Source organism: Diorhabda carinulata, chromosome 6 (assembly GCF_026250575.1).
Source record: "Diorhabda carinulata isolate Delta chromosome 6, icDioCari1.1, whole genome shotgun sequence".
Taxonomy (NCBI): domain Eukaryota; kingdom Metazoa; phylum Arthropoda; class Insecta; order Coleoptera; family Chrysomelidae; genus Diorhabda; species Diorhabda carinulata.
This window is the reverse complement of record NC_079465.1, coordinates 12,562,071-12,803,408: the sequence shown is the minus strand read 5'-3', so window position 1 is coordinate 12,803,408 and position 241,338 is coordinate 12,562,071. Positions and strand designations below refer to the sequence as shown.

At 30.8% G+C, this 241,338-nt stretch overlaps 1 protein-coding gene and 2 long non-coding RNA genes across 9 annotated transcripts; 1 reads left to right on the top strand and 2 right to left on the bottom strand.

The window, feature by feature from the left end:
* The first annotated feature begins 13,439 nt into the window (after nt 1-13,439).
* On the top strand, nt 13,440-238,688 carry LOC130894767 (peripheral-type benzodiazepine receptor-associated protein 1). 7 transcript variants are annotated; one of them, XM_057801748.1, is made up of 19 exons: nt 13,440-13,542; nt 84,524-84,693; nt 94,253-94,452; nt 128,740-129,075; nt 129,652-130,032; nt 137,503-137,740; nt 139,260-139,426; nt 139,485-139,628; nt 144,163-144,177; nt 169,359-169,552; nt 175,665-176,085; nt 178,160-178,521; nt 179,895-179,982; nt 193,641-193,856; nt 199,267-199,545; nt 201,096-201,253; nt 202,193-202,454; nt 216,087-216,169; nt 222,831-238,688. In XM_057801748.1, exons 2-19 carry the CDS (start codon nt 84,527-84,529, stop codon nt 223,284-223,286), a joined length of 4,167 nt encoding a protein of 1,388 aa, XP_057657731.1. In that variant the 5' UTR covers nt 13,440-13,542; nt 84,524-84,526; the 3' UTR covers nt 223,287-238,688. The 7 variants fall into 7 exon arrangements, with proteins under 7 accessions (XP_057657731.1, XP_057657730.1, XP_057657736.1 ...); XM_057801747.1 differs by having other exon boundaries at nt 139,485-139,637; XM_057801753.1 differs by lacking the exon at nt 144,163-144,177 and having other exon boundaries at nt 193,659-193,856; nt 202,196-202,454.
* Nucleotides 18,257-28,996, bottom strand: LOC130894769 (uncharacterized). Its single transcript, XR_009059383.1, has 3 exons — nt 25,624-28,996; nt 24,771-25,127; nt 18,257-18,549 (listed from the first exon to the last, which is right to left on the bottom strand). It is a non-coding gene; the product is annotated as an uncharacterized LOC130894769 (long non-coding RNA).
* On the bottom strand, nt 42,441-49,122 carry LOC130894768 (uncharacterized). The gene is made up of 2 exons (XR_009059382.1): nt 48,810-49,122; nt 42,441-44,049 (listed from the first exon to the last, which is right to left on the bottom strand). It is a non-coding gene; the product is annotated as an uncharacterized LOC130894768 (long non-coding RNA).
* Nucleotides 238,689-241,338: the final 2,650 nt, after the last annotated feature.

Genomic DNA, 241,338 nt, shown 5'->3' with positions numbered 1-241,338 from the left:
ACTAGTTTGAAGTTATTTTTCTTAAAATTATAACGACGCTCGTAGCTTCCCCAACTTATAATTACCATTTTTATTTTTTGATTCAATTATGAGTTTCATCTTAACTATACGATCAAACATTCAAGATGGTGAAATTTAAAACTACCTGCTTTATACGATATGTGTTAAATCGCATTATTACCATGCAAAATAATTTACCACCTTAGAATGGTTTTATTTTCATTTGCCAGGAATTTTAAGAGAACAAATAGTCACATTCCATTATTTCACAAGATTAATCGATGGGAATATTTGTTGCACACAACGTTTGAATCAAATTGCTTTCTACAGAGTAAACTCGTTATGAAGTGCTGAAAATTAAATACTAAAATAATTTCGACGACGACGACGGTAGTCGGTAGTAAAAAGTGTGTTGATAAAACAAAGTTGAAAACTGAATTTAGCTTGGCATCTCTTAGGAACATCGGGGACATCGGATTTGAGTATTGATGTTTTGAAATGAATATTCCCATCCAATGGTTTGATGCATCAAGCGGAATCAGTAGTGGAAAGGAATGGAAGTAATAACTTGCAAAATCAAAATGAAAAGTAATTGGTATATGTTATCCATAATTCTCTGGAAAATGACAACCTTTTTGAATACAAAGGTATACGTAAATATCTGTAGTGCCTATTTTCTATATTAAAAGCTGTTGTTTATATGTCTTTTTCATCCGTCTCAATCAGAAGAAACCCGCTGGCCAAATCCAAAGTGGTACTCGGGTGCTTCGGCTTGAATAATGAGGCAATATCAAAATGGTTTTCCTTCGGGAACACCATCACGTTTTGAATTATGTAATTTGATTGATAATATTTTCTATAGAAGTCATCATTATAGATAAAAACTAAAATAATAGCCAAATTATTCAATTTGTACTTTTGGTTTCTACGGTATGCATATTGATGCAATATCAAAATGGTTTTTCAGAGAGAAGCGGCTTCAATAATTCGACGTTTGCTTTGACTATGTAGATTGTTTTTTCATTTTCTATTCAAATGATAATTGACATGTTGTAGTACTGTCTGTGAATGTGCTATCTAGTTTCTTTATTCCATCTTTTAAGGATCTGAGTAATATTGTTCTCACATTCTATAACTAAATTGATAAGAGAACTATACAATACTGTTTTGAAACATAAAGCAAAAAATCCATTATAATCACAAATAGTAGAAATATTTCAAGATTGACAAACATAACATAATTTTTCCAAACAAAACCTTATTCCTGAACTTATTTTGAAAACATTGCTAACATTTCAAAACAACTGGTACAGAAAGCTTTGTCAAAAAACTATTAGATGTGGATCCCACTTGCAATTACTTCACTATATACTTTATTTATAAACGCTGTATTTTACTTACTTAATTTATTTAAACTAACTTATACAATAATCAACTTATCAATAATACTTAACTAGTCGTAACTTATATAATTTCTTTAAATTCTTTGGTTACTTTTTTATTTCGTTCCGTTCACTATGACTATTAGGACATTTCAAGAATTCTAGAAAGTAAACAAATAAAAATATAGAAGATCTTCCTAGAAATTAGTTCAAAACAAAAAATGTAAGCAAATATCCTGCTATGATAAAAACATATATTTATTTATATGCAGTTAACATCCAAATATACAAAAACATATATTTGACATGATAAGCATCCCACAGAGGTAATCAGAGCTACCTGTTTGTTGGACTGGCTATAAACTTACAAACTAAAATAATTAAAAACTAAATAACTATAGTATTAAAATGCGTTTCAAAAGCTTATTCTCGTTGTCTAATCATCTATTATTAATATAATGCTCCATACAATATAAAAAATATATTTTATAAATTATATATCTAATACATATATTTGGAAAACACTTATACATTAAGTAACAATTTTAGTCTAAATCTTCTCAGATAATTATTTTAATCCATTCTTTTAATTTTATTCTTCTTGCTATTGTGCTTATATTTAATACCTTAAGATGATTTGGTAATATGTTAAAATATTTTATTGCAACATATCACAATTTTTATAGCTAATATTCTTCTTAATTTTTGGTAGTATTAGTTCTATTGCGTTTTTCCAGATATCTACCCTCAATATTTCATAATGATATATTACTCAATTCACTATATATGGTCGTTCAATAAGCAAAGGCCGAGAATAAAGTATGTCTGATATCTTCATTATTTTAAAAATTCTCTTTTGGATTGACCCAGCAATTTAAATGTATCATCATATGCACCTCCCCAGGGTATTTATTTGAATAAACTCTTGCAATCCCTCTACCATCTATATTAATAAGTTTATTGGTGCGCTACCACAATAGCTATCAAAAGCCACAAACACAGTCTTATCTACATTAAGCGATAAATAATTGGTAGTTATCCATGCATTCACTAAGCTTAGATAGTTATTAATATTGTTCATAGCTTCTGTCCACGTTGACCCTGTGCTTAATACAAATTGTACAAATTCTTATTAATTCTCCAATTTTTTATATCAATATGTCTGTTGCAATATTTGGATCATGTATATTTATTAAAACATACCATTCAAAATTGAATTTTTTATAATTGATAGAGGAAGAACAGTGATTATTTTTGTCTAGAAGGGGGTTAGTTTTTATGACTAGAAAAAGAGAATAGTGATCGGTGAAGCTGTTCGAAATTTTAATAGTTTCATTATTATAATCATTAGATTTAACAAAAATATTGTCAATGTAAGATCTCATTACATTATTATCCATACTTGGTAGTGTAACTGTAAAGAAAGAAGGTATAAAACCATATTCAAGATACTAATTAATGTATTCATTAATAATTGTTGACGTGTTGTCTAATATGTCTATTTTGAAATCTCCTACAATGTAATGATTATTAATGTGTCGCTTCCTATACAAGAAGTCTTTTATATTATTAATAAATGCATTTTTTGCTAGATCATGACATCTGTATATAGATGTTATTTCTATTTTTTTACGATTATATAGTGTGATTAAAAAATTAAAAAAATTTGTTTTATTGATATGTTCAAATGAGTTGGATTCATTAAGGCGGTTATTAATATAAGTCACTATTCCATCTGTTTTGTTTATATCACTATGATTGTAGGAATTTTTATATATTAATTAATAGTATTCAAAATAAAACAATTTCCAAGCTTCTAAACTTACAATCATATCTTATTTAATTAAACTTTTAATGTATGTTTCTAAATTTTTAAAATTAGTTTGCATACCTCTAATATTTAGGTGCATGATTATTGACTTCCCTTTTGTATTAATCTAATAGTTATTAGATTCTTGTTTATCTTTAAAAATCAATTTCCTCTTTTAAGATGTCTTCTTCTTCCATTACTTAGTCATCAACTTTGTAGTTTGCTCCTGTGGCTGTATGATAGCTTGCTGCGTTGGTGGTTTTTGCTTAGGTAAGGAGTAATTGTATCCAGGGAACACATCACAGGCTGTAGCGGATAGTCTGCGCCGTTAATTTTCTTATTTATTATGAAATATTCGCACTTCTCTGTGTCAGTTGATAAATGATCTTTCTTAAAGTTATGTATACATTTACTGTAATTTCGGTTTAAACACTTTGTGTAGTATTGTTGGAATATTCACTTGGTGTGCTTTCCAGAACGCTTTAAACAAGATTTTTCATTCCTATATTTTTTCGTGCCCGTATCTACCACCATTAAGCCACGTTCAAATCAACAAAGACTTTCAGTTTTTTAACTGGAATTATTACGTCAGTCTGTAGATTACAAGTTACTACTTTTTGTATTTCATTCTTCGAATTGTGGTTCTTATCTCTTACAATCACGCTAGGCACGTTCTTAATATACTGACTATTCTTATTATTAGTTATATTTGGATAGGTTTGAATGTTCGTAATTACTTTATTTTTATTTCAATTATTCTTTTGTTTTATTTTATTAAGTAATTCTCTCTAAATATAAGAACAAACATCAAACAAATTCCGCTATATATCAAACAGATGGCGACTTCGCCAAATTTTAGAGTTCCATTATATCCATATAGGAACGGTTTCACAACCTATGTCTAAGACTTATTCGTAACAGTACAATAGAATTGCGAATGAAATTGAATTTTTGATTTAAGGTATAATCAAATATCTTTTGGAGAAAATTTAGATACGAGATTTAAGAACGTTTCAACAGGCACAAATGATAACAATCTATTACTTGTGACTTCAATGAAAAAACTATCAGATGGTTTTGAAGGTGATATTGGTCTACATATTAATATTACAGTGGCTTTATTGTTCGAAATATAATAGTGTGAAATAATTTGTTAAATATTCTAATGCCAGTGGCAGAACAAAAGAGGAGGTAAATTTCTGAAATATAAAATTCTGTGTGATAAAAAGTGACCTCGAAAGAAGATATAAGATATGTTGTAATATAGATTTTAAATACAGATCTCTTTTGATAGATGTGAATGTGAATTAACATTGACAATTTGTATAATTATATTGATCAATAGATTACCAACAACATTAATATTAAAATACAAATAGAATTTGAAATCGGTTCCATCTTATATACAAGAGCTACGAAAAAAAAAAACAACACACCAAACTATTGGACATTGTAGTTTTATGACCAGATTGTTAGTGTATTGTATTTTCGGGCTAATCAATGATAGTTGACCATATTTTTTGTATTAAAACTACTTTGCTTTGAAATAACCAAAATTTTAATTCTCAATGTCTAACTAACAACCATCTCATCGCGTTGGTTGGTTAACACGCACAAGTTGAATAACTGAATTCACTACTTTAAAAAAAAACTATTTATCAAACAAGAAAATATTAATAGTTTCAATAATCCGACTGGCGTACTCAACGAATTTGAAACTATTAAGAATCCTGCATCCATGCAAAAACTGTGTTAAATATTAAATTTTATCTTTACAAAAGCTAAAATTTATTATAAAGACGGTCAATCATGATCGTTTAGAGTCATATCAATACAAAATAAAAGCAAGCAACCTGATACGTTTAACTATATGATTCACATGTTCTAATGGTTCCCATCAGAAGTGGTGAGATATTTCACACACAAGAGGTTGTATCTCTGTCTGGGTTACATTGGTGCAATATTGCCTGATTTTATATTGGTAATCATTATGTCAGAACAATTGGCCGTACAAAAATAATTGAACGTAAAACCTCAATATTTTTTAACGAGGAAGCGATTTCTGTATTCAAATTTTAGTTTTGATGTTCATGGCTGCCCAGAAGAAACTTTGTTTCAATTGACGTCGTAAATTGATTCCACAACCTATTTTCAGCAACTTTTCTTAAGTCACTCTTTTTATAGGAGCAACCGTATAAAAGGGTTACGAGATTTTTGGGCAAATCAAAACCCCCCTTTTCCATATAAGAGGAGTAGGTACTATTTCTTAAGAATTTTTTTTGGATTCCAATACCGTGAACCCATTGTCTATATGCCCAGTTATAATCTTTGAAGCTTATATGGTTTGTTCTGAAAAATTTAGAAACTGCGATTTTTGTTGTTATGCTATCAATGCTATCCTGATACTGGATTTTATTTCTTTATTCACTTCCTTGTTTCCACAATTCATAAGGATTAAAGGCAATAAAACATTCATAAAGTATAAACAAACATTTAAAACAAAGAATCTAGAAATCATTCAACATTTGAAGAGAAGCAACAGCTAATGGGAGAAAAGATTTTTCTCGTAAACCGACACGAGCCCGCAGGTAATTATCAATGTGAGGTATAAACCTTAGTCTATAAAGTTAAGTTATTGTAATTGAAATTAACTAACTTTTGGTTCATCAAAATAGTTGTAGGACTTTTTTTTGAAAAAAGGACATTTTCCATGGATGGTCGTTTTAATAAGATATTTGAAATTTGTATTAAAAAAATGACGATGATATTGATCCCATGTCCACCAAATGCAGAGGTTCGCCCTACTGTAAGCTGGTGAACTAGGCAACTAAATAGCAATAAATAGCCTATCCATAAGTTTGTCGAACTTATTAAATTCTGTGGTAAAAATAGAAGTTCCTCAAGACAATTATTTGAATCACATTATACAAAAGAAAATGCGAATTTCTATCATATTATATGCTATACATACAATACATCTATTATTTTTATTAGACATAAATTAGAAAACACAATGCGGACATTTTTTTGAAAGTTTATAGTTAAATAGAAATCTGCTAACACTACGTGTTAAAAACAAGATTTATCACATACAGCTCAACTATCTTTGAATAAATTGATAACTTGGAACTAATCTGAATACCTCTGATTGTAAAAGAAGCACAGCTTCATTGTGAATTACGCTTTTTCCGTGCATTTGATTTGTTATAATCAGTTCATTTATCATTTCAGAAACATACTCGTTAAGACTAAAGCTTCAATAAACAATATCCATGACTTTCCAATTGGGAGACATTAATTTAATAAGTGCGAACTACGTTATATATTGGCTGGTCGAATCTGAACTAGTGAACAAAACACATAAGATCTTTACTTTTTCACAAAGCCTTCACTTTAGATGGATCATTTGTTCGAGGAACGACCGTTTCCTCAGTTTATAGGATATTAATTTGCTTTATAGTTTATTTTGTTGTACCCTTTGTATAAAAAAAAATTTAAAGCAGTATACACTTGTCATTTTGGATGATAACTTCAACATGAACATTCAAAGTGTGAATAAACCTATTCATATGTTGGTTGGTCTATATTATCCAGTTATATAAGTTTTATGTTATCAATGATTATTTTTAAACAAATAAATCAGTTTATCATCGCCACGTGGAAAAGAAACGATTTTCAACTGAAAAACTATATCATGAATCAAATAAACAATACGTTTACCCACTTTTTACTTAAAAATTTATATATGATATAAAATAATTAAAAATAAAAACTGACAATTGAATTGAATTGAATTAATTTTCTTGATGTCACACATCTACGATAACAAACAGAATGGTATACAAAACTTGATCCTCAAAATACACAAACTTTAATACAATAGTGATTATTAGTTTGATATAGCTGTACAACTATTAGATTATGAATTTAGGTGCACAGCTATCAAAAAATTACATCAAGAGACAATAATTATAAAATTAGAAATTAAAGATTAGAAGCCTTAAAATTTAAAACACGTTTCCTGACAAAGAATTTTTTAATACCTATCAAATCAATTGAACTTGAGTTTCTGGAACCTTACCATCACTACATCAACACTTACAATTACATTGTTTGAGGGGTGTTTCAATAACCAAGTTGTCGTCATTAAACCTGACTGAAGACTATAATTTGACATTGGTGATTGTTGATGAAGATATCCATTTTCCTTTTAAATAGCGTAGTTGAGCTGGCTGAGAACCTAAACATTTTGTCGAATAACTTGCAAAATCACTACAATTAACGAAATTTTTATTCGCTGATAATCCTATTTATTTTCAGGAATGCACTACTAATATTGACTGCCAGATGCGACTCATTCATTATTATTTCACTTATTGAATACGTATGACCATTTCACCTAATCTTATCTTAAATATTTCGACAGATTGGCTTTGTCAATATACAGAGTAGTCTGATGAAGTTGCACCTGTGAATGGTTTTAGTGAAGACAAAATGTGTTTATGTAACCGAAATACTATGAAAAACTATTCGTATTCTTGGGAGTTAACTGGAATCACTAGAATACGAGTACATTTTGCACAGTGGTGGCACGGTAAAGAGAGAAAAACGATGGTATATAATGTTTCTAAAGCTTTTATTAGTTTTCCTCCAGACTATGAAGTAAGTACCCAGTTATTCATTACTATTAATGTCTGCATATGATGCACTTTTTACCATACATTTTTCAATATGTTGCCTAATTTTTAGGCTAATTTGTTTCTAAAAATGGCTCAAAAAATTTGAAGTTTTGTAGTAATTTGATAGGTTTTACCGTCTTGAATCATTACATAGATAAAGTTCAATAAATATCCATAAAAAGTTGTGCTAGTGGATTATTTTGTACTTATATTTACCATCTCGAACCATCGCGTTTCGCAGGTTTTCAAAATCCAATCGTGACCACACTTCGCTACAGGATGAATTTTGAGAAGGTCGTCCAAAATCGGCTATTGTGCCATCGATGCTGTTCGTAAACTGATATTGCTAGATTGTCATGTGACATACCGTGAGGTTGAGGCATACGTCTATAAGATCGTGACAGACGACGAATCATGGATCTATGCATATGAACCCGAAATTAAACAACAGGTTTTTTAAGGCCAGCTAAGTCCATCAAAAGTTGTTTGCGCACGAACCAAATGGCCGCCAGTTTTTTCGGAATAACTGGACATGTAGCCACCGTTCCATTAGAGCAACATAGAACAGTGGTACACCAGTATTAATTTGCAAGAAAGAGAGAGAGAACTGCTATTGTTAAAAAAATTGTTACAATTTGTGGACAAAAGCTTGTAAAAGCTGAAAAACAATCATAAAAATAACTAAATGAAGATACAAATAAAATAAAATATCAATATTCAGAAGAAACCCACAATGAGTCCATAGCAAAAATTAAACCAGTATGGAGCATGCCCGGAATTAAATATTATTATTAGAATATAAGTCGTTAACAGAGTAAAAGGCACTTTCCAGTTGATATGCCCTCAAATTATTGCGGAATTCGGGAAAAGATTATATCGATTTGATTTCAATTGGCAAGTGGTTGTGCATTTTTTTGCATTGTAAAATATTGAGCCCTTAGCTCATTCTGAAAACGTGGAGTAGGTGGGTAAAAGTCGTGTTCGGAGATCCTAAGTGGATAACCTTGCAACAACCTTTCAGAAAAGCGTGCTTACTAATTAGGCAAACGGATTCAAAGATGAATAAGGAAAGAAGAGTCAGAATTTTCAATCTTCTAAAGGAGTCCCTGCAGTGAGCCCTGCTATTTAATGGAGAAGTTTCATGATGTTGTTAATATTATATTTAACGTGATGGTATTAAAATATAGATCAAAAGTAATTAATCAATGAAAAAATTTTTGAAATCCATCTATAAATGACTTAGAAATAAATTATTGAAGTTTACGTATTTTAGTACGGAACGTCTGTGGTTTCTGATTCGCCTGTGACGTCATTTGACCTATTCAATATCACCGAACTACGAATCATTCAAGTATTAGTTTCCGAGTTGCGCTAGGGTTCTTATTTCAAAACAGTCCAAAATACTCACTGTAGTTGAATATCTCTTTCTAAAAGATATCGGTAACTTTTCACGAATTTCTTCGATAGGTAGAAAATATATTAACTGTTTCATTCGGTCAGCTATTAAGGAAACAGTTTTATTGAATATTTTACTTACTGAGCTTTTAGAAATATCAAAATCTATAGCCAGACGCACATAGGAATCGTCTAAACGAATTTTCTTCAATGATATTAAAATATCTCTTACTGGACTAGCAACACTTTCAGATAGTAGTTTCGTGAGAAAAAAAATCTCTTGTGGCAACCCCATATAAAAAATAACGTTTTTAGTTATTTTGTTTATGGTATCATTGCAATTTGAGGCTTGATTGTGTTTGAGAAGGAGCTAGCTGAACTTGTACTGTTCAGTGAAAATATTGATGCTTTTGATTGGGAACTGCTTAGAGAAGATATCGATATTCTTGATGGAGAGTGCTGAGGAGATTCATAAACAATTTGGGAGTATTTATTTCCTGTATTTATCGCACTGTTCCTTCTTCCAATTGTTTGCACTGCTTGATTTTTCTGTGACGTTTTCATATTTACTTGAACTCTTTTGTTTCTTTATTTTATTGGGATGATTATCTGATTCTGTAAAAATAATGCTCTCTGGTAGCGGATCCTCTATTTCATCTAACTCCATTTCATCACACAGAATCATTTCAAAAGATTGAAACGAAGATGATTGACTTGAAGTCGACGGTACTTCTTTTGTTAATAGATTTTCATAAAATTAAATTCGACGTCTTTTTTCATACGCTACTCGTTCTTTTTGAGGTTTCACCGCCTTTTGACAGTTAAATTTATGAGGACATATGTTGGCTTTTAACTTCAATGTTCCCCCAACTAGTCGATGTTTAACTAAATTTTCTGTATCATTTTCAACCTGTAAATAAATTCGATATTCACAGTACTTACATACATATGAAGTAAATAACAAATATATTTACATAAAATTTATAGTTATTTTTACTGAATAAGTTATTCCGGACCTACTTACGATTCAATAGGTATATCGATCAGAAATAGGCACCTATTATTAATAGTTACTTACATCAAAATGATCTTCACATACATATTTAGTGCTTTTAGGGCCAATTAAATTGGGATTTTTAACTGTTGTGCTTTGACACATAGGAACAATACAATATTTGTAGGCATTTTTTTTAACTTCTGCCATCGGGTAATAAGCAAAATGCGAATCGAACGGCACAAGCAACTACACAACAATACATTCGTACGTACTCAGCGAATACGTGCTGCATCGTCTAGGTCAAATGACGTCACACGATGGAGAGCCGCGTGTAATAAAATTATTCTTGCAAGCGCAACCTCAAAGTCCCATAACTTTTTAATTTCTTGAGATATTTTATTAATTCTTTCACGTGTTTGTTTTATTTTCCTTAAATTTTTATAATTTATCTATAAAAAAAATGAAAACTTCTTCATTCGACTAAATATCTAGCAGCTCTCTTTTGTTTGAAAATTCGCTCAAATTGAGTCTCACCACACGTACCCCAGAAGGGAAGGGTATATCGGAAACTCAATAAAAGCATAATAGACGGTTGAGTCTATCAAGCTCTAAGAATTTTACAGATTCAACGACGTCAATGGTGGTGTTATTTAATAAAAAAGGCTACAATGTATTTTTATATGATAAAACTTTGGTTTTAGAAATGTTAAGACAAATAAGACAATAGAAACTAGTGCCGTCTGCAAATAGAAATATTTTATCATTGATGTCTAGATAGGCCAGATTCTATTGGCTTGCAAGAAGATATCGTTATATCAACCCTTACAAGCTGACTTCTGTTGATAAGTTATGACTTAAACTATACGAGAGGTGTTCCTCCGAAACCGTAGTCCTGCTATTTGTTGATTTAAACGTTATATACGAAAAAATCAGGGAAACCAATCGCAGAGAATCATTCTATATCACTACAATGCGAGATCTCACATATCAGTTCAAACAAAATCGTTTTTGAACAATCAAAACGTCAAATTGATGGGTCATCCGCCATACAGTTGTTATAATATTGGTTTTTATTTGCCTATCTCAAAACTTAAGAAGCAACTATCTCAACTTTCTCTTTTTTCTTTTGGTTGATTTTGTTTTTATTCATACATTCCATAGTATTTGTGCTGCGTTTTACAAAACAGTTTTGTTACATGTTTCCAGTTTATTTCCAAATAAAGAATTCTCGCGTTCTGTCAGCAAAACTCATATTCAAATGCATAAGAGCTGTTTAAATAATGTATGAACGTTCTTGCTGCTACTTGGGTCGTCACACGGCATAAGTTTTATTCTCAAATCACTTGCTTTAAAAAAGTTGTGCCTTAATCTTCAAAGTAAAAATTTTTACAATGAATTGAATTTATTACCTATTTCAATAGTATGGTACATTGAAAATCTACACTAACATTATGCTACTAGCCCATCAGATTGAGACTGTTGATGAGTCTAACAAAATTAGAGACAAAAATCTGTCCAAGTATTGCAAATACTACTTTGTGACCTATCTATTTAAGCTATTAATTCACGGATCACCATGTATATTTTCGTTGTATGAATATGTCATACCATGTAAATATATTGAATTAAATATAATTGCGAGGATGTATTGATATCTAGTTAGCCTAGACCAGTTTCATGCATAAACAAAATATTGCGTTACCACTGCAACGAGCAATAACTTATTAGAAGTGTCAGTGCAAAGTTTGACGTCAAAAAAATAAACCAGAGTTACGCAATGAATTAAAAGAAAAAAGATTTTCAACGAAATTGTGAAAATCAAAAAATCGGAGTATCGAGCCATCATCAAGTACCTGTATTTAAAAGGGTTAAGAGGTAAGCAGATTTACGAAGGTATGCTTAATACCCTTGGTGATCAATGTCCTTCGTATGCGACCGTGAAAAATTGGACTGCAAGCTTCAAAAGAGGTAAATTTTCCATTGAAGATAATGGCCGATCGGGAAGGCCAGTTTCTGTGTCAGTCCCCGAAAATATCGATGCATTCATGACTTTATCAGACCGTCGAATTGGGCTAAAACCGATATCTGAAGCACTAAATATTTCATACGAACGCGTTCATCATATATTTCACGTCAATTTGGACGTGAGAAAAATTGCTGCAAAATGGATCCCCAAATTTTTGAATGTTGACCAAAAGCGAGCAAGGGTAGAAGCATCGCGTTCGATCTCGATTTGAAAACGACGTAGACTTCTTAAACCTAGTTGTTTCTATGGATGAGACTTGGGTACATTTCTACGATCCAGAAACAAAGCAACAATCGATGGAATGGCTACACTCTGGTTCTCCAAGACCTAAGAAGTTTCGTGTCCAAAAATCTGCTGGAAAAGTTCTTGCTTCAGTTTTTTGGGATTGTCATGGAGTAATCATGATTGATTTTTTGGATAAGGGTAGAACAATAACTGGAGATTACTATTTGACATTACTGACCACTCTACGGGAAAAAATTAAAGAGAAAAGACGCGGAAAGCTAATCAAATGTGTTTTGTTATTGAAGGACAATGCCCCTGTACACATATCTCATGTTGTCATGCAAAAAATTCATAATTTAAGGTTTGAATTACTAGCACACCCCCTTTATTCACCAGATTTGGCTCTGTCTGACTATCATCTCTTTCCTCAACTGAGAAAAAGCTTAAAAGGTTGTAAATTTTTTTCAAACGAGAAGGTAATAAAAGCTGTGGAGGTCTGGTTTGCAGAGCAAGGAGAAACTTTTTTTTGAAAGGTCTAGAGGCGTTGCAGGTTCACTATAATACATGTATCTAGCTAAGAGGAGAATATGTAGAGAAATAAAATATTTTGACATTGAAATTTTGTTTCATTCTATAGTAGGCTAAGAATTTTTCAATATATATAAGCTTTAAGCCTGCAATTTGAACAATTAAAAAATCGCATACATTCCTAATACTTTTTCAACATAGTTGAATACAATAGTAAAGATTGTTTGAATCGATATCGGGTGATAATCTACCGTAAATTGCAGTTATCCCTAGATTTTCCACTCATATTTAACGGATTAGTCAGCAGATGTCTCTCAAATAGGCTTTTCCGAGTATTTTCACATTCGTGACGTCACCGTGCCAGGTCCTCAAACTAGAATCAATTGAGTCGCGCGCACATTGATCATAATGACCTAAATGTAACTATGCCGCCATTCTAAGATACCTTTCGTGTCCGTCCTTTCAGTTAATATTCTAAAAAAAGACACTTGAAGAAGAGGGTAAGTACAACAAAATTTCTATTACTTGTTGCTTCAATTGCTTTTCAATTTACGACATTAATTTTAATCCAATGTTAGATGGTAATTTTCTCAAACAGATGATAGTGTAAGTTTTTTATACATAGACTTCTGTCACTTATAAGAGTGAGAATAGAATTTTTTGGACATCTAATAATATGCTTTATGGAATTGCGAATGAAAGTTCACATGAGATCTGAAAAGCTTAAGTGAAATTTGGGGGATTCTTTGCTTAAAGTCATTCAATATTGATAATTACATTGAATTAATGATTTCTCTTTGGTTACTAAATTTCATAAGAATATGTATAGTCAAAAAGAAAAATTCGTGACAAATTTAAATTGATTGAATTGAGAAACATCAGTTTAGAGAATAAAATGACATATGAATCAATGATCTTATCGTCTTTACGATTTACGGGTAGGTATTTATAGCCAATGAAAAAGTGATACAATTGTTACATGATATTCATTATCAGGATAAATTGTATATGTTTTATGAATGCTATAGAAATGTACTTAAGCTGTATTTCCATCCAGATTTTATGATTATATGACAATTTCAGAATGACGCATCTAACGTGAAAAGTATTCTATAGGATATCATTAAAATCGTCTCTATCATTATTATATTTTGCTAATATAAAGGGTGCTTACCTCAAAGTGACTTACATACATCCATCATCACCTAATTAATTCGTATTTTTTCCTCTCTTTTTCTTACAAATGTAAGCCCTGAAAATGAGCTGTCCTTAGAGAGTCTAGGGCTTCCTCCATTAGCTCTGGTGTAAAATCTCCTGTATTTTATTCACTCTATCCCTGGCCGCTTTGTAATCCATTATTTTCACATGTTTGAATCACCTCTGTCGGTTTTCTTGATTATTTTTTATGGTCTAATTTTTTATCTGTATGTTTAATTTTGACTAAGGTGTAATCTGGTTTTACGGACGTAGATAATTTCTGTTACTTCCGATCTTAAACTCTGTTTTGCAATTTTAGTTAATATTTGTGAACAGTATATTAATATTAGTATGAATTGTTGTATGGTTCCAATTTAATATCCTAATTTTTTAGAAAGGTTGCTTCCATGTTACTAGGAAGTTTTCTAGTATGAATAGATCTCTCAATAATTTCTTTAACGAATTTCTCATTTCCTCTATTCTAATAATCTATTTTCTAGTGGTGTGGGTTCTAGGGTCGTGCGAGTTTTGCTTTTTTTGTGTTAATAATTTCTTCTCTATGTTATTATACATAGAATATTTTGTCAGTACTTTTTTATAGGTTCCAAGATTTTTATTGAAACTTTTGTCATTCTCTGCGAATAATATCACTATCTAGATTTTCATCTTGTTTCTGTTAATTTTATGTCTGATATTATCATATATAACAGTAGGCTTAGTATACAATTCCACCTTACCGTATTGGCAGTTTAGAACATCGAACAAGATACGATAGTTACAATTTCTGGTGTTGACTCATGATATTTATGATTATATTCTGGTATACTTCTTTTCAAACGAAAGTATATATGCTCTCCATATTTTATCTATGATAAATTTTCTCTTCTTTATATCTCAAGTTTTGTCTTCTCGATACAAAAAATCTTTCAAATATTCTTACCACCTTTCCATGATTTGATCACCCATAATTATTATACGATTTTACACATCTTGTTCTTAACTGCTGTATACTTTTTGTCATAATAACTTTGAATGGTTTTTTTAGTTCCCTTCTCTAAATATCTACTTGACATCTCTTTCATCCTTTAATATTCACAGTAGCAAATATTCCTTTTTCCTATATTTTTTTCATGTCATTTATTTCCATTATCTGATTTTGGATGTTTCTCATCATCAATCTGTGAGATCCAGTAATGTTTTGGGAATTCATCCAATCATTTGTGGAATTCTCTTCTTGTTATTTATGGGCACAGTTTATCTAAGGTTTTGTGGTTGTATCATTTTATATTATTATTGACTATTTTTTGATAATTACCACTTATTTTTCATTTGTTTTTTCAGTTATCCTCATTTTTAATACAAAATGATTGCTGCCTCTCATTGCCTTTTTATAGTTAATTTCGCTATACCTTGTACAAAATTTTCTGGATAACTTACAATATGTGTTTGCTTCTAGTTAGAGAGAATATGTATGATGTGTTCACCATCTACGTTTTTCGTGACTTCTTCTCCTCTTCTCACACTCATACACTTTCTATTCTTTCTGTTCCGTTCATAGTATAATGTAATTTTTGAATTTATGTATAAATATTGATGATGGTAATGTCAGTAATTAAGTTATGTCAGTAACAGAAGTCTGAACACACCATCATTCACAATTAAACTGTCTAACGTGGGTTTCGATAACCAAGTTATTGTCTTCAGGGACTGAAGGTGAACTAAAACTCATTAATTTGTACTACCTAACCAAATTACCAGCAATAAATCTCTCGCAGCGAAAAATCATACCGGCAAGAATTTTCATATTTATCCCCCGTAATAAAGTATACAGTGGACTGCGAGGAATACCGCCTTTTGTCCACATTCAAACTATATATATATATATATATATATATATATATATATATATATATATTTACAATCACAATACTAGCGTTTTGTCCGTGCGTTTGTCCATTCGTCTGCAGCAGCGATATATCCTCATAGAAAGCATGTAGCAATCTCGGGTTTTTTGTATTTAATTCCTGTAATGTTGTAGATGTAAAGAAACAAAAGAAATGTTAGGAATTATTAGGAAAAAAATTAATTAAATCAACCAAAATATGATCTCATTGATTTCATTAGCCAAATGATCTTAAATCATATGAATTCACGTGAATCGACAACTATTAACGTCAATACACATCATCAGACATCGATCATCGATCAACATCAAATGACACCGGATGTCAATTGGCTTCAATTCAAGTCATTTGTGCTCATTTTTCATTTCATAAACTAATGATTATCATATTTTATCCTCACGATTACCCAACAATTGTTTAATGAATTATTGGATTAGTGAACTAATTTAAAACCCACTCTGTTGAATATTCCTTCCAATCTCTTTGTATGATTGAAAGCTACCGGAGTAAATTTTTCTTATTTTTCATTTTGAGTTTGGAAAAAATACTAAATTTGAAAAACAGTGTTATATATGAAATTAGCTGTGGTGATTGTGATGGAAAGTATGTTGGGCAGACTAACGTTAATGTCTGGTTTAAAGAGCACATAGCTCATTTAAAATATGGACTGTACGAACTGACCGATATGATGATATAGATATTAATATAAACTTGTTAAAAAATATATCCAATAATAAATTGTTGGATTCATTTGAGGCATTGAAATCGGTAAATGTAAGAACAGCGTTTTTTTTGTTTGTTTAATAGGGGCAAATGGCCTATTCCTTACAGACCACTATATAGTGTATTTTATCTACGAACATTTTCCACGTCTGATTTTGCAGATCTATAATTCTGTCGAAACTAACATATTAAAAAGTGAATTGTACTTGTCACCTTCACGCACCTCACTGAGATATTAGTTATCAGTTTTTTTAAAGCCAGATTCTGTACTATTGTGTTAGAATAAGTCTTCATCTGATACACAATCGAAAATCATCTCATAAATAAAATCGTGATATATACTGGAAATATTTCAGAAGTATTCAGTTAAATCAACAATTTCGAACAATACTTCAAATGAAAATTAAAATCTGTGAATCTTGTATATATATATATATATATATATATATATATATATATATATATATATATATACAATTTGAAGCAATATGTAGCACTACATCACCATGTTTTTGAATCTTGTATTGTTTTATGACTTTTAAGAATGAAAATCCGTCAATCTCAATAATGAATGAAAATACTAATTACAATCACAATAATTTTGACACGAAGAATAAAAATTTTAACTCTTCTTGTCTCATAGAGTCATGCAAGTTTTGAGGAAAAAGAAGAGTAGAAATGTATGAAATTGCTAGTGCCACTTGAAGCATTTGAATGTATTAAGTTTGATTTTTTTTAATTGATCTGCATTTATTTCTGGTGTTTTCATGCATTGATGTTGAATTATTGTGTGATGTAGTGGATAAAAATAACGATAATATATATAAATATATATATAAATATATATATATATATATATATATATATATATATATATATATTTATTGTTAAAATTGAAAAAAAGATAATAAAGAAATCTACATTAGCAGTTCGCCTGGTAAAAAATTATTATGTTGATGATGACTAATTTTTAAATTTGTTTGATCACCGTCAGAATGCTTCACATCTCACCCTTTTCCAAATACTACAGAAAACAATCAAGCGGTACCAATGTCTTCTTCTTCTTCAGCTTTCTTTCACTCGTTGTATCAATTTAGTATCTTGTAACTTTGATTAACCAATTTTTAATCGTTTCTCATCCACGCCTACAGCGACAATATCTTTTATCCATTTTTTGCTAGTTCTTACTACTCTTCATTTTAACTCTAGAGGTTTGTAATGTTATCACGTACGATCATTTTGATGTAAATTGTTTTATATCCAAATAAATAATTTTTCACTTTACTGAAAATGCCACAATGTTTATGTAATTTACATATTTAAAAGAAACGAATAATGTTCTATGTAATATTTATTTGAAAATAAATTAAAATTACAAAATTTATCATATAGAGCAGCCACATGCTAGCAGACGATATGTTTATTGATTGGTTGTATCATCGATTACACAGAACAATTCATTAGTCAGCTGATTGTCTTTGCAAAAAAATTTAAATTAGCGCTTGCAGCGTCAACTACCATGTCTAAGAAGTAAACAAAACTCGGTTTCAGATCTCCCATTTGAGTGTCACACCTTGCTTTGGCTTCTCCGACTCGAGTCTCTCAACGCTTCCCTGTTGTCATCTTCAGCAAACTGTAGTTAACAGCGCGTGCTTTTAACAGTTACATGGTTTTATTGTATTTCTAGAAAGTATACACTCTGTTAAAGATATTATTTGATATTCGTTTTTTTATCCATCATGTCAAATAGTAAGAGAAGAAAATTAGGTGATGAAAACAGAACATTTAATGTGGAATGGGAGTTAGATTTTTTCGTTACTGCTGAGAAAGATAAAATGATGTGTTTGTTGTGCAATACTTGACTTATAAAGAACATAAATATTTCGCTTTAGAAGATGAATCACGAAAAGCTGCACTTCAAAAGTTGAAAAATGAGAAGCATCATCAGCAGGCATCTTTTAGTGCCTTTGTAAATCGAAATTCCGCTGTAGTTGCTGTTACGTATAAAATAACACATATACTTGGAAAAAGGGGCAAACCATTTAGTGATATTGAAATAATTAAAGAATGTATTGTTGAAACAGTGAGTATGTTAGATCCAAGAAACGTCGACAGCACGAATTAGCGCAAAATGTAACAGAGCAACTTCATACAATTATACAAAATGAAGATATTTAGTTTTAAATTGCTTTAGATGAAAGCACTGATAAAATAGTTTTATATTTTATTATTGCTATGACTAAAGATTTTCAATGTTACTTGCGTTGGGTACACAATTGAATGTCAGTGATTTAGTCAGTGTCTGCACCGATGGCGCACCTTCCATGAGAGGCAAAAAAGAAGGATTCGTTGCTTTGTTGAAAAAGGAAAACTTAAACTTGAAAAAATTGATATCATTTCACTGCATTTTGTATCAGCAAAATCTACCATTTTGCAAGACACTCTGAATAGAACCATTGCCATTGTCAAATATATTCGCGTAAATGCAATGCGTCATCGTGAATTTCGGCAGATGCTCTCTTTAGATGAGGAAACGTATAGTGTTGACTTACCATACTACTGCAAGGTTTGCTGGTTTTCAATAGGTCAAGTTTTGATAAAAGTTTTGTCTTTACGACGACAAATTTTAAACTTTTATCAAGAATAAGGAAAACAATGTGATCTATCAGATGAAGTATTTCTCAGAAACTTTGCATTTTTTAAATATTTGTCTGCAAGGTGAAATGTGGCAAAAGATCCAAGCGTTTAGAAAAAAATTATCATTTTTCAAAACATTGCTTTGTCGATCGGAAATATCTGCACAACACTTCCCGGTGCTTGCTAAAATGTTAAATAAGCAGAACTGTGAAAATAAAATATTCGATGAATATGAAGGTGTCTTGGATTGTTTAATAGAGGAGTATACTAATAGATCTTCTGATTTTGACGAAAACACTCCTGCTATGAAACTGGCATTTGAACCACATTTAATAGATAAATCCGAGGCTCCTGCAAACGGAGTTAATTTATTTAGGGGAAGATAGTATCATCAAATTCCTTTTTAACGCTAAAAAGGATCCCATAGAAATCTGGAAAAATGCTGTTGAATATCCATGCCTTCGAGAACATGCTCGCCGTTTAATTTCCTGCTTCGGAAGTACCTACTGTTGCGCGACAACATTTTCTCTCATGTCAAAAATAAAAACAAATTTAAGAAAGCACATTACAGATGCACATTAAGAGGATCAATTAAAGCTGTGTGTTACGAAGCTTGATCCATATATACAATTTCTCTCAAAACAAAAAACAAAGCCAAATGAATCACTAACTTAGTGAATAAAAAAATATTTTTTATCGTAATTTTTTATAATATTTTTATATTATTTTATATTGAAAATTTTGTAGTATTATATTTTATATTTTCTATATAATGCAATAAATTGTTAAATCTATAGAAAAACTATGATAATTTCACAAAAGTCACTTTCTTAGGTCAATCAGCTTATACGGCCTCTCTTATTGCTGCCTAATTTAAATGTGGCCTCTAATGGTAAAAAGGTTCCCCACCTCTGCCTAGTCCGTTAATATGCCTTGGTATTTGTTTTTCAAGCTAATACATTATATATATATATATATATATATATATATATATATATATATATATATATATATATATATATATGTTTATAAAGCTGAAATTCATGGAAACACATTTATATTGTTCGACTTATTTCTGTAGTATATATGAATATTTTCTTCGTTTTGGATGTTATTTTTGTTGTATCAAGATTCACTGTGAACCTATATTTTTTCCGTTTCAATGAAGTAATTTTTAATAAATGCTGCAAATCATGGATATTGGTGCTTATCAATACAATATAATTACCAAATATTAAATAATTTAGTTAAGCTCCATCGATTTTTAGGCATTTTTATCTTATGCTATATTTTGAGATACATTTTCCAAGACCAGAGTTGGATAGCTTAGGTGATAGGTGATATCATGCTTGACATCTTTATTCACATTATTCTTTTCGACAGTGGTATTAGACTCTCAATCGAAAGTACTAATAGACTGAAGTAATTTTAAATGTATTGGTAACCGTTTAGATTTAGATTAAAAACATAGAATGAAAATTCTGGCGACCAAATTTTTCTCATTTGTTTGTTTCTAATTACCCATAACAACCAAATTTTTGATCCATAAAATCAATAGAAACATTAAAAATACTCAAAATGGTGTATCTCTAATGTTTTATTTCAAGTATTTCCGGAATGTTGAAGATCTTAAGTTATCTATTTGCCCGTACTTACACTCCCAAGAGTTCATTCCTGAACGTATATCTAAAATTAGAAGGGTCGACAGAAAATAGTATTTGTTAAACTATGGATCGCTAGGACACTGGTATAAATTGTATAAGACATCCATTTAAAATCTAATTAAGTTTTTTCATTACCTAAACATTAAAAGAAAATGTACCTATCAATGTTCTCCACTAACAAACGTGTGCTTTTTTAATTTCTGTTTCAATTGCAAGCTTATATTTAAAGTATATTTGTTGCTTCATCATTCACTTGGAGCAACTCCACATTTTATGAATATCTTAATATTTCAGTACTTTTTACAAACAACGTTTGTCATTCATTTTACAATTTATAACTTTGGAAACGACGTCTCTTCATTTGTTCACAGAGAAATAGCAATTCCAATTATATTTGACATTAAATCACGATAATCTGATATTCGTGCTATTCACGACATGTTATGTTTTTGTAGACAAGTAGGGTGGTTTCTAATATAACGTTCTTGGATTGTATAACATTGAGCTGCCACAAAAGTCTGCAAGAAATAAACAGTGAACTCTGCAATTTTAAATTGATTTCATTAGAAAAATATCTCTTTGAAATGAATGGTTATTTTTTCGCTAGATAATATTTTTACAAAATATGGTTTTATAGTATATCAATGAATTATCCGTGTGGAAAGTTATTAGAGAAGTTGTTGCTATAAAGATTAACCATATAAGCATTCAACTATAGATCGAGAATAATTTGCAAAATAGAGAAGTAATTGGAAGAAGATGCAATTTGCTCGGCTATATTTCTGGATATTGCTATAGCGTTTGATGAAGTACGGGACAACAGTACTCAATAATATGAGTAACTATTGAAGAAGCTTCAATCAACTTACACAAGCCAATTAAAGGTATTTGATATTGATATGAAAAATAACGTATGAAATTTATGTAAGACAAATCAATCCATAATAACTTTACTAACAATATAGTAAATTACTTTCAGTGGAAGCAACACGTGAAAAAGATAACAGAAATAGTGTAAATGCGTATATTGGTTGATTCGAAACAAAATTCTGATCTAAAAAAGAATTTGATACCATGGTCTACAACGACTACCAAAAAAAGCAACACCTAGAAATGTTCTAAAGACGGATATTGAGGAATATTGCTAGTGTATATCGGTAGGTTTGAAGCAACGACCTATATAGAGGTATCCAATTTAAGACTATTCCAGATAAAATTAAGAAAGCCGTCGTAAGATACGAAGATTTTCCAGCCTTGAAGTATTTCAGCTTTTGGACAATTAATACCAGACGCGGAGGCTCTAACGAACTGAGCCGAATAAGCTTGTATAAATGAAAGTGTGAAACAGAGTCAGAGATGTTCTTGTAAAAAGTTAGTGTGAAGAAAAAGTTAGTGCCACGCTTGTATTCACAGGTGACACCTGGATTATAAAATTTAGTTGTAATAAAAATACTAATCACTTACTTTCATTGAACACAAATTTAAAAAATCTGGTACTCATATTTCAAATGCCTCAAATTTGATACTTCGATATTGTAGATGAAATACAGTGGCTAGTGTTATAAGACACCCGAAGATAAGATCAACCTACTCTTATAAGTCTTGGGTTCTCAAAAAGTAAGATAATATACATCACTGTAAAATGGAATACGAGAGCTGCTACTCAAGTTTTGACATATGGCAACACTGATGTGTATATGTCAAATCTGATATTGCCATCATAAGGTTCGACATTTTTAATGGTAAACCTACTCAGACCGTGCTGTCATCCGAGTGCTGTTTGAGTTGTTCACATATACTGGAAACATTAGTCAAAAAATGAAATTAAATCGCGAACACTCTCGTGTGATGTTTTTCTGTGACTTCAAAACAACCGTTCAACTCGCTTCAATTTTTTGTGATGTAGCACCATCTCGAGCTACAGGATAAATTTCGTGAAGGTTTTCCAAAATTGGCTGCTATGCCAGAAAACCTCGATGCTGTGCGATATTGCAAGATCGTCATGTGACATACCGTGAGATTGAGGCATACTTGGGCATTAGGTTTCCTCGCATACATTCAATATTAAATGACTGTCATAAAGATTTGTACCCATTTGATACCGAATAATTGGACAATCACCAAAAAAAACTGTTGGTTGGTGCAAAGAAATCCTAAAAAGATTCAATCACGGTACTTAAAAAGACATCCATAAGAATGTGACAGACGACGAATCAAGAATATATGCATATGAACCCAAAACTAAACAATAATAGACTGTATGGGTGTTTCAAGGTTAGCTAAATTCGACAACCATTGTTCTCGCATAAAGCAAATGGTCGGCTGTTTTTTCGGAATAAATGGGCATACCACCACTGTTCCATTAGAGCCACATAGAACGGTCAATTTTGAATTGTTAGCTAGAAATATTCGGAAAAATCAATCCGGGAAACCAAGGAAAGACAAATATTTCCCCACCACGACAATGCGAGCTCTCACACATAGGTCAAACAAAAATGCTTTTGAACAGTCAAAACAAAGAATTGATATTTGGCATCCAATGATTTCTACTACCGCAGATCGAACATAAATTTTGAGTTCAATATTTTGCTTCATTGATTGATGCGTTCAAATCACATATTTTGATGGTACCTCACTCGGAAAGAAAAATCGCTTTAACAATTATAAATACATGTTTTTATTTGTCTATATGAAAAATTAAGTAGCAACCCTGGTATTATCAATCATCCATAACCCTTCTCTTGTAACAGTTTAAATTATACATGACATGCTATAAAATTTAGCTTATAACGCATAACTATTTTCAATAGAAATATATAATAATGTCATGTTAGACCTATAATTATTAATTCACTAAAAAACGCTGGAATAACTTTCATATGTTTACTTTCAAGAGCTGTACATTCTCATTATCATCAAGAATCAGACAAAGCCAATAAGTTAATGACTTCGTAGTGTATAACTCCAATAAAATCTAAAGAATTTCAACAAAACATAATTTACTACACAATTTCAACATTAGTGGTTTTGGAATTTTGGAATTTTTGGAATCTCTCGGAAAAGTTATGTTATTACAGAATGCTACAAGGATCCTATTATCTTCTACAAAGCATATATATTGAATCAATTCTCGATTATAGACGCACTCTTTATAGAACAACATTTTCGGGATGAATACTTATGATCCTACCAACAAATATGAGGCCAAAGAGCTTTCACTCATCAAATACCTTCCGTTTGAGGAAATTATAATTACCTTTATAATTGAAATACAATTTTTATTAGAAAATGGGATATTTCAAAGACATATCATGTTTCCATAGCACTGAAATCCGTATTTGTTGCAAACTTAATAAGATATCTTCCACTGTCTCCACAGAACCAACTAGAATTATCAAAGCTCTTGAATTCGTTGAATGATATTGTTGTAAAAAATATTTCAAATTATCGCATTCCTTCTCAGTGCTTACAAGAATTAGTATTGTAACGATTCTCGTGTAAAAATATTCGTGCATAAAATTATGTAACTTAATTTCACACTTAAAATTTTATTACTCCACATATTCTAATAATTGAAACACTATGAACACTGTAACAACTTACACTGAATGACCGCATTTCTTCAGTATCCAACTAACTGCTATGCTGTAAGATCCTGCCTTATGTATGGTCTTGCAATAGTTCTAGAACATGGTAGAAACTTTCTAAAGTGACTATTAATGGATAACTTCTGTCCAGTTACAGTTAACTTCGTTGGAAATATCATATTCTAGTTCATTGCTACCGAGTAATATATGGAGCCAACTGCCATCTTTAATAATTTCCATTACATTAAATTATGATCGGTGTCCTTAAATGGCGTGCGGCTATGTACCCTTCTTACTATAGCTATCATTATATTACTGACTTCGATAGATGGCGCGCAATGTCGATCCGTCACAGTATTTTTCAAGCGTTGAACTGAAAGTTAATAAGAAATTCTAGAGAATATTCTATATCAATTTTTTTTGCTTAGAAGCGCAAATATTAAACTATGTCATAATGAACAAGTAGACAAATTAGCAAAAGAAGCCCTGAAAAACGGTTTCCTAATCAATAACAAAATAATAAGACACTAGATTGTACGGTAATTTCCAATTAAACAAATGTAATATAGTCACTATTAGTACACTGAGCTCGAATATGCCGAGTTTCCTTGTATTTAAATAAATGAATATATTGGCTTGTTACTTTTGTCAAAGTTGTAACCTTCACTTGGAACAAGTACTTTTTTAATATAAGAACTATTCCCTGTACAGGGAAAATGTATAGAGAGCTAACAAAAATTGATGTTCCAAGTTCTGTCAACTTTTTGAAATCACTGGTATAAGATTCTGTTTCATAAAATTTTTCCAACTTAAACTATATTAATTGGCTTCGACTCTTCGACTACTTAATGTAAATTATTATTTCTTACAGTGCTGTACAACTCTGAGAGACTTCGTGAGTGATGTGATACGTAGATCCAACCAAACTTGATAATAACATGCATGTTGGCTTGGAATTTTATTTTAGCATTTGGTTTTTCCGGTGCAGTTTAAACTATATTTAATAATAGCAATAAAAAAACTGCAGAATATTCTTGTTCAATGTTCAATTCAGTTCACCTAAGGGAATAATTAGAACATTATAGATAAACATATTGAAAAAAATTTAAAATTTCTACACTACGTTATTACTAACAATCTTTGAATTATGGTGAATATACCCATATTATTTTTACGCAATATTACAAAAAAAATGTTGCTGAATGCTGGAACATACTAAATCCTTGTATTAAAAAGCCAAATCAATTTGAACCAAAACTAATATAACATTTAAATGGTTAAGTAGCATGAAGAAAATAATGAATAAGCATTCGTATAACGGTAAGAATACAAATTGAAGAGCTTATAATCTTCAACCTAAAGAAAAATTGCACATTTTAAGTATGGCAGGATAAGCATGAGTCAGAAGCCCCTCGGAAAGTTATAATAATAATTTTTTATCATGAAATCACCTTCTTAAGAGAAATATTCTCCTGCGTGTGGTGTCATAACTTAGTTTAAAAAAGAATAAGTAGAATTTTGGAAAAAAGTATTATACAAAATATTTTTAAGTCTTCGTAGTGATTTACATAATGAAATATTGCAAACAGAAATTTCACATATTTTAAGAGACACTGGAAAGATTTTTTTGTAAATGAACCTCATTATGCTCTATAACGTATATTTTTTCCTAAGTTTTTGACAGGGAAGAACAGTGTTAAATATATTATAACTATTTATATGGGATAGGGGAAAAAGGGACGAAAAGCGTCTTTAAGAAGAAATTTTTACATTTGATTTATATTCTATCTGTCATAGTGAGGCTAAGCAAGTACTTTTCTTAATTTTTTTAATGTTTTGAAAAAATATATGAGAAATAGAAAATACTACATTGTATTAATAATAATATAATGAAAACAATAAATCATTTTCACTATATTCTTCAGTTGTGACTGTCTATTTCATAATATGTTTTAAATATAAAATTTCACCTAACCTAACCAAACCATAAAAAAATTCTTTACAAATAAAACAAAATAAAAAAAACATTTCAATTCCAAAGTATCTCGTTTACCCATATTAACTGTATAGGATTAAATATGCAATAGTAAGGAGGTGGTCTGAGATAAGTATGACCCTGTTCTTTGCACAGCTAATATAATAAATTTCCTCTAAATTTAGACCTTTAATAACAGTAAGCAATTCTTTGTTTGTTGCGCCTTCTTTACGATAGCTGACAGGAATAGGAATAGAACATAGCCCATTCAAATAGCAATTTTTACTGTTGTCAACCGAACCGAAAATTACTACATCCTGTCAAACCATCTTTCATCTAGATAAATTATGTGTCCATTAGAACTTTAGTAGTATTTTATCTGACGCAAATAATCTTGTTGCCATCAAACTATCATTGACGATTTGGTCATTGCCATCCGTTTAATCAGTTTTTTTGTATTTAGAACCACATGCTGACAAAACTTGACGCAATGTTTCTTATCTGGTATAATTGTATTTTGGTCAACTGATTTCAGTTTTTCTTCACATGTTTTTCGGTTCTGTGCACAGCAACCCCTGTCGTGACTACTCGATAAATTGAACATTTATTAACTCTAGTTAATTAAGCAATTCTTATTATGATTTCATTATCAGATTGCTGAATATATCCCTTTTATAAACATTCGAATATATGCTATCTTCATTCTTACTACACTGTGCAATTTCATTGTCTTCATTCGTCAATGGTCTGAAGAACGCCATATTTCCATTTATTTAAAAAAATGTATTAATTAAATTAAAATCACCAAGCCACGCTAATGCTTATCCCAGAAAAATTTGTTGGTTTTTCTAACACATTATGACATAATGTTATATCTTTTGCTGTCATTGAAATTTTTTTTTACTTTTCACTTTCAATACAAATCTGTCACATTCAACAAATTGGGGATTTGTCTCATTTTGATTCACTATAAAATACAGAAGAAATATCGTTGTTACTGAATTGTATAACAACAACTTTGAAATTATCTAATTTATTATAAACAAAAAAAGAAAAATTCATCTAGATATAAACTGAGTGAACGAACACACACCGACTTGTCGCATATTACAGCACAAATAGGTTCTCGTAGGAAGCAAATGTGTCGATGAAGTGATAACTAGAAAAACAATAATATGTGTAAAAAACAAAGAATCAAATTCAAATAAACTTGTGGTACCTATCCGAATTCCTTTTTTCACTTTTGATTAGTTATAATTTATGAAAATTACTAATAATATTCATAATTATCAATTATTGTTAATAATTACTGGATTATTTGCTTGGATAGTGTAATTTTTATATAGAAATAGTTGTAATGTATTATTTAACACTCATTACTACCAGGTGAGGTGAGGTTCATTCAAAAAAAAATCGTGCTAGTGTCTCTTAAAATACGTGAAACTTCTGTATTTGAAAACTTAATTTGCGAGATTTAAAAATATCTTGTGTAGTATTTCTTAATGTTTGCAAAAAACCACAGAAAAATTTTATGTTGTAAGAGAAAAAAGAATTTTGATTTTAAAACTTTAAAATTCTACTATTATTTTATTTTCAAAACTAAAGCATGAAGGGGTTTGATAACGTAAGGAAATGTTTCTTTTAAAAAGGTGATTTCATGGTAAAAACATAATTATAACTTTTCCTAGAGGCATCTGACAAATGCTCATCCTGCTATACACATGAGATGAAACAATAAGGGGCTCCTCACCGTTGGTGGTATAACAGTGAATCTCAGAGCGAGTTTTCCTATAGATTACAACTTTATGATACCCAGGAATGTCTCAAATATACCCGTACGATGAAATGGTAGGATCTTATATTCCGAGAAAAGTTTTCTGCAATGTACTTGACTTCTTCTATACGAATTATACAGAAAATAGTCTTCTGAAGAATGACACTCTTTGCATGCTGTTAATACTTACGCCATAGATAGTTACCATAAGGCCATAAAGATAATTATGCTTTGCTTATCCATTAGAAATGTCTACTTATCTATTACTATCGTTAAAGAGGTGTCTCCCATTTTTATCTTCTATATTATCCGCATTAGTTTTTGATTACTTGACAGCGTTAACGGGATTACAATCCCTGATCCGCGAATTCGGAGGTTGACGCCTCAGCCCACTCGGGTAATGAACGCAATTAAATTGGTGGGCTATACTAATCGCATTGTACAAAGAATAGAATAGTAGAACAGTGACAATGTTAAAACCATTTGAGGCAATTTTGCACGCCATCTAGTTACTTTTACGCTCGTTCTTTATAAAAATGACCCGTAGCTTACTGCCATCTGAAATAAACAGCACTATTTTCAACAACTAAATTTTTTTGGAAAGATCCCAACTAAATGTGAAGTTTTCTCTATCTTCGAAATTCGAACCGAAAGTACATTGTTGCGAATTTTACTTTTTATTACTGAAGTAACACAAATTACCTATTCGATAGGAATCTTTACAATAGATAGATAGGGCGTATTTTGAAATATCATGTTTCTAATAATGTTATAGCATGTATTCATCTCGAACCGAAAATAAACTTAATCTCAGTACTAATTATTGTCACCAATTTCAATGTATGAAAAAAAGATTTTTGTAATGAGTTCGTATAGCACTAGCAAATGAAACAAATAATTTTTCATTAATCTGTTAATCACTTAAATTTGGGATAGAAAGAAGGATCCTAGCACAAAGGAATATAAAATATATACACTTTCCTTTGGTGACTGAAATAATATGAATTAGCGATTTCAGAACCTCGGTCATGAATGTATTTTTGAAACATTCATATTTTGATGATATTTTGAACAGGAGAAAAAATAAGTCCTGGCTATTTTGTATGTTTTTTCTAATTTTCAGTTGATATCTGGAATTTATCCATTTTCCCCTTTCTTCCTGGGAAAAATATTTTTGATTTTGTTCTACTTTCGTACTGTATTAATATATTTGAAAAAATCAAAAACAATAACTTGTAAAAAGTTCTAACTATACTAATATTTTAAACATGACGAGATGAAATATACTTAATGTATCATAATACAATATCGAACTGATAATTCAATTAATGACATTGTAGAATTATTCAATTGTGCAATATGTCCTTTCTTGCAGAAATGCCGTCGTCGATAATTGGAACTTACTAAATCTATTTGTTGCTTATAATTCTAAAGATACCTAGATGATAATTTTTTAGCATGAAGGTTCTAACAGGTCAGATTTCGGTTGGGCAATAAATATCTTATGGCATTACCTAATGCTTGGACTTTCAGTTAAATTGTAAACAGACGGATTTAAATATAAATAGAGGAGGATGAGCTAAAATTTTGTATTTTCAATACAATGTGAAGTTATGAAGTAGATTATGAATAAATTGAAATAAATGAATGTGAATAAAAAAAATGTTAGATTTTGGCATAAACGTCAGGAATCATGGATTTTTGCTCTCAGGTAATTGCATCCTTCATATTAGATAACAAAATAAAACACTCAAAGTTTTAGTAAATGAATTTATTAGAAAATATCGAACAGTAATATTAAATAATGTAACAATAATAACTACACTTTTTATGAAATTCTTGATATAAAATTATAATAATTATAGACTGAGCGTTTGAAAAAATTATCAGAAACTACAAGTAGTACGGTCCTGTATATATTCCTTGTGTATTTTACAGCTACAACATTGTTAGTGGGAAATTCGAATGGCCAACAAATTGAGTAAATTTATTGTATTTTTTAAACTTTTTCAAATTCTGAAATTGTTTGTTAAAAAGTATGATAGTGTTGCTTCGGAACATTATTCACATTCTAATATTCTTGTTTTCTGGAAATTATTTTTTTATAACCAATACCCGACCCATTTGGATTATGTGTTATCAAGAAAATATATACAAAGTAGCTCTTAATTTTGACCACAGAAAGAAATGGACAAAATCCATTAAACAACCTGAATCTCCTTTAAGAAGACTCTAAAACCCAAAAAATGTAGTATATGTAGAATCTACTCGCGATGACTTCTAGATATTCTTGGGTCAAGTAATCAGTCATTTACTATTGAAACACCTACTATAAATAAAAACGTTAATTATTATTGGTTATTCATCATTCTTTTTGTTGTTGAATATTGGAAATCAAACCACAATCCACACAAATATTTCAATATTCACCTTTTATCGAAAATATAATCTACTGTGAATGGACCTTGAAAAATGTACGACAATTTTTTGCATCAGTCTTAAACCATCTTATTATGTATAATAATATGTAATTTTATTGATGTTCTAGTTTTCGAATTTTTTCATTAATGTCAGGGACCAACAATTTTATAAAACATTATGCTGAATTATTAATAATTAATAATTTTTTTAGTTTATCTAGTTTTTAATGAACTTGAAACAGTTTTACATTATTTGGAAATTTGACTTCGTAATAATAAATTGAAAATGTATTGCCTATGACTACAACCACAGATTGCATTTGTTGCAAATCTTTTTCAAATTTAATACTATCTTATTATCTGAAATTTTCCCTATATTTTTGTCGAAGCTATTAAATACTATCATGATGATATTTTTCAATAATGTTGTTGGAGTTTTCAATGCACACTTATCATTTTAATAATAATTCTTATAGAATATAAGAAGTTCTTGTCCACTGTTTATGTCATCAGAAGCTTATGAACTGACTTTACAGTCTTTGCAATTGAAGCGATCTAAAAATTTTTTTAATTAAATAACCCCCAAAATAGACTACAGAACAATTTTCTAACGTCGCAATATCATTTGAATGTACCTCGGAAGAGGTATTGAATTGGTGTATTAATCCGTTTGTTCGGATGATGATTCTGTTTCAATATTTAATGAAGCGAGTGCTTCATTGTCATATGTTGGTAAAAGCAGTATATTATCATCATCATCCAGTTTACTGCCTGCATTAGCACTTCTAGGGGGCCTCATTAAATTGGCGACAATATTTATTTTAAGTGCAGCTCGAAGAGCTTTCACTGTTGGGTTTCTGTTATACCCTCCTCGTTGACGATAAACAGAAAATTGATTTTCAAGTTGATCTTGAATTAGTTTGTTTGTGAATAAATAATTGAAACCTTCTTTTTTTGATCACTTGCAAATTGTTTAACAGAGTTAATGGTGAGAAAAAAACCATCAAAGCTATCAGGTCTGGTCAAACTTCCCTTTTTTCCAACTTTGTATAGATTTTCCAATAAATCATATCCTGAGCTTAAAGCTGCTAGCACTTCTGGATTCGTATCGCTCAGAACACGATTACAGGGTTTTGTTGAATGTAAACGTGTACTATTCAGGACATCAAATAAATTGTTCATGTTAGAACAAAGTTAGCCGTGTTTTTAAATGTACTTGAAATAAGTTCCCCAGTTTCCAAAGATGTCATTATGGCAGAATAAACACTGTGACTCAACAATTGGGCAGCTAATTTAACCTTCATTTTTTTGAAAGAAATCGGATTGATGTGGTTATAAGTCAGTTTCAATAAGGCCTTTTTCCTGTTTTGCTCCTTTTATCATGATCATAAACTTTTCGAATGTCAAAAAAACATATGAACTGCTCATTAAATATGAAAATTTTGTTCAAAAAATTGTTTCTAACGCATTTCAACAGATGGGGAGCATCACAAAAAGCATAATATTTTTTCTCGTTATGAAAAAAATAAGGTTGGTTTTTGTTAACCCCCAAATGCTTTATGAGTTTCTGATTGGTAGTTGATAAATTACATACTATGCCTATAGTGTCTAATTATGTCTCACTAAGTTTTTCCAATACCTTGGTGATTATACACCATAAAGAAACATATGACACCCTACCATTCGATACAAAGTAGGCAATAGGAATTTTCCAGTTGCTATAGATTCCTCTGATCATGAGAACTAGAGCTTCACTGGCAGGGAAAGGCTCTCTTCAAAACTCGCCCAGATCTTCGAAACCCTCAATTAAATCTGTTTTTATGTTGTACTCAAGATTCATCTTAATAGACATTTCGCCGAACATCAGAATACATTTCTTCTCGTAAGGCAGCATCGTATCCGCCTTTAAAGTAACGTGCATAAAATTTTTTTTATTGAATTCAGGTTTGCCACGGAAATTGGCAACCCATCTGTATGTCTTAGGTCCTTTATAAAATAATGACAGGGAAGTTTTCTTTTCAGATAGTAACCATGGGGACTTCATCTTATGTCGTAATTGCATATTATAAGAGATTTTGTAAAATTCGTGAGAGTTCCTTCTCCATATAAACCGTTCGCAGAGAGTTTTTATAATCTTTTTTTTTTGTAGCTCTCAATTGAGTATTCAGGTTATTGACTTTTTTCCTAGCATTGCTTAGTTCCTTTCTCAACCGTTCATTTTCTTCTTGCAATGACTGCTTCCTACCTCCAATTCCCATAGAACAAGATGGAAGGCTCTGTAACTCTTTCAACCACTCTTCATTTTCATGGTTACTGATAGAACTATCTGTCATGTCAATGTTTCTGGAATGAATCGGGGCAATAAAATCACTATTTGAATATGTTTGTGGATGTGAGGAAACATTCAATTGGATTATTTGTTCATCCAAATTTTTCCTATCCGATTCACTTTCTAAACCTTCATCATTTTTGTAGCGGAATGGTACAGCAGTAGTAGACAATCTTTTAGATTGACTAATATTTTCACTGAAATGTTTGCCGCATATCAGCTTATTTCTTAGTGATTTCTGGCTTAGCATTACCTAATATAAGGAATATCAATGTTAACATACATATTTATTGTAATGGTTATGGTAAAGTATTTTTTTATGTTCAAAAACTTGAATTTATTTCATTTCAATAACGGACATGAATGGAATAACGACTAGTAATTCCTCTTATTTAGAATTTCCCTTATTGTATCTTACATCATCGTCGGAATGATATAATTTTCCCGAATTGTTTTAAGATAATTCCATATCTGTGTATAATTCTCAAAAACAACTACACATCATTGAAATTTCTTTATGCTCACAACAACGGTAAAAAAACTAAACTTTAATAAGGTTTTTAAAATCAAACCAAAAACACCATTTAAAAGAATTGTAACAAAACCAGGAATAAAAAATATACAAATAAGTATATACGTACCAAAGATATTTAAATAATCTGATTTTAATATAAATATTATATTCATTAGCTTTGTATTGAAAGCTACGAATCAATGCGAAAATTTGGATAAGACCAATAAATAAAAAACTCTTTTTAATAAAAAAAAAATTGTCCCATCAACTACTACTAAAATACCTACTTATAAAAGTATTGTCAGTTTTATCATTGTGTAAAGATATTTATACAATGGCCTCATCCTTATTGATAACTGTACCAACTAACCCAGGACCGGTCTTGGTTTCACATTGGAGAGCCAAAAGTTATAATAATCGAAAATATTATTTATTGTATTATCTATTTATACTTTTTGGATTGACCACAAAATAATATAGAAATGTTAAAACTGAGCTCATTGTTGAGTTAAATATATTTATATTACTACTGGTACTAATTTAACAAAATTATTTTATTCACAAATCTGTTATAGGTAAATCAAGCATGAGTCATATATTTTTGAAATTATAACCTATTGAAGAGCAATACAAAAATTTTAGAAGCTTCTGATGACATAAACAGTGGACAAGAGCTTCTTTATTCTATTCTATTCTATTCTCTATTTAAATGATAAGTGTGCATTGAAAACTCCAACAACATTATTGAAAAATTTCACCATGATAGTACTTAATAACTTCGACAAAAATATAAGGAAAGTTTTAGATAATAAAATAATATTAAATTTGAAAAAGAAAATTGTTGGGAAAACAGAAAAAATTGTTCCCGCATGGTATGCAACAAATGCAATCTGTGGTTGTAGTCATAGGCAATACATTTTCAATTTATTATTGCGAACTCAGATTTTCAAATATTGTAAAACTGTTTCATGTTCATTAAAAACTAGACAAACTAAAAAAAATGATAAATTATCAATAATTCAGCATAACTGACAACAAATATATTTTGTATGTTTCTTATGGTATATTCTTTTATGTCAACGTTTCGGTAGCGTTGATCCAGTTACCATTATGAAGAATAATGTTTTATAAAATTGTTGGACCATCAATAAAATTACATATTATTATATATAATAAGATGGTTAAGACTGATGCAAAAAATTGTACATTTTTCAAGGTCCAATCACAGTAGATTATATTTTCGATAAAAGGTGAATATTGAAATATAACCAATAATAATCAACGTTTTTATTTGTAGTAGGTGTTTCAATAGTAAATGATTACTTAACCCAAGAATAACTAGAGGTCATCGCTAGTAGATTCTACATATACTACATTTTTGGGGTTTTACAGTCTTCTTAAAGGAGATTCAGGTTGTTTAATGGATTTTGTCCATTTCTTTCTGTAGTCAAAATTAAGAGCTACTTTGTTTATATTTTCTTGATAACACATAGTCCAAATTCAATAAATTTACTCAATTTGTTGGCCATTCGAATTTCCCATTAACAATGTTGTAGCTGTAAAATACACAAGGAATATATACAGGACCGTACTACTTGTAGTTTCTGATAATTGTTTCAAATGCTCAGTCTATAATTATTATAATTTTATATCAAGAATTTCATAAAAAGTGTAGTTATTATTGTTACATTATTTAATATTACTGTTCGATATTTCCTAATAAATTCATTTACTAAAACTTTGAGTGTTTTATTTTGTTATCTAATATGAAGAATGCAATTACCTCAGAACAAAAATCCGTGATTACTGACGTTTATGCCAAAATCTAACATTCTTTTTATTTACATTCATTTATTTCAATTTATTCATAATGTACTTCATAACTTCACATTGTATTGAAAATACGAAATTTTAGCTCATCCTACTCTATTTATATTGAAATAGATTAATTGAATTATTAGTTCGATATTGTATTATGATATTGTGTTGTGTAATGTGTTATTGTATTATGATACATCTAGTATATTTCATCTCGTTATGTTTAAAATATTAGTATAGTTAGAACTTTTTACAAGTTATTTGTTTTGATTTTATCAAATATATTAATACAGTACGAAAGTGGAACAAAATCAAATATATTTTTTCTAGGAAGAAAGGGGAAAATGGATAAATCACATATATCAACTGAAAATTTTTTTTCGCCTCTTCAAAATATCATGAAAATATGAATGTTTCAAAAATACATTCATGACCGAGGTTCTAAAATCGCAAATTCATATTATTTCAGTAACCAAAGGAAATAGGAATACCTGGTATAAATGCAATGGACGTAAGATTCCATAAGAAAATAGATAATGAAACAAAAACAAATAGCAACAGAAATTAAACATACGCCGGATACCCGAAAACAAAATACCAGAATAAAACTGTCGAATCCAAAGCAACCGGTAAAAATTATAGGCGAGAACGAAGAAACATCTGGAGAAAAAGGTATGTCATAACCCCCAATCAAACAGCAATACACTTCACAGTAAGCTGGCTTAGTATTAAATAAAACAAAATTTATAACATCAAATGAAAATAGACATTTTAACAAATTTAATATTTATCCCATACGCTCATGGCGGTAATGGAAAATGCGGGTTTATATTGGAGAAATTGTATTTCCAGATTATATAATATAAGAAATGTATAGTTGTGTTTTCAAAAATATGTCCAAAAAGTGCGTGATGCTTCTAGATAATGATAAAATATATCAGAAGTCAGAAAATCAGTTTCGAGATATCCTGTATATTATTTGGATAAAACTTGACTTGACTTGACTTGAGTAGAGCCATACCGTTTGGCTAACGTTGTTAAGGTTGGTATTTAGGATTAAAAGTACTTTTTAGAGAAGTCGGCGGTATGACTTGTTTCACAAAATTTAAAGCGCCCGGGATTTGTTGATGGTGGCCTTCTAGCTGTCAAGTAGAAAAAATGGGAGACTATCATAAATAAAAAAATTCAGGGTGATTTTGAAATGGACTGGAAATATTTTAAACAAACTCCGACTGAACTATAGACTTGCTCTCCACCATAGTTGTATTTTAAAAATACAAAAAGAATTATTGATATAAATTAATTTTATGAATGGGAGATGATCCTCAAGTATATCATGATGATGGATAAAATAAGAATACTTTATTCTCCAAGTAGGGTCATCAAGGTCATCATCTTTCATATTTTTATGATGAAGGATTTAGGTTTCAGAAAAGTATCTTTGTTGGGTATCACTTTGTCGTTTTAGTATGTCAATACTTAAATTAGTCTTTTCGTCATTCGTGAGCAAAATGATTTATAAACAAAACTAGTTATTCTATTGAGCCTTTTCTTTTCCATTAATATGAATACACTTTTAATGCTTTTTAAATAGAACACACTGCAGAGTTATGTAGGTAACAATGTTATTTTTTTCAAAAATATTTTATTTTCTCCATTACGCTACATGAGAATTGAAACATGGATTTGTGTTGTGAGATACTCACTGATCGAATTTATTATAAAAATTCCAGTTTCCAATTTACCTGCTTCTATTTTTCATTGTATTATTAGTATCAAATTCGAGTATAATTGATATTTTCTGCTTCTTACGCTATTAAAGTAGGCGACCCACTACTTGTATTATTCTTTCTAGTTAAAATATATAAAAGAGATCTACACTTTATCGATCGGTCCATGTTGAAGGGCTTTTCCAGAAACAATACAGTCAGTGGTTTGCTATTTCTTTTCAACAGATGATACGCATTTTTTTTTTAATTTGTTGTTGCGTGGAACCGAGTCGTCTTGGAAAACAGATATTCCACAGCAACCACATACATTTTTCTATTGATTCGTGTATTCTGTTTACTAATTCTCTCCATTTGACTCTTCCAGTACAACTATATTTATCTTATGATTTTCTACGCAATTAATAATGTTTCAAGTAGTGACAGACTGGCAGTTTGGATAAAATGAAGCCATTGATATTATTCGCAGAAATTTCAAATTAATGAAAATAGTAGCACAGATACTAAGTAAGTACGGATGTGAATTTTGAATAAGCCATGACTAGTGAAATTCTTAGCTTTGATGAAATCATAATTCAAGAATGAAGCAAATCAATCAGATTTTTGAGGGTATGTTAACTCAAAGTGAAGTTATCTCCATCTCAACATATCAATTTGTTTATCTAAATAGTGTTATGAGCATATTTTTATAGGCGTATCTGTTTTGGGAAAGAAATTTTTTCAATAATATGCTATGAAATTCTGGAATGAATGTTCGGCATTAATTTACTTGATCTTTATTTCTGTCCTTGGCCTATTTGGACTTTACCAGATTCACTAAGCATTTTTGCGAATAAAAGAGTATTTCATAATTGCATATGATGACTACAAATCACATAGAGAAGTTCTTACAATTGATCAAATATTCGAATAAAAGTTGGAATATGAAAGTTCCTGTGACCTAATGTTGATAATTATTCTATATTGTAATGACGGACGAATGTCATTTAAAACAAATCCGTAATGCAATTAGCATGATTAAAATAAACATTGAAATAGAAATATTCGTCAAAGAAATAGGTAAACTGATATAATTACGAAAAAATGGAAACTAATGAATTACAGCTGCTACAGGGATGACGAAAACTGAAAAAAACAAAGAAAACAATTGATATTAATAAAAAAAAAACAGACTAAAAAGAAATAAATACGAGTAATAGCGTCATAAACTATGAATGAGTAAGAGGATGATGAAGGCATTGCTGGAAAATTTTTATGAGAAATATAATAAAAATAGTACTAATATATGGACCAGCAGAAGAAGCCTTTGCATTTAGAAAATTTTATGAGGCAAGAAAACAAACAATAATCATGAGGAAACAGAATAGCTAAAATAGTAAAAATAAAATAGGTGAATGCTTTGCATGGAAAAATAAGGACAATCAATAATAAAGAAAAATTTGAAGAATATGTTCTACAAGTGGATACAATTCACACTTTTGTGGCAGAAGAGGAGGATGTGGGAAGTATGATATACTGTTTTGTATATACAAAACATTTTATGGAAATAATACAAAAGTTATAAAAAAGGAAGAGGAGAAGTGGAAGCACTCTGTGAGCTGAGAATAGAATCGTCAGAATAACTTCTTTTTCGCATTCTCTCAATTTATTATTCTTTGATGTTTCCATTACAACTCGCTTACTTTTTTGTATCCAATATAATTTATTGCCGGAGGTTACGAGGTTTTATTTCTTACTGGTTCAATTCGTCTCTGGTTCTTTAGTATTAAAAGATTTGTAGTTTCACTTCTAAAAAAATTTAAACGATACACTTTTTCAGATGCTATGCGAATCTCAATTGACACAACTGTGTTGTGCCTGCTACCCATACATTTTTCTGTTTTTGTAATCTTCAATATCTCTTTGGTTCAGTTTTTATAATCTACTTGTAAATATTTTATTCTAATATATAGCATATTGATCCCAGGCAATTGTTGATAGATGTTTGGATATTTACATCATTTGTTTGTTTTATATTTTTAGACTAAGTCAAATATTTTTGAGACCTCGAGACTTTGTGATTTTTCTTAAGCTTTATATTTTGTTAATTATGATATTTTAATCAACAAATTAGAGTACTACGGTTTCAGAGGAGCACCTCTCGCATAGGTACTTTACTAACAGAAGTCAGCATGTAAGGGTTGATACAATGATGTCTTCTTGCAAGCCAATAGAATGTGGAATGCCCCGAGGCTCAGTACTAGGCCCTGTTTTGTTTCTTCTGTTTATAAACGACATCGCCTATCTAGTCATCAGTGGTAAATTATGTATCAGTCGATACTAATTTCTTTTGGAGCACCCCTGATCTAACGGCACTTCATATGACCATATCTAGTGACCTAATCACCCTTAAATCATGTTGCGATTCTAATCTCCGCCTCAACGTTTCTTAAATTAAAGCTTTGTTATATAAAAATACATTACTGCCTTTTTTATAGATTAACAACACTATTGACGACAGTTTACAAATAACTGAGCTTATCCACCTCCTTAATAGTTTATTATGCTCTTATTGAGTCGCATCTTCGATATTCCGTTCCCTACTGGTATACGTGTTCTGCGATTCAATTTGAGCGAATCCTTCTTCTTCTTCTTCCTGCCTCACCTGGGAGGTTGTCACTCCATCTTTTCCTAGGTCTTCCAAGGCTTCTTTGTCCTGCTGGTGATTTGTCCCTTGATATTTTCACAATTCTTCTTCCGTCATGCGGTCAATGTGCTCATTCCATTTTATCTTTCTATCCAGTACCCAGTCATTGATGTTATCTATCCCGCATGTTCGTCTTATGTTTTCACTCCTTTCTCTATCCATTAGTATTCTTCCCGCTATTCTTCGAACTATTTTCATTTCTGTAGTCTCCTATATCCGTTTCGTTTTAGAGGTCTCAGGTCGGGTCTCTGCTGCATAGGATAATATAGGTCTGATTGCGGTCTTGTATATGCAGGTTTTTGCTTCAGTTCGAATGTATTTATTTCGCCAGATTGTGTCATTTAGGTATAAGGCTGCTGCACTTGAGGCTCTTGTAGCTTGGTTTCTTACTTCCGTCTCCACGTCCCCGTGTCCAGATATTTCGATTCCCAGATATTTAAATTTCATTTCCTGGTGTATTATTTTGTTTTCCACCACAAGCTTACATCTGATCGGTGTCTTGGAAGTAACCATTGATTTTGTCTTTGCCGTTGATATTATCATATTGAACTTTTTTGCTGTTTTGTTAAATTGGTACAGTAGCCTTTGCAGATCGTCCTCGTTCTCCGCCAACAGTACCGCATCGTCTGCATAGCACAGGATTTTGACTTCTTTATTTTGTATCCTCTTAGTTTGCGTACTTGTTTTATGATTTCATCCATCACTATGTTAAATAGGAGCGGACTGAGAGAGTCCCGTTGCCTAATGCACCTATTTGCGAATCCTCAAACTACAAAAGAGAGCTGTTAGTTATTTACTCGGATTAAACAGCAGGGCTCGCTGCAAGGACTTCTTTAAAAGATTAAAAATTCTGACCTTATTCATCTTTGAATCCGTTTGCCTAATTCGTAAGTACGCTTTTCCAATTTCAGAAAAGACGTTGCACTCTATTTCTCTCTCTTCTACACGCTTCGTACATTCAACGCAACCTAATGCTTTAATTTTTTAAATAAATTGGTGTGTCAATAGTATACTAATTTATGTGTCTAGTCTTTCTTTATTTGGAATCTCCTTTGCAATATGTTGCTTATGTTTATCATGTATCTTTTATTTCAATGGTTTGTACTATTTGGTTGTGCTTTGGTTTTACTACGTATTTCTAATGATAGAATAGCAATTCTCAAAAAATATTTTACTGTAATATAATTCATTGGAACAAAGTTTCAATTAATGGCACCTCAATGATATTGTTTTTCTTCGAGATTTCATTCATTTAATTTAGCATTTCTGCAATACCCTAACGCAGTCGAAGCGAGGTCTGTTTGCTGAAATGATTGCAAGACAATCAATAATGTAGTAGCAACTGTACCAGATCACTTTATTGTGAGAATAATATTTCGATCAATTTGTGTATATAGAAGAAATGTACATTCTCTCTCTCTCTTTTTCTTTTTCTAAAACTTGAATCAGTAGCGACTTGAAGTATTCTAAAAAAAATTTCAATACAAACTAAGAAAAAGATTATATCATAGCCCACAATTTTCCACTGTGTAGTGCAATCAGGTATTTACGGAATATAAATGCATATTCAATATCATGATATTTAATATCATCCCCAAATTCCTTCACCACTTGTTCGCACTTGAAAGTGAAGATGGCATTAGATAGCATATGAAAAAATCTCCAAACTAGTCAGCAGTTAAGGACGCTTGACATAATACAAGATCAATTCAATGGACGAATGTTGCACGTCACTTGACATTATGCAAGTCCTTTGCCATCACGTTATGATTGCCACTAATCAAAATTCCATAAGAAAAAGTAAACAATTTCCTAACCTCGACTTTTATTCAAAATTTTGTAGTCTGCTTAAAAGTTGAAATAACAAAGTAAAGTGAATAAGTCACTCGCAATAACTATATCTGCTGCTGCCTTGCTTTTTCAGCCTCATGGATTAGGCACCTAGGGGATTGTAGGACAAGCTCTGGAATTAGATAAAAAAACATATAAAAAATATTTGAGAATGTATGTAGAAACATTTGGAAAACTCATAATGAAAATGAAACATAAGACAACTATTGGCGGGAGACAATATCAGCAGATCAGAAACTCATTTCTGTCTAGAATTGCAGCTTGCACGTAATAAAAATGGCACCAAACCGATGTTGCAAGTGCGAGATCTTGTATGAAACAATTAGCTGAACTTCATCTGCGTATGTTTTTGATCAAGAAATATTGCGTCTTTCATTGCACGTTATCTTGCATCATTTCAAACGGCCTTTATGACCCTCTTCTTGCAATTACGAGTCGTTGGGGTTGTTGATATTGACAGAAATATCGATGAACACCCAGTTTTTTTTAAGTAGATATGATTTAATATTTTTTACGTCCTTCGTTCTCTTTTTATCCCCAATGCAAGTACTAGTTTCATAAGGTGTGATTTTTTTATATATAAATATTCCTATTACCAATATAAAAAATATATTGATAAAAATATGGGACAAAAGTAAAGAATATACAGAAATACCTCAAAACTAATTTATAAAAGCTATAGAACTTCACTTACAATAACATACTTCAAATATGAAAATGAAATATACAAACAAATTGATGGTTGTGCTACGAGAGCTTCCATTTCAAGTGTTATAGCATAATTAGTAATGGAAGATCTTAAGGAAACGGTTCTAAGCAAACTTAATATAATTATTCCATTCTTTTCCGATATGTAGTTGATTACTGCCTTACCAAAGGATCAAATTGAAAACATAAATAAAAAATTCAATTCTTATCATAAAAAACTCTAATTCACAATCGAACAAAATAATAAAATCAATTTTCTTGATGTCACATTATACAAAATTAACAATAACATAAGAAGAGAATGGTATATAAAACCAACTTGGTCCTCAAGATATTTGAATTTCAATTCATGTTATTCATGCATTGAAAGAAAATAATTATCCGGAAAAAATGATAAACAACATATTCAAGAAAGGGATGAACAGATACTATAATCAATTAAAAAACAAAACAGAAACAAAACTTGATAACATAAAACATTTTCCCGTACCATATGTACAAGGACTTTCCCAGCAATTATCAAATAATTTCAATTAATATAATATTAGTATAAGTCATAAAGGACATAATACATTATCCAAATATTTCACTAAATTAAAATCTAAAACACCAAAAAAACAAAAGAAGTAATATTATATATCAAGTGCCTTGTAAAATTGTGACGCTGTCTACATAGGGCAGACCTCTCAATATTTAGAAAATTAACTGCATTAACTACGATCTGGTAATTAAAATTGCAGTGTCAATATCATATTTTGATAAAGACTGAAGTTAAGTGGAAACGTCAATTTTTTATCACTGTTTCAAAAATTATTAGAAAAAAATTTTAGAACAGAAAAGGTCTAAAATTAAGAACATTTATCAGCATCAATATGTCAAAAGGTCTATGGAATAATAAATTAGAGAAATTTATTTTGTTTTTTATTTATATTTTAGTTTAGTTGTATTATATTTTGGTCTCAGAACTTAATTTTTTCAACAAAAAACTTTTTTCATCAAATACATTTTTCATTCTTCAGTATCTCCATATTCTTGCAAAAGACAATAGTGGTAGGGTCAACATACAAATAACACAAAGCTAACACTTTTTTATTACCGAATTGTTTTATAAATACTGAATACACTGTTTATACTGAATAATCATGAATCCACTATTATAAATATCATATTACTGCTATGTGAGAAATATTATAGGTTTTTAAGGGTAATTTGAAGTGTGTATTAGCTTATTTCTATCTTTGGGTGATCGATCCACAAGTACTGTTGCTCGCATCGTTTATACACAGACATTGCATTCTGTTTAAGAGATCTATTGTAATTTTTATATTGCCTATACAACTAATTTTATAGCTTTCAAAAAATTTGATGGCAATAAACAAATTAATGTAGTTATTGAAGTTTGCTAATATATAATTTCATCTTTATTATACAATGCGGTCCATCTGTATGGAATAAATTCAATTGTATTTTTATTATGTACTGTGTGAAAAAACCTGAAACAGGTTAAATTTTATTCTTAAATTGACAATTTACAGTATGAAAATATTATCCCCTTCAAGCACCCCCTCTGAAGTATAAACACCCGCTCGAAAATTTTAAATAAGAAAGCAGTCGTGTGGCACCTTGTTGGAAAGGTATTTTAGTCCCCTGTTTAGCAACTTAAAGTATTTTTTAAATTGTTCCCATCATAACTAAGAAAATTAATTTTTGAAATGTAAAATTTTGATAATATCCCTATCACAAAACTTTAGGCAGAATGAAGATGATAATGTCGCATAATATTGAGAATATATTTTTCAGTGTACTTTACAATTAAATTAAATGTTCGAAATGATCACCATTCACTTCTTAACAATAACCGAGGCAATTTTAGAATTCTCGTCAATATTTTGTATGACCTCAGGGGTTATTTTGTTAATTTCTTCCGTTATCCTAACTTCTTAATCAGCAATATTGTCTCGTCTTAAAATATACTTTAGTAATAATCAGGTATTCTTGTATCTGTTCTGCTAATAATCAGGAAAAAATAATTTATATGAATCTAGTAGGCTACTATCATTTACATACATCAGTTATTTGAAGTCACTCTAATATTTGTGCTGGTATTAAATTTAATTATGGCTTATTTGTCAGAGACTCAAAGAATATACATTTTATTATGATTGGTTGTGGTAATAAAACAAGAGCTCAGGAAGATTGTGAAATTTTCAATAATAAATACCCTGGTCAGCTCGTTTCGCTTTCTACAGTTGGTAAAATTGGAAAAAGTTTCGTGAAAGTGAACATATAAGAAATATTGAAAAAATTAAGATGATCCTGATAAAAGGCAAGAACTCTGTGAATTGATGATGGACAGAATGAACGCAGATTTGCAGTTCTTAAAAAAATAGAACTGTAGATATTGAAGCAGAGAAAATCCTCACTGGATGAGTGAGGCTCACATACAATATCCTTAAAAAGTGAACGTTTGGACTTGTATTGTTAACAATAAACTTCTTAGTGCCCAACTTACAGAGACTTTTTCCCGATGTTAATTATCCAAATGATATAGATCAATCTATTTCCTATCATCAAGACGGAGCGAAGCTCCGCCGCATTTTGCAAGTACAGTTAGAAATTATTTAAACGAGGTTTTTTCCAATAGGTGGATTGGAAGACGTTCAAAGATCGAATGGCCAGCTAGATCCACCGATTTGACTCCTCCCGATTACTTCTTATGAGGTTATTTAAAAACTAAGTATATTGTTGTACGAGAATTCTAAAACGCATTATCAAGAAGTGAACAGTGGTTATTTTGAACATTTAATTTAATTGTGAAGTACATTGAAAAATATATTCTAAATATTAAGCGACATTATTATCTTCATTCTACATACCACTTCAATGAAACGGTAATGAAATGTATAAACGTGTTTCTAACTATTTTGAGGACCATTCTGCTTCCGTAAATTGCTACATAAACGATTATTTTTCGTTATAGTTGTTCTACTTGTCGATGTCGTTACGAAAAATTAATATTTAATTCAAACATTGATATTGATAGTGTATATTTCACTTGTTAGTTTCCTATCGACTCTCACTTATACAGTATAATTTTAGTAACAGCATCGCGTCTCACGTATCATATTTTGATGATTTTCTTATTTATATATATATACAGGGTGATTCATTAAGAATTTCCAATCTCTGAACTGTAGATTCTAGACCTCAAAATATGATGATTCTGCTCAATATGCCTTATGCAAATATTGCTAGTTTCCGAGATACGGGGTGTTCAAAGTTTAAATTTAAATTTTGTTTTTCGCAATAATTTTTTATGTTTTCACAATTTCTCTTTGAAAATTGGCAATTTTACGTTTTTGGCATGAGGAATCTAATTTAAAATTGCTAATAGAGGGCGCTAGTTACACTTGTTTTTGTTAATTAAATCAAAGTAATTTTTTGGGCTAAACTTACAATCAAAATAATAAAAAAATATTAAAAAGCGTTAAATTCTACAAAAAAAAGTTACTCCATCGGTTAACGAGTTATTTGCTTCTAAAAAGTTCAATAAATTTTAATTTTTTCATAAAAAAATTTTATTATTCCTTAAATATGTAACAATCACAAATTTGTCTTCAAAAATAAAAAACTTCAAAGCAAATGCTCAAAATGCCCACCATTTACATCAATACACTTTATGGTCCCCTTTCGTGAAGATCTCTTAATATCAAATAATCCTTATCTATTATTTTTAATTGCATCCGCAGCTTCTTCTATTTTCCGTCGCAGTTGTGGAAGAGAAGTATTTTTTTCTTTGTAAACTAACGCCTTAATTTGCGACCAAATTGAAAAATCTAAAGGATTTTGGTGGCCAAGCAAACTCACTTTAACGACCAATCCATCGATGCGGAAACTGTTCGTTTAAGTATTGACGAATTTGTAAAGAATAATGTGGTGGTGCTCCGTCGTGCAAAAACCACATATTTTGCCTTAAAGCGAGAGGTATATTCTCTAGTAATTCGTATAAATGTGCTTGAAGGGAATCTAAATAAAGAGGTCCATTTAAATTGGTTGGCAGTTCAAAAGGACATATTAAATACCCACATATTACACCACACCAAATGTTAACCTTAAACTTGTGCTGAAAATATGTTTTCCTCATAGCATGTGGATTTTCAGAATCCCACAAATGATTATTTTTATAATTAAATATTCCTCGTCTGGTAAATGTTGCTTCATCAGTAAAAAGAATTGTATCCACAAAATCAGGGTTAACATTTTGATTATCTTGCAAAAAATGAGCAAATTGTAGACGCTTAGATAAATCTTGAGGTAATAAATTCTGAACAGGAGTGTAATGATATGGATGCAATTTTTCCCTCTTCAGTATTCTAAACGTAGATAGAAGTAGATTAAGAGGCTTATACATGTTTGCAGACTTAATCGGCGAGTACTGATATCTGGATTCTCCGTAACACAAATTAAAATTTCATCTTCTTCATCGGCAGTGATTTTTTTTGTAGCACTGTGCTTAGTTTTAGAGCGTAAGGACCCCGTTTCACCTAAGCGGTTGTAAAGACTTCGGTACAGTTTGTAATTGGGTTGCCTTCGATTTGGGTATAATTGGGAATATCTTCGAGCCGCAGCTGGACCACTTTAATTTGACTGAGCAAACACACAAATCATATCGCGCATCTCATTATTGGAAAAATCGTTATGCCTAGGCATTATTTGATAAATAACTATTACACTTGTTAATTAGTAAATTGTTAATAAATGGTATACTAATGTATTACTTATTCTTATTATTATCCGATTTTTGCTTCTACACAAACTGTGTAAAAGTGACACAAGCCTACTTGAAAAGAAAACGAAAAATCAAACCAAGGCTTAATTCAAGAATGTGATTTTGATATTAAAGTAAATTTTGATATTGAAGTAAATGGTGGGCATTTTGAGCATTTAGCATTTGCTTTGAAGTTTTTTATCTTTGTTTACAAATTTGTTATTGTTACATATTTAAGGAATAATAAAATTTTTTTTTGAAAAAATTAAGATTTATTGAACTTTTTAGAAGCAAATAAGAACTCGATAACCGATTGAGTTACACGAATTAAAGAAGAGTAACTTTTTTTTGTAGAATTTAACGTTTTTTAATATTTTTTTATTATTTTAGTTGTAAGTTTAGCCCAAAAAAAGTTTACTTTGATTTAATTAACACAAACAAGTGTAACTAGCGCCCTCTATTAGCAATTTTAAATTAGATTCCTCATGCCAAAAACGTAAAATTACCAATTTTCAAAGAGAAATTGTGAAAACATAAAAAATTATTGCGAAAATCAAAATTTAAATTTAAGCTTTGAACACCCCGTATCTCGGAAACTAGCAATATTTGCATAAGGCATGTTGAGCAGAATCATTATATTTTGAGGTCTAGAATCTACAGTTCAGAGATTGGACATTCCCAATGTATATACTATATATATTGAAATGATCAGAAATCTAAAAGCAAGTAGGTACATAATGAAAATTTATAATTTATTGAGATTAGTTAAGATAATAATTAAACTAAAGGCAGAAAATCGATAAAAAAATAAAAGAAATTGAATTGATATTTGCAAGTTAATTAATTATAGTTATTTTATATATAAGGAATTATTTATTAAAAATGATATATTCTAAAAAGATTGCATATGTACAAATCATAATTTGTATCATAGAATAATGTTATTAATTATAAATTAATATAAAACTTAGTGGAAGATTGATTTTTTTTTAAAAAATATATGAAACTGTTGCCAAAATGACCCATAATAGTGAAAATTCATAAACTATTAATGAAATAAAAGTTTATTTAAAAACATAAATATAAGAACTGACAAGTGTTTGAAAAGTGAAGGACATTGTGAGGAGACAAGAAAAAAATCTAGTCAGTCATATTAGATGGTTGCTATTGAAAAAAAAGGAGCATCAGTGATTTTGAAAAGAGTATCAGCAGAAAAGAGAATGGGGAGTGCAAAGTTATAAGAAATAGAAGTTAAAATTGAATCAAAATACAAAATAATTGCGAATTATTAAAGATGAATGGAAGATAAATATCTGGACTGAAGAAAATCCAATGATTGTTACTGACAATTCATAGAAGTAAATGCAAGTTTTAGATCTGATATTACAAGATATTATCATCTCAGGTCAGTTCCTTCACATATTATTGGCCAATAATAATAATAGTAATAATATAAAATAATTTATAAAAAAAAAGGAATATTACCTATACTTACGTTGATAATGGATAAAATTCCTTATTTGTGAGGTTAAGATTCCTGTTCCGTAGAAATAATATGAATTGTATAGTATAATTAAATTTTGTTCAATGTATCATATGTAATCCTTTCACAGAAATAGAACTTCTTGATTATATCATATAAAATTGACATAATTTTCTACTATTTTCCTTATATTGTACATCTAAATAATAGAATATTCATCTGAGTCGATTTATAACAGATAACTGTGTAGAATTATCAAATTAGAGGAACGGCTAACTTCAGGTTAGACTCATAGGCGTATTCAACTACATTTTATTAAACTTTATTTGAATTAAAAATAATACAATTAACTTTTAACATAAAACTTTTATTGATTTATTAAAAGGAAAAACATCCATAAGTTATTTATTTATGCCAGAACTCAAAGAGAGAATGAGTTTCATGCCCGGCAAATAACGTGCTAGCGACAACAATATAAAAAAATAATAATGATAAAAACAATAATAATAGAGGTAAATATAATTATAATTACAATATATATATATATATATATATATATATATATATATATATATATATATATATATATACCTTCCTAGAAACTAGTTAAAAAAACAAACCACCTGCTATGATAGAAACATATAAAAATAAACCTCAAAAGAATTCCATGGATTATAAAAAGTATATCAAACGTGCGGTGACTTCACTAATTTTTAGAAGTATAGGGCCGGTTTCATGTCGAGGACGAGTTCGCAACATAACCTGCTCCTCCGGGACTGCATGCTTAAATCGGCAACTACACCCATTCCTGCACTTTCTGGTCATATGAAAATAGCAGGGAACCTGTTTCAACAGGTACTGATGACGTGATGGGTAGCCGTAAATTAATATGTGAACTTCGGTTTTCTTGATTATCATCTCTATGATCTTCTTGGCGACTCGCCAATCCAACTGGTTACTCGCTTTCTTTGTCATAGACATGTTCGTGGAAGCATTCCCGACACATCTTGGTAGGAAGATTGATCTTGAAATTCATTTTTTATTACCAGGTAGAAAATGTATCCCGAACTGTGTTCGATTCTCAGCGTCTTGCAGGCGGCTGGTATCTGCTCTTTAAGTTTATCTAATCGACATACTTCTTCCGGAAGACGGTTGCTAATCCTTGTACGTTCTTGATACGAGCAGGAATGTTGCAGGCCAGAGAATAAATTCCGGTAGAGTGAACAAATCTAGTTGTTCTGTAGTGACTCCAAATCTAGCATTGCCGGTACCTCTGTACGCACCCACAAATTCTTCTAAGGCAGGGTCAGGCTGTTATCGCAACTTCTGTAGGTCATGGTCTCCGTCGAAAAGCGCTAGTCGATTTGGTAGAATACTTTTGGTTTTCCGTTGGGATCTTGCTTATGCGATAGATGACATCATTGATCATTTTTTGACTAAGTATGGACCCAGTATTTTGTAGTTTTGGAGAAAACCCCTTTCTCTTTGTCGGATTCTCCAGCTATACTTTATTTCCCTTTTTAAAACCGCCGTCAGTGGCTTCCGCCTCATATTGTTTTTCATTCTGTCGTTGACAACATGAAGATTCGAGCGAAACAATTTGTGTATGTCGTCCATTCTTTTTCTCAATTGAACCACATATTTATGTCAAGGGAGGAGGCTTCCTCTGGTAATGGATATCCCAATATTGGCGCCGTGGTCAAATGTCTCTTCAAGGTCATAAACGCCGTTTATCGGTTGGTTGCGGCGATCGCTGTATAGAGGTAATTTTGTCTGGATCCACTGCCAGTCCTTCGTTGCTCAATCTATGACCTAGATAGTTTTGGAATAACTGGCACTTCATTGGGCTGAGCATAAGCTGGACAGCTTGAAGTGAATACATCTTCTAAATTATTAAGATGCTCCTAAAATGTCTTTCCCGATACCACGATTTCATCCAAAGAATCAGGTATGTTTTCCAAGATAACCCTCTCAAGAAGTTTTCCGTAAGTCTTTCAAATATCGCGGGCGCGTTACAAAGCCCGAATAGCATACCGTTGAATTACCATAGTCTAGATTCGTGAGGAAAAGCAGTCTTATCTGGGACCATCTCTACTTGCCAATCTCTGGTCTACAGGTCCAAGGTAGAAAACAGCCTGCTGCTAGCTGAAGTATCCAATGTATCATCAATGTGGGTTAGAAGATAGCTGTCTTTCTTCGTGACAACTGACTATATCCACACAGAATCTCATAGTTCCATCTTTCTCATTGACAAGCACTACTGGAGATATCATTGGACTAAACTTTTTCCTCGTCCATCTCTCGAATTATTCTTTCAGCTCTCTTTTTGCTCTTGGTAGTCTGCGAGTAGATTGTCTAATTTGCTTGGCATCACCAGTATCGATTTTGTGTTCGAAGGCTATGTTCTGCCAGTCCTCTTTTTGGTACAAATATGTCTTGATACGGAAAGAGAAATTCCCTCTTCCTAGAAATTAGTTAAAATATAAAGATATTGTTATGAACAAGTCCGTTTCGTTTTGGCATACATAAACGAGTTTGTTCAACGCAGTTGTTTAGTTTATTATAAATAGTCATAGTCAGCGAAACGAAATAGAAAAGTAACCGAAGAATTCAAGTAAATTATATAAGTTAGGTAAGTGTTTCAATTAATTAAAAACGTAAGAGACAGTGTTTATAAATTCACCCGACGAATAGAAAAGCGTAGATAAATCAGAAAAATATTACAATATATAGAAACCAACCTCATACGAGTTCCGCTGATTTTAAAAAGTATATCAAACGTGAATTCGTGAATACATGGCCGGCTTTTGTAGCTGGAACGAGTTTGTAATAATATTATTAGTGGGAATAACGAAACCTTCGAATCCCCTAAATTATGGAATATATGAATAATTATGAAAAAAAATTCATTGAACAGGAACTAGAACTTCCTTAAACTATTTGGGGTACAGATAACGGTATAGGTATCCGTTTCTGAAACAACGTTGTTAATGTCGCAAAAGTATTGGCACAAAATTTAGGAAATTCAGAATAGGTTGTAAAAATATTAAATCAAAATAGCATTGTAAACAAAGATTTGCTTATTTTATTGAAATTAGTTAGATAAGTCGTATGTTATGTCAGTTACAGTAAAATGTCTTGGAAGTTAGGAATAAGAAAAAGCATATATAATCTGTTTGAAAATATCCCTAAGCCTGACTTAGTTCGTATTATTCGAATTAAAAAAAACCTCCCAAAACAGGAAAACAAAGAATTTTTACATAAGAAAAAGTGAAGAGACTGGTGAAAGGAGCAAAAGACAAAGTCGGAATTACTTCGAAAAAATTTGCGTATGTATATATATCATACTTCAAAGAGTACCGAATAACAAGAATTAGAAATAAAGGGTCAGAAATACTGGAAAAGACGAAAGTATTTTGAATATACCCCAAACCAATTAGCACGAATGCCAAGATGCTGTCGTCAACTAAGGTAGATACATTTTGCGGATGAGTAAGTCATCTCATCAAATTAATTAATTTTCTAATTCAACATCACATTGGAGACGATATCATATTTGGCCGGACTTAGCGTCCTGCCATTTGCAAGAGCAGCTCAAAATAGCATATTTTTTGTACCAAAACAAGATAATGCCCCTAATGTACCCCATGCCCGTCCGATTGAAGATTTTTGAGCACTTTTATTTTGTAAGAGAAAGATAAAGGGTAAAAAACCGATAAAGAGGAACAATTACGGCATAGTGATGACTATCAGAACGTTGTTTATAAAACAAAATAATAAATTACAGTTTTAAATATTTTAGTTACATTTTTGCGAAAGTAGATTTTCAGGCTGCTCTATTATTTGTTTATGAATAAATGCTTATCACATATTTTTATATCAGATGTAATTTTCCGTTATTATTCTTAGACTCAAAAAATGTTGACCTCTTTAAGTTTCACATTATAAAAGTCATAAAATAATTGTGATAATTTATTCCATACCCATTAAATATATAGGAGTATTATAAAATTTCCGTTCATACCACTACTATTTTATAATAACAGTTAATACCGATTCCGAAACTTTATGTTAAGTTAGCTTTTGCCGTTGGCGAATTTTTTCACCGTTCTCTCAATTAAATCATTACCATACTCAAGAGCTTACAGTTATACCATCTCCATAACGTTTTCTGCCGAAGCCTCAGCTTTTGGCATCCTAACACAAACTATTTTTATTTTTGTCATCGACTGTTCACAGACTATTCGTGGAAAATGAGAATAGACAATGAAATATGTCTTACTGATACTAATTACATACTGATTCTTACCTGTATGGTATGGAATATATCGGGTTAATATTTTTTCATAATTGAGTTGATCTTGTGATGACGTTTTTATCAGAAGAATTATATTCATACTGTGAAGGAATAACCAACCCATTCGATCTATATTGCTTTCGATAAATAGAAAATTCAGAGTTATGTTTATTTGAATACCTAGTGACACAGCGCAAGTCGAGGAAACGTCAAGTTTATGTATAAGAAATATTGACACAAAAATCGATTGCCAACTACTTTAATGTTCTTATAACTATTATCGATACCCGCTGGAATTTTTCTGTAGGTAAATGAAAATGTGTAATAGTCAATCAACAACACATAAATATAATTGAACGGTGCAAGGAAAGGTACAGTATTATTGATTACTCATTTATCATTGATGTACACTGCTCAGCAATGGTATTGTTCAAATTAATCTTATATTTCAGGTATTAAAGAAATACAAGCAATTCAAATATATGAGAGTATATTGGGCTTTATTGTCAGTTTCACACAATAAAAATAAAATTTGTTTTTTTGTTTGTCGTCCCTTTTTGATTTTTTCAAACAACTTTAACAAAACCAAACTCTAACTCTGATGTCATGCTTCCTTATTGTCCTAGTTCTGATTCAGTTACTTGAAAAGGTAGTTGATGTATTAGTTCTAACTGTAAAATATGTCTTAAAGAGATTTAGAATAGGCCCACTCGCATCAATTTATATAGGTAGTGGATCAATTTCGCACGTGGAATAGCTATGTCTTGCATTGTTCATGATGGAGGGCCACAAATCATTACAAATCAAAATGAGGAACGTTGCTTCTGTATTATTGCCAGGAGATGCCCGACGTACAGGTTCTCGTATCAATATGACATAACATGACATAACGTAACCACTTTGGTACCATATTTCGAACAAAACTATGAGATTAAGGTTACGTTTGGATGTGTGACGTACATAATATTAACAGCTAGCAAGCTAGCTAATTACGGTTTAAAAGATATTGAGACGCCGATTGGCTTAGAAACATCCCATCAACGAATAGAGAAATATATTCGCAGATGAGTCCAGACTCTTGATTTAGGGTGGATAAAAAACGACTCTGATAACTGCTTTTGGTGTCTGGAATAAAATTCATTTTAATGGCAGCACAGACATGATAGCCCCAATATCAGGACTCCTCAGAGATAATGCCATTTGTGGGTGCAATTAGTGAAAATTTCGTTTTTATTGATAACAGTGCACGCCTATACCATGTGAACTTATGACATCACACCTTTGAGTATGATTGATTCTAGTCTTTAAATATATAAAATTAATTACTATACTATATCTAGTATTCATATATAGAAGTTGAAATAAAAATAAATGAATGCTGTTTCTTATGCTGTGATAATTATCCTTGGTAAATAATGGCATCTATAAAACAGAGATGGATTTCCTTCGACATACGTTGTGTTGAAACAAAACAACAATCCACAGATACTTAACAATACGGCAACATCACTACCAATATATCATCAAAAAAGCTTGGCACCACGACCAATACTGCAGATGAAAATTGAACCACAGTTGCGAAGTAATATTATATACCCCCAGACTTTACATACTGTATTCAAACTACACCTCAACCCCAAAAATTTCAATGAAATTAAACCAGCTCAAATTCTAACAAGTAAGTAGAAGTTGGTCAAAAAGTTAAAGAAAAGAATTTGAGACAGTCCAGACCTTAGAACAATAATACAAACTAATCTGAATGATTATTGGCTCAGCTCACCTGTACTTACTACTAATTGATTTAGAACCTTAGAAAACAACCTAGAAGAGGATAATAAAAAATCTGAAATAAAAATAGTAATGAACCCAAAAAACCTAACAAACCACAACCAATTTTTATAAAAGATCTCAAAAACATAGCCCCACTAATGCACCTGTTGCACCAAAAAGTAAAAAGCAATTGTGAAATAAAATTAATAAACTTTGACCAAGGAAAAATTATACCAAAAATAAGAGAAAGCCACTTAACGATAATCAAAGCTTAAATTGATGAAAATACAAAATTTCATACATTTAAAATAAAAGTTGACAGAAATTTTAGGGTAGTTCTCAAAAACATACACTACTCTATCAGTACAACGCAACTAAAATCAGCTATTGAAGAACATGGTCTTGCAGTAAAGAACATTCAGACTAAAACTCCGCTACCTATGTTTTTTGTTGATATGACTTGGAGTCATAAACTGTGAGGTAAAATTTGAACCTACTCGCCCAAAAACGGAGAAACTATAGTGATCCCGTTGCCAACGATACGGACATACAAAACAGTATTGCCACGTTGCGTTAAATGCAGAGGGGACCACTCAACTGTGCAATGCTGAAGAATAGAAAAGTTAGCCAGAATTAAATGTGTACTATGTGATAGTAATATTCCTGCCAAAACAAAGGTTGCTCCGTTTATTAAAAACTCTATTTAAAGACAGACTATACAACTTGGAGTTATCTTTGCTCATAGTCACAAGCATTTACTCACAATATGGTGGAATTAAAAATTATGTGAAAATGTCTTATGGAGCAAATGGGCATCCTGCTAGACCTTTTCACTACAGTCGTGTAGTCACTACAGAATTTAACAAATGATCAAGTTTCTTAAACTATCTTTATATTTTATTATTGACCATTATGATCAAAAACTCACTCCACAAAACGCAGTTAATTTAAATCTACTAATTACACAAACAACACGTCAAATAGTGGAGACTACCAAGCTACCAAGTCTAGAAGACTGGCATGGTAATTTCACTATCACCGCAGTAGATAGTCCCTCCGACACTCCATAAATAGAACTCAAAAGTCACAATTCTTTAAAATACTTAGTGATCGGTTCCTTGCTGCTAGCCACTATAATGCTAAGCACACCCATTGGGTATCCAGACAACCCAACAGATATACAACTTCTAGGAAAGAAGACAATAGCCTTAACTACATTTTAACTGGAGAGCCTACCGATTGGCCCACAGATCAAAATAAGTTACCTCACCTAGTAAATTTCGGTATATACAAAGGTATAATATGGAGTTATGGGATACAACTGTTGGGAGCAGCGTACAAATCCAACATCAAAATTCTAAAAAGGTTTCAGTACAAATTTCTTCTTAATATTATACACACCTAATAATATAATTGCTCAAGACACCCAAATGAAAAGTATAAAAGTATAAAAGTAAAAATATATTCCGCAATAGCTCCTAAATCTCTAGAGGTCTCAGACTCGTCCATCGAGTATTGCTCGCACATTTGGAGCTCGGCTCCCAAGTATACCCTGAAGATGCTCAACTCAATTCAGAAGAGAGCAATTCGACTTATAGGCGATCCAGAAACTTAAACAACATAGAACAAAGACTGCTGGTCTGACTGTTTTATTGATACTACCATGGAAGATGCTCTTGTGAGCTATCAACATAATCCCACCTCTAGCAGTATTCGTAAGACCTACTTGACAGGCTGACGTGGCTCATGAACACAGAGTTCGTCTGTTAGTTACTTAGTTAGTGTACTAATTGTTTCATGATGCCGCATGTTTGATTTTGGTCTAAGAAACATTGGACATCGCGAACGCTTAACTTTTTGAAAGCATAATAAATTGGTGAGCACTTTTCAGTAACAAGCTCTAAAAATTATATATGTTTTCGTTAAAATGCTTATGGAATTGGAATTGGAATTGGAAATGCTCTAGGATTATGAAATGGTAAGGTAGTTTAATCCATTTATATATTTACTCGGACTATACAGCAGGGCTTACTGCAGGAAATTCTTTAAAAGATTGAAAATTTAAGACTCGGTATCCAGCTTTTTTTTTAATTCTAGTAATTGCACCTGATTTCGTTCTTTCCCAATATTTTATTTGTTTGTGGTTCTGAAGCAGAGATAGAGTATGACAATGTATGTTATGATAAACACCATGTGCGTTATCTCCATCAATTATTCGTAGAAACTATCAATTATTATTAATAATCAACTTTTTTCTGTATCTATGAATACGATAAGTGAATTTGCTTCATTGCATTTGTAAGCCAGTATATAATAGTTGGAAATAATCAACAAGTTTATGTTTATACGTTTTCTCTGTTGACTTCGTAAATGGATTTATGTTTTTGAAATAACTTTATAATGGAGTTATGAAGTTCAGCAGTCATTATTTTGAATCGTGAAATATATTCATGCCAGAACAAGGACATTGAAGATAGTTTATAATGTCGTTTGTAATGGCAATAGAAATGTCTACTTATTTGGATCACGTTTCTATTTCAAATATGCGTCCGTATTTTTGAATAACCTCAATTCTCTTGCATTTAATTGGACATTTGAACTTCATTACAAGAGAAAAATCCTAGAGGCACAAGTTTTCTCACATTTGAAACAAGTTTCTTGGATTATGGAGAATCGAATTAGAAATTAGAAATTTTCAGGTAGTGAAAAATTTGTCTGGGAAGTATGCTACTAAAGCTCGTATACAAAAACGTGAGACTATGCGTGAATATAAAATTTCTGATATTCAATTTAAGCCAAACCTTTCCATTTTATTTTTAATTATGCAAGTAGGTTTTATCAGATATATGCGATATAAAATTATCATATCCTTCCTTACTTAATCCTTCGTGGTAATCGTTGAGAGAATCATCTTTTTTTGTATTCAATATAATGGTTTGGTTCCTATTTCGAATAAGAGACTGGAATAAGAGACATTTTGTGGTCGATTTGAAACATGGTTTTGAGAAATATTCTACTTTAAATCAGAATCAGCCGTGTCCAACAGATGTGCTACTTGATAATTTTTTGCTTGAAAGCATTTTGACTTAAGATAAAATTAAAATATAATAATAACAATTGAATTCATTTTACTCATGGTCTGCTTTTTTTAAAAAAAAATAACTAATAAACACTAGCTTGTGTACTTTTTCAAATTTCCCAATTTGATAGTTTGTCCGTTTTGACACTTTTAGAAAGAGCTGATAGGAACAACGTGTATCACTTTCGAATTCTATTTTGACCTTTTTTATGACTTAAGTTCAAAGTAAGGTGAATTGTGATGATGTGTTAGTTTTTTAACAACGTTTCGTATTTATTACATATCGTACAACTTGTATCAACTGTTTTTGGCATTAACGAACGAAGTGTGAAGGCAAGGATTCAAGGAATGTTTAAAAAATGCTGGAAAGTGTTAGCCTGATACAGTGTAGAAACAGCATAATCACCGCCTCACGAAATTAATTGTTACAAACGAACACATTAAATTATATCACTGCGCTCCTCAACATTTACTCGCGTCGATAAGAGAAAAATATTGGCCAATTTCTGGTCGTACCTTGAACAAGCAAATTGTACGCAATTGTATAAAGTGTAGTGGGTATAACCCTAAAGTATTAACTTCTATTATGGGTAACTTACCAGAATAACGATTAATGCCTAAGCATCCTTTTGATGTAGTTGGAGTGGATTATGCAGGTCCTTTCCAAATAAAAGACTGAATGGGTCATGGTGCTAAGTTGTTAAAGTCATATGTTGCTCTTTATGTTTGTTTCTTGACCAAAGCAGTGCACTTAGAAATAATAACAAGTCTTAGCACGGAATCATTTATATTGTCATTGCGCCGATTTGCTGCTCGTAGAGGTAAACCTTCTACAATTTTTTCAGACAACGGTAGTAACTTTTTAGGTACACACGCAGAGTTAAAAGAGTTGGGTCGTTTCCTTCATGATAATGACGCGATATTAAGCAATGAATTGAATAATGAAGAGGTGGACTGGCATTTTATACCACCTCACTCACCTCATTTTGGGGGTCTGTGGAGGCGGGCGTAAAAACGATGAAAGGTCATTTGAAAAGGGTTGTCACTAACACTCTGTTTACTTTCGGAAGTTGAAGCTATAATGCATTGTCGTCCCTTGTCTGCCCTTTCCTCTGGCCCAAAACAACTTCACTCCGTTGACACCAGCACACTTTCTAATTGGTCGTCAAATAAGCCCTATCGCCAGTTTAGATGTAGGAAGTTTGCCATAAACATCTACAACAAATGAAACAATATATATGGGCCCGTTTGAGTAAGGACTACATATCCGAGCTTCAGCAAAGAAGCAAGTGGAAGCAGAACTGTCAAAATGTGTAAGTGGGTGAAATAGTGCTCATTAAAGACGACAATATGCCCCCCATGAAATGGAAGATGGGTAAAGTGCTGGAGGTGTTTGTAGTTAAGGACAATGTTGCCCGAGTGGCTGTACTAAAAACTGAGATGGGCAATTTAAAAAGGTCATTTTCAAAAATCTGCCCTTTACTTATAAACTGTTAATTTGTTAACCAAGCGTGGAAGAATTTTTATGTTGAAAACAAAGTGTTTCAAGGCGGGCGGCATGTTTGCGCTCAATACATTTTTATTTATTACGTTAAGAATTTATATTTACTTGTAAAGGCGGCAACGTTACCTGGTTGCGAGCTGGTCGCAAGGCCGGCAAGGTGTAAAAAGGTGTATTTAATAGTGCAAGTATAAACTCTCATTAATATCTAAATTTACAAACAAAAATACTAAGCTATTATAACAACTTATGAACAAGCGATACACAACGCACATCGACAAACGAATTTGCTTCAGTACGATGATCCTCATATTACCATGAAATAAATGTACTAGAAAAAACTATTTTTTAATAAAGTTTTAATAAAAATATTCTTATAGAAATGTGGAAGCCATGGCGTAACCATGACATACAAAAATAAAAAATATTTGATAAGATAGATTATTGATGAATATGCAAAACATTATATTTTTTCAATTCCCCATATTTTTTTCTGGTATTTGCATTTTTACAATTCAATATTTCAAGAACTTATTCCAGTTCATTGTTATTAGCTCTATTTCTTAATTTCCTCACTGTAATTATTGTTGTTTCTATTCCTATTATCACTATCAAACCTAATATTACAAGATTCATTACTACTATTCTAAACTTCTGATCTGTTTTTGGATCCTATTCTTTGCATTTTCGTCTACTTTACCACCTTTTCTTATAATCTTGTTCAGACAGTTTTTTCATCTTATTTTTTATTTTTCTTGAGAGGTTACCAATCGTTTGTCGAAGTATGCTTTACTGAAAGAAGACGAATATAAATTTTTTTAAATTAGTTGAAGTTGCAACAAAAAGTGATGTAAATGGTTATCTACCAGAATTTTTGATATCATTTCTTTGATATCAAAAAATGAGTTGTTCAACAGAGTTTTATAATAATAATGAATTGTGGGTAGTAGTAGTCGTGACTGTTTTATTAGAAAGTTTTAGAAGTAAATTGCTTGAGTCAAATGTTTTCATTATACAACCAATAGAAAAATAAATAAATAAATAACAGGAATACTCTCATGAACGCCATGCTTTAATAAGAATATTACAAATACACCGAACAATAAAAATCGATTTTATACGCCCTATTAAGTCTTTCAACCTTGTGTAATATGACAATAAGTGATTGATGGCACTACTTTCAAAAAGTTGCGTTGTCCGCAACATTCAATGTTTCTGACAAAGGGGTCAATAAATACTTATGGCTTGGAAAAACCTCAAAAAATTTGTAGTGAGAACTGGATAATACTTTTGATATTTGGTGTGTGCAAGATCCAAATGGAATAAATTCGCTAACAAATAAATGAGGGCGTGTAGGGAAAAATGCTTGCAAACATGTCGATTTCTATGTTTAAATAAGCACTATTAAAAAATTATACAGGGTGTCATGTGACAGTGTCCTATACCAACTTTCTTATTTTGAATGCAAACCCCTGTATATTATCTATTTTTTGAATTCTTTACAAAATCAAGTTTTTAAGATTTATAACAAGAATTGAAAGGAAAATTATTTCATTCCACAAATTCTCGACATTACAATAAATACCTAATAAGTAACACCGATTATTTCTTAATAATGTAGAAAAAAAAACATAAAAACCTCAGTTTCAACGTGGGAGATATTCAATACTCACCACAAACGTCTTGGAAACGTCTGGCATAGAAATGTCTCCTCAGACACACACACACACACACACACACACACACACACACACACACACACACACACACACACACACACACACACGTGCGCGCGCGTTTGAGAAATCCCATCCCGCCAAAACTCCACCCTTGGATGAATCCACGGATGGATGCGAAGAAGGATGTTCCACCATTCCACCACCCCCTGTCATTTCGACAGGTCCTCATCCTGTTCGTGTCGGTTTTTCGCGCATAGACTCCTTCCTCTTCAGAGTGAACTTAACTGAGTTGTGTCCTCTACTGGAAACATGTAGAAAGACAGTGATTCACGTGTAAAATAGTAATAGACGGTACTCGATGTGAATATAATGTGAAGAAAACTGTGTTGATTTTATAATCGCGCGCTTTTTTAATCTAATTTGCAGTGCACAGTTAAGAATAAAGTACGTAGCGAAAAAAATATAATCCATTTTATTAGAAAATAGTGAAAAAATCCGTACATATTTCGTTCAAGCTCGCCGCATGAACTTGTTAACAGGCGAAAGTGCGCGAAGCCTCGTGATTGGATAATTACACGAAGTACAGAGTGAATCTAACCAGTGAATTTTATCTGAAAGCTTTTCTAGCATTAGGATTCACCAGTTGCATGGAACCGATTCAAGAGTTGGAAGAACTCACTTACTGCAATTTTGAAGAAGAATGGGCTATAAAACGTGGGACCGTTCCTTTTTATATTATATCACTGAATCAGTTCTATTGCTTGTTTCATTTTGTAAGGATAGGGGAATATATCGCATGTTATAGGTTAAAAATAATAATAATAAAGAAATAAATAGATTTAGCTAGTTTAACGTTAGATTTATTTGGTTTTATCGTCACTTAGGAATTTCCCGGCGTTGTTCAGGGTTAAAATGAATGAATGAAAGCTGAAGTAACAGAACTCTATAATCTTTTCTCAAAAAAGAGAGTCTATAAAGACGAATTTTCAAAAATAAGTTATGACAGGTACACAATTAATTAATCAGGTTTTCGAGATTTATATTTCTTATATTTGAGGGCTGTTTTGGAGGGTCTACATCACAGACAATAAAACATAAAGTTTTTCTCAGCTAATTATGAAATTGCTTAGGATTTAGTCATAAAGCGCTATGAGAGCATTTGATTCATTAAATATGTGTGATATGTTCTGGTGACCAAATGTGCATGAATGTGAAAAGTTTCAATCTATAACAGTTTCAGAGCTTGATAAACAGGTCAAATACTTAAAGTTATGCGCAAAGTGTTTTGAGCAACCGACATTTTATACGAAATTGTCGATTATATGGTAAATGTGAAAGTTGTAGTTTGCGAAAACATAATACACTGCTTAATACTGATTCTGATCCTAGCTCAAATTATAATTCGTGAGATAATAGAAAAACCAATAAAAATCTTCGATAGGCAATACTTCTGACAGTACCATCACGTGATTTCCACGATAGATTTTAAGCAAATCCAATTTTGCTGTCAACTTCAATGATAAAGATTGCAAATAGCGAGTGTATTCTTGTAGCGGTGCACTGTATTAGATTCGGGGACATAGTCTGCTTATGTGACAGAATCTCTATGCGAAAAATTAGGGCTTCCATAACAAGAAATTATCATTGTTGTGGCTAGCATAAATAACATGGTCTTGAAGGTCAAATATCAATGTTAAATTAACTCTCATCATCTATAACAACTATAACTATAACAACTTCAAAATAAAATACAATTGTTTAGTAAAGACTACACATTGTAATAGTTAAGAATGTATTACATGTTATGTAAAATAGAGGCATTCTTTAATAGTCCTCGGCTGTCATACCTGTTGATCCTTCAGACCCATGTCCGCTGACCCCATGTCACTTTTTTATCGGGAGAACTGCCGTAGCTATATTGAAACCTAGTCTATTGCATTTGAAGTAGAATCGTTATCAAAGACAAAATGGTAGAAAAACCTCGAAAGCCTAAGTTTCGGAACATAAAGGTCAAAAACGATAACCTTCCACCGTTAAATTGGAAGCTACGTCGTCTGAAAAGACAACATTACGCGTGTCTGCGAAATCAAAATGGCAGCGGTGTAATAAAACAATATATCACCTAAATGTTTCCTTTAATTTATTGGTGTACACGGACTATTTAGGTATGCTAAGGCACACTTAATGTTATTAGTAATTTATTAGTGTGTTAAATGTGGTAGTTTTAGGATCGGAGTATTTTTAGTATCTTTCAAAGTCAAACTCTGAACCTGTAGAAACCGTGATCTTAAATGAGTTGCTGCCTCTACTGGAAACATGCGAGCAAAACTTGTCTTTTTAAGTCATTAAGTTAATGACTTAAGTTTTGTCTTAAATACAATACTTTTGCCATATCTTCAAAAAGAAATCTAATGGTGTCTGATCAGAAGATCGTGTTGGCCTTTTATCGATTCTTGCCTCCTTATCCACCAATTTGGAAAAATTTGATTTAGGTACATAGCTGGACATACATTTGGTTATGGGATCGTGCTCCACCTAGCTGAAACCATATTTATTCTCAGGATCTTGTGGGTTTGCTGGATAAGAATATAAGATTGTCACAGTAGGTACCACATTATTTTGTAGCAGTTCTAATTATTTATTTTCAGTCAACTTTTCACAAATGAAAAAGGACCTATGATATGATTTCCAACAAATCTTGTCCAAGTCTTAAGTTTTTTTGGGAAATTGCGTATGCTCTTCTCTCATCTAGTAAGGATTATCATTAAACCAATAACGGCAATTTTGACAATTAACATAACCGAGAAGTGGAAACGTATTGTTATCTGACATTGCCATTATTTGTTGACAAAAATAAGTTCTTCTATCTAAATCGTCTTCTATGAGCACTTGATTTGGTATCATTTTATAGGGATGCATTTTATTATCATTTAGTATTCAAAAAATTGCATTTCGCTATTTGTTAGAGGTTAGAGGTCTAAAGGTTATATGAAAAGATTATGTCACAAAAAAGTTAAGGATATTTAATTTAAACCGAAAGATCTATGAAACGTAAACGTAAGGAAATAAAATGATGGTTTATCCATACCTCTAGCCTCAGATTTAAACGATTCATTGACATCACGTCTTGAAACAAAATGCGTTTCTATGATTCACAGAATATCTTGAAACATCACGTCTTCTAAGCAACTGATTCTCGCGCTGTTTGTCTAATTATTATTTGAACCCCTCTTAAAATGGATTCGTCGTGATGTTGTACTACTACTACTTTGCACTTAGTTGAGAGTAGTAAGTAGAGAGAAACGAAACTAGTAAATAGAAAAAAATATATTTTATAATTTGGGAATATTAAAATAAAATCACAAAGTACAAATATCTTCTTACACTGAGCATATACCCAGCTCGGGGCTTTTGCATTTAATTCTTGTATAGATATAGATGTGTTGAAATGAAATAAATTTTTTATTAGGAAAAAATTAAATCAAATCAAAATGTGATTTTTCCCATACGAAATTTCATTTAGCCTTGCTACAGATCAACACAAAATTTTTTAAATCACGATAATGTCATACTTTGTGCATATTTCAATCAAGATCTCTCAACAACCGAATTTGAAAATGTTTTGAAAGAAACATATAACATACATTATTAGAGGTTTCAAGAGAAACTACAACAAATGCAAACCTTTATTTATTAATCATATTTTTTATTTTGTAAACCAATTTTTATGAAAAAATTATCACATAATGAAATTATTGATAATTTCTTGGTTTCATTTTTCATGGTTACTTTTTTTATAAATAAAAATTTTGTTGATTTTATCTGATTGCTAACAGTGAAATAAGCGCTGTGGTCTCTCGTGTCAAAAGTGGGATGACTTTTTCACTTATTTCTTTTGAAATCAAAGGTTACGTCGAGAAGGACAGTATAGCCCGGATTAAACAGTACTGAACCTGTAATTATTTTATTGTTTTAAGAAATATATATTATCGACACTTCATTACATGTTATAAATGTGCTCAAGGCAGACTTCATACCTTCATACCAGGTTTTTGGTCTAGTTATGAAATAAGGGTTATCTCAAGTCCATGAAGAAGACTAACGGCATTTTTCATGGTTTCATGGTTTGTGGCATTTAAAAACGAGTCTTTGCCATTAGTCTGGAGAAATGAGTAAATTATGAACTTTATCTGCTTATAAAATGAAGAAATTGACCAACATCGGCAACCATACAGCTCCGTCCTGCTGAAAATATTGATTTCGAAATTCCAAATTGCGTAAACGCTGACTTAGATTAGGGAAAAAGCGTTCTAAAATTTGAATGTATCTTTGTTGATTAAGTGTGACTTATTTACCATTGTCCAACAAATGAGAATAGGATTCCTCTAAAAAGCATAAATTTTTCAGAAATCAGGATTTTCATGCAGTAACCCTATAATTCATGCGATATATTCCACTGTTAATGTACTTGAATCACATATGAAAATGCACCAAGCCCTTTCAGGATTTTTTGCAGGGAAATTCTTTATAAGTCAAGATGCATCGCTGTTATTGTCTGTCTGGGCTTCGAATTCTTTGAAATTCGCTCAAAAACACATTCATGATTCTTTTGTTTTTGAACTTTCCAATAACCTACAAAATCACAGCAATACTTGAGAACGTTTATTAAAATGTTGTGTGAATTGATGAATTGATCACACAAGTATCGCAGACGTGCACCATTACGTCGCCTGATTCCGTATAAAATAATGTCATACCAGAAACACATAAACATATATATATATATATATATATATATATATATATATAATGAAAAAACTTTCTTTGGAGAAGAATTGATAATAATGAATGCTTTGATAAAATTTAGCTTATCAATGTATTACTCTCAATGGCTATGTACGCTTTGTTCGAAAGTCTCAATCCGAATCAGGGGGGTAAAGTTGGGATCAAATATTCCATATCTAGAAAAATCATGAGTAAGACAACTTTTCATTTCTATATTTACCCTATTAATGTCTCATCAATCTTGTCTTTCATCACCTTTTGATAACACAAAGAATTATTTCTAAATTTCCTGGTAAAACGAGTCTCATTATTTTCCCAATGCTCATAATTATTTGTATCCTTATTTTATAATACCCTTACTTATTTTGTTTTGTTCATATCTTTCATAGTCTGGGATCAAAAAATCAAAAAAATTGTGTACTCCATCATCATTGTTTTTCAATCCAGTTAGTTAAGTTAGAATGAATTGAGACTATTTCATTATTCTATTTCTGGTGATATTGGCTCAAAAATAAAAACAAAGGAAGGAATGAATTGGAAGCCACACCATCGCATTATTATCGGGGGTTTATTTTTTATAATAATTTTGCGAGACAATGCATAAAAAGAATGGGAAAGTTTGTTATATCTATTTGGGAATGTCTCAATAGACAGAAAAAAATCTTATAACGGTATATTGAGGATCTATTGAATGATTGAATTTTTAAAGACATTATGAGTTTCCATAACTGAGGTATACTTCTGTTCACTGAAAAAGCATACAGTTATTTTTTGCCTGCGTAAATAAGAGTTTCTACTTAATGACCGTGTCGTTGTCAGTGACAGAGAATTCAATAATTAATTTGATCTCAGATGACGTAAAAGTGTACCTAATGCATCCTCAATTAACTGAAACTTAAAAAGCTGACATTAATATCAAATTGGCTGCACTAAAAGGGTTAATTATTATAATATAATTAACTGTGAATACTTATCTGATAACTTAATATTGGTAAAAATGGCAACAAATGCCAAGTAAATTTCCACATATTCAATGAACAGAAGTGTACATGTCTTGACAAATCAAGTTCTCTGTAACTGGACCATTTTATATTATTCATTACTTTTCCAATTACCTTAAATGGCTTATCTGTTCAATTTTCTGTATTCTCTTTCGTTATTTTTTTAGTGTTCCCATCCCACAAACTAGAAATCATATTGTTTTTAATTTGTACCAGCCTCAGTTCACTGTTTTCATGGATGGCGTTGGTCAATTGATTTACTGGAAATTCTGTGGTTTCCAGGAATCTGACTTCCTTATATAAATAAATATCTAGTTTAGAGTACATTTTTGATTTATAATATTCATTTGTTTAAAATATCCATTCTAAGATTTCACTGTCAATATCCAGTTTTGTAATGGAAATATGTTGACTGATGATGTTTACTTGTCTACTATTTAAAACTGAGAAATATATTTGTAACCAGATATTTGTCGATAGGAGCTAAATAGCTTTATCGTGTTCAGCCACTTAATAAAAATCGATTTGATTATAATTTTCAAGCTCGTCACCTACTCGACACATAAGGAAATAATGGAGGCTTCAAAAGTCATTATTGAGTTTGAATTATAGTGCTTTCCATATTTCTATAACAGCAGTGCAGAATATTCATTGTTTTCTACCACACGCCAATATTTATATTTATAGTGTTTCACGCGAGTCATATGGAAACGATGGCATAGTTCTCTCATTATTTCCGTTCAGGTATTTGAGAACATGTGTAGACATCCTGTTAACACAATAATATAATATATCATATCTCAATTAACTTTATTCAGCATTCTTGTTTCCTTTTTATTTATGAAACATTTCAAGAATTTCAGTCTTGGTTCAAATCACCAACCAACTTTTTAAAAAAGTAAATTTCAATTTTGAAATTTAGCTGGCGCTGCGAATAGGATACTGTTCTACTACAAGTTCTCAGAGAAGCTATGAATCCCTACAGAGACCACCTTCTTCTTATATCAATATCATCTCTTAAATAAACTCTATACGAATGTGAAAGATTAGATAATGAAAGATTTTAAATTGAATTTACTAACTTTCTTACTACTTCGTTCACTCAATCTCCGAGAAACCAGCCTTCATTTAATAATGGGTCCCAAATATTTATCCCAAAAACCTTCCACTAGTAATTTTAAACTCCCGATGAGTATATCTACCGCAAATATTTACAGACCTAAAAGAAATTATTTCGTGCAGACAGGACTTCCTAATGCAATTGTTGAAGAATTATTCAATACTGAAGACATTAGTGAAAACTCTAATAACAAATCTGATTCTGATTTTTACAACAATTTTCAATTATGAGCCTCGGAACCGATATAATATTAAGTCAGCACCAAAAGTTCCATTTAATTACGTGTCACATTTTGATTTAAAAATATTGATTGATACCGGTGCAAGCAATTCAATTATAATCCAGAGCCAGCCTATAGACTATTTCCAGATTCAATTTATAAATCCATTAAAACAACTTACAATGGTAATTTTAATTTTAAGTACCCTCTTTTAGAAGAATGTGGTGTTAAATATATGGTTCATATGTTTTTCGTACCTTGGCACGATTGATTCGATGCAACCATTCTTTACAAATAAATCCTATAAAAATACCTTTCTATAAGAAATCAATCCAAACTTATTTACTCCTTATTCAAAATCTCTCGATAAAAAATATTCCTGGGAAGATTGATAACGAAAAAATTGTACTTCCAGAAATAAAATTAAATAACAAAATTGGTCCCGAATGTATAGCTTCAGCCAAAAATGGTATCACTAAAATACCTATTGAACAAAAAATCTCATTAAATAATATTTCTCTGATTTTCCATGAAGTTCAACCCCTATCAACATTCGATGAAATTAAAGTCATTTAATAATAATAATAATAATAACATTGAAAAACTTATTCGAACAAATCACTTTAATCCGAAAGAGAAAGATGCAATAATTTAATAAAATTCTCATAGATACCCCTATCATTCAATACAAGAAATTCAAAATCAGATTCAGAAACTATTATATAATAAAGTTATTAGGGCAAGTATATCATCGTACATCTTTCCTACTTTTCTCGTCTCCGAACGAATGGACACTATTGGAAAGAAGAAATTCCGTTTAGTCATTGACTATCGGAAATTAAATGAAAAAACAATCGAAGATATAATACCCCTTCCTCTCAGTGATGAAATTCTCGATAATCTTGGTCAAATTACTTATTTTTCTTCTTTAGATTTACAACAAGGTTTCGTATAAATGGATTACATAGTTATCTTTTCAAAATCTTATCTTTTCAAAATCTCTTCAATACCATATCCAACACATAAAACATATATTTAGTGGATTAGAGAAATACTGAAATATTAAAAAATAATGAAAGTTCAATTAGATAAGACTGAATTCTTTAGAAAAGAAGGTACCTTCTTAGACCATGTTATAAACAAATAAAATCATTTCTTAGTATGCCTCATACCAACGCAAATTTATACGAAATTTCACCAAAGTAACCTACCCGATAAATAAATAATAATATAAGAGCTAAATTAGATTTTAATGATCTAAAGTATACTAACGCTTCTCAATAATGTGAACAACTTCTATGTAATTCTCCAATTTAAGTACACCCCGATTTTACAAAAACATTTACTTCAACTACTGACGCTTTAAATATCGGTATAGGTAGTGTACGTTCATAAAATTCCATCCATCTAACAGCATTTTACTCCCAAACACTTAATTCAGCTGAAAAAAACTATGGTACAATCAAAAAGAACTTTTTGCTATAATAGACAGCTGTAAACACTTGCAATCATATTTATATTGTAAAAAATTTATTATTGGAACTGACCATAAGCCACTCATCTGGTTACATTCTCTCAAAGAACACCATCAACACCTCGAGTTTGAAATAAAATATAGGTAAAGGTAAAAAAAGGTGAAGAAAATTACTTTTCCGATGCATTATCTAAAATGGGTCTTAGCGCAATTAGCCCAAAATTAATATTAGTAGTGATATAGTTATTACCTCTACAAATTAAAAAACAAACACTAAAGAATCCGAACAGAACCTTGACGATATTGATGTTATATCAGTTATAGCAAAAGCAAATCCTCGAAAAATAGCATTTTCCGGTTCCCTTATTTCTAAAAGCCCATTCGAATATATTCATATAGAGTTATTTTTTATAAAAAAATATAAAACAGTTTTTAACAATAATCGATTTATTTTCCACATATCTCCAAGCTTACTTTTCTCACCATAATTACCCATTACAAATAACTTGCGACAATCCAAGAGAATTCTCTAGCGAAACGTTTGAATAATTCACATAAAAATCAATTATACAACCCACATACAAAAAGCACATTCAATCCTAACCAAAAATTTAAGAATTCTAAGACAAAAATCAAAAGAAAATATTACTGAATTAGCTACGGCGACTATTTTTATATACAATCAATCAATTCATTCAGTTACAAACTTTACCCATTTATCACTCCTCTATGGACCATATAAAAATTTTAAATTACATGAAATCGACTCCAATAAATAAATCTATCAAGATTATAATAAATTAGAAAAACTGAAATTATATATTAAATTTTTTTACGATATTCTTTAGAAACTATTGATAAAGTGAACCGAACAACTAAATAAAACAAATATCGAACAAACCATATATAAATATGATAATCAAAATCAACATAAACAATCATTATATCATCCTATCAAACAACTCCCTACTCATCCATTACTAAACAACATAAAATAAATTTTCCAACAAAACAACAAGCAATAGTAATCAGCTCTCTAAACGGAGTAAAACTAGAAGAATATCTAATAGCCATAGGTATTTTCATCAATTCTAACAAAATCATATTTTTATCAAGAATAACCAAAAATGGAATATGCGTATACCTATCAACTGAAGAAGTAGATGAACTCCTAACAAAACGCAATGGAATGATTACACTCAATTACGAAATTCTTCCTGTACGTAGACTTATAACACCTACTGAAAGATTGCTTTTGTCCAACGTTTGTCCAACTATACCTCACCAAATTATCGAACAAGAACTTAATCAATTAGGCCTTCACTTGTCTTCTTCAATCACATTCCTCAAAATTGGTACATATAATCCGAAATTAAAACATATTCTAAGTTTTAGCCGTATCGTTTACATATCTCTCACGGAAATGCCAATACCAACCTTAGGATATAAACGTAGGAAAACACACCATACCGAATTATTACTCTAATTACTCTAATAATTCTCAAAACGCAGCAACACACATCGTTCCTAATAAAACATCATCAAAAATAGAATATAGTATGTCAAGCTCAACAAACATCTCCAATCAAACAACCAACACAAACGCAAAAAACTGACAATTAGCAGAAATTCATACGAACGCAGACACACTCCACCCTCACACCACAAAAAAAAAGATACGATTTGTAAGCCAAACGAACAAATAATCAAAAAAGCCAAGAAAGTAATGGATAACAAAACGGATACACAAGGAAGTGATTACAATAAATTAATGGAGTCAGCACTATCATTATTCGAAGGAGGAACGCAATATTTAATTAAGAGGAAACAGTTGATTTCTTCTAAAACGCAATAGGATCAAAAGACCCACTAAGTTCATCAAAAATGTATACAGAAGACACCAAAGGCTTTCTAAAACTCCTTTCAAACCTACATCCTTATTATAGAAACAAAAGAATGAATAGCACCACTACTAGGATCAGAAAAAAAATTATGAGACAACTAAATGTACACCCATCAACCATCGTACAAAAAATCGAAGATAGCTCCGTAACGTGATTAGAATAATCTCAGGAATAATGTCTAAGGCTGAATCATTTCTACAGTGGAATCTAAGAGGATTCTACAAAAGATTCGAAATGCTTTTACTTTTTATGCTATATATATATATATATATATATATATATATATATATATATATATATATATATATATATATATGAATATATGAATATATATAGTTATGTTTTTTAGTGTAGTGAATAGTGGTAGTTGTACGATCTATGACTTATATTGATGTTAGGTTCGAAAAAATGTATTTCAATTCAAACAGTTGGTTTGTATAGGGAAGTGCTATATATATATATATATATATATATATATATATATATATATATATATATATATATATATATATATATATATATATGTATCTTTTTCTTTACTTGAATTTATTTGTGTAGTTGGATTTATATTGTTCTTATTGTGTAATTTATATGTGCGTTGTCGGATGATTCTATTAATTTGATTTTCTGGCTATTTATTATTCTTCAAAGTATTTTTGAATTTTTTTATTACTTCACGGTGATATTCTGGAGAAGTTGATTTTAATGCTCTATATGTTAATCCTATAACGACGCTGTTTTCTTGTGATTTGGGATGGCATGAGTTATAATTAAGGTATCTTTTAGACCATGTTTCTTTCATATAATATTTAGTTTTTAGTGATTTTAATAAGTGTCATGTCTAAGAAATTGATTTTGTTGTTGTTTTCAATTTATACATATATATATATATATATATATATATATATATATATATATATATATATATATCAATTATTTGGGCCCATCGCCCACAAGCATCCCGGGAAACGAAAAAGCAAACAAATGTGCCAAAGACGCAGCAGATAACAATGAAGCAACAATTGTACGCGAAGTGATAGCAAACGACTATAAAGGAACAATCAAAACAAAAGTTTAGTGCAATTCGCAAAGTGAGTGGAACAGATCGCAGTTGATAATAGAATCTATAAAATTTCCAAATAAATCGTACGGATAAAATAAAAATCGTTCAAGGCTAGGGAACACAAAAGTGACACACTCATATTTATTTAACCGAGAAATCCCACCAATGTGTGTAACTTGCAACGAGAAGTAGAAAAACGAAAAACTAACTAACAACTTTCCAAACACCATAATTTCTCTACTTAACAATAATTATATTATCACAAACTTAAAATATCTAAAAGTATCATAAATTGTGAACAACAATGTCGATAATAAACTTTGAAGTTGATGCGACAATAAATATATGGGTGATTCCGTTCTAACTGTGATATTCAATGTCCTGTATTGTTTTTTTGTACTAGTCATTAATTAATAATCAATTAATAAAAATTTTGTGTTAATTGAATAATTCTTAAGATATTTAAACATTATTTTTATACAATATAACTTGCCACTTAAAGAAAACTTATACTACATCACTTGAATGTCAGTACCGTGTCATGTCCATTCCTAGAATTTACCGATAAATTATTAATTTTTTTTGTCGTAACAAATGATTTAAACTAATTACCTTATAAATTCTAATGTTTATGATCAAACTGAGGAAAATTGATGCACTTGTTGTTTAATATCTTAAGTTACCATGTCAGTACCGTGTCATGTCCATTCCTAGAATTTACCGATAAATTATTAATTTTTTTTGTCGTAACAAATGATTTAAACTAATTACCTTATAAATTCTAATGTTTATGATCAAACTGAGGAAAATTGATGCACTTGTTGTTTAATATCTTAAGTTACCATGTCAGTACCGTGGATAAATGAGTCAGTACCGTGGAACTCAAAATCCGACATTTGTGTCTTGCTCGTGATACTTTGAAGTTGTAGTAAATTCCTCTTAGAGTTTTATTTTTACAGTAAAATAGATGAATAATATGCATAAAAAAGTTAGAAAAGTTAAATTTTAAAATCTTGAAATTTTGAATACAAAAAATCACAGTTAGAACGGAATCACCCATATAGAAAAAAACTCGAACGAAAAGGTGAAATACAAGAAACAGATGTAGTTTATTCAAAACCACAATATAAAAAAATAAAATTAAATCAAAATATAAGAAAGTAATACTAGACAGAAATGAATCAAACGATAAGTAGTTTCTCAAAAATCTAAAAAGATTAGCAAACATATGATTAAAAATACTTAATCTTTCCAAGATAGCTAGCTAGTCACTTCAAGTTAAAACAATTGAACTCCCAGGCTACATATTAGATAGTTTAGGATTAGCAAAATATAAAGTTATTTATCATAAGATATATTTTAGTATAAGTATTGAAGAAATTGAAAACTCATATAGTAAATTGGTTGTAAATCAAATTCATTTAGCTAGTATACTTGACGACTCAATAATAGCAAAAATTTATCAAAGAGATATTGATTTACTTTTAGAAGGTATAAATAAACTTAGAATGTATGCCCGATCAAATAAAGAAATTTAAAGAGGTTAGTAGATGGCCTCGGTACAGTAATAAAATACATTTCAGGAAATCTTGATCAAAACGACTTAAACGAAATTCAAAAGGTTCATTTATCAAAAAAAAATAATTGCTGAAGCTTCGAAGTTGCAAACGTTTGATGAAAAATTTCTAAATTATTAAATGACAGATCAAATAACGAACTTATCATTCATATTCATATTAGAAATATAAGAAATTATATTCAAATTCTATTGAAAACAATATCATCATATAGTCAAGAAATTTCTAATGTAGGATTAATCAAACAGAATTAGAGGAAATTTTCAATTATCTACATTCTAATATTTATTCTCATAATGAACTGAGACTTATATTAGCCGATGAATTATCCATATTACCAAAATCATACCTATTCCTATAGTCTATTCCAGGAAGGTATATAGCAATAAAATGGGAAATTCGGTCCAATTCCGATCAATTTCGGTGTCGGCCATAGGTGTAGGTCTTGAAATATTGTGTAGGGATTACTTATGTAGTAGATTATACAGTTACGTTTTGCGTTGAACAGGTACCGTTTAACCTTCTATTAGTGCCTCTGCCTAATTCCAACCCTATTCAGATTCGGCTTAACCATGCGCCGTAAGGGCAATGGTGCCTTACCCAAAATATTTAGACCTTTATAAGTATATTTGTTTAGTTTAACGCATCAGTATTTGCGGTGAAGCCGTAAATCCTATAGAACTTATATGGGCGCAAGTGAAAAGATTTGTAGCAAGACACATCACGACATTCAAAACGAAAGACGTTAAGCTACTGTTTGATGAAGCCATTAAGAAGGTGACACCAGAGAACTGGCGAAAAGCAGTCCAGCATGTCAAAAGAAGAGGAGAAAATGTGGGATCTTGACTATTTGATCGATCGGACCGTCGACCCGTTAATTAAAACGTCAAGAGGAGATGACGATGAGTTTCTCAGATGACGAAGAATATTATGATTTTTATTATTATTATTATTATTATTATTATTATTATTATTATTATTATTATTATTATTATTATTATTATTATTATTATTATTATTATTATTATTATTATTATTATTATTATTATTATTATTATTATTATTATTATTATTATTATTATTATTATTATTATTATTATTATTATTATTATTATTATTATTATTATTATTATTATTATTATTATTATTTTTACGAGTATCCTACCGGCACGGCACGCCTTTGGCACAGTATTTTCAATGTTTGTGAATGGATAACAATAGGCTAAACCCATAATTATATCGATCCTAACCCTGGTGGTACTACCTGCACTTGATAAAAAGAAGAAAATTTACAGTGAAATCAATGCCAAACCATTAAAGTGACTTAAATATTCGTTGGGTCACTCTGTGGTCCCTTTGCATACCTAATGAGCTTTTATTGCTCTATATCTATTTGAAATAAACTATAGTAAAACAAAAAATTTCCTTCTATCCGCGTAAGAATTCACATTAATTTCTAGGGTTGATTTAAGGATCAACAAAATGGACAAATAAAGAATGCAAGATTCATTTACTCATTTCTAAAACATACCTGGATATGATCAAATGAAATATTTACTCAGGAATGGCCCAGTCTCAAAGAGCCCACAGAAATCCATCATAAAATCGATATCAAGAATCTACACTCAGACGATCCAACCAAGCTACAGCTTGAGTTACAAAAATCAAAATTGTTACCTCTAGAAGTTCATCAAAGTTATTTAGGAATAACTATATTAATATTTTCAATTTTAATAATCTTACTGTTGTTATATTTGTACAAGAAATATTTCCGAAAAACCGAAATTGTAAAAAAACTACAGGGTGAATCGATAGATCTACCCAATCCAAATTGAAGCCGAAGCTATGAGGTCGTACCCTCAACAAAGACGAGAGAAGTGACAATATGGACGATATGGAGACGATAATATAATTATAAAATAATATTATTGTAAATGCTGAGAGGACAGTTCCCACATTATTTGCGTTCAAGTGTTTTTATATTGTCAATAGACATACTTCTCAAATATTATTATATCATATATGATTTCACTTTATTCAGCATTCTTGTTTCCTTTTTATTTGTTAGGCAATTTAAAAAAAAAACTGTTAAGAATTATTAAGTTTAAAATAAAATATTTTTAAAAAAGTAAATTTTTTCTTTTGAAATTGAACTCGCGTGTTACAATAACCGAATTATCAACTTGTTTGCATGTTTGACGACGACCAAATATTTACTTCGGATAAAAGTACTCACATACTCACATTAAGAGTACATAAGCAATACTGGCAATTATAAAAGTGCTGAAAAAGTCAACTAAAATGTTTTCATAATGTTTTATTGCTGCACTAAAGTACTAAAATAGTTTGATGAATTTGCATTACTTTGTTTTGGATAGTTTTTTTTCTTCAGTACAGTTTTTGCTCTTAACATATTCAGGAAATGATATATGGATAGCTCTATGACCACAATAACTAATTTTTGTGTTGATATTGTAATGATTTTCTTATTTTCTAATTTACACACTGTTTTTTAAATTGATTTATTCATATAAAGACTTACACTAGACTCAACTAACTTATATAATAATTAACTATCACTACAAATATTGGATAGATATTCACTACTTTATAATTTATTTATTTTATTTATAAACTGACTGCGTGGCTCATAAACAAACTAGTGTATATACTCAAAACGAATTTCTTAATAATTCTAGAAAATAAAAAAACAAGCTAATAGATAAAAAGACCTTCCTAGGCACTGGTTCAAGAAAACAATATAAACAAATCTCCTCTATGATAAAAATATAAATAAAAACAAACATAGAACGAATTCTGCGTACCGGCGTATCCACCAAATTCACCGCATTCACGATCCATGTCGTGGACCAGTACGTAAAAATATGATAAACTGTATTTAAATATATTTTTATTTTGAAGCCATTATCAAAAGAGAGAGGGTTAGAGTGAATATTCATTCAAGGAGGAATCCAGTTTCGTGATCTCAATCTGCACCTACTTCTAATGGTTCATTCTAAGACCTCAGTCTACCTGTTCCTTGATATTCTACAATGAAAATGGATGTTAAGTAAAAGATGGTTTTGGTTCTATTTAAATAATTAAATTGTGAGATAACTCTCAGATTTCCAAATGTTTGGGCGTGACAGAGTAATTGAAGCTGTCGTAGCCTATTCAGAGATAGGGGTGTAGGAATAGTCTTTCTGTGAGATATATACAAGGCAGTTTTGGTTAGATATACAGTTCTATAGGGTGTCCCATATTAATGGGTAGATTCGAAAATGCGGAAATAGTGTATTTCATAATAAATACTGAGAAATAAGGAGATAACTGGAGTGAATATTCCATCTGGTGGTATTTATGTAATTTCTAAGAAGTGAGTAGATATCTTTGTTGAGAATACGAGAGAATGATAATAATTTGATTGGATGTTTGAGTTGGAGGGATTTGAGTGCGATGTGATAGTCACAACAAGCTTTGAGGAATGTAATGTTATAGAGGCATTTACGAAATAAGAGTGTGCTTTAGTATTTAGTTGAAGAAAAACCATTCTTCTCGAATAGGTGTACGAAATATTCGGAAAGTTTTCCATGGTCAGAATTATGAAAGAAAACTTCACGGTTTGAGTCGCTATCGGAATATTTGTATGAAAAGATCCTGCAACTAATGAAACACAAACACATTCATTAAAAATCTCTACATTTTCAATTGTTTTTCTCCATATATTATTGATATAGATTATATAGTTATATAAAATTCTTCTGATTTTCGTCAATAATAGGACAGTGGGGTAAAATGAGTGGCCAAACAGGAAGATAATTTAGGTCTGGTGTCAGCATAATTTATTAAATTGTGATGTGGTCACTTATAAATAGATTGATTGTACGGGGGGACAAAACTGTCATTTTCACTGTCAATAAACAAAAAATTTAGTCGAAGTTTTCCACTAAATTGATCAAACAAACCAAAATATACGGAAATGTTGTAGGAAGCTTTTGTTCCACGTTTATAACTCCAAGTATGTAGTTGAAACTTCAATTAAAATCAATATTGAAAACATGGATACCGCACCATCTGTAAAATTATAAACGTATTACCATAGAGATGATATCGCCTTTTGTTGATACAATCCTGATTTTCCACTCCACCTTGATAATATTGTGGTGGTGATGTAAGATGTAACAAAGTTTGAGGAAAACATTGAATTTGGATGATGAAATATTGGGAAATTTAGTGTTTTATTTTGCACGGAAAAATGTTATTGTAGGAATTGTGATTTTTTAGTTTTACAAATTCAAATATTCACCATCATTTTTATTGCTGTACTTTATGTAGTCATTGCTGAATTGGTTATCTATTATACATATTACAAAATATGTTTTATATTGTTTAAATATTTTTCAAACAATAGTTCACAATGACATCAATTATGAAATTTTTTTTTCTGAATATTTTGGAAATTAGAGATACATATCAACTGTTTTCTTCTATTATAGTATTAGCCATTGAAACGTCTACAAATCTTTTTTTATTAGATAGATTATTTCGTAAGGTTTCAGAATTAATCCTTCCACACAAGAGATAAAATTATTTCAAATTTAATATGCTGTTGAGAATACTTATATCAATTTGTCGTTTAATTTCCAACAATTTATTCGGAATCACACAAGTCATATTTTGTAGCCAATGTTTTTGCTCTGTATAATTTTGCCCAAATAAAGGTAATAATATTTGTATCTGTTTTCAAATTCATATTATTCTTATTATGGCATTGGAAGTTGAACATTTATAGATATATTCTTGGCGGTACTTCATAATTGCCTACAAGTCAAGGATTTATTCACCTCCTTTTCAACGTTCTACACCAACATTATATACATAATCATAATCAGATCTTATTTAATCAAAATATGTGTAATATTGTGTAGCAAAAATATGATGAAATGCATGTATCAATATGAATAATTATTGATTTCATAGATATTAAGGTGTTAGTGTAATACGTATATGTATATACCCACATTCAAATCGCAATGTGAATCAAATCGGATATTGCCATCATAAAGAAATTTTTAATGGTGAAATTACTCGGAACGTGTTGTAATACGTGTGCTATTTAAGTTGTTTATAGATACCTGAAGCATTCATCTTGTTCAAAAAATTAAATTAAATAGGGAATTTGCGTGCGATTATTTTCTAAGACTTAGATCGACGTGGATTGAACCAACTTGCTTCGGTTTTTGGTGATGAAGCACTATCTTGTGTCACCGTGTTACGTAGATTTTCGCGTAGTCGCACTTCTCTATAGGACAAATTTCTTGAAGGTCTTCCAAAATTGTCTGTTGTGCCAGAAAACATCGATGCTGTGCGTATACTTATATAGCAAGATCGTCATGTTGGATTCTGAGAAATCTCAAACGCGGTACATCAAAAGACCTCTTTAAGATCACGACATGCGACGAATCATAGATCTATACATATCAAACCGAAACTAAACAACAATCGACTGTATAGATTTTTTAAGATGAGCCTAATCCAACAAAAGTTGTTCGCACGGAGCACTTCGAAGCAAATGGTCATCAGTTTTTTTCGGAATAAACGGCAACGTAGAAAGATCTATTCTGAATGGTACACCAACATTTTCTTGCTAGAAGTGTTTGAATAAATCATGGAAATCGCAGAAGACGATTTATTCTCCATGACAACAATGTGAGCTCTCCACATAAGTTCAAATAAAAGCCTTTTTGATCTGCTATACAGTCCAGATCAGAAATAAATTGCGAGGTAAACGTTTTTCTACACCTGAAGAAGTGGTTGATGCGTTCAAATCTCATGCTTTGGAGGTAACTCAATCCAAAAGGGAAAAATGCTTCGACAATTGGTTCAAATGTTTGCAAAAGTACATTGATTTTAATGGAGAATATTTTGTAAAACGATAAAGCCATATCCAATTATTAATATTTGTTTTTATCTGTCTACCTCAAAACTTAAAAAGCAATCCTTGTAATTTCCTTAATTGACCCTTGGACTAGCAATTACAGAGCTTAGAAGATATTTAAAATACAGTTCTAGGCAACGACAAACGGTATACAGCATATTTTATGTAGCAAATCTCAATAACATTGAAACCAATTTATAGTTTTTATATTCCTTCTTTTCACTGCGAGCGTGAATGTAAATAAATTAGTGATAGGCGCTTTCTAAAGTAAACGAAATATGTAGGTAATAGTGGTAATCCATCATATACTTCCCTATAACCTCAAACTTATCTACGGTATTGCTGTTGCTCTAAAGAAAAAAAATGCATGTATTTGGGTGATATTTTTCAAATTAATGAGAACCATAACCAACCAAGAATCAGTGAGACCCATTGGAAGAAAAATTTACTCACCTAACTGCAACCTCTACTGCCGAAGATTTAGATGCGATAAGTCTTCTCCACTCAATCTTATGTTTTCTAGATTATCAGCTATATTTCTTCTCTTTTTCCAATTTTTCCCCTCTTTTTCCAATTTTTCCCCACATCACATTGGCTGCTCTATTTTTCTCCGTTCTTACTAAGCGCCCAAACCATATCAGGTCTTGTTATTCGAATGTATTGTATATTTATCCATTTTTTATTTTATCAATTCTTATTTTGTCTAGCGTCGTTACTCCCAATATTTCCCTCAATATCTTCAATCTGTGGTGATCTGTTGATTCTTGAAACTACCTGTATATTGTTTATTGCATTGCCTATAATCTATTATAGTAATACGTTCGTGTAAAGTACAGAGTAGCTTTGAGTTAAATTAGAATATCAGAAGTATGCAAAGCCTTTTCGGCAGAAACATAAATAATTTTGGCCAGAAAAAGATGAAAAAGTAAGCTAACAAAGGAAGAGGTAGTATAGTAAGAAATTTGGAAATAAGAAAACTGAGTATCGGATAAAACAAAACGTGATAAGCGATAATTTGAATTGAATGGCGAAATTAGAAAAACCATATTGTGATACGAGAAAGTGAAAATAATCACAATGAAATTGGAGACCATTGGAAAAGCTAGTGATCATTCGAGAAAATACGGAATGGTTATAGGAGGGCTTCAAGGAAAGTATATCAATAAATTTATACAGTTCAAAGGAATAGAATAAAATATTTAAGTACAAGATGTAGTTCGTATAATGATGTACTGTTAAAAGGGGAAGCAGAAGGTACGAATAAGATGGAATTTTATGATGAATTGGAAAACACAATCCCAATTTTCAGAAAAGGCACATAAAAATCGCTGGAGCATATGTAAATCAAGAGAATATAAACTATGATAGTTAACTATATAGATTTTTTGGAGAATTATTGACTTTTCCCAAATTTAGCTTTACATCAAAACAACTGATATTGACAATAAATATAAATTAATAAATCATCTACCACCTAATACTGAAAAACAATCTGTTTTGACCATAAAGAGATTGTTTATCATTGAAATTGGGATACATGAAGAAGAGTAATTATAATTTATATATAGTTAGATTGGAATTCATAAAATGCTAAATTCTATTAGGTCTTTGGTCATTAAAATCTAAATTCCTTCAACAGAATATAAAATTCACACGATCTCAAAATGATCTAATATATTGAATTCTCTACACCCCGAACATAATAGATTGAAGCCTTCAAATGCATAAATTATAATACTTAATTGGCAGTCAATTGGATTCAATCAACGGCAGAGATATTATGGGTTTAATTAGACACGGTCAACAGGTAATTTTATCGTTTTCAGTTTCATCGTTAAACTAATCGTATTGTGTGCCTATTAGTTAATCGGAAAATCATCGGTGTCATCAATATCACTAATGAGAATTTATTATATATATCGAACTCCTGAGGTATTGAGTTAATTATAATAAGGGTATATATTTCTTAAATTGAGCCGGGAATTTAATCATAGTAACATTTACTTTTGATTCTCGCTTGAAGTGATTGCTAAGATTATATTTTTTTCAGAAGTTCTTACATTTATACTTCAAATTAAACCAGAGATTGAGCATAGTATATTTTTATAGTTCTTCTAACATCAATTACAAAATAAAAAAACCAGTTCGAAACCCTTGCCAACAATTTTTATTGATCTACCATAGGCGTAGATTATAAATTTATTACTTTTAAAAATATGTATAACTTATACAAGAAAGTATTCGTTAAAAGGCAATCGAATCATTATAAACTGGATGGCATTATACGCATAAGACAGATGCACTTAATTGTAGTCCTACTTGGAAATTATATTACACCTCGTTAACTTGCTAGAGCTGAATATTAAATTATAAAATGTTAATAGACGAGTAAAATGTACTTATCTGTAAAGGCATACTTCGTACGTTTGTTTTCTAAAAAATGAAATATCAAAGTAAAAGCCACAAAGAAAAAAATAAGAATAAAACAAAAATAAACATTTCAATTCCAAAGTATCTTTATAAATAATCATGGTAGTCAGAATTGTCTGTAATTGTCTAGTAAATTTTGTCTAACAACAGAAGTTGCCGCGAGTGGTAGGATGCGTTGTCAATATCGATTAATGACTGTGGTGGAATGTTAGGTAAAAGCTGTTCATTAAACCACTTTTTAAATAATTCTGCTGTCATATCTTTTGATAATCAGCTGCGCAGTTTTTAAATTTTTTAATAGATATTAATAAAGTATAAAGCACGAAACCATCTTTGGTTCTAGCGTGTACTATTATAATGCGTTTCCATTTAGCTTTAGAACAAGCACCATATTTCTATTTATTTAAAAAAAATTATGAATGAATAAATATTAAATGAATCTCGCCAAAAGACGCCACTGCTTATCGTAGAATGTCTGGCACGAATATTTCGCAGAAATTGTATACATACTTCTTCCGACAGTTGCGACCAATAGAAATGTATTTATGTTTACGATTTGATGTTTTCATTGGTACGCAGGAGAGATGATAAATTTTGACACACATTCATCAAATCCACGTGAACTGACGGTTTGTTAGATGTACATACAAAATTTTATACGGGGAGTAAACATTATTTTTCATTTCTTATTTGGTATTTTGGTGTGAGTGCCGTGCGTATTTATGAAATATTGATTGTTCCTCGCATAACTGTCTTCTGCAATTGATATTGGCTATAACACTTTTTTCTATGAAGATCATGGTGAATTGATTGTATCAAATGTTTGTGTGAGTAGAAAAATGTAATAATAAATGTTCAAGGTACGGTGGAATATTTTCTTTATTTTGGCGAGCCATCAACATTTTCAATTATACTTATATCTCAAAAGAAACACTGAAATTGATCGATTAGCGAAAGAAAAAGTAGATGAAATTTACATGTCTACGTCAACGTACAACCCTTATTTCTTTGGGGCTATTGAAGTCTATAGTTTATAAATTTACCTCAAACTGTCTAAGAATTAAAATATCGAATTCGAGCAAAAGTAAAAAATATAACGCTTGAAATGACTCAATATTCTCTACTTTCAATTTTAGTGGTCGATGCATTTAAAATATTACTGGATGCCGTCAAAATATGACAAACATAAAATCTGCAAACACTGTTAGATATTATACAAAATATATGAAAAATTAGTATTAAATTTTTTCGTTAGTATCTAATAAAACACAAAATCGGTGCTCCTCCTATTTTGCCCGTCTCTATAAATGTCAGAGATAAAAACTGGAACTCATCTAATGAAAGTAGTGGTGTAGTAGTTGGTGGCTTCTTCCTTTTATATACACAAACCTGGCAGCTGCTGAGCTATGGAAAACAGTACGCAAGGAAACAAGAATACGGTTGGGAACTACTAATGAGGGAACTAGTAGTTAGAACAGATCTGGATAGAAAGGAACTTATGCTTTAGCATATTTTTACTATCATCATTCTACTCATCTGAGTCCAATGCTGGACATAACCCTCCCTTAATCGAATCAATCTGTGTTGGTTATGTACAGCATTCAGCTAGTTTCATTGAAATCTCCTAAAATTGTCGGACCATCTTGTTGGTGAACGGTATGCGTTTTGACGCGGACTCCTTTGAAAATTGGTTTACACGTATATTAATCTCAATAGAAAATATTTTATAAGATAATCAAACTAATTTTTGTCATAAATACTACAAAATCTTCACTTGGTTATTTTTTTAAATCGTCAGTAATTGTAGCTATGTTTGGACTAGTCTTTGAGGATTCAACAAATCCTATATTCCTCATCTATATTTTCGTTTTATTTTAGGGTATGGACTTAGAAATGCAACTTAGGGCGGCGGAAGCCCGGAGGATCGACCTAGAAAGACAACATGCAGATGCCCTTCAAGCTCTCAGAGGCTGCGGACCGGAAACACTAGAAGCTAGACAATCAAGAGTAAGGGAGCTAGAGAAGAAAGTGGCACTAGAAACAGTCAGGTATTATTCATTCAAATGACGACATGTGGAATATAAATTTGGTTCAACCATATAAAGACGCTCAATTTGTTTTCACCTTCACTGCTAAATTTCAAAATATCTATCACTCTCGATTTTACTGTTCCTACCAGACTTAAATTTATAAACTACTATTTGATAGGTGAATGTCGATAATTAGAGTTTGTTTGAATAATAGATTAAAAATTCTAAGATAATGCAACAGTATTTGAGACAAATTGCAGTTACTTGATAATATCCTTAAAGAAAAACAATCCCACTAGAATTAAACTGAAACAACCACAAAAAAATAAGTACACAAATGGCAATTATATACCAAACTTCGATGGAAGTGATTAATCGGAGGGGCGTAATTATTTATCACGGTAAAGAACGACAGGATATTGCAAGAATTGCAGCAGAAAAATTGCTTTAATCGGTATAAGTGGTTTGTCATAACGTGTATGTTTTCCAGATATTGCCTTATCTGATTTTTGATTTGTTACACTCTTTGCAAAAAATGTTTCTTGTGAATAACTACTTATGATGGGAAGCGCCTCAAAAATCCTTCAACAAAATTTTTCTAGTCAAACACAATGACAGAATTTACAAGTGGTTTATTCAATTTAGTGCTTCCATTTCGATGAAAGAATATGCTCTGTGTTCTGAATATCTGAATACACTGTTCACACCACTACTACACCAACACTCATAATTACACTTGCTGACCGGCGTTTCGATAACTAAGTTATCTATAAAGTTTACCTTCAGTCTCGATAACTTGGTTATCGAAACGTCAGAGAGTATAATTGTTGTTGTATAAGTGTTTATGTAGTAGTATTGAAAACAGTGTCTTCAGTATGAAACACAATAAAAAAATAATCATTCTGATTGATTAAGTCATAGAAACCTTGACCAAGTTATTATCATACCTATATTTCTCAGAATAACGTTTCAATCATTCGCAGTTGCAGAAGAAAGTGACAACCAAAATAGCGCGTAGTCTCCATTTTACACGTATATGTGTACATTTCAAGTACAATTTGGAGCAGAATGCATGTTATCTTCTTATCTCTTCCTTTTACTTTTTCAAGCGAGGAATGCGGTCTTCAGTTTACATCGATTTCTATCCCCATTGTATAAAAAAGGCAATTTTGCACGCCATCTAGTTACTTTTACGCTCGTTCTTCATAAAAATGACCCGTAGCTTAGTGCCACCTGAAATAAACAGCACTATTTTCAACAACTAAATTTTTCTGAAAAAATCCCAACTAAATGTGAAGTTTTCTTTATCTTCGAAATTCGAACAGACAGTACATTGCTGCCGGTTTTACTTTTTATTACGAAAGTGACACAAATTACCTATTCGATAGGAATCTTTACAATAGATAGATAGGGCGTATTTTGAAATATCATGTTTCTAATAATGTTATAGCATGTATTCAACTCGAAACGAAAATAAACTTAATCTCAGTACTAATTATTGTCACCAATTTCAATGTATAAAAAAAAGATTTTTGTGATGAGTTCGTGTAGCACTAGCAAATGAAACAAATAATTTTTCATTAATCTGTTAATCACTTAAATTTGGGATAGAAAGGAGGATCCTAGCACAAAGGAATATAAAATATATACACTTTCCTTTGGTGACTGAAAAAATATGAATTTGCGATTTCAGAACCTCGGTCATGAATATATTTTTGAATTATTCATATTTTGATGATATTTTGAAGAGGCGAAGAAATAAGTCCTGGCTATTTTGTATGTTTTTTTCTAATTTTCAGTTGATATTTGGGATTTATCCATTTTCCCCTTTCTTCCTGGGAAAAATATTTTTGATTTTGTTTCGCTTTCGTACTGTATTAATATATTTGATAAAATCAAAAACAATATTTTGTAAAAAGTTCTAACTATACTAATATTTTAAATATAACGAGATGAAATATACTAAATGTATCATAATACAATATCGTACTAATAATTCAATTAATGACATTGTAGAATTTTTCAATTGTGCAATATGTCCTTTCTTGCAGAAATGCCGTCGTCGATATTCGGAACTTACTAAATCTATTTGTTATTTATAATTCTAAAGATACCTAGATGATAATTTTTTAGCATGAAGGTCCTAACAGGTCAGAGGTCGTTTTGGCAATAAGCATCTTATGGCATTACCTTCGACTTTCCGTTAAATTGTAAACAGACGGATTTCAATATAAATAGAGTAGGATGAGTTAAAAATTTGTATTTTTAATACAATGTGAAGTTATGAAGTACATTATGAATAAATAAACATCAGGAATCACGGATTTCTGTTCTAAGATAATTGCATCCTTCATATTAGATAACTAATTAAAACACTCAAAGTTTTAGTAAATGAATTTATTAGAAAATATCGAACAGTAATTATCAGAAAATTATCAGAAACTAAAAGTAGTACGGTCCTCTATATATTCCTTGTAAATTTTACAGCTACAACATTGTTAGTGGGAAATTCGAATGGCCAACAAATTTAGTAAATTTATTGTAATTTTAAAACTTTTTCAAATTCTGAAATTGTTTGTTAAAAAGTATGATAGTGTTGCTTCGGAACATTATTCACATTCTAATATTCTTGTTTTCTGGAAATTATTTTTTTATAACCAATACCCGACCCATTTGGATTATGTGTTATCAAGAAAATATATACAAAGTATCTCTTAATTTTGACCACAGAAAGAAATGGACAAAATCCACTAAACAACCTGAATCTCCGTTAAGAAGATTGTAAAACCCCAAAAATATAGTACATATAGAATCTACTCGCGATGACTTCTAGATATTCTTGGGTCAAGTAATCAGTCATTTACTATTGAAACACCTACTATAAATAAAAAACGTCGATTATTATTTGTTATTCATTATTCATCTTGTTGTTGAATATTGGAAATCAAACCACAATCTACACAAATATTTCAATATTCACCTTTTATCGAAAATATCCTCTACTGTGAATATATATATATATATATATATATATATATATATATATATATATATATATATATATATATATATTATATAATATATGAATTATATATAATAATATGTAATTTTATTGATGTTCTAGTTTTCGAATTTTTTCATTAATGTCAGCTAGGGACCAACAATTTTATAAAACATTATTTTTCGTAACAGTAGCTGGATCAACGCTACCGAAACGTTGACATCAAAAAGATTGTGTATTTATTTACCAAAAAAAAAACAAAAAGAATATACCATAAGAAACATACAAAATATATTGGTTGTCAGTTATGCTGAATTTATTTATCACTTTTTTTTAGTTTGTCTAGTTTTTAATGAGCTTGGATTTACAATATTTGAAAATCTGAGTTCCCAATAATAAATTGAAAATGTTTTGGCTATGATTACAACAGATTGCATTTGTTGCATGCCACTCGGAAAAAATTTTTTTATTCTTCCAGCAATTTTCTTTTTCAAATTTAATATTATTTTATTATCTGATATTTTCCCTATACTTTTGTCGAAGCTATTAATACTATCATTGTGAATTTTTTTATTAATGTTCTTGGTGTTTTCAATGCACACTTATAATTCAAATAATAATTCTTATTGAATATAAGAAGCTCTTGTCCACTGTTTATGTAATCAGAAGCTTCTAAACTCACTTTACAGTCTTTGTAATTGAAGCGATCTAAACATCATGAGAACTAGAGCTTCATTGGCAGGTAAAGGCTCTCTTCAAAACTCGCCCAGATCTTCGAAACCCTCAATTAAATCTGTTTTCATGTTGTACTCAAGAATCCTCTTAATAGACATTTTGTCGAACATCAGAATACATTTCTTCAGGGCAGCATCGTATCCGCTTTTAAAGTAAGGTGCATAAAAATTTTTTTATTGAATCCAGGTTTGCAATGGAAATTGGCAACCATGATTTCACTGTTGATATTGCTGACAAAATAAACCCTTTTTGTAGCAAATATCTGTATGTCTTAGGTTCTTTATAAAATAATGACAGGACAGTTTTCTTTTCAGATAGTAACCATGGCGATTTCATCTTATGTTGTAATTTCATATTCACACGAAATTTTGTAAGATTCGTGAGAGTTCCTTCTCCATATAAACCGTTCGCAGAGAGTTGCGTTTTCATAATACTTTTTTTTTGTAGCCCTCAATTGAGTATTCAGGTTATTGACTTTTTTCCTAGCATTGGTTAGTTCCTTTCTCAACCGTCTATTTTCTTCTTGTAATGACTGCTTCCTCCCTCCTATCCCCATAGAACAAAATGGAAGGTTCTGAAACTCTTTCAACCACTCTTCATTTTCATGGTTACTGATAGAACTATCTGTCATGTCAATGTTTCCAGAATGACCAATATTTTCACTAAAATGTTTGCTACAGATCAGCTTATTTTTTAGTGATTTCTGGCTTAGGTTTGCCAAAACAGCATTACCTGAAATAAGGAACATCAATGTTAACATACATATTTATTGTAATGGTTATGGTAAAGTATTTTTTATATTCAAAAACTTGAATTTATTTCATTTCAATAACGGGCATAAATGGAATAACTACTAGTAGTACCCTTATTTGGAATTTCCCTAATTGTATCTTATATCATCATCGGAATGACAGAATTTTCCCGAATTGTTTTAAGATAATTCCATATCTGTGTATCATTCTCAAAAACAACTACACATCATTGAAATTTCTTTATGCTCACAACAACGGTAAAAAAACTTAACTTTAATAAGGTTTTTAAAATCAAACCAAAAACACCATTTAAAAGAATTGTAACAAAACCAGGAATAAAAAATATACAAATAAGTATATACGTACCAAAGATATTTAAATAATCTGATTTTAATATAAATATTATATTCATTAGCTTTGTATTGAAAGCTACGAATCAATGCGAAAATTTGGATAAGACCAATAAATAAAAAACTCTTTTTAATAAAAAAAAAAAATTGTCCTATCAACTACTACTAAAATACCTACTTATAAAAGTATTGTCAGTTTTATCATTGTGTAAAGATATTTATACAATGGCCTCATCCTTATTGATAACTGTACCAACTAACCCAGGACCGGTCTTGGTTTCACATTGGAGAGCCAAAAGTTATAATAATCGAAAATATTATTTATTGTATTATCTATTTATACTTTTTGGATTGACCACAAAATAATATAGAAATAGTAAAACTGAGCTCATTGTTGAGTTAAATATATTTATATTACTACTGGTACTAATTTAACAAAATGATTTTATTCACAAATCTGTTATAGGTAAATCAAGCATGAGTCATATATTTTTGAAATTATAACCTATTGAAGAGCAATACAAAAATTTTAGAAGCTTCTGATGACATAAACAGTGGACAAGAGCTTCTTATATTCTTATAATTCTTATATAAGAATTATTATTTAAATGATAAGTGTGCATTGAAAACTCCAACAACATTATTGAAAAATTTCAACATGATAGTACTTAATAACTTCGACAAAAATATAAGGAAAGTTTTAGATAATAAAATAATATTAAATTTGAAAAAGAAAATTGTTGGGAAAACAGAAAAAATTGTTCCCGCGTGGTATGCAACAAATGCAATCTGTGGTTGTAGTCATAGGCAATACATTTTCAATTTATTATTGCGAACTCAGATTTTCAAATATTGTAAAACTGTTTCATGTTCATTAAAAACTAGACAAACTAAAAAAAATTATAAATTATCAATAATTCAGCATAACTGACAACAAATATATTTTGTATGTTTCTTATGGTATATTCTTTCTGTTTTTTTTTTTTGGTAAATCAATACACAAACTTTTTTATGTCAACGTTTCGGTAGCGTTGATCCAGTTACCATTATGAAGAATAATGTTTTATAAAATTGTTGGACCATCAATAAAATTACATATTATTATATATAATAAGATGGTTAAGACTGATGCAAAAAATTGTACATTTTTCAAGGTCCATTCACAGTAGATTATATTTTCGATAAAAGGTGAATATTGAAATATAACCAATAATAATCAACGTTTTTATTTGTAGTAGGTGTTTCAATAGTAAATGATTACTTAACCCAAGAATATCTAGAGGTCATCGCTAGTAGATTCTACATATACTACATTTTTGGGGTTTTACAGTCTTCTTAAAGGAGATTCAGGTTGTTTAATGGATTTTGTCCATTTCTTTCTGTAGTCAAAATTAAGAGCTACTTTGTTTATATTTTCTTGATAACACATAGTCCAAATTCAATAAATTTACTCATTTTGTTGGCCATTCGAATTTCCCATTAACAATGTTGTAGCTGTAAAATACACAAGGAATATATACAGGACCGTACTACTTGTAGTTTCTAATAATTGTTTCAAATGCATTATTGAAATGTTAAAACTGAGCTCATTGTTTAGTTAAATACAATACAAAAAATATATACCAAAAAAAAATTTCCAAGATGTCATATTTAATTTAGTTATAACGTTATAAAAAAAGTTAGTTGCTCTTCTCCAGGATTTTTTATACGTAACATTTTTTAAAAATAATTAACATTTTTTAAAAATAATTAATTTGTTCAATAGTTTTAAATATGCTGTTTCTATTATCACTGTAGGAAGTGATGGATAGGTAAATCGTGAAATAAATAACAAACATCAATATTTGTTGGGATGATAAATTCATTCATAATGTGCGACTGGAAAAATGTACTTGAGGAGTTTGTTGCTACCTTAAACTTTCAGAAATGATATTTTACGAGACCATAAATGCGTACAAAACCTTCTGTTGGTTTAATAGTATAATAAAAGCAGGCAAAAGGTCTACTTATCTAAACCAAGTATGTATGGTCATAAAAGCGGGTACTTACTAGCAAATAAAATTATCTCCTGTTAAATGTGTTTTTTGTAATATATATAATAAAATTGAAACTAAAATTCATTTTTGTTGTATTCAACAATCATAAGATGGTATATGGCATTACTATATTCTTAAACAAAACTGGTGATTATATTATGGAGGGACATTACATTGGTTAAAAAAGTTCTTTTTTATATCGAAAACACCAGGTAATGTTTAAAATAAAGCTCTCAGTACATTTTTTGACAAAATCAAAACGAGTATCTACGACAGAAACGTATTTAAAAATAATCATTAGTGATGTTAGTTATTAGAGATAAAAGTGTGCTATATCGCTTAAATTGACTAATAATTATAATAAATAAGCATATCCTCATTAAAAAGCTATATGTTTGCCTCGTGAAGGCACGAAACGTCGTATCGAAGATTTTTACATGTCTATAGTAAATTTGTATACAAATAAAACTAGTATTTGATATTATTTCATTCAAACATTGTATGCTGGATAAAACAAAAGCATAATTTTCATGTATAACTTGAGAATGGAGGAAATTATAATTTTCTCCCTAATTGTTACTATTTTGTCAATCTGTTATGGCATAGAATATAGTATTATAACCATATTATAATATGTGATAAAAAAACAGTCTATATACATTTGAAATTTTTGCCTCATTGACAGGATAATTTCCAAATATAAACACACAGACACACTATCTTATTATTATGTACTTAGTTCATAAACATAAAAAAATAACAAAAAATACTATTTCAATTTTTGTGAAATATTAAAGTTCAGTCCTCGGTTAGTTGTGTTTATGTATAAGTTTGAAATATTTTCAAAAATGTTTTATTCTTTTCTGTTTGTCTTTACTATAAAGGTGGCTTCTAAATTTAAATTTAGGTATGATTCAAGTACTTCTGATAAGTTTATAAGATTGAATGGCTTTGGAATTTGAATTTGAATAATTGTACTCGTATAATATGCAATGCGACCATAATACAAATAAACTCATTATTAGAAAAAACTATTGGACGAATTATCTTTTATTTGACGATAATTAAATACCTACTTATATTTAGTATTGAACATTTGTAAACAGTCATTCACTTTTTTTTATTCCTTTATGAAAAATAATTGTCTTAAGAATAACTCACCCGAGTGTATGATCCATTTTTGGCATCTGGTAGGGTCATTCAAAAGAAATTGGTACATTTTAATTGTAAGATCTGATCTCTTACTTAATCCACACTTGAAATAAACACACTTATTTCCAGCTATTTCTAAAAAATTTGAAAGAATAAGTAGTTATTTGTTATATAAATACATTTTAGTGAGTAGTTCGCTAAATATACAGTTTTTTTTTTCAAAATTGTTAGCTGTAGTATTTATACATCTAGCGTTTCTGATAATTTGAATATATTAACTAAGAGAGTAGTGATGTATATTAGTTGTAATAATATCCACTCATACTAATATATTTATTGAAGTAATTCTATAGATGGTAGGAAAGTCCTTATACATAAGATGAGGAGAAATGTTTTATTATTTGATGTTTGTTTCTTAATTGATTATAGTACGTACATGTTTATCCTTTTCATGAATATGTTATGAGTTATTATTATATCCGGATAGTTATTTTCTTTCAATGCAGTTTTTGCGTTTTGATTAGCTAAACATCTAAATTCAAGGTCTGATTATTAAATAGCTGTATGCGCCATTTTTATAATCACTGATGTTTCTGGTGATAGAGCATGACATGAATTGAAATTGATGACCAAGTTGTTTTTTATGATGAGAATTGAATTTGTCACTCATATTTTCAATTTGATTTTTTGGTACATTATTAATGCAATCATCTTCATAAAGGAAAAAGAAAGAGATATTTCTATTAAGTTTCTCAAGATAATAACTAATTTTGCTATAACACTCGATATGGAAGCTTCAGTACCACCATCAATTTGTGTATATATTTCATTTTCATATTTAAAGTATATTGTTGTAAGTGAGTTCTATAGTTTTGATAAATAAGTTTTGAGATATGACTGTGATTTCTTTAATATTGTAATTAATGAAAAATTTGTTTAGATTGAAATCCGTCCAATGTTACTTTAGGTATTTACGAATTTTGTTGAATTTCCATAGAATTAGTTTTTTCAAAATCTAGAAGATATGCATTATTTTTTTGAAAGCTAATTAGATTCCTCCTTGACACTGGCTTCAAATTGGAAGCTAAAACGTCGGAAATTTTCCAATTAATGATTAATAATTAATCATTCTATTGTACCTCGTATATCGTGTTGTTGAAATGTATGAGATAGTTGTTCTAATTTTAGTAGCATGTTTGCTTTTGTTGACAGTTTTTGATAGTTTGCGATAAATTTGTGCATTCTAGTTTTCCTTTGAATGCCATCTTTACAAACGAGGTCTTGGATTTCTAACTTGCTGTTGACATGATGTTTCCAGTCTTCAATCATGTTTGGATTTTCTTATCTTCTGATCTTAGTACGGTCTAGTATATTTCCATTGGAGTCCTTGATTGTTTGGATGCAGTTTGCTTATTTGTTCATGATTAATGTTGATGTCAAACGATCTGATACTAGAATTTGAACCTAGTTTCTAATTTACCAATTGAAATATATTCTGAAGTTTACTTAAGTTTCAATACCAATTCTATATGTTACCATCACACGTTACAGGTGTGAAGAATTGCAGTTAGAATTAGCATCATCACATAGAGGAAGAATGGGCACGAGCATGCAGTCTGGTCAGATGTCTAGCGGCATGGGTGGCCAGTCCTGGGGCAATAAAGGTACTGAAATAGAACGAATTATGGCTAAAATAGAACAAGATAACAGAATATTAGCTGAGTTAGACCATAGTCGTTCTACAACTTTGGGTAAGTTAGAGTAGTAGCTCGACAATGTTGGTGTTGATTAGAAACACAAGGATTATTTGAACGGATGATTAGGTAATACAGTATTTATTGAGAAGCAATAATAAATAGAAATAGTAATTGAATTTGCACTAATTATACTAGAGTATATACTACTTAAAAAAAGGAGAGAAAAGTAAAATATAAAATCATACAGAACTTCAGATAGACCCTGAATATAATGAAAAAGTATATCATTCGTATATAAAATATAAAAGAATAGTTTTCAAATAGTTGGTGAATATTGGTCTGATAAAATCATTTCATAAACTGAATCGTTGAAAGTTATTGTTCGTTGCTATGGTAACGCAATATTTTGTTTATGCATGGAACTGGTCTAGGCTAACTAAATATCAATACATCCTCGTATAGAGAGGAGCCGCGCCAGACCTGATCGAAAGACTTCTGTACATCCATGAAGATGGCTGTGACGCAATGTTTCCAGTCGGGTTAAGATAGTAAGTTTGATGATAGTGTAGTGCAGCGGTTCTCAAACTTTTTTAGTGACGGAACCCTTTTGGAAAGCGAAATACTTGATGGAACCCTACAATAAAACAATAGTCTCTAAAAGTATATTCTTTATTAATAAGCATAATAAACGTAGAATGTAACATATACTTATTACTTACTTACATAACAAGTGTAATAATAGAAATAGAAGATATTAAAAAAGAAAAAAAAATAACTAATGCGAGGTATGAAACTGTTTTTTATTTTTCATTAATTGGTTGATATCAGGTTTGATAGAAGACAGTTGAAGTCTCATATCAGGTTCGGCGTCCAGTCTATTCTGGTATTTTGTTTTCGTGGCTGCATAGGTTGAGAATCCTGTTTCGCACAAATATGTTGTTGGTAATGGAAGAAGAATATTCAGAGCCATTTTGGCAAGCATTGGGTATTCATCACGGATTCTGCACCAATAATCGTTGAGAGATGTCGTTTTGAACATTGATTCCATACTTGTGTCTGATGACATTTCTAAAAGAGATTCATATATCTCATTTGACATACTTTCGGGCTTTTGCAAGGTGGGTAAAAAAGAATTATGAATCCATGAATTCAGTTTCAATTTTGTATTCTGTTCTTCGGGAAAATACTTCTCAAAAGATGCGCGCATTGAAGTGAGATATTGGACCAATTCTTCAAATACATCATCTTGAAACATTTCTGAGTCGTTATCGCTAACAAACTCACTGAGTAACGTAAAGCTTTCTATTTCTCTCTTACTAACGCAAATAATCCAAAATTTAATTTTCTTTTAAAGGCAGTTATTTTGTTACAGGCCGGGAACACTGTTGTCTGTTTACCTTGCAATGATAAATTTAATTCGTTCAGTTTTTGAAAGATATCCGCCATGAAAGACAGTCGAAACAACCAAGTTTTATCATACAAACGGTCTTTCAAATTAAAAGAAGTATCTGAAAGAAACATTTGTAACTCGGCTTTAAGTTCAAATAGCCTTGTTAAAGTTTTACCCCGAGACAGCCATCGCACTTCTGTATGGAGCAGCAGTGTTTTATGTTTGCTACCATAATCTTCACACAATAATGAGAACAATCGGGATTGTAGTGGTCGTGATTTGATAAAATTAATAATTTTCATCGCTTCATCCATTACTAATTTTAGGTTTGACGGCATTTGCTTCATTGCTAGTGTTTGTCTATGCAGGAGACAATGACTGGAACCACAATTAGGTGCTTTTTTTGTATTCGTGACACGACTCCTGCTGTTTTACCTGTCATCGCCTTGGCCCCATCTGTACAAATGCCAATGCAATCGTTCCAACTGAGATTATTTTCTTCAAAAAATATATTTATTTTAGTAAAAATTTCTTCTCCGGTAGTGTTTGTGGGCAACGGTGAACACATAAGCATGTCTTCTTCAAAAGAACTTTCATATCGATATCTCACGATAACCAGCAAGATCGCCAGACCAACAACATCAGTAGACTCATCCATTTGCAAGACGAATCGTATTTTTTGTAGACGTGTAACTAGCTCTTGTTTGACGTAGCTTACCAGATCATGAATTCGACGTGAAACAGTATCGTTTGATAGTGGCACAATAGAAAGATGCTTTGCAGATTTTTCATCGAGCATACATTTTCATCAAGACAAATGCTAAAGCGGCTTGCGGATCTTATCGGTGAGACTTAAAGCAAAAATAAATCACCTTAAACTTAAGTATTAAGTCTATTCTTTTTATCTAGGCTCGTGCCGTCCTGAATAAATATTTGGGCTACTGTAGAGATATATTTTTTTTAATCTTCTGACTCTCGTATTTTGTACAGGGATCCGTGTAAGTAAAGAACTTGCAATAGGTTTGCCATAAAGTTTTAATGAAGAGCGGCGTGATGTTAAACTCTCCTCGTAAAATGCACTGTTTCAAGTTAGAATGAAATTACTTTACTGTGCTGGGTGGCGACTGAGTTCTAAATTCTTGCGGAACCCCCTAGGGTTCCGCGGAACACACTTTGAGTATGGCGGGTGTAGTGATTAGGTTGCTCGGATTGGTATCCAATCCGAATTGGAATTTTATATTGTGATCGATATAGAAGTTCCAGATTCTGTCCTCGAAATTTATAGACTATGCTAAGATATAGGCTTGACAGGGTTTTTGCTGCGTTTGCGAATAAGAAGTGTTGGCAGATTTTCAACATCAAAAGAAGTACGAAAATATCAAGTAGACGTTGAACAGGCTGCAGAGCTGGTGAGAAGCTACCCTAGGCAAGTTTTTCAATTCCACTTCAAACTGCGTCACTTCACGCTTTTTTGGCTTTAAGCCTGTAGCCAAAATGCACGTCTATATCTATAGTACAAACCAACTGTGGTAGCTTTCCACTTTCTCTGATTCCCAGCATTTATATGAAGCCTAATTTTAGCATTTAGAGAGTTTCATTGCGTTTTGACTTTTGAACCTCTATTTCGAACATACACAGGATAACTGCCTTTTTTAAATTTTTAAATTTTTCTCAGGATGATCTGAGATATGGAGATATAGTTGGTGTTTACGGTTGTAAGAAGAACGACAATGTCTTACAAATCGATGATGAGGGATTGGAGGTCATCCGCGTATTTGTCTAGGATCGGCAGACCAGGAAGATCGGATTGAGATAAATTAGAGGAGATATACGTTGCGAAATTATTCTGTCTGTGAAAATTATGTAGTTAAAAATGGAAAAGTCCAAGTTAAAATATCGGATTTTAATCTGAGGAGAAGAGAAATTATTTTATCGGCGAGGGTTCTGTTATTGACATAATTATAACCATAGTGCTTAAAGGGTATTTCCGATGAAATTGAAAAAACAATATTTATAAATACTTTCAGAAGACTTCTTATTAAGCAGATACTCATAAAAATGGTTAGCTACAATCAATAACAATCATTTTTGTAAACACCTTCGCCACAGGTGTCTGTGTCTTCAAATTGAAATTGAAAACAGTTAAAAGAACTATTCAATCATCAATTGAGATACATTCATTTTACTTTATTACGGTTTTTAATCTTCTAGCTTAGAATGAATGCATGTATTATTTACGCACTGTCAAGGATATTGATAAGTGTCTGTTTCACATTTTGTATTCTCCCCGTTCACTGATATCTTTTATTTATGCATATCAATTTCTTCCAAAGATTTCTACTTAATGTTCTTCAATTTTTTGAGATCAAACCACGTAATCTTTTTGTCACTTCAGTATAATGAATTGACATTGGATAGCTCTTTTTTTTTGACTTTTCATTTTTTGTCAGACAAATATCACAAATAGTCGAAAGTGACCTTTAACTGAAATGTTTCAATATAATCATTAATTGTTAAGAACTTAGTATCAATCCATAAAAATGATCTTATCATGTAAAGTATCGATGTATTCATAAGCACAACTAATATAAGGCTCCAGACTTGAGACTTTGAGAATCGGAAAGCTCATATTAGTTTAGGATCTAATCTACTTAAAAAAATTCCATCTTAAACTTTGCACCGAATAATTCAATTTTCTGGAGAAGCACATTCTGACTATTGTAATTATTACATTGATAAGTTTATAACATCATTATATTTGTTTTTTTTTGTAATAATAAAAGCAGTGAAAAATTCAATCAAACCAAAAAATATAAAAATGGCTATGAAAAGGGATATGATAAGGAGAAAGGAACTAGATGTATGGAAATGAATTGAAAAAAATAAGATGTACAGAAATAATATCTAAAAGGAAAATATATAATATGAAGAAAAACAAAGAGAATGAAATGAAATAAAAAATAGCAACATGGAACATTAGAAATTGTTGTAAACGAAGATGAGCTCACACAAGAATTTGAAAAAGTAGATTTGGATATATTGGGAATTACAGAAATAATAAAAATTTAAAGAGAAATTGGAGTAGAAGGCAGCTATTTTTCAATAGTGAATGTTATGAATACAAATCATAAGATACCAAAGAAGGTATTGTATGTATAATAAGAAGAGTACATATAAAAAATATATTTGAATTCATATCACAGAAAAAATACCTAAAATAGGACTGCATTTAGAGAAAATTATGACAATAATTATAGCGTATAGTCCAAAATGAGAATGTAAGAACCGAAGAGAATTCTGGTAAAAATTGAGTGAGACAATAGAAGATGGAACATTTTATTTGTAAAGTTGGGAAGAAGGATGAGTAAAGCTGTATTGGTAATTGATATTTATAGAGAGAAGGAAAGAAACAACAATGAATAGAGACCTACACATTTTGTCAACATTAATAATCACAAATAATTATAGAGTGTATCTATAGAAGAGATGTGGAGTAAATTGTAAATCAGTATATAATACTGAAGACCGCAATGGAAGTATGTGGTATAGAACACAGAATTGACAGATATACAAGAGCAAACCATACCAAAAAAATTAAAAATGGAGAGAATATCTATGAAGTAAGACGACGTTTAGATAAAAAAGCATCTAGAACTACAAAGCAAACAGAAGAATTTGAAAAAGTGTACAGAAGCTAACAACGGGTAAAATAGAGGGTTACATCAGAAATGTTACAAAATTTGCTAGAAAGGGATCCACAAACGCTAACAAAGTTGTATTGCGTATATGGAATGAAAAAATAATGCCGACAGATTGGAAAATAGGTATCATTTCACCTTGAATTGCACTAAATGATTGAAATAATTGGAAGTCCACGAGAGTATCTCGGAAAACAGACTAATGAAAATAAAAGACAACCAATTAGAGGAATCGTAAAGGGGCTTTAGGAAAAGAAGTAGTACAGAAGAATATGTATTCACATCGAAACAGATAATAGAGGAGAAATTGAAAACAAATCATGAAGTAAATCTCAACTTTATAGACACCGAAAAAATCAAAAATGGAGTTTAGAAGCGATATGAAATGTATTGGTAAGAAGGAGAAAACAAAAGTGAAATGGATACAAATAGGATAGAAATATGTTAACAGTTGGAATCTCTGAATGTATTCTTGCTGACGATGTAATATTGTTCGCTGAAAATGAATGGGATCTCCAGCATAATTTTTTAATATATAAATAATGATACTGTGGTATAAAGAATAAGTTCCAAATATTTGACCGTTGACATACAGAACTAGAAAAATCAATAAGCAGAATTGAATGAAGAATTAGCGCTGTATATAAACGCAGAAAGTTTTTAGAAAGAGAAGGAATAACAAAAAATACCAAAATGATCGAATATAAATCAATATTTCGACCAGTTTTAATGTAGTAGTGAAAGTTGGATACCACGGGCTCACTCATAAGCAAAATTCAACCAGCAGAAATATAGTGCTTGAGCACAGTAAGAGATTTCACCAAAAAGTATCGAATAAGAAATAATTAGAAAAGACTAGAATGTTATAGAATCTGTAATTAAAACAATTTAAAACCAAAATTTTAGATAGTTTGGACATAGCAATACTCCAGAAAAAAAATTGGCAAGCAAGAGAATTCGAAAAGAAGAAACAACGACGCCCAAAGAAAGCTTGGGAATATACAGTTGCTAGAATTAAAAAAAAATATGGATAAATAGAGAAATAGGAAAGAGCACATCCATCACAGCCAGAACGTTATTTTTGGCGGAACGATAGATGATGACATATTTCAATGTCTTTTTAAAATTTGATGTACCCGTAATATTTCTAATACATGATCTTATTGATCAATATGTTTTTTCCTATCAAATAAAAAAAATTCAGCTCATTTTGTATGTGAGGACAATTTCGTTTTGTCTATATTGAATGTTTTTTCTCTCTTTGTCTATAGTGTTTATATGAAGTCGCTTTGACAGGTACTTCTTTAATATTTTATTGAAAAATTGCATTTTGTTTGATTATTTTAATTAGGCTATGTCGTGGTTGAATGGGAGGCCTAACAATGTGAAAAAGGTGAAAAAGGTCAGTTTAAATAACTTTGACGCATTTGATGTTTTTTCCTAATATTCCACTCATTATTATTAATACATCGTTATTTGTATGAGAAATTAACAATTAACCAAGAAAGTAAGCTTGGATAAATCATGATATTGCTATTTTTCCTTTCATGAAATACAAGAAACTACCACTGATATCAGTATATGAAAAAATAAATTTGGATTCTCTGATTAATAATACTCGAAATGAGAAATTGAAAATACATCTGTAAACATCATAACCCTCATATTATTTTCGGATTCTAAGAAAAAATACTGAAGTAACACTAATCATAATTCAATAATTAACATTTCAAGTATACTTGCCTTGTGTTTCTTATCACTTTGGTGTATTAGTGTTTCCAGTGTGTTGTATATGTCTTAATAATGGCAGTTTTTTGGCAATGGTTTGAAGAACTCAGACAAGGTATCTGAGATTTTTATTGGCTTTCCTGAAATAAACGTCGCAAAATGTTTTTCATTTGCACATCTCATTTTATGATGGAATGAGATACAACACACCTACTTACAGCATGGTATAGTACATTTTGTATTAGTAGTGTTAAAAATTGTTCCTTCAAGAGTCTTATTCCAATACCTGGAAGGTATATTTCCATCTGGTTGAAAAAATGATAAACAGAAAAACCATAGCTCATTCAATGATATTGAATTAATTCATAATTGTAGTGTGAATAAATATAATGTAATTGTTGTAATTAGATCAAAGAAACCGTTGAAAGGATATTTTTTTCATTCCAGTGAGTAAATTTAAGGCTTTCATTTTTACGAATTGAGTACTACACAAATTTAGCATTTTGAGTGTCTTTGATTACGTCATATTTTTCTATAGGCAGTCATATTTCATTGGCAGCTAAGCACCCTTTAATCTCGATATAAGGCAAAAAAGATAATGTCAAAGATGTCTTACTATTTCCTATTAATACTAATAATCGATATATTTTTTTTTTCAATTTCAATTTTGTAATTATAGATTATTAATAGAGCTTTCCATATTTAAATTTTAAGTTGAATATGCGTCACGTTCAGTCAATTGAACTGATAATTAATTCAAATCGAGTTTGGTTCATGGATCACTGGAATGGATTCCAATTAATAGTGGCACTAGGAAAATAATAACCAAGCCTACGCAAAACAAACCTTGGTAGGCTTCTATTTTCGGTTTATTGTTCAAATTAAAAAACTAATTTGAATACAATATTATTCATGTCTTAAAAACTGATGAATAGCTATTTAAAAAGAAAATATTGATAATCCTTCTTATCGAGTTATTATTATTATTGTAAGTGAGCACAAAAACAAAATGAGGATTATTTGAAAAACTAAGAAAAATTCAAATTATCAGAAGTTTGTTTAATACTAGGAACATTGATTTTATGAACAATTGTGTCTCCAATTTTTAGAATCGGAAGTTCTAGGCCAAGCAATACTTATGAAGTACCAAAATGAAAGTTATAAGAATATATATGAAATCATGTGATAAGCAGTTTACCTCTAAAGAAAATAAACTTGTGTTTGAAAAGATTCAGAAAATGTGTTGGTGTATAGTAGTACATAATGTTCTACTATGAAGTCAGCAACGGTTCCAGAAATATCAGTTTAAATTAGCTACTTCTATTTGTACATGGGTCATTCCATTATCATGATTTGAACATTACATGGGTCATTCCTTTATCATGATTTCAACATTTAGGCCCATGTTTTAGTTTCATGTAACAAAAAACATTTGTAGTTGATATAAACTTTGAAAAATTACATTCCAATATGTTCTTTGTTCACAATGGTTTCAAAAAAGATAAAACAAAAGCTCTAAATAAAAACAAAAATTAACAATTTATTTTGACCAAATCGCGGATATCAAATGATCGCTAGTGCAACCTGTCTAACTCATATGAATATAAGGAATGAATATTGAGTATGTTTTGCCAGAAGATCTTGATGAGTTTTCAGAAAGTGTCGTCGCATGTTTCGAAATAAGCTTGTTTGATATTTTATTCTTTATGCCGCTTTCTGGTACCTTGCATTCTTTCTATGAATCTGTTTGCAATCAATATTTTCAAAACTACATCTATTTCTATTTTTTCTTTCATTACTTTTGTTCGTTTTAAATCAAGAAACTTCTACCGACGGAGCTGTTCGGTATGAAGTTCAATTTTCTTTTAATGAGTTGCTCTCTTGTCCTTTTACCCGATATTTCTGTAAAACATACAAAATATAATGATTATAAAGAAAAATATTGAATGTTTATCATAAATAGTATTAAGCATATATTATTAGTCAAGGCATACAACAACAACAACATATATAATTTATCACACAAAAAGGTTAAATGACGAAAAGTTGCACCCTCGATCTAACAATAAGATCTAATGTATGTCAACAATTAATAACGTGCTTAAGAATGTCAGGAATCGCTAAAATGTAATGCTCAGCTGTTAAACGGAATCAAATTGTACAATGGTTGTCATCAACCACAAGAAATAGTCTCCCAAACCATTTTTCGAGCTGTTTCAAAATCGTCATTTTCCACTAAATAGGATAATACGTCACTCTTCCTCTAATTTCTTTCTACCTTCTTCTTCTTCGTATTAGGCGTAGTTGCTTGTTTTACCTTTGACATGCTTGGCTCCTATCCTGCTTCAAGGTTGTCACTCCTCCTTTTTCTGGGTCGGCCGATACTCCTTCGGTCCATTGGGGATTTATCGCGCGCTATCTTGATCAGTCTATTGTTGTCCATACAACTTATGTGCTCGTTCCATTCTTTCTTTCTTAATAGAACCCATTCGTTGACGTCATCTATTTTGTAAAATCTTCTGATATTCTCAATTTCCCTGTCCAATAGGGTATTTCCGGCTATCCTGCGTAGCACTTTAATCTCTGCTGTGTTCATCATTTTTTGGTTTTCGCTGTTTCCGGCCGTGTCTCTGCGGTGTAGGTCATTATGGGTCTAACCGTGGCCTTGTATATTCTCGATTTGGCCTCTATTCCAATATGTTTATTTCACCATATGGTTTCGTTCAAACATGCTGCTATTCTTAAGGCTTTGGTTGTTTGCTCTTTTACTTCGTTCTCCACGTCTCGAAATCCTGAAATCTCGATTCCTAAGTATTTGAATTTCATTACTTGGTGAATTATCTGGTCGTCTACGACTAGCTTACATCTTAATGGAGTTTTGGATGTGGTCATACACTTTGATTTGCTGTGCAGTTAAACACATATAAAAGTCTTTGAAGAACAGTTAAATACATGTAAAAGCCTTTGAAGATCATCCTCATTTTTTGTGACTAGAACGGCATCATCAGCGTAACATAATATTGTAATATTTCGATCGTTCCTACCGTTCTCCACATTATGATCGTTTTGGTTGATACAACTCTACTTATTGTTTGGAAAAATATCTGGTGGAAAGTTGGTCTTAAATGTGATGCAATCTTTCATTTTTAATTATGGGGAGAATGGAACTTCAGAAGTGAAACACAAAAATGAGACAAACGAGAGTTTTTTATTATTTTTTCTCAACCAATCAGATCTATTGCATTCCATTTTCTTGCTGCGGTACTGGGGACTAGAGGTTTCGTCATTTGTACAGAATCTACAGGCTAGCGTCTTCAGATGTCCATTTAGGCGACAGTGCCCTAGATCAATACATAAATATTATAAAAATACCGTTAAACCGTTTTTTTTGTACTTTGGTTTGTCTGCCATTTTAAACAAGAGATCACCATATTTTAATCTCTCATCTGCAGTTTTCAAAAGTATATTAATTTTTTTACATAATTGGAAAAAACTATATTATAATATTTAAGTCAGTTTGCCTCTCAAACGTATTTTGGTTATCACAAAGAAGAAATTTATAATTGTCACTTGTGTTATCTTTTAATGGTCCCACTGGAAGGTCTGATAATTCATCGATAGCTTAAGAAGTTGGGAGCTGAAGCATGAGTGCAGTTTCTATAACACAAAAAAAGAAAAATGTAGTATGCTCCTTACACAACAGTTACATGTGTCCAAATATAGATGTTTGAAGTGTGTTTGAAGAGCTGTCTTTTTCATCCATATACACTGATATGGATTTGATCCTTCAAAGCAGTATGTGTAAGTGCAGTCGGTAACGTGTGGTCTAATGGAGCATTACAAACATAAACCCTTTTTACTAATATCCAGTCTATAAATAGTATTTCTATAATCTAAATTTCTAATTCTATATTTCTAAATCTATAGTATATCTATAAATAGTATTTTTGCGCATTGTCAAAAATAAAAAATACGTTACCAAGAAAATGAAGGGATAACACCACACCCTTTACTAACCTCAAAACATTGCTATCTTGTTTTAAACACTAAGAACTAAAATTTTTTGAATATATTTTCTGTCATGTTCCTCATAAACCGGCCTGGGTTGACCAGACTGTCCTCAACTGGGCATCTAAATGTTCTTGATTTTAGGTCTCTTCTGTTTTAAAATTAGTTTTTTTGATAATTTTAAAAAAAAGATAAATTTTGACGTTTCGACTTTTCTTTAAGTCTTATTAAAATATGATATGGACACTGACAATTTGCTTATTTATGATGAATATAAAAATAAGGATACAATCAAATTAGAACTTTGTTCTAATAAGAAACATTAATTTTTCCTTGGTCCTTACATCTCAAATATATAGCAGTAATCAATTAAATTATTTGTAGTTTTATTAGAATTCACAAAATACAGCTATAAATTTCACTTAAATTATTTAGATCTTTTTTATCATTTATAGCTTTTTCGTTCTTTATAATTGTATTTATGTTTTTTTGATATTTCATGGTTCGTTAATGCAAGTCTAACTTTTTATCGTATTGATGACCTCTTTTTTTCTAAATACTAAGAGATTTGCCCTATGTAGACAACGTCACAATTAGTTTTTTGGTGTTTTAGATTTTAATTTAGTGAAATATTTGAATAACGTATTGTCCTTTATGACCTATATATAATAGAGAAAGTCCTTGTACATATGGTAAGGAAAAATGTTTTATGTTTTGATGCTTCGTTTTTGCTTTTTGAATAACTAAACATCTAAACAGACCTAAAATCAACACTTATCTTACTACAATGAGTTGCTGTTGTTAGGCATTCGACCCAGATCAATTACGCATCCACTATATTATGTCAAATGTCAATGCTGTTCTGTTATTGGCTCGACATCATAGACTCTAATGTTACCTACCGTCAAATCTATATATGTATTAAATGTGCTTATGGACCAAGAGAAGACGGCTACGGTTCATTTTTCCCTCCAATGCATTAAAGTTGACACGACGATGAATTTCACGATTGAATCAATCAATCTTTTGATTGCAACAATTATATCACTGTCGATATCGGTGAGATACTGATAAATTAAACGTTTTAAAACTTAATATGGATTTTCTGGAGCTGTTATTTGTATTCACAGTAAACACTGCTTAGGTACCACAAGACCAACACTCACAATTGCACTGTCTGAAGGTAAACTTAAACCTATTAACTTGACCTACCGATTTGTACTAAATTTTCTCATCAATCAACCTTCTTGTTGACAGACAATTCCAGCTGGAGGAAACACTTTGGCGGGAATTTCCACATTTAATCCTCAGCCAATAAACTATTTGGTGAGACTGTGAGGAAAAGACCATTTGTTTCTATTCAAACTATTCTCACATTTAACAATCTGAATACTTTCAAGTGTTTTATAAATTTATTGTTATATATATTGTTCAACAATTTCATATTACTTTAATTAATTTCATTATTTTGACTGTTTTCTGTTCGTTTATATTATAAATAAGTTAGGTGCTCTTTACATCGAAAATTAATAGACCTTTTAGTTTGCCCAACAAACTTCCTGCCACAATAATTACAGATAATTTTGTGAATACCATTATTTTCCAATTTTACTACGTCATCTTTGAGACAACCTAACAATTGTTTTAGTGTCCTTGTATTTACAAACCAATTTCAAACGGTTAAATCTTGTCTTCGATGTTATATGCAGTGTTAGTGAGTATCCACGGTATTTATTTTTCTGCCACGTTACTATGGTTTTTCTTTCAAATGAGATTTCAAGTCCTTACGAATTGTTAAGTTGTCGGTGATGGTATTCGCTCTGAGGGAAGGCATGGGAGGGGAAATTAAATCGACTGAAGCGTTCGCAGTGGTCACTTTGAGCACGGGAGGCTATTATAACCGAAATTATAAACAAATACACGTTAAAATTTTTTTGTCTGTTTTAATTATAATAAATTAAATAAAAATGGACTTTATAGTTGTTGTGTAGTGAATTTTAAAAATACTAGCAGAAAATAAATCAACGGAATCGGTGGATAGCTGCAGTTAAAAGGTTTAAGTAAGTAGTACCATAACCTCATTGTTATAAAAAATAATAATTCGGAGTATTGTAAATCTTTGTAAAATTGTTAAGTTTAGTATACGTAAATAATTTTTTTGGAATTCTGTGATAAAAAAGTAAACATAAAATTTATAAATGAATAAATTTTAATATTAGACAAATGTAATGATTATAAGAAAAATGAATTACAATGAAAAAATTTTAAAAACAGTTTAATTAATACTGTGATAAAATTAATAAAAAATATAATTTTTAGCATTGATGGGTTTCCAAACCATATGATTATATTTGTAGCGATTATTTTATTGGAGGCAAAAAATCAGATGAGTAGTTGAGTCCTTGCTACATTCCAACAATATTTCCTTCAATTTACAAGTCTCCAAAAACAAATGAATCTTCGGTCGACCTTATTTCGACTGTGTTTATAATAATATCCATGTCTTTGGTTCATCTAAAAATAATAAAAAAATTAATTAATTAAGCAAATATTAACTTATTCCATTGAAAAAACAATTTAATCATTTCTTTTTTCATTTAAATATTTTCCTAATTATTATTACGAGACTTTGAGATAAATTTGAAGCAACTTAATATTATATACGTTTACTGTATTCTGTTATATATTTTATCATTATACTCACTTGTGTTTTTGGCTTGTTCAAGATAATTATAAAATTGTAGTAAGTATTAAATTGTCATATTTTTTTGACGACTAATTTATAACTATTTATTATACTTTTTTCTAAAATTATTCCGCTTACTATTGAAAAACGTAATAAAACATGCTCTGACAGCCTCCCGTAGTTCATATTTACTGTGGCGCTGCAGTCACACTCGGAGCGAATATGCTGGAGCACTTTTTGTCTGTTGGGTTGCTAGTTCCTTACCTATGATACCAATGTGGAAAGGTAACCAAATGATACTAACTGTTATTTTTTGGAATATGAGAAGTTGGTAGTAAATTCAAGTAAATATATTTTAAATAGATGAAATCGAAGCAAGCAAGTACATATTCCAACGAGCTTATAAGTCAAGGTAATGAAATTAATGACTAATAGTTTGTATGTGTGAATGCTGCAGGTGGTTGAGATTAGGAATTTAGGAAGTGATGTTGTTACTATTGTCGATCATTTCTAGATTCATTCAAACATAAAACTAAATCGTATTTGCAGATATTATTTCTTTGAAAGCATTTTTAATTACTTGTTGCGTTTGTATTGAATTTTTGTTGTATTTTATAAGGAATGATTTGTATTTAGGAAGGTTTATAGAGGAGTAGTAGAAAAAGAACAAGGGCTTACTTGTGAAGGATCTATATCATCGAGAATGATTGATATTGTATAAAAATCTACAAAAAAAGCTGAATTAATTCTTTATTGGCATGATATATGAAGCAAAAGTATGACAGCACAACACAACATTCATCCATCTACTTGTCACCTAGTCCTTGATTTTTTCAGTTGGAGAGAAACTATGACAATAAGGAGAATCCGTAATATCACACAAAACTTACTCACGGTTATTTGAAGTGGTCGGAAAGTCATTTTACCAAAATTGTCACGTTCCTGTGTCCGTCAAACACCACCATCAATTTAATCTGTAATCTAACCTTAAGTTAGAGTTCGTAGTTAGTAAGCTTTATCTGAAATATACTTCATATAGTTAAGTACTTGAAATAAATTTTGTAATAGTCTTTTATGCAATTTTCATATTCTTATTTGTTTTATGTGCCAATGACTAGCGCTGCTGAGGTACGTTGAACTGCAATAGAAATTCCTCATTATTGTTAAAACTTCTTTTTGAGATAAGATCTCGTTAATCATTCCAGAATATTTTCCTTTGAATTTCAATTACTATGTTGATATTTTTTGTCTTGCAAAATTACACATGAATCATTTTTTCTTCGAATCCTTATAGATAAATAATTTTTAATGTTAGTTTTTTTGAATGTGTGAAATAAAATGGAAGGAACAATTTTTAACTTTCTTTTATAAATGTAGTTTAGAACGTCGAAGTTTCATAGCTAGTCTTATTATTAAATCTATTTTATACTGAAGATAGCGAGTATTATGATAAAGAAATCAGATTTCATTATGGTATAAATAAGATCTTAATAAATGATCCCATCTGAGACGAAAATGTATCTGATCAACAAAAATATATCAATCGGTAGTTTCAATTTTAAGGCGAAAATTTTATAAAAAATACGTTCAATATTAGATGAAATCTGGAAGTTTTAAAGCATCGTATCAAGATTTCTGGGTTTATATGTCGGAAATGTTGAGCAATCGCGGATGTAAATCATATTGTGAGGCATGAATTTTACTCGTCCATGTTTCTGAAAATGTCTGGGGGATTAAATCAGGCGATTTAGGGTATCATTTCTGCAATGGGCCTTGACATCTTATCCGATGACCATATTTTTCCAAAATCTGTGTTCCATATTTTTCAAAATTTGTGTTATTTCGCGATCAATAGCTTCCCTGGATACTTATAGTTGAAACTAATAATCACAATTCTCCTTAACAAACTATAATATGAGTAGTTCAATTTGCTACTAGTTTCTATAATTATGATTATTAACTACAACTGTCAGTTCAAATGGAGCAGATATTGTACAATATAGTGGCACAGTTTAGACTACGTTCTCATTTTTGTTTTGATATTTTGAAATCAATATTGGTGGAAAAATCCAATAGTAATTTACAAAAATAGAATATCAAAACTGGATAAAAAATATCTGCTTTCTCTTCTATTTGAGAGTAATGTAATTTAGATACATTCCGTTATAAGTAACAAAAAATGAAAGAATTTGTTAGTAAGATCAAAATAATCCTTTCAATATTAATTTGTCTTACCGATTCTTTGGAAATAGAAAATGTTACAATCAGTTTTATTTACACAAAGGAGTGAAAATGAATATCATGAAGTAGCCAAAATGTATTATTTGGCAATATTTCTCCATGCAACTGAAATATAGCCTTGTTATGTGGTTTAGATCTAATAGGAAACTCAATAAATTAACTGTCAATATATGTACTGTATATGATGTTTTCTTCAGGTAAGTATTGCCACGATTGTATGTTATTAACAGTAGGACCTCCAGACTTCCTTCCTGATCTAATTGACGGGTAAGAAATGTTTAAAATGTTTAAAGTTCTCAGAATAGGAATAGTCCATAGTAAGTGTTATATATGGATTGCTTTGTTTAGACTTTTAGACAAGGGTAGAAGATAATAAGTTAAAAAAATTCTAGTAGGATTAAACCGTTTAAAAAAGGAGAAGGGTGTGATAAAAATAAAAGGGAAGATTATTTACGGGTGATCAGAGGTAGAGAACAGAAAGGGTGCGAGTTTGTAAGGTTAAAAACTGTTTATATTGAGTTCCGGTAAAACTACAAGACTTATGAAAAAAGTCAAAATACAAAGTCATAGGTATTAAAAAGATCTACAACTTTTGTATTTACATTTTTTACATAACCTTCAAATTTATGTGAATAAATTTTATCTTTTACTTAACAAATTTGTTCACAAAATTTGGTGAAAACTAACTTTTTTTTATCCCAAATATATTGTAATTTATTTGATTTGGAATATTTATTTTATCAACTTATTTTGTCCAAAAAAAAAAACACTTAAATAATCAATCGAAAAATCTTTCGAGTCTTCTGTTGGTCGAAATCTCTACGTTCTGATCATGTAAAAAATATTACTATCAACGTGGTAAATTTGATCAGAAAAGAAAAAAAAACTCTCATTCGAAAAATTCTACAATTTTTAGACATTTATTAAAATGTTACACTTTAATTACGTTATATTTAATGTAATAAGAAATCTTTCGTTTTTCGTGTAATTTTCCATTTATTTTTATGATTTTCTCCTCCTTTTTCAATGGGTGCCATCCTGCTTTTATTTCGTTCTTGGTCTATTCTAGAATGTAGAATTTTCTGTAGGCAAGTTTATTAATTTATTCTTGACCTTATTTTCTATAAATAATGAAGATAAATGAAGAAGAACACAATTGTGGTTTTATTTTTTGGAATTAATTACTACTTGCTGTATCTTCTGATATAGTTATTGTTGCTGAATTCAAAATAAATATCGTACAATTATGAACATCAAGCTTAATTTCACAGTAAGCGGTACTCACATTTTCGCGATTATGGACGTTAACCGTAGGTGTAGCCACGATAATTTAACAACGGTATTAACATTACCGTTTGTCGTTAGGCGATAGCTCAAGTGGCGGTACATCAAAGAGAACAACGCGAGAATTAATGACATGAAGCGGCCACACTACGTATTGTCAGTGAACCTAGTGAGCGCAATAGGATCGCACGTGTTTATTTTTGAAATACGTGCTGTGGCCATGGAGTGGAGTGACTAGAAAGTAATTGCGTTTCTCGAAAATCTGCGAAAAGAACCATATTTGTGGGACCCGAAACTCAAAATTAGCATTTGACCAAACCATCTTCTTTGTCTTTGTTTCCTTTTCTTCTTTATTCGGCAATGGTTCAATAAATTCAAATAATGAATATTTACACTCATGAAATACAAAGATCTGTCAACGTCCATCTTGCGTGAATTCAAGTAAAATTAACGCTGTTTTTATCGTCAATAATGGGCATTCACGTTGACCGTTAAAGTGCGTTAAAAATTATCGCAATAATTATCGCGCTAATAGGCATTGACGTTAGCCTCTAGTGGGGCCCCAGCATTATACTGGGATGTTTGCAAGCCATGTTTAAACTATGATCTTCGCCACTCTCACTCCCTACCTTGTCTTTGTTTTTTCGGCTCCACCCTCGCCTATCCGTATAAACTAACTAACATTCTTTATTCTCCATATTTTTCCCTTTATGTTGAATGCAAATAAGATATTCAGCTTTTTTAGGATTTTGGACATAATACACATTAGTTTTCAAAATCTTTAAACTACAGTATCCTTGAAACTTTATTTTAAATGAAGCTTCTCGCTCTTTCTTTTGCAATTATAAGGTAATTCAGGTGCGCTTTTTACATTATTATTTAAAATAATAGTTCATTTCATGGTTTTTGAATTCAAGTAAAATTAACGCTGTTTTTATCGCCAATAATGACCATTCACGTTGACCGTTAAAGTGCGTTAAAAATTATCACAATAATTATCGCGCTAATAGGCATTGACGTTAGCCGCTAGTGTGGCCCCAGCATTATACTGGGATGTTTGCAAGCCATGTTTAAACTATGATCTTCGCCACTCTCACTCCCTACCTTGTCTTTGTTTTTTTGGCTCCACCCTCGCCTATCCGTATAAACTAACTAACATTCTTTATTCTCCATATTTTTCCATTTATGTTGAATGCAAATAAGATATTCAGCTTTATTAGGATTTTGGACATAATACACATTAGTTTTCAAAATCTTTAAACTACAGTATCCTTGAAACTTTATTTTAAATGAAGCTTCTCGCTCTTTCTTTTGCAATTATAAGGTAATTCAGGTGCGCTTTTTACATTATTATTTAAAATAATAGTTCATTTCATGGTTTTTGATATACTTCTTTTTTTTGTCTGATGTTGGATATTTCATGGGTACCTACCACTTCTAACAGTATTGAGAGTGATTTTACGCATTATGTTGATATTATGTTCAATACAAAATAATTTGCTAGACGGCACTATCCAATATATTTTAGATTTTGTAGTTTCTCTTAACAATTGTTTAAGTAGCGAAAATCGCAAGTAGATGAATTTGTTTGTTCCGAGATATATTGAGAAATATGAAAACGGTGGGAATTTTTCTTCAAACGTCTATTAGGCTGGTTTCCCAAAAGAAATTAAAAATTTACTTTGGATAGGAAGCTTTCGCATTGGCCTGTCTGCAGAAATTTAAGCTGTTCTCATAATAATCTTATTGACGTTATCTAAATATTAAGCTAATATTACTAACGTCAAAGCATTTGAAGTCCTTATTCGTTTGGTAACAACGAAGAACTTTAATGTGTCTTACTGTCGTTAATATTTGTACTATACTAATTATATTATTTTAGATTGCACCCATATGATATAGTCCTATACCAGAGTTAGATTTTTTGGCTGTTAATGTGTGGTGCAGGATTCTAAGCGGACAAATAATTAGGCCGTTATATAAGTCAAATTTCGCGTTTTTTTTACAAAATCCGCATCAACGGTATACTGGTTATTAGAGATTCAAGTTAAATGTTAGTATTTTATCTTCAGATATTTGTTGAATTAAGTTTATGATCGAGATCTGTCTCAGGTAATTTTTGAGGTTAGTAATATTGTATTTAGGTCCTGAACTTTCAGGTTTGTTTGTGGTAGATTTGATGATGATCTTTCTGCGTTAAAAGATGGACATTCTGCGATTATATAGTCAATTTGCAATATACGATTTTTCGGTAGCACTGACCATAGTTTCACGGAGTCTTTCACTTCATAAAGCTGTGTGGACGTGGACCATTTGTTCTCCCATTCATTGAGCACTTAACGCTTTACGGTTGATTTAATATCGGCACTAGTTAAAACTCTCGCTCTACGCACTGTCACTATTTACAGCTTCCTTTGCGACCAGGTCTACCTCTTCGTTTCCTTTTATTCCAGTATGTGAGGAGATCCAACAAATCGCAATTTTCTGGTATTGATGGAATTTGATTGCCAAGGAATTTGTGGTGTGAATTTTTTCAAGACTTTTGATTCAGCTAAGGGAATCTGTGAGTATGAGGTGAAAGGGGATGAGGTTGAAGGAGCTTTTAGCATATATTTGGAGGATTGTGTAATGATAGCGATACCTGTAATATCTTGAAATTTCGATGCATCTGCGTAAATATGTACAAAGAAACAAAGAAACTTTTGTTTAGCGTATGGTTGGTGTGATGTTTGTCGAATGAGATGAGATGGGTGATCCTTTTTATTATCCATAGTGGAGGAAGGAAGAAATTCAATTCGCTTAGATATGATCTAATTCTAGTATAGAAAGGTTTGGCGGTTCTGGGTTTATGTGAAAAAAGATTTGGGGATTTCTTGGAGAAACAGTTCGAAGGTAGGATTGGAATGATTAGATTTTACTTTTCCTGCATACGTAAGGCTCAAATATTTTCTTTTTTTTCCTAAGAATGGTTCCTCTGATTCCCAGTAGAGATTTTCCACTGGTGTTGTTTTGAATGCACCTGTTATTAAACGTATAGCTGAATTGTGAAAGCTGTCGAGTTTTTCGTTTTTTTTTTAGGAGCAATTTGTTAGCCTTTGAATATACAATTGATCGATAGTCTAGTTTTAATCGAATAAGTGTTCGGTACAGTGTAAGTAATGTCTGTCGATTTGCCCCTCCCCATTCTTTATCCGTTAAAGTTTTCAAGTTAAGTCGTTTGTTGCAAGCTAGGAGAAGATTTCTAATATGATGATTCCATCTTAATGTGTGGACAAATAGTATACCTAGAAATTTTATCGATGTTTCCGATTTTATGTCTTCATTATATAGTTTCTATACTGGTACGTTTAGTATATTCTTCTGTCTTGCGAAAAGAATATAGTATATAAAGAATATATCGAGTCTTTTTGGTTGAAAAAGTGAAACCAGTTTTTTGAGACCACATATTTTTTCCATTCACAGCAAACAACTGAATCATCTGCGTATCGAGCTTTTACAGGTAAATTTAAGTTTAGTGAGATGTTGATTACGATGATAAAGAGTGTGGGACTTATGATTGATCCTTGAGGTATACCATTTTCTAAATATGTTTTATTGGAGGTGGTGCCATTGGCTTTTACTCTAAATGTTCGATTTCTTAGGAAGTTTTCGATAAAAACCAGGCAGTGACCTTATATATTCAATTCGTATAACTTTTTTATGATGTAATCATACCATGCAGTGTCAAAAGCTCGGTTGATAGCAAAGAAAACAGCTAAAAAGCTGTTTTTTTGGGGCGAATGCCTCATTGATTTCACTCTTCAAGTCTATTATATTATCCAGGGCAGATTTTCACTTTTAGATTACTGTGTTGTTCGCTTCTAGTTTTGTATGGATCGTGATTTCTTCAGCCTGAAGAGAGTTTTCCAATAATATTATTACTCCTCCGCTTGCTATTTCAATATTTATTCGGCTATTGCAGAAGTTGTTGAATTCTCTGAGCGGTTCGTTCTTATTGTATTTGAAATTGGTTTCTTGAAGACAAATAGCTTCAAACTTCTGTTGTGATGATTGTTATTCCATTGTAGAATAGATTTAAAATCCCAGAGGACGAACAGAAATATGGAAAAATCAAATCAAATTATATATATAGTTCAGTTGGTTAATGCTTCTTTGATAGGATTCACTTCCTCTTTCTAAAATGACTATTTCAGGTACCTATGTTTAATTGTAAGTGAGTAAACAGTAACATATCTATTAATGCAGTGAAATAATTGATATAGTTCTTTGTGATACTTATTGGGTCAGATAAAAAGTAGACATTTTTTTTGAAAAAAAGGAGATATCTGATTTAGTCCAATACGAAAGAGATTCTAAGAAATTATTTTTCTGATTGGTTCCATGAGAGTTTCTGTAGAGATATCTAGTTTATTTCTAGGCTTTTTACTCGTTCTGTTTGATTTAAGAAAGGTGGTTTCTTAAGACTCTCTGGTTCGTTTTCATCTGTTTGGGGAGGAAGCATAATTATTTGCGCTTAGCTACGTTGGGTGCTGTTTTACGGAGTTTCTTTTATGTTGGAGGTTATATTTTGGAAATGAGGTGTTATAGGGGCATCTGATGGGATCTCAGTGTGCGCTTGGGAGGTATTGGCTTCGGTATTCTGGGATTGCCGAGAAAGTTGGGTAGGGTTTTGTGGTAGTTATTTGAGGTTCGCCATATGTTTGTAATTTGCTGCAGTATGACCTAGTTTTTTGCATGAAAAACAGTAGGGAATTTTGGGATTCTGTAGCTGGTTTTGAGGAACGATATAGGTGAGAGTGAATTGAGACCTATTTTATTAAGTTCATCAATTAACCTTCCAACTGACGCGCCCCATTTTAGAACGTGGATTGTCACGTATCACCTGTCAGGTGCACCGTTATGTTATATAATCTTAAATGTATATTTTCTATAGATTGTAAGTCGAAAGGTCAAGTACGAATAGCAATACAAATGTATTTATTGCTAAATTTAAAATACAAACAAGTTACACTAAGAAAAAGGAAGAAATCATATTTTACTTTTAAGAAAAACTAAACGCACGAATTCATTGATTTCAAAATAAAGCTAAATTCAAAGTAAGAAAAAATCAATCACATTAAGAACAAATAAAATAAAAATATCTTTTAAAGTGTTCTAACTTTTTAAAGACTGTCCTCATTTTCAAAATTTACTTTACTCATCGATTCGTAGCAGGAAATGCACGTAATGACAACATGCCCTAGACATAAGTATGTACCACATTTTCTACAGCAATACTTAGTGTTTTTTCTTTGCTTGTTCTTTTGGTACGGATTACACAATTTTCTTTTCCTGCTATTTTCGATATTTTCAGGAACCTCGGATGTAGAGGCAGATTCTTTCGGAAGAAATGTGACTTCTGATAGTCTGGTACGCATAGATTGAGGAAGTTGATTATTTGAGGTACGCCGAACCATATGTTCATGCTATTAGATCTTTTGCAAGGTGGCGTAAAAACAATCGTCGATGCTTTAGAACACCACCATTTCCTGTAAATCTGATTTGCGCGTTTATTCCAGCAACGTTTAACATAGAGAAGATCAATTGGCTATTGTATGATAATCTGACTGTATTGATAATCGGTGAAATTAGTCGTTTTACAACATCTGTTGTTTTATTACTCAGTGCAAATGTTGTGGCTGTGCACCTGCATACATCTCCATATTGGATGTATAAAATATTCGTGAGTCAACTAACGCAAAAATTTTTGATCCGTATTTTGCAGGTTTGGATGGCAGATATTGGCGAAATATGCATTTGCCATGAAAGGCTTCTAACTTTTCATCTATTACAACATTCTCACCGACGGAATAGGACTTTCTACAATTCTCATTAAATTTCTCGAACATCTCTCTTACAGGGCAAAGCCTATCGAGCTGTTTTCGTTCTGCTCCAGTTTGTTTGTGGTCGAATCTAAGGCATCTCATCATAAATCTAAATCGGGATAAGCTCATTGTTAGCCTAAAAATCTCAATACCATCCCCATTCGATTCCTAAAAAGCCTCAAGGCTTAATCGGGAATTTCTATACACACCGGATAAATATAATAGACAAATAAATGCCTTGATCTCAATTAGGTCTATCTGACGGGCACGTCGACTCATAGCATATTCCGGTGCTATAAGTTTAATGCATTGATTGGTGTACTCAACTATTTGATTTAATATTGCATCATTCATTAGGCAATGCCAGTTATCAATAATTGTTTTTGCATGTTTGGCGGCCACTATTACTATATTAGATGAACTAATAGATTTTGTTTCCCCGACTTTCTTCTTGTGGAAAATGGTATTTTTATCCAAGCCATGGAGTCAACTACTTTACCTTTTTTTCGCCGACTAACTATGTCATTATCATTGTGTGACTCTTCAGAGTCACATTCTGCATCACTTTGGTCAGTATCTGAATTTTCCTCAATCTGGTCTTCCTCTTCAATATCAGACCCGTCTGATTCCGTAAACTGGTCGTAGCTCTCCTGTAATTCACTATCAAAGAGTATTTGATGCAGCTTTGCGATATTATTCTCATTTTCCAAATTGAAAATCTCTTTCTTGGAACTCATGTTGAGTTTAAAACAAAATTATAACAATTATAGTAGCGCGCACCTCACAGGTGACGGAAGTTTTTGGTATAAATAACAAATTATGACAACTAAAAATCGACAGGCAGTTTCAATAGTAAAAAACAATAAAATTAAGAAACGCAAAATAAGGATATAATAAAAGTAAAAAACTTACGTTGATTGTCGCGGTCACCTGTTGGGTGTTTTTCGTTGACTGACAAAAATGTATTTATCATATAATTGCAACTCAATCACTGTTCGATAGACCGTAGAAAGTTAGGAGTATAGTGAAAAGCTCGTCCTCACCACTTTCACTCATTTGCTTTAACACATGATTATATGAAGGTTAAAAGTGAGTTTGGTATGGTGGGCTATACTTTCGAATGGTGTTTTCGGGCTTGAATTGGAATGTGGTTAATATTAATCATCCCTTCATGACAGGGCATAAAAAGTTCTACAATATTTTCATTTGCGAGGTAGATGCATATTCTATTGTTTGACAGCCTTGGTGTGAATAGAATATTTTTTGGATCGATTAGCTCTCCAAATGGTATCATGTAATCTTGAATTTTCAAATTATCAACAACTGGAAAAACGATTGCTTGATCTTTTGTAGGAAATTGTGGTTGATTAAGTGCAGAGGAGTATGTTTTTGTAGGATTTGCTTTTGTAGTCAGGAGTCCTAACATGTGTTATTGACATTATTAATTTTAATAATATATTCGCTTTGATTAGACAGTACGGACCTGTATTGGCACAGGCCACTTCATATCAAAGCGATACGATCTAGTTTTAGCGAATTCTTCTTCCAAACCGGTGTAATATGTAGCACTGATAACTTTAATGATAGCACTGTGTGTAACAAAATTCACTGTTTTGGTACAAATATATGAAATTCTACGTAATACGTCTGTGTTTAAAATAGGACTTCCAAAAGTTTCTAAAGATTGTTTTTATAGGAACTGACACTTTCACTGTTAAAACTACAGTTGCCAAAACCGGACCCTTTCACTAGTTTTGTTCGCTCCAAATTTCTTATTTCATGAGTTTTTCGATTGATTGATACTTGAGGAAAAACAAAACATTTCTTTGATCGAAGATGAACAATCAATATTTCATAAATACGTACAGCACTCATACCTTATTAAGGAATGAAAAATAATGTTTACTCTCCGTATAAAATTCGGTAAACATCTAACAAACCGGCAGTCCATGTGGACTCATCATCTCCACGGTTTACCAATGAAAATATCGAATCGTAAACATGAATGAATTTCCATTGGGCGAAGTTGTATGTACACAATTTCTTCGAAATACTAAAAAGTCTGCTATAAGTATTGGCGTAGCTTGGTGAGATTAATTTAATTCATAAATTTCTCTAAATAGATAGAAATATGGCGTTCTTTAGACTAGGTATCAATTTAATAATAAAAATTAAGATATATAAACATAGCAAGTGAAATATAATCGAATGTTCAAAAAAGGAAAATATTCAGCAATTTGATAATGCAATCATAATAAGAATTAACTGGAGTAAATGAATTTCCCATGAGTTTTTTAGGTGTTTAACTAACTTGTATTTTTTAATTTTTTCCAAAATAGCTCTTTTTTCGATGTTTTGCGCTATTATCCTGCCCTTAATTAGTTGTAATGATTAGAAATGAATTGCTGAATAATATTTTTTGTCATTACGTCTTCTATATCTGATTTGCAGTTTTCTATTTTCTGGAAATTTTGAATTTTTCCGATTTTCTACCATTTCCACAATTTCAAAGGTTAGCAACTAATTTGTAACAAACTTGCATTCACTTTATATAAGGAAAATTTATGTGACAATGCCAAATTTATTGTAAGCTTGTATCGTCTTTTTTTGAAATCAAATTCAAATTTTTCTGTAACATATTAGAAATAAATTTTGAAATTTTCTAAATCTGATTCCGCTATCTTGACAATGATAACTTAATAGACAAAGAGTTTCACTATATAAATCATAACCTAACCTAACCATATTCTTAAACTGATTAGTGTCGATCCATGGTAGATCAACTATTAATTGCTAATTTTTGACGATAATTATCCAAATGTTCGAAACTTGACTCCTTCGAAAATGAGAAGTTCAAAATAATATTTTGGAGTAGATAAAAGTATTCATTTTACAGAAGTTTTTAATTTGTATCACATTTTCAAAATTGATCATTCAAAATTAGTCTAAATGACAAATTCATAGATCGGTGCTAATAATTTCTCCGTACTATAGGAAAGTTTTAGGTTTAGGTTATATTACGAGAAATGTTTAGTTTAGGAAATGTGGTGGCGGTTTAATTTTTTTCATAAATTTCGATAATGGATTCTGCTTGTTACAATATACCTATCCAACTAACCACAGTTTGGCTTTAAGCTGCTTTGATTATATATAATGTTCTATTTCATTAACTATCTTTGTCAACCAGTTTATGAAAGATTTTGTTATGGGAATGTGTACTCTTTTCAAAGTATATTACGAGCTTTGGAGAAAATTGTGTTGTTTGGAAGTTTTGTATAAATTATTAAATTAATGTGGTTCAAAATACAATACTTAAAATGATACTTGGCATTAATTATGTCATTTGATTATTGTATTTTGAACCGCATGGATTTAATAATTGGAACCAAATTTCAAAAAACCCAACTATTGCTTAGATCTGGAAACATTCAATCCACTCTGAAGCTGATCTCGTAAAGACAATGTTTTGAAAGAGGTGATGAAAATCGCTGTTTGCTGATCTTTTGTTTGGCAGTTGTTTGATGTGTTTTATGCGGAAGCCATCTGGATCATATCTTCCTAACACTCAAATATAAATGCAAGATCAATTGTATTGTAGTCTACAATATCCTAAGTGACGCCTCTATCTGTCTATAACTCACATGCTGATCATTTTTAATCATGTTGCGCATAGCATCGATGTCTTTCGGAATAACAATCGATTTTATCGACTTTCTGGACATTTATCACTGACGGACGCACGACCATGACAAAATTCTGCATCCAATTGCGGGTTTCCAGAAGTTGTGGTGCTTGATTACCAAAAGATGCACAAAGCTATTCTCTTAATTGTTTTTTAGTGAGGTCTTTTTAAATTCATAAGAAATCATCCAATGTAAGCATTCACTGACGATTTCAAATTTTCCTCAAAACTGCTTCTTTTCAAATTGCCATTTAATTAACTTTCCATTTACAATGAAAATATACGTTTCGCACTTTGAAACGACATCGTTAATTAACATAAACCGAGTAAACTCTACAAGTAGATGACAATAGTTTTAGAAAATGCATTGATATTGACAATCTTTAGAAAAAATAGAAGAAAAATACGAAGCATTGGAGAGCTGAATTTTAACTGTACTTATTCTTAGAGAGATCAGAAAGAAGGGTAAATATTTAAGAATGGTGGTAGCCCCATGAAAAAATTTTCCTGCGCTCTCCAAAATGGCTATAAATTTATTTAGCTCACTTCCGAACCAATCAAAGGATTATTTGATACAACCGATAATGACTAAAATATGAACATCAGTACATCAGATGATGTAATAAAAACCTCATTATATTTAAATTCATGGTCATCTTGTATATAACGTGTATAGTTAACTTGATGGATTAAGAATAAATTATTCATGTTAATAAGAATATAATGTAGACATTAAATCATTTGTATTATACATTACCACATTTTCTTGTGGTTTGTGAATTATTAGAATTATTAGAATAACGCTAATCGTTGAGACTAATCGAAAAACTAGTAACGATTTCGAACTGACCTTATCAGTAAGAAAAAAAAAGATTGCTACCCGAATTTCCGAATCCTTCAAGTGGTCCTATTTTAACATTTATTTCTGTCGTTCATAATAACTGTACTTTATATCGTATACATCAAAACAGAGCAACACGTATTGCTTCTGTCAAACGTAAATTTGATAATAAACTAAATGCTTCTACAGAAATACCAGCTTTGATTGACTGTTGTTTATTAGTCTGATTAATTTATGACACGTTATGTCATTAATCTAACTCTGATTTGGTACAATTTTTGAAGAATCAACATATCACATTTTCCAATAATTAACATTATGAAAAACCACCTTGCCCCATACTATGGGATATGAAGATGAAATAAAATTGGGATATGATGGAGAATTTTAGTCGTTCTCATAAAACAAACAAATAGGTTTTTCCTCCAGATCTTCATCGTCCACGCCAGTACAAGCGTTATGAACCCAACGCTCACAGAGCTGGCAGCCTACCCAAGATTCTGACGATGTCAAACAATTGTTGTTCACATAATTACAATATAAGCGAATAGCATCAATGAAAACTTCACCCTTTTCCTTCACTTTCTTAACATATTTATCTAGACTGAGACACTACTTTATCTACAGATATTTTCATAGAATCTATCGACCGATCTCCTCTTTTCTTTTTTTCTTGTAATTACGTACCATGATTTTACCTGAAAATTAATAAATCAATGTTTTCTATTAAGAAAATTATCTGAACTCAGAGCAACAACCCTATTTTGCCCCAATTCCCAATCATACTCCACACCCAAAACCCCATCTTGCTTCATAAGGTCACTCTGAACAAAAGAAAATCTAACTAAGTATTTAACGGATTCTTACAAACAACATAACGTAAGAAAATAAACAACACTAGTAACCAAAGATAAAAAAAGATAAAAGATAAATAAAAAAAGATAAGATAAATTCATTTTTTTCATTCCTGTTAAATTTCAGTAGCATCTTTTTATACAGAAAATCAACTTTTATCAATATCTGAAGATACTAATAAAATATTAAACAACGGTAAATCGCAACTAAAGTCACAATTGAACAGATTTCAAACATTTCTTGAAAAAACTTGATTGTAATAAATCAAAGTTCAATTAACTATCAGTTAGATTAAAAACAATTAAACTGATACTGGATACTTTCATAGAATAACATATTAAATCTATTAAAATCACAGGTGAAAACATTAATATAGACTTATAAAATGAGTTTGCACAGTTTGAGAATTATTTTGAAATTTTTTTATATGCAGTAATAATAGACAATGAGCATTCACATGAAATTGGTATTTCAAACTCTAAAAATGCAAATAAAACACCAAACAATTCAAGCAAAATTAACTTGTGGGTTATTGATCTGTCTAAACTTAATCCATAATGATATAAATCAAATAATTTTCAAAAATTTTATTTCCTGAAATCATATTTGAAAAATAAAGAGAAAGCGGTTATTTCATCTTTGGAGGTCACCAATGACAATTATGTTACAGCCTGTAATATTTTAAAGGAATGTTTTCAAAATGACAACTAGTAGTATACAATCATATTCGCGCGTTATTCGAATTACCAGTAGTTTAGAAAGAATCATTCTCTCAGTTAAGAAAATTAATTAATGTAGATAACAAAATATTAAAATCATTGAACCAAACTGTAAATCAGTGGAATTCACTTTTGATATTTTTATTATTATCTAATTTAGGCAGTAATACAAAACGTCAATGGTAATTGATTATTGATAAAAAAGTATTACCAACTGGTGATCATTTTCTAAAATTTCTACCTCAGAGTTGTGTGCTTTCAGAAATTTTATATACAAGAGAAAGAGAATAATTCTGTAAGTTCTACCAAATAAAATCAAAGAATCATTAATTCCTAAACCAAACAAATAAAAGCGGAGAATTTAATTATTATAACGATGCCCATTTATTATTTTATTGTTTGGAAAGTCTGGAAATTAGCATCAAGCACGTGCTTTACTTGACTCAGGTTCGCAATAAAATTCTATAACCAATGAATTGAGTGAAAAAATAAAATTGCGCAAACATGAAATACATTTGCCGATTCGTAAAAATAATCAAATTCACAAAATTGTTAAATGTCATTTCTATCACGTTTCAAACATAATACACTTATTAAACAAATTAAAGTTTTGAAACCAATAATAACAATGTCAGGATTGGACTATACTTTGAAAATACTTATTGAAAATAAACCAATTCATAAAAATAGTAAAATATTAGCTTGAAATTTGTTTCTAGAAAATGGAATTGAGACAGTGGATAAACAAAATTTGTGTTTTATCGGTGGAATTTGAGTTTGTTGAAGCGCGGCCGATATATGTTATGAAATCGTACTTTTGAACAGAAAACGCACACATTCTGGCAACATCAAGGACAAGGGTATTATGGTTCGAACAAAAAAACAAGTCTAGCTTTTTTATCGACAACCAAAGACAGCATTTTTATTTTATATTAGTTTAGTTGTAAACAGGATAAATTCATTGTTTAATTCAAAGATCATATTAAATTAAAACACACATCATCAGCTCAACAACAATCGAAATTTGAAACAACACATTTAAAGCAACAGCACGCTTCTGGATAGACAAGATAGTGTAGAGGTTAAATTGTATCACTCAATATACACTTGTTTGTGTGTAGGTGAATAGGAGAAGGTATTGCCTCAGACTAGGCTATTAGCCACAGACATTTTTTTAACTAATTCATGTGCAAAATTTAAAGCTCTATTCTTGTTTCCTTAATGTTTATTATAGAATCTAAAAAAGCTTTATTTGAGCTTGTCTGAAGTGAGCTAATATTTATTGAAAGAGGAAAGTTACGATCAATCAACGAAATGTATAGATTAGATATAGCCCATTCATTTTTCTTCAACTGCAGAAAAATATGATTAGTATCGCCCATCCATACGTTGTCGCAGCTGCAAAATGGTGACCGTAAAATACCCATATAAAGATGCACCGAAAAACAACCATGATTTAATTTTAGTAGCGTTATTGTTGCTGAGTATTTTTTACTATCATCGAAATTTGTTATATGTGGAATGCTATTTGGTAGATTTGGGGGAAGCTGGACATAAAGATTTTCTGATGTTTTGCTTAGTTTATTAGAGGCTTGTGTCTATCTGATTTTAATGGATTTCTTATGATTGCTAATCACATCAGCATGACTTTTCTAGTTTGCAAGCTTCTTTTGCCACTTGATCTACCATCTCGTTACCCATAATTCCGCTCTGACCTTTTACCCATATGAGAATGATTTGTTTATTATCAATGTTTAATTGGTATAATAAGTTTTTTATTTCGAAGATAAGTTCCTGATTATAAATGTGTGATGGAGACGCTTCGCTAAGGATTGGTATTTATAAAGGCTTCTGCCAAAGAAGGAGATGATTTCATTCTCCAGTAGGGTGTTGTGAGATTACAAATCTTGATGAAGGCAATTTCTTGAATCATTTCCGTATGAAACTATCTATATTTAGTTATTTGTTTCTCGGCTCAATATTGTCCACGAATATTTAATAGTGGTTCTTGTATTTCTGCCAAAACTGCTTGGTTAGGAGATGACATCATATGCCCTATACAAATTATCAATACTTCATATGGAATACGGTCAATCCTTAAAATATTTGTTTTAGATGTTGCCCCATATAATTTCCACCCATAGTCTAATATGGAACGAATATAAGCCTTATAGAATGTATATGCAAAGCTCGCATCTACTCCCCATTTCCTTTTGGAAACTACTTTTAGCAGATTCATAACTTTTTCGCATTTTTTTTCAAATATAATTGATGTGGTTCGTCCATAGTAATTTTTTATATAAGACAATGCCTAGATATTTGAATTCGTTGAAGAATGGAATCCTGAAATCAGCCAGTAAAGAAGCTCTAGGAGTCCTAACTTGATGTCAAGTGAAACATGCCAAGACAGTCTTATCCTGGGAAACACTGAATCCCATATCTTTGAATCAAGTTATTAATAGCTATGTACGTTCTCTCAGTGCTTAGACATTCCTCATAAGAATCATGGATGAAGCAAAAACATAGATCGTCCGCGTATTAAATCATATTAAATTTGCTATCTACTAACCTGTTCTGATCTGCAGTGTAAATGTTGATTATGGTAGGGCTCAGAATAGATTGCTGAGGTAAGCCGTTATATGCTGTATGTGGACCATGTAATACGTTTTTATGATCTCGTAAAAATATTTTTCTGTTATAAAACAGATTTATAATATTGGCACAAACCGTTCTATTAATTCAAATGTTCTCCATTTTATTGGTTAATATATTTAGATCCACATCATATGCCCCTGTTAAATCTACTAACAAAGTGTGTATTGATTTTTGGATGTATGTGAAACTAAATGAGTTATGGTATGCTATGCTTGGTAATAGAGACCTACTCTACATAAAATGTTCCAATCAAATTTTTATTAACCTTTCAAATGTTTTTGTGATACAAGATAACAACGAGATGGGGCGAAATGATGATGATAATCCAGGGTCTTTATTAGGTTTTAATATAAGACAAAATACAATGTTTTTAAAGCAATCAAAGTACTACAAACCATCTAAACCGGGAGAGTGTTAAGATATTTTCAATTTCTAAATCCAGTTCTTGGATAGGAAAAGAAGCTAGCAATTCGTCTTCATATTTTTCTTTATAATTCATGTATTCATCCCTATAAAGATATAAAAGGCACTGTTTCTGTAATAGGAAATATTGGGGACAATTTGCGTTTTTTAGGAAAGGGTGTATAAGATTTGGTAACAGTTTTTTTAAGGCTTCTGGAGAACTTTGGAAGATTGGAATTAGGTAAGGGAGTAAAATTATTAGTGTTTTTTAATATCACGAATCGGTTATTTGTAATAATTTTAGCAAACGCCCGGTTGATATTTAAATGTTTTCTACTTTCCTGAACGATACATTTTCTGTGCCATGGTCATGGCCACGTTCCGACATAAAGAAGGGTGATCTTTTATTTTACGATATATACAAATATTTTCAGCTTCACATTCTTCCTCTCTATTATTGGTATCAGTGCATTTTTCACATCGACCCTTTTTAGATTTGCACTGTCTGGCCAAGTGGCCATATCGAAAGCAATTGAAACTAGGCTAAATGTAGAGCTCTACTTGGAAGTTACATAAGTTGATCTGTACATTTTGCAGGATTTCATTACCCAAAAACTGTGCGTTAATCATTTGTCATTTAACTAGACATGTATTTTCATCTGAGTCTGTTATTTTTCTTTTTATCCGTTGTACTCCTACTACTTTTTTATTGGAAATAATAGTAGATATTCTTTATCAAAGCACGTGTCTACCATTCTTATGAGACCTTTTTTATGTGTATATAATCTAGGAGTATATGCTATAAGATTATTTTTTTGTATTATCGAGTGATTAACAAAGGAGACAGGAGAAAGAAACAGGAAAGCTGTTTCTAATGTTTTTAAAATAAATTTTACCCGGTTTATTCCTACTAATTTGATACCCTCAACCTCTTTTTTCAAAGCGTTTCCCATAAGAAGATAATGGACTATTTTAATAGGAAATAATTTACCTATGTTTTTTCTATATGTTACACAAAAACAAAATAAGGATCTATGACGATTTTTTAACTCTATAACATAAAATGTTTCCTATTTTTTAGCCTGTTCCTTAATAATACCAGATTCTTTTTCCTCCCATATTCGACTAATTGCACGTTTTTCAATCGAACTATTTCTGATTTAAATATAATATCAAAAATATTAATAAATAGAAAATATTTATCCAAATGAAATCCGCTTACTGCAAAATCACAAAAACTAGAACACGTCCACTCAAAGAAAACCACTCAAATAATCCACTTGATTAATTTGACATTACATCAGGCTCGTCATGAACAGACACGAACTGACCGATTCTACGTTTTCGACCGTTCAGAAGACCTTGGATGCCTAGATATAGATTTTCTACGCGCCACAGTCACCGAATTACAGTTATTGTAAAACTCACGTACGTACAACGTTCCAGAGAAATGCTCCATAGTGACTAAATTCCCAAGAGGCAGACTACAGATAGACATACCTCCCGCGTACTTCTTGCGTTCACGCAATAAGCGATACAAAAGTAAACTTTTTATTGTCTTCTAACACTTTGTAAAAAAAGTGGATAAAAAGCTGGTAAGAAGAGAAGTGAGAGTAGAGAGGAGGTGTAAGAAGCATGAAAGGATACAAAAATAGGAAAAGATAACACATATATTTTGTGCGAACCTGCGAACTAGCTGCTGATTTATGTTTAAATAGATATTTTCTCTTAATTTTGATTTCACTCTATGAAAGATGTTTATTCATACTTACTTTTCTTTCTATCCCAAACCCCTCTGTTTTTTAGCATCAAAGTGCTATTATTTTTCTGTATCTCCTTATTTATTATAATTTTACATAAGAGAGGTAGATTCGTTGTATTTTGGGGGAAGAAAATAGGAAAAAAGGAAGATTCTAACCTAAAAAAGAAAAACGGCTCTTTCTAGGTTTGGTAATATATTTTGTATTTTTTTGTTTTTTTCATTCTTTTTTGTTGTTTTTTATTTTTGAGTTTTTTTTTGTCATAATTTAAGAAGAAAGATTTTCCACATCAATAGATGTTTCAAGGATCTTTTAGACATGAAACGATCAAGGTATTCTACTTGTAAAATTATTTGGCTTAAACCGGATTTTGAAAATATGAAACTTGTTCTTAGCTATATATTTCAATACTATTGCACTCCAGTTCAATTTTCTTTCTCTTAAGGAAGAAAAACATAAAGTCTGCTACTCAAAACTTTGAAAATATAATTGAAATGTACTATAAAGTCAATATTTTCCTCATTTCAGGAGCTGGTTTGGCAACGAGTGTAAGTTCCCATGCCTTAGGAGAATGTAGTCCACCTATTTCTCCCATAACTATGTCACACACTACGCCAAGTATATATCCAACGATTAACACAGGAATAGGACAAAACGCATCGTACCATGGTACCACAAATTTATCGGGAGGCTATATACCTTCGAATACAGTTAATGTGGGTGGTTACAATCCTAATGCAACACAATATAATAGTTTGAGTCATCATTACAGTAACAAAAGTGCCATGATGGGTACTACAATGAATAGTCTCACTCAGCATTCTATTGGAATGGGCGGAACGTTGGGGCAGAATAGTGTATTAGGTAAGAAATTGTTTATTTGTTGCTTGAGATATATGTGTTGTATAGTTATAGTAAGTTTCACTCAAATCCCCAATTTTAAAATCGATTAAATTGTTGGGTTTCTATCAAGCGATTAATTTTTTTCTGTGTGAATAGATCAGCTTAATTATCAATTAATATTATAGATATATCAAAATACACACTCGTACAATTCTATATGTATTTGATCATTGACATGACGATTTGAAGACATTATCGAATTGGCACAACTGTTTAAGCATGTTATTCAGTTAGTTCATAGTGCATTTAGTCAATTTATTTCAAGTGTACTGGAAAAATAGGATACCATCTGCTGAAATTATCTTATATATTTTACTTATAATCCATTTATGCTCTCAGTGTTAGATTTCTCTGAAAATTACTCGAGATAATAATTTTCTCCCTCAAATGACGTTAACTGAGCTCCTTAAAAGTTCCATTATGAATGATGTCTGCTTGTGTGTTGACAGATGGTTATTTTAAGTACAATTTGGTCACCAAAAGCCAACAGACCTCATTGAATGTAGTTTTCGTTCAACGTACTCGTTTTTTTTTCAGGTTCTTCTCTGCCTCCAAATCTTTCTTCGATCGGCACCGGTGTTATGGGTACTCTTCCGTCTAATTTAGGACCTTCCATTGTCCCAACCAGCTACACCCAAACCGCCATATCTAACAATACATATGCTAATCCCTTAACGAACATTCCAACTGGTCTACAACAGACCTCTTTCAATAATCCATCATTCAGCAATCCTGTAACTAGTTCACTGACTCAATACACGCTTCCCTACTCTAACCCTATAAATCCAGTTGTGTCGACAAGCTTTGCCAACAATAACGTAACGTTCTCAAATCCTTTGAGTTCTCAGTTCAACAGTTTACCTATTTCTGGAACGTCAATGAATATAAAATTGAAACAGATTGATGACGTCGATATTGGTGAGTATTACTTTTATGTTGATTATTGAAGTTGACATGATGGAGTAATTAAATTTTAGTTTGTGGCTTCATAGTTCATTTGCGAACTGGTTAATCAATAAAAACATAAGCACGTTTTTATGTAGAGCATTTTTAGAGTGTATAAGTTTACCAACAAAAATATTGGGATTGTGTATAATCAATCATCTTCGTTGTAAACTATACATTGTGCAAAAATAAAAAAAATAATTCTATTATTTAGGTTACTGTACATACTTATAAAAAAATTTGCAATACAGAATATGATACCTACTTCCATCTCTCTTAGAACCATCTTATCGACACTATATTCAGCAGTACTTCCACTCGTTGAGCCCCAACCAAACTGAACAAACTTTCCCCTGAAAAATTTAATATTGAAAATTTTTTGTGTTTTTACACTCTTTAAGGGGTGTGGTTTTGAGGAAAAAAATTATTTGAAATAAAAAATGGGAAGAAATGGGACGAAAGATGTTTTTTGTGTGCAGTCCATAGGCCCGCTCTCGGCGTGAGGGAAAGTTTACCCAGAGCCCAGTGCGGTCCTAAGGACCGTAAACAAAAAACATCATATTTTGCACTTTTATTCTAAATAAATATTTTCATTAAATTTCTTCTAAGGTATGTCCAGCTATGTTTTAAATAATTCGAAAATATTCTAATTGAACCAGTTTTTCTTATTTGATTAGAGGAACTCGATCCCTTCCCAATTAGTCAGTTTAGAATGAGAAGAACATATTCAAGGCGCTTCTTAAAATTGTGATTTTGTGCAAATTTCGACGTATCTGAAATATACTTGATCTTATTTAATGTGCCTATGTTGAAATTATTGGTTTATGTTGATCCGGGTAAGTGTAGGGTAATAGTTGAAGATCAAAAATACTGTATCATAACGATTTTTATAACAGTGAAACGTGTGATATTTGTATTGTTACAAAATCAAATTCATATTATTTTGTTATTGCTCGATTTATTCACAATTATTAGAAATAAACCAAATATAAACTGTTCTTAATTTATAATCATCGTAATGTTGAAAAATAGTTCCTGCCATTCAGATGATGTCACTATCATATTTCAAGATGAAAAACACATTTCCATTCACAGGACTAGCAACTGGTAACTATTGTTTTCTGCTAGCACTGCTAGCACCAAACGAGAATACATATCGACTGAAACATCGACAAATCGCTATTTGAAACTTTGATAATCAAATTCAAAACTTTATATTTTATGATCAGGTGATCATATTTTAATTGCACTTACTGAATTAATTACCATTTTCCACAACTCAAATTACAAATCGAATCACTTTCCCAAATAATTCGTAGATCAGGCGTCCTTAAAGATGCAAATGACCACGATTGTTGTTTTCGACGTAACACTGAAAAAACACATTTTTTTAAAAATAATTTTTATTTTCCAACATAGTCTATACACTTAGGCCAGCAACATTCCGAATAATTTTTGCTGTCTTTATATTCAAATAGGTTTTCGTATGCGATAACTTGCTCGTCTGATAAAAATCTATCCTAAAAGTGAAACTTTAATATTAAGAAAGAGAAAAATGTCGATGGGAGACAAATCTGGAGAATACGTGGGTGATCAACCAATTCAAAGTACAATACCCGATTTTTAGTCATGTCTATCATCGAATTGTAAGATATGAGTTGTCCTGTATCTTTCTGAAGTTGGAGACAATACCCTGTCTATCCAAAGTCCTTGTTCAACGTTGTAACAGATTGGTTGAATAGGAAAGCAGAGGATAAAATGTCAAGAATAAACTGGAACTTGTTCGAAAAATTGGTTAGGTTAGGTTAGGTAAGATCTTTAGTTCGCATGATGTATGTTTTTTAACAACAAATAGAAATCACATGCAGGAGAAAACCAACATGATAACTCAATACCAGCAAAACCGATACTGAAAGCTCTATATACTTAGGAGGAACGGAAACAGAGTACGTCGAACAATTTTGTTACTTATGCAGCTTAATAAGTTTACAAGAAGGTACTGGAAATTATATGAAAAGAAAAATAGTCCTGGTGCCAACCGCTTTCCAGTCATTGTATAAAATATATTTTTCAACAAGTTTCTCAAGAACAATAAAACTGAGACTGTTTGAGACATATTTGGAACATAACGGTAGAGGAGAAAATAGACGTAAATATTACAAAGCGAAAATGGAGATGGATAGGTCATACACTACGAAACCAGCAACAAGCATTTAATTATAATACAACAGGCAGAAGGAAATGAGGCAGACCTGTATGAAATGCTGATGAAACCATTTTTTCCTTTTTTAGATGAAGCTCCGCCCTTTGCAAACCACTGTCTTGAATACCTACAGTTATAATTCTGCTTAAATTTATATATTAATTTCAAAGTGCTATTGGTCCAAAGTTGAACAAATGCAAATATTTCGGTCTCATACAAGTTCAAGTTGCAGTCATACCTACGAGTACTTTGTATTTAATAACTCGATAAAATATTTTTAGAGGTTTAGAACTGCATAATTTGATTTAGGATATTATTCTAAAGAAGCATTGCTTAGTTGATGAACTCTCATGATTTTCACTTTCTTTGACCGCAATAACACTGATTTGAATATTAAAAAACGGTTCTAGTTAAGTTTTAGCAGATACAGCAATCTTTCGAAGAAATTAACCTGAACTTGTTTAAGTAAATCAGCATATCGCCATATTATAGAGAAGATAAAATAATAGAATTGTGTTCTATGCGAGCATTCAAAGAATGAAGTTTATACCGACACATAATATTCATAGCAGCATCTATAGATTGAAGAATCTTTGTTACTGTTCGTTCTGTCATATCTAGAAATAAGAACTAAGATGAAAAAGTGACACCTAAATATGTAAAATTTTTTACTACCCTCAAAGATTCATTATTATATTTGAAATTAAGTTTATAGTTGTTGTTATATCCACCCTTACCAAATTTCTTTTTAATTTACGGCTAATATCTATCAGAGAACAGCTTAATATTACCATCGGCGTATAGAAGCAGTAACACGTCATTCCATCCATCTATGTTATTTCCATTGTACCCAACAGATCTAAAGATATCTTTGATATCTGACAGAAGCAAATAAAAAAGCAGGGGCTTAATTATTCCCTCTGTAGGACTTCTTCACTTATAACGAACTTCTTGCTGAAGCGACCATTTAGTTTAATAGACATAAATGTCATACATGTTTGATATAATTTATGCCATGATAAATTATGGTTAATACTATAAAATGCTCTCTTGAAGTCTAAAGAAACAGTAAAAATCTTTCTTCTTGGTAACCGAAGGTCAAATTGTAGGACTGAATTTTCTTAGTACCAATTATATAAGCGATATAATAAGATGGTGGGAAAGAGCTTAGCAAAGTAATTAACTAGTGAGATACCTCTATAATTGTTTAGGTCATCGGGCGCACCTTTTTTATGCAACATAGTTAGAATAGTTTTATTCCAATCAGACGGTACTGTTTCTCCATCAAAGATTGTATTGTACCAATTACATATATATAATATCCAGTTTTGGGGTAAACTCATAAGGAATCTTTGCCAGAAGCTTTACTATTCTTGCATCCTTTAAAGAGCTTGATATATTTCATCGGCTTCCATATTTCGAGTAACTAAATAGATTCAAGATTTGGTTGAAAAACATTTTTTAAGGATCGTTTTCTGTAGTGTAAGTGCATAATGATAGGAAAAGAGAAGATAAAAATTTTACTGTTTACTCCCTTATCAACATATGGACGATATTAACACAATTTTATGGGTACAATATCAAAACACTGCATAAACCAATTATTACCAGAGACATTCTCGTCCCTTTTGAAACTCTATGTTCGATTTTTTCCGAAATTATTTCGTTTCATTACGTATTAATTACAAAAAAAGTTTCTCAAATCCATTATACTTATTGTACAATATTGAGGACAGAAAGATTTAATTGGCTATTTTACAAACGAAATATGCCAATGAATTTGTAAGTATACAAAGAACTTTTACAATAATTGGCTTGACTGATACCTAGAAAATTTCGCAGATTGATTCACATGTTCCATTAGTATTATTAATGAAATTGCATAACAAAGCCGACAACAATGACATTATCTATAATTGATACCGAATCATTATAAAATAAGATATAGATTTGGTGTGAAGTATAGATATCATTCATCTACAGTAATTCAAGGTTTAGAAGAGAATCAAAAATGATTTTTCACCAGAGACTTAAGCAACATATATCCACTAATACAACCAAGTTATTGAACGACGTAGCAGCAAAAAATTCTTGACCTCACGGGAAAACTTGAATTTGTATCCCAATCTACTTCGGTGACATCTGTGAGATTTTATGAGTATTTTTGCAGATACATATAATGTATTCTAATTGAAAGAGGGGTTAGTGTTTCAATTTTTCTCAGTAAATATGTTTCAAATTAAATCCAAAGGCATATTCAATAGTTAGGTTAAAAACTTGTTAACTGATTGCAGAAAACCATGGAGTATAAATTGAAATTAAAGTGATTGTATTATTAGTTTGTTTTCTTCCAAGGACAATTGAAAGTAGAATCTGTAGAGATAAAATAACTTTATCTCCAACTTTCGGCTACACAATATCTTGCATAACAATAAAAAAAGTATTGGCATTCAGAATGATTTCTGAAGAGCTTTATTTTTGATTTTCGATTTATAACTATATAGATTGATTGTTCAAAAATTTCCCAACCTCAGATACTATTAATATCGATCGATATAGTCAAATCTTCCTTAAAATCACAATAAACTAGAGCCGGATAAATTCATCATTAATATAAGAATGTATTAAGAAAAATTAATTATTGATACTTAGCTTGAAATCTCGGGTTCATTCGAATAACAAAAATTTTTTTATGAAATTTTGCAGAAACAGCTTTGCAACCTTCTTTATCAATGTACGCCGCACCAATCAATTATTTCAAATGGAAATGAGAGTTCAAATGAATGTGATTGATTTATCATTTTTTTAATTCTTGGAATCCTATCAATTAATGAGTTTTTGCTTGTCAAAAATTATATTTCATTGAAATAGACTCAGTAATTGTTGGATAGCTGTCTTTGAGCGCTTTGAAAATTTAAAGGACATAAACCATTATGTGTAATTTTTCAGAAAAAATGGGAGTTATATAATTTTGTTTTAAAATAATGAATGTGTGTGCGTAAATTGGTGGCAAAATATCGGGTAACTGGTCCTGATCATAATAAAAGGAGACAGTGCAGAAAACCAGGATAGAATGGACTGTAGAAGTCCTAGTAGTTCTAGACCAAGTTGTGATTGATATCTCTGCTAGTGCAATGCAAGAGAGTTTTTCATGAAAATGTCTTTAAGCATTGAAAAAATATTAGTTTCATCCATTTAAGATCTAATTTTTATTTGAACTAAATGTCACTTGCTTTTCTGCTAGAGCAAATCTTTATGCTAACAAAAAAACTCAATTGAATGGTATTCGTATCCAGAGCAGTGTCAACCTATAAATTTTATATTTTCTATATTTCTGAAGTGATTTCCTAATAGTGACTTCAGAACTAATTTTTCGAAGTACATTTTATTTGTTGATCCAGCCGTGAGGATTCTGTGACGTGACTAATAAATCTTGAAACAAACCCGCTACTCCCTTTAACATTGTTAATTACATAAAATGTTCACAATATTTCACTCAATGAAGATTTCTGAAATGATAATTTGATGTCCATTTTATTAATAATTAACATTTTAGCCAATACTTTGGCGACGTTAGGTCGCTATCGCTGTTGAATTTGTAGCAACGATTTGAAAATATTGCAATATTCTTCTTCTAATTCCTTTAAACTATTTTTTATTCAGCGGGATGCATTGATATACTCTGTTTCGTACTTACTAGATTTCTTTATACGCTTACACTGAATATATTAAACTACATACCAACACTAATTTTTAACATATTAATTTATCTAAACACACCATTTACTTGTCTGTACCGATGTGTTCGGGATGACATCAGAAAATCTACTCCTAGTTCATAAGTAAACTAATATTTATACTCAAAAAGAATTTCTCAATAATTCTAGAAAAGGTAAAAAACAAATAAATCAAAAGGCCTTTCTAGAAACTGGTTAAAAAAACAGTATGAAAAATCGCTACTATGATAACAACATATATAAAAACAAACATCAAACGAATTCTGAGAACCGACTTATTCACCAAATTTTGAACATCCATTATAACCGAATACTACTGGCTTGGCGGTTCATATCGTGGATTAGTTCCTAACAATATTCTGTTTGATTGGATGGTTGTTGGTAGACAGCATTCCAAACTTCTACTTCAATGATATGGCGAGTTTTCTATTGTTTTCTTAATATGATATTTCAAATGTTCCTATTTTAGCAAATAGGGGATATGGTTTAAAAAAAATGTGATTTGTAAATCAAAAGACCTAGTTACGCCATCATGTCTAATGAAGCCGAACCAAATAAACTTTGATGTTGATTTAAATTTTTTTGTTTTCAAAGAATTTTGTTTCAATTGAAACAAATTTCTCATTGCGACGATCGACTTACGACGAGAACATAATATAATTTTTATAAAGGCTACTAGGAATATTAGGAGTAACAGTATTCCATTCCAGTTTTTTAGAATTAATTCATCGAGCACAATGGTCGCATTATTGATTGTTACACGTAGATCACTTGCACTGATTTGTATCATATCAATTGAAAGCACCCGAGCACTCAATTATACTAGAATCCAATTTTATTTACACTATTTACTATGATTATAATAAGTTCGGTTTAAGTCAGTCGTCGCTCTACAACTGACTTTCATTATTAAGTTCAAATATTAAGTCATCACACCTATCTATAAACATAATTATACACATTTTGTAGAAACTACTGCTTATTTGCTATTTTCTATTTGCTGTAAGCGCTTTTATTATTGGATAAATGCAGTTTATTCTGACCTCGAATTTTGAATGTTGTTCGCATTATCTTTCGGTAGTAAATATTTCTTTTCTCTCTCTCTCCCTCACTTGTCGAATATAATTATCTACCAAATCATCATTAAAGTAGTATATATTTTATTTTTTATCATACAAATATAAAGTTATTACTGGTTCTCATTTACACTATTTTCACTCATAATCAAGCTATTATCCATTATTTTTTAGCTTGAGAAAAATTGAAAAAAACCTGTTTCATAGGCATTATTCCAGTTACTTTTGGAATAACCTATACTGCTGCTATAAACTACTCGGTTTTTGCTTTTCCTTCAAGGCTTTTTCCGTTATGATGCTCTTTCGCTTATTGCACCGTCACATTGTTCACAGCTGTTCAATTTCATCTTCAGGCATTATTCATTTTCGAGCATTCTTCTTGAAAAATTCCTTTAGATTAACACTGGCTTCAAATTGGCATTTAAAGGTACCAGGCGTGTAGCTACCCCTGTTACTCCACACCCACCGCCCCCATGGGGCGGCACAACAATGTCTGGAATATCAGATTTGAGACCGAGGATGCTTACAGATGGAATCGACTCAGACTGGAGCACCCTCCATACTGGAGGCGATAGAAATTTTCTGAATGGGCAGATGAATACCGAAGGACAAGTGGATATGCTAGACATTCCTGGAAAAGGTCGATGCTCAGTTTATATCGCAAGGTGAGATAAATTATTTACAAGCTTAGATATTAGATATTATTTACAATAACTACATAAATGGATGGATAATTGTGTGTAATTGTGTAACTAAACTAAACTAAAATTTGTGTGTGATAATTAGATATATCTCAATTATCCGTTAGTTTTTTTTATTAAATGCACAATAAATGAACGCTAAAGTCTCAACAAACAAATGTTTGTTCATAATTTCACGCCAAAGTATAATTATGCTGGATTATACTTTTATTATATATATTATATTATAATTCGAATAAAGTTATGTAATAATAAACATGTAGTTTTATTTACGAATAAAAACTAAATTGGCATTTACTCTGGCAAAGTTCAAAATGCAGTATAAAACTATAAATATTTCAACTGTAACCAGGTCCTCGGTAAACTACAGAATATATATTTTTCCAAAAATATTACCTGTACTTCATCATTTTTTTCCGTGTAACAAAATATAGATTTTTCTGGAAAAGTTCATTCCAACGTGTCTTTTTTCCACAAAGCACTAGGTTAGCATACAGTTATAAGACAATTGAAAATCCATTTCCGAGTGCTCAAATGGAAGCAGATATCTGGTTTCAACATTCCAATAACGAATTTCGTTCTCAGAGACCACGCAATACATCAGAACTGCAGCAAATGGAAAGCACGTCCCGTAACAAATTATTCTAATACGTTTTATATCCACATAAACGAGTAAATTTCATTTCCACTGTCAAATAATGTATTTATATTTAAAATACTTGAGATTCCACGATCTCACACGCATTCAACATGAATCGTTTTGGCAATATTTTCGTTATTCTCATTTATCAGAGAAACACTTGTCAATAAAAAAGACTCAATCATTACTCTGGATTCACAGAATATGGGAAATTACATCTAAAAAAAAATGTTTCAAATAACACTAAGGGATCAATTAGTAATTTATTCAGTTATTGTCACTTCGAAACTCATGCATGCCTACTTTTTTAACTTATGTTTCTAACTGTGTGATTCGCTTGTCATAGCTTATTATTTCCTATACGGAGGTCGATTGAACTAACCCAATCTTAAATTGGAAGGATTTCAAAAAAACAAAAGAGTGTCAACAAACTCAATATTTATTTCTGTCCACATTTTGAAGGTTGTTTTTTGAATGAGATGGATTTAATATTATATAGAAAATTAGAAAATTTGTTATACCACAATTATCGATTAACCAATTTAAGTACTTTTTTATGTATATATATATATATATATATATATATATATATATTTATATATAATAACTATTTTTAATCTTTATTAAGATATTTTATTGTCTGAATCCCACAATAAATACACAAATATTATGTATTCCCATTATATGAAACAGAATCAATTATCAATGGCTAACGAGTGATTAAAAACTTTAATTATTATTTATTGAATGAAAACTATACGTTCCATGAATCAGTCTGAAAGTGGTTAAAGATTCAGTTTCGAATACTTAAATAACATTTATAATATTTCAATGATATCTCAGGTTCTCTTATGATGCCGAGCCGGATGCAGAAGAAGAACTGAGTATCCAGGCGGGTGATTATCTCCTCGTTTGGGGTGATCCGGTAGGGCCTGGAGGATATCTTGATGCTGAACTATTAGATGGTAGGAGAGGATTAGTACCTTCGCATTTCGTACAAAGATTGATAGGTTTGTTGTATCCTATGGGTGTGAAGAAAGATTATTTATTATAACTTATAATATTTAGGCGATGATCTTCTAGAGTTTCATCAAGCAGTATTGAGTACTTTGAGAGAAGAGGAAATTAATCAAGAAAACTTCGCTGCTGACGTACAACGACTTAATGAGATAGCAGAAATGACTGAGGCTCACGAAGACGAAGGTCCCGAAGGTGAGATAGGTATGCATTTTTTGCACGCCATTGTTATTAGTTTTTTTGCATTCACATGTTCAAAAAGTACCAACGATAGTGTTAATTAGCTTAATATCAGAAAATCATATTTATTTTCATAAACATGGATTTAAGTTTGATTCATGATAACATTTTTGAAGGGGCGTTTTAAACATATATTATGAACAAAAGGAAAGTGTAGTTAATTTGTAATTAGTATAATTGATAGATTTGCTTGTTGATAATACAGGTATACTATTTTTCTATATACGGGGTGGCCCATTAGTCTGTGGAAGTGCAATAACTTACTTAAGATAGAATATACAAAAAAATTTTTCAAACAAAAGTTGTTATATTTCCACAGATACACATTTCTAAAATATTTTGAGGTATACAAGGTGTTCAGCTTAAGCGTGACAACATGAAGTAAAATTTTAAAGTTTTGTTTGAGGATCGGGGTGTTTTTTAGATAAGACTTTTAGACATTTCAATTAGCAAAAACATTTTTTAAATGAAGCACGCAGTATATTATTTTACCATCTTATAAAATTTTAAGAAAATTGCATCTTTTGTTTATGATTTAAAAATATTCACCTTTTTAACAAGTAAACACTCAATGTGACGTTTAAAATACTGCTAGTTTTTGTGACAAAATCAAACCAATAATTTTATGCCGTTAAAAACTGTAATAAAATAAATAGAGTATCTACAAAACTAAATTAAGCAATCATCACCTTACCAACAAATGAAATGAAAATATCCATAGTTTTTTCAAGTAACCTGTGAATTTGACATTTTCAAAGTTTCTTTCGGAGTGATTAGTTATTATCTAGACGTATTACAAAGAACGAGGAAGCAACTAAGAATCATCATGAATTTTCTGATACAAGAATTGACAGATATGATTTTTGTACTGGGTGCCAGTGATAAGAACTGTTTACTCGCACAAAATATTTATCAACAGAAATTTCTAGATAGAAGACAGCCAAGAAAAGAGACATTGGAAAATTTGCTTCAACTATTCACCAGAAGTGGTAGTGTAGCTTACGAAAAAAGCGGAAGGTTGAAGAATGCAATGTGACAGGACAACGAGATGGCCGTAATGTTAAAAGTTACGGAAGATCCTCATATCTCGACACGGGATATATCAAAACAAACCGTCCTAAGCCAAAAAATCCGATCTAAGAATAAAATGCATCCTTACCGTATAAAGCGAATGCAGGAACTATTGGATGATGATTATGAAAAACGGGGAACCTTTTGTGAGTGGGCTCAAGAACAAATTCAGCAAAACAGAGATGTTTTCCATTCTGTATTATTTGCCGATGAAGCAACCTTTCATAGAAATGGATTTGTTTATAGACACAATTTCCATTATTATGCAACAGATCAACCGCATTATATACAGACTATCAGTCAAACAAGGTGGTCATTAAATATATTGGGTGGAATAGTTGGGAATCATGTCGTAAGCCCATATTTCTTTGACGGAACTGTGAATGGGCAATTTTTTTAGTAGCTCATTCATAAGTATAAGTATAGTATCAGAAATCATAATCATCAGTTTCCTCATTTCCCACAAAAATAATAGTTATATGGAGTTACAAAATAGATGAAGAACATCTAGAAGTTTGAATTTTGTATTCCTTCTCACCTACAATAATTTTCAATGGGGCAAAACCACAGTAATAAGGCTCTAACACTCAACTCCATGTTTATTTTCATCTACACTATATTTCTTATTATGTTATTTACGTAACTACAATCGTTTTTTTGAGTAATCAGTGTTCTGCCACTATTTGTTTGTCCATTAGCAATTGAAGCGAATTGACGTCTATTGTAAATTGATGTTAATCGATCTCGATTCACGTCAATTTATGTCATTTGGCCAATGAAATCAATGGGATGAAATTTTGGTTAAATCAATTAATTATTTCATAATCATGCCCATTATTTCTTTCGTTTCAGCACATATACATATACAGAAAATATTTCACAGCCTTTTAAATGATTTGTCACAAATTTGAATTTAGTTTAAGAAAGATTTTTCATTCTGTACAATATGTAAAATTGTCTATTCATAATATCAATAATCTATTTCATCCATAGGCAGATAATAATTTGCAAACATAAATCGAGATATACCTACTTACATAGAGATAAATAATATTCTATTCTCAATTATTGAACTTTTGATATACAAGGGTCTTGTGATAGAGTCGGTATTATGATGGTATTTACATTGTTTTTAAATCTTTCCTTTTTCCGGAAAAATAATAAACTTATTATTTATTTAGTTATTTCAAGTAGATCACACTATATTTTCACTTTTTGAAATCCTTAAGAAAAACTTATTATTTTCCATCTAATGCTACATTTGCGCTATCATCGCCAAAGTTAAAATAATACATTTAAGTGACTACGACTGCTACAATAACAAATTTGATATTTCAATAAATTATTATTGTTGAATTTTATTGAAAGTCTGTTTATTTGAAGAAGAACGAATTGATATTTTAATGATATTAGGATATGGTGATAGGCGTAGAAGTCAACAAGAAACGTGTAATGTCCTAATCGAAATCCCATAACAAGATCTACTGTCAGTAAATTATTAAAAAAGTTTAACAAAACTGGTTTAGTGAAAGATTTATTCAAATCAGGGCACAGAAAAACTGTATCAACTGAAAATGAATATTTAGATGTTTGTTTCCTGTTAGAAGACGATCCACACTTGAGTAGTAGACAAATATCTAGGGAACTTGATATTTTGGAAACATCCATAATGAAAATACTTGATAATAAATTCCATCCATACGAAGTAACGTTGGTTCAAGTGTTGTCAGATGACGATTTTGTTAGAAGTGAAGAATTTACAGACCTCATGATGGAAAAATTTAAATCGGCATAATTGTAGATAATGGTCACGTAACAATCCTTGTTGTATTCGTGAATCCCACACTCAATATCTCGAAAAAATCAATTGGCTGGAATAATAGGCGACAAAATAATTGGTTCCTTTTGCATTGAGGATAACTTAAATGTTCTGGCGTATTTAGATTTATTCGAAAATAGTATTATACCTGAGTTGACTCGGATATTTCCAAATCCAAGTAAGTATTTTCAATTACATTTAGAAAAACTTCATTATTAGAAATTTTCCTAGATAATGTGTTTTCCAGAAGATTGATTGGAAGGCGTGGTTTTATCAAATGACCCCCGCGATCACCCGACATGAAACCTTTACATTATTTCTTGTGGGGTCACTTACAATACATCGTTTATAAAACAAAACCTGCTAATATTTAGGAATTCAAAGATAGGATTACCACAGAGATAAAAAAAATGAGCAGTCAGGGATATTGCAAAATTTTAAAAATGGCTTTTTATATTGAAGTGATTGGAAAACATTTTGAACATCTGCTGTAATCGCCTTTACTGTATATTTTCTGAAATTAGTAATTTTTCTACTTCATAAATGTGGATGTACGTCTAACGTGACACAAACATAAACATTTAAACATTTGTCTGCAGTTGTAGGTTTTCTGCGCTATAATTTGGATAAATTTGTTACTGCACCAGTTTCATTAAACTTTTAACCAACTTACTGACACTAGACCTTGTTACTAGAATGTATTAGTACATAAATTATTAAAGAATATTCAAATTAAACGAGTTTATTCAATCGTAGCCATCTAATTGTACAATATTTATTGTAACTTTGATGGAGATACTATAAATGTAGCTATTACTCCGAAATTATGATATTTAGGTATAGAGAATATTACACGAAAAATAATCAGTATTTCTCAAGGATATCTAAAAACACAAAATATATAGGGTGATCCGTTTAAAATAACAAAGTTCATTATTTTTCCGGAGAAAGGAAAGATCTGACAACAATGTAAATACCACCATAATACCGGTCGTATTATAACACCCTTGTACACAGAAATTTATAAAAATGATACAAGCAGCTTCCGAGATAATTGAGGCGTTCCATACATAAAACTAACTCTGTATGTAACTCTGGTTCTATGTCTATGTCTCGCCTAATGAATCTGTTGGGCAGAAATATTTCAATATCTGTGAATTATTTCTATTTCCTTAGCAATTATATTTGGGTACCGTCTTGATTTTAATTCATATATCTTCCTGTCACGGATATTATTTCCATAGTTTGATTTTAAAATTACTCTAAGTAAGGATGGCATTCATTGATACTTAAAAAAAGGATCTAATTAATCCATTATCGCACCACGCGTTCATTTCACAAGGACATAAAAGTTTCCCATAACGGTAGTTTGTGGTCCAAATGGTTTAAGCATTATAGAAGCCAAGTTATCTATTATTAGTATGTTGGAATGAAGTGGAAATAGCGGACAAAAAAGTGAAATGTATTTGTTTTATTAAAATAACTACTACGCCTCTTCAAAAATGTTGAAATCTTTCATCACGATTTGCCTTATCGTCATCGCTAGAGAATTATCTTGAAAACCAAAATGATTCAATTTTTATAAATATTTTTCCTTAGTACAACTGCATCAACGTAAGTAAACTAATTTAAGCAAGAAAAGTAAGGGAGTTTAGCTTGAAGCTTTTTGAACATAGATATTGTTCAGTCGCAACAAAAATATATGAAATATTTAAGTTTTTTACAGTGGTAAAATTGGCAATAAATGTTATGATGCCATATAAAAAAATCATAAATTGCGAAATTGAGCAAAGTGTATGAAATTCTATTAAACAAAACCTGTGTGAACACAGGATTATTTTGAATGATCAGCTCTCTAATGTAATATGAATTTATCATTCTCGGTAAATTGAAAATAATATGGGAAATTATATAATATTCATTAATGATGGAAACATCCTAAACCTAAAGACAAATAATGAATAGAAAATAATATATTTCAGATTGTTGCACTTTATCTAAACAGTTTTATTTTTGAGGCGACTTGAATGAGATAAATAGTTAGTTCAATTGCTGGTATAAGTCCAATAGTCGTAAGGCGTTAATTTCGTTAGTCAGCTCAAAAACTGCAACATTCAAATAAGTACTAAGCTCGCAATTCGTTTCATTTTTAAAATCATAATAATCTCAGCTGCAGCATTTTATTGTATCTGTTAATGGTGTTGCAGGTTTTAATAAACATAGATTTAGTTATTGCGAAAATAATTCTATTTTATCGTGAGCACTAGTGAAATTTGGGTAATACGTGAAAGATAGTCTGCTTCATTTTTGACCAAATTCTTAGGAATATGGATTAGATTAATCAAGAATTAGTAATCATATATACATAAGCCATCAAAGATTGTACTTCCCTAATACTACATTTGACATATATTACACAGTGATATTTTCATACGCTATTTCTATCAGCGTATTATACTCAAGAAAAAATCAACCGTTTTATTCTTCGAAATCATTTTACTTATTTGGCATAATTGGTATTATTATATATAGTAAATATAATGATGTAGTATATCACCCTAACCAAAAATCAGAATTCTATACGGTGCGGTGTATCAAGAAGCTCTCTTGCCAAATGCAAGCTACAGATACTAGTGTGATTTTACATATTCACCCAACCGATTTTATTTTCATCCAAAAGTTCCACTCAAATAAGCCAGCCTCCTTTGCAGATGAGTCTCTTGAGTTAACTTTTTAAGTATTTAAAAAAGCCGCTATCTACGAACTAAAGTTTAATACATTACGTTCCGGCAATAATAGATTTTTTATTGCTGTCACAAGTATTCTACATGGAAGAGTAGATTATGATGATTTTTTTGCTTTAGTTTGTTATTTATATTAAATGTAAATTGGACCAAAAATTACATTTAGTGCCTAGTTTGCATTTGGTAGGTGAGTAGGTGAGTTTACTAGTACTAATAATAAAATACTTTAAAAATTACCACACCATTATTGAATTATTGTATTTACATTAGTCCTTGACAGATTTTTGAATTTTTCCAATCGGTGGAATGGGTAAAGATATTTTCAAAAGATTCCGTGAAATATTATACTGATGAAATTAGCAAGGATAATAAACGAAATTATTTAATTAGTTTATTGTCATCGGTTTTTGATAAATGTGAAAAATAGAAGTTGAATTATTCAGAGTGTGTCAGAAATAGTCAAACCACTTACATAGAAAATTAACACATGTAGTAACAAATGTCTACATGTATGATGTTCCACTTAGTGAAAAAACTATTCATATGAAAATAGTATATTTTGCACCCAATACCCAACCACGTAGGTAGTTGCAGCAACCTTTTATTTTATTATTTCACTTAAGAATCCTGGCTAGCGGCATATAACGAATTTAAATAAAATTAATTTTACGTGAGAGTCAAAATATCTCGAAACTGTGTAAACAAAATTCACAAACATCTCCTATAGGGCTCTACACAGGCTACCCAAATTTCGTAACTAATACAACGAATCATAATTCACGTTTTTGAGAACATAATCAAAAATTTTATGTTGATTTCTCTATCTTCCTGTATCTGGGACAATAAAATGAATTGGAAGTTATTTTCAACCATATTGTTTTGTTAATTTTTGTATATTACTGCCAACGTATTATTTAATCCACTAGAATTGACTTCCACGAAATTGGCTTGAAATTGCATATAATATCTGCACAAGTAAAAATATATTAGTGGGCTGGGAAAAAACCTGTTTTGTACTTGCCACCAGGAATAGAGTATTTGATGTATGTATTCGAGACTACCTTCGTATAAAATTGAGATGGGTCTTTCTATCCCCTCCCCCTTCGTATAATATAATGTATCTATGTAATACTGAAAAAATAGATGTGATTAGTGCTTCTATTTGTGGTGCCAAATTAAAAACAAAAACTAGAATTATTTAATATATTGATAGCAACGGAACCAGTTTGCCAAACTAAATAACTAATTACATTCATGATTGGAATTTTTTCCCTCAAACATTGTGGACATTAAAGTAAATCTCTTTATTTCAAATAATAAATTCCATTTGAATGATGCGACAAAGTTTTTATGATACCTAAAACTTGTTTACAATTGTCACTAGATTTGCCACTAAATGCTCAAGAAAAGGAAAGTAGTGGTTTTTTAAAGTATGTTATAAACGACCCTTAAAAATAGGTATCAGTCAACCCCCCTTTAAATTTAAGACTTAAGGGGTAGTGTCCACTTCTGTTAGGAGGTTGATAAAATTCAGTCACTGTATAGCATTGAATTTTCTATCAAGAACGAATTATACAGTTTGGTACGTTTTCAAATTCACACCTTTTATAAGCTTTCAATGGCGACCAATTCTGTTATTGCAATCAAAATATGTAACAAATTATCGTTAAGTATTCAATCCATACAATACAAACACATAGAATATCACCTTTGTTATTTCTACTGAGTCAAACTCAATTCAAAGTATCTCCATCAGGATCGATTTTGCAGAAAAACCAGTCTTCATTAAATGGTTAATTGGATTTTTTTTAACTACATAAGTAGCTTTTAAAGCAGACTTTCTCAACCCCTATTAATATGTTAATACCTACCACGTTCATAAATTTAGCGTCTCAGTGCAATGTGTTGCATCAATCGCAATATTATCAATTTAATTTTTACTGTACTCCGTGATTACTTGTAAATAGTTTTTCTTTTGAAAAAATTACTGCTAATAATCGTTTGATATGCGGCTGTCTAATCAACCAGCCTAACACCATTGTTATTGCTAGTGTTATTCAGACTAAAGTTAACAATGAAACTCGTAATTCACTTTTGTTGCCAACTTTTGAATTCAAGTCTCCGAGAATTAATTCAACATGAATCATAAGGTAACTAAGATTTTCATAGAAATTATTTGATTCATTTTCATCCATATCCTCGGTGAGCGTTGACTCAAATCAGTACTGTAGAGTGGAATTTACAGCACAGTTATTGTTGAATAAGGATATATATATATATATATATATATATATATATATATATATATATATATATATATATATATATATATATATATATATATAATGAGATATTTACTCGGACTAAACAGCAGGGTTCACTGCCATGACTTTTTTGAAAGATTAAAAATTCTGACTCTTTTTTCCCTATTCATCTTTGAATCCGTTTGTCTAATTCGTAAGTACACTTCCCCAATTCTGAGAGGTCATTGCGCGGCTATCCACTTATAAACGCGGAAAACGACCTTTACCTACCTACTCCACGTTAAAAATTATTTAAGAGCTCAATATTTTACAATGCAAAAAAATGCACAATCACTTGCCAATTGAAATCAAATCGATGTTATATTTTCCCGCATTCCGCAATAATTTGAGGGCATATTTACTGGAAAGTGCCTTCTACCCTGTAAACGACTTCTATTCTAATAAGAATATTTAATTCTGAACATGCTGCATACTGGTTTAATTTTCCTATGGACTCATATACTAATTATTACCTATTACTATTACCTATAATTTTGTTACTCATTGTGGTTATATTCTGTATATCGAAATTTTACTTTATTTGTATCTTCATTTAATTATTTTTATGTTTGTTCTTTAGTTTTCACAGTTACAAATTATGAATATTTTTTAATAATAAAGCATTTCTCTCTCTCTCTCTTTATATATAGATATAAGTTTGTGGTTTGTCTTATTAAACAAAACCTAAGAATTTTTGTTAAGTTTTCCAATTGTATAACATATTGCGTATTCTCATACTGATATAAATGGAAAGTAATGGATACCACAGAATTACAGAATTTCTGCAACGGTTGCTTCTAATTAGGGAAAATAAAAGAAGTGACAGTAAAGAAGATTACTTAAAACGTAACAAAGCGGGATTTAAAGAAGATACCAGTTAAGAGGATGCTGTGAATTCCCTTTGAAAGATGTATTGCGCAAGTTCACAATAATTGAATGGTTATTTAACTGTTAAAAATATATTTGCCATGATGCTTTCCATGTTTCGGTGTGAAGTCCAACGATTCATGAATATATGTGCTCAAAGGTCTCGAGGTTAATTGTGACAGAATATTTTGAGATGAATATTATTCGTCGATTTGAGCTCTTTATATTGAAATATTCGCATTCAATGATAAAATACTGCATTCAAGAATGTGAAGAGGAAAGGCCCAAATATTGCAACAAATTGTTTGATTTTTGGCTAATTTCATAAAAATTTCAGATAATGCACGAAAGAAAGATATTACGTTGGCAGCTCTAGGAGAGAGCGGACGCCCTCCTATACTTCCTATTGCCGGTACCTGCGGTATGTTACATTCTGAAACAATTAGAAGACACAAATTTATTTTAGAAAGTTGCATGTTCTACGTTACATTTTTCACATAACGATCTTTACACATGAACAACACTTTCGATTTCTATCTTTATTTCACTTATTGCTAGAACACTATCAGGCATGTTTATTATAATAACTAGACACATATTTACATAGTTCAATGAATGATTGAATGGTAACAATTAAATTCCAATTAGAATAAACTAACTTCATTGTATTATTTGTCATCCGGTTTGAATACAGAAAAACATATTTTTTCACTATTTAATTACTATTTTTTGTAATTGCTTGAAATGAAAACAAAATAGAGTTAGCTGAATTGATCTTATTCATTCGAATATATTTGCTTGATTCTGAATATTTCAAATTTTTACATCTAGACACACTATCAGTTCATTGAAATGTTACATTGTTTCAAGGCATTAATTGTTCGATTAATATAGCCTGCTTAATATGAAGCAAGAAACTGGTTGTTTCACATTATTAATTGAAGTATAAGCTTCAAAAAATATACCCCACTTTTCGCGATCATTATATCATCTACGACTGATAATGAATTTATACATGTTTTTCACAAAGCTTGCAACTCAGACCATCAATATTTTCATATTATTTATTGCAGCCATACAGAACAATAAAAACGTTCCCTCTTATTAATCCAACACCTCTCTTCATCACTATATTAAGGGCTGAGAGAATAATGTTAAATCCCAAAAACTCAAATCATATTATATGAAAATGGTTAATAATTATATTTGAAGTTCGATTTGAAGAAAAGATAAAAATATGTGAAGAGAATAGAATATTAATTACAAATACTGCAATTAATTGTATTTTGTATAAATTTTTTTCATTTTATACTTACGTGCCTCTCATCTTATTCAATATCTTCACTTTTTATCGAGACAATAAGAATTTGGTGTGGATAAATAACATGGATTAGAGGTATCCACTGTTACCACTTATAATTATTACCTAAATAATATATTCTTTATTGATTATATACGTAAGTTTGCTCTAACGTGTGACATACTTAAGCACTAACCCGACAATAACGCCTGTGGAATAGGTTCACTAGGTGGTTTATTGGCTGATGGGTATGAGGGGATGAGATTAGCAACTAGTTTATTTGGGTGAACTGTCAACACGTCTGGTACTCCGGTAATTTGCCACATTCTTCAGTAATTAATGGGGTTTTGGGTTATCTTTCAAATATGTTATTGAGAATATGCTGTATCTTATGATGCTGAGCGCCGAACCTATATTATCATGGTTTTGTATACAAGCAATTTATTCGTGAGAGATAATTGGAATTAGACAATTATGATAGGACAAGTATATTTCTCAAAGGTGAATGTCAGAAGAACAAATTCGCAGGTATTCGCTGTGATGCACCAGGTCTTAATCGGTTTATGGATTCTGTCGAGTTGGTACTGCAAGCAGTTGTAGTGTTTCTGTGGGATTCTAGAACTGCTGTATTATTTGCAAACATAGCTAGGGTAGTGACTCCTGTCCTAAAAAGATCAACTGTGTGAAGCAGATACCGAATTGGACCTAGAACAATGTCTTATGGTAATTGATATTTTACCGGTTCTAAATGTGTGTATGATTCTTTATATTCCACACATATATCTTTCTATCGAATAAGACTTCAGCACTTCAAAGTTCATTTTTATTTTGCACAGAAGTACTTCCTGTTAAACCTTGTCGAAGACCTGAATAACGTCAAAAGTAATATCTTTTATGTTCGTGATCAAACCGTATTTTTATGATGACTGTATGTACCTGTTTCATGTTGGTTTCGAAAGCCAAACTGGTTGTTGGGGACGAGGTTTCTTGTATTTAGTATTGTGATTATATCAGATTGAATGGACAGGAGGCTGATAGATCTGTATGATATCACATCACTCAGGTCTTTCCCTGATTTTTTGATGGCAAATATCAGGGTTACTTCCTAATGAAGAGGAAATAACTCAAGGCCAACATGGCGTTTAATATAATAGTTATTAGTCGGTTGGGAGTTAGTCCAGAACGCTGCCTGTGATCAGATCATACACAGGCTCTTTTCTAGGATTTATTCATGTTTGACATTTCTCGCTTCACTGTTTAGATTTTTTTATAGGAAATTTAGTTGGTTTGGAGCGGTTACTAGGTATTCTTGTCCTATTCACCTCTTTGTTTCCCATCTCTTTCTAAGCTTTTTTTTTTCTCTTATTAATTTTTGATGCTAATGGGTCAGTTTCTGGTTGAATTAGGTATTTTTATGTTATGTTTGCTAGATACCTACATGTACTTCTGGAAGTACTGTGTCTTTGTCTATGTCTTTTCTATTTTCTATCAGCGATATTCTGATTCTCTGACCGTCCTAGGTAGTTGGCGCTCTAGACTGCTATTCTAAGAACGTTGTCCATTATTTCATTTTGGAAATCACTGTGAAGAGTGAACTTTTAAAAGTCCTCCAATTTAAGAATACAAGATACATTGACGAACCATATTGTTCTTCAAGTTGTTAGACTAACTCGATTGTTGTTCGCTCTTCTTTGCTGGTGTTCCTTTGGTAGTTTGTACATTGTGTTGTTTCTCTTCAAACGCTGTCAATGTATTTAGTAAGGTTTTTACTTCGTACTGTGAGGTTTTTAACTGGTATATGTTTGTAATGTTTATTACTTCATGACCTAATACCGTTAGTATTTATTTTCAACAAATTCTTATTCAGTGTTCTATGTATATTGCGCAAGACAACTCTGAGAGATCACTTATGTTTCATGTATCAATTATATTTTTAGAGCTATCCGCTGTTGTGGGTTATTATATAAGCATTTAAGCTCTCGGTGCTATCACATCAAAAAGTTCAGTAAGAGGTTTGAGATTTCTTACTTCTGTTTTAAAGATTGGTGGTGCTGCGGGCTCCTTTTTAGGACAGTTGGTATTACTTTCGCTGGATTCATCCTGTAGTTGTTATTAACCTCGAAAGACCAATATGAACTCAGTTGAACTGATGCGAGGACAAGGTTGATAGAAACAAAAATTATGTTCGTAATAGTGTTAAACAATTAGGAGTTAGTTACAATCTAAAAATACCAAAAATGACTTTTTCATTCGATTTTTCAACAAAAAGTTACTCTTTGTTCAACTCGATTAAATTTATGGTTTAGGAGATATGCATCGTTGTACATGCCAAGGAAACCGTTCTCAATAAAGAGACAAGCTGAAGAAAATGATCATAAATTGTATCAAAACAAAATCAAACATTTCTAATTGAACTGTGTACTCTCGAATATTGAGTTACTTACATTAGGAAAAAATTGAAATGTAGAAAAATTTACTTGGTTAGCCTGCCACATATCGAATAAAAACAGTGTTTTAAAGGAAAAATCATAGCTACGAGAAAAGTACGTATATTTGAGATATTTAAACAGCCTTAAAAATTATTAGACAAAAATACATATATTTTAAAATATTATACAATTTCTTTTTCTTCATTTAGGTAACTACTGCGAGTGATGGTGGCAGTGAAGTGATTTTTACAGACGAATCGCGTATACTGCGATTAGCGAACCGTAGTATTATTGTTTCTACGTTTGCCACATTCATGGCACAGATATCTCCTTATTTGGAATGGGTTTTAGGACAACTTGAGGATTCTTTATGTTTTGAGATTCCTTATTTTGGCCCGTTCTTTCAAATGTCTAAACGCAAGCACTTCGAGAAATTCTAATCGCTTTTTCTCCATATACATTTGATCGATTGTGTCGATGCTCCCATTTGTTAATAGTTCCTCCAGGAACTGCAGTAATTCCTAGTTCGATAAGAATTTTCTTGGCCTTTAGAAATATGAATAAAAAAAATAAACAGATAAAATCAATTACAATAACAATTAAGAAAAAAGTACTTACATGATTATTTGCAAGCGGAACGATATGCCACCAAAGTCAAAACGTGGATACACACTAACGGCACGGGATACTGCAAAAATGGAACCTTCCTCTTTGGTCTCTAATTGAATTCTGAGTATAAATCTCATATATGCGACGCTCCCCTCCAATGATGATATGTATGCTCAATGAGGGATTCTGAAGAGCTCGAGTAGTTATTCTTAACATAGACTTAAAATTATTCTTCATATTTCAATTATGATTCAAATATTCCAATTACGATGAAAAAAGAGAAGAGCTACAAAGTTTGAGATTGTCTGAGAAATTTCCGACTCAACGTAAATATTTGACATTTTTTTAACTCATTTTTATTTGTTTTTTAGGAGTATACATCTCCCCAGCAACGCTCTAACCTTTTCAACTCTTCCAACCCAAAGCGGCTGCTTTTTTGCCATTTTTCTCCTTTTATCTTATCGTAATGCGTAATGCTCTCTTGTTATGGTATAACTTTTTTGAAAATAGTCGATGAACAAAATCCCAAGACTATCTTAAAAAATGATCGCCATTATATTTTCGGAGCCGGCTCGCTCTTTGCAATCTGTTGTCTTGACTGTTTTTTCTTTAAGTTGTGTTTTGGTGGATCCAGGTTTTATCTTCTTTTAATTTGAAAGACCGTTTGAATGATAAAACTTGGTTGTTCCGACTGTCTTTCATGGAGGATATCTTTCAAAAACTGAACGAATTAAATTTATCATTGCAAGGTAAACAGACAACAGTGTTCCAGGCCTGTAACAAAATACCTGCTTTTAAAAGAAAATTAGATTTTTGGATTATTAGCGTTAGTAAGAGAGAAATAGAAAGCTTCACGTTACTCAGTGAGTTTGTTAGCGATAACGACTCAGAAATGTATATGTTACATTCTACGTTTATTATGCTTATTAATAAAGAATATACTTTTAGAGACTATTGTTTTATTGTAGGGTTCGTCAAGTATTTCGCTTTCCAAAAGGGTTCCGTCTCTAAAAAAGTTTGAGAACCGCTGGTTTAGAGCCATTAAATAATATAAAAACGGCATGCAAATCATACAGTAAAATATATTTATAACAAAGTTAAAAATAAAAGAGCTTTCGAATCACATTTCTCTATACAAAAGTGATTGCAGATTATATTCCAATAGACGTGCTTAGCGAAGCATGTAATGGAAAAATAACATTTTATGGACTTTTATTCTGTCAGCAGTTCATATGAACAGTAATATAACAATAATAAAGAGTTCAAAACAATATTAACAAAAAAGTGACCATATCTTGGTCAGATATCTTGGAAAGATATTTATTACTACCTCCTCTCACTATTGATAAAATACATAAAAAATATCTAATTTCAACTTATTTGATCTTTTTAACTCATAATACTATTAACTGAATAAAAAGGAAGAAAAACCTCAACTGATTTGAAAAATTATATGTCAATTTATATTTAGTTTGTCAAAAATAATACTTTTATTAGTAATAAATTATTTTATTCAACTAATAGCACAAGAAATTCCTTTCTCATTAAATTTCAGCCTCCCAAATTTTCTGATGTTGACATAACTATTCGTCAAGAATTAATTCCATCTGCAACACATCAAAATCCGAAAACGCTTATGTAAACATATTTGCAATATATGTAGCTGGTGGAAAATCCTATTTTTTTAAATGTAAACTGTAAATTTATGGTGTGGCATTATATATAACAAAATTTGAAATCTATATTTTTTAAGACATATTAACTTGAGAATATTTTTTAGAAAAGATACTGTCAGAGCTAACTTAGCTTCTGGAGCAATTATTCTTTGGATTGTGTAAAATAATTTGGTAACAGGTCACGTACCTGTTTTTAATCTTGATAGTTCGATAAAATTTGATGGTCAATTTGGATTGATTGTGAAAAATCAATTGTTGATTCATACTCTTGGTTACCAAAATAATGAATTTATATAGGTATATTTTCGTAAATTTGGTATCAAAGATTAATTAATTTTCAAAAGGAATAGATTGAAATTGAAAAATTTTGTTTGATAGAAATCAGTTAACATAATTTTTTCTCTTACTATCGAAATTGGAAAGTGCTGAAATCATAAGAAAGTGGGTCCAAGTAACTGTAGAATGTGATAATTAAAAAATGGACTTTCCATCAACTCACAATATTTGTTTGATTTCTCTTCTTCTTTATTTATTCTAATTTTGAAAAACCACGGCAACGCTGTGATTAATATGTATAAATGTAACTATCGTGCAAATCAGTCACTGTACAAATCTATAAGAGTTTATTCGCGTGTCAGAATACTTTAAAATATAATAAATTAAAAATCGTGTTCGTAAGAAATTAAAGTTTTGCTTATTCACACTTGCAATTATAAGTAACAATTCAACATAATTAAAAACATTTTCTAGTCCTTTGAGAGTCGGATGTGTAAATAAGTCTAGTATTATTTTTATACACCAATTTTCAATCAAATCAAATAAAAACTATAAATTATATAAAAATAATCCATAAGTTAGAAGTGTGACTGTTCCAATCCCTCAGTCAAGTTTCAAAACGGTAACAGCAACGCTTTGAGGAATATTAATTTGGTCGGATGTGCAGCCAGTAGTCCGGGCTAGAACAATACAAGGTCAGTCCGATCTTATTTTCATCTCTATTTACCATTTGCATTAAGATCATTATTGCTAGAGTGTATTTTTGTGAATTTTTTTCGATTTGGACCAAAAAACTATCATTCAAGTATTATTTTCACACAAACATCAAATTAGATACAATTTATAATTACTTTCTATTATAATGGCTAATGTAGATATTAAACACCTTATTAGAAATAGGGGATCTATTACAAAACGTTTAACGTATTTTGAAAAGTAAATAAAATCAATCAAGGACGGTGCCATCTCACCTGATTTACTAAATATTCAATAACGGTATGGCAATAATATCAATCTAATTAATGAATGTGAAAATATACGAGGGTTAATAGAAGAACGTTGTACTGAAGAACTATAGCGGCAGTTTGATGAACGGGACCCTTTGGAAACAAATACTATAGGCAGGGCCGAGTCTAGGGTATCCGCCACCCGGGTGCAAAAACAAAATATGCCGCCCTATTAGCGTACCTAGTCGAAATTTGATTAGTAGGTAAGGCGAGATATGCGGTAAATTTCTAGTCTACTCTAATAGAAAAGTATATTCATTAGTAAAAATCGTCTCTATCTAGCAAATGTGTCGTATTGGATATAGGAGTAATTGGATAATTCAATGCCGATTTTGAGGTATATGTATGACGCACCAACTGTTTACATTTTAGATTGGGAAAATTAATAACATTTTTGGGAAAATTAATAAAAACATTTATTTGCATGATGGGGCTGTTATTTTTTTAGAGACATTTTGCCTTTTGCCGCCCCTTGTTAGTGCCGCCCAGGTGCCATGCACCCCTTCCACCCCCGGCACGGCTCGGCCCTGACTATAGGTCCTGCAACAATAGTACATTCATCATCAGTCAAAGATTCATTATCAAATTTTTTACTTTCTAAAATTCAGCTATCTGTCTTTAACGGTGATTGTTAAGGATTTAAGAAAAATTTTATGTCAAAATTGATTAAAAAATTTATCTAAATGATACTCAAAAATATAACTTTTTAAATGTTGCTCTAGAAGGGTATGCAAATCGTGTCATCTCTGGATGTGATGAATGTCAAGACTCTCAGAGAGCTTGGCAAAAACTTTGTTAGAAGTTTGATAAAAAACAATTCCTAATCGATAGCCATATGAAAGCAATTTTCAATATTAATTCTATAATTAAATCCACATGCATGCAATTAAAAAATTTAGTAGATGACATTTGAAAACATAGCCCAGCACTTGAAGGAATGAAGCTTTCCAAAGAAGCCCTTTGGAATATGACTTATTGTTACAATAAACATGATAGAACGACTCAAAATAAGTGGAAATAATCTTATACTTCATCTAAATTACCTACGCTATACAATTTTCTAGAATTTTTCAAGAAAGACAAGATATATTGGAACAGGGGTGCTCAAACGGTCGATCGCGAGTGCTTTTTGAGTAGATCTCGAGAAGAAAAAAATTTTTAATAAGTAGGTAGGTAACTAAACTACAAAAATGTATTACGTAATAAAATAACACTGCTTGCGGCAAAAGGCGGCTTTATCAAAGGAATGCGCGGCACTTGTCAAAGAAAAGCCGCATTGTTTCTAGACTAGACTGTACTGTTTAGTTTCGGGCGGCGCGTTTGACAGGAACACTCGAGACTTTCTTTCACGTCGATATAAATGTTGCGCCTGCATGAATTGGAGTCATTCTGAATTGTAACTTGATAGCGATACTACGTCGATACAAAGTTTATTATTAAATAGTGGAAAATGAGTGCGGTGAAGAAATCTAAAACGTATCATTTTAATAAGGATTGGGAGGAAGAATTTTTCTTTTGTATGGTGAAGGATAAGTGCATTTGTGTTATTTGTCGTGCGTCAGTTGCAATACCTAAGCGTGGTAACTTAGAGAGGCATCATAAAACGGTTCATAAAAACTATCAAAAGGATTTTCCGCCACAGAGTGAATTAAGAAAACGAAAAGTAAGTGATTTTATATCTTGTTTGAAAAAAGAACAAACCATGTTCACAAGACCAGCCAAACAATCAAAAGCTGCTACGATCGCGTCATTTAAAATATCTCATATATTGGCGAAACACAAGAAACCATTCGAAGATGGTTCGGTGGTGAAGGAAGCATTTATTGAAGCGGGTGAGACTTTATTTGGAGATTTTAAAAATAAAACAGAAATCATGTCTGCTATTAGAGAACTTCAGTTATCTCGTCCGACTGTCACAAGGCGTATTGAGGTCATGAGTCAGGACATCGCAGATAAACTAAAACATGATATCATGGAATGTACATACTTTTCTTTACAGTTCGACGAATCCACTGATATGACAGACACTGCCCAGCTGTGTATTTTTATTCGGATGGTATTCAATGACATGTCGGCTAAGGAAGAATTTTTGACAATCATTCCTCTGAAGGGGAAGACCCGTGGCGAAGATATATATGAAGTTTTTTTTAATTTTGTAAAAAACTACGAGCTACCAATATATAAATTAGTGTGCATTACAACCGATGGAGCACCAGCAATGACTGGAAACAAAAACGGTTTTGTGGCATTGTGTCGAGCTAATGAAGAATTCCCTTCATTTTTTTCATTCCATATATATCAGATATACATCTCAAAGCTACAGCATCTGATACAAATTTCTGGTGTTTTATATCTGAAGATAAATATCCGAATCTAAGGCAAATCGCCCTTCAACTGACGGCATTGTTTGGGTCAACTTACTTGTGCGAGTCTGCATTTTCTGAAATGAAGATAATTAAGTCAAAATATCGCAATCGACTAACTGACGATCATATGTCATCATGCTAGCGATTAGCACTCAGTGGTTACGTACCATCTTATGAAAAGTATGCTGAGGACATGCAGTGCCACGCTTCAACATCCAAAGCCACTCTTTAGTTAGGTTTAACCCAATATGTAACTCTTTTGTTTTGTAACAACCAATAAACTCGCAATTTTGAATAACTATGAGTTTTTTCATTGATATTGTAGAGAAGAACCTAACTAAACCTAACCCAAACCTTGACTAAAATAATGTACCTATATTGTGCAGAAAGCTAATATCTATATATGCTACGGTACACCCTACCTAGGTAGGTAGGGTGTATCGTGTATGTACGACAACCCTGCATCACACATACTTGCAGCCTCTCAGGGTCGATCGTAAGTAGTCTAAAAATATTGAGGTAGATCGCCAGCAGTTCAAGTTTGAGCACCCCTGTATTGGAATCTTTGGAAGAGCCACATTCTCAAACCAAAGTACTCACTAATCATAATCAATAAAATAATCAAGTCCAAAAATCGCCAAGAATACAGGGTCGTAGTCAAGTACATTTAGCAATTGATAAATTAACATGTAAATTTTGCAAAGGTGAACATTATATTTATACATGTAATGACTTTGAAACTGTTTGAGAATATGATAATAAAAAGAAATGTGCAATTTAGGTTTCTGTATAAAATGCAGACGAAAACACAATACATTATTATATAATTTTAATACAAAAAAACAAATTTATTAATGCAATTCTTCTATCTCTCAAGATTCTTCAAATGTTCTGTTACAAACAAATTCCAGAAACCACATCATCCTAACGGTCAATTTGTTGTTGAACTTCCATTAAAAAAGCCACCTGAAATATTGGGTAATTATGGAGAAACAGCTATTGAAAGAAGAATTTCATGATCTTGATCATGATCTTTACAAGAATTTCATTAATGTATATATACAGTTAGGTCACATGTGAAAATTAACGAAATCAATTATCAGCCTAAATTACTATTTTCCCCATCATGAAGTTTTTAAAGAAACAAGTATTACAACAAAACAAAGAGTAGTTTTTGAAGGATTATGTATAACCAGTTCGGGATGGTCTCTCAATGACTTACAGTTAGTAGGCCTTAAAATTCAAAATAACATCTTTGATATACTAATCAGGTTCAGACTCTACAAATGTGTCTTTTCAGCTGACGTGTCAAAAATGTACAGGAAAATGTTAGTACATAATGATCAGAAAAACTTCATTTAAAAATTTGGAGAGACAACCCAATTGAGGACTTTTCAACATACCAACTCAATACAGTGACCACCATTGCACCATTTCTTGAAGAAAATAATATATTACGTGTAGGAGGTAGATTAAGATTTACATCAATCTCTATTCATACAAAACAACCGATATTATTTTCTTCCAAACACATTTTCACAAAACTACTATTTATACATAAGCATCACATATTCTTACATCCAGGTCCACAATTATTGTTGCCATCCATCAGGATGGATGGACGCAACTTGGCGAGGAAAGTACACAAAGAATGCATAACTTGTTTTAAATTTAACCCAACATTTGCTACATACCTAATAGCCAATCCACCTGGTCATAGAGTAAAACCAGCATTATCTTTTTATTTACTGAATTTGACTGTGCAGGTCAATTTCCATTAAAAGATAAGCTAGGACGAGGATACAAAATATTAAAATGCTATGTTTGCGTTTTTGTCTGTTTCTGCACAAAATAAATTCATTTAGAATTGTTATTCAATCTAACAACTGAATGTTTCTTATCTTGGAATACCACCTGACGTTTTTTCAGACCTCGGTAATACCTTTATTGGTTAGGTTAGGCTTTATTGGGCGTCTTCTTTCATAATAATCAAGATCATATCAACAATCAATCAATCAAAGATAATATACGGTGGAATTTTATACCCCCTTATATACCAAATTTTGGTGGCCTTTGGGAAACAGCTGTAAAAAGCACTAAACATCATTTACAACGCATATTGTATAACAAACAATTTATATATGAAGAATTTTATTCTGTTTTGGTACAGATTGAAGGAATTTTTAATTTACGCCCGTTTTATTCTCAACCCACCAACTCCAACGCTCTAAAACCCCTCACACCTTCACATTGTTTGATTGGTCACCCTTTAACCTCATTTCCTGATGCTGATCTTGTATAAACTCCATCAAATAGATTATCACCGCCCCAAGACATCCAACTATGTATCAACACGTTTCATACGAGAATATATTTCTTAAGGACACATCCAATATTAATAGGAGGATCCAACAAAACCATTATTAATAATGGTTAGGGCTGGAGCCCTTGTACTAATCAAACATTGTAACCAGCCTCCATGCAAATGACCTCTAGGTCGAATCCAGCAGCTCTCCCATAGTGTCTCAAGACTTGCAAAAATTCCTACCACTGCAGGAATAGTGAATCGTTCAGTACGGTATTTATGCACACTTAAGATACAGACACTTAGTGATATATTTTAATTATGTGCAATATAAATGTTCACATCTACCTTTGTACATTTACTTTATATTTATTTGAAGGTTTCCTTCACAGGGGGGAGTTTATGTTTAATTTATTTTCTTCTTTATTTTCTCTAATTTTGGAAAACCATGACAACGTTGTGATCAATATGTATAAATGTAACGATCGTGCAAGGTTGTCACTGTACAAAACTATAAGAGTTGTCATGTGTGTCAGAATACTGTAAAATATGATAAATTAAAAATTATATTCCAACGAAAGTATAGTTTCCCTTATTCATCCTTGCAATTGATAAGTTAATAAGAAACAATATAAACATAATTACAAACCATATTAATACAAATTCATAATAAATAGAAATCGAACAGAAAAAATTATTGAAAGCTACCAAAATTATATTTATTTTCACGTCTTCCTATAAGTGATTTTTTTTTATTATATCAATTTACCATTTGCCAGTATTGTGATATGGCTTTTCATCAAGTGATTTACAATCATATAGAAATCTTGAATCATTTATTCTAGTTTGCATCTGTAATTAACATTATCTAACAATTTCAAATTCATCTTTCTACTGCTTCGACATCTATTATTGAAAGAGAATCTTGTAGTTCTCTATTCTCTGCACATAGCTTTTAAAATAATTCACAGTCAAATGTATTGTGAAAAACAGGGAATTTTTTGGATATACAACCAGTTTCAGATATGTATTGGAACAAAATAATATGTGAAACTTCTCTCTACCCGATTCACATACATACATTTTAAAAATATTTGGTAAAATCATCCCTTAAACCTATTGAAAATTCTGAAATTACAACAAACTTGGAGGTTTTTAGTTGATACATGGATCTATGAGGTTCATTGTAAAGTATTAGGAGCTAGCAATGTGTCTATTTTCTTATATTTTGATGTTTTACATTATTAGTTAATGTAATAAGATGAAATTACATTACCAAACTCTTCGGATATATTGTTACAAAAATAAATGAATCAAGTTTATTTACTAAGAGGGTTTTCAACATGTTGACTTTGTTTTTAATCAACAACACGTGCATGTTTTCTCTCAATTTTCTTTATTAAAAATCTTTGATGGTTTATTCTAGAGCTCTAGAATAGTATAGTATAAATTATAATGAGAATTTATGACAAATTATCATAGAACGCATAGTTCAGTATATTATTTTGGAACTGGCTTTTACGCATAGAATATTTAGGCTACACGGCTTTATAAAGAATTTTATCACTTTTAGTACAACAAAATGTCAATTCGAAAATGGCGAAAACACTTTATTTTTCATATTAATTTTCACCATATTGTAGATAGTATACAATTATTGTTTTAATTGAAAACTTTCGTCATTTCACGGATTGCTCATTGAATTGCAGACAAATAAACAAAAACAAGTTTTTAAAGTGATAAGTTATAAATTTGAGAAGGGATTTAAATACATTCAATTGGGCGGCTTTGATTTTCTAGATTCTGGGAGGTTTTGGGATACTGAATAACTATGGCAACTCTTAAATTTTTTTCTAACCTCAAAATTGTCACCTTAAAATGGGTTCCTGTACTCAAAAACATTTTGAATTGCAGATAATTCAAAAACTATGAGGATTCCGACACAAACTGCCGGGACAAAAAATGTGGAGCACAACATTCTGTACAAAAGAGGTTTAAATTTTTTTCTAACCTCAAAATTTCCATTATCAGATGGGTTTGAATGCTCAAAAATATTTTGAATCGTGAATAACTCGAAAACTACGTAGAATTCGAAAAAAGTGCCCAAAATTGTTGAGCACAAAATGACTACCCATATTTTTGTGAAAAAGAAACCATTAAGAATTCTATGCATATTGAATTAATAATCAACCGAGAACGAAGATGGTGTGATGATCGGGTTTTTTAAAATTAGTTCATTTGAAACCAAGAAGTAGTTCATGTGAGTTATATACATGAAGATATTGTTAATAATACAAACGACAAATATCTTGTTGGATTTGCTTGTTTATATGGCGAGTGATGAAATATATCCATTGAAACTTCAAATAGTGGTCCCAACGAAAAAATGACTACTGACCTTTTTTGTGAAAAATTTTGTACTCTACATATTTTGTTACGACACTTTTTTTCGAATTTCTCTTAATTTTCGATTTATTCGTGCTTAAAAATTTTTTTGTATTACAAGTTCAAAAATTTCGAAATCACGTGCCCGTAATTTTGCTAGAGTTGCTAAAGCCTTATTCAGTAACCGAAAACCGAAAAAAAGCAAAATTTCTTTCAGTTGATTTTTCTAGTAATTCCAGTATAAAGCTACCAAAATTATAATATAAATTCTGCTTAAATGAGCCAGTTTGAGGCCAGTTTGCCGTCAATTTCAACAGCATTATTGAGTTAAATTACAAGTGGAATATACGAAAGAGCCACTGCTGGTATGTTTTACAGGATGTAGGCTTCATAAATGGAGGAGATATATCTTTACTAACAAATGAGAGTATAATCTTCACACTGCAAATATCCTGTCTATTTTATCAAAGGGCTTAAGTGCCTCGAAGAAGCAATGCTAACACCTTGGGAAACGTGACATGCAATACCCAGAAACATAGCCCCCTTGGTAGAAATCTACGTATTTAGAAGCAGAACAATAAGATGCAGAGTCTTGTTTAAAATATCTTGTAGTTTGTGTGCAGAGTTCCTGAAAAGCCAACACGATTCTCCAAACAATCTACAGTTGATTTGTCCAAGTAAAAACTCACACCTTTAACAATAATGAGCAATGTGTCAAAGTAATTGTTAAGAGTTATAAATACTAATGTTCTCTGGAGTTCCAGATATTGAAATTTCTTTCTAGTCGCAGAGTGCCAGAAGAATTATAAAGCTCGTACAGAATCTTGTATTCAAGTATATGGAAAAGATAACAGAAATGTTTTCATAAGGACAATTATGCATCCATTTCACTATAAATATCATTTTAGAACAATGCCAAATTGTCTAACACATCTGAAATACGCAAAATTATTGTATATAAATATTTCATATGTGTACCTAAATGTTCTTGATTTTAGGTCTTTTCTCAAATATATTTAATTTATTATATAGAGCTATAAATTCTACTTCAATTATTTAGATCTTTTTTTAAAGCTTTTTCGTTTCAAGAATTTTTGAATCTTTATAATTGAATTTATGTTTTTTTGATATTTCATGGTTCGTTAATGCAGTTCTATTTTTTTATCGTATTGATGACCTCTTAGTCTATTTTCCAAGTAGTACAAGGCACTTCATATATAATATTACTTCTTTTGTTTTTTGGTGTTTTAGATTTCAATTTAGTGAAATATTTGGATAATGTATTATGTCCTCTAAGACTTATACTAATATCATATTTATTGAAATAATTCGATAATTGTTGGGAAAGTCCTTGTACATATGGTAAGGAAAAATGTTTTATGTTTTGAATTTTATATTTAGATGCTTAGCTATTTAAAAAGCAAAAACTGCATTGAAAGAAAATAATTATCCGAAAAAAATGATAAATAACATATTCAAGAAAAGGATAAACAGATACTACAATCAATTTAAAAACAAAACAGAAAGGAAACATCAAAACATGAAACATTTTTCCTTACCATATGTACAAGGACTTTCCCAACAAGTATCGAATTATTATTTCAATAAATATCAAGAACATTTAGATGCATTAATATATCAATGGTCTAAGAAATAGGAAAATTAGGAAATATATATATATATATATATATATATATATATATATATATATATATATATATATATATATATATATATATATGTAGGGTGATTCATTAAGAATGTCCAATCCTCTGAACTGTAGATTCTTGACCTCAAAATGATGATGATGATTCTGCTCAACATGCCTTATGCAAATATTGCTAGGGGTGTTCAAAATTTAAATTTAAATTTTGATTTTCGCAATAATTTTTCATGTTTTCACAATTTCTCTTTGAAAATTGGCAATTTTACGTTTTTTGGAAAGAGGTATCATAATTTGCACTCTAATTTAACATTGCTACTAGATGGCGCTAGTTCCACTTGTTTGTGTTATTTAAATCAAAGTAAACTTTTTTTGGGCTAAACTTACAACTAAAATAATAAAAAAAATATTAAAAAGCGTTAAATTCTACAAAAAAAGTTACTCTTCTTTGATTCGTGTAACTCAATCGGTTATCGATTTATTTGTTTCTAAAAAGTTTAATAAATATTAATTTTTTCAAAAAAAATTTTATTATTCCTTAAATATGTAACAATAACAAATTTGTGAACAAAAATAAAATACTTCAAAGCAAATGCTCAAAATGCCCACCATTTACTTCAATACAACTTTATGATCCGCTTTCGTAAAGATCTCTTAATATCAAATAATCCTTGTCTATTATTTTTAATTACATCTGCGGCTTCTTCTATTTTCCGTCGCAGTTGTGGAAGGGGAGTAATTATTTTTTTGTAAACTGATGCCTTCATTTTCGACCAAATTGAAAAATCCAAACGATATAAATCAGGGCTTCTTGGTGGCCAAGCAAACTCACTTCCACGACCAATCCATCGATACAGAAACTGTTCGTTTAAGTATTGACGAACTTGTAAAGAATAATGTGGTGGTGCTCCGTCGTGCAAAAACCACATATTTTGTCTTAAAGCGAGAGGTATATCCTCTAGTAATTCGTGTAAATGGTCTTGAATAAAATCTAAATAAATAGGTCCATTTAAATTGGTTGGCATTTTAAAAGGACATATTCCATCAAATGATTATTTTTATAATTAAATATTCCTCGTCTGGTAAATGTTGCCTCATCAGTAAAAAGAATTGTATCCACAAAATCAGGGTTAACATTTTGTTTATCTTGCAAAAAATGGGCAAATTCTAGACGCTTAGGTAAATCTTGAGGTAATAAATTCTGAACAGGAGTGTAATGATATGGATGCAATTTTTCCCTCTTCAGTATTGTAAAAATAGAGGATTGGCTTATATCTGTTTGCAGACTTAATCGGTGAGTACTGATATCTGGATTCTCCGTAACATAAATTAAAATTTCATCTTCTTCATCGGCAGTGATTTTTTTTGTAGAACCGTGCTCAGTTTTAGAGTGTAAGCGGTTGTAAAGATATCGGTACAGTTTGTAATTGGGTTGCCTTCGATTTGGGTATAATTGTGAATATCTTCGAGCCGCAGCTGGACCACTATAATTTGACTGAGCAAACACACAAATCATATCGCGCATCTTATTATTGGAAAAATCGTTATGCCTAAGCATTACTGAATTGGTCATAAATGGTATACTAATGTATTATTTATTCTTATTATTATTCAATTTTTGGTTCTACACAAACTATGTAAAACTGGCACAAGCCTACTTAAAAAAAAACGAAAAATTAAACAATACAAGCTGCCTAATAACGACACTAGCCTACTTGAAAAGAAAACGAAAAATCAAACTACAGCTCCAAACTAGCAATATTTGCATAAGGCATGTTGAGCAGAATCATCATCATCATTTTGAGGTCTAGAGTCTACAGTTCAGATATTGGACATTCTTAATGAATCACCCTGTATATATATATATATATATATATATATATATATATATATATATATATATATATATAAATGCATCTAAATGTTCTTGATTTTAGGTCTAGTATTGTGTAGTCAAACTACTACTACTACATATTGAGATGTAAGCACTGAGGAAAAATTAATGTTTCTTATTAGAACAAATTTCTATTTTGATTTTATTCTTATTTTGATGTTCATGATGTAGGTGATCTATTGATTGATATAAATACGCAAATTATCAGTGTCAATATGATATTTCGATAAAGATTTAAAGAAAAGTCGATACGTCAAATTTCATCTTCCAAAAATTATTGAAAAAACTAATTTAAAAACAGAAGAGATCTAAACCCAAGTAGATTTAGGCATATAATATATATATATATATATATATATATATATATATATATATATATATATATATATATATATATATATATCACCCTTTTTAAAGTAAAAATTGACGAATTCGAGACCTAAACCTAATTCTGATTCATCTTATTGACTCAGAAAAAAATCCTCAAAAGGTGCATTAGGGTGAACCATACGTTTGGAATCCTTAGAATGATCTAAGACCCTGAAACAATAATCTTCCAACCAAGAATATTTTGGAACAATATAATTTTTGGTTAGATATATTTTTATCGAATATAAGTCATTAGAGTCATTGATTGATTTGAGTATTGATTTTTTCATACAAGCAAGATTATATTATTCACTCATTATAGCACAAATGGAATGTTTACTAATTTTTATGATTATGCACGTTAATTTAAGTCACTGAAAGCACTTTTTCACTTAATTACAGAGGAAATGAGTAACCCAATTTTTTAATTTTGATGAATAAAATGAATGCATTTCAAGGTGATCTTTTGTGATAAATTTATCAATAGTTAATTTTTCAGTACAAAAATTTTCTGAAGTTTGTGTACATGTACAATGAATAATAATGAAAAATTAACAATAATTTGAATTGTTAATAGTATATGAAACAAATTATATTTGTTTATATTAGAATTTCTTGGGGAATTCTGTGACTGGTTATTGGGGCGTTTTTTGTAAGAAATATGTAATTTAATTGTCACTGGTATTTTGAAGTGATGATATTCGGATTAGTGGGACATTTATTGAATTTATATACTCATCCTCCATAAACTACGTATATTCGAATCAAGAATCAAATCTTTGAAATCAATGAATTTCGGGGAACTTCGTGTTGGCAGTGATTTAGACTTATTATAGTTAATTGATCATTGCGTATTTGTATAAAATCAATATAAAGCTTGATCTAAGTTCTTTTCCAGAATATTCCCCTATCTCATTCGCGGAAATAATGAAGAACGAAAGGTGATAGACAATATGGTTTATTATTTACAAGGCGTTTTTCCAATGAACAGCTATGTAATTCATATTTGAGCTATTAATATTTATGGAATTCAGTGTCAAAATTACTAGTGTTGGATCAGCAATTTCTTAGAGTATGTATTGGACTTCATAGGTGTTCCAAAGAAACCGGTGCATGACATGCAAAGTATTTGTCTTCTCAATAATAATGCAGGTCCGGATCTGAAAGCTCCAAGTTCCCCATGGTGAACATAGAAGCCACTTTAATCTAGTTTGGAACGTACAAGGGATTTGTACGACTATGATACGATTTTTCCATTAGCTTTCTTCTATTTCAAATGATTCCAATTTACCATACCATTTTAAGTTTTTATCTGACTTGACAATGTCTAGATCAAACTTTGTTTTTGTTTTGTTATCCATGTAACAGATTATTAGTTTGTCTGCGTATACAGAAAGGCATAACCAAGAATTCTTTCTTTCACCGTCGTTTTCATTGATTTAAACAGTGTTTTAGTTGAAAATATAATTCGAGATTCAAGGCTGGTTTTGATATAATCGTATTGAGTATCTGCAACAGTGAGGTTCTGGACTGAATAATTTGTGAGAAGAAATATATTAATTTGTATGTTTCAATTATAGAAATTCAATTTTTTGAAATCTAATTATATTTAGACATATTCTGCTGACGAGTCTCTTGGAACACACAAATATAGAGTTATTGGAAATTCGTAGAGAGATATCTTTTCACACGAACACATACTTTAAACACTTTATGTCAGATCCATACTCACTAGGAAGCTACACGAATATACGCCTCCACTCGCCTTCACTCGTCTCGTTTTCCTTCCGCTCCGTGTCAGTTTTTCGAGTACTAGAAGGCTAGCACTCCTATCGCTTCTGCTCGCCAAGAATGGTTTCAAGAGCCTCTTGAAGCTTTATATTCCATTTCCAAAATTAAAACTTTAACTATAGTTTTTTTTTAAATTTCACTTCATGAGATTCAATTGTAATAATTTAATACCTAATATCGACTTTACAGTAACAAAGTGTCTTCGAAGTTTACTTACAAATTATTATACTCTCCTGAATGACCGTTCTGTGCAGATCTCCACTTGGGGAATTATGGGATCCTAGATACATCCGTATAGTTGATAACTAGGTAAAAATATTCAATTCTTTGAGAAACATCTGCTATTCTCTATGATATCTACTTCTGAAAATATTAATAAAATAATATTTGTATTATAAATTACTACCACACATTACTAGTTTTAAACTAGTATTTGTTATTTATATTTGAGTACATTCATATAATGTTGATATATTTATCATTCAAATTCTTGAACGCAATGCCTAAAAATATGACGACTGTGATATTATATAATTTATGGAACTTGTAAAGCTCATAGCAATAATTATCACAAAATATCACGACTGTGATATTATATAATTTGTGGAACTTATAAAGCTCATAGCAATAATTATCACAAAATATCACCTACTGTCAAGGACTGTACATTATTCTATATAGCTATCTCCAATTGGGAGCTGACTAAGACTATTAAGAAACGACCTTTCGAACATTGGGTACAAACTTAGCACCTTTAGCATTAGACTGACCCAAATTTGACCCTTAGCTGACCTTTTCTTCTCGGTGTTAGTGCCGGCACCACGACAGTTGACGCTAGAACGGCAGCTGAATAAGAGCGTTCTCATTTCTTGGACAGCTCCGGAGGGCGTTGGACCAGGAAACCATATAGAGAGTTATCATGTTTACGTGGATGGTGTACTCAAAGCAACAATAAAAGCCACAGAAAGAACTAGAGCTTTGGTGGAGGGAGTTGAGAGCAATCGGGTAAGTTCCAAGTGATCATTTATATTATAGACCTAGATAGGGTATTATTTTTTCCGCAGTAACTCACTCGCTTACTGCCTGTTATAAAGTGATAATAATGTTCTAGATTATCACTAAAATTTTTTAAAACTGTTCGAAAGAGCCTATGAAATTATTCCAGGGACACTAATAGTGCAAAACAGCAGAGAAAAGATGTAGATCGAAGTTGACAATAGTTTATATATGAATAATAAAAAACCAATAGTCAAAATCCTATGTACCGGGTGTCCCAATAAGAATGGCTCTCGGTACAGCTTCAGGAAAAAAATTATAACAAAAATGATCTCCAGAGAAACCTGGAAATTATTTACAGTTGTAGGTCCACCGCCAGAGGGCGTAATTGAATACCAAAAATTATAAAATGAATAATTTACAAATATTGCCTAATTAAGATGTATTTAAACTATGATTATCGTATTCTTCAAGAAATTCAGCGTATATTTGATTATACAAGTTTTAATCTATCTCTTCAAATAAGATGTGGGGGGACGCGGGAACTTTATTATGAAAAAACGCCTGTAAGTCCAGTTCTACTTAACCTATCTTTGCAAACTTAGTCTTTTTGAAGAGAGCTCCTTTCTACCAATGTAAAAGTTATAATTTCGAAACAACCTATTGAGTAACGTATACGCTAGAGGGCGCTATTTATTTATTTTTTTAAATCTAGCTATCCTTGAAAAATGTTAATGGAAACATGCAGTTTTAATTGAGGAATATAAAAGTAGACCAAAATAGCAACAGAATAGCGAAAACCGCATGTCGATATCTTTTTCGTTTTACGAGATATCCTAAGAAATGTGTAAATTTTCCTATAAACGTAAATTACTCTGGTTTGACTGAACGGATTTTAACATTTTTTGACTGCTCAAAATTGTCTTTGTCATTATTACTTATGCTGTCAACGGGAAACTGTGTTATGGAAGTTAAAATGGAAATATATAAAAACAAGTAGTGGGCCATGAAGAAACAAAATAAAAAGATATGTCTTTGTGTGTAGTAAATTCGATATAAAATTTACTTAAAAGTTTTATTTAAGATGATTCTTACAAACGAAGAAGCATTTGATATGATAGGCAGAGTTTTTCGTCGACTCATACACCTTTTAAGAACGACTGGAAATGTAAATCTTCCTGTATTTAGAAGACGCGGCAGAGGTAAAAAGAGGAAAAAACAATAAATGTTTTGGCATAAGTGCAATTTAACCCGCATTTAAGTATTAGAGCAATAAGTAGAGACTTGGGAATAAGCAGAATAACCGTTCAACGTATTTTGACAGGACACAGGTAAATTATGATGTAAAAAGATATGTTTCTTAAACAAAATATACCCGCATAATATTATTTGTGGGCATGTTATATGTTAACATAATAATTTATTTATCATTCCGGAAAGATATTTAATAGGACATTATATTTCTTTTAGATTTCATCCATATCATATAGTACTGCATCAACAATTGGTTGATCGTGATTAAGACATAAGGTTGGATTATTGCTACTGGTTACAACATATGGTATATGACTACCCTCAATTACTGTCACGCATTTTGTGTGACGAAGCTACATTTAGTAGTAATGATACGGTTAACCGGTATAATATGCACTATTGGTCACAGAATAATCCACGCTGGATGGAAGAAGTTCAGTATCAGGGGCGATGGTCGGTGAATGTATGGTGTGGTATTGTAGATGGTCAGATAATTGGACCTTTTATTTTTGACAACGCAATTAACGGGGAAAGCTACCTAAATTTTATACGGGATGAATTACAACTTCTTCTAGAAGTTATATCACTAGCAACTCGTAGGTATATGTTTGTTTTCAGTTAATACTTACCCTGATAGGTGGATAGGACGTGGAGGCCTATTTTTTTCGCCAGACGGGTTACCAGACTTAACCGTCTTAGATTTCTATCTCTGGGGACGGATTAAAGACCTTATTTGTGCAATTAGACTCACTACTAGAGATAACATGATCGAGAGAATACGAAACGGCATTCAGAGTATTTCGAGAGCAGAAATTAAGACTGCTGTTCAATCTACTCTTCAAAGAATAAACGCTTGTATCGAAAATGATGGGCGACAATTTGAACATTTAGGTCGTCACAAGCGAGGTTAGGTTAGGTTAAGTTATATTTCCATTTTAACTTCCATAAAGCCGTTTCCCGATGACAGCATAAGTTATATTGACATGAGTCAAAAAATGTTAAAATCCGTTCGGTCAAACCGGAGTAATTTATGTTTAAAGGAAAATGTTTAAAATTTACACATTTCTTAGGATATCTCGTAATACGAAAAAGATATCGACATGCGGTTTTTGCTATTCTGTTGGTCTACTTTTATATTCCTTAATTAAAACTGCATGTTTTCATTTAACATTTTTCAAGGATAGCTAGATTTAAAACAATAAATAAATAGTGCCCTCTAGCGTATACGTTACTCAATAGGTTGTTTCGAAATTATAACTCTTACATTGGTAGAAAGGAACTCTCTTCAAAAAGACTAAGTTTGCATAGATAGGTTAAGTAGAACTGGACTTACAGGCGTTTTTTCATAATAAAGTTCCCGCTTCCCCCCACCTCTTATTTGAAGAGATAGATTAAAACTTGTATAATCAAATATACGCTGAATTTCTTGAAGAATACGATAATCATAATTTAAATGCATCTTAATGAAGCAATATTTGTGAATTATTCATTTTATAATTTTTGGTATTTAATTACACCCTCTGGCGGTGGACCTACAACTGTAAAAAATTTCCAGGTTTCTCTCGAGATCATTTTTGTTATAATTTTTTTTTCCTGAAGCTGTACTATAAACGGTTCCCAAGATATGGCAGAAAGCCCTTCTTATTGGGACACCCGGTACACATTTATATACAAATCTTGATTTTTGTAATCCTTGATTTACGGAATTGATACACTTGGAGTTTAAAGGTACCTAAAAGGAGTAGGAAAATGGCTGCTGCATTCGCAATAGCTGGCATTAACTGGAATCACCATTTAAAATACATATGATGTTGGTTCTTGTTATCGATTTAGGGGTAATTTGGTGTTCATTTCGAGCAGTTTCCTAAAGACATGTCAAAGATAAAGTCAAATTCTAATGGGGATAATAGTTTTAAGAGGTTGTGTGATCAAGCCTGGTAAAAATGCATACGAAAAGGATTTCACGTCAAAAACTTGCCAAAGTCCTCTTTGGTAGAGAGATGAGGTTGCCGTGGACTTGGTAGTTAGATACAAGCACGCCGAAGATGCAGTTGGACAGAATTTCAGCTTAGGGAGGCTTAGGTTCAGCAGACAGATGAGACTACTGTGAACTTGGTGTAAAGCTGCAAGTAAGCCCGGTGAAAATGCGGCTGAAGAAGTTTCTTGCTCGGACACCAGTGAAGCACTACTTGGTAGTGAGATGAGACTACAGTAGTTTTATTGTTTCACTGCAAGGTATATGGGTGACAATTTGGCTGATGCACACTTTGTGTCTCTATATTGATTATTGGAAATTGAAATTAGAATTGATACAAATTGAGAGTTACTGCTACCAAAGTCACTTTTTAAAAAGATACTATATTTGAAGAGAGCAAATTGACACTATTAACGAAAGAAATTACAGTATAAAATATTGATTATCATCGGTCTTATATACAGAAATAAATTATTATATATAATTTATATATATATATATATATATATATATATATATATATATATATATATTATTTATATATATAAATAACAAACTCTAGTGTGTGGTTGATGTACTAATAACTGTCAACTTTTAGTATGTTGATGATGTATTCTTCTCAATTGCTTGTCTTCTCTCACTTTTGAAAGAACTTGAATATTTCATAAGGTTCTTTGTAGTGAACAAACGTTAAATAACGAAGAGGATCACTAAGAGCTCTTCCACTTGTCTACTGACTGCGCTAATTAAAAGTTAATACCACAAAAGTGACTTTTTAAAAAGATACTCTATTTGAAAACGACACTATTAACAATTAAAATTACAGTGTATAATACTGATTATCGATTGCTCTTATATACAAAAATAAATGCAACTATAAACAAAAAATATGTAATTCAGCAAGATCATCAGTTTAATGAAATATTCGTTAAATTGTGGATCGGAAACTTATGTTATGACAGCTCGAATTTTTATAATATATATGAACCATCCTGTCAGCGGACTGTAATTTACATCACTAAAATGGATCATTATTTTAGTCATTATTCAAGTAAATTGAAAATTATTGTGAATACTGTGCTTACTACCTATACGGAGACCAAATGTAAAAGGTTTTCTAAAACGATATTTTGTTATCGAAGCCCAAGGCAATAACGATTTCAAATGTTAATTGTAATGAGATCCGGGTGGAGTCTCTTCCAGACAAAGTACCTTTCTTGATTAATTCATACAACTAGTCCATTGAAAAGTTAAATTTGGGGTTGCGTTTTTTAGAAGACGCAATTTTATTTTTTTGATGTGTAGGGGGGTCAGTGTAAAGCTAAAACGTGGGGTCGCCACCCTTGTCCAACATTTTTTGTTGCAAATTAAATTCTCTACAACTTTGGTCCAGTAACTTTTTGTCGTAGAACTATAAATAAAAAAGTTACAAGCGAAAATCCTCAGAAATCTCCAAAAAAAAAATTATATTTTACGATATAACTTTTTTTTATATCATTTTACGAAAAAATGATATCTGACCAATTTTGTAGAATATACGTAATAACAATAACACGTAACATGTACAGTAACTTCCGAAACAGTCCGTAATAATTTTTCATTAACCTCATCATTTTTTGCTACAGCTCGGTCTAGTAAAGTTTTACACCTTTTGCCTTCACAGTTCTTATTTTATTTTCACCTAAAGGTTTTTTACAAATAAAACAATCACTCATGATGAAATTATAGAAAAATCGCGCTTAAAAAGTCTAAATGCTAATAAAAAAGTTATCACTGAAGTTTAAATCGTGCCTAAAATCATTCGAAATCGTCTTCACAATTAAAAACAGAATAAAATACATCCGCACGTGGAGAAATATGTAACACAACTAAAAGATATAGGTTGAACGTCAACTTCAACACAATATTATTAGCTAATCTTACAATAAGAGAGGTTAGGAATAATAATAACAATAGCAGGCAGATGTTCTTTTGTTCCCTCATGGTGACATGGGTATTTTCAACAGTATATATTCTCGGTAACGGTCATCAGATTTAAATTTTTTAAAAAAATCAATAATTGTTAAATCCTGTTATGGAGTGAAAAAGAGTCAATAATTAATTTTTAATAATATTGCAAAATTTGTAATTAAATGTAGGTATAGTAAAAATAGTACTCACTTCGGAGCGCTGTAAAACCTTAGCTATTGACTTAATGAAAAAATGTTGCGAATAAAAGTTATTTCTCAAAAAACGATCTACAAAAATGGTCGGATATAATTTTATCGTAAAATGATTAAAAAAGTTATATCGAAAAATTAAATTTTTATTAATATTATAACTTTTTTTATAATTCTACAACAAAAAGTTACAAGACTAAAATTGTAGAGAATTTAATTTGCAACAAAAAATGTTAACAATTTTGTTTATCAAATAAATAGTTTAAGAGATATATCGTAAAAACCATTTCAACCCCTATTTTCAAGATGGCGGCCGTGGGACCCCACAAACTTGTTATTAGCTTTACACTGACCCCCCCTACACATTAAAAAAATAAAATTGCGTCCTCTAACAAACGCAAGGTAAGTCCTGAAAATGTAACATTTCAATGGACTTAACACACAATGTTCCGTATGCTGGTAAAAAATGTCCAAAAAATATTCATAATTTAATTATTCTTGAAACATATTATCAGCGTAAGCAATGGTAAGTAGATACTTGGTTAAGTGTGGAACTTCGAAGAAATTTCAAACTTTCATACAAAAGTTATCGAATATAGTTTTTAAATATTATATAGTATTTTCCAAACATAAAAGTAATGCTAAAATAAACAATCCATGAATTAACATTGTATTCAATTGTTATTCTCAATCAATTGTTCGAAATTACAGAGTTACTATCTTATTTTTTTAGCCACATCGAATCAGTGTGCGATCAGTTACTGCTAATAGAAGAACTTCAAGAGATGCAGCTTGCACTATGATAATTGGTAGAGACACTCATTCTTTGGGACCCAGTGCGGTGAGAGCTTCGAATATAACTTCAACGTCAGCGGTGATAAGTTGGTTGCCAGCGAATTCAAATCACCAGCATGTAGTTTGCGTTAATAATGTGGAAGTAAGGACTGTAAAACCAGGCGTTTATCGTCATACTATCACCGGATTAGCTGCTAATACACAGTACAGGGTCACTGTAAGAGCAAAACATCATAGAACTGCACAAAATGTGGCTAATTTAGCTGAAGAATTACCTATGCCGGCAGCAGCTCATACCGATTTTAGAACTCTACCAAAAGGTTTACCAGATCCACCGAGTGATATTTTAGTCGAACCAGGTAAATATGATTTAAAGCTAATAATTTTATTTGTTTGCTCAACAAGTATTATTTACAATTCTCATACATTAGTCCTCACTACTAGCTAAAAATCATTTTTAGCTAGTAGAATACATTTTAGAATACATTTTAGAATACATACAATGTAATACATACATAATTTACGAAAAATAATATTATCGAATTGAAGGTTGTGGACTATCAGTGATAATCAATTAAATTCGAATATATATTCATTACAATTAAAAGATTTCTTATCACTTGGGTATCAGTAATTATCTATACTATAAGGGATGTAAGTAACATTTACAAGTCAAGAACGATTTTGCTATCGCGAGGGATGGCAATTAAGTTTGCAACTAGTAAATAAACTTACACCCTCTGAAGTATATATTTTTTACTCCTCCAAGCAAAAATTTTTCTTGGATGTTTCTTAATTCAATTTAATAATTTTTGCAAAAAATAATGGGCAGCTTTGGACGATTGTTATTTTATTCACAACTTTAAGCTAACATCAGTATCAACATTATTATTAAAAATTGATAGAAATTGGAATAATTGATTTCTTTAACAGCAACATTGATAGAGAAAAATAATAAAAAATTTCATAAGTCTAATAATTGCATTAATATTCATATTACTTGATAGCACTAAATTTTTTTCAAATCGTTGTTGGCTAGACGTTGTTGGTGACCAAGGTAATTTCCATAATTTCATTTAATCGCATTAAATCATCAAGAATACTAATTTAAATATAAAGTGAAAGGTATAGAAAATATGGGCTTTTTATAAAAAGCTTTATTTCTTAGTTGAATTTATCAAAAAATCTCCTCGTGGGGAGGGGTGAATTGGGAGTTATTTCTTAGTCGGCAGTCAACGTGTGAAACTTAACGAATATGTGGTGTTTCTTAAGTAAATGAAATACACGTTTTATATGGCATAAGTTGTTACCACCTAGGGTGGTACGTTGACTCACAACCTGTCATCAAAGTCAATCTACAGCTTTTAGGTAATTGTTGCCTTCTTTAAAACAACATTTTTCTCTCATCCTGGTATTTAATTGTGAGGGATTATATGATTATTTGTAAATCTATAATTCTCATTATTTTTACAAACTACTACCTTACCTTTCTTCCTACTGGTATTAATATAACATTTTGAAATATTTTTGACTATTTTTATATTTCCGTTATGTGTGTGAGCCACGTTATTATTTTAATTTTTATGTCTAGTTCTGATTCCTCTTAGATTTTAGTCCCATATATTTTTGAATAAATTTGTTTGCACATTGTTTCTACTCTCGGAACATGAAGTGTCAACTTGATCGTTTAGTTTTTTTCTTTTACATCAAATATTTCAATATGAAAATAGATAAGTGAGACTGGTTTCCTTTCTCATAATTTCTTTCTGTTTCATTTCGTTATATTTATTAATTTGCAGTGAATTACCTTTTTCTTTTTTATTACATATTTAGTACATTTTCTTTATAACAATTATATAGAATTTTACAGAAAATAATGAGGGATATATCGCTCTATCATTTCAATAACTATTAAATGCTTTCTTTTTAAGTTTTGGAATTCCCGTGTCTCCATGCTTTCTTGTTTTTTCTATGCTTAGGTATTAGATATTCATTCCTCTTTAAACGATTCCTAAATTTATCCAATTAACTACTTAGTTTTGTCAACGTTTTTAACGTAGATATTCTCCCACTTTTCCTCAACATTTTTTTCATACATAACTCTATTCAAATTTTTCCATTGTTCCATTTACATATCATATTTGTCATGTTTGTACCTGTCCCTTCTCATGTTAATTGACAATTCTTCAAAATATTCTATAATTTTATTTTCTCCTTTCCGTTCTTTCCTTCAATCTCAACTTTGTATAAACTTCCTCTTTCATATTTCATGTTTCAACAATTATTGATCTATTGAAGTTATATATGCTTCGATAATTTCTACTTTTATTAGGTAATCTTATTATATTTATGTTTTGAAAGAGATGAGATACTGATTTTCATCAAAAGTGCATATCTTACTACTGTTATTAAAAGTGAAAATGGTCTTCTTAGGTCCACAAGATGGAACACTCTTAGTTACTTGGCATCCCATTTTAAACCCTCACCATCCGGGATCAGCAATAACAGGTTACGCTGTATACGCCGATGGAAAAAAAGTTACTGATGTCGACAGTCCTACCGGTGATCATGCACTTATCGATATCAGCAAGTTACTTGGTTTAAATCCTAAACACGTAACTGTACGCACTAAAGCTAGAGATAGCCAGTCGACCGATAGCGTTCCTACTCCTATCCCGCTTAGTGTTCTGAGAGGCGGAGCTGCGAAATCTAGACAACAACCACATTCTGCAGTAATGCCTGCCCATCTTCGACAACAAATGCCAAGACAACAACAGCAACAGTCAGGACAACAGGTGAGTTAATTCACATCACTGAAAGTCAAATATTTGTAACAGATTATCATACATTGTTTATTTATAATAACAATTTGAATCCGACACATCAATTGTGGTATATTTGTTCACATTTGCAGTAGAAGAGTAGCATTAAATGAAGCGAATACAATATCATGAAAAAAAAATTTGCAACTTCACCAAAACAACCGTAGAAAATCTGATATACTTGAGGGATGCACTTATTAGACTACGACATATTACTAACTCATGAAAATGGCTGATATGCATGTGATATCGAGGCCGGGGCAACCTGGAAGTTAATTCATATTACAGATATGTGCCTCACAATTACATATTGTAATTATTCGAAAATGTATTGGTATGAGAAATTATTTCTACTTACACTAAGTAGTTGCGAGATCGTAGGAATAATTGAAACATCCTTTAGTGACAGAAAAGATATGCTCAACTATATTTTCAGTTATATATGATATAACAATTTTATAAAACAAATATAGACAGAACGTTAGTACTAATGCTGCAAAAAATGATCAATATAGCTTTAAGGAAATTTCAAAGAGCAACTCAAATAATATGTACTTCGGAAAAATGAAGAATCTTGCTTTACCGATTTCCATAAATATCGGAAATATTTCATATCAAAATTGCAAAATATTTATGTTGTGTAAAACTAGTAGGTAGGAAAAATTTCATTCATGTATCTACAATAATTTGCTGAAAACATGAATATCAAGATATAGTTATGTCAACAGAAATACGCCTTCGTCACCTTCGTTCTGTAATTCTAAGTTGAAATACTCAACATATACCATAGGACAATGATTGTTCTACACACATTATGATAACCAGATATTGAAGACATAAGGAGGAATACATATTGAAAATCTACTTATATATGTCATTAAGATAAAAAAAAAAAGATTTTATTAATATCATTGTTGATATTGTACTTATTACCTTTAGCCCATAGTAGTGTCTCAACTGACTTCATTTATTATTTAATGTCGGTATATTAGTATTGCAAGAAAGAATGGCTTAAATTTTTTGTCGCTCAAACAATTGTCTTCTAAATGCCACAGATGCTTCCTTGCTTTTTGTTAAGAAGCCGTGGAAACGTTACATGAGCCAATGAGTATGGGTAGAAGTGATACATGGGATATGTGATAGGTTCATGTCACTAACTGAATATAACATCACCATCTAGTGACAATGGTAACGGAAGGAAATCGTCGTTTACATTTGAAGATCATTACTTAAATGTTCATTTAACAATTTTTTGAACGATTTGTGAAACTTCGAAAAAAGAATAAATTGTTGTATTTTTGTTACTGAAATTGCAAATTTCTTGCATTAATTCAATTTTTTTTTAGGTTATCGAACCAGAGGAAAATTTGAGTGACAAAGAAATATTTCCCAATTCCACTGGTCATCGACAACAGGGAGGAATTCCTTCTATTGGTAAAACAACGATTATATCTATTTTTATTTTTTTTGCGAACACAATGAACAATATTTTATCGCATTAACAATAATTATGAATAAATGAGAATGAACACTGAACCATAAAATTAAGTATTTGAAACCAAGTGGTTATCTGAGGAATTAGTAGAATTTTCGAGATTTCACATGATACAAAAAAATATCTGGCTTTTTATTTACGACGACAGTTCAATTTATGTTGGTTGGCACTAAGATAAATTTATAACTCATTAATCAATTATTCAATTTAAAACAAGATATTCAATTTTGAGAATACCTGCAATTAACACCCCAAATAAATTATTTGAAATAATGCCTGTACCTTTTTGACATAGAACCGTCACCTTACTTTACTCAGTATATGCCCTTGTCTCAACGTCTTTTTAGTATCGAACCGTCACTTACATGATGAAGTGTCATTGTTGTTTTTTTATATAAACCATCATCAACCTTATCTTCCTACACCTATACACTTCCTGTATACAATAAAAGCCATTGACTCTCTTTCCACGTCTAATTACGGCATAAGAATGAATTTCTATTACTCCTAATTTTGAGCACTTCTTTTGTCTCAGAACAGTTCTTATTTCTTAGACCTTTTGATATGTTTATGTTTCTAAATGTTCTTGATACTATGTCTCGAATTCGTCAATTTTTACTTTAATATGGGTGATTATATATATATATATATATATATATATATATATATATATATATATATATATATATATATTATATATTATATACTTTTTTATTTTTGACGTCATCTATCATCTAATTTATAAATGGAAATGTGGGTGTTGCAATACATTATTTGAAAGGTCTTTTAAATACCTATTCAGCCATATCAATATGTACAGTAATTGATTTTTGTATTTGTTTAAAAAATTAATAAAATTTTATGTAAAAAATAAAATGAGAAAGACGTGCTGTGAACTCTTCTCGAACCTTCTCTTTAACTTCCGGAGTTATTTGTGCAATCTCAATACGTATCTTTGAGTTCATTTATATTTTGTGGTCTATTTTGGTACACTTTACTTTTCAAGTATCCCCATAGAAAGAAATCAAGAGGAATCCAATCAGGTGACCTAGGCGGCCATTCTATTGTTCCTCTTCGACCTATCCACCGATTTGGAAAGACGTTGTTTAAGTAGTTGCGCACTAATACATCATAGTGTGAAGGCGCACCATCTTGCTGCAGCCATAAATCATTTCTGTTTGAAAACAACCAATTCAATTCAGGTAGCAAGAAGTTTTGAAGAAATTCTAAATATCGAGGACCTGTTAAGGTTTCTTGTATGGCCCAATAATTCTATTAGCTATTATTCCTGCCCAAACATTAACTTTCTCTGGGTATTGAGTATGGTACACTTGCATCCAGTGTGGATTTTCTATAGCCTAGTTCCGATAAGTTTGACGATTGACATGACCGTTTAGTAGAAATGTAGCTCCATCCGAAAAAAGAACCTTTTTTAAAAACATCGTATCTCTGTTATTTTGTACCATCAAAATTTCACAAAACTCAATTCGTCTATCAAAATCATCTTTCATAAGCTCTTGTACTAAACTTACTTTATAGGGATGCCACTTTTCCTTCTTTAGCTTTCTAAGGACTGTTGAATAATCATGTCATTATTTAATGCTACTTGCCGTGAACTGGTATGGGGATTATCTTGAAAGGCTAATAGAACATCTAGCTGTTTGTTTTCTGATATTGGTTTTCTACTACTTTTAGGGAGGTCTTTGACATGACCCGTTTCTCTGAATTTCTTCTTAATTTTGCTTATAGTGGATTGTGAAATTGGTTCTCGGTTGGAGTATTTATTATCAAATAACGTACATACTTCTTTTTGCGTACGTGCTTCATCTCCATAACCAATCATTATTAGAATTTCAATTCTTTGCATTTCAGTCAGCTACATGTTGATAGATAAAAAGCCTTTATAAATTCGTCTAATACTATCAATCATTTGACAGAAAGTTAATTATGTCCAAGTGTTAATGTTGATGTTCATAAGGTAACTAGATTTATAAAAAAAATAAATAGTAGGTAGATAAGACATTTTATTACCAGTGACGGACTTTACAAAATTTATTTTTGTGTGTTAATAAATACATCATACCAATACTGGATATATATTAAGAAATCTGTTGAAATTTCATAAATAATATTTGTGACAATACGCAAATCAATTACTGTACATATTAATATGGCTGAATAGGTATTTAAAAGACCTTTCAAATAATTTATTACAACACCCACATTTCCATTTAAAAATTTTAGCGATGACGTCATCACGCTCGCATAGATGACGTCATAAATAAAAAGATATCCTTACAAATAACTTGATTAAAAATAAAAATCGATGGGTTTTGGGATTTTTCCTTAAAGTCGTCGGCTTACAAAATAACGAATTTATTCCTTATTCCTTTCATTTGCACCATACTCTATATAAATGTATATATATAGACAGTATGGTATATTATATAAATATTATATAATAATATAATTATATAATAATTGTTTTTTGAAAGTAACAATTTTCATTTGTCTTTAAAGAAAATTATTAAAAAAACTAATTTTATACCAGAAGAGATCTAAAATTAAGATCATTCAGAAACATACTAAGAAAACACTTATAATCTAGCTGACAAAGAGCTCGATTCAATTCATATTTATTAAAAAATATATGCTTTTCATTTCATCGGAGTACTCTACATGAGTAGGAAAATAGAATCTGTTTTCAATATTCCTAAAGTTTTTTATCCTCAATTGTCATAATACAAAAAGAAGTAAATTATTTACAGTTTCATGGAAGTATTTTCAATATATAGATTTTATTCAAATTGTAAAGGTCTCCAATTATCATTCAGAGCTTTTTCATGTTTTTCTAAAACTACCCTGTTCTTATATTCTACTGTTTTAACGATTTTTAATTTTTATATTTTACCATTTCAAAGATTTTTCAATTTTCATAATATTCTTCTTCTTCTTCCTGCTGTGTATAGGCATCATTGCTTGTTTTTCTTCACTTCATTGCCTCTGCTCAGTCACCTGGGAGGTTGTCACTCCATCTTTTCCTAGGTCTTCTAAGGCTTCTTTGTCCTGCTGGTGATTTGTCCCTTGATATTTTCACAATTCGTTCTTCCGTCATGCGGTCAATGTGCTCATTCCATTTTATCTTTCTATCCAGTACCCAGTCATTGATGTTATCTATCCCGCATGTTCGTCTTATGTTTTCACTCCTTTCTCTATCCTGTAGTGTTCTTCCCGCTATTCTTCGAACTATTTTCATTTCTGTAGTCTCCAATATCCGTTTCGTTTTAGAGGTCTCAGGTCGGGTCTCTGCTGCATAGTATAATATAGGTCTGATTGCGGTCTTGTATATGCGGGCTTTTGCTTCAGTTCGAATTTATTTATTTCGCCAGATTGTGTCATTTAGGTATGCTGCTGCTCTTGAGGCTCTTGTAGCTTGGTTTCTTACTTCCATCTCCACGTCCCCGTGTCCAGATATTTAAATTTCATTTCCTGGTGTATTATTTTGTTATCCACCTCAAGCTTACATCTGATCGGTGTCTTGGAAGTAACCATTGATTTTGTCTTTGCCGTTGATATTATCATATTGAACTTTTTTGCTGTTTTGTTAAATTGGTACAGTAGCCTTTGCAGATCGTCCTCGTTTTCCGCCAACAGTACCGCATCGTCTGCATAGCACAGGATTTTGATTTCTTTATTTCCTATTTTGTATCCTCTTAGTTTGCGTACTTGTTTTATGATTTCATCCATCACTATGTTAAATAGGAGCGGGCTGAGAGAGTCCCCTTGCCTTATGCCCCTATTTGCAGGTATCTGTTTAGTTAGGTCATTATTTATTTTTGCTTGGATCGTATTTTTTGAGTATATATTTTCGATTATTTAATGACATTTTAATGACAATTTTCATAATATGATGTATATTATTTTGTTATTTTATAGTTTGTTAATGCAGTTTTTATCGATCTGCTGACTTCCTATTCTATTTTCTAAATATATAGATGTTTGTCATATGTAAATAGCTTCATAATTATTACAAGGAACCTCATATTTTGTAATATTACTTATTCTATTCTATTATTTTGGATTCTTCAGATTTTACTTTGATGAAATATGATAATACATCATGTCCTCTATCAAAATAATTTGATAATTGTTTACAAAGTCCTTTTTGATTTTTATGAATGGTTTACATTCATTGAATAATTTGAATTAAGAAATGCTTCTTTTTGTGATATGACTAATAAGGTTAAACATTTTTAGTATGGTTGAAACAAATTTTGTTCTGATATTCATGTATATGTGATATATCGTTTGATCAGCCAGAACCCCAGGGGGGGGCAACTTACTTCAATTAAATAAAAAATTATAAAAAATACGATTTATCAAACAACATCTTTTTATTTCAGTATTGTTAGAGTTCAAAAATAAATGTACTTGCTTATTTTTTAACAAATAAAGAAAACTGCCAAAAAAATGAAAATATAAGAAATAATTATTCATTCATTCGATGATAATAAAGAAAGAAGTTTAAATAATAAAAGGAGGTATTCCAAAAAAGTTTAAATAATAAAAGGAGGTATTCCAAAAAAGTTTAATTAACAAAGAAGATAAAAGATCAGGATTTAACAGTAAATTATTTATTTGAATAAAAACTGCAATCTTCTTTTTTCTTTGCAGAATAAATCTAAACATTAAGATAATCTTATCTATTTTGTTCTATTGTATTTTTGTGCACAGACATAAGGCAAAGACCGCTTAGTCTATTATTACCGGTCTGGTTTCGGACCCAAGTTTTCACTCTCCTCTTGTTGCTGAAAAACAGTAAAATTTCCAAAATTTGTTCATAATGTTGAAAAAAAAAAGTTATATGAGAACAATAATGATTACATGAAGGAGCTTTCAATGGTGTATGTTGTTGGTGACAAGCATAAGGCAATCTGTATTGCTTTGTAAACACTTGGCAAAAACATTGCATGATTATGAGCAATAAGATCCGTTAAGCACATTTTGCTTAAGCTGTCGAAACATCCACTTTTTGCAATATCTTTTGCACAGAGATCGTACCACACTAGGCCTTCAATTTTGAAATTATCAAGATTATTATTGTACATCTCTAGAATATTGTCCAAAGAAATTTCGAAATCCTTTCTTGTCATCGATTTCATTTTTATTTGATGAAGATTAAACAGCTCAAATGATGTTAAATTATTCTTGCAAAATCTATCACTTGAAGCTTGAATAAGGTACTCCAAATAGGATACAAAAAGTGTCAATCTATAATATTCCTCCAAACTTTCTGAAGGAACATTAGAGCGGTGACATTGCCTCTTAGCGATGCGAGGCCTGGTCAGAGTCAAACCTAAAACTTCTGCCGTTTTGACAATATTTCTCATAATGTCCTTAAACACGGCGTCATCTTTCTCTCGATCATCTTCAAATAAATCAACAAGCTTTCCAATATATTTGGCCACACGCATGAGATCAATGTTAACACCTTGCAACATTTCTGCTACTGTCTCTAGTGTTGCCGAATATTTTGCCACAATTTCTAAACTGACAATGAAAGAAGTTGAAGCTACAGCACAATACAGCTGAAAAGCCTTTTGTTTTGTTTCTTTGTTTCCCTTTGCACAGGTTCTGCAAAGTCCCATAATACTTCTTTTTCCGGAAGCCTCCCTGAAAAATTTAGTAACCTCTTTTATGGTCCCTACAGTGTTTCTTATCTGCGTTATGTCACTGACATAATTAATAGCCAAACTTAATCGGTGGCTGGCACAATGAAAATAATTAGCCATCGGGAATTTGTTGTTAATTCCTTCCTGCACACCGCTTAACTTTCCAGCCATCGTGCTGCATCCGTCGTAACCTTGTCCCACAGCTTGTTCTAAGTTTAATTGCCAGTTTTACCATATTTTCTTCCTGTCTTAGTATCTTACACCAAAGGATAGCTGTTCTGTACCACCTATGTATCTGGTTTCATCTGCTAAAATTGAAAAGAACTTATTCTCTTTTATTTTTTTGACCAGATCATTTCTTAAAGTTGTGGCACATGTGTCAATTATTTCATTTTGAATACCATGTGATATGTATTTTGCATTTTTTGGTGCAGTTTTAAGATGTTCTTCCAAAATTTTATCACCAGATTCTTCACTGAAGTGCAGAAGGTCATTGAAAACAGCACTTTCATCTGTTTTGCCTCTAAGTGGCAAGTAGAGAGTAGCGCAGAAAACCACTGTTGAAAATATAGATTTGAGTTTGGATTTATTTTGTTCTATAACCATTCGAACTTGATCGTTGATTTGAGCCTTTACACTAAGCTGCTTATTGTTTATTACAGACAGAAATTTGCCTGCTTTTTCTGAAGACTCGCGGTGCCACTCAGTAGCCATGTGGGACTTGGCATATTCATGAGATTTTTTGAAATTTGTGAAAGCACATGTTATGAAACTTCCCTGCAAACCTCTTTCATTCTTGGAGTATACCAGCCATTCATAGAGATTAAACCAATCGTGAAGGAACTGCCTTTTCCCTGGAGGAACATCAGCCTTATAATTGTAATTTTTTTCTGGTTTCCATGGATTTTATAGAAGTAGGAATTTCGTTCTGTCATTCAAACTATTGACCTTGTTTGTATCGATATAATATCCAATATCTGACAAATTGTCTTGCGGCTTTGCAGATACGCTTGGGCTAGGTTCAAGTTGGTTAATGGAATGACATGAACTCTCTCAGTGGAATCTTTATCATCAGAAGTTGTTCTGGATAGTTTTGGTCGAGATAGAGGAGAAATTTTGCTCCCATCTATTCCTTGCTGCTGATTTGAAGAGTTATCATTATCATCATCATCATCATGATTACGTTTTTGAGGTTTATTCTTAAAAAAATTTCTTATGTCCATTTTGTTTCTTGTTAACCACCTAAAAGCAACATCAGTACTTACAACACGAAAGAAAATGTTTTTGGTTAAATATTAAATACCTACCTAAAATATTTTACTTTCAAATTTTGCTGAATTTTCACTCTGAACGCAAAAGTTGCAACGAAATGTTTAGTCTAAAACAATATTAAACATAAAGTTAAAATTGTATAAATTTATATTGAATTTATGGCAAAAAAGGTGAATCGATTGAGACAGAAAATTTACGACATGCCAGAATTTTAAATAAATTTTGAAACCAGCTTCAAACACCTGTAGTTAACTAGAAACTAAAAAAAAATATTTCATACATAGACAAAACTTTTGCAATTTGATAATTGCGCTGACTCAGCATTTTGTTTTCGAACGAAAAAGGTAGTCACAATTTTTTTTAATGTTAATTGGGCATCTGGGTGTATTTATTTGTGATTTAAATTTGAAAACTAAATAAATATTCGCAAAACAAAACCTTTTCGACGAGCATTACCCGCCACCACGAGGTCTTTGACATGAAAGGTTTTTTTGGTTATAAGGGCAAAGAGAAAGATTTGATATTTTCATTCACGTTTTATTTATCTAAAACACTTAAAAACTCACAGACAATAATTTGCGATGTTGTCAATTGTCGAAGCGCATTCAATAAAATGTGACAGAAGACTGACGACTGAGCAAATACAACATTTAACAAATTCAACACAAAGCTATTGAGTGATTTCATTGACCAATCACAAACATTCTTTTTAAAAACCAACTCTATGTTAATATTTGCTATTTGCAGAACATATTTTTGAAATAGGTGACTGAAAAATTAAATAAAAGTAAATCCATTATTTCACAAAACGAAAGTTGCGGAAATTTTATTTTTTTGAGTATGTGTAAATAAAACAGAATTTCTATTCACCTTTTTAGTATTTTTTAATTTTTAGTTTTTGTTCATTAAGTTTCTTTGAACTCTCACGGTTCCAGGGGGCATGCCCCTCCCTGCCCCTGTCTGCTGGCGCCCATGTATCAGTATGCTACTTGTCAATATCAGATTATAAGTCTAAGAAGTAAAGTGGCCCCCTTCAATTCTGTCAAATGATTCTTCCTTATGAACTTTTGCATTTTGGGTTTTATAGAAAGAGATCGGTATATGATTTAAAGTGAAACATTTTTGAGGTAAGAATAATTTCCAGTTTATGAGTTGATTTAGCCTATTAAACCATTGAAACCAAATTTTGTTCGATAAAAATATTGTGTTCAGTGTAACCTAAACTGTTCAAGTACTCATCCCGGTTTATATTGAAGTTTTTCAAAATAGAATCAGTTAATAATGAGAATATTAATTATTCACATTGAGGATTCGAAAGTTGACTTACTGTGAATGGAAACGTTTTCTTGCATAGACAAGTTCTGTTAAACAGCCTAGTTCTAGTTCTTATCGATTGTTCATGCTTTTTCTATAAAATCACAATTTTAATTGTTTCCACCAGGTTAATATTTCACGAATTAACTTCTATTTAACACTTTTTTAAGAAAACAAATTCTAAAAGTTTTTCGATGACTATTTCCGAATATCGTAGAATTGATTAAAAACATTGAACTAACGAGTTAATTGGAAATTATTATCTACACCGAAATTATATTAATTATATATGAGCAAATGATTTCTGAAGTATCTTTATAGAATTGATGCGTTCAAATAAAGTAGTAAAGTATTATAATTTTTGTTAGTAAAACATTGAGGCAACGTTATACAATTCAACATTAAACAATACATACTCCAATTATAGTAGAAGTAGATCTTTGATATAGGCATGACTGAATTATTATCTTGTTGGCCAGCTTTTTAGAAAGAAATAGGCACTACGCCGGTTCATATGCTAGATATTTTCCAACAGAATCGGATGGAATATTGAGTCATTTTCTTTGTTTATTATTAATATCTAGTTTTTCACTATAATCTGACCGCCTCGTTAATTTTGCAACTAACAGAGATGAAAAAATTTCTTATGGAGATTCTTAACTGGTGATAAGTCGAGTCCGTTTTATAACGTATAAGGTCGTGTGTTAGATTTCTTTTAACGATACAGAATTTTTCTAAAAAAGAAATCAAGTCGTACAAATTTTATTGAAAACATCAGTTTCATATTTCTAGGAGATAAATAGAACAATAGTTATTCATCGGACTCTCCATTACTTATGCTTGACACATGTCATACATTGTACCTTTGTAGAACGATTTTTTCTGATGGATTAAAATTACTTTTTGTATGTTTGGTCAATTTCTGTTGCTGGTATTACTGTACTGGAATTCTAGTGACATCAATAATTTTTTGAGGAAGAGGTATGAGTACTGTTGGAACAGATTCTCGTTTTTTCGTAAGTGCGAGTGTTAGTTGCTTGGACAGATTTATGATAGAACTTCTATCTAGATAAGCAGAACACGCTTACTTCAACCCATCCGAAAACCTTAGTAGATGCCCTGACAGCTGCTCTTGAATATGATGCAGCTACAAATGCTTCAGATTATAACGGGAATGCAACCATACAAGAAAGTGACGAGGATAAATTGGACCAGATCGTTAACTTGTTAAAAGGTAAAACAAGAACGCCTTTAGAGGGGACCGACCCAGGATTGTTCCAAAGACCCTCTCATACTGATACCTTCTCTCAGATGTCGCAATGACAGTGTATGTGTGGACGGAGAAGTGTATGGGAAGAAATATACTCTAGTAGACACGGGAGCAACTAGAATTATCTTAAGACCCGATCTGATAAGCTCCAGGAAGAAGCTACTACCAACCAGGATTTTACTAAGGACCGCTATAGGTGAAAGGGCCAACATGCACGGAGAAACACAAATCCAATTGACAATTTGTGCAGAATAGTTCACACTTGAGGTAATCGTCGCTGATATTGAAGAATATGTTATTCTAGGAATGAACGTAATGAATCTTCATGGTTTCCAATTGGACTTTAGAAACAGAACCATTGAAGTGGGTTCGAATAATTATTCCTTCAGCCATCTGAGAGTACTATTCTACCGAAGCGAAATCATGATAGTTGCGCGGCTACTATTGTTGGTTGGCAATAAGTACTAATTGGAAAAGCATTAGATACGTCGGCGAAGGAGATCCCAATACGTGTGATAAATGTAAACGATATCCCGATAACCATCAAAAAGGAAACCAGTGCTGGATCCTGCGTACGAGTAACGTCTATAGTCCACCAAACGAGGACAACCGACAATTTCCATTACGGATTAAAATAGATTATATCATTAGCTGGCCAATCCTTGAACACAACTGATAAAAAGAGAAAGGGGAAATTTCTCTTGATCGAAGAGACTGAAGCGAGACCTACTTGAACCGAAAGGAGTTAAGACTGATAGAACATCAGCCGTCAAACACAAGGTTTTATTAAATGAACAGCTCCAACGATGTGAAGGACTGGCGTAAGAAATGTAAAACTTGTGCTATGACTAATGGGCCACATCGCAAGAGAAAGGTACCCATGAAATAGTATAATATTGCAAGCCCTTTCGAAAAGATTGCTTCAGATATGGTTGGACCATTTCCGACGAAAGACAGTGGTGGTAAATACATACTAGTCGTGATGGACTATTTTACAAAGTGGGTAGAAATTTATACGATGCCGAATCAAGAGGGCCACAACTGTGGCGGAAGTATTGGTGAAAGAATTTATCAGTCGATATGGTGCCCTTGGAAGTCCACAGTGTCAAGGAAGAAACTACGAGATCCATATGTTCCAAAATAAAGAACACTAGGAGAACGGCATTATATCCACAATCAGATCAGAAATTCGGTAATTGACCAGTTGAGAGAAGAGCCTAATCCTGCCTTCGTAGAATTCATGGATGCATATCCATGAGTTCGAGGAACTTCCATCTAAGGAGGGGATAATTTTACGAAGGTTTTGTTTCTTAATTTCCTAGAAGTTTTGAAAATAATTTTGGAATATATATAAGTTTGTGTAGTGCAGTTAGTTTAGTTCGTAATAAATAACGATAGTGAGCAGACCTAAATTGAAAGTAATTGAAGAATTATAAATAAATTATTTAAATTAGCGTAAATAAGTGTTAGTAATAAGTGAATATTATAAGTTAGTGTGTATAGTGTTTAAATAAAATAATAACGTAAGAGACATTGTCTATCAATTCATCCCATGAATAGAAATCGTATATAGAAAATAACATTACTTTATGCGCCTAAAATTTACGTGCATTAACTACGCCGTATATTGCTAACATCTCGTCAATTGTCACATATTCTCTGACATTGCAATTAACAGAACATCTCTCTAGAAATTAAATAAAAAAATTCTGTATTGGAGCCGAGTTGTTTATTCTTATATTTGCATCGTCAGAGTTTAAGACACTCATGACAGCATCAAATGAAAGTGCTAGTCTTTCGGTTCTCTCCTCGTTTTCTAATTCATGAAATTCACTATTCCTCTCATTGCTTGATAATAAAAAAAAGGTTTCAAAATTCTTTTAGCTGTTTATTTGTTTAGCAGCACTTCTCACACGAGGTAATTAAGTAATCAAATTGTAAGTACGAGTCTTTCTCTAAGGAGTAACCGGTTAATACTTCAGCCACTCTGTTTTATCTGACAAAAAGAGGATCTCGCATTTCTCTAACAGGATTAATTTCCCTCATCGGCAAAAATCAAAAGATTGTTTAGTATCACTATCTGCTCAGTTTGATGATTACTATGCTCAGAAAACTGCTCCACTTTATCTCAAGAAAAAACGTTCACAAACCATTTTAGAAGTTCTATCTGTCTTTTGTCTATTCTCCGTAAATAATCAGATGAAAATAAATAAAATGATGATTCTCTAACCAAAATGATAGATATGTTCAACTTACCTTAAGTGTTTGATTTGTAGTTTCTAAAGTAGACAATAATAATCCTGTTAAACTCAAAATAACAATGACGACTATCCAAAGCCAAAATTTATATCGACCCTCTAATCACGCTGACGTACGTATAATACATCAAATAAGGCATTTAAGGGCCAGTGCTATGATGGCTAAGCAGAGAGTTTTCATAAACAAACAAACTAATAATTAGCAACGAGATCATTCTCAGAATAAAAAAAATTATAATTTAAATTACCTAATAGCTACCAAAACGAAAAAAAATTTATTCATTTCTGTATAACATTTGTGTGGAAGATTCTTATTCATCTGCATTTGTAACAAAATAGAAAGGGGTCAGTTTGTAGTGAAAAACTCGTTACAAACATATCCATAACTAACATGTTCTAATTAACACGATTCAACTAAATATTGCAAACTCCTATTAATTGGACCAATTTATATCAATACTTTTCATCTTCATGGAATACAAATATTTAAGTTCGAGATTATTCAAGAGTAAAATGTTCCATTGAAAAAGAAAAAGAACATAATTATATTCAAAAGGTTCCAAGTTTTACCTACGCACTTTTTGTTAGCATTCTAACCATTACCCATGAAGAAAAATTGAATAAATGGGCCTAAACAGAAACAAGTGAAAAAGTTGTCATACACTCAGCGCGAGAGACCATAGGAACAGTAAGGAATATTGTTGCAAAATCAATTAAATGAAAAACGTGATGGGTGCTCCAAAAACTGAAAGATCGGCAATAACCGACGATGAAAAAACAGATGTTTTGCTAGAAGACAACTCTCACTTAACTATAACAGAAATTGCCTTAGATCAAAATGTTAGTCAGTTGTTAGTAGGGAAGATCTAAAGAAAGAAAAGCTGCACTCATACAAAGTTCAACTTGTTCACAAACTATCAAGAGATGATCTGGATAGATGTTTGAAATTTAGTGAAATCCAAATGAGTCGTTCTAGTATAAATATATTTTTTTAATAGTGTATATTCAGAAGGGGTGCAGTAAATTTCATTTGGATTCTACTATTTGGTTTCAATCAAGGTGGTGCACTCAATATTCGAAAGCTTCTGGATAACCAACCTTTGAAGAAAGGTGATGTGGAAGACGTAAATTGATGTAGGGGCCACCTAGGTCACCCATTCTTCCTTTTCTTGATGTTTTTTGTGAGGACATTCAAAAATTCGGGTCTACGTTAACCGGCAAGACAATATAAAAGATTTATTGGAACGAATTAGACTTGACATAACAGGTATAATTCCACAGTTATAGCAGCTATTATTATTTTTATTGATTTTCCAGTTTTTTTTCTGATGTAAGTCTTTTACTTAAATTATTATTTCAGTAGAAAGTGTGAAAAACCTAGCTTCCGATTTAAAAAATAATGATGTGACAAATTTTTCGTTTCATTTTATTGACTCATGTCAATAGATGCGGAATAAAATAAACTGTTTAACGTCTTACTACATTTTTATCAGAAATGAACATTTGTACGTTTTGTGAATTTTGTGCATTTCTTTCTCATCCTTACACAAATATTTCATTTTGTGAGAGCTCAAAAACAATAAGCAGAAATATATTTTTCCGCATTATTTCACGAATTCTTCACATATGTAATGATTCACCATTCTGTTATTGTTTACAAAAAAAGTATTTCCATATCTAGCATATGAGCCACATCTGTGGTAAAAGATGCTTAGGTATGCAGCAAATTTTGATAGATTTTGGAGTTAGATCTTGGTGTCATACAAAGAAATACTAATCATTTTTCTTAGAATCCTATTTCTAAATACTAGCACAACGATGCGTTGCAGAAATAACTAAAGAAAATTATGAGGACAACATGTCCGAAGACGAATTGTTAGAAAGACGTAATCAAAGACAATATCAACAAAGAAATCAACAAAGGCAAGGCCAACAAAGATCAGAACAACAGCAGCAGCAACAACAACAACAACAACCACAGCAACAAGTACAATCCCAGCAACAACAGTATTATCAGCAACCTCAAGGTAACTATTAAGAGAACATTGAATAAAATATCAGTGAATTTTCATTGGAAATTGATTCATATTTATTATTCGATATTTTTGATGTAATTTGATCATTAAAAATTATGAAGCATTTGCTGGGTAATAATATTATTCAAAAGGCTTGTGAACTTGTTACCACAAAGTTACAGCCACAATAATTTACATTTCTGATGACTTGGAAGATTAATTTACATTGAAATACCAGGCTACAATTCGAATGCATAGTTTCATTGTAACTTGTATAAATATTTAGTTCCGATAGATCGATTTTGCATTGATAAATACAAATTATTCAGTACAGAAGCAAAATATGTTGTGTACTACCATTGATATTTGTAGTCACGATGAACATACATTGTCAATATCCCAAACATTTCCACTCCAAACTTCACATTAATTGAACTAAATCTCATCTTCGATATTTGAGTATGTTGTCCTAAAGTTCAACAGCATATATATATATATATATATATATATATATATATATATATATATATAAAATATAAATAAAACAACAATGCAGGTACTTTCAAGAAGAAACAAATCCAACAATAGTTGTACACATAAGACAGATATGGAAGAAAAATGCCTGGTTCTTTGGTATTAATGCTAATAGTGGTAACACTGGCATTGAAGCAATGTAATTCGTGTAACACATATTGACGAACAATCATTAGTTCGATGGCGACAAGGTTATTTGGGTCAGATAAAAGACTACCGAAGCTCTAAGAGACCAATGGGGTACAATAATATGTTATCAAAGAAGAATATGAGTATGTGGTGTCACCCTTTTTATAACTGAGTTGGAATTTCTGGAATCGTTGGCGATATTCATACTGAATACACTGTTTACCATCTACCACTACACCAAAACTCACAATTACAATATCTGACGCCCGTTTGGATAACCAAGTTATCGTCTTCAGAGACTGAAGGTAAACTAAAATCTAATGACTTGACTTTCCTGTTTTATACTAAATTTTCCCACCAATAATTCCATCTGGAAAAACTCCTTGGCGGGAATCTTCACATTCATTCATTGACAACTAAACTATAGAGTGGGCTGTAAGGAATTGGCCCTTTGTCCCTATTTAAGCTACTCTTACATCTAGCAATTTCTATGCTTTCAAATGCATCCAACAAAGTATTATTGGATACATTTTTTAAGAATTTTACATTATTAATATTTATGACATGATTGTGACTGGCAGCGTGATCGGCAATACCTGATATACCGGACAATAACGGATCTCTTAGTCTGCCCAATATGCTTTCCGTAACAATTACCACATCTAATTTCATATATACCACACTTTTCCAAATTTGGTATCTTATGCTCACGGTTGCCCAACAATTTGTTTTAATATATTGATGGATTTATAAACCAATTTGAAACCCACTCTGCTAAATAGTCCTTCCAATCTGTATAAAGAGGATTGAAAGGTATCAGACCAAATTCTTATTGTTTTTCATTTTAGGTTTGGAAAAAAGTGGTTTCACATTTCTTAAACCGATGGCAATTGATTTACAATTTTTTTTTCATAACCGTTGAGTACAGCTACATCCTCAATGAAGGTATTTTCTTTATTGTATCTTTCGATGGTAAGTGGAAAGTGGATTAACCGATATACCAAGAGATGGAGACTGGGCATATTATGTTGGATACAATGAAAAGAATCAACCGGGATTACTTAAACGTAGCAATTTTTTTCCTAAGTACATCAAATTCTAACCTATTACTATTCCTAATTACTAAAGTATTTAAAAATGGCAACCCTCCATTACTTTCCATTTCATAGGCGATCTTTATAGATGGATATTTTGAGTTGAGTTCCAAAACGTTTACGTTTCCCTTCGTATCGAATATGGAGAAAATATCATCCACAAACCTGTATCATATCCTGCGAAAATTCTGAAACTCTTAACTAATTTGCTTCTTAGAATGACTCATGAAAAGTTCAGCCATAAACGGGGATAGGCAGTTTTCCATTACTGTTCCTTACTCTTGCTTGTAGATTTCGTTGTTGTACTGGAAATAATTTTGTTCCATACATATTTTTGTTAACTGTAAATATTCTATTACATCAGCTCCCAAATTACTAGATCTCAATAAGTCTTCAAGGTACTCGGGGATCGGCACACTGGGAAATAATGAACTTACATCAAAGGACGTTAAAATTTACCCATCTTCAATTTAGATGTTAGAGTAGGAACAAAGGGTCAATTCCTTACAGCCCACTCTATAGTTCAGTAGTCAAGGATTAATGTGAAGATTTCCGCTAAGAAGTTTTTTCCCGCTGGAATTAATTTTTGTGGGGGAAGGTTTATTGGTGGGAAAATTTAGTATAAAACAGGTGAGTCAAGTGATTTTATTTTAGTTTACCTTCACTCTCTGAAGACGGTAACTTGGTTATCGAAACGCGCGTCAAACAGTATAATTGTGAGTATTGGTGTAGTGGTTGTGGGTTTTTATGATCTGCAATTGATATTGGAGGAATTATATCAAACTACTTATTTTGTGGTTAATCCATTAGTTTTTGTTATGTTTCTAATATATTTTTTTCGATCATTCCCTTTATTCCAAACCCCAGAGAAACTTATTACGCCTATAAAAAATTAGGCTAATACTTTGTCAAAAAGCAATTTTTGGGTTTTTCCGTAAGTCATATTTCAGTTCATTTGGTAGTCATTTATGTTTGTATGAAAATATATCTATGAACCAACATATTTTTGTGAGTGATAAACAGAGGATGTTGTTGATAGATTTGAATTTCACCGTAAACATAAAATTGTTGAATGTTTGAGGCTCTGCCAAAAAAATGGTGGTCCGAGATTTCATACGATGAAAATGAGATTTTTAACTGGTATAATTGAAGTTAAGAATAATAAAAATGTGGATATAAAATAAAATATAGCGTATATGAATTGAGCGAATAATTTTCTAACTAATAATCTGTAGAAGGATTTCATAATCAAATGAAGTTAATACATCTTAAAACAAATTTTATTCAATGTTTTCTTAGAGAGTACGATTAATTATCAAAAAAAAACAACACAACCACACCTACACCTACCTATGTTCAAGGTAAGTAATAATGAGCAAGGAGCATGTATAAATCAGGGCTGTAGTGCTACATTAATTTAGCAATGATAGAGTTTTGACAGTATATTAATTGTGTAAGATAATACAATATACTTTCAATGACAAATCTTTAGGATATAGAATAGATATTAGATTTTGAAAACAATGTACGTTGATTCGTTGTTATTTTAAACACAGACATATAGATATTCATCGAGAAGTTACTCTAATGATTATAAAGAAGTTTTGATTAAGAGCAGAGATGAAATTATCTATTTTAACGTCTAGTGTTTCCTTTCAACTTTCTCGCCTTTTAAATTCTACATTTGTAACCTGGTCATATGTGTTTTTTTTTCTTTATTTTCAGCATATTACTGTTTCTATACTCTATTTTCTGCTTCTCGTTTCCAATTATGCAGTCACTAATTATTTTGTCATTATGTCCACTTCTGCTTTTTTCCTTGTTTGTAGTTTTTGTATTATTTCTATTTTCTTCTAGTACCACATCGTTTTTCCGATTATTAAATAATTTCTTGGTTCTTATGGATCGATACTGTTCGTGATTTGAATTCACTAGTTCGTACTTCATGGAGTTTTGTGTATTTTCTATACAGTAATTACTGAGTCACCCTATTCCTCTCTTTATTTTTGTTTGTTACTTCTCTATACCCATTCATTTCTAATTTGGTTTCTTCTCATATATATAATTCATTCCATTTTAACATTTTACAATGCTGTTAGTGATATTTTTTGGATATACCTGATTTCATTCGACATTTCCGAAATTCTTCTTTACTTTTATAGTTAGATATGACAAGAAAAATCCAAAAGTTCGACTCAAATTCCATACAGTCTCGAACAACAACGTCTTCAACATGGCGCCAAACACATTTTCCTTTCATAATACTCTGTATAGGGTAAAATATAACTTGCACCAATTAATCTATGAAAATAACTAATCTTATAACAAAGAGGTTTTCGACCATTGTCAAATGTTAAGAAACAACTCTTTTTTTCATGTCGATAACTTGGAGCACGTCCACAATTATTCCCATATATAGAGTGAGTTTTATGTATGAAACGCCTGATTTATCTCTGAAACGGCTTTTTATACATTTATACATTTTTATAAATTTTTGTGTAGAAGGATCTTTTGGTACAGCCGGTATTATGGTATTTACATTGTTGTCAGATATTTTCTTTTTCTGAAAAAATAATAAACTCTGTTATTTCAAATGGATCACCTTGTATATTTTTCTCTTATCGAAATCCTTAAGTCATACTTATTATTTCTCATCTAATGTTCCCTATACCTAAATGCAATAATTTCGGAGTTATAGCTACATTTACGTTATCTCTGCCGAAGTTAAATGATATATTTAGATAGGATTACCACAGAGATAAGAAGAATTGAGCAGTCAGGGATGCTGCAAAATGTATTGCAAAGTTTTAAAAATCGCATGGTTTGTTGTATTGAAGTAAATGGACAATATTTTAAGCATCTGCTGTAATTGCCTCTACAGTATGTTTTCCTAAATTCCTAATTTTTCTACTTCACAAATATGAATATACTTCTAACATGACACAAATATTTAAAGATTTGTCTTCAGTTGTTGTAGGTTTTCTCTGCCATGATTTGGATAAATATTTTACTGCACCAGTTTCGTTTAACTTCTTACAACTTACTGACATTAGACCTTGTTACGAGATTTGTATTAGCGCATAAATTATTAAAGAATATTCAAATTAAACGAGTTTATTCAATCGTAGCTATCTAATTGTACAATATTTATTGTAATTTTGATGGAGATACTGTAAATGTAGCTTCAACTCCGAAATTATGATATATTATATTATTTTTCCGGAAAAGGTAAGGCTGTATTATAAGACCCTTGCGAACAAACATTTACAAAAATCGTACAAGCCGTTTCCAAGACAATTTAGGCGTTCTATACATAAAACTCACTCTGTATATTATTACACATATGGATGAGTAGAGGTCTTCTATTTCTCTGGAAACCAGCAGTAGCTTGTTTGCAATATATCCATAATTTCCAAACAAGTAGGTTTTTGGAATAGATTGTAGCAAGATGAAAAATGTAGACAATATTCCTCGAATATAATTTCGATTAATGTGACAATACATTTAATCGTTTGCTCAAAATGTCAGTTGATTGTATAGGTATTTTGTAAGTTAAACATACCAAATCAGAACGTAGTGTAACTATTCTAAACAAATCAAGATACAATACACATTGGTAACCAGATAAATATACAACTTCTGTGAATTCAATTAACCATTTCCAGCAATTTCAAGGGACCCAAATAGTCGTATGCCTCAACAGATACGTAATCAACAAATACAAAATATAAGAGGAGGTCCAAACAACCCACAGAGCAATCCAGGTAATCGTCCAGATCCTCAAAAAAGAGCCAGATGGTTCGTTGCTTTGTTCGATTACGATCCTGCTACAATGTCACCAAATCCAGATGCATGTGATGAAGAACTGCCTTTTTCGGAAGGAGATACTATCAAAGTTTGGGGAGATAAGGATGCTGATGGTTTTTATTGGGGTGAATGTAGAGGTAAGTTGATAACTACTTACTATATAAATTTGTTCGTAACAGTTAAATTACGCAAATAAAGAAAAATTACGTACACCTGTCTGAAATAATGAACAATTATGTAGATGATACTCCTCAAGCAGAAAAAGAGAAAAAATTAACATAAAAAATTATTTGTCCTACTACGTAGATAAGTAATCGAATGAAATCCACTACCACAAATTATCTTCCCAGCTAAAAAGCAAGCTAAGAAGACTATCCCGGAAAATATTTATAGATTCGGAGTTATGAAAAAAGGAATATGAGATTCAAAATCATATTCGAACTGTCGCTAAGATAAAAGAAAACGAGGTCAAGCAAAAGTTTGATATAAAAAGTTTGTGATAATTATAGGTAAATTAAGATTAGGGGTGATTATAGCAACAAAAAGGAGAAAATTATATGAAAACTAGCAGCAGTAAAAAATCAAGGCAACATAATGAGATATGTAAAATAGAAAGAGAGAGAAGAAAAAAATGAAGATAAATATGGTAGAACGAAAAAAAAAACATATAGAAACAGTGAAGAGAATATATTGAAGGAACAATAAAAATAAGTAATGTCGACAGAAGACGTCTTTGATAAAACTAGAACAAATAATGAAGAGGTAGACGTATGACATTTTGTCAGTGCAAGAAACAAAGCAAAAGATAAAATAAATATAAATAGATGAGGATATTGTGATAGTGGAAGCGATGAGAATATAAATATTTAAATAGTTGGATTTGTGTTGAGAAAAAAAATTATGGAAAGTGTAATTATTGAATGTGATTCCTGAATTGTGTAGAATTAGACTGCAAGAAAAGTACAGAAACCTAAATTGACACTCACCGACAGAAAAATAGTAGGCCTTTAGCATTCAAACGTTATCAAACGAAAGAGCTAATACAAACAAATCAATGGAAGTGAAGAAATAAATGAGTAAAAACTTTCTTCACAGAAAAATACAAAAAAAACCCTTTTGATTTCGCCAGACAAGAGAATCAAAAACTATATTGGCCACCACCTACTACTAGGAAATATCAAGCAGCGGCTGTTAATAAATCAAAAATGAATCGGTAAGAGGAAAAAAATATAATATAGGAAAGTTACTAAGGAAATCTCGACAAAGTTTATTTCAGAGTATGGAGGAACATTTCAATATGAAAGAAGTTGGAAATTTTTTCCAAGAAGGGACATTCTAGATCGAGAAAAAGATACTGGCAGATCAACAAGAAAAAGTAAAATGACGGACATAACATTTGGAAGGAGTACTGAATAAGCATAAAAAAGAATATAATAAAGAAGCAAAGAATGAGTCACCGGTAGACATAGACATTTATAGAATAACGGAAGCCGATGAAGGAGTAGGACTCCACCAGAAATAATTAAATGCGACGTGAATAAAAATATACTCTTCCAGTCTATAATATTGGTAAAGGTGATCAATTGTCAACGATATTCTTCATTCCATATTGAAAAGGCAAAGTTATCCAAAAATCAGTATTTTTTTCCCTCAATATGAGTATTTCGTAATCGTTTGACTTTTTTAGGAAGAAGAGGATACGTTCCGCATAATATGGTGATGGAATTAGAAAGCAACCAAAATAGAGACAGATGGGGTGACAGCTTAAGTAATATGCCAGTTAAACGGATGGTGGCATTATATGACTATGATCCCCAAGAGTTGAGTCCTAATGTTGACGCCGAGGTGAGCATATATAACATGATTATGACATTTCACATGTGTATTCACCAACAATTATTGCTTTTCTGCTGTAATTAACATATTGAAAATTTGGTAAGTTTTATTGTCTTGTGAGCTGAATTAAATTGATGGAAGTATTTTATATCAATGACATGATATGTACTTTTTTATAATAATCTAATATAATAAATTAATTGAGTAATTATTACGAAATAGTTAAAATTTTTATGATTGTTATAAAGTGAATATAAAATCTTCATTGTAGTTTAAAAGAGAAAAACTAACAATAATCACTGAATAGAATGTATTAGGCATTTAGCAATTTTTTTTACAACCTAACCAAGGCAACTTGTAAGTGTATTTCATATTAATTTTGGGAAATATGTCAGTTAGCTCCTCAATCAATTGAAGATTATGAAACCGGCCGGAAACTTTGCGTACTCACAGAACTTTAAAGAACATAATGTGTTATGTAGAGGACGCAGTGCAGTATATATTTTGGCACCAAGGTATAAAACGATTTTGCTAGAAAAAGTATAAATTTCATCGTCATAATTTGCTAGTTCCTAATTTTGTCCATTTATTGAGCAAGTGATGCCGATTTTATTAAAGTTTATCTAAATTCCTTCGGCTTATTGACAAGAAATGAGAAAATATTCATAACAGATTTATGAAGCTGTACCATATTACAATATGATAATGAGGCAGTATCACCTTCTAAATTCGAATTACATATACGTATATATATATATATATATATATATATATATATATATATATATATATATATATATATATCACTCATCCAACTACAAAATACACGCTTCTACTTCAATTACTGCGCTCCAATCACCACCACCACGACATTTTTCACACTTCTGCAGAACCCTTCCTGCTTCATCACAACTCTCGAGCTCTACCAAAACTTTTTCGCCCCAACTGCAGGTAGAATTGAGCTTCACTACGGGCCAAATTATCACTGTCTACGGAGATATGGATGACGATGGGTTCTATATGGGTGAAATAGATGGCGTACGCGGATTAGTACCTTCAAATTTTCTAACAGAAGCTCCTGATCAGTATGGTGCAGGACAAACATCTCAACAAGCTGTACAAAGGGGTCAAAGGGGAAGAGGAGTTGGTCCGGGAGCCAGAGGACCCCCACCTCCACCGAGAGAAAACCAAATACGTGGAAGGAATAAAGGTAATTTGAGGTGATATCTAAAAATGAGGAAAATGTTGGTGAATTAATTATTTGAAAAAGTTACTCAAAATAGTATTAAAATGAAATTACTTTTAGTAATTTTTACAATTCGTATGATAAAATTCGATTCAATGTCGTATTTGTCCAGATTTTTATTGTTAAGATCCACGATTTTTTAACAAAGAAACGTATCTCATTTCACTTGAAACTTCTCTCGTTGAATGTATTGATACTAATAAGAGATGAGAATGATCTAACTTCATTATACATAACTGCCCCAACTATACTTTCGTGTGGCTGTTGATAACGATTAGAATTTTATTTCTCTGGTTGGATTCTACCAAATTCAAATTTATGGAATTCAAATATTAACTAGTTTTGGTTGGAGTTTTTGTTGGCAGTACTTGCGTGAAGTGAATAAGGATCTCAATATACTACAATATAGGAACGTTGAGGTTATCCAAGTCCTCGACAGTGCCAATTTAGGAGCAGGCTTATACGATTAAGCAATTTGAATTAGTAAGCCTTTCAAGTATTGTGTAATACGTTATCGTTAGTGTTGCTAAAATTATTAGATAATAAGGCATACTATGCGTAGGGTTGGAAAAATAATTATTATGGATCTTAATCATGATTGGATTGTAATAACAGAAAAAAATGTGCAAATCTTGGAGAATCTTACATGTTGTTATGTAGGAATAGAAATCAAACAATTTATTCCTTCCTATTATGCAATAAATTCCTCACCCAAATAGTGACATCGATCTCTATCAGTAAATTCGAATGAGGTATATTGACTCGGTTCTAGTAGTGAGAAATAAAATTTCAAGCCCATTTTTAGTCTCCGAATTAGTACATGTATCGAGTAAAAAATAGATCATTCTACCAGTTCCACAATTAAACTATTATTAAGTTCAATATGTACATTTAATTTTTTCACCAACATTTTCACTCTGTCTGAAAATTATACTAAGATATTTTGATTTTGAGTTTATATAGGGTGTTGCTGCTAGTAGTATGATGAATTAAGTAAACACGTACAGAATGGTTCACATTAAATTCACAATTTAACATCATATCTCTTGTTAACGAAATCTATTAAACAACACACTTAAATTCAATATTTGGAGGTGAGTGCTGTTGAGTTTTTGAATAATGATGTACCATACTGTATATTATTGCGATCCCAGTAAATATGCACCCTGTATATACCATAAAGACTATATAAACACATGAAATATAAAAGTATATACAATAAATACCATCACACACTTGCAAAATAATATTTTATTCGCTTTTTGAGTTTGGAAGTTACACAAATAAGTTCAACACATTATTCATTTTCATTATGTATAATCGTACAGTTACAGGTTTACTAATATGTATCCAACTTCAATATTGTCTTTATCAAATTTACTTGTATTTATTATTTATAGTCAGAGACTCCCTTTATGGAATATATACATATAGAAAACCACGAATTTTTGCTATATTATGTGGTGTTTTCCATCATGGTCAACTGTTTTGTCAAAATATGATAAATACGATTTCAACAACACTGTCTTTTCCTTGTTATTAGTCTTTTTTGTTTACTTGCGGAGAAAAGTTCCGTCAAAAAATTTCAATTCTATCTGCCTTATTTAAATGTGGTTTTTTAAAAGGTTTGTCTCGCACATTTGGAAAGCAATTTATACGAGTAGGTCCATCTGAAGGTGCAGGTAGCTTTTTGTCGCATGTTTGGTGACTAAGTTGTAATTTTCAAAATAACAAAATCGTCTTGGGAGACTAAAACTAAATTGACCTACCTGGTTATACTAAATTCTCCCACCAATCAACCTTCCACTCCGAAAAACAATTCTAAAGAAGTGGGCTGTGAGGAATAAGCACTTGTCCCTATTCAAACTATTTTTACATTTACCTATTCAACAATTTATTGTGGGATCCATTTTTCAACAATTTCACATTATTTTCTGGTTTTCCGGAAGTATTCCGTCTTAATTTTAAGACTACTTTTCATCTTATTCCATAGTGTAGCTTGTCTCTATGTACTGTACTACATCCACTAATATCGTTAAGTTATCTACATCCATTCAACCTTTAAATTTTAGACGCTTTTGTGGTCGTTCAAGTATACACTCTTCAATGCGACATTTAGCTCTTGAAGCTTTTTGGCTAGTTCATTGGGGTCTTTACTCATTAGTAGCAGGTCGTCCGCAAATCCAATATCCACGCTTAGGCTCCTGTTAAGCTTCTTAAATGCATGCTACAATACCGCCAGCGATGAAAAGCTTTGGTATGAATGTGTCATTTCGACGGATAGCTCTGTTAACTTCCATTTTTCATCAGTCATTTTTGAATTTGACCTATTGCATGAATGTGAACTGCTATGATGTTAAATACTTTTCTTCATCCCCCCAGTCCTACAAGTCTGTATTAGTCAAAGTTGTTTTCCAGCAATGATCATGTGAACAACTTATACGAACAGTATTGAAAAAATTGCATTCTTGTATGTAGCAAATAAGATGGCAATGGTTTCAAGAAGATGATTTCATATCAACTTGAGTATGTTTTGATTGAGTTTTTATTTGATATTTTCTAGAGCTTCCCACTCTCATCTCGTAGAATTAAAATAACGGAAAATTAACAAATTACCGAGAATCAAATTAAAAAAATTGTTCCATTAAATTTGAATTTCATGTTCTTACCAGGAATATTCAATTGATTTTATTACAATTGTCTTGCATTTAGGCTTATGGCCTTACTGTATGTGAGCGCTGTCTGTATGAGCTGATTGATATATGTATGTATGTAGATATTGGGGTGTCAGTATCAAATAAGATGGTAATGGTTTCAACAAGATGCTGTCATATGATCTTGAGTATGATTTGATTTGATCTTTCCTAAAGCTTCCCACTTTCATCTCATAGAATTAAAATAATGGAAAATTGATAACTTACCGAGAATTAAATTTGAAAAAATGTTTCATCAAACTTAAATTTCATGTTCTTACCTGGAATTCAGAATATTTAATTGATTTTGTCACAATTGTCTTGCATTTAGGTTTATGACCTTACAGTATGTGAGTTCTGTCTTTGAAGGCTGATTGATATATGTATGTATGTAGATATTGAGGTGTCATATATACTCTACCAAAATGATTTATTGTGTTCACAACTGGTTTGGTAATGCCACTCCTTTTAGAAAGCCCAGAATGTGGGATGGCTTTAATTGCCAGATATCTTCGTCTTCTATTTCATAAGCTCCCAGGTGTATTCAGCAGATCTTCTTTGGCTGATTGTTATTCACGACTGGAAAAATTTCTATGAAGACATTTTAAAAAGAAGGCACAGATTGACAATAAGTCCTTTAAAACGTACCAATATACCAATATTTTCAGTAATTAAAATTAAACCTGTATGTGTTCTTTACGTGATGCTAAGAGTAGCCAATAACTTTAATTTCTGAGTATTTAACGTTGAATAACTGATGAAATGGGTTAATTTTCTAATGTTTGAGTATTTTTAGGATATCTTTGATTCCCTACATTCCAAAAGCTCTATTTTTAGTCCTATATTATCAAGAAGTTGAATGTCAACTTTCCAATTTATGAAATCTCTCCTAGCTTATACTCGTAGACAAAATCACATCTCACGCAATTATCCATGTTCAATTACAGACTCACAGTCTCAAATGAATTCAATTTGTACATTGTGTATAAATTTCACACTTAAGTTGGGATAAACGAAGAATATTAACTGAACACTATAAATTTTAGAATGAAAAGCATACTGAAAATCATATTTTCCCGCGATGTAACATGGAGCAAATGTATTATTCGTTAAAGTAACGATATTATTTCCGAAAATGCTATATTTTTATTTATTGGACATATTTTCTTTTCTGATATTATTTTTTGGTACAGGCATCCTCACATACTTCATATCCAAGTTTCCTCTAATTATATGAGAACAAAGTTCATCATAACATATTCAAAAATATTTATTATATCATATTTCACCTCTTGGTAGGTATGAATTGTTTCTGGATATATCAATATTAACCCAAAAAATGCGTATTATATATTTTACAAAGTTTTCTCAGAATGACGTTTTTTGATTAAGTAACTGTCCAAATCGATATAATGGAAATCACCCCCGTTTTACTTAATTACTTGAGAAAAAAACAATCGATTGAACCGTATCCATATACAATTAGTATTAATTATATTACATATATAGTACAAACAAAATATTTTGAATCTACAAATAAAAAAATTTCAGAATTTAACTTCTCCACTTATGCATATTAAAACTTGGATTAAGAGTTATATAAATTACATTTGACATTAAAATATTAAATATCATAAAAATTTTTGTATAGAAAATATTATTCTATCATTGGTCTCTATACGAGGTGTCCCACGCCGAGTTAAAATTATCTGTATATAGTAAAATAATTATAGTAAAATCATGCAAAATTCTAAGTTTGGGTTTTCGGATACGATCTTTTTAACTAAAATATTTTAAAAGATGGCCGACTTCCGGTTCTACCAGAAGTGGACTGTAACTTTGTTATTTTAAACACCCTAAATTAATACATTTTTGGAATTTACGTAAAATTTTTGTATACTTTTGTCTAAAACCTTTTTTTCGAAAAATGTATAATTTTTGAGTTATTAATTTTTTTGTAAAAATTTTTACCGTTGCAGACTCTTGTAAATTATTTTTTTACGAGGATACCCTTAAAGATATGAAAATGGTTTCTATTCAATTGCTTTTAGTAAGGTTAGATGTATTTGAACCTATGCTGAAAACTTTTTCATTTTATACAGGGTGCTTAAAGTTTAATTTTAAATTACCGGTTTTTTCTATTTTAATGCATTCAGGGATAAAAAAATAAGGCAAATTCATGTATACTTTCCTATACCCAATCCTTACCGTTATCTAGATATTAAATGTTTTCTGTAAATTTTTAGAGATGCAGATGTGGTCTAAATTTTATTTTGACCCGCTGATATAAATACTAAGAAATAAAAAAGGATTTTTCTTTACCTTGTCAAGGTCTGTGAAAAAATCAAATCAAATTGTATTTACTAATCCTATTTCAACGTTTAGTCGTGTTCGAAATATTTAAGGTTTTAAATTATTATTGTATTTTTTAACAAGTTTTAATTTTTTTTGTATACTTTTAGTAGGCTTTGTAATAACATACACTTATTTAACTGTCATAAGTCAATTGTTAAAATCGTTAAAATGGCTCTTTCTCAATTTAATAACAAAGAATATGTAAATTTGCCTTTAATACATGGTGAATGTGACAAAGTTGTTACAAGAACATGTACTTTATTTGCTGCAAGATATCCAGATAGACCACGACCAAACTCGCATACTGTTAAAAGAATCCTCAACAATTTGAAGCCATACGGTTCATTTGAAGCAAAAGTTAATCGAATTAATCCTGTTATTGACAATAATAATGCCGAAATTAATGTTGTTGCTTATTTTACTGCTCCAGAAGCATCAATACGTGTTGCCATAAAAGGTCATCGAGTAAGCAAATCGTCGAATCACCGTGTTTTACGAAAACATAAAATGCATCCCTATTCTTACAATTTGTGTCAAAATTGGATTCCTAATCGATTTTATTAAACGAGTAGAGTTTGCTGAATTTTTAATAATAAAATACCAGGAAGACGAAGAATTTTTAAAAAACATCATTTTGTGCGAGGAATCGAAATTCATGAAAAATGGATTATTTAATAGACACAATTTCTATTATTGTAGTATAGATAATCTTCATGTAACCAAAGATCAAGATTAGATTAGAAATAATCAAATAATAACACTTCATATTTATGATGGTAATTTGAATGGTTAGGAAATACAATCAATTAATTATTAATGTTAAAAACACTGTTTTAGTATTTTCTAATGTTTTTTGTTTTATTTTTGGGTGAAAGATATCTTAATATTTTAAGAAATTTAAAACAAAATTATTTAGACCGCTTACCACCAGGCGAATTAAACAAACTTTTTTTTTCATGACGGTGCTTTCGCTCACAATTCAATCGTCAAAAATATATTTTCAGAAGAGCAATTTGAAGACAGGTGGTTAGCAAATAATGGTCCTTTTCAGTGGCCCCCTCGTTCTGCCGATATGACGCTTTTAGATTTTTTTATTTGGGATCACATAAAAAGATTTACTCACAAACCTTAACAACTAGATAAGATCGTGAGTTAAGAATTCGAAATTATCTCACTTCCCTTTCTGAGATGATAAGTCGTGGGACGAATGAAGGCGTACTGAGAAGGGTTGAAAAATGCATCGAAGTTCGAGGGAACAATTTCGAACATTTACTTTAAAACGTCAGACTATTTTCATTTGCTTTTAATTTTCCATAAAATTTTGGAGCATATCTTATTGTCACAAATGGTTTAATTCGATTAACTTTTGCTTAAATTGAACCGAATAGCTTCAAATTGTTAAGTATGCTTTTAACAATGTGCGATTTCGATCGTGATCTATCTGGATTTCTTACTACAAAGAAAGCACATGTTCTTGTAACAACTTAGCCATATTTATTATGTATTAAAAGCAAATTTACATAACCTTTTTTATTTCTTAGTACTTGCATCAATGGGTCAAAATAAAATAAAAAAATAATTTATAAGAATCTGCAACGGTCAAATTTTTTACCAAAAAATTAATAACTCAAAAAGTATGCATTTTTTGAAAAAAGTTTTTAGACAGTAGAACCGAAAGTCGGCTATCTTTGAAAATATTTTAATTAAAAAGATTGTATCCGTAAACCCAAACGTAGAAATTTTCATGATTTTACTATAAGTATGTTGCCATATACAGATCGTTTTAACTCGTCGTGGGACACGTGTATAAAAAAATTCAATAGATTTAAATCAAACATTAGGTATATAGATTTTTCGAAGATTTTCAGATTAGAATTTTAACACAGTTTTATGTTTTTAAGGAACGACTGAAATTTTACATTCAAACTCTGTCTGCTATGAATAGGGCCAATATGGGGCTTAGATACCTAAAAAAAATATCAGAACAAAGTTATCCAGAATATTATTTAAACTTGAAGTTCCAAAATTTTATTTTTGATTTAACACTTAGTTTGTCTTGAAACTTGAAAATTGAAACATTTCCAATAAAATTCCGTCGTTAGTCCCTTCCAATGCATATGAAATGTTTGGTTCAACCAACGACGAACATTTCTTGAATTATAAATAAATGCACTAAGTATATATCAGGTGTTAATTGAGTCCCAAAATGTTTCTTTGCAGCAAGCAAATACTTTTTGGAACTATAAATCTTTGATAATTTAAAATTTAACGAGGAATATCTGTTGACCAGATTATACGGTTTTGAGACGATACAACCCCATTAGTAATGGTGTCAGTAGATAAAACTTTTTTTTATACAATGTTAATCATTTGGAAAACTACCTTGCGTCAGTAGCAATCGTCTAATCTGTTAGTATTATCACCTTCTTTTAATGTATATCAGAACTTCCATCAATAGAGATGAATCTTGTAACAAATACCTTCTTCCCAATATTAATTGTAAGATGGAAATTTGTGACGCATGATGCATGGGTTTCTTCGATGTTCCTCTAATATATGGCTATAATCAAAATGCAGGTTTATCGGTAAGGATGACAATTATGATGGATTCCAATAACACTACCAACTTCATTTGAAAAACTTTGCAGCTGCTTTCCCACGGGCGATCGTATAAAGTAGTTAAATTTCTCTGTTGTTACGACTATGCTCTCCATATATTCGTATTATCTAATTGTTTATATCAAATGTTTATATCAAACGAAAAAAAAAATAATAGATCGTCTTTTTCTCATGAAAATTGATAGATAGGGTTAAAATAATATTCTAAAGAAGAAGTTTTTGTCAACTCTGTACGTATTTTTTTCAAATTTTACTAACACTGGCTTTTGAAAATTTTCTGTCGACGTTGCGATCGCTATTTTCTGCTTTTTTGTTGTTTAGTGCCTGTATACTGTACATATATAATAACTAAACGCATTACCACACTCCATTTAAACATACATAATTTCATAAATTCTATTTTAGTAGGGTTTCATTTTAATGAAGAATTGTTTGCGTTGAACAGATTTGACTGATGTGATTACTAAATGGCAACGTATTGGTTCTCTATTATTTGCAGCTTGTTTATGAAATTATCTCATATACATTCTTGTTGTTCTCAGCTGTGACAATGAAATCATATTTTATATTTGATCACTTACAGATTGATAAGTGTGTTTATATCACAGCATATAGCAAAATATATATTTTGTGAGCTATATAGTTCTAGATCAAGAAACGTACACATTTGTTTTACAAACCTTTTCACATCATTACATCAGTAAATTTTAGGATTTCTGATTTCTCATAATCGAATTAGTCTTATTCATTATTATATCTGTTTCTTGATAATTAATCAAGTAATAACATTCTTCAAAGCTGTTAGAATGATTTTATATCAACTAATACCATAAGATTTTCATTCATATTTAGGCTCTTAAAAAGCAGCTACTTCTTTACAGAATTCTATCTATTACCGTATTCAGTATTGATTGATTCATTAAGCTTTTCTCCAAATCTAAAACAATTTTTAGGAGATACTATTAGATTGCAGCATTCTGATATATTAACTGTATAATGATAACGCCGTAATAACGAAAAGCAGCCAGGTATATGTTATACTCGTATAACTTACTTTATAATGCAAAGAGAGTATCGTCTTTTATACTCAAACAAAACTTTTGTATTATTCTTGAAGAGAGCCTCTTGTTACTATAGCAGGACACCCTATTTCCAGCTTCTTTAAGACATCAAGTATATTTACTGAAAAAAAAAATGTAATTGTATTTGTTCCATTAAATTATCTTGGCTCATCGCTAAAATCAATACCAAAAGATATCTAGGATACTAAATATTCCAATTCATCCAGTTTTTATCAGTATATGCTTTTGTGTTCAATATTGTAGTTATATATATTTTATTTTATCAAAATAAAAAAAAAATAAATAGAATAAAATCCGGATGAGTACACTAAGAATTGGAAGTTGAGGATGAGAAATGATGAAAACTTGGGATTTTATCAATAAACAAATAAATATGAATATGAAATTATGTATGACCACAGAGAATCAAAAATCCTCGATCTATAATGTTACTTTTCGTTTTATTATAACTACATATTTGTTAGTAGAAATATTCTTCTATTAGTCTTATGTGATTTTTTCATGTTATCAAAACGCAAGCGTGTGATGTAAAGATCCATTTTTTGCTTTCATTCGAATGTTTCACATTTTATGAAAATGAACCGCAAAAATGGATCAGCTTTAATTGTTTTATGTTCGAATTTGCACTAAATGAAGTGGATTGCCATATTGCTAGCTCTATCTCTATCTCTTTTATGCTGATTTTTACACAAAAACACTTGTTGTTTCAGTACGCATGTACCATGGATTTTATATGACTAACGAGTATTAAGTTTACAACTGAGCATTGAACTATTCAGAAAAAAAATTTGTTCTTAATGAACGAAGCTATTTTTTTAATATAATTACATTACCCTATGATGAAATAAAATAAAGATTTATCATTAATGGATAATTTACTTACTAGTAGATTTGTTAAGATTCTTCTAAAAATAGATTGGCCAATAATTGGTTCTACGAAGCCTCGTCTAAATTGGAGGGGTTTTTAGTGAAAATTTGAAATGTTTCGACATAGAAATGGAATTAAATATGTGCAATAGGATACTCTGGAAAATCCAGATTATTACACTACGCGATTTCATTAAATTTGATTATACATTCTAAAGTCATAAAATACACCTAATGATAGCCTATGGATTTTGCAGTATATACAGAAAATGTAAGTAACAAATTCATGCCTCCTGGATGGTTCTTCAAATAATAGTTGAAATTTTAGTTTTAATATACTTTATTTCAATAGGTAAATTAATAGTTTTTGTGCTACGTACTATTTCCTAATCTAATCTAATATAACCGTTGTACTAAATTCTGAACTGATACATTGAGGGATATTCATACTCGTAACATATGTTTAATTCTACTCCTACGAAAATTTGACTATTGTTAATTTGAAATGTAAACTGATGAAGTATTATTATTAATGTACTGTGTACCGGGTAGGCAATTGTGGATTCTCAAGAAGTTTTTTCCATACAGACTTAGGATGATAATTATCGCTAATCGAAAGAAAATGATGTGTGCTTTGTCCTGTTTACTTTTTTTTCTGAAAACTTCGTTAAATGCGACCATAAAATTAACAAAATTGTACTGTGAAATGTCTTAAAAATATTACCTTGTCCATTTTTAAGATATTATGATTGGTTTTGATCATATTAAATCATGCATTGTGTTAATATGGACAATGATAAATTGGTCAGAAGTCCATCCAGAGGGCCATCTCTGCCCATTTATCTTTGAGGAAGTCTACCAATTAAAAAATCTCTCACGCGAAGATTCTAGTGCGGTGTAGCACTGTTCTGGGGATATGAAATTATTTGGATTCCATAAGGCAAAGTTTTCATACATTTCGATTTATGTTATCCACATAACGACGACCTGGAGAGTTTCCTCCACAGAAACAGTCTGTATCGCTTAGTCACTTACACCGTCTTCTTATGCTCTGGGCTGTAGGAAGATCAACTACATAAATAATAAGAAATTCACGTTGAATATAGCAACGCGTTGACGACCACTGAGCTGGGCATCCACAGAAACGGCTACTACTATCTAAGGGGAATCACGCAAAACTCAATAATTTTTACAAATGAACAGTTAAAATTTTTTCAAACACCCAGTATTTGATTCACTGATTTTGAAAATCTGCGACTACACTTTTCTATTCCAATTAATTCTAGGTATTGAGAAACAAAACGGTTAGCATTCTGATCATAGTTTTATACTGACGTATGATAAATTGTTGCCGCTATTGGTTTATTTATTTGTAACTATATCAAGTCCATTTATATTGAGTTTCTGAGCTAGAGAAGGGTAGATTTTCAACTACGAATAATATGTTTGTGGTTCACTTTCCAAAAAATTTATCTCCATTAACTACAGATGATTCTGTTGTTTCCAATTTTACACATTTACAAAGTTGGTCAGGATTGTCTTTTTTATGGGAAGGATAGATTCAAAACGTGTTTTTCATTTTTTCTTTATATAGCTGTTTGGTCTGAGTGGTTAGGGTTCTGTAATGTAGTCAATATGATTATTATACATTACTGTTGAAGCTTCCGTTTATTACTGAATGTAATAATCTTCAAATAAACTCGATACTTAAGATATAATTGTGCAGTTATGGTCCATATCTAAATATGAAAGGTGGAATTATTTGTCTTATGTTGGTACACGATCTTCACTTGAATAGGAAACAAAAGTATTGAGAAATCAATTATCCAAAAATTAAAATTTCACGTGACAATGATTCTAGATACTAAGTTAGTCCATAATATGCGAGATTTTTTATAGACATCAGGAGTGTGTACATAGGAACATGTTGCCATCCAAACCATGCAAATTTTCTCGACAATTTGTTACTAATAGACACTAAAATAACTCACAACACGATGAAACTTTCTTTCTCCAAGACACAACTTTTCAATGCAAATGAATTCCATTTCGCTATGCATTTGAATCCCATCAAATAGTTATACCGAACATTTCATATGGGCACATAAGAAAAAAATCATAATATTCTGGAAATAAAAGATAGGATTATCGCAGTTAAAGAGAGAAACAAACAATATCAATAATATGTTGATATCATATTCTAATAATCACCACTTAAATTGATTTTTATATTAACTATAATTTGTTATGATATCTAGTTAATGATAATAAACTTATTTGTTGAGAATATCCTGAATTTTTTAAGAATTTTTAAATCATAAAAAATATAGATTAGAGAGAGGTTCATTATATTGATTGATAAAAATCCATTGAGCATTTTCAGTCCTGACCATTGTATATGTATTTAAGCTAGGAGACTACAGAAGGATCATAATACTCTGGCTGGTTTACCATTGGTCCAGAAATTATAGCCTGAATATGACCATTTCACGTTACTTCCATTTTGGTCACTAATTTTCCTGGACAAGAGAGCAAAACTGATGCAGAATATGATGCAATTACTCCTAATTGAAAAGTGAAAACATATGCACGAGTCTACTTCAATTTCGCCCCCTTGTCAAACAAAATCAGCCACCAGAATCGAAATAATACTGATAACTCTATATTGCGTGAACTAATGCTAGATGTATTTGCACATCCAACATGAATATGACCTATATACTTTTATATTGATATACGCTGCATGAGTGTGAGAAAAGTTAGTTTAGGTCATTGTGTATATAATTGTTAAAAATTTCTATCTTTCACACCTTAAATAAACTATAAATATACATATATAAAATATTTATCTTTATTTGATTTACGTATAATAATTATGAGTCTACAAGTGAGATTATATTATACACACAATTATTTTTAATTTTGAAGTGATATAATCACATTCGCCTCTAGTAATTGAAAAGTAGAGAAAGTTTGTTGTGTTTGGGCCCGCATTTTTAAAATAACGATCTGACACCATCACTAATGCAGCGTATTGTTCAAACTTTGATAAATTAAATAAGTGGAGAATATACAGGGTGCCGTGCGATTTGTGACAAAAATAATAAGCATAAAACATATATATTAAATGGATTATAAAATCTGCAATATAATTGAAAAAACAATTCTTGGTTACAGGATAAGACAAGATATCCATTTCTTATCCTATTATTTGAAAAAAAATCGATTAAATATTTTTGACTTCAGCATTTGATGAGTTTGTCTTTGATTGCTGTAACTGAAATATAGGAAACCTGAAAGTAATAATCATATTGGGCATTGCAATTTCGAATATTTGAGTAGATTGACATAAACTGAAAATTTTCATTCCATGCCAATTATTTTCCTAAAAAGCTTCAGTATCTTTCTAAAAATAAAATTAGATAAGTTATCAAATACCATCTGTACAGATTATTTCAAAGGATATCAACCGAAAATTGCTTATGTATGATAATTGATAAATCGACAGACAGTTTCAAACACTAGAGTACATTTTTAGTTACTGGTATCAGACTTGATGTTGACTGTTGTTCGTGAAAAATATTTCAGTTTTGAACACAACATAGTGTTTGAATATGCTGAGTTTAATTTCTAGACAATTCATAGAATTATTGTTTCCTTATAATATGGATCTTTAACTATTAATAAACTATTTTTGTTGATTTTCATATGATAAAAAAGACTGATAATCAACTTTGAGGGAAACGCATAATGCATAAAATAAATTATTCGTTAATAGAATAAAAAATATCAATAACAATAAAAATGGAAAATTTTGAGTGGGATAATTATTCTTGTATTTTTTATTAATTTTAAAAAATATTGAATTTAGTTTTAATTAATCTTAAGCACGGTACATGCAATTATTTTAAAAAACAAGTGTTTCGGTGTTTAGAAAGGCAGCGCTGACTGTATGTTGTTTGTCTGTTTGTTTGGTCTAGATGCCTGCCTTCCTGTGTATACCTCTCAGTTAGACTCGCTGAACACGTCTACGACACCGAACACTATCACCGAGCACCAGCAGGTATTTGAACGCCCTGTATACTATTACTTAACTCATTTTCCTACTCTGTCTATTTCTATCCTATTATTTGTTAGTACGCAACCTTCTTTTACATCGATGTACGCCAGTGTGCCTTGCATGATATTTTTGCCATTTTTTCGCAATTAATGTTTCAAAGGATAATTCATTTAAAATACGTAATTAATAATATAATAGAACCATCTAAAGTGAAGCTACTTGCTAAAAATGAATACCTCAAATAAATGATCAATACCGTTATAAATTTATATATTTCGAAAATATCTTTATTGTTGTGTTCTGGAATTTTGATTGATTAGTTTGTATATTTTCCATTTAATACATTATTACTTACTTTCAGCTTGTATGGATCTAAATCATATTAAATTTTGAAATATAAAATATTTATCATTACGCAGCACCGGAAGAATGGTTTTAAAACTATAAGAAAGTAGGAACTAAATTGTATCAACTGAATATAGCAATAGACAATTTAGTATGAACTCAAATCTTCTTCACACAGTGCACATATTTAGTACTCGAAATAAACGCAATACATAAGCGTTCGTGTGATATCAAACAAATATGATTTATAACACTTTACAATATAATTTTCTAGTGCTTCCAGTAGTATAGACGTGAAAGAACTATTACTTTTGTATTTTTCCTCACGTTGGTGTAGAAAAGAAAAGTAGTAGATGAAATTAACGAAAAGAACCAACCAGAAGAATTCGAAACATGTCATAGGTTAGTCTGAGAAAATTGATTTGTCTCAATCACTTTCCCCAAAATAAAAAAATGGAAATGTTTTAACAACCGTAGGAAAATCGCGTTCGCCTTCAAAGTAATCCATTTGTGATGACTACAAACAAGGATGTCCTTTATTCATTTGAATGCTCAGCTTCCACCAAATCTCAATCTGAACCCAAAATTTTGGGCAGCTGAACTGAAACGTGGCCACACTAGGTTTCCTAATGAAGAGCGTTGAGGACGGCCATAAAGTGCGACAAACATCATCGAAAAACTCCACAAAATGGTACTACAGAACCGTCGAATCAAGATTAGAAAGATAGAAGGTATTTGCAATATACTGAAGAAGATATATGCATGCGTGAGCTATCCACACGTTGAGTAACGCATTTACTCACTTGCATCTCAAGTCTTATTGACGCCATTTAATCAAAATGACTCGAATATTTTGGGTCGATTTATAACTGTAGATGAAAATTGTACCTACCATTACATTCCTGAAACGAAAAAAAGTCAGGACAGTGGATTGCGGAGGGCTAACCTCCGAAAAAAGACAAGAAAAGTGATGGCGACCGATAATCATGGAATTGTGTTTATCGACTATTTTCAAAAAGGTGAAACAATAACAGGTCAGTACTAAGCCTTACTGTTTAATAAAGTAGAGGGACATGGAGACTTTACAAAAAGTGACCGTATTTGAAGAAAATTAAAGTGCTTTTCCATCTGTTTAACATACCTTCTCACACCTCGCTTATCCCATGATTAAATTTCAAGGTTTGCAAACTGCAAATTGGTTGACCACCCACTTTATCACCAGATCTAAAACCTAACAACCTTTTTCTGTTACCTTATCTTTACCTTCCACTTGAAATTTTTCTTCCATTTTAAACAAGTAAATTTACATTTATTTAATTTTAATCTGAAATTGATGTATTTTGGTTTTTTATAAGACTTTGATATCCTTTAGACATACAAGGCTCACTTTGCAATGTACAAAACAGGAATATATTACCAATAAAAATAGAAATGGAAACCAACAAGGGATGGAAATAAAAGTATGAACTCAACAGACAGAAAAGCAGAGAACTAAGAATTAACAAAATAAGAGTTTTGGAAATTAATCAAATCAAGCAATCGGGGAAATAAAATGAAAAACTACCAAACAAACACTCTTATATTTTTTAAGAATATCACGTGTGTTGAGGGCGTCAGAATGATAATTACAGAGGTAATTAAAGTAATGGGATTTGAACTAATGCAAACAGCATTAATAATAGTAAACGGAATAGGGCACATGATGAACATAACAGAAATAAACACCATGAACACCTGATAAAAAAAGATGGAGGTAATAAATTGAATCAGATAGACAAGCAAAATAATATAAAAAAAGGAAACCTGAGAAAGAGCAAAAACGAAAACCAAAAAAGTAAGTAAAAAGAATTATGTCTCCTCTGAAGAGCGTTATGTCAATCGATCTTTTTGTCGATATTAAAATCCTCAATGGCTCGCAGTTGCAAAGAGGGGTTTGTAACCACTGACTGGTTTCGACGTTATTACGGTTTTAATATGGTTTTAACAATCCTCGTTCGGGCCTGAGATCAGAACTGAAGACAACGTTAATGAGCGTCGTTATTTGGCTCTTGTAATTAAACATTCCCCAGCGAACGCTAACTGGCGCCATCCTCACTTCTAACTGTTAACCACTAATCAAGTAGAAATCTAGCGTAGGTTCCGATAATATAGATTCCGATGATAAATATGTGTAAAATGTATCAAAATACAGGATTTCTACTATTCATCTCTAAAGTAATTTTGAAATTTAATATATTCCTCCGCTCTTTAATAGCTACGTAATCATAGCGCAAGATATCTGGTACTAACAAGTTACAAGTTCTATACATAAATAAAAGTTTGAGAAACTGATTAGAAATGGAAATAGAAAAACTTTTTCATGGTTGTTAAAAAATATGCAGAATTATAGGAAAAAACACATACATAAGATAAATTTATATTGTGTAGAAGAACAAAGTAACGGGACAGTATAGTCAAGAACATAAGAAGTCAATGTGAATGGGATAACAGGAACATGAATTCAAAAGCTGATTATCATCTGTTAAAACTACATTAATTAACAGGGCAAATAAATTATCACAAATTGGCTACGCATTAAATGAAACAATAATGGGGTAGAACACATAAGTATGGATGTGAATGATGAGTCAAAGTATTATAGAATGAAAAACGAGAAAAACTAAGTGGGACCAGATGATTATCGGACGTACTAGAAACGTAACAAATTAATATTAAATAAAGAAAATAAACAAGAAAAATAATGGAGAGATACTAAGGGAGAAATGGATAAATAAAATGAAAGAACAGGGGACAAAATTGGGAAAAGCTTTAGGGGAATTAAAAAAGATGGGAAAACATAGGAGTCAGACGAAAAAATGATTACAACGAAGACAGAAATGGTAAAGTTAAAGAGAAAAAAATAGTTTTTAGCGATAAGTAGTAGTAACAGTAAATTTCTTCAACTCTGTTAATATATTATATTGCTTATTGCGAATACTAAGAAAAGCTGTAGTTTAATATCGTAATCAAGTTATTTTATTTAAAAACTATTCGATATAATCTTTTCATCTTTCTCACAAAATATTTATCCTTTTGTTGTAATATAGTTTCATATATAATATTTAGAAGTTATAGTAATCAATTGATTGGAGTAATAGGAAATGTGATCGCCAATTGCAATTTTGAAGCGTTGAAGTAGATGGAGTATTATAGATAGATAATCTTCATTATGTGAGTATGAACCTTTCTTCTCTATTAGTTATCTAAATTAATGATAAACAATGAACTTTATTCCAAAATCTAGAATGAACTTATGTCTCTATACCCTCATATTTATAACATCTGCTCACACTAGTAACCTAATATATTATTCTAATATGTTAAATATGATGTTGAATGTAAATATTATCCACTCTAAGGAAAATAAATGGAATAACCATATTCATTTTACTGAATATAGAAAATATTGATCCACTCAAATTTCACCTATAAAGTGACATTTTCAACTTGAAAAAGGTATTCATATTTTCAATTTCTTGTAAAGACAATCCCCCAATTTTTTATAGGAAAACTATATTATTGTGTCTTCACTATTACGAAAGTTTCTATTTAGCTTAGTATTATTGCCAATACTTTCAATTTGAGAGTTAGGTTTGAAATTATTGAATATATATCACATTGACATTCATAGTTATTTCTTCTTCTATTTTACGAACAATACTACATTTTGGTTTATGACTGTATTAAAGCAAAATTCCTCAATCACATATATATTTTATCCTGTGTTGATTTTTGTAAAGAAGGTCACAATATTTCTAAAAAAAATATAGACATCTTTCAAACCATATGGTACAAGTCCCTAGGTCTCATCTGAAAAATCTAGGTTGTACCTGTCATTTCAAGTAGGCTGAAAATGGTGTTTTCATTTTCATTATAAAGAATATCAAATTGTAAATCAATATTTGCATAATTATATACACCAACTGAAATGAAAAAAATTATTATCATTCCTGCTGAAAAATGCTAAAAAAAAAACTATAAATAACCAACTTTGGTTGAAGAATAAAAAAAGATCATTTAGTAATGATTCTATCTCTAATTCAACCCTCGTGAAAGCTTAATGAGTCATATTACATATAAGGTAACGAACAGTTTTTTTTGTATATTTTTTAAAATGAGATCAAGAAATTCCTAAATATAATTTATTCATAGCGCACAGATCATATTATTTGAGGAGCCAAATTAATTCATTTTTTTTAGCCTAGAATCGCTTCATTCTGCGAAATAAATGTGTTTTTGTAAATGTTGGATAGTTTTTATCTTTTTAATATAATAATATGATGGTTCATAAAAAAAGCTTACATTTTTTTGAACCACTGATTAGAAAATGGGAAGGAAGGAGTTCTGAATTTGGCAACTTAAACTACTTTCTTGATGTTTCTACCTTTTGATATGTTTTTATCTGTACCTGACCTTAATTGGTACAGAAAAAAATTCCTCTTTATAATAATTAATTATTATACTTGACCTACACTACGTTCCATATGCTCCTACCTTACTGTTTCTACTTCTTAGCTAGTAGTACAATGGCTTTAGAGGAGCTTCCACCGTTTTTTATTTATTCTTATTCAATTGCATGCAATATAGATTCTTTATAAATTTGATGTTTGTATTTACACATGTTGATCAGACAGTAAATTAGCTTACTTTGAATTCAAAAATTTGCACAAATGTCTAATCAAAATGTTGAAATTAATGAAATTCGAATGAAACCAAGAACTTTGTACATCGAAATTCGCAATAAAAATCGCAAATTGTATTGGTAAAAAATACAGATAGAAATTGGACCCCAAGCAGGAGTATGAAATGTATAAATTAGAAGAAAAAAAAACACAAAGCAAGGAAATGAAGAATTTGAGGAATTTTTACATATTGAGGAAAATGACTATGTTTTACGGGGCTTTTTACGAATGAAAGACCATAGTGATATAGTAAATAGATCACGAAGTAGACTGAGAAGAGAAAGAGTGATAATAATAAAAACCAAAAAATAGGTTTTCGAAGACATATTTAAGTATTGAACAAGAGAATTAGATGTCCCCTCAAAACTTAACTAGTGGGTATTTAAAAGATCACATGTCACATCAATAATTGTCACGGGAAAGTAGTTTTTTCCATATTCAATAGAAACATGCAATCATGTACTATTTTCACTCGTTAAAAGTTTCTGAACTATAAATACGATTTTTTTATCAACGAAAGAGACTTCTATTGTAACTATTTAAAACCTTGTCACCATAAGATCGACTCTTCGATGACTTTTACAAACACTATTCAACTAATATATGAGTTGACATCTTGCATTAATCACATTCATAGTCATATTTCTGTTATTAATTTCGTTTTGTATCACATTTCCTAAACTCAAATTTGATTTTCACTTTAACTCTACTAAACATCTGTAATTATTTGACAATTAATTTTTTGTGTAATACACTAATGTTGACAGTTCTGGGCTTAAATTTGTTATTTCATATATCCTGATATGCAACACGTGAATGTTTGATAAGGTAGCTGGTGAAATTGCAATTACATTGAAAATCGGATATTTTTCAAGGCATTTCATAACCGTATTTCCAGGAATAGAAGATTGGATAACATGGTTTCATTAGGACACTTACCATTCCATCTAAAAAAATTGGCCAATTTTAATTTCTTAATACTCCGATTGGTTAACTTTTCGCTCAATTTTCGAAATTTCAAAAAAGCATTCAATTGACAATATGATTCAAAGAGTTGTGGATAATTCGATTGATGAACGTCATAGTCAACGTATATACTATATCTATACACTTTGTAAAATAATCCATAATCCAAATGGAAATTAGGAGAACATTCTTCTGATATTAATTAATTCTGATCAGAAAGTAGTTTAAAGTGGGTGCGTGCGTGTGTGTGTGTGTGTTTATGTGTGTGTGTGGAGTTTTCGTAGTGGGATTGTTGGATTGTGGCAAAATTAAACACCAATGCACTAACTCTAACATATTTTCGAGCTTTACAATACTTACGCGTTCATCATCTGGTGCTGAAAATATGGTCAAGTACTATAATGAAAATATGTATAAATGTATAACAACAATAAAACATTATAGTGTACTTGATTATAATTTCAATCCCATACGATGAATACATAAGTATTCGAAGGCTCGAAAATATATTGCCACGTTCCCATTAAGTAAACGCTTACACATATGTATATATATATATATATATATATATATATATATATTCATTTTTCTTTAACAATTTGAACATAATATATAAATCCTGCGAATTCTAGGGGAGAGCGAGAGGCATGCTGAGGCCCGGTGGTAATCAACAACAGCAACAGTCGCAACAGCAACATCCTCCACTGCAACAACAACAATCTTTCGGTGGTCAGCAAACTAGTACGACCGCGTCTAGTGGCGGTGGTCTCTTTAGTAGCCTGATGGGCTCAAGCCAATCTCAGCAACAACAACAACAAAAACAACAATTCTCCAATCAGAACCAAGCTTTCCAAAATCAAAACCAAGCATTCCAAAACGCAAATAGAATACAGCATAAAGGCGTTCCTCAAGTAGTGCCGAATGTGATTGGCGGTGGACAAATGCCCAATAATCAACAAACTCAAATGAACAGTCCCGGTGCGCCAAATTTAATGCAGAAATTAAACGAAATCACGGCTCCTGGTGGTGATATATTATCCAAAGGAAAAGAACTTATATTTATGAAATTCGGGTTAGGAGGAAAATAACCATTTTATATTCTTTAATTGTTATTTTTGTACCACGCTGTTTTTGGAAACCTTCTTAAAGATTTCTTCCATCTTTCATGAACTTTTGTGATAAATTTAAATACGAAAAGTGTTTAAGGCATTATTATGGTTTTTGTAGGTGAATGGCGTTACTACGATGTTACTACCTGAAATCAGTGTTATATGAAGTATTGATGTGCTGTAGATAATTAATAATTCAAAGAACATAATCAATAGAAAATGAAAAAATGGTTAATCACCATTCCTACTTATTTAAATTACAACTTATTATCAGAGACCAAGTGGGTCTATCATATACAGATAGGAATATTCCTTAAATGTGTTTTTGATCACTGGCATTTGTATTACCATTTTCATGATTATCATAAAAAACTAAATTACCAATAAATTATAAGGTTTTTGAATTTCCATCTGTAATTCGTTATGTAGATTATTGTGATTATTACACTGAAAATTGTCTGAAATTGACAAAACTGGCTTCTGGAGCAAGGGGATAACTGTGTTCCACCTATCCTATCCTATCCTATGTTTGCACCCATAATGGAGGTTCCATAAATACTTTCCTCATGGTGTTAATGAAATTGATGGGAAACTGATTTTTTTATATCTCTTTTTTATCTAACTCTTTTATAGCAACTAAGGTTCCATTGGAGCATATCAGAATACCTATTTTTTGCTATATATCAGCCGTCAACATTTGTCATCGACATAAATTATTAAGTGTTTTCCAATTTTTGAAATTGTTTCTGAATTCAGCAACAGTATTTTTACGTAAATGCTTTCTTTATAATTGATTTCCTACAATACAAGAAAGCTTGTAAACTAAGGGTATATCGTTGCGAGCATGGTCTTAGATAAATCGAACTTTTTTTTTAAATTTTTTGCCAAGTTTGTTGTCAAAGCTTCACAAAGTTTTTGCCTTAGACTTAATGGTGGTTTTCCTAATTCCCACTGTAGACTTTTCAGTTCAATTTTGTTCTAAAAGCTCCTAGTAAAATCCTGAGTGTGGAGTTTTGGATTATCTCGAGTTTGATTGACGACGGTTTTGTTTGCCGAGTCATATGATATAATCTAATATTGATCTATTTCTAGTGAGCTCCTTCTGCAACTTAATTTACGTTGTAAACGTTGAAGGCATACATACTAGTTTTGATGCCGTTTTCACATGCTTAATTCCATCATGGAATTGGAACTCTATCCCTAATTAGCTAGAAGATTTTATAGTCAAGACTGGGCGAATTTCTTTTCATGTAGTAAAATAAAATAAAATGGTAGTAAAAGGAAGCATCCAATACAGTGAGTTGTTATTAGGAAAAATTGTTTCGTTACGGTAGGTTAACCTTTAAACATTTCCTTAATTTTTAGTTAACGTTATTTGCTGGTGGTAGATGCTTATGTTTATATTTTCTGAAAGTTTTAAGTTTAAAGTTTCAATATCTTATCAACTCTTCAGCCCATAATGAATAATAGGGAAGTAAGAATAAGCCTGTCAGTACATTTCCAATTTCAGAATGTCATTATTTAACAACAAACAATAATAAAAAATTCGATTTTTTATTGTAAACGTAGAAATGGAGTCAAAATTATATCAAAATACTATTACATATTGTATTTGGAACAATATCTGGTAATACAAATGCCTACTGACACACAAAACAAAATGAGAGTTGCTTCATTTCAGTCACTTGAATGTTATGAAACAGTCTGTATATATTTGCCAGTACTCTTGACATTACCATATAACTAAAGACAGTTGTCAAGATGTGGGAAGTGGCTTGGATATCAAAGGGTAGTTCTTAACTAGATTTTTGTGTAATACTTCTAATTTTATGACAGTCATTTTTCAATTTTGGATTATAACAGATACTAGTCCCGTGAAGAGTGTTTAAATAAGCTCTGAAAAGTTACACCACTTTTTTCCATACTGGGGTTGACTATTGTTCTATTTCGGATAGAGTCAACAAACGAGGAGGCTCAGGGAATTCTTTTCATATATAGACGTACTGAAACTTGCTTGTATTTCTGCAACAACGGCTACAATGCGATGAGTCATAGATGGAGAACTTTTTTTTGAAATTCACATTCAATTTAGTCATTATCAAAAACAGGATGTTTGTATAAGTTGCGAAACTAATTTCTATGTATCTCTGCAAACTTTGTTTAGTAAATCCTATGAATTCTCCGAAAAAAGGGATTTTTTGGACTATTTAAAACATACGACTACAAAGTAATGTAAACTATCTGTTTCAAAACGTTTTATCGACTGTAAGAATATTATGATTTGTTAAAGCTTGTGAAAGTGAAAGGTTAATTTTTATTCGTCATATATTTATTTCGTAAACTATTTAAAAAGTAGAGGGAACAATAAATAATTCAATCTAACTGCTTTATTCAATTGTAGAACATATTTAGGATCATATGATTGGATCGATGATATTTACTACAATCATTTGAAGTATTGGTTAGCACATGTATGAATTACTTCAGTTGGCACACCAGAGAAGTACGTACTATTAGACTTGCCTCTTAGGCCAGTCATATCTATCACTAGAAATCGCTTAAATCGCAAACTAACGGCTAGCTCTGAATTTTCATCTAAAACGTTAAATGAGAGGAAATAGAAATAGTGCAAGTGTAAAGTGCATCTAAAAACCTACTTTGGATAAACATTAATGCAATGAGAAATTGTGAAATTAGACATCTTTTGGAAGAAGAACGATAGAAAATGACAATATTTAAAGGATATTGAAAAATTAAGAAAACGCAAATGCTTGTTAGGCATTTGAAAAGAGTTTGTTGTTAGGATTCGTTTTCAATTTTACGAAAGAATTTTATGAAGAAACCACTGTTAATGTTTTTGAATAATATTCCAGATATATTTATTATCGACCAATATTTTGTTTGTTTTGGACATTGCCAGTTAAATGAATCTCAATCTGACCAAAGACCAAAGAAATAGTGGCGGAAGAGTGATTAATCAAAAAACGTATTTATTCATGTAGGTGTGTATTTATTTGTATTAATTATTTAATTATTAAATTTAATATAAGTCTAAATTCAGTTCCCTTGTCATTGATGTATAAAATTAATGTTTAATACATTTGGATTTTCTCATTTACATTTTATGGTACATTAGAGGTTTTCTTAAGCTAGTCAAACTAAGATATAGTAAATATTCAAATAACAGTTCCAGAAATTTCAACTATGTTCACAATTTTAAGAAATCGGGACAAGCCGTTAGCTCACGATGCAATGTTTGATATGACGTGCCTATCCTCACTGCCTACTTAGAAGAGGTCAGCATTATGTTGATTTTCTTATTATTTTCTGTATTATCCAATATAAATATATAAACCTTTATTACATATATTCTAATTCATAGAATGAATAAATTATTGTATTGTTTATAAGTCTTCAGTGCAAATGGCTTCTGTGGTATTTAAAACAACAGCTGCTCATGATCGAAGAAATTAGGAATTAATACGTAGCGCTTCGATAGCTTTAATTGAATAATTGAATGAGCATATTATGGGAGCATCATGAGCTGCTATTGTGAAGATCGCATCTGTTGAAATCATATCCTTATCACTTAATAAATGTGGGCTGCAATACTTTCTTAACAGTATTATCTATCTCTAGTATAAGTTATGAAATATTCCATTCGAGTCCTAATTACAAAATATATTGATCAAATTATACATTGTTAATGCTTAAATTATTGGGATATGCTTATAGTTTTATAAATAAATTGTAAATATTATTTACAAATAAGAGTTCCGAGAAATGTCTATGAGAAGAAAAAATTGAACATCATCAATATAGTCAATATTCCATAATTTGTTTTTCTCAAGAGAAATTCACCTTGGATTACAATGTCAGAATAATGAGAAAATTTTCTTCTTTTCAATCCATTAACTTTTGAAAATAGTATATTCATTTATTTCAATCTATTTCTAATCTGGTGTCCAGTTTCTTTAACTTTTACTTAACTATTACAAGAAAACTTGTTGAGTCACTTCTTTTCGCAACACCAAGAATTTTGTTGAGATAATTTTTAAGGAAGAAGAATTCAATTTAACTGTCTAAGAACATTTGCTATTTCCTATAACGTTTTTCTCGTGTTGACCTGAAGATTATAAAAATTGCAATTATATACCAGATCCCATTTTGCGTGAAATATATCAATACAGAGAAAAAAATGATACTTACGATAATGTTTACAATTTTATTTCTTTTGAACATATAGTATAAGAACAGTTTAATGAAACCAAAAACAAGACTTTCATCTTTCATCGTTTGTGGTCTCTATATCGCCGTTTTCAAAAATATATCGCTCCTTTTCGACAAATGTGTCAAATTAAATGTCGGTCGTGATAAAAAAAAATGCGACTTATATATGCATAATATCATATAGGTCCATACTATAGAAGAAGGAAGGAAACATCCATTATGTTACATACTCTCAATTCAATGTATTCTGCATGCAATTGTGAAACACGCGATTGTATATGAAGCTCTATAAGATCAATCCTTCTTTGGTTATTCATATATTTTGTCAGAATTCTGAAAAAAATTTGATAGAAATCATTGAAATATTAGATACTAATATTATTTTTTTTTTAATTATGAAAACTATACATACTGTCGACGTGGATGGAGTCGTATATTAAGTATTAAGTATTATGATCTCTTAGCACTTTACGATAGACATTTTACAGAACTCCAGTACTAGTATAATATTCAATTCAATTGATAAAAAATCAATTGGAGTATATGAGTAAAAAATATATATTAGTAAGGACTCACAGTCAGCTGAAGAGGGTATTTTGGGAAAAAATCGATAGGGAGTCTCAATGATATTGTAAAAATTTATATAATCAAATCTATTTCTGTCAGTGATGTAATCCAAGGAAGAATATTTATTTGGCAAATACAACAAAGAAAAAATAGTATAACTCTATCAATTTTTTTGATTTCTTCACATTATATTAGAAATATGTGCTATATAGTTAAAATCGCTTCTTGGCGAAACTTCTAATCAACATAAATTATCCTTTTTCATATTACTGCCAAAGTAACTTGATTTTTATCATTACAGCCAACATTTTCATTAGTGCCTGAATATGTTACCAGTTATTAAGTTTATTGACTATTTCTATTTTCATTCATTATAAATTTTGTTGAAAAATATCGAACAAAAATTGGATGAACTATTAAAGAATTGAATTGAACCGGTTACAATGAATTTTTCAACTTAAATCTAAATGTAGTTCAAACATTTTATGGTTGATACGTATCAAATACGTAGTTGGTTACTTTCAAGGTCCCATTAATATACTATTTACATTTTGGGATTGAGTTCTTAACAAAATACTGATTGAATCGAATGGGCCTCTATTCAATATATATTCTGAATTAGGAGAAACTATATTTTGACCAATAATAAGTACTGCAGCAAAATTATTATAACTTCTTCTGATAAGTAAATTTTTATTACGTATATGATCAACATGTGTTTTCTCCATAATGCTAAAATTATAAGTGATATTTTAATCCAATCTAAATCCATCATTTTTTTTAATTGAACTTAGAATACCTCAATTATACGTGTGATTTTTAATGAATAGTAACAGAACAACGGCACACTAAACAAAAAAATATTTGGACCAATAATTCGAAAACTGAAAACTCATTGAAAGAGAAAACAGAAAATATTTGGAGAAATAAATCAAGTCAATATATGATAATATAATTGTAAACATTTGTAGATAACTTTAATATGTTTAAACTGATGATAGAACAGGAATTTTTTGTTTGCAACCTTCCTTGGTCACTAGACAATCTTTGATGATATTATTATTATGATGATATTATCGGTGCAATGTTCATATTACATGAATTTCACAATTTGTGGAAGCATTGTCGATCTTCATTTTTTTCCTGAATTAGAACTTTTGAATAGCCATGTTTCAAGTTGTAGCTTGATGGCCAACTTGAGTACTTCCAATACTTCTCAACGAGCTCTAATATCCAAGACAGAGAAATCAAGTACATTTGGATGGACCAACGATTCTCTGCTCGCAATGGAATTTTTTTGTGAAAAAAGATTTTATTAATTTTCTTTACTGTGCCACGATTGATATAATATTACTCAAACGCTTTTAGCAGCGACTTTTCTAAGAAATATGCCTGATTTTTTGGAACCTGATAAGGAAACGGTGTAAAATAAATCCACTGAGTCACAGCTTTTTTGTGCGTGAAAATAAATCGACATAGAAATGAAATATGCCCTATTATTATCTAATAAAAAAATGAAATGCGAAACGTGTACGAAAGAAACAAAAAAGTTAGATTAACTCGTTCTGTGCTATTTTTCATATTGTTTTCCTTGGGTGACGTATGATATGAAACATAAAGATTTGTAATGAAATGTCGGTCAGCGGTACTTCAAAATAAAAATGACGTGACCACCGCAATTGGAAATTATTCCAAATCTAATTTGACAGCTTTTTACTTGAGATCATACACAAAATAACAGGAATCCATTTCAACTTACAGTATTTTAATAACATACAAAAATATTTTTATTAAAACAAGGATATCTATCGAAAAATGGTAGTACATTTGTCCTTGTTTAGTTGCAACTTTGGGTGGTAGCTAAAAACACAATTATGCATTTGCCATGCAAAAAAGGCCACGTAATGTTAATCAAAAAAGCATATGAGAAGGAATTTTTGAATACAATGTAAATATTAGAATATTCTATTGACTTCTAAAGATACCCATACCAGATTAGTAAATAAGATTTTTTGGCGATAAGTCGCAAAATAATATGAACAACTTAAATCTTAAAGAATCCCGTATATGTAAGTTTAATATTCATGAGAAATTATTCGATTTTAACTTGAAATTGTAACAAAAGTCTCCTTTATTAACGGCTCAATGTCTCTTGGGTCACATATGTTGTGCCTGTGACCCAATAAAATAAAGGTTATTCCAATTTTTCTTGCAGTGTCGCTTCAATATTATTTCAAACATTTTCAAAATAAATTAATGACAGCATGTGTGCAAATAAAATGCTTACTTACCAGAAAAATATCGTTACCCAGCAGAACCACGGACGAAATGGCTGAACAATGAGAGTTCTTCTCGTGGCGTGACGGTAATCACCTGATCTCAAGGCGGCTCAAGATACTCTGAATCTCTTTCACTCTTGTGGAAAATTAGTGGTAGTGACCCAGCGGAAATGTGGCAAATAAACATTTAATCATGATTTTGATAATATCTCAGTACACAATGCTCTAGCAAAAATAACACCCGTTTAAGAATATTTTGACAAAATAACTTAGTTTAGTTGAAAACATTAAAGGGGGGATGCATATTAGTATGGAGCACGAAAAACTTCCTCGATAATAGATCTTATTTTTCATTGAAACTATGAATTGAGTTAAAATGAAATGATTTTGTTAGGTTGAGTTAAAATGAAATGATTTTATTCAAAATCTCGAGAATTTTCTACCGGACAAATATTGGCAAGAAAAAGTTGTCGACCCATATGCTAAATCTGCATAACTGTATAGAGAAGCATACTATTTTACTATCAACAATTGATTCATTCGTGTATGTAATGTTGTAACAAATGAAGTATTTCCTTTATATCTTAAGATTTTTTATTTGAATCAACTGGCCTAATGGGATTTTTCCAAATAAATTTTTATTATGTGGCAAGGCACATTTATTTCGAACATATACTTTTATTTATTAAGAATATATATATATAATAATATTTGAAATGAACAGAAAATAGATGGATACTTAGAGAGCAACAGCGCATTAAAGTTGATTATGGGTAGTCCTGTATATGAGTGAAATTCTTAATTTTTACCCTAGTGAACCTCATCAAATCTCTAGAAAATGTCTCCTTCGATTTAACCCTTAAAGTTTTAAAACAACTCTTAACGATAGCTTCAATGAATTCTAATTGATTTTTCATTATAAATAGTTTGAATTTTATAAATTCGTAAACTTCAAACTTAAATTGTTATTTAAAAGGCTGGGAGCCAAAGTTTTCAAGAAATTTTTTACGAATGAGAATAAAAATATTCAGAAAGATTGTTGAAAAGAGATGTTTTTACTGCTGTTACAAATCTCCTTTATACATTGTTAATATATATATATATATATATATATATATATATATATATATATATATATATATATATATATATATATATATATATATATATATAGGTTGTAGGTTTCAAAAACAGCCATAAAATTGGCACAACTGAGTTGAATGATTTGTTAAGCTAAGTATCGTTAGTACTACTTTTGAGGACATCTGTACGTTTTATTTCTTTGTTTTGTAAGGCATATGCACATTTTATTTTGAGAGGCTAATCTTACACATTTTTTTGACACGTCATGTTGATATGTTGTGCCTTCTCTTGTTACGCACAACTAATTGCTTTTGGAAGTTTCACAGAACAAATTAAAAAAAACTATTGCTATGGTAATATAGTATTTTATTTATTAATGTCACCTTCTAGCTATTTAGTGAAACAAATGGATTTTCTCTTTTCCATAGTATAAATTGGCAACTGCAAGTTTCAAGAAGTGATAGTAAGTTTTGTTGTTTTTTTTTGTTTCCTTAATCTTTGTTACCTTAATCATATTTTGATCAGAATTTCATTTAGATTTTAAGAAATCAATAGATTGTTTTACATTTATAACAAAATCAATAGTTCATGTGTATTGATTAGAATTCAAAATAAATAATTTGAAAAAGTTACTCATCTTTTCAAGTATTTTGTCTATTGCTTATTTAGATTAGTCTTAATGAATGGGGTCCAATGATTATCAGACTCCCTATATTGAAGTTTTGTAACATATCGGGACCAAATATTCCATTCATTTTGTATCATTGTTACAACTGCTGATTATTTCCTCAATCGTGAATTTATTGGTTTAGCTCATGCAAGTGAACGCAAATATAAGACAAGAGGGTTTATATATATTTTATTCATAAAAAGCTTGGAGCAAATAATCATTGATGTCTTGATCAGAAAAAATATGACGGTGATCAAACGGATATTATGGAGAAAGAGCCTTTGAGAAAATAGAATCTTGATCACAACGATGTTTGATATACCCACATTCAAAACGAAATAAGAAATATCCAGCTATTTTCTAGTGGGAAAAATTTGAGATAGGAATGCTGTTTTACTTGGATACTATAGAAAATACTAAATTTCCTTTCCGACACATTGCTGCAAAAAAGTGAGAATCCAAATAAATGCAGAAAATTTTGATTTTTTCAGGCAATTATGTAACATGAGAGAAGCTGGTGAGAAAGTAGATTTATGGGATCAAACTTCAACCAGGGAGTAGTGGATATCTTTTCATATCTCTAAAGCACAATAGAACTGTCAAAAATCATAAAAGTATATCTATAGGAAACACTGGTGGTCTGAAATTTTTTTAAAGTTAACATTACAATAGACTACTGATCGTGGGTATATAGTAGTTTTATTGTTACAGTTAAAAATAAGTAATTGGTGTGCTATGACAATATGAGAACATACAAAAAGAAGATGAAGTAAATACACACCAAATAAAGAAAGCTATGACTAGCATAGAGTTATAAAATATGATCGAAGCATAACGGAAAATGATAAACGTGCCACTCGTGGTCAACAAATGTGTGAAAATTCCAATTTGTCTATTCAGTTTATTTGAATTCTCAGTGTTTGGATGTCATCACATACTTTGCGGTTACGATCTTCTGTTAATCACGAGATAGTTATAATTGAGTGTCTTAGAATGAGAGGGGTATAAGTGCAATTTTAACTTTTTCGAGATACTTGCATTCAAACTTAAGCAACATTAGAAAATTTATGAAAAGTGCGGGAATGTTTATTTAAATTTATTATCTATTTAAAGGTTCTTTGAAAAGTTTATCAGAAAAGTACCAGTAATCTTTCCATCCCAAAAATATGCTTTCATTTAAAAAAAATATAAACTTATAAACATTATTCGTAATCGTAATACAAAATCAAGTCCATTTCATGTGCTGCATTTTCTTCTTCCTCTCTGTCGTCATTTTCAGGTTCATTTGGAGCTGGTATAGTTTCTTCATTACTATCATTTCGTTGGATGAATTTTGATTTTTTGTTTCTTCTCTTATCTGTTTTTTCGTATTAAATGTTTTTGTAATATTTGTGATGTTTTGGAGAAATGTATTCCAAAAGTGTTTGCAAATTTTTTCTCTTCAGCTCATTTATTTTAAAACTATCTTTGTTTAACGGAAAAAACATCTCTTCTAAGGGTCTTCCGGCCGATTTAGAGAGACAAAGACATTTGCTAAAAGAAACGTTTAAATTCAAAGTACTATTATAAAAGGAAAGAAATGTTACTGACTTTTTTGTAAGAGAATTTCCTTACATAAGTTTTGTCACATTCTCATTCTTTGAGCCTCCACTAGCGACTGCTTCATCCCAATTACACACATATTTGGTTATCCTATCACGAGATTGTGTATATAAAAATTGTATGTCCTCAGTTATCTAAGAATTAAATACTTTTGATGTTATGGGGAGGGTTGGTGAAGCTTGCTGAAGGTCGCAGCTAACCATATAAGACCGTACCGTACCTCTCTGTTGAACTATTTGCCATACCTTAGCATTCCTAACTTTTTCTGCATATTTAATGATAGTAGCAAAATTATAACATTACCTACAAGTGTTAGAATTTGGGCGGTGGTATTTCAAGTTAAATTCTGTTTTAAAAACACATCCATAATACGACTGTCTGACAGAAATTACGCTTCTTTCCTTACACTGTTCAAATATACGAATCGTACATTTTCTTTGTCTGAGTTCCGTGTGTTAACATTTAGAAATAAACTTACGTGTTCAATGCCAAAATTTTGTTTTACTGGATTCATTTTTCTGGCAAAACCACGACATATCTTGTCCTTTTCGCAAATACCAACATTACTATTTTTGTGACAAACCGTAGCAAATATTTTGTTGTTAATGTCAAAGATTCAAAGAAAGAACATTTTGCAAACACTCTTATTCAGCAAAAATATTACAGTACCGAAACTTTTACTTTTAATTCCACTTATTTTCTATTTGATTTGGTGTTTCCTTTATACAGGAAGATAAAAATGAATTCTGTAAATCATAAAATTCTCATTTACCTGTCTTATCGACATTTCACTTGCGCTTTCTTGTTTTAGATACAGTCTTGTGCTCATTCTCTATCATTTTTGTAATTTCTGGACCTTTAACAGGTTCTTAATCGCCAGAAGGCGATGAATCAGTTTCGGGTACATAGTCACTTGCCTCAGCTATTTTTTAGGGGTCGGGAATATCGCAATCTTGAAAAGAGTAAGAATAAATAATTGGAAGAACCTTAAAATTTAAATTTAGTATCACAGTGTAGTACCTACCTTTTGTATTAGAAGTATCCATAGCTAAATATGATACCTAACACAATATGTAAAGGGCAAAATCAGTATTCTTACAATAACGGTAACAACCAAACTGTCGTGAGATGACTTGACCAGGCTAAAGTTGAAAATTATTGTTTGTTTGTAAATGAGGAATATTATTTTGAATAAAATTGGTACAAGCGACAATTACACCTATTCTACACCAATTAAACCGCAGAAATGATTCATATAGTATTTTAACTCATCAAAAGATGGCACTCAAAACAAATATTTCACTTGTATCTGTTTTGCCCCAATCAAATCTTATCTTTTGATATATGCCCATATTTCCAAAATAAAAGAATGCACATATACCCTTTTTATTTCAAGGCCATCAATTGAATATATAGTAGGAAAATTTATGAAAATCGGAGGTATTTCCGTTAGGTGTAGAATTTATCATAAAATTGTGAATAATGATCATCATGATTTTTGTTGTGTACTACACTGTTTATATTGTATAATTCCTCTGATATAAATGTCGAATCGCTAATTTTGGAAGTGAATGCAATAAAAACCAACCAAATGCAAATTAGCTTCTGTTTCTGTTTTTCATTCTTTCTTTTTTCACAAATCACATTGTATGATTTATAATATCCAAATTGAATAATTACATCGTAACTATCGACTTACTGATCAAAAATTCATTTTATTTTGGAGACAAATGTTATGGGCTACCACCTTATCTGACATTTTTTCGATGGAACAAACAATTACGTCATAGCTATATGCTGTGTTAGAAATTGCATTACATCTGGTATTTGGTTCGTATAAGTTTACACATACCAGTAGCCGTTTACAGCGCATTTCTGCATCTACTTCCGATTACAAACAAGCTCAGGTATTAATCTGAAGATGTAATTCAATATCTCAGGTGGCATTTAACCAGAAAAGTATCAGTTTTCCCTTGAAGAAGATGTCAGCCTTTGTTTTAGAAATATTTAAATAAGATATTAGAAGTCAAGACATTTTATACAAATAATCGCTATATGTCGACATTAATTTTTCATAAAAAATGATGATGTTTAAGGTGAAACTTCCAAACAATACTAATGGGTATTATTAGCACTTTTGTGTTACACTTAATTTTGTACAAAAACGATATAAAGTTAATAAATATGTAAGATAAATTAATTATTATAAATATTGATGTTTATCCTAAATATTAAAATATAGACTTTTTGTAAATAAAAAATTAAATATTATAAAACTTTGCTTGAAATAATTCGAAACATTGACATGAATTTTTTGCAAAGTTTAAGAATAATGTCTATCGCCTATTGGACTTCCTTGTAAATAATAACTATTTCTGCTTGAATGTTTGCATAAAAGGCATCAATTGACATTCCACGTTTCATTTACTATATACTTTATAAATATATTCTTGTTCAATTCGTCACTTCTACAATTTTATATTTATTGTATTTAATATATAATAACAACGTTGTTTTATACAGATTGTTACGATATTCGACCAATATAACATTATAAGTAACAGTTCTTGACAAATGATAAAAATTGAGTTAATTAATTTCTTTCTAGTCTCATTGTCACACCTTGCTTTGCAATTTTGTAGAGGGTAGTCTGAGAAATATATGTCAAAAAAATTGCTTCCTGGATAGCATCTCTTCTGAACATTCCTCGGCTACACCAAAGCATTTTTAGTTTTCAAAACACAATAGCGTAACAGTCTTGAAATACTTGAAATATACATAAAATTTATTTGTCATATGGATTAAATTTCGGGCTTTTGGGGCTGTATAATGATTTCCTGGTAATTAAAATTTTTACGATACCTTCTAGGAGTATTTTTTATCATTTTTCAAAATGATGAGATCCAGTGTGTACTTTCCATTACATCCCGAAATGCTATTAACTTTCATTATTTCTAAATGAAGTTTCCGGAATATTTTGTTTAGTAAAGAAATTCCAATATGTTTTTATCAATAGGTATTTGTTTATTGATATAATATATAAATAATAATACTTTATAAAAAGTATTTAGACATAGGTTTTATTTATTTATGCTCCATTTGAATTAAAAATTTCCTAACTGGTAAATTTCATTTCTGGCAATTTATTTACTATCGTATTCTACATTATTTTATTCTATATACTTTACATCGAGAGATTATAGGAGATTGATAATTTTTTGAATATACGTATGGACGAAGCGATTTCAATAATATTCTCGAGCAAAATCTGTAATATTCTATGGACTGTTACACGAGAACAAATTTTTCAGCCTTACAAATTTTATTTTATGCATTAGAACCATCATTTGTATCTGAATCGCTAACAAATATTGATAGTAGGGAAAGTTGCCAAAACAAATTTTATATTATAAAGATTAAAGAATTTAATGTGAACCTAATCAATAGAAGCGCATATGAATTATTATTGTTTGATTGGGGTTTGTATTAGTCGTGATGGAATACACTCGTGACCAGTGAGATAACGAGACTTATTTCATTGGTTGACAAAACTTTTATTAAATCAAATGAAATATTAATATAGAGAAGTCGGGCTATATTAAATATTCAATTTATATTATTTCAAAAATTATTAAGCTTAAGATGATAAAGCATAAATTAAAGTAAAGTTAAGAGGAATTAATCTGAGCAGTGTCCCAATTATTTTGCCCTAAGTTATAGTACGCCACTGGATAAAGTATTTGAAGACCAAATGTCGTTACTTGTTTATCTTTGTTTGTGTACTAAACACACTGTTTACGCTGCTAATACATCAATACTAACAATTGCTTTGTCTGACTCACGTTTCGATGACCAAGTTATCTGTCCGTCTATGAAGGCTATAATAGTTTGTCAGTAACCTAAAAAACTTAAAAATCTAAGCGAAAGCTCATTGGGTTCAGGATCACCTCTGGAAAGATGTTTTTGAAGGATTTTGAGGCAGGTAAAAACTGCAATTGTTATCAACAAAGTAAGATGAAAAAATAGTATTTATTTTTTCTCTGTCTATAATTTTAATTTGACGTTGAAAATAGGGCTCTGTGCAGCAGTTACAGCGTGTGCGCTCTGCCGCTAAAGAGAGTTCATCAGATAAAATATTGTTTTTATAACATAAAATGTCATTTCAAAAATTAGACAAAAATTCTAGCACTTTCATGAATTGAAAACGTTGGAAAACAAGTTATATCACAATTTTTCAAAAAGTTATAGAATTGTTAACTATCAAATTTTTTCCTAATCTTCGTTGACATAAATAATGGGATAAACAGTATCAATAATTGGCTTATAAATTTGAAACTTCGTGGAGTCCTCTTAATTTTCATGTAGGTACTTCATAAAATCCTGTGATAAAACTTTTTAAAAATGTATTAATTTGTTCATTACGATTTTCTATAACTACTGAAAAACCAATTATTGAAAAAATTATTGTTAATTATCTTTTTAATTGATAATTAGCTATGCCTGTTTTCACATAAATCAATCGCAGTAATTAATATAGTTATTTACGGTAAAAATGGTTAAGCTTACATACAGTAATCAAACGTATTAATTAAAATTATTTTGAACCTTTCAGCAAAAAATGTCACCTAAATTTGAAAAAAAATTTAGGAATTAGTGTATTAAATTTGTGTTACTGTTCTTCGTGTCAAGAATTTTCAATATTATTATAAATGCAATTCCAAAAATGTTACCCAATAAATTGAAATTTGCATAAACTAACATGAATTGTCAGTTGATACCATTTTCTGAATGAATGCAAAAAATAATTAGTGATTTGAATGGTTGTGAAAATGGTCACATATCAAAAATTGGCCACATGTTTGAAACATTTCTGCGGCTTGTTATCTATTATATGTATCATACACTGTACCAAATAAAATTGATAATAAATAAATAACATTTACAAAGCTATTCGAGTTGTTTGTCTTCCCAATTGCTATAATTCAGAGGTCGGCATAAGTTTGATATGCTTCGTTGGTTCTGCCTCTCCGTTGAGAAACCGTTGCCGTAAATGCATTGATCAAGACGGACATTAATTTGAACACTTACTGTAACTCTTTTTGTATAATAGTAACTCACGTTACACCTGCAAATAAGACAAGTACGTTTATCTCATATACCTCTAGATGATTAAGTGTGACGGCTGAGTTTAATTATACTTTGTTATTATACAATGTTGCATTTTATTATACTGTATTACGAAGTGAATCGCATTGCAGATATCAGATTGAACGTATCAGTAGTTAATATTTATCGAATTAAGAGAAATTATTAAAAATTAATTGTGTTAGGTGAAATATTTGAGTTCCAAGTCCTTTTACTGGCCTTGAACTGGATATTTTGACTAATATAGAGAAACTTTATAGTACTGAAACATTTCAGTTGGCTCCAATGAGATTTGAACAATTTTTAAAGGTTCTCTTAAAAATTTAAATATGCTGATAGTCTCTCCATCGCTCTAACGTTAATCTGACCGTCGTTTAGTACCATTTGGTGAAATTTTTCGATGATATCGCTAATTGTTGTAGTTTTTGGCCGTCTCGAACGTTTAGCCACGTTTGAATTTAGCTGCGCAAAGTTTTACGATCGTAAATGATGACACAGAATTATCTGTTGATAATCTGATGTGGATTGAGCCCAAATGATTCATTGATAAATATAAATATTTTACTTAGAAAATTCTGGGCCCAGTATGAAAATATTGAAACCAATATACAAAAAAAAAAAATGTCAAGTGGAAATATAAAAATTGTTTTTGCTTATTGCATAATTGAAAATGGATGTAATTCTATGAAAATGCATAAAATTTTCCTATTCTGCAATACTTTTTATGTAACTAACATATTGCTTCGTGTATCTTTAGTCAAGGGATATCTACAGAAACATAGAGATGCAAGATCGCATAAATAAATTCTGGTTATTATTGGTTCCATTAATAAGACTTATTTATTAAGAGAATGCAATTGGAATTTTAGTTTGTTATACCAGGTTTAATATCCATAAATATTCTAAAATATAACCAGGTCAAAAATAAAATCCATGTAATGTAGCTTGTTTTGAATAACATGTTTCTAAACCGTCGAAAAAGAATAAAAATAACGTTGAGCAATTAATACGATATTAAAGCGTGACTTGAATAATTTTTTCACTTTTCAACAGATTTTGGAAAAGATTTGTGACTGTTTCACCAAGAGTTGTCAGTTGATTCCACAAAGTATTTTTGAAATATACAATTGAGAGTAATCCCTGAAATTTTTGAGGAATTCGTAATGCCTTAAGAAACTATTTTTGGAAATTTGATAGCGAGCTACAGTTTTCTATTATTATATAAATTATATAAAATTATATAAATCACGTAAAATGACAATTCCCTAGTGGCATACAATGTAGGTAGAGAAAAATTCCTCTTGTTCCTTTCATATTTCTTTTGTAAGAGGCAGTTATTAAATACAATTTGTTATATTTGTATTGAATATATATATATATATATATATATATATATATATATATATATATATATATATATATATATATTCAATACAAATATAACAAATAGGAATGTATTTTCATTTGTTTGAGTTCATTATCAAGTAGAAAAATTTTTAATACATAGTCTTAAAGAAACGAGATATCATTTAAAGTTGAACATTTAACAATTGAATCACTCAGTCATTCATCGGGTAGCCAAGCTTCTGAATGAAGATATATATGGTTTTGAACTTAAAAAATACAATTCCATCTGTCTGTCATGCTTAATTGTGTTCATATTTCTATTTCACAACGTTAGTGAGTCAATTTTCTATAAGATATGCAGTGTTGGTTGGAAGCGGCATTTCAAAATTTTTACACCTTCAATTTATTTTCCCGAACATAGGTCCATGATATGCATCCCCTTTAAAAGAAATAGCATGACACCTTATCTGAACAGAGCGATATTTCATTACGTGTTTCTGACTCAAGATTTTTTATGTAAATATTTACAATCGCAAATGAAAATTTTTGTATATACGAGTAATACTACGATTATGTTACTAGTAGTAGAAGGCTACCATTATTGTTGAGCTCAGATTCTTGCACTGCCGATGCGTTAGCCGAATATTTTTTCTTCAAACTCTAATCCTAATTTCAAATTTACTTGAATTTTTATCTTCACTGAAGCTCAATAGTCTATGTTCAATTTATCAAGTACACTTTTTCATCCCACTTCTTGCAAGACCTCGGGACTTAAGGATTGACTTGGCTCTTGGGGTCCCTGAAAGCCAGATTTCCAGCTACATAACATTCCATTCTCCGTATTTAAGAGTGCAATATTTAAAAATAGGTGAACCAGAATCAAACCTACATTCTCGAATATTGTTCAATCTCTTTCTTATAAAGAGGAAATGAACCTGTGTTTCTGTTTTGCCATACTTCCTTTCATCTTGAACCAATATTGGTTGAGACTTTTAACGTAACCTAGCGAAAATTTTGTGAATAAGTATTTAGAAATCTATGGGACATTCTAAACAATAGTACCTACTCGTTTATCCATCGTGATTTTCTTGACTCTTGTTATTGTAGT

What these genes read in the sequence shown, in the direction of transcription:
- LOC130894767 (XM_057801747.1), top strand. Translation starts at nt 84,527, where the DNA reads ATGGACTTAGAAATGCAACTTAGGGCGGCGGAAGCCCGGAGGATCGAC. An exon ending in TTTCGTACAAAGATTGATAG is followed by an intron (nt 139,427 to 139,484) that starts GTTTGTTGTATC and finishes TATAATATTTAG; the next exon opens with GCGATGATCTTCTAGAGTTT. An exon ending in GTATTATCAGCAACCTCAAG is followed by an intron (nt 193,857 to 199,266) that starts GTAACTATTAAG and finishes AACCATTTCCAG; the next exon opens with CAATTTCAAGGGACCCAAAT.